The sequence below is a fragment of the Varroa destructor genome, unplaced genomic scaffold (genome assembly GCF_002443255.2).
Source record: "Varroa destructor unplaced genomic scaffold, Vdes_3.0 BEIS01000001.1, whole genome shotgun sequence".
NCBI classification, from domain to species: domain Eukaryota; kingdom Metazoa; phylum Arthropoda; class Arachnida; order Mesostigmata; family Varroidae; genus Varroa; species Varroa destructor.
The window spans coordinates 64042336-64326717 of NW_019211454.1; the positions used below are offsets into that span (position 1 = coordinate 64042336).

At 42.3% G+C, this 284382-nt stretch overlaps 3 protein-coding genes and 6 long non-coding RNA genes across 27 annotated transcripts in view; 5 read left to right on the forward strand and 4 right to left on the reverse strand.

The window, feature by feature from the left end:
* Positions 1-4264: 4264 nt before the first annotated feature.
* LOC147758964 (uncharacterized) lies at positions 4265-11506 on the reverse strand. Its single transcript, XR_015318466.1, has 4 exons — positions 11375-11506; positions 10578-10783; positions 9841-10078; positions 4265-4606 (listed from the first exon to the last, which is right to left on the reverse strand). It is a non-coding gene; the product is annotated as an uncharacterized LOC147758964 (long non-coding RNA).
* A 4884-nt stretch (positions 11507-16390) lies between these two features.
* LOC111246056 (glutamate receptor 1-like) lies at positions 16391-94261 on the reverse strand. Of its 6 annotated transcripts, none has more exons than XR_015324493.1 (16): positions 93504-94214; positions 68284-68361; positions 66914-67066; positions 51938-52186; positions 43626-43918; positions 42224-42388; positions 39631-39831; positions 36503-36721; positions 35963-36178; positions 35324-35679; positions 31872-32070; positions 28346-28590; positions 27172-27280; positions 25020-25157; positions 21963-23493; positions 16391-19936 (listed from the first exon to the last, which is right to left on the reverse strand). XR_015324493.1 is itself a non-coding variant. In XM_022795266.2 (16 exons), exons 1-16 carry the CDS (start codon positions 93583-93585, stop codon positions 19823-19825), a joined length of 2901 nt encoding a protein of 966 aa, XP_022651001.1. In that variant the 5' UTR covers positions 93586-94214; the 3' UTR covers positions 16391-19822. The 6 variants fall into 6 exon arrangements, 4 of the variants coding, with proteins under 4 accessions (XP_022651001.1, XP_022651002.1, XP_022651004.1 ...); XM_022795266.2 differs by having other exon boundaries at positions 23410-23493; XM_022795267.2 differs by lacking the exon at positions 93504-94214 and adding an exon at positions 68467-68594 and having other exon boundaries at positions 23410-23493.
* On the forward strand, positions 20506-24256 carry LOC147758965 (uncharacterized). 2 transcript variants are annotated; one of them, XR_015324498.1, is made up of 3 exons: positions 20506-21132; positions 21501-22566; positions 23396-24256. It is a non-coding gene; the product is annotated as an uncharacterized LOC147758965 (long non-coding RNA). The 2 variants fall into 2 exon arrangements; XR_015324504.1 differs by having other exon boundaries at positions 20506-20711.
* Positions 94262-107516: 13255 nt separating the features above from the next.
* LOC147758966 (uncharacterized) lies at positions 107517-130000 on the forward strand. The gene is made up of 4 exons (XR_015319739.1): positions 107517-107899; positions 127088-127937; positions 128522-128629; positions 128785-130000. It is a non-coding gene; the product is annotated as an uncharacterized LOC147758966 (long non-coding RNA).
* Positions 130001-131089: 1089 nt separating this feature from the next.
* LOC111255342 (proton channel OtopLc-like) lies at positions 131090-204647 on the forward strand. 10 transcript variants are annotated; one of them, XM_086978309.1, is made up of 15 exons: positions 131090-132822; positions 145946-146116; positions 175455-175605; positions 180787-181015; positions 183199-183307; positions 184850-184963; positions 185261-185414; positions 190427-190593; positions 191894-192105; positions 194399-194637; positions 194904-195067; positions 196092-196333; positions 196863-196935; positions 197470-197658; positions 198041-204647. In XM_086978309.1, the coding sequence occupies exons 2-15, from the start codon at positions 145946-145948 to the stop codon at positions 198149-198151; spliced, it is 2325 nt and encodes a 774-aa protein (XP_086834435.1). In that variant the 5' UTR covers positions 131090-132822; the 3' UTR covers positions 198152-204647. The 10 variants fall into 10 exon arrangements, with proteins under 10 accessions (XP_086834435.1, XP_022672950.1, XP_086834434.1 ...); XM_022817215.2 differs by lacking the exon at positions 131090-132822 and adding an exon at positions 138751-141539; XM_086978308.1 differs by lacking the exon at positions 131090-132822 and adding an exon at positions 138752-141351.
* LOC111255273 (uncharacterized) lies at positions 204361-223444 on the reverse strand. 2 transcript variants are annotated; one of them, XR_015319737.1, is made up of 6 exons: positions 223291-223444; positions 221474-222481; positions 213147-213793; positions 212707-212999; positions 205853-208065; positions 204361-204957 (listed from the first exon to the last, which is right to left on the reverse strand). XR_015319737.1 is itself a non-coding variant. In XM_022817046.2 (5 exons), exons 2-5 carry the CDS (start codon positions 221772-221774, stop codon positions 207588-207590), a joined length of 1719 nt encoding a protein of 572 aa, XP_022672781.1. In that variant the 5' UTR covers positions 221775-222481; positions 223291-223444; the 3' UTR covers positions 204361-207587. The 2 variants fall into 2 exon arrangements, 1 of the variants encoding a protein (XP_022672781.1); XM_022817046.2 differs by having other exon boundaries at positions 204361-208065.
* A 2431-nt stretch (positions 223445-225875) lies between these two features.
* LOC111242894 (uncharacterized) lies at positions 225876-231787 on the forward strand. 2 transcript variants are annotated; one of them, XR_002670198.2, is made up of 4 exons: positions 225876-228871; positions 229757-230141; positions 230808-231011; positions 231647-231787. It is a non-coding gene; the product is annotated as an uncharacterized LOC111242894 (long non-coding RNA). The 2 variants fall into 2 exon arrangements; XR_002670197.2 differs by lacking the exons at positions 230808-231011; positions 231647-231787 and having other exon boundaries at positions 229757-230243.
* A 6881-nt stretch (positions 231788-238668) lies between these two features.
* Positions 238669-243503, forward strand: LOC147758967 (uncharacterized). Its single transcript, XR_015319738.1, has 2 exons — positions 238669-241811; positions 242891-243503. It is a non-coding gene; the product is annotated as an uncharacterized LOC147758967 (long non-coding RNA).
* Positions 243504-273877: 30374 nt separating this feature from the next.
* Positions 273878-284382, reverse strand: part of LOC147758968 (uncharacterized) — an 18201-nt gene continuing 7696 nt past the window's right edge. Inside the window, exons 1-3 of one of the 2 annotated variants that reach the window (XR_015326059.1) lie at positions 281360-281640; positions 274595-277176; positions 273878-274095 (exon numbers count right to left, since the gene is read on the reverse strand). This is a non-coding gene — a long non-coding RNA (uncharacterized LOC147758968). Of the gene's footprint in view, positions 274096-274594; positions 277177-281359; positions 281641-284382 lie in introns of those variants that run through there. The other variant, XR_015326058.1, reaches the window with a different exon arrangement.

The window sequence follows — 284382 nt, forward strand, 5'->3', positions numbered from 1 at the left end:
AGTAGCTACGTTTATGTGTATGCGGACGTTTGATAACATTTATTAACAAACAACTAATTAAACTAGATACAATTAGTTTCGATGAGGACAAATTTATACTTAATTGGTGCCCCCTAATAATCTTATACTTAAACAACTAATAATCGATTTCGCAAAGACTATTTTGATAGTTATTTCGAGTGGCACGTAGCGTATTACATGGTACGTAAGTGGACATTGCCATTTGCCAGATCTGGGAGCAGACTGGAGGCAAATTGCTACAACATACATTGACCCTTCTATGCGGTTCCTGCTTTCGCTATCAGGTTCTACGTCGTTTGCCGTTCACAATACGGCGAGATTGGTTGTGGCCACCTCTCTCGGTCTCTGCCCTTTATGAATGACTCAACGATATCCACGACGTATCCCCGCTATGGACGTCAGGCAAGCAACCGAACTGGTGCTAACGGGGGCTCCCGGGCGAAGGGATTCTCCCGTGCTTCCCGCGGTGCGAAATGTCCAGACGATGTTCCCTCCGTGGTGCTGTCCTCTTTGTGATCTTCACTTCTGGTTAATGCGGAGGCCGAGTAACAAGGACCAGGGTCAGGAAGCGGCCACACGCTATCTGCCGTGGTGTTCCCCTACCTCACTACACCCTATCTCAACCGATGGATCCCCACATCAGGTCCCTCCCTGCTGGTTACATATTCCAACCTCCGCTTGCTTTCTATCTTTCATTTTTCTCTGCGGTGCAGAAGGATAAGAATATACGAAAGACTTTTGGATGGACAGATCAACGGAAATGGAGAGCTAGATAAACAGATGACCCATAATGGGAAAGCTATCTTTCCACCTTCAGCAGCTCCTGTGTTATAAATATATAGACAAAACCGATAAGAATGACCCGTGATCCTTAGCCTGTGGTTTAGGAGTAGAAGACAGCTGCGTAGAGGCTTGATAATAAAGCGAGCGGCGACAGTGTCACAAATCAGACTATAAAGTCGGCTGATTATTGTATATGCCGTAGTGTCAGTCAAATGAAGTGGTACAATTTGACGCTCAGCCAGACCAGTCTTGTTCACTTTCGCTTGTCCATGTTTTTACCATCCATTTAATGTCGGCGCCGGCACTGCTACTGGTAATGACTACAGGTGGACCGGGTATCACCATTTGTTCGAGCAGGTCGCTTGCCTGCTATCTGTTCTCAACCATTCGTTCATTGGTCCCTCTTACCAAACGGAGATCGCGTGTCCGTCGAGACGTTGAGTTCATATTGCATTTAATATATGTGCCAGGTAAGAGTATTGAATTCAATAGAAAGCTTGGACATGTGACCCAGACGGCTGTGCGCGAATTAATGATAAAACTGAAGAAAGCTGAAATGTGACTGATGAAGTCGTTCGTTCTATGGCGAGCCATATTTCTCTTTCTAACTGCAGCTCTTGACATATATACACTACCAGCGCAGAATTACGATTTTACAGAACGTTAGCAAAAACAACAGTAATTCAAGTTACTCTGCACCCCCTTAGAAAATGTTGGGTTACCCTTGGTGGGCTGTTCATTCACCAGGTCACTTGTTACTCACTTATTCAATAGGGAGACACAGAGTCCGAAGACGCTGCTGTATTGGACAATACAGTTTCAAACAATATAAGCTATTATTTCACATGTCGCTTGACCCAATGTCAGCGACGTTTGGACAATTTATTGTTGTGCTCCTAAAGTATTCCGGGTCGAAAAATTGTGACTACTCCGATGCTGCTGCTGCACCTATAAAAATAACAAGCCGAAAAGATGGGCTATCAACAATAAGTAACAAATAATAAGATACTTTTAACCTAAATGTATTACTAAAGTTTTACGCCAGTACAGAATATTAAGCCTATTAGGACCAACTCCGTAATAAGTACCAATGTGCATGATCTAAATGAACTAATATTGAAATATACTTTATTAAATAGTATTTTATATATGAATTCATTGTTTGTGTTGTCTTGCGTCAATATAGTTGCTACAGGAACTTTGGGTTTACAGGTAGAATAGTATTTAGAATCAAGGACAATATCGAGCGTTACAGAAGATGTTTATATTGACCGATTTCGTCCGTACTGTGAAACTAAAATTCATATTAGGAAAAAAAATGTTCATACGTGTTTAAACATACATTATAATATCGTTTTTGTATCAAACGGGAAAAAAAGTCGTTTCTACTCTGCCTCGTGTATTTATAATGGCACCATCCAGCCGCCAGCTGACCGGTTGCGGAAGGCCAATTTTTCTGTATCGTTGGCGTAGGTACACCTTTAGTTAGCAGTCGAATTAAGTAGCAACAGTCTAGCTATCCTGCCATTCTATTTTATTATTATTATTATTATATTAATTATGCGAGAAATGAGCACATATGACGCACATGCCTGATTAGAAATTTTTCCTTCCTTAGAAGCGCGCCCCGTACACACGACTATGTCGAAGATACGCTTGGCATAATGCATTGCTATCAAATATCTTCATTGCTGTCGCTCGGACTAATACGCCTTCGAGATGCTGCGGTCTCTAACATTATCGAGGAGCGCTAACTGTAGTTAGCGATTTGCTGACGGTCAGAATGCATTCTGGTCTCAACAATGCCTGCAGGAGCATCGCAGCAGGTCTGGCAGTGACGTGTCGAGTGTGAACGCTTTATGGTGATAACTTTCGGCATCTGGCCAGGCTCGTTCGCCACCTGCAGGGTGCTGGCGCGACCACAGGCTGACTACTCGAGCCTGTGGTGTGGTCAAAGGCCCCACCAAACTAAAGCAGAGAATTAGAAAGGGAGAGAGAAAGAAGATGCAAAAGACAAAAACTAGAATAGATGGAGTGGCCTGGATACCTATTTAAGCACTAAGATAAAGGCCACCATCGCTGCTACTATTGATTCCCAATGCCATAACTAAATACACCACAGACCCGGACACCACTAGTACGAAGCACGATCGCTTGGGTCGCTGCTGCTAAACAACCATCCCGGTAACGCTTACGCGACAACTACGGCTGACTCTGAGCACCACAGCAGGCTTGAAGGTTTCAGGTAAGGCTTTTGGCGGCAGAATATGGAAACGACAAGTAAATACTGCTGGTCGTGCTACAGGCTAATCAGCTGTCGGATAGGGGATCCCACCGAATCAGTAAGGTCTTTTAACCGGCCGGTTAGCGCAGGGGCCACCAACCCTAAGGTATACACAGGCACCGACATTTCTTCCTCCCATCGCCCGCCTGCCCGTATTTCCCAAAAAGGCCCTCTAAACCTCTCCGGCCCATAACGCAATCTTCGTTGCTAGATCCAAACATGGAACATCCATAGACACCATCGACCCGTAAACAGTCTTTTCCTGTGAGATAGTGCAGCGTCCTGCTTCTACCAGTTTATACAACCAGCCACCTTTGCTATGCTGAGCTACGTTCCCTTTTGTTGCCTCCTCTATGCCCAGTTTTTCCGGTTGTTTGCCCTGTACCTTCCCTACGCCCTACGCCTCAAGACACCTTCTGCTAAATATACAGCCGTCATGCGTCGAAGCACCTCGCCGCCAAGATGGTAGCCTTTCGGATCCCCCATGGCCTTCGATTCTACCGCTGTGTTGGTGAGGGAACATACATGCGTACTGGCTCGTTCGTTAGCTCTGATACCGGCCTGTACTCCTTTTGCATAGCTGGAGATTCTATTGACCAGCCGACTTGGCACTAACTGAATCTGCGCCACAGCGTATTTTAGTCAGGAATCAGAAACATAAGTCTTTACCAAATAACTTGCATATATTTGTATTTTTTTTCTTAATTTAATAAGTTTTAATTTTCTGAATAAAACGTTTCCTCTTAATGATGCAGGTCGATGACTGATTGCAACGCGGCACTTATAGATAACCTGAGGAAAAACGTGCAGATCGTATCTCATCAATGTTTTAATACTTGGTTCTCAATCGTAGTGGTGATTAAATAGATATAGATGTATGGCAAAGCAAAACTGGCGCAGATTTGGAAACGTCCAATCTCTGATGACAGTAATGCAAAGCTCATGGCTTTAACCTTGAAGATTTCTCATTAAACTAAATACTATTAGGTAGTAGATTGAACCTCTATTTTCATAACGTTACATTAAATGTACTAGCGATTCTAGAATAGGAATTATTATTTATTTTTGACATCGTCTATATTAATCGAACTGATAATATCTATAATCAATAGTGCAAAATAATATATAAGCTATAGCGTATCTACAAATTCTTCTATTAGTTAGTACGATAATAAATAAGGTTCTATAGTTTTATTGAAACGGTATAGAAAGCGATGATCAGGCAGTTAAGTAGTTCGAAACAGGAGAGCTTCCGTAAGCGTCATTCTTTATAGCCCACTATAGCTGAGAGGATGCCAGAGCGTCTTGGACACAAATGCCTTTGAGGTCCAAAAGAACAGATCAAATAGAATGAACCAACCCCGGTCTCAGTGCACTTCAGAAGGCCGCTTCGAAGACCGCGCCACATAAGCGGGAATGGCTTTTCGTTATGTCTCATTATCGAAGTTGTGCTCTACTCGTTCTCTCGCGACCTTCTATGACTTAGCACTGCCAAAGTGCGCTGGACTGTACGGCATTCTGAAATTACAGAAGACTTACTTGATTTTTCCTGCACTTCTGCCTGGTAGAGTAGCAATATTGTTTTCTTCGTATACTCGTTTCTTCTATACTCGTTGCACTAACTCTGTTAGCAAGAGAATTTTGCTGATATAATTCAATGGGCAAGTTCATCGTCAACAGATTCCTAACTTTTCCGAATATTTCTTTAAATTATATATATATATATATATATATGGGCAAATAAATAAAAGTAATGAATGCATATTAAACACTTGTTGACTAAATTGAAGAATACTTGTACAATCTCAAACTAATAGAACGAACAGAATCTAGCTAGTCTTATGGAATAAACTGCGTAGTCCTTCAAAGTATTATTACTAACTAAATAATTTAATGCAGTTCATAACTTGTACAGCGATATCCACGCATTCGACTGCTAGACGGTTTTCTTTTTAATACGGTCTCAATACATTTTTAGTTGTCAGGCAAAATAAATTAGACCTCAGTACAGAGTCGTTAGGTTATGTCCAATTTAACTTCACTGTCTAAATGAATACAACAATTTAAACTGACGATAACTTTGCTGACTGGATTTTATTGTTATGAAAAATTAAACAAATAACGAATCGATTTGTTTTTTCAAACATCGTACAAAAGTACAGGATTTGTGCTGCATATGTTTAACAAAAAAACTTCAAAAACGTTGCGTATAGTTCCTAGTTAAAACAACAAATTGTAGTGTGCAGTTTTTCTTGAGTTTGTATAATCCCTTCTTTAAGACGCAGAATGGGTGCATTGGCGCGCACAGCTGGGGCCAAACAATGCATTGATGCACAGCGTAGTGTCTATACCCCGTCGTATAACCCCGTCGAATGAACATAACTTCGTTAGGACTAACACTCCCCCTCCGTTAAGCTTCACTCTCTGTCAGTCTTTGAGCTTCATTGAATAATATTACTGACTGGCAGAAAAGGTGCTTCTCTACGGATCAGTTCATCGTAGTCACTTAGTGGATTCTTCATCTCACCAGATGAGGTGTGTCCGAACAACTTGTGTATCCCGAAGTCCAGTCGCGTCATTTGCAGCCTCGGAAAACTGCTGCCGCCCAAAACACTTTTTTTTCTTCAACACCTCTTTGGCTGTAATCGCTCCGAACACTCGCCCTCTGATTGTAGCGTACATCAACTCCACAAGTCCCGCCAGTTTTGTTGTGAAAGAGGTACCCTCTCGGTTTTACTTGACCAAGATGTTGTTTCTCGCTCTTGTCCTTCAAAATGGGACAGGTTACTAAAGTGTGAATAGAGTGGTTTTCTGCCTTTAGTTGCAACGGTCACACATGACGGATGAAACTTTTGCAATCCTGTGTAGGTAACACTGAAAATCTACGTGGCTGTAATGATTTGGGTACGTGGAAGCCTAGCTTTCCTCCGAAGCGCTCCAGTAATTTGGCCATGTCTGGGGTCAAGTGACGAGCCCCGGCTGTCTTAGCCCCCCGCAATCCAGCCACGCTTCCATGGTAACTTCATGCTAAGCTTTTTTGGAAGCCTCAAACCCGCTATTCTATGGTCGCTTCCTCCCTTAAACCTTAAAGGGCCACGGGGATGTTCCAGCCAAGGCAAGGAGCACTGACATACTGATTGACTGTCCTCTATGCCCGCAAAATTCACAGTGCAGTAGTCCGTTATACCTTACGAAGGCACTTCTATTTGTTTCGAAGCCTGCAGGCGTTCCTAATAAAATTGGATAGCCGAGAAGCATTATTGCCTTGGTGACGGATGTTAGGCGTCTTCGCTTTCCTCTTTTCCTTGGCCCATATATATATATATATACATATTAGGTGAGATGCTTGTTGGAGCATCTGCTGCTTTGCAAGCTTTCGGCATAGCTATCCTGACATAGAGTAGCTCATTAAGTCTCTTAGTTCCTCGCACACGTTTTCTTTCTGTGAGCAGAATCCCCCGTTTTAATCCGGGACAAGCTTTCGTCGCTTTTACAATTGCGCCCACTGTTTCATTGTCGTATAGCACCATGTTCGCGGCGATTTCTGCCTACGCTGTAACGGCCAGGTTCCCTAGATATACCAGGAACTTTACACTGCTCGAAAGATCTCGCAGCTCTAAGACATCGTCGTAAACAACGTTCCATACAAGCGGGCCCAGCATAGAGTCTTGGTAAGCACCCGCTGTCATTGGAAGTATCATTCCGTTTAGGTAATTAGATACCATTCGCGCCAGGTACGACGGTACAGCCTCTTACTCATCGATTTAAGCATTATCTTCCATAGAATATACTGGAAGGAATTATTGATGGCCAAATACCGCCACAAATTGATTTCGAATCTTGAATGTCGAGCAATGTATGAAATTCGGCTTCGGATGCCATCTTATTTTGCCGTCAAAACCGAGCACCTCTTGGGGATTTCGAACTGCCTCAGGAACATCGGACCATGTTCCCCCCCAAATGATCGCGGTGTATCCACGAAGCTTTTGGCCAAGGAGGTTATCAGGCAGAGCAGCTTAAACTCCCCGTTTCCTTTTGGGATGAGTACTTCTGCCTTTTTCGAGACGGCCGGAAGCAAACCTTCGTGTATGACCCTTGTGGCTATTGTGACCACCAGCTCCGAGGACTTCTTGAAATAGACTTTGACGATACAATTTCTTATCATGTCTTTATTTCACTTTGCAATAATTGACAATTGAGCTACGAACTAGATTGGTTAGAAATAAGAGAGACTTACTTGACAATAGGTCCATATACCTTTATCCGGCAGCAAAGTTTAATTGCAATTATAGTTTGTACGTACAAAGCTATTTAAATGGTCGAAGAGACAGTCACCAGGGTCGCGAAGACGACCGAAATCATTAGGAATTCACTCAAACGTTTCTCGTGCTGCTATAGCACGGTGTATCACGACTAAGTTTCCTGATCGAAGTTTTGCTTGAGATACAGTAATTAACCATAGACGTTACGGTATAATCTGCACGTGGAGAGGCCTTTTACTTGTGACATCCTATTCGTAACTAATATCGACTATGTCAGGATATCTTTTGTGACGAATAAAGTGTTTAAAATTCTATAGTTGAAGTTTTTAAAATGTAATTTTTTGAATCGAGTGAGCCCCGATAATACTGCATTAAAACAACTGTAAATCGTGTTTATTATTCTGTTAGGTATCAATAGTTTTCAATTTGCGGCTTATCTTGGTTCCTTTTTTTTGTGTATTGAATCATCTCGGATCTGAACTATGAGGCTTTGCTAGAAAGGTTATCCAGGAGAAGAACCTACAGCATAACTAAGCCATCTTCAGTTACTGGTCGAAATCCGCGAAGGGCAGATTTGTATTACGAGGTATCAGTCCCGATGAGAACTGCTATATTCGCCTTGTTTCTTTCCGTCGGCTGTTAGCCTAGGGATCTTGTTGGACTTACTTGAATTTTTCTTCAAAAAACCTACGAATCGGGACAAAAACCTGCCGTAGGAACCATAGGTACAATACAGTGAGTGAGCGAATCTATCGCACAGGCGGCGTAAGCAGGCCTAAGTGAAAGGCGTCAATATACTGAGCGTAATAACAATTCGAGTTCAGTTTACATTATTTTACTTAAACATTATTTATCCGCAGGTTCCAATATGCAAATCAACTAGAAAGAAAGGTCTCCACAATGTTGTTCTTAAACCGTTGAAGCGAGCGTCGAGTTTCTTTAGCCCTATTGCTGATTCGTATCTTATGTTGTAATTTAATGTCAAATTGCGTTCTCCTTTTTTTTTCCAAGACTTGTTATTTGAGGCGAAACTATAGTCTATAGCGGACCTACTTCATTGGTCCTCATAATCGCTTTTGCGACAATTCCTAGCCAATATGAACGCCATACTGCTTCACTTGATTATCAAAAATCTGGCTAATTTCAATATTATTTCCAATCAAGTCCATGGCAAATTGTCAGCACATGTCTGAATCGTACATACAGATTAGAAAGGTAAAAGCGAAACATAACACACCAGAATATGTAGCTTTATTTGTAAAATTAAACGTTCAATCTGTATACGTCATAGGCTAGTCTCAAGCCTTAGCTGACGCGGAGTATGATTGTATCAAGTGGCTTTTACCGCTGGTGATCAGAGTAGTTTTCGGTTGGGTATCTTCATCCTAACATGCACAGATATTGTACATAGATATAATATCGCCATATGGCAAAAAGCAGATAGTTAGTTACTCAAGTTAATTCAAAACTGGTTTAGCTACTGTCATAGATTCAGCTTGGGCTTTCAGTCTTTCATACCCCTCAGCAGAAGCTAAGGCAACGCTTCCCCAGCCGAAACAGATTCTGGGTCGTGGCAGGAATGCTCACCTCTCTCGCTGTCCTTTGCAAGAAATGCTGAGTGATTCATGCCCTCTTGCTCGAACAGCACACTTGAAACAGGACTTCCCGAGATTATGTCTTCAGTAAAGGAACCTTATTCTTGCTGTCAAAGCTCCTAGTTAAAAGTTATAAAAAGGGGCATGCTTTGTAAAATGCGGTAAAGTGGGGGACCTGTTCTCCGATAGCTTTTGATTCGCCTACCTGGTTGAGGGGAGTGTGATATTCTATTGGTGCAGTGTGAGAAATTCATAAAGACGTTGTTGATAATATATGAAAATGTTTAAATACTATTCTTTGTGCTTGAACATTTTCTTCATTTATGTCCTTTAAATATATAACAGATCTTTAATGGCGTTCTAAGGACTAAAGGAAACACTTTGATATTCAGATCTATCTCATTTATTTAAGGTCACCATAACGTATACTGCGTCACTGTTGAACGCGCGAGATTGAACAAATCAAGTAGAATTACCTACCCAAATACATCTGTGATGCTTAAATCATTAATCGTATCTTTATGTATAACTCAAAAAGTAGGCATTTATAGAATTTTTTGTTTCAGAAGCAGCAGTGACTATTATCCAGCCAATGCTATCGTTACCTTTAAGTCGCGCAAAAACGTCTTCTACCAAGAAATTAGCCTAGGACCATTTTAACGAAGTAAGAAAAAAAAAATCGTCGTTCTTGCGCTTGAAATACATCAATTAATTATGTCTGAGGATAAACGCAATTAGCAAATAATCAATATTATTAGTAAAGAAAGTTACATTTTTTGGTTATTATCTAGTGTCTAGTGTAAAAACAACAATAACAGTGACAATAAATCCTTATCTATCCCTTCATAACAATAATATCGTTGTTAGAAAGTTGAAATACGTACAAGGTACTTACAGTATGCTACTGGTACGCCTGTGTACCCCTATTGAAGGCATTATACATTAGCACGGTTCGACAAATAACGAGAAATGCTTGCGGAGTTGCTCTGACTTCCCTTAAAGACTTAATACCCTTATCTCTATCCGTAAGACAATGGGTGTTATTCAGCTACGCTATCAGTGGCCATCAAAGCAACATACGGAAACGCGGCCCGCCGCGACAAAACGAGGCTTGTAAAGGGTGATACAAATCGCTGGAAGCAGAACAAGCAACGACCCGTTGCAAGAAAAGCAGGTTACCACCTCCGACTGGCAGATCTATTTATGGCTTATATTCGTTAAGTGTCTCGACGCTTTTGCAGGACCACTCAGCTGACAGTCATCAGCTCGTGCCTACGGCCAGTAGAATTTAAAAAAAGTCGTTAGTAAACAGGATAGATAATTTACCACCTATAGATGTCACACAATATAATCATGTTGGCCTGATTCTATAGGTTATAATACCGCTGGACACTGGCATTAATTACGTTGTTCTTAATTGTTTCTATTTCAATATTAAGATAACTGTGAAGCAAGTTGTAAAAATACCTAATTTAATTGAAGACAATCTAAATGCACATATAAAGCCGTTCCTCGAGTTTGCAATTCTCGTGTGAATCGCTTATCACGTATGAGAGGCTGATGATTGATTATGTCAAATGTGTCAGATATATGAACTACGTCATAGGCAAGGTAATGGCATCTGATTTTCACCTTTCACTCTGTCAGGCCGTGACGGGAGTGTAAAATAATTGGCAGTAAAGTGCAGCCGTACCTCCGTGTCGTCGTTTGCTTTCATAGTAAACTGATTATCAGGCTGTTACGGGGGTCCGTGTGGAACATGCAACAACCTCTTTCACATTTTTCATTCGACTCAAATAGATCAAGCACAACAGCAAAGTAGATAAGGAGGTGCACACCTGGAAAAATATCACGTTACTTAAAATGGAAGCTTCGAAAAAAATCGCTGTGTAGTACCTTCATCAACCAGCCACGGTTAGAATTTTTCAGATACAGACAAAAAAACATTTTCGTTGATTTGAACTTACATTGCGCTCAGCCAGGTGACGAATGTCTGAGTCGCAACGTAAACTTACTTTGAATTTCTGTGGCTTTAAGTTAAGCTGAAGATGTAGGAGAGAAAGTAAGAATTGACGTTGATATATGGTTACTGATCCTACTTTTTTCATCACATGTAATGCTCACTCTGTTGCCTCCGTGTGATGTGACAGATAAGCCGCGTTACGGAGTAGAGGGGGCTAAACGCCGTTCGAGTTTTGGCCCATCCTTCTATCTATGTGACAACGGTCAAAGGGAAGGCGAAAAAATAAAGTCAAGGCCAATAGGCTTCCGCTTTTAGCGCCACGACCAACCGTTTCTGTATTCGCTCCTCGTCATTTTGCCTGCCAACATAACTGCACGTCACGTTTCCGTGATAAAAGAGTAGGCCTAGTTTAAATTGTGAAACACGACGTTTCGTATGCGTAGAATTGAAGATAGAAGACACTCACCAGAAATGTAGCGATGCGCGAGAACGTAACGATCCTGTTTTCCCTTTATGTAGCAGTCATTCACTCAATATCCCTACCGGGGATACTCTATCTACAGCAAGCCAAGCTGCCTTTAGGAGACAGAACACGGCGATATTACAAGGGTGAAAGTCAGCGGTCAAACTGAGCTCGGTGGTAGTTTGTGTTAACGTCTATGCAGATTTTTTAATCAGTAAAATGTCTATGAACAATCACTCTATGAGGCGCATAGCAGGCACAGAAAGATTGTCAGCTTTTTTTCTTTTAATGTTTATAATTATTATAATAGCTTGCTATAATAAATAAGCCACGGAGGATTAACAAGCACATTTTTTTTGTTGTATTTTCTGTTTGACATCTTTCTTTTTCCTCCTGTTTTTCATGCTTAGTAATATAATAATGAACTTACTATAGGATTTAAGTTAAAATGGGATTAAGATTAATTGCATTGAGATAATTAAATTTTGGAAGAATTAAAAGTGCTTTATTGCAGGAAGCTACAGGCAATGTACGAAAGCTGCGTCCCAGTTATACACACCTTTCGTAAAAGCCTTTTGTTGCGTTCCGCAGTAGCTTTTGGGACCTACAGACAATATGTGTTCGTTAATTACTCTTTTTATATCATAAATGAATGTCTGCAACTGAGAAAAAAAACTTATTATTAGACATTTAGTTATTTCAAAATACCCTCGGAATCACTCTACATTTTACAGGAAAACTTCCGTTTAATAATTCCTCCCTGTAATATTTTATCGTGTATGTGTTCTGTGTGAGCAACATCAGCGAAATTGCAATATCTGCCCTGCTAATTCGCTGGTATTTATATCTATACGTTCGGTCCCTCCCGTGGAACCAAGGAAGGTTTCGAGAGACACCTCTCGGTCGAATATAGCACAAACACATGCTTTCGGCTGTTTATCATAAGGCCTTCGTGATACCCCGCTAGGATACGTTCCAGTATCACAGAATTTTAAAAGGTTGTTCGATGCCGAAATGCAGGACCGTCTACTGACATCTGATAAATGACGTGCTCCTTATTGCTTTTTATAGCATTTTGCTATGCCTTTGTCAGATAGTCACCCATAAACCTCCCATCCGTTCTGCTTTCAAATGTTTTAAATTTTATATCCGATACCATTGGTTAGGTCTTTTATCAGACGGTTGGCTCCCAGCACGAATCCACGCTCAGATTCGAATCCAGACCAACATGCGTCCCTCAAGTTTAACAGATATATACACTATTCACCATACTATTACCGAGACTTGCCTGGTCTGCCCGCCAAAGATGTCTCATACACAAAGGAAAACGGTCGACGTACGAACGTGTCAGTGTCTACTTACCTGTCTAAGGTCAGATTGCGAATAAATTTTTTTCGAGAAGAGCTAAACTTCAATATTAGGATACTAGAACATTGACAGAATTCTATTTTCTCTGCCGTTGTACAGAACTCGAAATTTGATTTTGTATACAATTCTGTGTGTTTCAGTTGAATCTATGACAAAAAAATGAAAATTCGACCTAAGATTACAATATGTTCAGAAAATTGTGTCATTTATTCATTTGGGTGTAAGCTGAAGTTTGACACAGTGCAAAGTAGAAATTAGGTGTCGTAATTAGACGGCATGTGCTTAAATTAAAGACTGCTAAAATCCTGCACTATAAATAGTTAAATACAGAATGCGAATTGACTCTGGGTCTATTTTTCGGTCATTTAACCGTTTGCAGGCATCATAGGGGTTCGTCTGCCGCTGCAGATTGTATGTAGCAATCGATTTCGCTCTTTTATGTTTTTTAACACTCATTGGACGAAGACGTCCTGTTGTTAGGCGGTCGTTGATATTGAAGCATACAGCTTTTTAACCCTCTGGCGGATCAAGCCTGCAACTGAAGGGTCCTACTATTTAAAGCAAGAGTTGAGAAAGTTGCAAAAAGTTTTCTATACACCATAGGTGTACTAAGTATTAAGGCTGTGTTGAACACAGTGGCCTTATAATCCACCGACGTGTACATCGCACCGTAGCTATAATAGAGAACAACGGCTCTATATATGTGCCATGATACTGTGGCTTTACAGAATCTATCTTTGAATCGGACATAAAAACACTTTCATTATTTTGACTGAAACGCAGTAACCTTATATAGCCACGTTACAGGCTTCTTCGCGGCCTTCAATTGGAACCCCGGTTTGTATTCGGTTTGTATCAAGTTAGTACCAGCGGAAGCTAAAAACTGTCAGAATGATAGTATATTAGATTATGATACATACTATACGTACTATTTTGCAAATAAAATAGGTTTCAGGATTAAAGAATCCTCCAAGGGGCGTCGTTCGGTAATATGTACTCAATATAACAACAGACAGCCACACCTGACGGAAACCTAGGTAAATCAAGCGGAACGCGTGGTCGAACAAAAGCCATAGAAATTGATAGTTATGGCTAATTAAAATGTTAATTAATTTTAGTCAGATGAAACTGATAGTTTGGGAAACGAAATTCCATTTGGGATTAGACAAACTTATCAGGGATGTATGCGACCACAGAAACGAGGCTTATTTAAGAAATCATTTCCTATATTACTATATTAGATTACTATATGTTTTGATGTATTATACAACGTATGCAATTAAAGAAATGAAGCTTAATTAAAGTGCATCTGGTGGGGGCGAGGGGTGTAAGTAATTTTGATATGAGGGCTTCATATATTTCCGTTAACTGTAACAGACAGTGCTGTGCATCAACAGATTTCACAGATCCGACTCAACGCCAAAGAAATTCGTTCTACCTAAACGGTGAAGAGCGTCAAAAAGACATGCCACACGGCTCCTACATTTACGAATCTATAGTCTTCTTTCCTTAGAGTGAACGACGACGATACTCATTCGGAATAATTTAATTGGAATGAAATAAACTTATTTTCTTTTCTCAAGATCTGAAGAACTGCATAGAAAGAAGGCGTAGTTATCTCGAACTTTCGCCCCCAAGAGGATGATCGGCACGACATTCCTTAGGTCAAAACTTTGTATCAACTCATAATAATAGATCATAGCCGTTCGAATAACACTGTAATACTCATGTGTCTACTACGTCTAACACCTATAGGTTTGTTTTTCGGTTATAGGCCAGGCTAGAACTTTCGTATTGTTCATGTAAGTGTTTCTTTAAGCCGATATTGATATTCTCAGGAAGAATCTTTATCTGAATCGACGGGGGGGGGGGGGGTATATGGTTGTTAGGTAACACTGTTTTGTATTGTAAACGAATTAAATGGGCATTAGTAACACGTTAACTATGCTATTGTGCATGATGCTGTACAATGCGGCAGGTAAATAAGTTGCCATTGAACGACAATGATTGGGTTAATCTTGCCGCTGTACCTTCGGACGCAACCTCACAATACTGTTGATCCGATACAATAAAGGAAAAATAGTGATGGTTCCTTGAACTTTTCAATTCAAGTTTTTCAACTTCAGTCAAATATGAAGAATACAAGAAATACGAACGTTTCGAGAACACAACGGGTCGTTATTAGCGATTATATGGTTAAGATATTAATTCTGTAGTGGATAGTGCGTTTGAGTGACCGGGAGTTTACAGTTCAAAGAACATCGTGACGGTGTTTCGTACGAAGCTTCTGTGTACAGCCATCTTTCGTTTATCGTCAAAATGTTATTAACTAATCAGTAAAGTTTTGGCAAAGTAATATCTAAAGTAACAATAAACTGCGAGATTTTTTAGATAGTAGCTTAAAATGTAATCGTGAAGTCAATTCACATATTCCTCACATGAATCAATCGAGTCTCTTATGAGCCAACGTTCTTACGTGCAAAAAAACAACGTCTTAAGCCAGACGTTGTTTTTTTGCACAGCTTCAACATATATGATTACGCTATACACCTAGGATTTCTGTTGATGCATGGTAGTGTTAAGAAATGATAACGCCTAAGATGACCGACCTAGGTTTTGACAGCAGGATAGTTTCAGGCACAAATGTGTACAAGAAACAAAGCACAGCCCACACAGAACGAAACACATTGAAGCACTGATTTGATTAGAAAAAATACAGCTCTATTTTTTTTTTATTAAATAGTTTATCTTTTATTAAAGGTTTTAATTTAAACTTTGTCGTAATCGTGTTCTCTCTAACCGTTCTAGGGCGTTCGAACGTTTCTTTACTTTCTTTTGTCCCTGTAAATCAGACTTGTTTATCTATATTATAACTCTCCGCGGCGCGCTAACAAAATATCGGTAATTGTTATCATTTTGCTATTGTAGAAAAATTGTTTATAAAGTAACGTACCCTCCTATTATCGTTAGCTTAAGAATGTAGCATTACCTGAAATAATAACAAACATAATAATTCTAATATACAAATTGATGATAATAATAATAATTCTCGATTACCAGTAATAAACATAGGGGATGACAGTAGCGGTATGGACTCTTGTTGATCAAATAATTGAGTTCATAAGTTAAGGCCCCTTAGTAGAGAAAAATAGTCTTGTTCTACTGTCTTATCAAGCTCTTCTTCATAGGATATTCGCCAATTGCTAGTTTTTTAGGTGAATCAAAATGGCCAACTTCCTAAACAGGCTGACATGCACCAGTCCTATCCAGTACAAAGACTGACAGAAGTCAATTGTGCTCTAATGTTTGTTTCAAGTTTGTCCGAGATCGAATAGATGCGAAAATGTATGTGATAAAAATGCGGCCTAATAGTATTTGCGTCGCCTCTGGGAGTGGAATCCGTTCTAACCTTTTAATAGGCCCTAATATACAATTAAAAACGAGAGGTTACCTAGAAACTGGGTCGTGCAGAGCACGCAGCTAAGCTACAACTTAATATTCAGCCCCAATTGTTTGAACCATTATTGGCATAAGTGTCAAATATGGGTTTGACTAAGCAACTAGTTAAAATAGAAAACTAATTAACAATAGTCATCATAATTATTCCTATTAATATTGTTAGTATCATTGTATAGATTAAAAGAAATCGCCCACCGTCTATCGATGTCTTTATTCTACCGTGTGCCGTACGTATTCATAATGGCATATGTTTATTGGGAAGATTGCTGCGTCGTTTGTGTTGTGGGATTGGTCCTCTCGAGTTGAACACTCTTCGCAAGCGTTACAGGCGCGTTGGACTCCAGCAACACGTTTCATTATTTTTTTCTTATTTTGCTAGTTATTATAATAGCCAGAAATTATGACCAGAGGCGACCGACTGGACAGGAGTGCTTTGTCTTCATCAGTGTGCTATCGTTACCACGCCCATTATCGGTCTACACATATACATACATGCCGTTATTATCATTACTATTTTTAGCAGATTTATTTTATTCAACAAGAGGAGTTCTTTATGTACAACAACGCGGAAACGTGACGTTTCCTCCGTGCGGACGCCGTTACCGGGGCCATTGTCTGTTTGGCCTGCGGGGGCATTTTCCGACGCGGGCTATTCAAGATATACGTTCGGAAAGCGCAGAGTCCCTGCTGTCGGCGGTGGCGCTGAACCCTTGTGTCATGCTCAGCACACTATGTTGTCCCCCGCCCTGGTTCCCTTAGCCCCGTACCCTAAATATGTGTGTCCGAAAATCGATAGATGGATTTTTGTCTCTTTCAGCCTAGCACGTTGACTCATTTCCTCTCGTCCCCTCCAACTCTGATCCCTATATTTCTACCCTTAAAAATAGAACTGAAGATTTATACGTCATTGCCTTGTTTACACTCGTTGCGACCGATTCGGTTCGACATTATGGGGACAGTAGTTACTATATCAGTAATCCTACTTCACCATAGGGCAAGGAAGGTGGTGTATAAAAAATTCTTCGAGCTCTGATTAGCGGTAGAGCCGTTGACGTGTTCCCCCTTTACAGCATACCTTCCTTTCTGTTATCACTCTCCTAATTCGTTTCAGAGTGAGTCGCTACCTTTTTCATGATTTGCCTGATTCACTTTGGGCTGCTGTTTGCGTACTGCCTTTATTCCTTCCGGTTCAAGCCACCCCCGACACGCATTGAGAAATATATACGTCTCTGTATATGTATTGTGAAAAGTACTGCGAGTCTGTCGCCCGTGTGCTTGCATATTTGTGTTTTGTCGACGTGACAACTGCATGAATACGTAAAGAAGAATATTGACTATATCTGTTATTTGTAGACGAAATTATGGTGACACATTTTGAGGCTCTGTCTATATCTAGCTCTGCCTGTTTACGGTGAATGCTAAGCATCAATGTTTTCGGCAGTTTACAATAACAATTGTTTATACGTGAAAAACTACGTCAGAAATGCTACTTAATTCAAACAATGACGGCATTGAAAATATTAATGGTGCCGTATCCCATCATCAACTCCGCAGTGTTCTTACTTAAATCAAAATCCAGCAGGGTGCCGTTCACACTCAACGCCCTGTATCGATTGATGCTTTGATTGAGGAGCAAAGCAACCGTAGAATAATGTAACAATGTTACAGGTGACCTTGGGCGTTAGAATTAAGTATTCTTATGTTAACACAAGAGGAGACATTTGATTTCGTTCTAAATATCGCCTAATTGTAGTTAGCGCCATAACATCTCTAAATTTGTACAAATCCACACGTACGATGTTCTTCGCATTTTGGTGGTGACAAAATTTATAGAAATAAAAAGTTATTAGTTAACGTTTGTTATAAATTGCGTCCGTCCAACTTACTGACTGACCTTGTCAATTTTCAGTTCAGATTTCTTAGCAACGTCAACAGTAGCGATATCCATGAAAGTATTGCAAAACAATGACATAGAACGTAACATTCACGCGGCGTTCTATCTATACAAACAGCAATAGACCCGTCATGAATTCTGATATCGGCCTGCATAAATATGAAGCATATACAAACAAGCTAAAATAGCCGTGTCAGATCAATCTCTCAATTATTCCAGTTAATTTCTTCTCTACAGTGAAGCGAACGGTCTTGATATCTTCAAAATGTCCAATAATCTTTCACTTCAAGGTAGAAAAATAACAAACTGTTCATTCTATCTGAACTGTCATTGATTTTGTCGTTTGCCGCGCACAGTTCCTGATATTGGTGATCGATCATGGATTGTTTCCTGATGTTTAAGACTAACAGAAAATGTTCATCTTTTTTTTTTAATAATATCAGTAAATCCTTTGTGACTAACAATTGTCTTTTTTCAGTGACAACTGTCACGTCTGTATGTTTGTGTGCCCGCACTAGTGATAATTTTTTATGTAATAAATGTGTTGCCAAGGGCCAGTTAGTTAGTCGTCTATACGTGAACCAGCATTATTTTTATCACGGGATACGTCGTTCACTTGTTTAGCTCTCGTACGGACTTTATCTTTGTCTTTTTCTGACTACACTGTACAACTAAATGCACCCTAGCTGACCAAACTACAACGTTAAAAGAACATTTCGTCGACGTCGGCTTTCCAGAGAAGGTCTAAATGGAAAACAAGATCGATGAATGCACTTGGCTCTCGTATGATTCAGATTTCCCCAAGCTTAGCACGGATACATTCTCAAGATTGAGTTCATTTGCGTCAACACTTCTCACATATATAGACATCTTTGTTTCACGCGTCCTGTAAGTTTGGTGCTGTTTCTGACTGACAGTAACGCTCGTCCAATAAAAGTTTACAGCCTTTGTTCCATCGCTTTGGGTGTCCTTTTTCGCCGTCCTTATATATGCGTGGTATGAAGCAACTGATTTGCCGCCGTTCGCTTTAAGCTTTATCATGTGCTTTACACGCAATGGCTGCTGTGGTAGTCAGGTTCGTTCAGCCACTAATACATCTCCCGGCTTAAAAACCCTCTCTTTTTGCAAACAGCGGAAGAGAGCAGAGGGGAAGAACTAGTCGTGTCACGAGTAAAAACTGAAGTAGTAGCAGTGGATACGGTAGGGCTAGCATCGTACGCCTGAGATATAATCCTCTACTAACAGAAAGACGTTGGTTGAGGTGATGGCAGATTAGCTTCTAGTTTTTGCGAGTTGTTTAATCAGAGCTTCACTGAATCACTCCTGATAGTTCATCTGTCAGGTTTGGGTTAGTCGTTTAGCTTAGGTAGACAACCTGTATCTGGCAGTGTTTATCGCTAATTTACTATTAGGCAAAGCTATGTCAAAGTAAATCTATTTGAAATGATTTGTCACTCAGGGTCTTGGTCAATTTAAGGTACGCGACAACTCCGTAAGCAGATAGCAATTATCAGGAACATCCGGAAGGTCCGGTATTCCCTTCGTTCGCGCTATATGTGGTAGTTGTTGCCCCCTACCGTCTTCATACGATAATTGAATGTTCTCCGCATGTTTTCATTGGTACTGTTCTTTGCTGCTATTGCTGCTGGTTCGTTTTCGGATGCTCGTTTCCACAGCAGTTAGTTTATCATTAGGATGGAGCATTTGACATAACCACGTACCCACGGACGTCAGACCTGTGTGTGGGTATTAACTGAGAGTCGGTCACCGTCGAGCGGGGGCAGTAGACCGGGATGATGCAGAGGTGGCGGGGGCGGCGAGTAACTGCCCGGAAGGACAGGGGCCTACGGATGGTAGAGCATCACGAATAAGAAGAGATCATGATCATCATCGTCGTCGTCGTTGAGTGTCAATCAGTCAGTAAGGTTGGAGAACCAGTTATCGTTTGGTAACATCATGTTTCACAATATAGCCGTCGGACAACGTCGTCGAAGTCAGAGACGATCATGGCGAAACGACGTCGACGGTAAACGATTTCGATAGTCGATTGGATCATGATGCCGTTGCCGTTCGATCGCACCAACCCGAGCAGTGTCGAGAAAGCGCAAGCATATGAAAACAGCGAAATAAGCAAGACTTGAGATTAGTGCAATCTTAAGCACTTCTGCACGTTACAATTTAGTGACGATCATAGTAATTAAAAGAAACGTTGTACCGTGCCAAGCATGCGTGTTGGACTGACTAAATTCGCAATTACTGGAGGTCTACCAACTAACGAACAGTAGATATATATAAGATCTCTCTCTCTCTCCCTATATAGGGAGAGAGTGAGAGCGAACCTTTGGCAACAAGCATGAGAGCTGTTTGCAGAACTGTAAACATACTTAGCGTTATCTGTTAGCTGTTTAACAGTCTAATCGATTTATAAACATTAAGCATGCATATATAAAAATATAGGTAACTAATAGCCATAAATAGGGTCTATTTATAAAATATCGTTGCATGCATGATCTTGTGCTGTGTGAAAAGTAGCCAATATCTGTGCTAGAGGGCGTCCAATCCATCTTTCTCGAAACGCCAAATAAATACCGCTATTTGCCGAAAGAAGCTATCGACAAGGTGAACAGTTTGTGGTGCCATATTTTCTATAAGTGTAAAAAAAATAACGTAAATCAAATGGTTTTCTAAATTTAGCAAAGACTGTCTGCAGGTTTATGTCGGCCACGTTTGTCACACTTCTGGCGCGACAGCCTATTGAATTAATTGATCTCGGTGATTCGAATAGTTGTAAATTTAAAAGGTAGAAGGCAGGATGCAGGCTAATGGTTGACATGTTAGTATAAGTAAAACAGCCTAGAACGTCGTCAATGCATGCCTTCTTTGTGATGTAGTTATAGAAAATGTGTAGTGTTCGTTCGGATGACGGCCTGCTTTGAAGGACAAAAAAGCCTGCCTAAGATGAGAATCAATTTTCTTTAATTGAGGTCACAGTCTTCGAATTTTCTCTGATCTCGGAGCTATCCAGGATTCTCTCTAATAGGTAATCCTGAGAGTACGTAGCAACTGGATGGACTGTTATCCTCTCGATACGAATTCAAAAGTGCACTGAATTAAACTGGTCATAATTCTGAACGCTACAAGCTTATTGGGTTCCAGCTGATAATTCTATGTAACCCACCGACTCCGTGCGACACTCCACTTATCCTCCACTCCGCTAACGGAATAATCATTACCTGCTATATTTGCACCCGATATTTAAAGTGTTTTAGATTTTTAAATTTGTTGATTCGCTGTCATGTTGACTAAACATGAAAATGATTAGCTGAGCGAGTTAAAACTCAAGCTTCTAAATACGACAAATGGTTCCCAAAAGGAGATGTCGATTAAATCTTATTCGTTTTGTTGCAGGACTGAAAAAGCATAGAATCGGTCTCACTAACTCTATATGTTAATGTGAACGTTTGTCCGTTTCTCATGCGCGTATATGTCGAGTGGATCGCGCTTCCTGTGTCTTGCAAGAGAAACACCAACAACATATTGATCGATCGGATGAGTTGCCATTTTCTATCCACCACGGAGTAGTTCAATAGCCAACTGTCACATCTGCCTTTTGCTGTTATTAGGACGCTACTCATAAACGATGCCGAGTTCTCGGCGATGCTGACCTACTGCTTATGCTAGTTACAATAGTTGGTGTGACTCGCACATTTCTTGAAGCACATACAGATACGGTGGACACACAACGTAAACGAGTGATTTCGCTTGTGCGATACGGTGAAAAACTACGATACTGGCAACAAGATACGTCAGTAGCGCTAATGGAAAAAACAATGGCAAGCTTCCACATTATTACGTTAGATTGCACTGCACCGTTTGATCGCAGCAGATGATTCCAGTGGTTCCCGATAGAAGCACGGTAACATAAGGCAACGATCGTATCGTCGTTATTGTTGACTTCAGCTGTCGCTGCTGTCGCTGCTGCTGCTGCTGCTGCTGTTGTGTCACTGTTGTTGTTGACGTTATTGGTGGCGCTTGTGTCATTAGTTAATAATTGAGATGTTCGGCAGTCGAGCGGAACAATACGAATGAAGCAGACAACAGTAGCAACGATAGCAGACGTAAATCAAAGTGTCTCGGCGCTTATCGTTGTACCAACTGAACTGATGATAGTATCGAGTTGTATGACGCATTTAGCTTGAACGTTAGGCATATTGATGGACGATAACCTAAACACTGATTCGTGTTAATTTTAGAAATGCATTTGGAAGATGTCGACATATGTGTGTAAGAGGATCGAAGTATTGGTGCGTTGCGGTGAGCGAAGATGTTTTCCAGTTTATGAGGAGCACATCTTTAGATCCGTCCTGTGCCTGTGACGTGGTTGTCGCTATGGTGGATACCGAGCATTGCCATCGCATGGCAAAAATAGAACAATAGAGGGAGCTGTGACTGTTTGTTAAACTGGGAGCAACTGGTGTGCATCGCATGCTTGTCTAATCATTATAATAGACTATAGTAGACCTCTAATCATTTCTATCGTTTCATAGTTTATTCGGCTTGCATTTTGTGGGCTAGATGCGAAAGAGGCAAAAATGATACTGCCCACAACCCGTCATCTCTATACCTTTGGTCACGATTGTATTCCACGAGCTCGTACTAATATTATGATAATTATGTGATTAAACATAATAATCATTATCTAACTATATGGACTTTGGTTAGTTATATGTGTCATGACATATGTATACGTTATAAACACATAACTATATATATATATATATATATAGTACGTTGGTGGGCATCTAAAAGAAGGAATTCTTTCCTGGTCAGCAGAAAGAAAAGTGCAGCAATAAAATAGCATACGTGGTTGGTATATAGAGCAGAAAGGCCGCAATGTTTTGCCGGGGTTTTGGATAGCTTGATTGGTTTTTATTTATTTATTTTATTGTCTATACTTTATTAATTGGAGAATGAAAATTACTATCGCGGGCATTTTTCACCGATATTATTTTTTGTCTGTTTTCTAATGCTTGCTTCGTTAAATCATTTACTGTATAGATATTATCGGTGCATGTAATAAAATTACCTTTTCATGTATCGATGAACTGTTGTATGTTGTTAAGACATATTATAATGCTAGATGTTTCGTATTGTAGATATTGCGAGTCAGTTTTTTACAGTCTGTCATTTTTAATGATCATTTGTTTTAGCGCTATTATACTGTCATTATAACTCTTTGTATCGGTTAGATGAAAAAAAATGTTGTTCCATTAGAGTTAAGTATGTTTTCGATGTTTTAATAGGATCCCTCGCGTACCCTTCCTCCGATAAGGGGGCGGTCGTTCTGCGTGCCCGTGATCGACATGCGCACCTTCGCCCGCATTGCCTCGTACATCGTCATCTAAAATGCACGCATTCACATAGTACAATAGAGAAGCTGTCTCAATTATTATTATCATTAGCATAGAGCAAATAGAAAGAGTGAGCTTCGTTAGATTTCTTAGCTCCGGTTTCGTCCTTTCTGGTGCCCTTTGTCCAATTTAGAAATGTCCGTAGAGATTAGTCGTAGTGGTTTGTACCTTTGCATTATAAAGTTGTGCCGGACCCCAGGTTCTCGTGGTAACGACATGTCACTGCCTTCGTTTCGGGTCAAGCAGAGGGTGGATTTAATATCGGAAACAAAATACTAATATGGCTTTTTTGTACTAATACACCGACAACCAACCATAAAAATCGACTAAGTAACACGTAAAACGTGAAAATGTACGTTGTGTACGTGCATAGTTAGAATATAGGAAGGGTTAATTGCATGATAAAAATGCTACAATAGCAGACAGACATACAACTAATTGAATTCGACTCAAAGTACAACATTAATCAAATTATTGATTATATCAATAAAGTTCTTATATACACCATCCTAATATGGGGAACACTTTTATATATGTATATCTACAGTGGCTAAATAGGCGAATTTGTGTGAGGGGATAGCTATCAGATCTCCCAAACGGTGATATACTGCCAATTACCGTTTTGCAACGACCCATTATGCTCACACAAAAATAGGCTCAGAATATAGTCCTGAACGAGATGCGGTGTAATGATCCAGCAAACAAGAATGTTAGAGTTGTCTGCTTACAGAATAAACGACTAAAAACCACTTAGGAGAACGGGAAATTTTCCTTGGGTCGAAGAGTCCTATTCTAGCATGTATTTCCGGTGCAAATACAAATGTTTACCGTATCAAGACGCCGTAAAATATTTAATTTGCGTTGTGGATGATTAAGGTACGACGAGTCCCTGGTTCTACGAGAATTGTCGGCGTAACAACGGCACAATCACGCATATACACATCCACCCATACCATATACATTCCTACCGGTCTAATTGATCGATTCGTTAGTAGCCTGGAGATAGCGCAACTGTTATTCCGCATGGGCTAATTCGAACGAGTTAATCAAAAAATTTAATCTCAGCTCAGAGAAAACAGTTTAACGGTCGCCAATCAGGATCAAAGGTATTGAGATAGAATTTATGATTGAAATTTATCAATATGTTCTGACTAAAGTCTATGATGAGCCTTTAATGTATCTCACGTCATCTGTATAATAACAAAATGCGCCAAATAGGCAGTTGATCCGGTCTGTTGGCTAACTTATAGGAATCGAGGCCAGCACAAGTGTTTTTTCAGATCTGGCAGACTTATATCTACTTAGCCTTTTTTGTACGAAAGCTAAGATATCATTAAGTGCGTTCAAATCTATCTTCGATTTCGAACGAACAACTCTATACAAACAAATCAAATAGAGGTTGTTACTTTTCATTGCGAATAAATTCAAACAAAAAAATACGGTAAGAGATTGGGGAACGAACTACTAGTGTCATCGATGAATCAAAGCTATCGATTGACTGCGATTTTCTTCTCACCTTAGAACGGGCGGCTTCCATGCGTGCCTTGTAGCAGAACTCCACTAGGGCGACGATCATCGCAAGGACGAGTCCGCCGATCAGGATATAGAAGCAACCGGCCACGTTGCTCAGGGTCAGCTCATTCTGGGCTGACTCCTTTAACCACAGATGGGGTAAAAGATTACAGGAGAAGCCCGCATCAGTACCGATAATGCTTTAACACTGCTAGCAGTGTCATACACAAAGGTCCCGAATTTAACATCCAGTTCTACCGTTAAATATTGTTTCAGGCACTGGCTTGAAGTGCGGAACGAACTGTGTCTATGCTTCGTTTCAATTCTGAAGCTCACCTATGTGCTCTTAAATTTACTAGGCAAACACGCTGCCACGGTGCCATAATGGGGACGTTGCGTCTAATTGTCCATTGTTTAAATCACTGAACGTTTGCGATCGAGGCGGCAATCATTTTCATTGTTTCCAGAGAACTTGTGTCGTTTGGTTTAAGAAGAATTGATAACAAATTGTAAAAAGTCTTTAATGCACTACCTGACAACCTTCTCAAAATTTTAATTGCACATAAAATAGTCAGTTAATCAGAATAAGGGAGGCAATCGTTTGGTTTTATATCACATAGCTGTTCGTGTTGGAGCAGCTCCCGCACGAGTTATGCGGCGAAGCCCAAATGGCTTTTAGGCTTATCGTAATGGTGACACTGTTTTCTGTCAGCTTAAACAGCCGAGTTAAAATTTCGGAACGTTTAAAAAATCTTTGATCGCTCACAGCGCAAATGATTCGACCGCCCAGGAACCGCTGCAGAAACGAGGGACCGCTCTGTACACCCATGCTAGATAGAGCAAGGTCAGAAAAAATACCGGCTCGAATGGATTTTTTAGGATCTAGACGATAGAAGCACGTAAAAAAGTGAATACAAACGTTTTTAAGCCTTAGCTCGGGGCAGTAAGTTCGGTCTTGTCTGCAATATCTTATTCGATGCTACCATACTCTACTCATTCAGAAGGATACATATGTGGGTATTCTACGTGCTCATAATAAGGCTTTGTAGGGCGCGTGGGCCAAGCGTCACGAGAAAATGATTTTATTCGACTTGTTGCGGCGGTTACGGTTCATCGTGTAGACGTATCCTCAAAAGAGAAGCATTATATCCCCGCCCCGGCCATGGTCCGTAGCATCGGCAGACCGAAAGAACGGACCCGCCGCCTTTGCGTCGTGCTTGTCGCTGACCCAACAGCAAGAGATGTTATCGTACTTGGTCTTGACCCATGTTCATTTATATAACAAATGGTCCAAATATTAACTCGAACAGCAACTGGCCGTTGAAGCTACACCTTCCTAAATGAAAATGTTCGATAAAATATTTCCCTATAAATTCAGGTGCAAAAAGAAACTCCATAAGCTTCCAAAGAAAGCTTCGCCTCCATAAGCTGGAGGTAATCTAGAAAGGGCCACATGTCGTTGCGTTAGCATGGGTATGTTTGTATGCACAATTAAATAGACAATGATAGTTTTGATTGTTTATTTTACACATCTAATAGTACTCGAATGCCTGCTTATAGAGATGACACATTATCTAGATCGTTCATACAAAATGAATCTGCTGGCTTATCGGTTCTGTATATAAGTCCTGCTAAGCCACCTTTTTTTTTGTTTATATGTTGTCGTCAATGGCCACAGGTGATTAATATTTGAGTAGCGGAGGTTCTCGAATCGCGGTCAAATTGAGCCTTTGGGATCGTTCATAAAGCGTGACTTGTATACTAGCTTAATGCTGGACATAAATCTTCAATACATACTTTGCTAAAAGTATTAGGTGATTTCTGATTATAGTTAGAATAATAACTTGTTCATTTTTTATGAACAATTTACCTGTCGTATAGTAAGTAGAATGTACTACATTATCCTTGATGGAGCTAACGCTTCAGATTAGTTGCTTTTAGTTGACAAAGATAGGCAGATTCAAAGCGAAATAATTAGTTCGTGCGCTTACTACTTCACTAAGGTATATTGAATCATTATTTTTTCGGTTCGACTCTTTGAGCCGCAACTAAAATCGGCTGTTTACAAAAACCGTCTCATGGGTTATCATTTACGCTATAGTACGTTGATATTTAGTGGTCGACCATTCGTTGAACACGTATTCATTCAAACAAACCTTGCTATCCGTAGTCCGGCATTCACTGCGGTCATACCACCACTTATTCTCAAGCCTCGCCAGGTCTCCATTTTCCTTCATCTGTAGTACAGCCAGATTCAGACGGTCCCTGTAACATGAATAGTTAGACGCAACATCATTTGGAATGTAGTATCACAGAAAAATTCGTATCGCCCCCAAAATGATGTGCTTACCCTTCCGGCGTGTTTTCTAGACTGGGGAGGGCAACTGGTAAAGCGCAGCCGGTGGTGATGTAAGGAAGCTTGACACGTTAGATAATGCACACCCATACAATGAAACATTACTTTCAAATCTCTATTGCTTCCTAAATGACGTAGGCACCTTAATGACCTCCAAGTCGACCTTGAAATACTTAGTTCACTTGAATGATTAGTGGTGTTTATTACGAATGGTCGAAATTATGCTTAGAAAAATTAATAATAAAATAATAAATCATTTTTTATATGTTTTATGAATGCACGAATAAAACCAACAGTATACGTTTGGTTTAGCGTTTGTTCACGTATATCTCTGAGGAAAATTGTCTACTTTTATTTACACCAATTCGTTGCAGCCAATATATTAAAATTGTTTTGTAAGTAATGAATAAGTTGCTTCACTTTCCGTACGCAACAGAAGTACCTAAAGGTTTCAGCATGAAGCCATCGCATTCCTCAAAGACCGACATTGTACAATATCTACCAGTCGTTAACCCGAAGCTACCTGTCGTAATTTATAAATTTAGAAAAAGTTTATTTTGTAAGCTGGTTCCGCACTCAGACAGGCATAAATCATTTGTCTACATTTGAAATCACTTTGCGGCTAACCTTGTGATTTACTTTTCTCGTTGTTATGAACTACTCTCGTTTAGAACCGATTGGCCCGTCAACAAAATCAGTTGACAACGTTACCCCAATAGAGACATCAAACAAAGTTTGCTGATGCCTAATTCCAATATACATTTTCGTACGGAAAAATTTCCACGTACACAAATGAAAGTGACGAAGACACACTGTTACCACCTACTTGTCTTTGTCCTTATGCTAATTGTTAGCAGAAATTTAGCAGGTGAATCAATCTCAAACTCTATAAATAAAAGCTATAAGCCACCATGTGACTAGAGGTCTTTCACAATTTTCCACTGTTGAAATAACGTCATGATGCTGACGCTAACCTGAGCGTGGATCCGAGTGGGGTGGCAACTCCGTATCCTTTTGCGTCGAGATTTCGGCCTACTTTCATGGTATCGCAAGGTTGGCGTTCATTGATGTAGTCGTTCTTTGTGGACTCCATAAGAAAGGCGTATTTGCCCTTTGATTGGCGGACTCGATTGATCCCCTCTTCGTAAGTTTGTGTGAAGACGTGCTTCCGGGCAGACATGAATTCCCACATGCGGGCGAATACGTTGATCTTTGATTTCTACAAAATAGAAACACATGCGAGCACACATAGGTAATAAATGAAAATATTTTCTGTGCCTAATTTCTATTTGTAAACAAATTCTTACAGGGACCAAATGGAACCCCATCGGGATCAATTATATCCGAAGATATGGCGTATGTATTTGTCGCCTGCGGCAGGTACACATGGATGAAACAAATCTATGCCTTTCAGTCTTGAACAGTGAATGATAAAGTGGGAGCAAATCGTCTTACAGTTTATCATAATTATTGTTGAGACAAAACTATGAGATGGAACATAGGGACTGACACGATATTCTGACATTGATTTTCTCAAATAGCTGAAAGTGGACCACAGACTTTCCGATTTGGTCGGATCCCTAAACCCTCATTATCTCTTTTCCTTTTTTTTTTTAACTCATGCTAGCCACCAGCACTGCTAGATGGACGAGCAGCTGTAGTAGAGCCATATCTTCGTTTTTATAAATTTTCATTTCAGTTTTCTCTAGCCGCTTTACCTCTGCTGTTCACCGGCCCTTTATAAATCGGACTTCCGTTCAAATGCTTAACTGGGAACCGAGCGTTCAGGTCGCACATTTAAAGAGAATGTGTGTAACGGCAAGCCAGTGGTGCTAACGTAGAGAGAACGCAGGAGCCGGACACAGAGAGTGGAAGGGAGTTGGAAACCAGACAGAAGGCGTGGGAAGCAAATGGCTGCAATGAGAGCACAGGCGGAGAGACGTCGAAACTAGTCGTATTAAGCCTCAACTAACGTGAACAGGTAATGGATCTGCTGTGCTTTGCGGAGGAGCAGTATTGCTACCGCCATCGTTGGCCGCTAGTGCCACCGCCGCCGCATCGTCGTTCTCATACAGGAACGGGTCGCTCTCTCAGGGCATCAGTAACAGTGGTACTAGTAGGAGCAGCAGAAAGCGTAGAAGCAAAGTAGAGATACTGAGATATGGAAGTAACTGCGTACAAGATAGGGCGACCAGCTGACCCACACATCTCACCAGCTTCATCTATCAATTTACCTTGGTCTGGGTACCCAGACCCCACACTGCCTTGCCCGAATCAATCCCACTTTTTTTTGCCATACAACCCGCCCTCTTTTTATGAGTCCCTTACCACAGACGCTGGTATGCGGATACACATATGTTCTCATAGACTAGCTCAGTCTCTATTAGTGTCAGCCTGTCGGTACCCCCATTGTTTCCCCCTGGTCGTTGATCCCTGTGTTGAACCCCTGTGAGTGGACTTGGTGATCGGTTCTTTTCATCATTGTCGCCAGGTCGACTCGCTAGACTTCGTGGGGCCACAAGCTGCTAGTAGATCCATAAATGACAATCCCAGTGACTCAGCAGCCAAAGACATCGTATAGGCGCATCGTATAAACATATACATCCGCAAAAGCAAACGTCCAAAACGTCCACGCAAAGACAAACCGACTCTAAAACAGGGAGCGACCACACGGTGAAGAGGCGGCGGAGTCAACGGCGATAATAATAACAACAACAGCAACAGTAGATAGTAATGATGGAGAGAACATAAACGAAAGACGAAACAGGTCGAAGAGACCAGGACAACTTCACCGCTGCTGTCATTGAGTCTACTGCTGTCTGTATCAACGACCTAGCAATAAAAAAGGCAGATCAGAAAAACAAAAAGGACAAAGAAGACGGCGATGGCAAACAACAACAGGAGGAGGAGGAGGAGGCTGTAGATATACATGTAAAGAAAGGGCGGGGGGGGGGAGGGGTAGGTAGGGAAGGATGGAAGGAATCGGCGGGGTAATCCCAATTCGACAGTGGCTCCGGGGTTGAGAACAGATTCCAAAGCAGTGAGAGGAGATGGCGGGCGCGATAAGTTGGAAGCGGAACCACGACAGGAATGACAGCATGGCTGCTGCCATTGCAGGGATGAAGATAGAAGTGATTCACGATAACCGGAGAGGGGGTACATGGAAAGGCCAGAATACTACGCAGCAAAGGGTAGAACAGGAAAGCAAACAGGAATCCCAATGGCATCGAGGGAAAATGGAAGATAGAGGAGGGAGATTGAAACCAGCCAGTGAAGAAAAGACAGTAAACAACGAAGTAGGCTACTACTGTTTCATTTTGTCCGCCCGTTGCTCTGCTGCCGCCAGATGGAGGAACTCGTTCGGGCAGGCGAGTGGCCAAACGTCGTGTTCCAGTGATTCTCGAAACAGATTTGGATAGTTTTGCCGTTCACTGCTTACGCCGCCTTGTTCATCTCTCCGCCAAGGTAAACATTGTGCCCGTTTCTTCAACGATTTCTTTCTTTTGAGGTTACTGTTGCTGTCTTAATTCACTCTCTTCTGAGCTTTCCACGGTGACGAAAAGCGAGCAACGACTGCGCGGAGCTGTCCGGCCAAACGGCACAGGTGGCCCGTAAAAAAGACGAAATGAAAGGGATTGCTATAAAGGTAAAAACGCGATACTGAAGCCACTGGAATTTAAGAGAGAGCGCCAAACCAAATAGAGAGCCGAGCGGCTCTCGGATACCGAGAAGCGCTACGCTGGTGCCAGTATTGAGGTGTACTTAAGGAAGGAAGCACTTGATAACAAACTGACCATCACTAACATCATCTATAAAATGTACTGCTAAAATGCTGCAAACTGCTAGATTAGTTTTATAGAGGTACATTTAAAAGGGAAAATTATGGTCTATAGGATTGGTAATTTTTGTGTTAGAAGTCTTAATCTACAATAGTTTGGCTTACTTTTTATATTAGCTATAAACGTATAGTAAACTAGGTCCATTAGCCCAACGCTAAACGATTTTGGTGAACCGTGAAAATTTCGGAAAAAATCAGCTGAGAAATATAAAATGCCATCTAACCTGTTTGGCTCTCTAACCACTAAAAGATAAAAAAAAAAGTCATTCGCGATTCATTAGAATATCCTCTCTTGTGAAGTGTTAAGCTTATTCCGTTAGACTTTTCTCTATCGGGATCCTTTGCGGGTAGCCTACCCGAACGAATAAATGGCCATCAGAACTAATGAACACGTTCTTTTTATTCATATTTAAAAAAAACAATAAATCGAGAATTAAAATTGCAAATAAATACTTTTCTTGTTCCGTCAAACTCTTACAACAAATACTACCCATTATATTGGTCAATTCCGGAAATAAATTTATGCATTTCTCAGGCCAGCAGGTCTTATCAAAAATAAGTAACTTTAACTGTCTGTACAGACTACCTTAACCACTTCTTCGAGCTGACACAGCTCGAATAACAAGGGCCCACTGGTAATATACTCTGTGCACCCTGCTCACCCTGAAGAAATCCTGAGTGGAAGATGATTCGAGGGTTCCATACTCGACCTCCGTCTGCTTAGCGAGGTCGTCTGCCGAATTGATGGGCGTGACCATACGTTCCACTGTGAGGAATGCGGCCAGATTGGCAGTGTATGATGAGATGATGATCAACGTGAAGAACCACCACACCCCTCCCACGATTCGGCCCGCCACCGATCTGGAACAACCCCCAAATATGTACATTTCCAAGGCAAAGGCACATAACAGGCACACATATAACAGCATTCGTGATCATACAGGCATAAGGATAATAACAACGGGGACTAAAACCGAGTTTACTTGCGAGTTAGGTGCAATTATTCTGTTAGCGGCTCTTTACCTGTGCTCTGCCTACGCAGTTGCGTAAACACTGAACAGCGGACGTTTATGTTAACAGTATGCTACCGATAGGATCGCAACATACAGAACTGTACGCCGGGCTGACGCTGGGGGAACGTTTAGTCGTGTTTCAATTGTATGTGACAAAATCATTCAATAGTGGTGTTATTGGGTTGGAGTCATTTTTAATAACATTATTTTTCTCCTTGTTTTAACGGAAGACTAGTCTGATTTGCTTGTATTGTGTGCGGTTTATGCGTTGATGATGGAAACAAGTAAAAGACGATAGGTTAGAGAATTTTTAGGTTATTGTTCAGTGGCAATGACTAATATTACGACGTAACTGGACATTTGACGCTATCGCGCAGTTATGCTGAACTACAACAGGTGGGTGCCGAAGGTATTATTGTACCAGTGTGGGTAGACAAAAAGGTATTAGCAATAGGGAAAGTTGGTGAGCATCCACAGATTAGGTCTCGGGGCAAACAGCTTTGGTAACAATTTAGTAACCCTCAAGTAACGGGTGTGTGAGTCCCGCCAGAGAAACAGTGTGGGGCGATTTCCACAGCATTGAATGGTACAATAGATTTTAGACATTTCATAAAATGATCAACTTTCACAGAGTCGCGTTGTTTTTGTAAAGAACGACAGCGAGAACAGCCGACATCGAGCAATGTCAGTAAAATAGAAAGGGAAACAAAGTTTAATGGTGTGCCACCCCTGCGACACAAAAGAAACCAAAAGACTGCAGAAAACAATGACCCAGAAATAAATCGAACCCAGATACAACTGTGAATCGACTATGTACGGCTAGAAAATACGAGAACGAAATGAATAAATCAAAGGACCTTTTTTTTTACTACTTGAGGGAGCAGGGGACAAAAGCAAGCTTAGAATGGAATCTGTCTATAACTAAAGTCTATGACTAAAAGATTGGCTCTGCAGTTGTAAGTTTAAATAAGCTTACTGCTAATAGAGCTGTTATTTCGAATTCTTAACGTGCTTGGTTTTGTTGATTATAATCTTATGTCTAATTTTACTGTAGGCCTAATTTCGCCCCATCTCCTCTACAATCACAACTCGTCTAGCACGCAGCAGCGATCATATATTATGTCATAATGAATCTGATATTAGAACCAGCGACGAGAACAACGAACGTCTTCAAAAGAGATTGATATTTGACAAAAATTAAGCCTGTTTTTGTTGCCGATTAAACCAGAACATACTAGTTAGCAGCAGCTTGGAGTTGGACGACCTTATTTCGATGATAAATTGGATTGGACTGGAATGATCGTAAACAAATCTGAAAAATGCCGAATTGGTCTTCAAAGATGCACAAACACACAGAAAAAACATTGACACGAAATTAACAACTAACGAATGTATCAACATTTGGCAAATATAAACCCGACGGATATATTCTAATGTTTGTTAAGGTTATTCTCTTGCATCTTGCAACCGTAAACTCTAGAAATTGGGTGATTTAATGTGTGCTTTCACAAGGCGCAAGGGTAGCTTAGAGCTAGAGTTTATAGCAGCTGGCTTTCTGAGTAGTTCCGACTGGCCCATGAGAGCGATGAATGCACTATTAAAATTGAAAATTAAAAAAATGGGTCAGTTGAAACAGGACGATAACGCCTAGCGAAAATCTCCCCACACTGGTTCAGAAGGTCTGTTCGACATAAAGAAATAAAAACTACCAGATAGATTGTAACGTCATAACGTAGTTTGATTTCGTCTTGTTAGACCGCTTGAAAAAGATGAGAGTATTAGCTGCAAAGTAAGTGGGCACGAATAGAGTGAGAAATAATAGAGGCAGTTCTAAGAGAGATTATATAGTTACCACCATGCAGCCATATCGAAAAATGTCGCCAGTAATTTTGCTGTATCAAATACGTTTTAACAGAAAGACGCCTGGCGAAATTGCTAGCAACAAGTAGATTTAGCGGACGCCAATCGTGCAGCCAAGCGATAAGGTCCAGCAGTGTAGGCAGCGATAACAGGTATTTAATTTTTAATCGAAGTGACAAAGCCGGACTTCGCCATTCATTTAGCCCGCGCAACTCCGTCTACGATTCTAATAAATCGCGTTACCCTTCCTTCCACGCGTACACAGGTCAAATTTCGCAAAGAAAGCTAGGCGGCAGTAAAAGGCGATGGCCTAAAAGATCATCATTCGAGTGAAGGGCGTTAGGCACACTAGTAGATAACAGTAAAGGATAGTAAACGCGTGGCATTTTCTATCGAAGTTCAAAACACCGATCGGCGCTGGCTATTAAATTCCAGCTGAAACGCTGACGTGTGCGTAATGCTACCTGTTGTATTAATGGCATTTCCATGTTTTCTGTTACTTCGGCTGCAACCGTCACACGATCTGAGCTCCATTGTCATGTTGTATTTTAAGATAAGAACGATCGAGAGACCGAAGAGGTAAAATGGGGTTGTTTATTACTGTGGACAGCCCTCTTGTGGGGTCCGTGGTGGGCCGTTGATTTGGGGCTGACTGAAATAGAAAGCCCTTTTGTGTCTAATTTCGTACTAGCTGGGACGACGCGATGGATTAAACGCCCGCAACGAGAAAATAGTGACATTACCCACTAAATGGTATTTCAATGCCACTCTTTTACCATTTATAAGGTTCATTGACTTGCAAATTGAAAAAAGAATATTTTTCTTTGCATGCTTAAACATATCATGTCTTTAGTGTGGGAGACTTAAAACTGAGAGGCTATGAGTCAGATCACTCCACGACCGAAACCACAAAAAATAAGGAAAAATGTAAGTGAACCGACATTTCAATGGGGTCAAAGTTAGTGTTCCTCTCGCTCCTTTTGTTGTCATCCATAACATATTTGCGGCAAAAATAAGAAACTGAGAAGGGCACGATCGCCAGAAATTGTGTAATACGGTGAACAATAACGGTAACAGGATCGTACTTAATAATTTTGTAATGAAGACAGACTTTAAGAGGTAAGTTTTGTGTTTGGACTTTTTTGCCTTTATGGACCGCTATCGTGCTCTTTAGTTTTTTTCCTCTCCCCTGTCTTTTTTTTTCTTTATCCTAACGGACGTAATAGCTTTCGGGGAATTACCTCGGGCAGATATCACAGCCCTGTTGCATGAAGGCCCCTAAAGAGAACCAAAGACTGTTGTACAGCGAGAAATCGTTAGACACCGATGGTCCGACAAATGTCTCTTCATAACGCCACTCATGCGGCGAGAAACGCGACACGAGAAACAGGACGACCGATACGCCGACATAGGCAAAAATGATGCACATCCAAATCTCTTGCGAGAGCGGGTTCATGAACGAGAACACGCCCGGCTTCTTTTTCATCGGTTTCTTAATCATGATGCTGATGCCTAGGGACATGAATGGCTTCGTGAAGTCAATCACTCGCTCACGTGCAGATGTGATCGTCAGCGGAGCTATTGCTAGATGAGCCTCCTGCAAAAAACAGTCCGAACGAACAAACGAAAACCTGTTGAGCAGCAATTGCTCTACGGGGCACGCAGTGCCGTTGTGGCACTGAGAGAAAAAGTCACCTAAACGCGGATAGGCTGTGTCATACTTACGACAACGAAAAGCAGTTAAAGCTAACAAGCGACCGCGGAACTACACTATCGCACAGCCCAGTTATTTGTATCGCCGGCCTGATTATCGATGTTTACCGTACCTGCAGGCAAAAGAACTGCTGGCGATGACAGCACAGCTCACAGCATTTGGTTACCTTTCTAATTAGCTCCCCGACCATGCCGTTCCAGCCGGAAGGTGCATTCTTGTCCTGGCCACCATACTTGCTGTCGTTGACCAGCTTGAGAATATAGCCAATCCGCATGTGTTCTGTAACGAGATCCGCCAAATCTTTGCAGTACCCTTCGTACCGCTCGTTGCCGACTAACTCCTTCCCGTTTTCTGATCGCTTCTCCATCAAATATGGCTCTTCCTGAAATTGTATTAATCATAGGTTCATAAATAGAGGCATATCATGCCACACGCGTATCCCGCTGATCCACATTGTATACTCCCGCTCTAAAACAAACGCGAAGGATGTCTACGACGGGACATGATTGACCTCTCAACAGAGGTGTGGCGTTTCAAAATATCCTACTAGTGCAAATTTTGGTACAGTTCTAATGTAGCAATAATAAAAAAGATTTTTTGGTTTACTGTTTATTTCAATGAGGGTTTCCGATAGAAACAGTTAAAAGATAAGGGGTGCACCGGGAGATTCAAGACTCGTAGTTCTCTTCGTTATAATAACACTTACCAGGATGCTAGTGACAATGTACGTCTTGTTCTCGAATTCGTTATCCAATCGGACGCGCTTGTACTTTGGCGGGAACAGTTTTAGGCCCTGATGGTCGCTCCATTCAGCCACCTTGACCATTTCACTATTAGTAGTCATCTCAACGACGTCGATCGAAAAATTTTGACGGTAACCTCGATCGTCAAATGAGATGTTTCCCGTTAAACCTACAATATTCGTCTGAAATTTTTCAAAGGGCATCAAAACTTAGGACAGCTTAAGGCGTCCATTTTCAGCATCGTCTTGAATATAAATTGTCGATTGTATAAATTTTTGCCTCGTACATGCGTTCTAACTGATCCGTTAAATAACTCTACTGGAAATTTAGCTTTCATCACGAGTGGATAAATTTGTAGCAAACGAAATATGAATAATCTGCTGGGTCTCTTCTCGTTTGTTTTCATTTCGACTCTGAATTGATGAGTGTCAAAAACAGAGATGAGAGACACAGTTTCACGGTGGCAGCTTACAGTTGGCCTGCTCTCGAGTCGCACTTAAAGGGGCTTGAACAGCCATGAGCCCTTTGTTTAACGAAGTACTCGACTGCAGGGCTCGAACTTGAGGTTAACTTAGTAGGAAGATTCCCACCCCCATATCGACGGAAGCCCGTAGGTTTTCTTAGCGAAGTTAACTTGCTTGTGCGTTTCGAGTTGTCGATATCTTTCGTTCCCACCCCGTCCGTCGTCTGATGTTCGCGATTTCACAGAAGAGAGGAGCTTGTTCGCTTGCTAAGGTTTGCCAGCCGTATCTGCTTCCTTAATTTTCGTCGCTTAAACAACAAGTTTCCAGTTACGACGGTGATGGATGCTGACAGGGCAGACGGCAGTAGCAGTCGCTGTGGTAGCTGTAGAAATAGGCCCTTCAAGGAGCGCTCCGTCAAAAGCCTTAAGCTTAAGAGCTTTGCGGGTGGCTAGGCTAAGGACGGGAAGCAAGCAGTGGAGGACCAGCTAGACAATCGGCAGAGACAGAAGCAAGCTTATACACCTGAGCTACACAAGACCGAAGGGCTTGGCGAGACAGCTGCAATGTCAGACGCCGTGATAGGTTATTTTGCGCGATAAAATGGTGCGGACAGACCTGAAGATACCAGGGAGAAGTTAGGAGCTAACGGTCACGAAAAAACTAAAGTAGTTTCAATCATTTTGTACTGCTGGTATTGTCACTTGCTAGTTCGTCGACAATATCTTATTAGCAACGACCACCATCAATTACTCGGACTATCATCGGGACACCATCGCGGATCTTTCCGATTCTGCTTGTATACCTGTGCTTCTTCTCCCCCCCCCCCCAGTATCATTGGCGCTAATGTAAGCGATGCTCTTGATTCTGTCTTGCGCATTGATCTCTTGTATGTGGTCAACACGTACAAGAAAAAAACAAAAGAATGCCTTAAGACGGCCTGTCAGCTGAGCTATGTTAGTTCGTCGTCGTGCTGTATAGTGTCGCTAGAGAGCCCTTCCCCAGGCCCTTTAAGAATGTGATTAAGCTCTGCGTTGTAGCGTGTCTGCTGTCCTCTACGGGATCAAGAAAATCAGACGTCTGTCTGTCTACTGCTTGCCTCTTTGTGCCTTTTAAGGAATAACCATTCCTGTTTTAGGAAACAGGCCGACTGCCAACCAATTTGCCATCGTCTTTGCGTGACCAAGTTATAACCACTGATTCCCGAATCCCGGCCATCGCCTGGACAGGATGACTGATACTTCCTTTTCACCCACAGTAAAGTATTTTGCTCTCACTTGCGATTTATCTACTTTAATACGCGTTTCCATTCGTCAGGCAGGGTTGGGAACTCCTATACCAACTACTGCCCTCAAAAGCAAAGTATTGTTCTCCGGAAAGTCTAAAAGGCCTAAGTTCTCTTAGTTTCGTTTTTTTCTACAGAAAACGTCGTGCGTACCTTATATTGCTTCGTGGGAGAAAAGAGTCTCTGAATCACAAAAATTCTCCTTTCTCTTCCTCTTGCTTTCAAAGCAATAAGACTCCGGCGCAGAACATAGTGGAGCAAAAACAACATACGACACTAGATCTTTTTCAAAGCTATCCAGAACCACAGAGAGCTTCGCCGAAGACGTTTTCTTTCCTTATGCGCTCTATTTTCTCGCTCACCCTTTCTTGGCTTCACATACTCGCAGAGACGCGATCGTCGTCTAAGGCGATGTTCCCCGGCAACCAATAGGCCCTTCAGCCATTGGCTAGCCACATCTGGCAATAGAATACGGTAGCCTCCATCCCTCCTCCCTCCACACGTGTTCGAGCCGCTTTGGCAACCGGCGAAGCTGTACAGCTAACAAGGGTACTACAGAGCCCACTGCTACGACACCCTTGCTTCGAAAAGCGGCTCGCTTTTTTCGACACTGTGACCGTCTTTTTGGTTCCGTACCGTGGAGCTATGCTTTGCTATTGGAGCGCTGTTTCTCAAAGAATGTAAGGGGACTGGCTTACGGACTAGTGAGATGGAACAGTTCAGCGGTATTAGAAAAAGCTTTTTGGTAAAATTTTTGTTCGATAGTTGTCGTCGCCGTCACCGATGCCGCTCTTGGCTCCGCAACCCGTTCAACGGAGGTGCCCCAGGGTATATGGAGATGGTAGCGTCATCAGCATTGCAGCTCAGGCCGCGCTTCTGCACTGACTGCTATTCACTATCATTGTTGGCCTACTCTAAGTCGAAGAGTACGAAGCATGCTGCATCATATTCTACACAATATATTTATACGTTGCGATCGATTGTGGGCAACAGAGCACAGAGTGGTCATCAGAGGAAAAGCAACGACAAAAAAAATTGCGGTAACAAACCATACACCTTTAGGAGTTTGTGTAAGCGTACATAAAGCGTAATTACTGACCATCAATATGGTGTTTAATAAGTGCGCAAAAAACCGTTTTGCAAGTGACAAAAAGAACTTGTTAGCAGAATATTCTCTGATTCTGAAAGTAAGTATTTGGCAAGGTCGTAGGACTCTAGTTTTAGCTGCCGTTTTTATACAGTGGTGTCCATAATTCAGCGTAAAAACTAATGATGCTTAGGGTAGGTGGAAAGTGACTAGCGGGGATCGACTAATCACTGAACTCTTGGCTCAGCAGTAACTTACCGATCGTAAATAGTCGACGATGACTTCTCCGTGTTCCCAGGGCACTGTGGGGTTACCCTGGCAGTCAACCCCTCGCTGCCCTCGATTGTAGATTTCTCCGCGTCTCGTGTTATTACGAAAGATGTCGGGTTTGTTCTTGAGCAATCTCGAGAACGCATCAAGAATTACGAGGGCAGTGTCGTGTAAGAGAGCCACATCAGCCTGAGCGTCAGCGAGAAAAAAAACTAAAAAATGGTTAACAGATGCCCATTGTATCAACATATAGAGATAAATAATAAGACTAAACTGTTATAGGAATGATTTGAACACCGGTTCTGATGTTGACAAGGATTCTACGACTAAGATTAACACGCATAAATAAAGTAAAAACCAGCATTTAAGCACGGTTATTTTGACAACTGCTCAGCTACGGTAGTCCCGAGGACGGAAAAACAAAGGCAATAGTCCGAGCAACGAAACAGAAGGGCTAACGTCCTCAATAACACAAAACTACTAAATGTAGAGTATAGAAAATTTAATATAAAGCAAGTTTTATCTTGACATAGTAACTTCTGATTTGACTAAAAAATATTTATATCTATATGCACAAGATACATTCAGTTTCAACCAAGAGGCCAGTCAAAGTTTTTAGATAAGAGTCATATAACACTAATAGATATGAATAAATAAAAATTATTATTACTAGTTATTATTAAATATAGCCTTAAACCTCAATGAGTGCTTTAGCCTTTATAAAAATTGAAGTTAGTTTCTTTCCTGTGAATTAATGTGTGTGATAGGATTATTAGGTCATATAGTTATAAAAAAAATTACCATTAGGTTTTTCTTTTTCTTTCTTTCGAGACATTTTAAAACTTGAACATACTAACATAGTGCAGATGCGCAATACTCCCTGAACATATTGCGTCTTGAGTGTATCTGTCGCAGCCTTTTTTTCTATATCTTGTCTAGTAATTTAATCTATTTTTCCAAGGATATAATAGGAATTGTTTTACAAATAGAGCTTAACTCTTGGAAAACCTCAATAATATGGTTGGCAACATTTGAAAAATGGTTTGCAACACGGTCCGGATCACATATACAGGAAAGTTTCTAGGGTATACTGAACGTGATGTCGGCCATATGATATATTCAGATACAATAACATTCGTTGTCATCACCTTAATGCCGCGCCAGTTGAGGATCACTGTGATTCCTTTCCATCGAGATACAGAGCAAATCAACTGTGGGCAAAATATAATTACACTCCCGAGGGTCATCTTCCTTCAATGAACTAGACGAGTCTCTATTTTACCCTAAAAGAAAGCTCTGCAAAACGACTAAATATCTAATATAATTTTTTGCTGCCGATTGTAAGTTGACATAATTTTAGCATAGGAAGAAGGTAAAACTTCTGTTACATGGCATCGAACTATCTACAATCAGAGTTTTTTGATTTCATATAATACTCAGTTCTGCGCCACATTTGCTAACTGTGCAAAAATATGCCCGCTCTCCGTGAAGTCGCGCTAGACGATGGCTAGCGCGACTTCGCGGAGAGATTCTTAAGAAAGATAATACACAATGGGATTGATTACAGTCTTTATAAAAACTAAACACTCAGTAGAGCCTAGGTCTCGAACCAGCAATTGCCAACATGCGGTATGGGCTTTTTCTTATGCTCCAATACAAAAGGGTATCGGAGACATTGGGATATGGTCCTGATCCCATAACAGCGACCTGGCCTGATCGAAGAAACTGAACCAGAGCTGTAGCCCAGTGTATACATATAGCATAGAGCATTTATTTGGGTTTTTTCAGCTGCAAAAAGAATATTTTTTTTCGCAAAGTTCTGGAGTGAACAAAGTATGAGCAAAGCAGTTCGCATCATCATTAATGTCGAGAACAAGAAATTGGCGCTTACAGTGTAAATGTCTCAATTCCCCCGCCGCCGTCCCCGCCGCCGCCGCCCTATCATTGAATTGTTAGAACTTCCCTAATCTCTTACTGTAGTTGCAGCTTGTTAAGGTGGAGATTGATCTAGGTATTGAATCAGCGAAATGTAACGCAAAGCGCCAAAACAAAATAGACGTTTGTTCGTTATGATGCCGGCTACGGAATTGGATACATCACGAAAGGTGCGATTCATAATTCCAACGACAAAATCAACTTACAGACATGCACGCTTGTTTGATCTCTCAGAGCCCAGCTTAACCTCAGACAATGGCAATGATCAGAACTGATCTGCTCATTTGATGCCCGGCCAACTTGAACTCTTTCGTATTTTACTTGAAAAATCCCGTTAAGCGATTCGAAAAGGTCGACCTCTATATGGAGCATGATACTCACATATGTATAACCATTCTTTATATTTAGAAAATTGCTTTTTTTTGCAAAAAACAGCTTTTCGTGTCAAGTCTTTGCCGTACTGCCGTAGTTTCCCACCACGATAAAAACTTGGCTAAGAAGACGATGCCAATACGTCCGTCACTAAATGAAAATTTCAATGTACATTCTGTTTAAGTAATTTCGACCAACAGCTTGCTTGGGCAGTCCTCGATATGGTCTCAACGTCATGATATATATACATATGCTGGAAAAAAAGAGGACTTACTCTTAAATAATCGGTGCCAGCGCCTGGCCATTTAATCGGGTCAAGTTTCTGCCATTGGCGGATGAAGTCTCTGACCTCTTCACGATGAGGCTGTACCACGCGGAAGCCCGTCACATTGAGCACACCAAGTTCCAAGATACGATTGTTCAAATACTCATCCATAACCTGTACAACATAATCGCGATATCAATAATGCTTTAATTTACTAATATGTCCTTATTATCGACTATTCAATATAATTTCGTTAGAGTGCCAATATTTTTATGAGAGTCAGCTATGTATTTTATGTACCGCAAGATCAGCGGAATAAAGCAGATTGGTCAAATTGAATAGGAATGGGGCCTCACGGTGGAGAATAGCTCACCGTAAAAATTTCATCTCGGTAACTGAGAATAAAATAATTTTCAAAAGTTAAACTATTGTAACCTGCACTAGGACACTAATAATCGAAGGTCGGCTCTGATTGTTACGGGGCACAATATTGTCTCCAAGCAAACAGGTGGCATTTAATTTTACTTTCACAGAGGTATCAGCTGATCTGAGATTATCTCACTTGTTTGAAACGTGTTATTTTTTAGTAACAAACGCTGTCGCTGGGTGGAGAGACACTAAAAGGCATAAACCTTTGGCATAAAGGCCAAAGATACCTGCTTCATTTTAAAACCACATACTGCTATTTCGAATTTAAAGTAGCTCTTCTTTCTCTCTCTCTCTCTCTCTCTCTATATATATATATATATATATATATATATATATATATATTGACCAAATGAGCTCCTTACGTATAATTAGAAACGCTTGATATTTACGAATCATAATACAAACCGTAAACAAAGAGTATCGATACACAACTACTTCTAACTTACAGAAAACGTTGAGAACTTAATTCAAGAATGATACATATCATCGACAACATTTACGAGATATCCATTCGTAACTTTACCTCGGCTGCGTTCCGTGAACAGCGGCAAGAAACGCGTAATATAATTATTGCCTAATAATTATCCTAATGCAGAACGTAATATGTGGTTAGTTTACTGTGCAGGCTAGAGTGTATTTAGATATCTGTGTATACGTACTAAATAAACTACTTTCGGTACAAGGTATTGTGTTGTAGTTATGGTGAGTTCGTTGTTTCAATCTTGTTCTTGAGACAAAGTCTATGATTCGAACGGATAATAATGCCGAGTAATCTGGCAACTGGAGTATGTCTAGGTTCAAATATATTGCGAAATTGGCAAAAACGTATAGCCCCAATATATGTCATCACCGAACGACCCTTATGTCGTAATTGATATCTACTCTAATATCTAATATTTTTGAGAAATGGTCTAAAGTGGAAGAAGGTAATTAACGTTGTGGTATAAACACTTCGTAAACTTCGTCTGCCTTCATTACTTACCAAGCTGGTAAGGAGGAAATGGAAATTTCGGCGGCCCATATTTACGTCCCGGACGTGGCTAACGATAATGTCGCGCGCCATGTCAGCGCTACAGTCGAGTACGACGTACTTCCGAGTCTCCCGATGACTTTCACATATCAAAGATGTCATTCCCTGCGTGCAATTGCTATCTGGCTTTTCTAAATCACGAAGGAAGTCATTCGCCTCTTCTGGGTTCTCTATACGTTTTACTACCTTTATCTCGACATTGGTATCCATTGACATACGAAACAGCTGCTGAAGCTTCAATAGGCCTAAGAAAAAGTGGAAAACATTTCCAGTGTGTCAATAATAAATGCATGATGTAACTAGAAGTAAACGATGTAATCATTTAAGTAGGCGTTGCATAGAAGCTAGTAAAACCCATTCATTGCTCGGATGTTGACCAATCTGACACAGAACGAACGTAGATCGTCATTGCGGCCTGTGGCTTTTCACATTTTTCCTTTGAGAACGATTATCTCATCAGCCTTTTCCTGATGAACCTATGATTTACTTGTATTTCAACAAACAAACTAAGCTGAATTCAATTAATCTTGCTCAAGTTGAAAGTGATAGAAACGAAAAATTGCAGTTGATCATGCCATTTTTCCGGATGACCATGGGGCTATTCTGATTTGAAATTCTAACGATGCCCTTTAAGCCCTTATTTAGAACATGAATCGCTTTCGTCCCTGTAGTCATGATACGTTACTATTATATATGAACGCACTTGTTTTCGAAAACGATATCACGATTTTATCAGAATTCCAGAGATAAGTGGGCTCACACATGTCAGCACGTTGATGTACGTGTATACGTAAACATTCGTCTGCTTTAGAGAAGCGACCTTTTCGAGCTTGATGCATACGCTGAAGTGCTCTGTTATCGATTCACGCTCGTGCGGTTGTCTTTTGCTAATCTTCTGTATTTTCCGCACCAAGAGAGCATCATTTTCTATGCTTAATAGAACAATATGATACACGGAACATTGATCACATTCAAGTACAAGTAATAACAACACGTACGCTCGGAGAAACTGTAATATCCGAGGCAGGGCAATTCTATAGGATAGCTATGTTTGTCCGCTAAACATAATAGTGTTGTTCTGGCTCATTTTCTACGACAAAAACGTTCTTATTTTTGAATTCGCAAAAGGTGTTATTTCAATTGTTCTGTGGCGTATGCACGGAAATTTTTCACGGAAAGCTGCAAATCATTTATATATATATATATATATATATCGGTAGTGTGAAACCACTTAGCGTATAGACCAATACTTCTTCTTACTAGAAATATACTGTAGTAGTTCCCCCACTACATAATTTGTGCTGCAATACTAACTAAACATTTAGAAACACCCTGTTATAATAAATAAATTACGATAAGTTAACTTGTGCTCGTTAAGTTAGACAGGGTGAATTCAGAACGCTCCACCGTACCTGCGTCATAGTATCCTCTTGTGCACGTTACGGAATGATGTTTTAGACCACAAGCATAAAATGTACTTAATATGACAAGACAAGCATCTTTGGCGTACTATTTTCGGGCATGACTGAAATTCACAAAGATGAAGAACGCTACCGCAATGGTGGACTGAAAAACCGGATGATTTGCTTGTATTAAGCCCTCAATACTAAGGTAAGGTGACTGTCAAGGAATGTGACCATGTAAACTAGCCCAATCTGAAAGACCAGATTTTCCCTTTTATTTCTCTAGCATCCCCACACCACGGGAAAGAAGCGGCCCACTGTCTGCTGTCCACAATGGACTCCAATGATTCGTGTGGGAGGTGTGCCTCATTATTAGCTCGAGGGACGGATATTAGCTATAGGGTTTCCCGTAAGCTTTGCTACGTACTACTCCTGTCGTACACGTCTTTTATGCCTTCAGCTGCTGCTGTAGTATAGCTGCTGGCACTACCGTGAATTGTACGGCTCTCGTCGGTGGCTGCGTCGTCACACCTCATCATCACTATGCGACATCGGAGAAGGACTTCACTGTCAGATGGGATTTTCCGGAACCAAAGATATCTCCGTCAGCAATGTGATGCTGAGGTTTTATTTCCGTTATTGCATGCCGACAGGCCGTTGTGCAGCAGGCGAACTCTGCGGCTGCAGGAAACATCGCCAATAGCGGTACCCGTCTGTATTTCTTTTGGGACACAAGTGAGAACATCTTCGGCTTTCCCTTGCCGTGGAACGGATTGAGGCGAAAGGAATAGAAAGAGCTCGGCAGTGCTGATGCTAGTAGCCGTGCCAATGGTAACGGTGCTAGCGAGGGGGGCGGACGGTGTACAACAGGATCTGTCTTGACCTTGCCAAAACCACCAGCGCATTCGCGATTGGGTTGGCCTAACGGGCTGATTGGGTTATTGGGTTAAGGCCAGCTCAACGAACCTTATGTAGCAATTTGTGCAAGTACGTTCACTACTGCTTTTGCTCAATAAGGTTGATGAGGAAATGCCCATCACAGACACGGTCAACTAGTGGACTCTGACCATGTTTAGTGGATTACTTGAATTATTGCAAATTCTGATTTCCTTGAGTAATATTGCGGGCATATACTATATTATATATATGTAAGCAGAGTTTGCGTACTTTTAATATCGGCATTCTCGAAGCACTGAGTTTTAAATATTTACTGAATTTGCGTAAAATCTGAGTTTCACAAACTTATTTATATTTTTTAAATACTTTTATCGATATTATTATAAGCTTGACGGGTTCCAGCTGAGGGAATTGATAAGATTAGAGAGAACGCTTGTAGTTTGAACGATGCCTGAAGGCTCACTGCAGATAGTGTCGCTTAAAGGCGCTCATGAATGTAGTAGCGCGCGCACACGCACGCACGTACACACACACACGCACACACACACACACACACACAGGCAGATAGTAGACAGAGGGACAGAGAGAGAGAGAGAGAGAGAGAGAGAGAGAGTTAAAATATTTTCTCTTTCCAGTCACTATCTGAATAAAGTACTTTTCTGTTAATCGAATGTTCTCTAGCCAACTTTTAATTTCATTTTTCTGAATTCACAGAAATGATTGGAAATTCACAGCAAACATTTGTAGGCGTACTCGTGTTTGAATATGAACAAATTAATTTTTTGCATCTACTTTGACTTGTGCACCATACTATAGACGATATCTGGTACGACATTTGCGTTCTTAGAATTGGGTAGTGATATTATGCCGTTTTACCCTCGACAAAAACACTGATCTATGCGAAGGCCTAGGATGATTATAGTGTTTTCGACCGTTTGTCTTTGTTTCAGCTGGCAAGAGTTCTCCGTTTCCTAGTTTCATTATACAGACCCTTCCTTCCAAGAAGTCTCATTTTCTCGCAGCATTACAACTTGCCTCTTCATAATGCGTTCACCGGTCGATAATTATTATTTGAAGCAATTACCCTATTCTACTCAAAAAAAGTCAGAGAGAATTTGCCTGTTCTTGAGTGAACGGTCTCCCGAAATGGCCCCAGTCCTCAGGAACTGGAAAAAAAATGTCACTTTGTCGAGCCCCCTTGCGATTTGCGTATTTCGATCTGTGTTTTCCTGCTCACTAATTATAAGGCATAGATGAACTAATCCAACCCGCGTTTCAAAGGACAAACTGTACGCGGGTAAAGGTCAGAAATAAAATGTACCATCCCAATAAAAATCTCGACTTGCTCGTTGACTGACGCTGAATCTAAGAAAGCCGAGTAATCAGTAAATTTAATCAATCCTAACCTAGATTGACCAACCCCTTTAGTAATTCAATCATCAGAAAGCGAGCATTTTTGTTTCCATCGATTTCGCCATTTCAGTCCCTCACAGCAATGAACCCCGCCAGCGGAGAGCTGTTGTCATATTGTTATTCAGGAATCGGTTGGCTAGCGTTTTGGTGGTTAATGGTGCCTACATTCTACGCTACACTGGCAGACTGCAGGATGATACTTCACCGGTGGCCGCCCTCAGGCCAGTCTTTTCCTGTACGGTAAGTTAGCTGGCTTCAGAAACGACGGCCCAAACTATACGAATCTATAGTATCGCAGCTTCTGCTGTTCCGCCGACTGTAGCTCGTCCAAAAGTCAACAAAAGCTGATTTCGTAACGAGGGCAGCAGACGCCATGTAAGGGAGCGGTGACGTCGAGGCAGAAAAGGCGAAGTCGCAGGAGGTTCAAAAAATGTACAAAAACGACCGAGGTTCACGCGAAAGTGAAATAGCAGAGATAAGAAATAGAAAGGCGGGCAGGGGACACAAAGGCCAAGAAGCAGCAAATAGCGATGGTGGCGGTGGCAGCACCAAAGGCCAGCATCAGCGAAGCGGAATACAGAAGCAGAAAGAGATCGTGCGAAGAAATCGTTTTTATTTTTCCCCGATGGTAACAGCAGAACAAGTCGTGGCTCCATTATGCTGCTCCCGCCCGCGTCACTCTCAGTACAGGACGGAATTCTCTTGTTCGTGCTGGTCCTGCTGCTTGGCCAAGTGCTTCAAAGTATGGCGAAACGTGCGAAACCAAGCCCTGTTGTCAGACATCGTCGTAGTCCACCCGCAGGAAATTTACATAACAATGGAGTCTCAGGATTACCGCCGTTGTTCAGTTCGCGCGAGGTCCACGAGAGGGGGAGAACAAGCTTAAAAAGCGGAAGAAGCCAAGACGGCACGTAAGGAAAGCATCCAAGGATTAGTACTGTAGGCCATTTATGGATGGCAGGCCTAAAGAAAGCGTATATACGAGGCAATACTATTTGGGACGGGAACAGGACAACGGCCGGGTAGCATGGTGCTGAAGAAAGATCAGAAATGCCAGAGAGCAAAGCGGCAGCAGCAGCAGGAAGGTAAAAAGCAAAAGTGGGCCGGGAGCTCTGAATGACAAGGAATTCATTATTGTCTGGTTTCAAATGGTCATTCTGCTATTCCAATAGGATTAGTCAAGACCGTGAGATTGCAGTCGCATAGTAGGGACGGAAAATAACTCAGTTGGCCTAGCAAGCCGCCCAGGCGCCGTACCGGCTAAATTAAATAAATCCTCTATTTTGACCCTCTGCTGCTTGCGGATATGGCTTAAAGATAGTAAATTTTAATGTGAAGGAAGCTCTTCGCAGTGGTCGACTAATTACGAAGTTGTTGCGAAAGTTCGCGTGAGTAATTATGATTCCTCCAAGGGACCGAACATCAACCAGTAAAAAATTTCCCTTCATTTGAGGGAAGACTGGCTACGGAAAAGTTTGATATTTGATTGCCATTGGACACTATAGAGGGATATATTTGATCGCACCCCAATCTGCGAAATCTAGTATTTGTAAGGCCGTTAATCACAGGCCATAAAAAAACGATCACTTACAACAGTATTGTGCAAATGCTATCGAAAAGATGGTGGAAGGTCATCGATCAGAGGTCGCGCATATTTAGTAATATAACTTACACAACAAATACTTGCTCAATTTTATTTTAAGTACGACCAATACTTTTTCGACGACTTAATATATGTGACAAATGGTAACTTTGAGCGGATTCTGATTTTTCACTCAAGTGTAGCATGCATATATTGAAACAGATCTGAAACAGGTGCTTTTTTATTGGCAAAAAGGCGAAGCACAAATGTACTTAATCATTACTTAATACTCAATCAATACTTAATCATTTACGGCGAAGCGAATTTTTTTAGGCTCTGAAAAATTGTGGTTGGCTATCCAGTCCTGCGGGCAGGAGCACATATAATAAGACCGAACAGGAGCAGCATCTCTACTGGTGAACACATGTGCACTGGCACCAGGTTGGCTTAAACGTAGAAGGTCCAACGTTTCCTCGTTAAGGTAACAAAATGGTCGGGTAGTTTATTTTCTTTCGTCAGTTGAAGTTGTTAGTTACAATTTACCGATTGTATTTGGTGCCTAACAAGCTTATACGATAGCTTACAGCAGTTACTGGGTCGCTGCATAGTTTTTTCGAAAATTGTACAAGTTGAATGTATACACAACTGATACGGCAAATATAAATGAGAGAGCAACAATGACCGTAAGAATCGTAGCCGCTGGCCTAAAGTGTTATCAAGAGCCTGGCACCGTCGACATAGGCGATTGCCATAGACCGAATGTTTATAACAAATCAGTTTGATGTCTGCAAAAGGCCGCAAGACTTTGGCCGACGATTAGGGACGACAAGTGACATGAAAAACCTGCCGTATTACTTTGCCCTCTTCTCATGGATAGTACTATAGCAGCTAGGTACGATTTTGTAAGCTGACAACATATTTGACCCCATATCCTGCAAACGTTGCAGTTGTTACTGCTGTCATAAGCAGGAAATAATATTAGTGTGAATCACGCGCCGGCTATACACATATCTTTCAATTACCTCTGTATATTGTAGCGTATATAAACAGTGAAGATTTACCAACCTTGAATAATACAAGGAGTTTTCTATTTGTAGCACACGAATCATAGTGATGTTACTACGATGTAAAGATTCGGATATAAGGAATATAAACATGATGACATAAACGAAACGCACGCACGATTTTGCCCACCTTTGTCCAAGCAGTCGAATAGGAAACATCCTATAGAGAAACTGGTTGGTACCAACATCTGTTATAGTCATATAATTGGTCTAAAGTTAATTTAAAGGTAAAAAAAGTTACAATGGAATTGACCACACAATTTGACAGAGGACAAAATGCGGATATTTCTGCTTTTCGCAACGAGTGAAAACCGTTTATAAACTGCTTCGCCTCAGGAAATATGTCGCTTTGTTCGTTGTAAACGTGTTATCCATTCTCCGGTGCCGCTTAGACTGATATGTTAACCGCGGTACTTACGGCACCTAGTAATAATTGGAATATTCAAAATATATTTCTAAAAGGTATACGCATGAAAGGCTTTCACATGTCTATAAGTTTTCTTCTGTCGACTTTTGGATATATCACACTTAACTTTTTCAACAACTTCTCTCGGGAAATTCACGTAGATGTTAGCTTGAGGTTTCTAGTGTGAAAAAGCCTGAGGCAGGTTCAATACATGCTCCCATTCCACTAGAAAAGTGAGATTTACAAAAGTCAGCCTAAAAATTCAATCAAGACATTTCACTGATCGTTTTAACTTAAAGGTAACTTAATCGCTAATTGTTCAAATAGAAAAAAAAATTAACTTATACATGGTAAATATGCATACGGCTGGAACTAATAATAGAAATCCAGCGACCTCAATTCGTCTTTACCGTTTGGAAGAATAGACACACAAAATGATCCAACAACTTATCCGACACAACGTCAAACAAAGTTGAAGTAACTCTACAATACGCTACTTTTGTCATCACACGCTGAAGTGACGGATTATCTCCCTCCAGAATTCAAGTGGCCATTATACTTTGAAGATTATTAAGAAGAAGAATTATATAAGAAGAAGATATTATCGCATTATCGCCTAAGAGATATGTATCAATAAGATACATATTGAGAGATATGTTAGATAGGTCGGCTTTTTGGAAAGTTTTTTCGTCCGAAGATCTAACAGACTGAAGATATTAACTTGTTAATATCATAAAAAATTTCATTTTTTTAACATTTGTCATATTCGTTTGGATTGTATGAGAATCAAGCTTCAATGTACCATTGCTACGTCTCCTAGCAACACGAACGTGTTTATATTACACGACCGTGCGGATGTTTACGCATTCTGGCATGTTCACAGTGAGACACCCGAACCTTTACCTACGCCAACGTTTTAATATGGAAATTATTATAGTATTATAGCCCCATTTTGATAATTTATCTACAAAATATTGTGGCTTGCGATCCGTCTTGTTACTGAGCGGTCCGCAAGGCCTAAGGCTCTCCGCATATAATTTATATGCGATATCATATTTTTTCAATTTATTAGGGCACCTCTGCAATTTCGTGCAGAAACTGTAGAGGTGTTTCAACCAAAATTGCCGAGAGCTCTTTGACGGGCGGATTTCGATCAAGCCGAGTTCATGGTCGACAATCATTCTAAAAGTTTTATTTCGATCTTTCCAAGGATTCGACTACTTTAAATATATATATAAGTCGACAGGTCTACAAAGTGAAATACAACGATTCATTCGATCGAAGTAGATGTTCTGATCGGTGAAGTATGTGAGCCACGTAACTACCTCGCTTTTATCTGGTCATCAATTTTAAAACGCACAAAACATTAATAGCAATAGCCCTATATAGAGTAAAGCCATCTGCTATGCTCAGAATAGAAAAAGGCGAATAGCCTGTGAGAAATACAGACGACATAAGCAGCTGCTTAGTTTAAAGCGGCTCCTAGCAGCGTAACCTACCGTCATTGGAGTTGTACATGTAGATAACATACGGCCACTGATAATAGTTGATGATATCCATGACAGCCCGAAGATAGGACGGCTTCACAGCGAGGCCGAACAGCGCAGGCCGACTTCGTGCTACCTCAGGAAATTCACTCGTCACAAACGGCATATGAAACGTGTTGGAGATTGACGCAACCGTTTCAAAGCTCTGGTTCACGGTCGGTGACATCATTGCCATTATACCCTTCGCCATCTGAGCGCATACTGAAATACGAATACCCCAAGTAGTGAACGTTACAGCTTGATTTGGTCACGTACGTAAGAAGCTCTGCAGAGCAAAACATTATTCATTCGGTTTGTCTATTCTTATATGAGCAATTATAGGGATAAACCGCATCTACTCTAACTGTGAAGTTCGGTTAGTCGGCCCTGTTGGCTCGATGAAAAGACATTAACGGACGGGAGTCCTCAGTGTGAAAAGATGAACTGTAGATTTAGTGATGTCTTTCGAAGGTCGAGTGCCATTATCTTTTTAAATACATACGGATTGCCAACCTACATGAAACTGTCCTACTTAATAGCGTAGTACCTTAGGTGAACGGTATAAGAGACATGATTTCGTTTTAGCACTAGTTTAGAAAAAACAATCAACTGGACGTGCTCATTATCGGCGCTCTAATTTCGAGGCCTGTTTGACGAAAATGAGTCTATAATATGCTCATACGAAACGTTCTAAGTGGTATCGTACTGTAGTTTGCTATAGGTCAGCATACCATACGCTATTACAGACAAAAAGCTTCTGTCGAACGAAACGATACTACGAACGTTCCGAAGAATGATTGTAAAGCTATGATATCGCTCCTCGATCATCTGCAGATCATGGATGAAGATGAATGAGTTAGATCTAGCGGGAACCAATGCAGAACATCGACGTTACAATAGGGAGGGACGTTAAAGTTACTGAAGCGCACTTGTAGCCATTACCGCACGTACTGTTAATATGGTTGCGTCTTCACAAAATGCATTTGCGTTCCGAGTTCACTACCTGGATGCATCTTTGCTTGTATATTTCAAAGATTAGTTATTTCGTGCTCATTTGGAAATAACCAGCCATTATCCAGCACCGTTTCGCTGGCTCCTGTCATCGCTTCCAATGCAGTTGAAGTTACATCGAGGTTAGTAAACACTCTGTTCGAAACGAGGTCGACACAATAACCTAACGAAAGGGAGAAAAATGGACAAAAGAACGGAGAAGATCTAAAATAGGCCTTTGGGTCTTTTCGCTTGCTTCCTGTCTATTCTGCTATTTTCAGCTGCAATCCTTGGTAGACTCTAGGCGTACATCACAGTTGGTATCGGTCAACCTTTGAACTAGGTTACGTAGCACTATTATGTAAGATTAATCAAAGCGTTCGTTTAATGCGTCATAATCACAAGTAAACAAAAAATATCCAAGTTGTAGCCACAATAAAGGAACTGTTGTTTTGTCGCGCGGTATCAAAAAAAGAAGGCCGCATGAAAACTGATTTCAATTCTATGAGCTGTATACCTTTTTGTAAAAAACTAAGATCTTATCAATCGATATTATTCAGGACTGGTTTGTTGCCTGTGACACGGCGAGGACTAACTTTTGACTGGGTAAAGAATGTAATTAATTTACGCGAGTGAATGCAACTCTGAGGTGGAACAATATTAAAAACTTAAGCAAGCCAAACAGTAAGTAGCCTCCGGGCATTATCAACCTTCTGAGGTCTGATGATAGTAAAAATATGGCCGACTGACCTTGTAACCGTAACAGCCAGATCGCAAATGCAATGTTCTTCTTTAGCGTTCTATAAACACTACAGACCACGACCACGACCACTTTATCTGAGGTCCGACTCTATTAAAGGATGTTAGTCGGCTGTATTTCGATGGCATTAGCATCGCCCACGACACATCCCTGAATCCTTCCTCTAGTGTTCTATATACATATATAACAGTCTGCGTATGGGCGACCAGCACGTTGCATGTGCGCGGTTATACATGTGTAATCCGTTAGGGACGATGGTAGCTCATTAGTATCCAAAAAAAAGTCCTTCGGACCTCGTTTAGCCCTGTCTCTTGCTCCGGTGCGACCGATACTATTCGGATCTATAACAGTTCTGATTATCGAAGCGATTGACGACTGCTACACTGATGTTGTACTCCTCGGTGGCCTGCTCGTATGTCGCCCCTATATACGACGATATACAATCGTTCGGGAAGCTGTTTTTGAAGGTTCTAATGAAAATGTGTTTACCCCGGGCCAGCAGCAGGAGACCACCAAAATCCATAAGGCCATCGTATTTAATCGCTGCACAGCTGCTAGTTATGGTTTTGCGTAACCTGGCAGCCTCTGGACATTGTGATGTTGTTATTGACGCTGTTGCCCGCATTAGTTTTGATCACTTGTGATTAATAAAGAGAACCTATTGGTGTTCTGATACATCTTTGAATGATAATGAATAAAAATGCCTTTTACACACAAAGGCATTATATGGAATCTTCCAGTTTCAAAACCATTTATGATTTACTGAGTGGGAATACTGCAAAGGTTCTAACGCATCCAACCGCATCAGATACAGTTGCAATATGAACGTTAAGCATAAAAGTTCACGTTCGATGTGACTGGATGGATTATCCATATAATATAGGCGCATGTCAACTCTATTCAACTGAAAAAGTGCCGGAAACCTTGGACCCAGACCAAAGCTTACTCCATTTAAGAACACTCAGTGATTAGTCCGTACTACTCTTTAGTGTATGTGCGTCAATATATATATATATATTTCCTATAGTTTCCACCGAGATTAAGAACAAAAGTGGACGAATCATGACCGTCCTACAGTTCATCGATTCGAAGGCTACTTCGGCTTGTTATGTCCGCTGACTGTCTCCTTTTTAAGAAACGGAAAGTAAAGGCAATGACAGACACAGCACTGCGACAGTGCTCCAACGGGAGGCAAAACACGAGGTTAGATCGTTACGTCTTGCCATCGCATAGAGATATTCGACCATGCGAAACGCAAATTAACTGTACTTCAAGCGAAATAGGACATGTTGTTTATATTTTATGAAGTTGCTACTGATATTTTTGCCGCAACTACTGTTGGCTTCTTTAACCAATGAAGAAAAACTTGCATCTCTTAGCGGCAGAAAATATCCTTTGGTCACAGTCTCACATATCCTTTAGCAGAAAAGACAAACAGGAAAGAACGGGGGTAATCTAAGTAATGGGCAACTTCAGAAGGCGAAAAACATGCGGAGGGGTGTAACGCGGGACAGAGACACTTTTGATGATACTCAAATGCCACAGTCTGCCCCTTTGTATTGTTAAATATCTTTATCTTCTGCTTCTCGTTGTGAGTAACTTCTTCCCTCTATCCATCTTCCCTTCCTGTCTCGCCTCGTTTTCCATACGAACGCTGCCAAAGTCGGCCACCCGTTAAGGGGGTAGCTCATCAGATGAAACGGCAGGGTAAGAAACGAATGGGCAGTTAGGCGCTCAAGCGCTTCTGCAAGTTACGTGTAGTAGAGTATTTTCAGTTGCATGAAGACCATTTGCCGCTGTCGCCGTGTACACAGTCGTTGTTCGAAAAATTTAAACTCGGGGCTCTCCTGGCCTGATGATTTCTTTGACTAAATGAGACGAGATTTCTTCGAATTTACACGCAGCGTAAATCATCGCGTCATATGCGAAAATAGGATCAATGTAAAAGGAAGGAAACGGTTAGCTGAATACAGTCACTCAGTTGCGTCGTTAATGGACATGAAGGATCCTTCGATAATGAGTGAAGCCAACACACAAATCGTAGGATATCAGGTGGAACCGTATATTGCAATAATGCAAATAACAGTACCCGAAAAAAAAAAGGCTGCCATCTAAATATACGTCATAATGATCATTTAGCGAAGTCGTTCTAATGCGACAATGAATGATTTTCGCTGAACTTGGTACCGGTCCCACTGACAGAAAAGGATTACTCGGAGAATTTACTATATCGACAAGCTGTCACCAAACGCAAAAGTGCTCTATTTAAAACCTGCTTTGACAGGGCCGCGCTGGACAATTCCAGATTAAGGGCGGACTGGCAGAACAAACATTCAAAAGTTCTGCTTAAGTATTTTTAACACGTGAATAGTAGTAGTTATTTTAACGATCGGTAAGTTATTATGAGTGGCAATGAATTGTGAATAATTGCAATTATGCGCTTTTGTCGCGCACATCAGTACCTATTTGAAAAAGTCCATACAGATGGGTTCGAAACCCATGCTTCCACACAGTACTATATTGATTATACCGCCAATCCTTTAAACAGATTAACAACTGTCTTTATTTTCATTCATTTAAATATAAAGATCAGGTCCTTGAAGCACGATATCTATTTTGTCGGAGTTATAATTTTCAGACGTAGATCCACCATAAATCCGAAAACGCAGAATAATCTGTTATTCTGTGAGGGTTACTCCAGCAACACAGAAATATATTTGTTGCTCAGTCTAGTCGTTGCATTCAGTCCCATCTGCCCTATCAGAAATTCACTTCTAGTTTCAGAGTTCCAGAACACGAATTTTGTAGCTGTGTATTTATTAATCAACAAAAGAATTTGATTTTATTTGCCCCTTCTACCGTTATCCATGATTCACTCGGGCACATACTTCTGCAAGATCCACGTAAACCTTATCCAGAAGAAGTGTCAAGGAACGTATCTTTTGTATTTGAGACAAAAAGCCAACGCTCAATTAGAACCACCATTGCTCTTAGCAAAGTTCCCTTCTTGAACCTTTTTGAATTGCTGGAACACCTTCCTGATATTTATATTCTTCTAATGATTTCCTACTTCTCTATTTCAGTCCTGGTGGGCTGTTTCGTTCGTTATGCGGCCTGCCTGATTGACTCTTATTCCTGAACTCATCTGTAACTGCAAATTCATCATAAATAATTATAGTATAAGTAGATTACCGTAAAGCTGTCTACTTTACACAGTAGGTACAAAAGGTTTAAAATCTCAAGCCAAACTGCATCGACATGTTCAGCAACGGCCCTTGGAAAATGACTCGTATGTAACTGATATAGTGTCTTAGGTAAGATACATTTACAGCCTAAGTGTCTGAAGTCCTACCATTGTTAGATACAAGCTTAGTGGAAACCTCGTTACGTTACTTGCTCGTTTCTGTTTAATTGTTGCACTAGGTTGAACCTCATCACGGCGAAGAGAACGGGTCGTGAAGTCATGACCAGAAGTCGACGAGCGAATAAACAGCGGGAAGTGACCCTATAATTGCTCGCTTTCTGAACGATATAAATGTGGCCCTTTTTTACCCATTCCATCATCCCGATACTCCATCCGCTTCTGTTTACTTATCGAATTTGGTTTTTCATTTCTGACTGGTGCGATGGCTGCGGTGGCATTAGCCGCTCGTTTGGTGGAGTTCATATTCTTATTGATTGGTTTCTTTCATTGAGAAGGCTGATTCGTATGGGTAAGGGCTTTTACTTATTCCCTAATGCCTCCGCATTTTTTCCAGCATTTCAAATAGGGACCTCTAGAAAGACTCTATACCCGTTCCTTATTACCCTGCACGAAAAATCGTCGTACTTTCGGGACAGCGAATGAACGACGAGCGGCATAGTAGTGATGACACCCATCCATGTTTGGCTGGCCAGCCAAGAAGCTAGCGACTAGTCATTATGCAATTTGCATGGACGCAACCTAGGGAATAGCATGGGATACTGTTGGGTCCTTGATAATATAGGGGGCACCTACCAATATTGTTTCGCAATGGGTATTTGCGACTTATTATCAGTTCCTAAAATATACGGTTGCGCTAAATTCTCCAACGGGAACATATGGCATATTTGTCACGAGCAGCCACATTCAGGAGTACAAAGCACAATAAGCGCGAAGTGCCCGTACCACAAGCTAGTGTGCACCCATGATGATGTACATCAGGCCACAGATTGTTTTTTTAGTCGACGCGACTAGTCGAGCTGAAGATAAATCAAGTAGTAAATGGCTGCTGCTGTAAATCAAAACCGACATTGGCCCACTTCTACGTAGGAATTAGAGAGCAGTTACTAAGTGTAATTTACTGACACATCGTAACTAAATCGGTTGTACGCTTGGAACGAGACATGTTGAAGAAAACGAGAAGAAGATCAAGAGCTACTTGAGCGATTACTAGTGTTGAAGAAGGCTATTATGGAAACATAGACCACAGAGGCAAAGTCTTACGTACAAAGGCAGGCATCCCCGATGCGGTTACTGAGATGCCTTGCTCCACCCTCAGACCGCCACAATTAATCCAACATCATCACCAAAATTCTCCCGTTGCCCCTTTCGCTCCTTGTCCTTGAGCTCTGGTTGCGCCACCGAAATTACTATGTACGTTTTTACCTATTTCATTTTTTCGACTTCATTACGGTAGTCTATATTGTGTTACAAGTTCAAACAAAGAGATACAGTTCTAAGACCTGACTCATCCAAGAGCACCTATCGTACCCTTCGGTAGATAATGCCGTTTTTCTACGCCGACGCGTTTCTACCAAGTCAACGAAGTTGCCTAAGATGTCGGCGACCAGCATTCTATAGTTCCGTCACGAATTATGCGGAGAATGTTCAACTAAGACAGTTATCCGTTGCCTTCTACTTGCTCTGACGACTACAAGCGACCCGTTCGTCTTCATTCTGTAGCCTGCAGGAAGATAGGCCAGAATATCGAAGCGAAACACACCGGTGATAAGCCAACTCGTACATTTATCGGTGGACATTGGTTGAACAATAGTCTTTGTGCACTGCATACGTTAGCTATGAAAGGGGAAAAGGAGGTCCATTTGAATGCAGATAGTTACGAGAGCAATTGGCCGTTGCTCGAATAATGTCCCACAGCTATATCCTTGTACAATTACATAAATTCCCTAGAGTTTGTCTAGGGCGTTCAGTGTGTATTACTTTAGCCAACTATCTGGATACAAAAAAAAATATCTCTTCGGGATAGGCTTCTTCAAAACTCGTTCGACACCCCCGACGGAATACTTGACATAAATAGTCCGAATAATGCAATTAAAAATTATCATTACATACCATGGTTTTAGTCAGATTATGACTAGACTGATATGGTCACAGAAACTTGGCTATGTTATGAATAGAATGTTTTTTTTTCTTATAGCAAGATGCACTTCAACAATGCATTGATAACCTAGGATAAAGAAAATCGAAGAAGACTTCGCCTAAGCAGAGGTCTTAGCAGACGGACTATGCAGTGCTGTTAAACCTTAATCGCTCGCTAATCCGAGATCAGTATCATTACAAGCTTACTTGAATGTTACTCAAATTAGTGCATGAATTAACCCCCCACAGACCGCAACTACCTAGTAGAAAATTAGTCGTATCACATTTTCACACATGTTGCAAACCTGGATGGAAAACGTTTTTGCAGTTTACAAGCTATCATCTGTTTTTCATCGTATTTACAATTATTAAATGGCATTTTCGGTTACCTTCAGCTCAGCGCTTAACACGATCAAAATGACAAAACAAGTGACACCAAGAAACGTATCTTCCAGCATCTTTTGCAGTTATTAAAAATAGGGAACTGTTCATTTACACGAAAACGTTACAAACAGCCAATTGTCATAAGCGTATTTCTTTTATTACCATACGTAAAGTACCCCTTTAGGGGTGGCCGAATTTGCGCCTATAGTAAAAATGATCTTCCTTGGTTGTATGCGTCGTACACACAAATTGTAAGAATCAAACCCAGAAAGACCTCCCGACTATAGCTCACTCACGAAAAGTATGTACAGGTGTACACAACTTAATTAATAATACAGACGATCCCAAATCTTGTTTGATCGATATTATACAATTACTGTATTAAGCTGAGATAATAATAGAAGAGATCTAAATTATGACCATCGCTTAACTGTATTTTGAACTTTATCTCCAATTTAGTTGTTGACTTATTTTGGTTCAGTGATACGGACGTGATCGACCTGTATTGATTTAATAAAGAGGCAAGCTTTCTTCTGCGAATTTTTTTCCGGTTGCATCGCATGCCCCCTTCACAACAATGCTTTACACGTACTATTTCCCGAAGTCAGTTTCTAGTTTCTAGTAGTATAACGTATTTGTTGTTGCAACATATACTTACTATAACATTAACATTTCCGAATGAACAGATAATTGAATGGCAGGTATAAACAGTCGTTATTTTAAAATTCTTAACGTCTTTAAAGGCATATATATCCAAGGCGCTGTAGACCGTTAAAGCACGCTCAAGATTTACACAATCGTGGTAGACATATCTGCAAAATAAAGTTACATAGATTTAATATCTATGGAAACAGCGTAGTGAAAGACTATGGTTTCATCCGTAATGCTTTAAGTCTCCTGCATCTTTAAAGCTGCTTTACTATAGTTTTTTTTGCCGGCTATCGTCTTATGATACATTCGGAATAGCAATACAAATGGTATGTGGCGAGATTAGATCCAAAAGATGTTGTCCGTTATTGCCGTTAGGACGTAGGTATATGCTCTTGCCAGTTAGCCTGCGGTTGGTACGGCCAAGCGCCACTTAGAACGCGTCGAACCGAACAAAGGAGCCTCTCATCGACACCTGTTACATCAAGCGATACTATCAAGAGGCCAGCCGTCTAAGCGGTATTGTTTCGTAAAAATACATTTTGACAACCCTTCGAAAAATGAAGTCATCATAGGCCCGCTAATCCAGTCTGGCAGACTGCTTTAATTTTCGCTATTTTCGACACTAACCATCAAACATCCTTCTTATCATCACATAAGGACATTTTCTTATGGAGCAAGTCAGTGAGCGGCAGGCCAATGTAGCCAGTCAAATGAGCTGGACCTACAAGCGTGAGCCTACGCGACTACACTTCCTTTTTAATATGTTTTTTATGAACGGAACGAGCGGCATTGAATTATACCGTGCCTTATTAGCAAATTACGGTAAAAAGAGGATTTAACCAGTACTAGTTGAAGATGCCTATTAACGTTGTTAATAGCTATCTCATTAACGACAATTCACATGAACCGACCTTTAAGGTTAGGTTAGCTGACAGGTAATAACAAATTATTGCTTCGCATATAAAGAATGCTTATCAATGGTGTTTCATTCATTTCAACCTAGAAAAATTACTAGTTCATTGGCATAATTATATAGAAATTTATAGCAAATCAGGAGTAGGAATGTAGCAAGCTTACATATAAAACTATGTACGCCTTTTAAGCACGAATGGGCACAGTTTTGCCTGTATGTATAGATTCAATAAAGCGACTACCAGATACGTTGAGCGCCTCGAATTTGGAAATTCATCATGTTATCTATAATATTATCCTTTTCCTCATACCATATCTGTTCGTATAATTCGAAAATCTGCACTAGGATCTTTGTCGAGCTTTTTAATAACACCTATGGAAGGATAAGAAGGAAGTGAATATAGAAATCGAGTAATTTAAGATGTAATTGCTAAGTTACTCTTTACGATGGGTCCTTTCATGCCGATGAAACGTCATACTCATCAACGATAGGTCATAGAATTCAGAAAGTTTGCCGATATGTTTGAGTTCGAGCTAAAGTAGCGCCTAACAACAGTACTAGATGTTCTAGGAGAATTTGACGCCATTTATGCAAATCTGTTGCCTACCTGAGTGGGCCTTCTTGATCGCAAGAACATTCGTATAGCCAGAAGCAATTTGTAATCTTTCACGTTATTAGTGTTTCAAGACTTTTACCTTGTATGAAGTGAACCTGCTGGGTACAACAATTGGAGGATAGGTAAGGTTCCTTATAAAATGATGGATGAACGGTGCTTTACGTTTTATAGAGACAAAATATTTCGCAGTGAGGCTCGTGAATTTAAGCCTGCTTAACATGGACAGGGACGCAGCAACCCACAGTACGGTAGGGAGTAGTCAAAAACTGAGCTCTGCTGGACTTTGTGCTAAGGCCATGTATAAACGTACAAAACGAAGCCAAAAAATCCGGTGTCAGCCTGTGCCAATTCTACCCTGCGACTTGTTTCTTGGCTTTACTTCGTTTTTTGTTTTCGCTGTTACGTCCTCTTATTCAAAAACGCTAATCAAGTAATATGTGAATCCTAAATAACATCGCTGTCACACCGAGAGCAAGCTTTTTTAGTGTATTGATTAAACGATGCTTTTCCAAGCCAGAAGCGGTCTCGCCTAGCTAAAAATACCAGCCGAAATGTAAACGGTAGAGGGACGTCAACGTTGACGTTGGTTGACAGAATGAGCGAGGAACGGTGCACTGGCGGTGTTATTCATTGAAACGCCGTTACCTCAGTACTCCTCTCGTGCCATACAGCCCCTTTGTATCCTTTCAGGTTTGTCTTACGTTTCTTGCGTTTGGCCATCTTCGGCCAATGAGTGGACGAACTGGTCTAGACCGCCACTGCCAGTAAATCGTTGCTCAACCAACAAGATAGCCTTCTACAAAACATCGTGCTGAACTCCATCGGTGTTTCTCTACGCCGCGTTCAAACCACTGAACAAAGAGACCGGTAGAAAGCGAGGGAGGGGCACGAAATCATTTCTGCTAGCCGCAGTTATGCTGCTAAAGTGAGACACCAGCGAGCTAGATCCCAAGCAAAGCGACTGGGCGAATCCGAGGCACATAAATGCGGCGAAGGGGAGTCCAGCGTCTAAATATACTCAGACCAGCTCTTTCTCCAAGACAGCTATACCAACCAAACACGTTGAAGTTAATGAGCCGGAACGAACCCCGACAAAAATGCTTGTTTCCCTTTCGTCGAACGTTGGTTACTCAGTCGGCAAGTCGGTCTGCTTGCCTGATGTAGTGGCCTCAGTTAGAACCAACTACCCGGAGCCGAGAAGGCCTCCGCCCGGGTTCCCTTTACCCTTAAAACTACATCCATCCAAGTCGACTCGCAATCCACCGGCAGCAGTACGTCTTAAATGAATCTCTTCCTTTATCAATTAGCAAAAGCGACTGATTTTCCTTTTGCGTTTACTCTTTATTAGCTAAGTGAAAAGGCACGTTTCATTAAAATTGGTCAAAATTGTTATTCGTTGAATAGTTTTTTGTGTAGGCTATTGCATTTCGACGTTCACTGTCTACTGCTACTGAGCTGGATTCGATGCTGTGAACCTAAATCAATTAGCGATCGCGTAAGCCCTTCGAAATAATATGTTGTACAAAGTTGATCTCTCTTTACGGTCAACGAGTTTTAATTTTACATTTGTCATAAACCTGTCAAGTAACTTCTGTTCCACCCTGTATTCATATATATTTGTCTATCATATAATGTATGGTTGCTCACGAAATCACTTTATAATGTAATAGCACTATAGGACAATAACAGGACCCGTTTGGGCAAGTTGGTCCAATTCAGGGATTCTATTCTTAGTGCTATTTCAAAAGTTGCGTGTTATAGTTTGAAGCTCGTTGTCTCATTATTATTGTTTTGCTTGCTGATTTCTGTATAACTTATGAAATTCAATATCCTTCAACTTATTAACAGCGAAACTATAAACTTTTCAACCTGTTATAGTATTGGTTGCGTAGCCAATATTCCGCGAGTTAGCAAATTTTGTGGCATTAGGTTGGTCTTCTAACCTATATATTCATCCGATTTTTCTACCTCATTGTGATTGATGTTTGAGCGTTTCTTATTGACTTTCTGACTCCTTTCTGGCTACGAACCTCTACTGCGATGGATGCCCATTTAGTTCTTTATAGCGTATCCGACCTATATAGTACGGCGTGCTCACTTAGTATAAGGACGCCGTTCGGGCAGTACCTAACTCGCTCAAGATCCTCTCCTTGAAAATGAGGCTTGCTTCAATATATCCTGCTAGAAACCTGTTCGTATACATTCCTTCCGTAATTCACTACAAACCGTTAAATAAACGTACATGCATATTGCTTGACCTGCAAAAAAAGATCCTAGTTGCGAAGAATGCTCTCTAAGGTCTACATGATTCGACGAAGCAAATGCCAGATTAGCTTGCAAATATCCGGGTCAACTCATGTAAAATCAAAATATGATGAAAACGACGATCCAGACACTCCCCAAGTAACCGGTATGATGTATGGTCGTAAGACCGCCTCGTCGCCAATAAAAAATTATTCCGCTTAGGTGAGATGGATTTCGACCTTTCGTACCACGTCCACATCCGCAATTTCGTGCCTGAACAATATTAGAGTTCGATTGAGATTCGCTACCATCTTATAAAAGAACAGTAACTATTTTAGCTAGAAGTAAAGTTAATTATGTAGTTAGCTCTCGTTTTAGATCTCGACATAATACATTCATCGTTAGTAGGTCATATATTCTGGCCACATCAAGCCTGGCACATTATTTGTGCGTTCAACGCTTTCGCAAATGATTTATGGTCAAATTATGTCTTGCTCGTCGTTGAATAGATAGAATCTATTGCTTGCTTGGATAACTTGCTGTGTCAGACCTAAATAATAAGGGTTCAACCATAACGCTTTAAAAGCTGGAATAATGCAGGATATGACATGATCCTGCATTCATGCCATCATCGTTAGATTTCTGCAATCGTTGAAAATAATATACGCATATAATTTATTAACATGGGTTTTTGAAGCCGACGTATTTGGTAACTACTGCACAGGGGATGCTTTGCATTTTCCAGGCGCCAGAAAAACACCATGAACAGCAGCCAAATATGACCTCCGAGATACAGTTTATTCGTTTCGTAATAATTTCCGTCTAAGTTCCATCTGGCAACGTATTCCAGGTACATTTGCTTCCGTTCGGCAGACTGCGCACGCGAACAGGAGGCAGTCAAGATGTCTTTGCTCGGTCTTCAGCTGTGTTATTGGGCAAAGATAAAAAATCATCTGTTTAAGAAGAGTAGAAAAAAAGCGATAAAGTTCGAAGCCGCACTGCTCTTGGAATCTGTCCATCTGTGCAACACACATAGATACACTTATCGCTTGGTCGTCCACAAAAGCCTTTCTTGCTTTTACTTCATTCAACTCATGGGACATTCATAGAACTCGTTCTGTCGGAAACCCTTTTTCTGATTTCAGTCAAGAACAGATTTGACTGGTACGAAGCCGCGAATACGCCTTATCCAACATTTGACACTCAATGCGCCTTCGATGTCCTTCCGCCACCAGTTGTGTTATTCAGCAATGCGGCTAGTGCACGGACAAACCTTTAAAAAAAAATTTAAAACACAGCAAGCGCGATTTGGTCGTTACATCCAGGACGGAAGACGACGGTTTTGCCGCTTGCGTTTTTTCTACCGCTTTTTTTTAGAGTTTTCTATCGCATTAAATCGAGTTCCTCCTTCTTTCCTTCTGCTCAATTTAGCTTCTTCAACGCTATCATTCTCGTACCCATCTCACTTTTACAATTCGTGTCTACATACGATCGACTGACTATACCTTTCCCACTGTACGCGCGAGCCGTTACCTTCGTGTGCCTCCTCGCTTGCTTGGTTGGGTTAGGGGCGCCGTTCGCCGGCCTACATTCCCGTCTACGGCTCTACCAGCCGAGATCGAGAGCAATCTTTACGAAACAAACAGAACAACGAGTTCGCCAACACTTGTCGCCTGTCGTTGTCGCACCGGTGACGAATGAACAAGACTCTGTGCCACCGTGTATAGTGGACTAAGGGAACTGAACGGCTCCGAAGCCGCGTTCGAAACCACGACGTGACCGAAGCTTTCAAAACACTGCAGCGAAAAGTGAATTGAGTGTGCGCACTAAATGTAAGAAAGTTTCGTTCTGCGTTTTCATTTCTCACACTAGGGTTCGTTATCGTTGCTGCCATCGTTGCTCGTCGGTGGAACCAGAACAAGTTAGGCCAAGGGAGTCAGCATTGGCTGCCACCACACATCCGAGAAGCACACGGTGGTTCCACGCTCGGCCCCTGATCGATCCCTAACCTTGGACAAAGCGTAGCTGCCTTTCTTTTCTCAAGCATTACGCTGGCACACTCGAACACCGAAACATTCGGGCAGACCGATTCACAGCCAGACGCCTAGACGTAGGCCACTCCAAAGCCCCCACGCAGCGCCTGCTTGGTTCCCCGAATTGAACTAACAATGTCATCGGTTTGGCCAGCACCCAGAAGGTGGTCGGCCTTTAGAAGTGATATTATCACACGCTGGTTGAAAAACCTTTTAGGACACTTTGTTGAGACGGAGAAAGGACAACAGCAAAGATTGCTGATTAGTAAATCTGCCGTGATGTTACACTGCTTCGCTGTGTTGGGTATTGACTAGTACCTGCTATGTCTGCTCTGTACACTTGGACACTGATACGATCGTACTTAAGTAATGCTCATTTTGAGTTGTTGGCCAAAATTATGTCTCGTTTATTTGGCGGTAATATACCTATGTGGGCTCCGTATGTTATTGGCTACTTAAGTTAATCACTTACTGCAAAGTAAAACACCTCATATACAGGGATCATTTGCTATTAGGTATGCGTCCCTTTGGATAAACGATGGTGATTAGTGACGCATCACACATTGTGATACTCAATAGGTAATTGACGGGTCGGTCTATTTTCACTCCATTAACTAGTTAAACAATTAAGACAACAAGGACGTCGAACCTCATCTACTTTTGATGGCAGAGGATAATTTTATTATTTGTCAATGACAGAAAACCTGCCTATTGCATATACGGAGCGTTGATTTGTTTTCACAGAATTGTGGCGCCGAGCGTGGCGCGGCCAACGGAACGAGCCCCTTCGTAATAATTACAGGAACGCGAGGGGCATACTTTAAATTTTCAAATAACAGTTACATCGGCGTCTCAACGATTTGAGACGTAGTTAGAATTGACGCCATTACGTATTACACAATTGATTATTGGTCGATTACTATAGGTCATAATCAATAAGGGAGAAGAATAGCGAACACGTCAGATAGTATCTTCATTTCCAAGACCTCCTCAAATATCAGGCTGCAAAATACTCACATTCTCGGGTCAGGTTGAATGGGTCATCCGTTAGCAAGGTGCTAGCTGTTGTATTCACACGGAATCGCCCTTCGGGGGCTTTATTGTGCACTTCACGAATTACGTACTCGTAAACGCTCTCTAGTTCTCGCATGTCCTCAGTGAATATAGTACCTGCAAAGTGAATCCATCGATGTTTTAGCGATTTGGTCTTTCCCGTTCGTTGACAGATGCGGCGTGGAATCACTGGTTGTGTTGTCATTATTTGCAAAACATCTAGACAAAATAATTTGATGTTGCGCATGTCAACGGAAAAACAAACTCCATAGCAGTTGATGGAATTGAGGTGAGCGGCATCGTTTGCAAGAAGTTGTTAAATACAATAAACTTCGTTGAAGTACTGGAAGAACAGAAATATGAACGTTTTTATTCAACCCAAAGTGACCGTGAAGGAAGAAATACGCAAGTCCCGATATTGGATTAAATATGGAATTTTATCCGGGAAACATCATGCGCGTACGAGCTGGATGCGTTTGCCTAGACGTCAGGAATAGATTTAATACATAAGGAGTTTCGGAAAATTCGTTAGATACTTTATCGAAATCAATGTCTTATTAGAGGTACGGTAACCTATGTCAGGGGCAGGGATGAACAATCATATAACGTCAAAACTATTATATCAATTCGATGGGCGCCTACAATCTGAAATAGGTGGCAGCTATACGTATGTCATTTCTACATTGTAGTCAATCTACAAAGTATGGGTGTTGACTATTTCGTTCTTCTCTACCACACGTCTGCATAGAGAGTTCGTCCGTACGGTCGATCAAACTCCCACGGTAATCGAAGCGATTTCAAGCGAACACTTCGTACTGCAGTTTGCTAAGCAAACACGCTCCGTAGGCGTACTGCTTCATCTATCCCGAGCCTTTATCGATCTGTGATGTTTGTCTACTCTTCTTCACGGCTGCCACATTATGAATGGACGCCAGATCAAAACGTGACCTGGCAATCTCTACCTACTTCTTTCTATGAGCAGTTCCGCTAGCGCGTTCAATCATGTTATGGTCAAAACTGCCCATGAAAGCAACGAATAATAGTTTTATTAGACCTTAAAATTGCGATATTTGTCAACCTACATTGTTGCTTTGTTGTAAGCTTTCGTAACTCGCCATTGACGACAAAGACATAGCCAAGTCGGCGATTACTAAAGCAAATACATGTAATAATCATTATAAAATTGCTGATGAAGCTAACATGCGCCAGACAGACTCATCATGCACACCGAGTTTCAGTTATGTCGACAAGCAAAAGGTCTAAGATATCATTTTGTCTATTGTTAACTACCAAAAACCTGGGCAGACTTATTAACTACCTACAATGATTCTTACCGAGGTTGAGGAACTGGTGCACCCAGGCAGGCTGATGTTTCGCTGCTCGTCCTCCATAGCGATGACTCATGTCGCCCGCTAAAACATTTTAGCTCTCCTGTTAGTACTATGCATGGCATTCATATAAGAAATAATTGACTGGGTAAATATTGTGCAATTTTGTTTCGAAGAGTAATTTCTTACTCGGTAGTCATTCTGACGGTAGCCTGGAAAGCAGGAACCTGTTAGGTCCAACAATGGCGTTGTTGATGAAGTTTCAGAGTACGGAAGTTGCGTTTTCTTCATGCGACGTTTTTAATATAATTTCCATCAATCTGACCTTTAATTTGTAGCAAAATAATTGTAAGCGACGCTTTGAGTTCGAAGTGGCTCAAATCAAAAAGGCCATTCAGTCACGCCAGCTTGATCCTTCGCTGACAATGTCCTGCTTAGCTTTATATGATTTTAGATCCTCTTACCAGCGGCACCCATGTTGCGTGGCATATCAGTCTTTTGCGAAACGGAATAATGACTATTTCTATGCTAAATTTTTTAAACATTTTGCTGAGAGCCATCGTTCGTGCTCGTCTGCCAGTTGTCAACGTTATACTGCGTCACTAGGGTCCGAGATTATACATAATACGTTTGGCTTTTCCCGCTGTAACTGAGACATACTACAGAGAAGCCAGAATCATTTGCGAAGTTCTCTCTGCCGCTTTCGGTATTCGCCAACCTTCGAACCGTTAGCGGTACGCATAGATTTTCGAATTGTCTGACGCAGTGATCTCAATATGTTACCCCCGTAGGGCAGGGGCTACAGTGACTGGTATAGAGCTGAGCGGCATAATTACGCAACAGTTCACTATAGCTACTCCTTTTACCCATGTTAGCGTTACCTACAACCCATAGATAGAGAGAGAAAAAGATGATATTGTCTAGGGAAAAATAATAGCGCTTGGAACTTGCAAAGAGCGATTAACTTAATTTGCGTATAACTTTGGCACCTCTCACAGCTGATTAGAAACAATGGAGATAGCGAGAGAGACTTAGCCATCATATCACACCATTGTCCTTAATTGGTTAGCCGTAAGGCACACGGACGTGGAAGTGAGGGAAACAATGTTCTTCAAAACGCGATATGTACTTAGTGAACTTTTTGCAAACTATGAAGTTTAATTAGCGGTGAGTAGAAACCGATAAATAAATATCTGGATCTTGCGACAATTCCAAAATGCATTTGACGGATGATAATAATTGTCAAAAGTCGTGTTAAAACCGAAGATAGACGCAGCTAAAGTACTTTGAATTTATAGAGTGAAAGCGGTGCATACGTTCAGTATACTCTTCTCAAGCCATTGCCATGTGATGGCTTAAGAGGGGTATACTGTGTAATCTTCAGTTTCTCGCAACCAACCTTAATCGTTTACAACGCCACGTGGCAAATGTCTTCAACAATGCTTCGATAACCTAGCGCACAATAATCTTGCAGAAGATGCTTGAATAACAGTCAAAGACTAGGGCCTCGTAAAGGAACCACTTCGAACTGACAGATCAGTCCTGGTTTTAAGTGTCGACTTAGTAACGAAAAAACCTGTTCTATGAAAACACATCGCCGTTCACGCATATTATCGACCTTGACATAATGATTTCGAGCAGTAGTTTTAGCCCCTCGGCCTGAAATTCCCTTTAAGAGTCCTAACCTGCTTTTTTTAAATAACTTACGTGCATACAATTCTAGAGAGACGAAGTTAAAGGCAAGGGTTAGCTTCTCGCTCCACATTCCTTACAGAGTTTCATTCTATCGTAGATTAATGGGGATACAGATAACATGTAAGTTAAAACAAATATCATATTAAACTATATTCAACCAACTAAAACACGAGTCTTTAGACCGGTATTATGTTTTGACTACGAGTACGATAACAGAGTAAACGCACCTCTCCGTATTTTCGAAATACAGACAGTTTTTTTGATGTTTACCCTAGAAAAACATGGTCTATACATTAGCTTAATTGTCTGCTTGAACGTTATAGAAGTGATGCTCTTTAAATACGAAGATGAACTGCCCACACTAAAATAAGACTTTTAATAAATATAATCGTACGTTCTATTGAAAACGCTAAAAAAACGTTTAACGTGAATTAGCTGCGCATATCCTACGGCGACCGTCGAAATTTCCGCCAGATACCAAGAGTTCAACACCTACAACGTTCGAGATAGCTTTGTTATTTCTATGTTGTATTTTTTGACAAATAGGGAGATTCGTTTCGCTCGCCTACAACACTTTACAAAATACTTTCTCGTTGTTTAAAGCTCATTAACATGTTTGCCCTCATTTTGCCTATCCAAAGTTTCAGACTAAACTAATCCACAATGACAGTTTTAAACATTGTACTCGTTTCAATCGTATCCTACCGAGTTTTGTACAACTTGTCATAGTTCTGCCGCAGACCGTCACTAAGCGAAAGCATGGAACACACCCTTCATTGATCAATTGAATTATATGATAATTCTTATTTGAGTTGAGACTATATAGATATAAGCGCTCTTTTTCTGATCTGCGATACTTTCGTACAAGCTGCTGCTTTTAATGAAATGTCACACAACAGTAGCTGTTCCTACAATGGTTCGGTGTCAGCTTCATCAGCTTCAGTGAAACCTTTCGTGCAGTTTGTCCCCCCTCTTAACTCGGCGACGAGCCCCCGCCTTCTACACGTATTTGAACTTTCCCAAGCCATCCACTATCCAACGACCATCGGCAACATCCGTGCACTCTCTTCCTCTACATATGTGTATGTATTACCAGGACAAAGCCATTGTTCTCAGATTCATGCATTTCTGCTTCCTAGTGCTATGGCGAACGCCGACGTGCACGCATCTGGCCTGTCAGCATGGCTAGCGCGTGGTGCCACGATCTCAGTCCAACTGTAGAAGCTCCAAAGTCCCGCAAAAGCTGACCGCCGATGCCGAGCTAGCGAAAGGCTCACAGCCTTTGCGTATCACGCAAAAACTCCATGTTTACTAATCTCGTCGGCTGATCTTCTCTTAACGCCCGGTGTAGCGTCTGGCTGCAAGAACGCCATTTAGACTTCTGAAAGGACGACTAATAGCGACCTCTGCGAGGATGTAAACCGATAACTTCGGTAGGAAGGCCTCAGGAAGAGGAGCAGGGATACCGGAAAAACGGCCGTCTGTGCAAGTTAGAAGCCTTGACGATGGTTTATGCCATTGGTAGTAGTGGTGGTGGCGGTAACGACGGGGAAAATGCTCTGGGTAAGGCCAGTTGGCAGCTGCCGGTAGGGACCCCGAAGGCAGCCAAAGATACGTGGCTGAATTAGTTTGTCGGACAAGGTTATGGTATTAACACGTGGACTAACACTAGCGGGCTTCGCCACGGGGCAATAGGGGTCTCTAACGGTACTGTGTTGTGTTTTCCTTCTTTCTATGTTCTACATCTCTTTCTACGGTTTCTACCTAGTTACCCTTCCTCGTTTCTCGCTCCTTCTTTTGAACGTGAGGCGCGTTCGCGTAGCGTGAAGCTTGTTTTCATCGCAGTAACCACGGCCAGCAGCAAAGGCCGAATCGAGCCCGAGGGCGAGCAAGCCAGCCGAAGAGCTCTCGCGAACAAATACTAAAGCTGTGTTACGTGTCGCAACTTCCCTATATCTTTGCGTCGTCATGTCACTTTTAGCTACCTTAAAATGGCGGCAGGAACACTCACATACGAGGTACGTACAGACCCACCAAGTGCAGATATACACACTTACACACGTACATACTTTCGCATACTCGTGCACACGGACGACGGGACAAAATGCCGCACCAGCAGTTTGTCTCGTACAGCGCAAATGAATGCTGACCTTGCATGTCACTTCGCCTCGCCTCATTTCGCCAGCCCGTCGTTGCCATCGTCCTTGCAGTTTTCCCAGCAACTATACAGCCGCCCTTCGCGGTCAACAGCGGCGGCTACGAAAGGAAGCCGATGCAGGACCAGTAAAATCACCTGAGGGCAGTTTGCCTGATCCCGCCATCGGTTCCGTTGCCGGTGTCAGTCCACATGTATACGTACGCAGGCAAGTGCGCGTACATTCTGAGTGCACGTTCGCACGCACGAATAAGAAAGTTAGTCTTCCGTTCTCCCAACTCCTGTAGACAGAGCCTCGAGCTGTGAGACTGTTAAGCTGTAAGGTCTACCTGCTGCCTCGGTATACGCCACCACCATTGCTAGCTCTAGTGTATCTGTAACGTACAGTGGTGACTAGAAAGTAGTTTGAGGTGGTTACACGGAGAACATAGGCGAATCGGTCGAAGCAGTTGCAACTGTGCCGAGAGCATCTTGTGCATCTACTGCCGTAAGTAGTTTCGGGCTCGTGACATGTCTTTCCTTTCTGAGAGAGGACAAGGTTGTCCAAGGGCAGTATCCTGCGAAAGCCGGCTAAGGTTGCTCGTTTGTCTTACGATTTCTACTTTCATTTCTTGACTGACACTTTTAACGATGCTGAGTCTGTGTCAATTCCGAGCACAAAGCAGATTCTGTTTTGTCGTGTGTCTGACAATGTGTTCAACTTCTGATACAACTCCGCTCATTTTTCATTTTAACTAAGTAATACTACAGTTGTAGGATTTCAAGCATGCTAGGCTTCAAAAAAAGCATTATGAACTTCCTTTGCTCGCCATGCTTATTTAGCTTCAAAAGCTTCATTAAGGGAATGTGATCGTCTGAATACGTTGATTGAGTTTGTAACGAACGGCGCTGGATGCAGGTTCTTAACTTTGTAAGAAAGCCTCACACATATTTTGTTATACTTTTTAACGAAGTACCGAATATTCATTGGTAAAGATTTCTATTTTTCGCGTATCATCTGTTGCGCTATATATGTATGGCTCAAAAGTGCGCGACCGGAAGTATTCTATCCTGTAAATACTAAAAATGTCGCCTACACCAAGTATTTTTGCACTTCCACGTACCTCAGCAATTGGCCAGAGAAAAATGCAATGAACATCATTCAGGGAACTCGACTTTTTCAACAAAAGCCACACCATTAGGAGCAGGTTGGTGACTCCTCTTTCTGACTTTTCAGCTACAGGCGAAGTAATTGAATAGACATCGGGCGGAAATCATCGAGCTGAAGGAGTAAGAGAAGGAGGAGGTGAGTGCAGTAGAGGGCACAGTTTGTTTCTGTTTCTACCTGATTCCTCATTTACCCATGCCCCCACCTCATACTCTATGTTCCATTTCGTCCATTGCCTAAGGAGATGTTTCGCCGGCGTCCCGCCCCCAAATTAAGCTGAGCTGGATGTTCGTCTAGACTCACATAGCGAGGATATTGGAGGTCTTTAGCCAACGCAATCTGCCACGGCCTTCCGCGACAAAATCATGTAACACTGCACTGGACATACATCCAGTCATTTCAGCTACGGTGACTTCTACCTTAATTGCTGTTAAAATAAGCTGTACGCCTACCGGCGGCCTACTCTATCCACTATTTTGGCGCTATTGCAAGACGGTCAGCCACGCTGAAGTGTTGTTCTACGACACAAAATGTAATACGTTCGGTTTTTCCCATCCGTTTTTTCACCTGTATCTTCTTTTTGTCTTTAATCTCTTTAGAAAGAAGACTAAAACTTGCGGTTGCTTAGGTCAGTCTACCGCTACTGTTGCTATCAGTACGACTTCAACCCGGAAATACTGAGTGTTTGCTCGGAGTCCTCGGTCAGGATGAATTTTGTGGCGATTGTAAAATAATTCCGCTGGCATAGCCATCGTGGGAAAGACTCACAATAAAGAGGCCTGATCTGTCCGTCTAATGACTGACGGCGATAATACCAAGAACGTCTTGACCGACCTCTGTTACTGAAGACTAGTGCTATTCTTTTCCTTTCTCTCCCTCTCTCATACACACTCATTTCACTCGATCAGTCAGTCAGTCTCTTTAACCAACGAGCTGTCTGCTTTAACTCGGCTTGTGGTGGCATAGCTCCAGGAACGTCTGTTGAGGTCACGCATAAAGCACCACTGTCTCCCACAGCCCTGTCCAGCAGTACAAGGTTGATTTGACGGCAACGAAGCGGCAAACGTCCCCGGTGCGCGTCATATAAGAACACAAACTTACTAGACCGATGCTTAGATTAGCTTAAAAGCTAAAGAAGTGTCGTGCCTCGAAAAGCATGTATCGTGTCTGTGTTCAGCTAGCCCTGTTGCGGCCACTGGTTCAGGCCGAACACGAAATGCAATCGTCATATTTCCGGTCCCTGTTTTCTTTTCCCGCCTGTTCCTGCATTGTGGAGATCAAAAGTACCTCTATTCTATCTAAAGAATTCTATGCTGCACAGCCAGCTAGGTGCCTAAGCGCGTTCTCCGTGGTAGATGAATGTAATCATGACGGTTCTCTTAGGGAAGCAACTCGTTTCCGCTATATACAAATATTAATGTAATAAATCTATATGCCATAGCGACTACCATATCTTTTCAACGCCACATTAGTCACCTTGTTGACTTCAGGCTACGAATGCTTCGCAACACCCCTCGGCTGTGCGTAAGCATTGCCAAAACACTGTCTCAGGAAGAGAAAGATAAAGGGACCATACAGTTCTATATAGGGGATGAAACGCATGATGTACCAAGAACAGCAGCTAAAACAGACGAGCAGAATGGGTGTCGGTGATGCCGGTGGCCGTTGTATTGGTTGTCGCGGTGGCTGTTACCGCTCGGACCCATCTTCGTCCGGCCCTCTATTTTCCTTCGACTGTCTTTGCCCCTGCACTGAGCCCGTTATCCATGCGATTCACGTCGGAGTGCTGCAGTCATCCTTTCAACGTCAGAACGCTGTTGTGTCAAAGAGAGCACGGCATGTCGGGCTGGTCCTAGACGAGACGTAGGGATCTTAGGCGAGCAGTCATTCGTATGAAAAATGGGGCTAATGCCACGAAACTGCGGATTGGTGGGGCCACGTTAGATTCTCGAGTACGCAAGAAAAAAAGGGCACGGAAAACCGGTTGCTTGGTAGTTTATGTGCCCTTTTACAATAGGCCAACAAGAGATTCCTAAGTCCACAACTGATAGGTTTCTTAACGAAAATAATAAAAAATTGCCCAACGTTACATTAGCGGTTCGCTCAAGCATGCTTATTGTTTGTACTCGTACGTCCTTGTTGTCATTCATCGCTTAGAAGACGGGAAAATCATACTGACACGTCCGTTCAAATGAGCTTCCACGAACAAGTAACTGGTGAGCGTATAATCTTCAGCTAGTGAGGCATAAAATCTATTATACTATCGTTCCTTGACGTCCAGCTCATAGCCATTATGTAGAAAAAGGTTTCCTCACTAAAATCTAACCTAACAGATTCTAGGAATGGTAGAACTCATCGCTCAATTAAGCTGAGAGGTTCCGTTGCCAATGCGTGCAGAATTCATTGGTACTTGGAAAGTGGAGTGCATGCGGGCCTAAATAGACGCTGTTGCGACGCGGATGATATACGTATATGTGGACACGTATACCATTGCCTCAAATGATAAAGTCATCATAAAGGATCAGTTATCTTAGAAGATTTAGCGCGGACCCAGCTATAAAACAAATTTTAGGGCTACGTAGAACAGCGACTATTGGAACCATTGAAGTGAAAGCTGAGAGTTTGTTTGCGCATCTCATCGTTGAAAGAATGAATACCCTTTTAGGATTTTGTGGATGGATTGTCAACGGCGCCTATAATGTAGTATATCTGCGAATATGGAGGTTACGCTGCTACAGGGCACTACATAACGGCTTTCGAACGAGTATACAAAAAGGACCCCAGAACGAAAGGTTGCGAAAAACTAAACCAACGGTCGGCCAAGAAAACGCTATAACTGTTGACGAAGGAATGGATTTCACGAAGCGTACTTTATAGAAACGATCTATGTAAGAATAATCATTGAAAAGCAAGGTTATCTCGCGACCTAGTGAGTAGAATTTTGCCACGTTTCAACATCGATGACAGCACGTTAGTTTGACGTATTGTGTAACGACTCATTGATTTTCGACATCTATCTTGTAGTAAGCCCTCAAATATCACGCTACAAACAATTACAGATTCCTTACTTTTATGAACTGTAGTTCTGTACATCGTTCACATATGGTGAAGGCTTTACCCTGACTATTTTCGTGCTTCTATACTAAGTCTGCCTGAAATCTTTTGCCATTGTAACGCCGTTCGTTTCTCAGATTATCTATATACAGTGCTCAATGCTTGCTATATACAAATGTTTGATGGAATTTTCGTAGTCCCCTATTCTAGACGCCACATTGCTCGGGTATGCGCGTACATAGAGATAAAGATGAGTAGAAGTGCTATTGGGCCTATGGCTCGTAGGTCTCATTCGACCGTAAGATCCTTTCTTTTGAGCTCACGTGCGAACACGATGGGTCGGTGGTATTATGAGGCTATCAACTGTCACTCGATGTCCATCGATCCATGTGCTTCTCAGAATTTTTTCAGTCGACGCGTCGCAGATTACTACTAAGCCTAGAGGAATCACAGGAAGATCACTAGTCATTGCTGTTTTCCCTGAGGTTTACACACAATTGGCTATTCGCAAGGAAATCAAACTTTGTCGCTGATCCCTTCATTCGCTTGCGCGAGGGCTCGCAACTCTCAAAAAACGTTTTGCAACTATACGAATACACATGCGTAAAACGTGGGCATTTGTATACACGCTTGCTACGAAGTGCCACTCGACTGTAGTCACCTCAATCTGATGATCGTTAACGCGATCGGTTCTATCCGCATTTTGCTAACCTGTATTTGTTTTCTGGCAACTGTGTGAACGAACAAAAAAGCAGTTTGTGCGAAAGAAAAAACGGCTAAGTAAGGTATATAGGGGGGGAACTGTTATCGGCAGTTCTGTGCGTACCGCAAATGCACAGTTCTGTCAATGTTATCAGTCAGTTGATGCGAACTACCCATATACATTGTATACGTGTTGTGCTGTAATATTGGCTCTCCTCTCCGCTCGGTGCGCAGCCTACGAAAATTTCAAATTTTGCCCGCGCATTTAGGTGAAGGCAGGGGAACTCCATGTATCATAAGGTACGGGAATTCTATTCTATTACTGACGGCAACGACATACTTAACTTCCTATAAGTGTATTAATAGGCGACACACCAAAATAGGAAGCCATTTTCGTCTTGGTCCAATTATGATTTACCATTGCACAAAATCACTATGATAATCCTATTTTTTTTAATAGATCCATTAACAGAAATGCCGAATTCTTAACAAGTTCTTATATGAAAAGTTGGTTTTCTCTTCAAGGAATTGTTCGCCATGATGGCGAACAGTAGCAGATTCGGGTTTTTATGGTACATTAGCAGGTAGAAAAAATTGGCGCTCACTAGTTCCTTATGAAATTGCTGATGGATCGAGTAAACAGCATTTTGCTGTTAGGGTAAGCTAGCAAGATGAAACAGCAGCATAATTATCTGCTTGTTTACAATATTTCTTATTGAAAAAGATAAGTTACTTAAAAATTAAAAGATTGTTTTTTGCAGTCGGCAACTTAGCACTGCACAGACTTTTTCTTGTGTACGTACGAAACTTGGGTTTTTGAAACTTTTTTTTTTTATCTTTGTTGAATTATGCTTCATAAAGGAAGAGAGCAACGAAACGAATCGAATGAAGATCCGACAGGAACTTCGTCGTCGTCGTCGTTGGCCCGCGCAGAGCTAGGCATTTTCACAGAGGTCACAGTAACAGTCTCCAAAGTGGCCGACTGTTTCTGACCTCTCCGTGGCCATATATCGATGTTGTTGAACCGGTGTCACGACAGTTACCGACGGGCGTCGGGCATTAGTCCGTCAGAGCATCTACTTGGAAACGTGGCTGTTACGAAAACAGAAAGCTCTGCCAGCGCTTTATTAGTTAAAGGAACGCAGGCTGGCCGATAGCAGCTGGGCACGTTGCTGGCTGGTAAGATGAGCTGCTCGTCATAGGGAAAGCACCAGCCACAGAAAGACGGATACAGAGGCAAAAAGAGAAATCCACACGGCGGAATAGTTGTGGAACGGTCACACTAGACGCGTGCCCTGTCCGTGGCAAGCCATGAAGCGGCGCACGACCAATACCACCGCTACCATAAGCGTCACCTGACCAAAACCTCTCAGTCAGGCTGTATGCTTATGCGGTGTGAGTGCCCCTCCGTCACTTGCTCGCTTGTCTTATAGCAGGTTCGGGCGCAGCTGTGTTGAATAGGACAGATGGCTATTAAAAAGCCGTCCTATCTACGGAAATCAGCAGGCGTTGTGATATCAGCAAGCCGCCGCCGCGTACGACAGCAAATGCGGATACGTCAACGGTCGTTGGTGTCGAGATACAGAAAAGGAACGGGAACAAACAGTATCGAATAACAGAAATAATTACATCGATTAGGGCGACGGCCGTAAAGCCAAAGACGAAAGAGGCGACGCCGACGGCGAAGACAGCAGAAACAAAACGTCCAGATACCTAGCGATTCGGCAAAGAGGCAGAGATCCCTTTTGCACTTGCTAGACATCTACAAGTATTGGCATGTCGTCGATTGTTTTCTTATCCTGCTGGCTACTCTAATAATATTAGAATTCCCATTCTTGACACACTTCAATATTCATACAATTTTCCTGAAGCCAGAAGGCAAGTTTGAATACAGATTCAATTCAAAGTAACAATCACAGTTTCGTAATCATCGTATTTAGACAAAAACAAATAAACTTTTTTTGTTATTGTACTAAATGTTTTATCCTTTTTTATTTTTTAAAGTAATCATCAAACTAAACGTGCCACATAATCCGTGTGTGGTTCTTCGCTTCAAAGATAGGAACGCGCCTGTTTGGCCGGTCGCAGTTGCCTTATTTGGAGTGATTCTCCGATAAGAAGTTCCTGCGTTCCTTTATCAGCTCCATGTCTAGGACTGCAAGCTCGAGCTAACGGAGCTTCCTGCGCTCGTACACGTCGGATGCCGTGGGGGTTCTTTTTGACCTTCGAGGCAGTCGTAGGCCGTCAGGTGTCGTCAATATTTGCCTGGGATTCATAATAAACCACCTTAAATTCCTACTTTGATAGCGGACCAAGTCGGGTACGGGCATTCTCTTCCTCCGCGTTGGTGGCTACCAATCTGTTAGCAGACCACCGTGGTGTTAAAGAAATGGGCAAAGCAAAACGGTGATTTTCGTTTGTGGTCGGCCAACACCGCGAACCTGTCACAGAGTGAGCTCATAAGCTGTGGCTTACTGACTACAGCTGCGAGTAGGTATATGACAGCGCTAGTTATACATGTTGGAGACCGCGAGTTCGAAATTTTAAACGACTAGCGACGAGGCAGAGCAGGCATTACGATAATATATGGATGCTGATGTTTAGCTCTAGCAGACTGCTACCGTCGCCGCCGCTGACACGTCAACCTGCACATGGGTATCATACTTTGTGTGACTTTGGCGAGACTGTGAACGAGGCGTGGCCTATCGAGTTGTCCTGATGAGTATTGATATGATCGTCTATTGGAGCCGCCAGTCATATCTTATTGATAGCTGCTACTATAGCTAACATAGCTGCGAAAAGTTTCTGACTAGGAGAAATTCTCAGACGATTAACAGTTAATAGTCGAAAACGGATTCTACTTACCTACTACGTATGCAAATAGTACGTATGAGGACTGAACACGTTAGGTCTATCCTCATTTCATCGACAGGTCTATGTAAAATTCAGTCAGTAATACTCGCTTGGACGGCACGTGGAAAATAGATTGCGGAGCGTAAGTTCGTCCTGTATGGAAAAGTCGGCCAACGCTAACTCTATAGCGACGAGGGTGAACTGGCAGCAATGGAACTGCATAGCTAATTCGGCCGGTTACGTTACTGGATTTGTCAAAAACGTTCTACGCTTTATATTCATATAATGGCTCGAACAGTATTGATTTCACAACAAGGGGGAAATAAACAACACACATTTTGATATTCTCTATAATTATAAAACTTCTCGATCCTTTGTCGAGACGAGACGAGACTCGCCGATTTTTCAACAAAATGAAAACATACGCGATATGCAGTAGGGCAGTAATTAACTAGTAGTGTATCTATTTCCACAGTCGCTTCTAATGAGAAGCGAACTCAAAAAATAGAGACACCGACCCTGTTCTCCTCTATAGCAACAGGGCTACAGAAGCTTCGCTAAGTTAGTAGTCTATCTAGTAGCGAAGTCTGTTATTGCGAAGCTACCCAAAAGAGGGCCTCAAACGCTAGTCCCGTGCACAAATGTTCCTTATTCTCTAACAATAGCTTGATTAGCTGTATTAAACAAGCTGATAGGTAGTGTAAAAGACAACGGCACTCTATGTGGGATTTCTTCGGCTTAGTATACGCTTGACTATCCCAGAAGCCCCCTAGAATTTCTACTAGAATCACACGAAGGTCTCTTCGATGTGTAGACATGATTGAATTGACAGGAATGTTATACATTTAACCCATTTTTTTAGATTAAGTTGAATAATTTGTGTAACTTTCAGGCGTTTGCGTGGTCGCACGTCGCTCTAATCAGCCCCCTGAACTAAAGGAGTCCCAGTGTGACTTGCTATTTCCCACCGCTGGAAAAATGACTGCATCACTAGTGGTTTCTGTTTCCTGGAATTTCGAATACTTTAAGCTAAATCTGGCTTTGCTAATCAAGACCCAGTAAGAACTGATATCTGAATTGCAAACGATGACACAGCTGCAGTGATCTGCTATGAAAAGCTATATTGATGACACGAGTGACCCCTTGAAGTAAATACGCTATGCATTAATACGCTGCGAACCAGTCAAAGCTCGTCTCAGAGAATGCGGGAGAACAAATGGATCAAGACAAAGCTTGCTTCAAAAACCATCTAACTAAAGACGGAAACTCGAAGCGTCAGAAAAGACTATGCCGACGATGCGGCGTGGTAAGGAATATGGACCCCGAACTTTTACAGGGTCAAACGACATTGCTACATATCGTAACAGTGAAGCCAACGGCAAGTGAAATTATAAATGATAAAGTATGTCAATGATCAACGAATATTAAGTTCCAGTTCGCAAAAAAAAGATTCTCATCGGTAATTATACGTTGCTTTGTCCGTCCGATTCTTAACTCAATGTAATTAGGATCATTTTGAGTAATTAGCCACACCATCGCTCTGAAACCAGAGCGGTGTCTAAAGAAACTATTATAACTATAAGATATAAAACGAAGTAGAAAAACCCAAGTTTATATCTCAAATTATTGCACATAGGTCCTTACGTATAGGGTTATTTCCTTTAGCAGGATTGACAAACGTTTCTATCCTATCCGGCAGATAAACTCTTTGAGCAAACATTGTTCGGTACGTTGGTGTTTATCCGTTCATATGTATTTTACTATAACGATGACGTTCCGTCGACGCTACCAAATATCACACGTAAGCAATCGTAGTTGAGTGTGCCTTCATCGTTGTGTGCTATTCAGTATAGCGGCATCATTGACTTTGCCCCTAGTGTTTAGTCGATCGACAGGTTGGCACAAATGAATGTAATACCATATTTCGGTCACTGGAGGCTACGCAACAGTTATCAAGAAATGACTCGATTACTTGGTCGCGTGTTCCGCCATGACGAGAACGGAACAACGCATGTTAACCAACGGATCATCTGTCTCCAAACGTGGCTACAGCTTGAGGCATTAGGCAGTGTCATGCTCCGGTGATTCGTGCTTCGCTTAACGTAGACTTCCGAGCAAATTGGCATCGATCTGAATTGACATCACTATAGCGCCTATATGCGACAGCGCGTGTATAAGGGCACAGATATGGTTCAGAGTATATACCCAGACAATACCTGATCTCTACATTTTTGGTAATCGGTTATACCTAAAAAACAACTGCAATTTCTACAACAATCAATTTCTGTCTATGATCCCTCTGAAACTTTTAGTTTCAGTATGTTTATATAGTCGTCCATATATACACATAACACTCGTCGAGGTAGTCTAATCTGTTTTCAGGCCGTTTTCATATGTTGCGTAAATCATGTGCATAGCTCGGGAAGCCTCAACTCGTTAACCCTACGTCCCACATATGCGGCACATTATAGGCGCATATTGAACGATATTGTGCTAAACTAGTTGGGCCAAAGTGCTAATTTTGCCTACGATTCGCGATCCTCTACACGATTGCTCTATTTCTCGGGATATGCTTGCTCAATTCAGTTGCTTTTTCTAGGATATAAATCAGAAGAATAATCAGGTTGAAACCACCATTAACTATTTCTTTGTTTGATCCGGGAAGTACGACGATAGGGTCTGGCGTTGTCACTAAGTAGAAAGACAGCATGCTTCCGATTTCCATGTCAACGGTCCATCAATTCCTTGAGTCATATTGAGATAGTATGACGACTATCTCTCGCCTGGTTCCTCTCCGGCTAACGGTAAAAGCTGAACCATCTTTTTCCTATAGTGACCATATGTTGCAAGCGGGTTTTGTGTTGATTGAAGTTCCGCAAATCCCACGTGACCTAGATTACATATACTTGCTTTTGGCCTGGAATCAATTCACGGGAAATCCATTGTTTACTCAGTTTTCGCATCATAATTTTTCGTCATCGGCAAGACGCTACATGTCGAACGCCAGGTGCCGCTGAGAGCCTTTACATTCTAGGCCCTGCCTTTGCAAAAAGCCACTCGATTGCGGCAATGCGTTCCTGTCCTTCGGATCCCGACATTTCATTCATCATCCCACTAACCTTCAACACTCCAATTTCAATTCTTAAAACGTATGCACCATTCACGTGCTGGGCTTTCAGTTAGCACCTCTTTGTCTTCGGCAACTTTTAATGAATTTTCACAACGCTATGGCCTTCGAGGAAAAACCTTAACCACTAAACGTTGATTTAGCGGACTAAAAGATGCTATCTTTTAAACTCACTTGTCCAGGGGGTTAACCTAACCGGTGTTTACCGATGAGCCTTTAAAGGGCTGAAGTATTTACTACCAATTTCGTATGCTAGCGGCGCATAATTTAATAAGAAATCTCAAAGTCCGCCGAATTTGCTTGTCACAGCATTAGAAGTAGTATATTTTTATAGTATACGAGTAATGCTTGCTGTTACCTCTTAAACACAGGTAAATTAACCCCTTTCAAAAGAGTTATTATATATGTATATCTATTACTAATAATCATGATAGGTAACGGTAATAGTGACACGTATTGCGCTAGAGCCTAAATCGGGTAGATTCTACGCAGCACAACGATTCCAAGAGTTTTGAAATAATCCCTGCACGATTCTACGTACGCTACTAAGCATGGCTAGCATATTCTTCAGAAATATTGTTTCTAATTAGAATTCAAACACAACTATGGAACTGTTATGGCCCCGTGCAAAGCGACACATTAAGTAAAATCCCTTTCTGGTACTCAGAGGGACCTGTCAGCGTGTCTCTACCGATTCCTTTCATTGAAAAACACGCAGGGGTATTAGCAGGGGTATGATTTCTGTGAGGCTATGCTGAGTTGCCCATTAGGCAGTCAGATTGATCTCACTATACTTATTTTTAATTATACCAGTGGCTATGAGAAGCTTGAAATAGCTTTGTGAGCCGGACAGCCGAACAGCAAATAGCCACCGTCCATTTGGGTCGGCAAGTCGACTAAAGTCGATAATTCGCCCCCCAGTATGAATCAGAGTGAAGCTCGTTTAATGTACTGCCACTAGAATTCTAACATATAGTATAGAAAATTTACAGTTTCAGTTCACCTATATATATATAAAGAAAACGTAGTGTTGTTTAGTTAAATAATAACATTTTGGTCGCCCGCGAAAACCGAGCTTGCGCCTATTGGCTGCTACACAGCCAGCATCGCTGACCGCGACGTTTCAGACAATCTCGAACTGGCCGACGATACCGAGCGTCACCAAGCTGATAAAATGCAACCTATCTATCTACACGACTATACAACATATGATCAGGTCTTCAAGATAAGAACACCAATCAGGTATATAGTGACGCGGTGTGAAAGCGTTCTATGTAGATGACGTTCCTTGCACGTGTGAATCGTACGTGCGCACAAATGTAATCGGCGAAACGAGCTGCGGAGATCTGTATAGATACTATGTACATAACATTGGGATTAAGGGGTTAAAAGAACAACACTTCTCAACCCTCGACATAAGCAGTCATTGTGTCAGTTGCTTTGGTGCCTCTTTCTGTTTTCGTCAATATGCATATCACTAATACGTTATCCTACGATTTTGCCAGGGAAGGAATCCAGTCAGGGATTCCGCAATCTCTAACAAAGGACCAACATAAAATATCTACAAGAAATATTATTGTTCGTTCAGGTCAGGGCGCCGCACAGCGGTGACAACCCCTTCTACTGGGCGGAGGGGTCTGATGCAGCGACTCGTTTCAAAATACATTTATGAAGGGAACGATATGGAACTTGAAATGAGAAAAAAACGCGCTTTTTGATTTACTACCTTATTTACCTAGCGTTTAAAACTCTATAGATTCCTGAGGAACATTGCGCATCGTGTTAAATCGAGCTACGCTCGAGGCTATTACTGCACTCAAGTACGAGATTAGCGATCAGATAATTATTGTACAGATTAATGTGTGCAGTAAAATTAACGATTCGATCTGAAGGTTTGACCGTCCTATTTAACAGCTTGGCGTAAACGGAAAATGCCGTTTTTCGATTTCGTTTTACCTGTAATGTTCTATAATCATCCCTGTTCTGATTTTTTATTTTTCACAAGTTATAACTTTCTCTCCAGGTTTTGTTCAATGCAAAAACGCGAGTTCTGAAAACCACGAATAGTTTACTTGCGGTTAGTCCGGAACTTCACTGAAGAAGAAGCCAGACTTGTGTCCTGATAAGCTATCCAGTTTCATAGCTCACTTCTTCCTAGCTATTACCCGCAACTATAGCACAAAACTACCCTCGTATCTAATACACGCGCGTGAACCCGAAGGGTTCACTTTAAAGGAACTGGAATACCCTACACCGGTCTGCTCTGCTCTGAAACAAATAGTCCCACTCAACCAACGTCTTTCTTGAGCGCAAGCAAATAAAGATTAGAAGCTTCGCAGAGCCCACAGCGGCGAACGGTCGATACGGCGGACATACTAATAACTACGCGACACTGGCCACTGGGCGAGGGTCATGTCGGAGGGAAAAGCGGAAGTAATGCAGAAGCCTGAACAGAAGGGCCCCTACGTTTTCGGTAACTGGCACGTCCCTAAAAATCTCAGCGATGGACTAAGTTGGCTGAAGGGTAGTGTTTTAAGGGGCTTTGGCCAAACCGAGGTCGAGACGCTACAGTTACATGACAAGCGGGCAGTTCTGCCCGGCGCCCGAAATTTTCACGAACGGCTTCCCTATTTTATGTGAAGGAGTGTGCCTTTCGTTCTGTAGCAGAGAAAAGCAACGAAAAAAATGCACGGAAACGATATCGCCGAAGAAGAACGTGCGCACGAATAGCTAGATTCGACATTGGCATTTCGCTGCTCAATCTGCTGAGACGCGTTGGCCCGCCTGCACCAGATTGTGCCAAACAAAACAACTTCCACGCCGTAAAAAGGCAAAAAAGTGAAACCTGTTAAAAACCGACTGAGTAGGACATAAGCATAGCGATCAAGTGTGTCCCTACTTGACGTGACCCAAGCGGTAAACTATTTACACAGAAAGCTCATTTTTACACATCGAAAACGTAGAACACTGGCAGAAAGTATCAACTCTTTGGCTGGAAATTAGCGCAGATCTTACCTGTTCGTCCTATGCAATTGTTTAATAATACTTATCACATTGTTTTCACCTACGGACAAGTACATAGCTCTAGCGCCATTTCATCCCCGAGATAGCTTAATGAATGACATATCTGGCTGTTAATTTTAGAGACACGGTAATGGTCTAGGTCTGAGTGCGCGTGCTGGACGTAAAGCTCCAAACATTTTACATTACTGATTTCAACTACCCAGTGTTCTTAATCACCCTACGTCAAACGTTCCCCCCTATTCCCTAATTAAACTTGGTTGCAATCTAATTTCGTCACGTATGTTCATACGTATCTCATTAAAGAAGACTCATAAAAACTGTGCATGATTTGGTCACAAATGTTATCTAAGCATAGTGGATAATGGCTAACAGGAAAACGTCATTTTACGTGCTTTACGTAGAGTTGTTGCGCTTGCTCTATCATAGAGCTTTCGGTATGTACCTGTCTCAGCTTTTGGCTTATGTTTTTGTTGAAACAAATTTCTATAGCTTTACATGATTGGTATATGATTTTCCCTGCCCCACCTCTGTTGGGACTGGAAATCGTTGCCCAATTGCTTCGTTAAAGCCTACCGCATATGCAAGTTAGTGTAGCGAGCAAATAGCCGAGACGGAAAACTGCTAATTACGATGAACGATTTTAATTCTTTCTATACGTTTCTATCTCTATCTATTGCTATTATTCATGCTTTTTAATTTCCATTCGATATTTTCACTGTTATCGTACCATGTTAAAGAATAATAAGCTGACATAATCCTTGTTATTGCGTTTTGTTTTTTTTTTTTTACGAGATATGTAGGTTGACCGGAAGAAGCTTTCAAATAAAGCGTTCGCTCACTTCTCTTTAATGAGATTAGTTGTCCCACCGCCAGCTATCCTAGGTTAAGGCCCTTAGCGTAAGGTTATCGTTTCGTTAGAACAGCAAGAGAGTCGAATGCCGCAAGCGTCATGGTATTTTACCGTGTTTTTTAGTGCATCTCCGATGTAATATTTGTCTAGTTTGTCTCTGTTGTAATGATCAGATAAATGCTCGACTGGCAGGTTTTGCTCGCTCCCCGCTGCCAGCACAACTGTCTTAATTAGCTTATTAGTGAACAATAGTAGACGAAAATGAGTTCTTTTTTTCGAAAGCCGGACGTAAAGCTTCAGCGTATAGAAACCGGCAACAACAGCAACGATCAGCAGGCCTTACGTTCGTGTATTGCTCTCTCTCTCCGTGCGGTCATTTGCGCCTAGGGACCGACCGACTTAGCCGGAAGGAAGACAGTTGTGAAGCAAGGCATTCGGAGAGACAGAAGACAAGTTGGTGACCGAAATAGCGAGTCACTACCGTTATTGCCATCTTCATCACATGATTCTGTTGGTAAGAGCAGGGCTCCCGGTCTTCATACCCGGGATCGTGGTTTGCAAGCTGTCTGAGAAGTCCAGCTCGTTTACATTAGCCGCTGCAATGACGGCGACCAGCTAACGCCTGCTGGCGTGGGCAAACACCCAGCTTATGGACACGGCGCGCTCGGAGAAGTCGCTTGGACGGATCTTTATAACGCTATTTCGCCGGTCATCCGAGATCCATGATGCGATCTAGGATATAAAGGGGCGAAAAACGTTTTGTGAGTTGCTCGCGAAACAAACCGGAAAGAGAGGCAGTAGATAAGAGCTATTGGAACGTAGAAATTAGTTAGCTTGACGAAGTCTCGGAGAAAGCCTTCTGACTCGGCTACGCATGATCAAGCATTGTATCAAAGGCACTCTTTCTTCCCACAGCAAATACATAGTTGGTGCTTTTACAGACGGCACTAATTACGTAGATTAAGCTAGACAGATTTGTAGATGTTCGTCCCCAACAATCTCATTTAATAACGATCAAAATGAATAAGGGAGCTGCCTAGTTCACGCCGCTGAATGCCTAAAGCTGGTGGTAATGATAGTTGAAACGGTTGTTAGCGTTCGACACCCCCGGTTATCGTTAGGATGGATATGAATGTCTTACAATATGGTATTACGAATAAGGGGATACAGTAGCTGCGATCTTCCCAGCCTTTCTTATACTTTTACTTCGACTAGGGGAACAAGCTTACGGTTTGTCTGCAAATGTCCATAGCTATACGTGATACGGTCGTATCAAACGTACAGACGTGGGCGACTTTTCTCATGACCACCACGTGGTCTATTATTATTGTGAAGACTATTTTTAAAAGTGCAAAGAACCCCATCTAAAAAATACGTACACATACGCCTAAGACTGCTGATACAAGAAAGTGTATTATAGCCAACTCTGCCTGGACGCCACGAAAAATGTACGTTTTCAACTGAACGCTTAGGTGCATTTTTCAATTGTGTAACGATTACAGTGCCCGTAGCCCTCCTTGTGGAGAAGAAACATAAACTACTGCTATGTGCTATAGAATACACATAACAGTATATGCTTAAACCTGCCACATACAAAATGTAGTGCCGCTCCTATTTTTACAGCCGATATCTACTACGCAATAACCGGCTCATGATGCTCTAATAAAATGTTTCCCATGCCCAGACGTCTAGCAATAGTACCCTCAAAGAGTACGAAGAGCCTATGATTTCTTTTACGACGACAAATCTGCTGCCTTCAGGCACAACCAGCACGCCTGTTTACCTGCAAGAGACCTTTTTATATCATTGCTGCAGTTTTAAATATTTTCAACTTACGACATGGCCACTTACTTATATTATTAGAGTTACTATATTATGTCGCAGAAAATGTCTTGGAAAAACAGCCGCTATCAATCAGGACTTACTTATGCATAAGATACCCGCAGACTAATCCAAGAACTATATAAAAACGTAACGTAACAGTTCTTATATAGTATTTGCTTCATTTCGATCTAAAAGTAAATTTCTGACATAATTCTAAAGTGAATCCGTAAAACGCTGATGCAATTCCAACTAAATATTGCTTTCTTTTTTATTAGATACCTCGATTCTGTAAGTAAATCGTAGCTGAAGTTTGTAATCGTAGCAGTTCTTTGAAAACATATAGCAAGAAAATTATAGAAAAAAATAAGTAGCATACAGGTGTCGTGTAATTGTCAGTAGATTATCAAGTGTTACGACGTTCGTTCATAAAAACCAGACTCATTTCGGTTTACCAGTCACGCGAAGGACACTGTGATTTTTTTCACAATCTACCTTCAGCTACAACGTGCCATGTCTCGATATCGTTGATTCAAAGTAACTTCAACACGAGCTAGTATCGACAGAGTGCAATGAAACCGCATCCAGTTCAATCTGTCTCCAAAGAGGATACGAAACCGGACCACTGGCATGTGGATAAAATGTCTTGGACTAATGAACATTCTTGAGAAAACGTCCTGCTCCGATTCTTATCCTTAAAATAGCCTGATCTTCTACGTCGACCTGACCCAAGCTGTCACTCTAGCTTTCCTTCGTCGCCCTTAAATAGCATCAGCGCCAGCAGCAGAAACTCCCTGCGCGCAACGCCGAGATGACAGGTATGCTTTGGCGAACGTAGTCAATGGATTTCAAGCTAAAAGACGGAACGTCAGGATCACTGCGCTCACTATCCATGAGTGAAACACTCTTTGTGCATATGTATTCTATAACCTTCAACTAAAACCGATAGAAAATATATATATAATAATAACATAGAAACTCTTCACCAATGAATGGGGATGATTTGGCTCCATTAGAAAAACGGCGTTCTATATCATTCATTAGTCAAAATGCCCCATCTGATTGCTTGTGTGTTCGCAAGCCTACTTAGAAAATTTCATATATATTACAAAAGTGTTACGCTGGAGTCGCGTAGGACTTGTAAATGTACTAAAGAAAAATAATTTCCGCATATCTTAACTGATACATAATTTATGCTAGATATTGTTGCATGTTCTCAAAAAGGAAAAACCTATTGTCAGTTAGATAAACGTCAGCATGTGCTTTATGGAAAAGCTCTTTAAAGTATTATATTTTAGTGCAGTGCACGATCAATTCGGGATTATATATACCTTATATTTTTACGTCCGAAAGCACAGAGCTGGATATGTTCAACTGGTAAATAACAACACCGGGACGAAGGTACCCTATTATTAATTCCCCTATCCCAGATTTTAATCAACCAACTCAAACGAATTTCACAGTAAAACAACGCTATGTCTGACCTAGTTTCCGAACAACAAGCCACCAAAGTGATAATACGAAGTGCTTTTAATATTGACCTTTCAGTTTAGGCCCTCGACCTTGGCCGTCAGATTAATATCATTCTACTTTCAAGTTCAATAAAAAATCTTAACTGTATATACCGCAACGGTTTTCGGTCCGTTTTTGGTGGATAGCCACGAATCAATCGGCCTGTACAAAAATGTAGAATTTAACTTACATTTTTTAGCTAAAACTTTAATTTCGGGTGCAAGTGAACCAATTACAATTTATTACTGAATTCCGATGGTGAGTGAATAGGTCATTCTGAGTTTGTCCTTAATCATATAACAAAAAAAAAAAAGACCACCAAAATACAATGAGAATAAGCCAACACCCAGTTTAGTCTAGTCGTGGTTAGTCATCGTAGAGTTAGTCGCTTGTTCAGGTTGGCAAAAAGAACAACAGGACAAACATTTCATTGCAGGACAAAAAAGCTTGGATAGCGGAAACAAGAAGGGCAGAGAGGGAGTAGTACCGAAAAAATAACAATATCGATCTAGATATTGTATTTTTTCGGTTTATATCGATATATATCGATATAGATGGTTGTCTACGGCTGTTTGCTTTTGATAATGGCTAACTATATGGGATATTATAACACTAACTGCATTTAATTAAGACTCGTATAAATTTTGACATAAGTAGGAAACGGCCTGCTCGCGCATAATGTGCAACTATTTACCAGGACACGTATAGATTCATCAGTGCCCCTTATCCTCACTTTCGAAAAAATTGTTATAGTTGTATAGAGCGATAACCATCCCCACACAATTGGCTTCACGATAGGTCTGCAAATGTTTGTTGAATCGTGAAGTGTTTACGTCGCAGAACTTGTATGTCGAGGCATTTTCTGCTATGACTATTCTTGCCAAATATGTAAATGGGATATAAACACATTGGGTACATCGGAGGAACAGCTCGGGCGTCCTTTGGTTACACTGAAAAACATGGTAAATCAAAAGCTTGTAGCTACGGAAGTGTCAAGTGTAAATCGTTTAGAAGAACAATGACCTTTTCGACTATTTGTGCTGGGCCTTTCCCTATCAAATTCATATTCACATAATAGAAATTTCTAATAGCTCTCAGACACAGCATTGGCAAGTAGAACGAAGTTTTTTTTTATTGAGCTTAACTTATCACCTTACCAGTGGTTTTTCTAAGAAGATTATGTAAAGTTCTCGACCCTTTGAACAAAACTACTATAGGCTCCCTGTTAGAAAGCTATTAAGGAAGGTCTCGAGCATAGTTTACTGGTGAATACGATACCTCTTATGACATAGCCACTTGAATGGACCCGTCTAAGGTACTGTCTAATCTGTTGGTAGCTCGTAAAGCCAAAAATAGTTTCTGCGGTGCGAAGAAGTACGTATATATACACTGTGATCACATACGCGCTATTTACTTCACTCGTAACAGTTAATCCTCCTTCTCTAGTGTACATCTATCTGTGCAGGTGACACAACGTGCGCGAGCTTTTCTTATACAGCCTAGAACTTCAGCAACCGCCGCATTTAATTAATAACTATAACATATAAACACGCACAAAGAGAGGTCTACATAAAAACTACGCAAATCAGTAACATATAACGACCTAATGAACGTTTTGAGACATTTGGTAAATTAGAGGAATTAACGTTAACAGCTGGTCGAATGAACGGCGAGGGTGTCCGTCACCAGCGAGCGCACAGACAGGCACGCTGCGGTGTGCCTGCAGCCCTCGGATGGATCCTTCCATAGCTGCCAAGCGCAGTTCGTGGAGAATATATAGAATAGACGGAGTCGTTTTCTAGCAGCATTCACGTAAGGGACTCGCTAGGAAAACGAGCTCTATCTATGAGCGTATGCCAATAAGAAGAACAGGCCGGCTAGCGTTCGGCGAGAAGGACATGCCTGTGTTCCGCCAGCCATAGGCGACCACCTAAAGAGTACCACCAAAATGACCGTCCTGTAATTCGCCTCCAGTAAGGCTCTTGTCGAAAACGTCTTTTTTGAGCCTTTCAATTGAAATAAATGATTCTGCTAGACGAACAGGACACGAACGCAATCCATCTCAAAGTTAACCGACAAAACCAAAGAAATGGCATATCCGTTATTTTCACATTTGGCGACAATCGTCTATATAGTTGCGCAGTGTTAAAACGAGGGTGACAGCAAGAAACGATGTCCCATTGGTTACTGTGAGAGTGATATCTGATGACGTCGGGGACCGGTAACTACGTATATGAAGCACACGCAGATAGTCAACTACGAACAAAAGGAGTACAGCATAGGAATACAAGTTTCGACGATTCGTATTCTATATATTGACAGTAAATGTGTTCCAACTGACATGGAATAGATAGGAGCAAGTTGGTGACCTCTTCGTGGCGACGCACTTGGCGGAGAGCAAGTTTCTACGCGAAGCAAACAGCGGAAAAGAACACACCGTTTAACGTTTCCCGTTCTCGAAAACTGCGAGAAATAACAAGGCGTAGACGTCGACAAAGAGCTATGAATACCATGGTTTTGAATAAGGAGGCGAATTGTACGGCAGAAGAACTGTCGATAAGTTTTATAGGCGAGCAAACCTATAACGATCGAGATCACCGCCACCTTTACATTAGAACCAGCCGTCTTTCGAAGGATGAAAAAAAGCTGACACGGAAGTTAGGAAGGCAGACGCCAAGAGACATTGTGCTCTTACGCTGACAAAAAAATCAGCGTATAGGAACCTGGGGCATCGGATGAACATAACGAACAAGGAGAAAAAGCCAAACCTTTGCCTGTCACTAGGTGATCTCTAATGTCTCTGATCGCCGCTGGCACTCTGACAGCAGCAGATTAGATTAGAGAGTTCATTGCAGTTGCTACGCATATCCTTAGGTTACTATTGCAGTAATAGCAGTAGATTATGGTGATAACAACGAATCGCGATAGAACAGACGCGATGTTGCAAGCTAGTGCAACCAATGGGCGAAATAAGCTAAATGACGGATAAATTTCATTAGTTGCGGGTGTCTATAAATAGCACTAAATCGTATCGTTTAAACACTGATACCTACACCATCTGTCTATGTCCATTGGTTTTTTTTTTCTGATGGATGTTGGCAACAAAGACGGCACGAAGTGGTGCGTCACTGAAAATACTAGCGGTTGTCATTTCCTGGTGCATCTTACACGTCCTGGGTACGTAAATTGATACAGCAACGTATGAATAATCAACGAATGAAAATGAAATGTGGTCCTTGAAAATCTATTAGTCATCAGTATGATGTATATATACAAATCAACTCACCATGGACGTTGACAAGACCGTTGACAAGTAGAGCTATAAGAAACGGAGCCACGAGCTTAAGCCCTCTGAAGCTGGATCTCATCGTGCACTGAGTGATCCACCGTGTGCCTGGTCGTGGTGCAAAAGCAAACTGTCAAAACCGACCAAGCTATACGATTCTCTATTATCGATCACGACCGTGATTGACTTGGTGGCTTTTGCATGTGGCGACGGGCGGCTCGTCGCCCTACACCCTGCTGCTTTTATTCAACTCATCGCTTGCTGTTAGAGCTTGACGCTGCTCATTCAGCTCTACTCTTCAAGCTGTCCAGCCTCCATTTCGGCAAAACGTCACGCCAGTATTACACTCGACTGCTCTTCGCTTAGCAGACTAATGCATATAAAAAATCACTCATTGTCTTTGTTTTTGGTGCTGTTGTTGACGAAATGAAAATCAACAAAGGTAACAGACGTGGTTATGAATGTTACTTGGTGCTATTGTTCGTGTTATTGCTGTTTTCGAACGGTAAAAACCGTTCGATGTGGCCGTGACTTGTTGTTGTTATTGTTATTGTTGATTACGTTGGCGCTCTTTTTGGACATGTAGCGTTTAGGTAGTGTGCTGGTATCTTGCTGCATACGGTGTTTCACATTATCCGTGGCGTCGGCACGTGGCACCCATTTCATCCCGTGCTGGCCACCTCCGGTTTCTGACTGAGGATGGGGATCTTCTGTGACGGGCGATGCGGTGATTCGCCCTCTCCTAGGATACATACCCTTTCCTTCTGGAGAGGCAAAACTGAGCACGCAGACAGTCTTAGAGGGGCCTACGTATGGTACACGTCATTTACCGTTAACCAAGAGAACGAAGGCAAAAGGGACCGATGTTCGCACGAGTGCTGCCACCAAAGATGCCTATAGTACACTATCAGAAAAAGAGTGAAACACGTTATGGGAACTGGCAAGCTAATTTTACATACCCAAAAATACGTAATACAATTTTGTGAACAAGCGGAGAAGGACCGATACGCCAATAAATATCATGTGGGCATAGCCCCCTTGTATGCAAGCGTTGTATGCATCGATATGTGTATATAAATTAGCCGGCCTGGCTATAGGACATTGAGGACATGACAATAAAGCTTTGAAGTGATAAGTACAACAACTGCCTCCGCGAATAAACATCCACGGGCAGCTGCCCGGTTGTAGGGGTTGAGCAGCTTGTGGGCATCTTTTTGCGCAGGTCTTGTCATACCGCCGCAGCTGTTGTTGCCGTCATTGTTACCACCATTAAAAGGGTAGAACAACAGCCATCTCCTGAGGGACCCATTGGAACTTATAGGATCAGGAAAAGCACGCATCAAGTACTTTCTAACAGCTGCACTTTCCCATCTCTGCTGCAGCCTCAGGCTAGTTAGCAACGACTTCACGGCCGCCAGCCGTGGGCCAGTTCAGTAGTAATAGCAGCACTTGCTTTGTTTCCGGATCCTTCTACAGTAAGCGCCCTTGGAGGCGCTAAAGCTGCTACGAGTCCATAAGATAAGCTGGTAAGTGATGTTAGGGAAAAGCATAAGGAGACGCCCCTGCCTAAAGCAAAATGTTTATAAGAGGCTTGCTTCTTGCAATGCGTAAAAGGCAGTTGGATACAAAAACGCGTTTCCCACGGGACTGGAATGCCCATGGCCGTCAAATGATAGGAGGAAATCTAGAAGAATGGGGGGTGGGGAGGGTTTTTCCGAAAGAAAATGGAAGGATTGTAAAAGCGAAGTCTGAGGTCAGACAAATATTCGTTTTATCGTGCGAAGGTATCCACAGTCCCGATTTCGCTTGAGAGCTAACCGGCGCGTTGTCGAATTATTAGCTGTATAAAGGACGAAAGTGGTTAAATCGAAAAATCCTTAAAGGGTTAAATTTTCCTTCAGCACTGATGAAGAACGTTTTTTTCCCAAATTTTTGCAATAATCCCTAGAATAGATCGCTTTAAGCATGTTGCGCTCCTACGAGCACTTTCGATATGCTCTGTTTGATGCTTACAAGATGGATAGGAATAGTACGTTATGAAAATTAGAGCGGTTCATTTCAAGAACGTAATTTTTTCTCTACCAATAATAAAAAACGAAAGTATTTCAATGATATTTGCGTGCAAAGGGCATCGCCCACCTAACCGTAGCAACTTGAATGACAAAAGTATTATCTCACAAAGGTATTAGCTTTATAAGCAAAAAAGGCATTACCTATTGGTAAAACGTATTTATTGTATATGGACAGACTGAAAAATAAAAGCAATATATTTTTAGGTGCCAAGAAAGCATGTACTGGCCAGAGTATACTAGGATGACACAATACGCATAAGTTCCGGCTTATAAGATAAATACAAACGTATGTATAAACAATGACATGTTATATAGATTATAGGGCCAAAATGGACTTACAATGCCAAAGTACGGGCTTATAAGATAAATACAAACGTATGTATAAACAATGACATGTTATATAGATGATAGGGCCAAAATGGACTTATAATGCCAAAGTACGTCAATCTGCTACAGGTTTATGGTAAAAGTGGCTTTCATGATGGCGTAGTTACGTATTTGTCTACTGAAGACAAGGACAGGTCCGGTTCTCTAAGTTCAAATACGGGGCGCAGATACGCTTTACTCGTACTAACAGTACCTTCGCTCAAGACTTTTTGTTGATTACGTGTGTTTTTTTCTAAATATAAACACTCTTTCCTAACAGCTTATGTATCCTTATACTAGGCTGGTTATATATATATATATGGTTGAAAAGATTCGTTTAACACGAATATTTTTTATTGAGATTTACAACGGATAAGGTTATTCCTGCTATATGATTATCGCACACTGACATATCATACTCTCACCGTAATTTTTCTCATATCAGAAGTAACCAATGTTTTTAGTTTCTTGTTTTTCAGCTCGTAAAGAAACATTCAGACAGTCAATTATACAGCCGATTGTGGGTTCTGACGAATCCGGAACGCGGTACACATTGTTCTGATCCTTCACCTTCTGTCAGTTATCGACTATTCCCCGAACGCTGACCAATTTTCACTAAATATCTTTAGTAGTCTTTGCGTACGGAGAAATACGCTATGAATGGAAAGATATATATGCAGGAATCGGAAGCGACAACTTGGCCGATAACCTCGCAAATCTAGGTTAATAATATGGCTTAAGAGCTCAGTTGTCGCCAGTTGTGACGAAAATAGTCGCTTATAATTGTCAACGTATGGAAAGGGTTTTTAAGTTGCGTTTGACTTTGTTTCGGCGATCGTTATTAACCACTGTAGTGACTTAGGTTCAATTCTAAATAGAATTAAATCGTAGCTAATAGGCTCATTCTTTAATAAAAAAAAATGATGCGTAGTGTACGTTATGATCTTCGCGAAGCTCTCCTTTATCCCTCTAGTATATGTCTACGTTATAAAGTCATTGTTTAGAAAAGCCAAAAAAACGAGCGTATTATGTCAACTGCAACACGCCAGAAACGCTTAACCTCTCACCATCAAGCCGAACATACATATCTATAAACTCATGTAAAACATAACAGATTAACGTCTCTACATAGACGTGTAATTTGCCGGCCAAATGTCCCTGTACTGGGCCTAAAATACACGGCTCACTGATACTGATCAGGCAGATGTCTCGACCTATAGTTGCTTCAGCGTTGACTTTCTCGCCACCTTTAATTCAATTGGTTTCGCTTCGTGTACAGCACCGAAAATTTTAACCTGGAAGCCTAGAATTTTTCCGAGAAATTTCTTAGTCGAGATGCGTGTTGTATTTTGGAGACGTGTCAGCTGTTACCCAGACGCGCGAGGGATTACTATTGACTGTTGACTGGCTGCTGAGCACCTTACTCACATTCGCTTCGCCAAATATGTTTATAGAAATACGTTCAGACGTTTCCACTGTGTGGACGTAGTCTATTTGTGGGTGCCCCATACGTGGTCAGCGAAACATTTGCATCGTCAACCTGTTTTGTGTTGTCATTGAAACCATCCACAGCATTCAAGTGGCGTTCAACGGGATAGATTCGATGTTTCATGTAGGGTTTAGTAGTGACTGTGAGATGACAAATTGCCAGAAAAAGGAGCTGAAGACCTTACTATAGCCTCCGAGGCACTTCCGGTGTCGGCCACTCTTTTAGAACGTGTTTCCTTTGCTTGTATACAAAAACGATAAATATATATAATAAACACTTCACTGCTATAAGAGGAGCCCTTCACACAAGATAGTCGATCCTTTCATTGGGCGTTAGCGTAGCATTAGTAACAGTTGAATCTGCTACTTTATTAATTTAGTATTTTTGTAAATACTGTCACGTTTTACCATTGAAGCACAATTAAATTGTTCTGTGATCAAATGATTCTGTCTTGTTAAAACGTTGGTAGGTCCTTTAACGTTAATCACAACGGCTTATTTTAGATATAGCTACAATGAAAGTTGTTAACATTACTATTATTTTTGTGTATTGGCCCATCATGGTTAGACTGTTAAAACGCACTATTTCGTTTCACTTTCCGAAAATTGACATGTTACACTAGGCTGTAAAAACAAAGGAGTCAGCCACTGCTGGAAGAAAAACTTGCGGAGATAAAATATTCAGTAATCCGGTCGGTTTCGATAAGATAAGGGACACGGCATAGCAATGCGAACACGCTCCATGGTTCTACTCTTGAAGGGCTAGACTTTCTGTGAGACGAAAGTCGCGAACGCCTGTTTACGCGTCTTCTCTGCAACCTTACAGCTAAACAAATACAAAATATATAAGTAAATTAAGTTGAAACTTATTAATGATAATTTGTTGAGTGTTAAGGAATCGAATTCGACTGAAACTTTGCTAAACATTATACAGGGGAAGAAGGGACAGGAGGATGCTGATCTTTCACCTCTTATTTTGCCTTCTCGTTCTTGGATACGAACGACTTTTGAAAAGTAAATCGCGTATTGTGGATTTTCTACTACCCTAAGTCAACTTAAAACTGTTCTTGGAAGCACTTCGTCAATGGAACTAGACGCTCAAGTTCAGCGTAGTTACCGCATCAGCAGTCTTAGAGGGAACTCTAGGCCAAGAAGCTGCAGACGTGGTAAATGGCATCAGTATGCTCAGACTGAAAGTCTGAGCATACTGATGAATCGTCATTGTTCGATTCGTATATGTTAACAATACATTTATATTTCCAATTTCAGCGGGAAGTGTTCGGTTCAAATATTCATACCTGGAAATTGAGGAAGCTTCATAAAATTAGTATTTCCATTCTCGTAGCAGTTGGTGTATTGGCCTAACATTGTTATACGAAGTTTTTTTTTAAATTTTATATTGAATTGAGGCAAATTTGCCTGGAGCGTCCCTAACGAATAAGTAGTTTGCTAATACTTCGTTAACTTCAAGTTCAAGGTGCAGATAGTTATCCGAATGGGTAAATGATACAGGTTTAGAACCTGCAATTACCTCTTTCGCTAAGATAGTAACAAACTGTCTTTATCTGACGATTACGGTCTCAGCTCATGTGAACAGTAAACGTACGCTCGCTATATCCAGCATTATTTCAGTCATGAACTTATCAGACTTTGAGGTGTGTTATACTGCATCCGGACAGAATCCCTATATAAGTGTTTTTCTTTGCTTTTACTCATTTTACAGCCGAAGACTACCTATAAGAGTACCTGTGAGTTTTAAGTGAATATTTTTTCAACGTAAGTCAAGTATCTAAAAAATTGTTCTCCAGAAGGTTTCTTTGGAGAAAGGCAAGCTTGTACAAACTTTCCTCCTTCGTTCCATCGAAACTTGAAAGTTAACAATTCTTCGGCAGTGCTTGCGCCGATATTTCGGATGTTCTCCTTAGTGGCGCACTTCAGCACTTCGTGGTAAGGACTCCCTGCTGCTAAGCTAATATTTGAGTCCAAGCCAAGGGGATTCATCGCGGCTCTTACTCTAAAGGGGGGTAGAGTCATCGTGGCTGTCAAGCCCCTGCAGCTGCTACGAATCGAAAGCCTGACAGCTTGGGCTTTTAGCCCACCCGTAGAACCGGCTTTATCCTAAAGGACAATCGCCTCCTGGGAGCTACATCTAGCCGTGATCAGACTCCAATCCAGTGACTTAGCGGCACGCCAATAGCACTTAAGGCAGGCAAGACTTAAACATTGTCAGGTGATTTTAACACAATCCAGCGTTTTATGTCGACAGAGATGCGTAAATATAATTCAGTATGAGCAGCGAATCAATTCGGGTGCATTCAAAAACGAAACGACTTATGGTTAGAATTTAAGGAAACCACTTGGCGGCTTGAGAGTTCCTTAAAACAGATCGTTTTAACGTGATATTTCGTGTAAATGCTGTTTCGCTACATGCAATGACGCTAAACGGCTGTAAGAAGTAGTAAGTATATAGAAATCTACGATAAATATTTTCTATATATATAAATAAATATAATAATAAAAAATAAAATATATAAATTAAAGAGAGGATTTCCCAACTCTTGAGAAGGTTTTCCTAAGCAAGAATCTTAAATACTTTTCTGCGATAACTTTTCTAAAATAACAATATACGGGTAAACTGCCCGATTGCCAGCAGTTCAGATGAAAGGCACAAACCCACTATATGTTGCTTTTGTAGATTAACTACAAATAATATGGTGAAATATTTTTTCGAGCACAGGAGTCTGAAATTGGCTAACGTTTAGACAACGGATTTGATCTACGCCGATATGTGTCAACAGGATCTGTTTCTGTAGAAACACTTGAGTGCTTACAGACATAATTAGCTTGGGCATTGTGATTAAGATGACCTTGTTGAGCGCTGTTCTCGTATGATGATCTCTACGATTTTTTTCCTTAGGGTAGCAGTATGATTCATATTTGGGTACCTTATAGGGTACATACGAGTGGGCGCTATATAATCTTGCATGACCAACGGAGTCATTTCTCAGAGATAGCCCACAGCATATATTATACATTGAACTTCTAAAATCGAAGTAGAGAGGACCAAGTTAGTAAAAAAGGGCAACTTGTTTACGTTTTCTAAATGTAGTAGTTTGTAAACTTTATAATAACTAAATAATAGTTTACATATAACCGACACCAATCTATATATATATATATATATATATGTAACAATCCATCACCTAAGCAAATCAAGATGAAATCTGCAACCTAGCCGTCAAATAAATGACATATTACTTTGCATAATCGCCTGCGACTTTGCTCTAATGAAGACTTTATGCCAAACTATGGGCACCTCCTTGACAGACGTGGAAATTTAGATATTATGATCCGCTGTACCAGATTGCGCCCCTATTAGACCAAACGGGATGAAATCGAGTTATTTCTATGACAGTAGTCTTGTCATTTTCGCAGACTCTTCTTTACGCCCTGCCGCTGTCTGCAGGCTTTATGGATGAGAAACCCGGCCCTTATCGATCAACCATGTGTCTGGGTAGTTGTAGTGCTTGCATATATCAGTAGTAGCAGCAGCTTTCTGCATTTATTTCGGACAGCAGTGGGCATCGACCCAGAGTGCATTCGCTGCACCCACATCCATACAGACATACATCCAACAAACGTCGCAGGAATATACACATTCAGTTGGTTTACTTACACCTTGCTGCTTCAATTTTTGGAAGTCCTTGTTTACCCACACATGTAGCTTACACGCGTCCTATTTGGTTCAACAACGTTATTCCACTGGAGTCATCGATAGACTTCCACTTGTCGCATGGTGATGAGGCATGAACTGAAATAGGTGGTAGCTCAGCAACTATTTGCACCCAATCATGATGATCTCACAGATTGAGCGGTCACAAAGATTTGCGTGTATCCGCCACCGTCGATCCCCTTATGCCTCCAACACTTCCCGATCTTCTTTTACTCTATATTGTTCCGACTCAGATGCTGCCCAGCCTTCATAAGCATACGTGAAGCGGCACGCCTATCGTCTACTACCTTTCTCCTACTCTTAATAGAGAGCTGACAACAGGGCCAAATAACATACGGAGCATGTCTCCCTATAATCGCGGAGCCATTGAAGGGATACTGGGCGTCTTTGCCCTGACAAAGTGAGCGTGGAAGCCGTATGCACCTTTTACCTTACATGACTGTACACACGTGCAGTTAGAAGACAGGAAAAGACTTGAAGAGAGAGAAGGACACGTGATGATAGTCGGAAGGCTAGAACATTTGGTGTGCGATGGTTCCGGAAAGAACGATAGCGTTTGGAGGAAAGATAATCACTTGGCCTGCGAGGAATGGAAAACCGAGTTTTCTAATGTGTCAGCTGCTTATACAGGTTAAAAGAGCAGCTTAATTGGCCGAAAATGAGAAGCCATAGTAGATTAGACTTCTGCATACACAAAGCAGAATTTTGTTACATTTGTCTCCCGTTGTCTGGTCTTTTTGTTTGTGTACGGGTCTGTTATCAGGTTACCTTCGGAAAAAAGTTTCGGACCTCGACTGAAACGAGAAATAGTTTAATGTGCCTATTTTCTTTTGCATTTAGTCTCTAAGCAAATGTACCAGTACATCCTTACCTTTAAGCCATTTACTTTATTGTCATGTCAGCAAATACACAGCAAAAATATATAGCAAAGATAGTATATATATAACTATAAGTATAAATATATACGTCTATTGAACTATGACGAAGAGCACAAAAACATTCTATCCAATAAAACACTGCGAAAGCGAAAGTTCGTATCAGTTTTCTCTGGCGGTAGTCTGTCGATCATGTTTCATAAGCAGTAACCCGGACATGTATGTTTAAGTATATATTTTTTTAACTTACTTTTCAAGTTATTCACCTAATATATCGAGTTTTACGTTGCTAAATGATCTTGAAAAAGGGCATGATATGGTCAAGTCCCTTCTGGAAATATACAGATAACATATTTTTACTTTTTTTAACAAATTTTTTTGCTCTATTGGCTGAATAAGCGATTGATTGAGTGAACAGATGGGATGAATATTTATACTGTTCAGAAAGTGTTAAATGAGGAGTTCAGGGTAAAATTGTTTGATATCCACAAACTAGTCAGCTTTGTAGCGTCCAATAAACGTACGAAGGCAATTTATGTAACTATAAATCTCTTCTCTGCACGGACAATTATATTGGGCAGGTCGACAACTCGATCACCCGTGGGCTTCGAAGCGTCTTCACGAAGATTATTTTCCAGTATTTGTGGAAATGCACATTTGGGTCATTTGATAGAAATCAATATAGTCGATTGTATAGTAATATTGTCTCTCAGTTCATCTATTTTGTTGCCTGTAGTCAACACGTATATTGTAACAACAAATGTATTGGCATGTTGCAGTTCTACAAACCCGTAGAGATTATTCAGATGCACGTAAGTGACATGTGAAATGTCATTTTTTTAATACACATAGAAAATAGCTCCATGCGTAACCGAACGGGGTTCCGTAATCTGTTTTTTTTTTCTTAGTTTTATTCCTTTTATTATTTTATTTATTTATTATTTATTTTCCCGTTGTTTTGTTCTCGATCAGCCCTCTCAGTTACCGTATTGGCTGAAGAAAATTACTTTATAGATTAATCGCTTCTTATTACTTCGCTTACTATTATTTATTTATATACTGTCGAATGCCTTCCACAGATGCTTTTCTTTTAGTTTAAGTCACTTGCTTAACGAAATCCCTAACTACTATCATCAGGTCTTTCATATTCATAATCCGTATTGGGCTTCTGTTTACAATTTTGTTTCTCCCTAAAATTTAGCCAACTGACAATTACGAACATTCCCCGGTATTTTGTTGTTTTTTTTTTGTTTCTTTAAGGCCAAAAAGAACTGTTGGTCTAAATCTGTTGGTTGGACCTTTCTAAATAGGAGAGTAGTAACACTTTCTTTTTTATGATTCGGGTAGTAAAGGACAAGGAAGAATATTATGGTGTCCTGTTGTGATTCGATTCGGTATTCCGTCGTAGCCTAATGCTGAGAAATTTTCAAGCCCATGAATACATTTCGTCAAATCATTGCTTAAAGGGCGCCTGAACTACACTGTGTCATTTGTTCCTGAGCAGGCCTTAAACGGCTCCACATTCCTCACGTATATACTTTCTTTTGTTATTATAATAGCTGAGTCCTGTAGTGGATATATTTTTATATTCGTTCGTGGCAAAAATTAAAAAAAGGTTTATTTGGGTATCTCTTTTTACTATGCTGTTTTAGGCTAGTCTGGGAATGATCTGACCCATTCTAGATAAACTGTTTATCGCCTGTACCTTACGCTAAGAACTGATAATGTTTTGCAGACTGTACTAATAGCTGCTTCAATCACATTATTGGTCTCATAATATTAGGATCTTTTTCTACTTTTCTAAAGTTAATTGGTCTTTATTTTAGCTTCTGGTTTTGGATTCTGTAGTTTCTTGGAGTGCCACAACGACTGCATTTTCTGCTTCATTTTTTATTGTAACTTTCGGATTTTATACTGCACTATTTTCTAGTGCTATAGTACTTGAGCCATTATGTTCAAATCCTTATTTACATTCGCATTGTTTGCCAATATGTCTCCCATATTCAGCTTATTCAACTAGCCATCCTAAGCGCCACAAACGCGGACCAATCTTGATTCTGAAGAGTTGAAAATTTCTTGATTCGATTATTTGTAAATGAAGTTAATTTTTTTTTCGCTTTTAACAATTCGTATTTTTTTCTTTCCTTATGTTTTCTACATGTGTATATATATATATATATATATATATATATATATATATAGTGCCGTTCCATTAACTCTCTTTTTCGTTAAAGTCTAAATAAGCAACTAGTAACCTTTTAACTGATATAGCTCAATTTTTTGTTCCTAGGTGATACTTCACTCAAGCTGACTGGATGAAATTGTTGCCATTGTTTAGAGATTCAATTGCAATAACATACTTTATTCCATTCTCCCATATTTAACACATATAACCCAAACGAGCCGCCATTACCAATCGGTTCTTTATGAAAGCTAAGGTCAGTCTAACGTACCTGTCCTACCAGTTACTCGTTTTCGAGCATGACCGATAGATGCGTTCGCCTCCCTGACCACGCCTTTATTAGAGAATTCTTCGCGTGCTAAAGGGGGCTTTATGCAGAACTTAGAATTTAGGGAGTCTACTTATTTTTCAAACTGTTGAAGCTTTTGGCATAGCGATCAGAGCAGAAAATGGAGAAGTTCCCTAGTTCTTATAAATCGTGCTTTCATTGTATTTCTTAAGGCATAATTTCATCCCTTAGTCAATCGGAAACAAAAAGAGAAGAATGGCCAGGTTTGCGATCACAACTTATAGTAGCGTGCTTATGAATAGAGCTCGAAACAGTCGAAGCAATTTGAGGCGGCTGCATAACTAGACGCATCTGAGAAATTGCTCTAGCAAAATCCTACCAGGGCATTATATGCATAGCTCCCAGTCTTCACAGTTTTTGCCCATAACACCACTGTGAAGAGTAGGCGTCTAATGAGCAAGTCGAAGTGCCACACAAAAGCGGGTAAGCACGAAACACGTGTCGCACGTAAGTAACGGAAGTTTGATCATACGGTGGTAATGCTTGTAAGACGTGTGTAAAAATTTGACAGTAGCATAAGACACGGAAACGAAAAAAAAAACACGAAATGGGAAGAGTCTTGGTGATCGCGTTAATTGAATATGCACTTGTTGCGAGAGCTGATCTAGCAGGTGTTGCTATAGCTGCTACCTAGTTGCGGAACATCAAGCCTAGAACCCGTATCAAGTGACTGGTTAGGAAAGGCAACACGAAAGTAATGCTTTGAAAGAACCCGCACAAAAGAAGGATACTGGAAGAGCGCTAATAGGGCAGATCGAGGGGCACTGCTCCTCCGCACAGAGATGGGATATACAGTGATGTTTGGTATAAGACAGACCGGTAAGGAAAACGTTAAACCAACTCTCAAACGATAGTGATCAGCAAAGGATGCACGGTGGCGTGTTTCGTATCTGCAAATCGGTACACGGGTCACAGAATTCACCAAAAAAGATCGAAGATGAAGTAAACCCCGCTAACCAAAAAGAAAGGACAAAGAGAACAGAAAGAAGCAGGAACGAGAAGGAACTACGGCCTAGCTAGTTAGAAACAGCTCATTGCGCCGGCCTGTGGGCCTCAGTCTGACATCTCGACTTCATTTTACGCGATACAGGAGTAAAACAATTCCGCTCGGCAGATCCTGTCATATCGCGTTGATATGTACGGGAACATTTGTGTCGGGTATAGGAAAATAGGACATCGTCTGTATTTGGTTACGACACGTGCGGAACAAATCAGAACAGGAGATCTTAACTAAGAATTAGGAAAAAATTAAAGGTTGGAAATTTTTCAAGGCAACGTCAGATAGGAAAATGTAAGGGCCACATGCAATAGCAGCAGTTTATGCAATGATATCTTTTAGTTACGTGATTGTGTATACAATATCTTTCGCACTGGTGGCACGAAACACAGGGTGTTGAACAGAGAAGAAGGTGTTGTGTGGTAGAGAAGTTTCAGTTTTAGGTGTCCAAGCTTAACGCGGCTAGTTTTCTTTACTTTTTAGTTTATTGTGCACCTTCACATTAACGATCAGGAAAAAGTGCGCCATACAATGTAACATAGGTTATTTTAACCATGGACCACACTATATTCTAGCCCTAGAATGAATTCCAATACACTAATTGTAAGCGCCGTTAATTTAAGTTCAACGATCAACTCACCGTCTCTAGGGGCATGGCATATTGATCACGTGGTTGGCTGGCAGCCTCTCTATATCTCTACCACGTTAGTGTATGTTTGTCATTGTGTTTAGGATCTGACACTTGAACGTTCATTAAATCAAGTAAATAAATAAAGTTGATTATTATTTATTAAAGCAGTGTGTATAAACACATCCATTGAAGCAGGACTTCTTAGGTGTCAAACTGACTGTCGCTTGGCATAGTTCATCGTCAGAAGAGACGACTGATTGAATTAAGCTCACCCGTGCTTCGTAGACTAACAAACATGCAAAACAAGTAATTGTGAGTGAGGTACTGATGGCAAATAACACCTTGGCAAGGTCCCACAATGATCATTCTCAGCCAGCGTTTATTTATCAGCTCGCTACATACAGGCGGAAGCCTACCCGTTCTTAATTAGAATGAAACTTTTATTTTACGTCCCAATATTAGGTAGGTAACAACTTCGACCTAAAGGTGTCGATTAACACGACTGGCAATAATTGGCTTCAAGGCCGAACAGTTGTTTGTTAGTTTGATACGGGCAACCCATTATATCTGCATGATTTTGACTATTTTTCAACGTGAAAGTAGATAAGTAACAGGGAGATTTCCGTTTCTCATGACTTTTCGGATGAAATAGTTGAAAATATTCTTTGTTTACATTTTGCCTTTATTGGTTGCAAAGCCAAGAGTGTCTATTTCGCGGATTTTGCAATGTATAAGGAAAACGGATATTGGTTATACTGGGTAAGACACTGATGCGGACGGGTTCAACACATCAGAAGGCAGAGAAATAAGATCTGGTATAGGTCTTAGTCGCTGGTGAGAGATCTTCGAAGCAAAGCTAAGCGCCGGTGCCGATATCTGTCGTGGAAAAGACAGTCAGTTATAAGAGTTTTTGGGTTAACAGATGAATGTGGTAAAGCAAAACGATTTTGTACGTGAATACCGTTGAACGAGAGTTATGGATGAGTCTTTAGGAATGATATCCGAGCAAACGATATGCAAGAAACTAATCGCACTATTCAGGTAAGCTGAATGAACAGACTATAGAAATACTTCTGAGAATATCAACACAGCTTGGCAAAATGCTGCTACGTTTGTATGTGTGATATGCCCGCTTCGTGTGGCGCTGTTCATCCCGCTGACTCAGCGGTAAATGTTGTCAAAGCAGCTCTACTAATTTTAATTTGTAAAAATCAAAATGAAGCGAAGAAGACAAAAGCCCACTGCGGCTCAAGGCCGTCTCAAGCAGACTGTATCGATGAGAACGCCCAAACATACCGACATCGTTACCTAAATGAATAGTCGCATGTTTTTTGTGTTCGTTGTACGGGATTACAGCAGCTGACTCTTGCAGTGCTCGGTCATACGTGACGCTACGGTGATCGTAGATGGACACGCTTGCGCGTGTTTCGCACCCACGGTGTTAGCACGTAGCTATACTTCTAGCGACATTGCTTTTAATTCTAACAGAAAATATGGCCATCAATAACGCCGTTCATTTCCCATATGACTGATGTTTCGTCACTGTGGCCTTTACTATGAAGAGTGTCTGTTGGGCAAGCGGAAAGCAAGAGCCAACTCAGAAAAATGTAGGCCCAACATCGAGTACTTTCACAGCATGGATTTACTACTTACGTAACGCTGAACCTGGCAACTGTGCGCAGTTTTGACATTACAATCCTGAGGTAAATTTTTGCATTGATTTAATTTGTAAAATTTATTGTATAGGCATAGTAGCGGCAAAAATCATTCATACAATTATAGGACCACAAAGAGTGCGAAAGCTAAATCGTATCGTAGTAAATGGTAATGTCCAACTCCAGCTAGGCTTTCGTCGTGTAGGCTGTTGCCAGTTCTAGCTGTCAAAGTTTGGTACACAAATACCTGCAATGAATGATACGATGAACCGGCCTGCTCATACCACTCGCAAGGACCAACTCATACTTGTCGATACGCAGTCATCATATACATTTTCACTTCACACAATTCGCGACTCTTGTACAGACAGCGGCCTTTTCTCGTACGAGTGTGAAAACTCTTACGTTTGCTGGCCACATTCCCGTCCTTGTTATCATCTAATGTCTCTCTGTTCTTATCCCAGCTTTCCCCGTCCGTTTTGTAGTGAACGCGGTGAGAGTTAAGTAGCGCGAGTGCCCGCGTTTCATTATTCGCGCCTGCCGTGCTGGTGCCGCTTGCTTTTTATGCAGAAGTCGAGAGAGCAAAAGACAACTTTGAGGCTGGCAGAAGGGGCCAGATGGGAATCTAATATCTTTTCCTTTGGCAGCGGCTGTCGCTACCCTCGAGGCATTTCTTATTACTTTTCATTTGTTATTATCTCTTCTTGCATTCGGCTTCTCTATTTTTTTACTTCTTCACTTGCCCCTTCTTCCAGTGGGGGATCATTGTTACTGCTCGTACAGCTTCAAATGCTACGACCCGGCTTCTGCTGCTGCCGCCACTGCTGCAGATAGCAGATGCACGCAGCGTCAGAGTGAAGCAGAAATGAAAAAGGCCGGAAGATCGAAGATTGATTCACTGCCTGCCTATTTTTTGCCTGACTAGTTTCGTGCCCTGACTACACAGGAGCACGCATTCCGCTACAAACTTTGTTTCATTGGCTTCGCTGTTGCCGCCGTGGCTACCTTATGTGTCTCCTGGATTGAAACAGAAGACATTTTTGGAAAAGGTATGCGCCAGTGTTTACCCATTTCATACCGCTCGCGTCGTCAACTTAAACAAGTTGCAGCCAATCTCAATGAACTTACGCATTTAGATGCCGGTTTCAAGTTGATAGGAAGCGTAATAGCTGAGGTACATTTGCTTGTTAGGCGTTAGTGTCAGAAATGCTTGTCATAAGATTGCGATCGATAGCAAATAATTGAATGGTAATTACAGAGTTGATGAAAATCTGAAGATCAAGTGGATCTTAGCTTGGGAAATTTGTGCTACATGAAGGAGTGCATCCATTGTGTTTTTTCGGAGAAATTATATATCCTAACTATTTTTCTTTGTTTCGAACTAAAATCCTGAAGGTGACACTGTAAAGCGGTAAAAAAACTAGCAATAAAAATCGTGCACACATGTTTTTTTCAAAGTTTTTTTATTTTAAGGTGACACGTCACGCTATTTGAGTCTCAGCTGCCGCGGTCGTCATTTTGACAATTTGAGTAGATCCATAGCAAACCGACAGTTTTTGTGACGAGCAATGGGAGGAGTAACTGACATTAAACATCATTGTTTAATAAATAGAAACAATGACTTTATATATCTTCAGTCGCTTTGCTTAATCTAATCATTTGATCGATAGATCTTGATAGAATCTTCTACGGACAGCCAGCTTTCAGGAAGCTAAAATAGCCGAAAGTACACACATTTTTCGTCTCACCCACTTCGAAAATTTTTAGTCATTATGCGCTGAAAGGCAAGTTTGATAACGTCACACATGTGTGTATATATGCAGTCAACACATTTTAGATGGATAATTTTTTGTTCATAAGACAAAATTCCACCTTCTTCCTACGCCTACTGTGCTATATTTATAGACAATGGATATATAACGACACCCACGAACCATGACGCTGTCAACGTTGACGAGTTTGGGCAATGAGTAACAGGTACGCAAGCGGATAAGCCATCCGCATTTCGAGTTGCGATTTTGAAAATGTTTCAACGGACGCTATTGAATAGAGGGGGCGACGGAGAGTGGTGAGCGGTAGACAATAAGTAGTAGTGCAACGGAAGCGCGCAGTAGGACATCTAAAGGGCTGTTTCGTGAGGACCTCTTGCAGAAGAAGCAGTTGGGAGAGTTCTGTTTCACAAAATTACCATCATCCAGCAACTTTTACTGTTATGAAAATTGAGTATAAATGAGAAACATCATATGTCTCCATATGTCCAACAGCACACGTATTCCAACTGACGTATTATCGAGACATCCAAAGTTTACATAAGCGATCGATGTTATTGTTTCTGCTTACTTCCTGCCTCGATAGGAATATGTTGCAAACCAGTGTAACAATCACACACAACGCTATTAAGCCCGAGTAGTAAGTCCTTTAACCCATAACTTATCACATACTGACAATATGCTAGTCAGTCATTGTATGATAGAAACTGCGGCACATGCTCCCGATAGGTTCTCCGTCTTGTTATTCTATTATTAAACATGAAAAAGTCATGCACCCTCAATGACGGGTTCTTTCGTCAAACTAAGATCATATGTACATTTATAAGAGAAATAATAACAAAAACCTGGTGATAACTTGATTCTTGTTAGATTATATACGAGTAAATATCATACCTGTAACGATATCGCCAATAAGTTACCTTCGGCCCGATAGGCCAGCGATTGTGTTGGCGATTTTGTGTTCGACGAGTTTCTATCTGGAACCCCGGCCGCGACATAATCCTAATGGAAGGGTATAAGGGAGAAAATGTCAGCGAATGTACGACTACACACCGACCTTTACAATATTTGTTTAGCGCAACTAATTCATCTTTACATTTCGGCTTAAAAACAGAGACGCTGTACAGACCATTAAACGTAATCGACCCTATCTGTTGTATTGTTTATCTATCGTATCGAGAAATAGCAGTGGCTAGTTGACAGCAGGAAAGAAGAACCCACGAAGGGATGCGAGAGCGTTTATACCGAAACGCCCCACACCTGCAGCAATTCCAAGAAGATTCTACCAAGTCTTTATTTGAATGTGATATTAAACGACGGCGTAATACGAATTGTTGCAAGCGGAAACTAGCTTATGAGAGTCTAGAAGCATTCTAGCTAATTATAGCTAAGTTACACATTATATACTGCTAGCGAAAAGCCGTTTCGTCGGAACAAAGAATTCATTAGAAAAATAAATGTCTCGTTTTTATGCGCAAATGAACCCCTATTAGGAACATTTGGCCAGTAATCCGCGATGACCCCAAGTTGAGTCTGCATGCACCGAACCGTACATACGCTGCCTAATTTCTACTCGGAGCGCATAATGGCGTTTATGATGACTAGTGTTTACTGGATGTATATTTAGTTGGTTTGACCTTTGCAAAATTTGGTTCTCGGCAATCCTTTTGCGCCACAAGCAGAACTAAATAAAGATCGGCCTTTTTTGACGAATATTAAAGTACGTGCCACTTGATTAATAAGAGCAGAAACTATCTGTTGGTGAAAATGCGAAAAGCTATATACATCAAACCGAAAAAAAGACAGTCTCTGTTAATTCTTCAACCAGTGATAAGATGACTAGAACTCCATTGCCAGGCTCCCGACACGCCGTCCACGTTCTTGGCACAGTTGGCTTACGATAATGCACAGTACTTCACATACTGCTTCATTTCACTGCATGTACCCATCTATCTGAGCGGTTCATGCTTTGTCGTGTGTCCTGAATCCAGGAATTAGTGTCACCGATATTCTCCAGCACGTACAGGTCCAGTGCCGGCAAAGAGTTCCTGTTTCTCCGAGTAGGCCCAGCAATCCCCTTACCGCCGTTACCTCACTGGGTCGATAAACGTCTGCCTAACCCTGTGTCATGGCTCCGATTTCGTGAGGAATAAAGTGTACTACTTATTGCCCTCTGCTGCTGCTGTTGTACTCGATGCTGGTTTTTACTTTGTAGATGGTAATGGCTTACCGACTCATCGAGTGTTGGTTGCACCTCTATGGTGAGCGCGGGTTGTGATTCAGCGTGCCGACGTCAGCACAGCGGATAACACTTGCGCCAGTGAGGGTGGGCATCGACTGGTGCTGCAACTGAAGTGGCAACGTGACAAATTCAGCCACTTCTTGTAATGCTCTAACGACGATTAGAATCAGCGTTTCGTAGAGGCAATGCTTGCTTGGATGGCGCAGCTGAGCTTGCTGCAGACAATCGTTTGTTCGCCGCCGCCATATCCGTTGCCAGTGCTACTGCACTGGCAACCGTGGCAACCCGTAGTAGTGGTAGCGATGTCTGTGCTTCCCATACAACTTTGAACCTCTGCTGCGCTGCAACATAATATGGTGGGCGGCAAGAGGAAGCGAGACCAAGCAGAAAGCCGTAGAGTGCGTGGCGTGTGCTTAATATGCGTGTAATCCCAGCAGCACGCAGCAAGCTAACTATAGAAAATCGGTAAAGCTGATACACACAACATTGCGAACGGTTTTCTTCGCCACGAGTCTGAATACCAACCTTCAACAAGTTACCCCTGGTTAAATTCTTGCGATATATGACAACGATAACTCTCTCTCTCTATATATATATTTACTCGTTCAATTGTGCTTTTATTGAACGGTAAAGAAGCAAGAAAGACAGCTCGTTTTATCACTCCGCTTTCGCTTTTCCCAAAAATTACATTTTGAAAACAAACTGAAAGTGAGCTACGTTTTGTGGGGATCCGTATATGGGTTTCATTACATGACCGCAAAAGACATCATAATCTCGTACTACGTCATGCTGGTTTGTATCGTTATATCGTTGTAATCAACAACGTATCGCATTAGATTGCTTTTGTGCTGACAACTTTTAACGACTTTTTTGGCATAAATTAATTTAATTTTCTATGAAAGAATTAGTAATACCAGACTCATGCATAATCGCGACGATTATACAGACTTCTTTGCCGCCGCGCAAAGTTTAAAAAGCGGAGAAACAAAATATTGTTAACGCACTACAACCCGCGGATGTGCCACTGTCTGGGCTAAAAGCCGTCTTCGTCTGGGCTAAGGAAACGTCATGCAGATGAATCCAGACTTTTAACCTGTCTAACTTGTCAGTAATTGATTATAAAGTATCGGCTTCTCTAGTCGTAATGAAAGCCCTTCCAAAAAAAGATATTTGATTTTTCGTTTTATACAATGATTTATTTTGTCTTTGCACAAAATTACTGTAGGCCCGCAAAACCCACCTTTGGATCATATAATCCCATCATGTGGGTCTACACGGGCCAACAATGTAAGTGACTAAAAATGGACATTTTTTTCAAAAAATGCATGGGTTTTCGTGAACTCGTATCGATCATATAACAGGAGTATAGAAACTACATTTTAGGATCAAGATAACTAAATTTTAGGATCAACATAATACGGTAGTATTCTTTTCGATGAAGCATGTTGTGCAACGGTAACGGAATAGTAGGTTTTGTACGACCTCAACTATGACTAAGACAGACTGAAGTATAAATTTACACAGCAGAGCCTTTGTGAGGAAAACATTCATTCTCACAAAAACAGGTAAGGACACTTGCCCGAGCTTGAAATTCTATGCAACTGTGAAAAGGAAAAAACATTATTTCACTATTCTGTATTTACATCAAAGCGGCTTGAGGCTTAAAAAATATACGCAGAAATAGATTTCTTCATGCTTCTCTAGAAGTTGATAAATATTGTAAACTGCGCAACACTATTTAGCCTATAGGGGTCAACGGCTCTATAGGGATCTTTACATATAACTATTTGATTTGACCGACGCTATTATAATAGATTGATTGACGCGTTGTTAACTCAGTATACCCGGTTGTCTTTCTGTTTGCCAATAAAAAACCTTTCGAAAGGTCTAGCCATCGAGAAAACTTCGGTGGTATTCTGACGTCGGGCAAATACTTGCAGAATGCTAACTCAGTAACTGAGACGTCGTATAGCCATCTCAAAATAAAATAGGACCACTTTATTAGCGGTACTAAGACGCTGCTGGTGAACCCTTTCTCGCGACGAGAATGAAAAATATTTGCGCAAATTTAAATAAATTACTGTTTGTCCAAATGACGAATGGAAGCTCAAACGTCACTCAAGAATACCTTATCCGGGCTAGAGAACTCTCCGTCAGTTTCCGCGTTGTGCCTTTGATAAGCGAAAAAAGACAGACTACTTCACACTTTTTTCGACTGGCAGAAGATCGACGAAGTCATCGTCTGGTGCAATTGAAGGACTGAACTTTTGCTCTACGATGGCTAGTGGTAGCAAAGGAAAATAAGGATTGGGTAACCCAATTGACAGATGCTTACCGTTGCATTTGTGGTGTGTGCTTTTCCACGAAGCTTGAAGCCGCTAAGTCCTGAGGCATGACGGTCGAGGGCAGTGTCGTTCTTTCTTCTTATGGCTATGCGTCCATGACACTCATCAGGGTCAATTAGTTGAGCAGGTTGAGGGGTACGAGGGAAGAACCCCAGTTGGGATGAGGGCACAAATCCGCTCGAAAAAGCCAGTAAGCAAGCTAAATTGGCCCCCGTTGCACAAAGACAGCTGGTCTTACTCAACATATACCTGCCACGCACATCTAAAGATTTCTGACCAGAAAAGGCCAAAAAGGTATCCTATTTATTTGCAGAGACACCAAACAGGATTTATATATACGTGTGCACGGCATCTGAGCTAGGCCTTCAGATTGATTTCAACCGGTTGTTTAGATAAACCACAGAACAGCACAAGGTATTACGTTAACCGTAAGCTACTATTATAGTTGGGCTCTTGGAATGCTTTAAATATACGGAGTATCTTATTTGGCATGGAGTACTGACCATAAAATTGCCATAGGCTACACAACAGAATATCTAGGCAGCATTTTATACAGGTACGAATAATAATTTTAAAAAATGTTCAATTTTCTCGACATCACCACTATAAGATACCATTTTCGATGCTTTACACGTATGTTAGCGTTTTTAATCATTAGAAAGTCAAATTGTTAACTATATGCGATTACTTCTATAAAAATAAGGAGTAAAGGAGGATTGTAATTGAGGACTACTGACTACACGTTTCTGATGCGTCCTGTCACTGGATTTCTGCCAAGAACAGTCGAGGGCTATCTAATGTGGCCAAGCCAAGCAATGCTTAAATTAAACCATCGCCATGTATATTTAAAATATTTTCAGTCCAGAAGACATTGTATGTAATGTATCAGGCTGTATATGTTGTTTCATTGTCATTGACGTAGTTGCAGGTCAAAAAAGTTCTCCGCTTCCCCTATACTAAACACATCTCTCTAGTTTCCTTTATACTTATATGCTTGGTTTTGCATTCTCTATGCCTCGGACGTCTACCCTCGCTCTGCATTTTGGTTGATGTTTCGAGACGGATGACCCTTTAAACCAAAGACGAAATTATAGATGTATTTTTCAATAACTTCCATGTACAAGTTATGAGAAAATGATTAGTGGCCACGTGGGCGTTTACCTTTTTATTTGCAATATTGTTAAAAGTTAATGAGTGTAATTAGTAAGGACATTATAAAATTAATTTTCACTATGCATTGGGGACTTGAAAAACAGACAAAACGTCAGATCCCCGCCGTGCCGCTGTTCTTGTTGTCCACTAGGTCACTACGTCATCTTCTCCATATGAGATCTTCAGCAGCCTAATTGTTCGTAACATAAAACGCCTACAATCGTTATTTCATGTTATTACGAAAAATTGTATACAATGAATATTTAAATTTTTTTTTGTTTGTAGTTTTGAAGATCGATCGTGCGTGGTGGGGGCATTATGTGGACGGTTATACTTGCAAAAAAATACTTTTTTAGTTCAAAAGGTAGGATTATAATTAAATACATCTGATAAGAATTTCATTTTAAAGATAGGCGAAATATTTAGGCGCATATGTGTTTATCTTAAAGATGTTCCTTCTTCAGAGCAAGCCTTGCAAACTTGTTTCGGATACAACCTTAGGTATACAAACAGTCGACGGAGTAATAGAAGTAAAATGAGTATTTCGTAATGTAGATTTCGTAGCACGTATTGGTTTTAATTAGTGCTTATTTATTACTAAATACCCGCCAACTAATGAAGAAAATTCGCTTTTAACAATTTTCATCAATTAACGTATTGTAAATAAACGCATAATTAATAGCCAAGCTTAGATATTCACAGTTTGGTTAGTCATCTATCAACCTCAAGCCCCACATTGACTCGTGCTTCTCTCTTCTATTCCCTAAGTTGTTTTCTCTCTGGTCTCGCTGTGCCTTTGGCGTAACACGTGCTTTGTGGAAAATGCCAACACGAACTTGCCTTTAGAGGCTGGCCGGTCACTGCACCATGAGCTCGCAACGCGCAGAACCGAAGTCAGGATTTTGCTAGCTTGATGTCACCTCAGCCTCAGCACCGACCTGGACTCAGTCAGCACACAAAACTAAGCTAGTTATTGCAAGAAATTGGTTGTGACACCTTCATGCGTCCCTCAAAGCCACCACTGCGGTTCTGCTACCGAACGACTCCTAAAGCTGTTTTCTTTCGTGCTATACTACCATTGCTCAGCCTATGGTCTGGTTTACATAGCGAACGGTCTTAGGTATCAACTCGAGGTCCTCAGGGATGTCAAGCAGGACGGCAGGTGTACGCCTTCTGCTTAGCCGTGTTCCGGCGTCAAATCTACCTGATGCCCCATGACAGTAAGTAAATAATATAACGGGTGCACTGCACGCCATGGCCGCGCAAAGGGGCCGGAGCTTCGTTCATAGCTCCGCTTGTGAGAAGTCGTTGTAGGCAGTCAGTCAGTCAGCCAGCCTAGGCGGTTAGTCCCGCAGGACGCACTCCAGTGTCATTGCATCAACGTTCCGATTTATTTGCTCCAAATGACAGTTGGCTCTTAGAAGTCCCGCGGGCACTGTGGATAAACGCCACTATATACATCCAAGATATTGGCCTATATAGCCCGGAGTAGATGCTACGAAAGGCTGTGGCTAGCGACCCAATATTGAGTCATTCAACCACAGCATATAGGTTCGGATCTACTCATAGTACCGATACTTTACACCTCACCACAAACGGAAGAAGTACAAAAACGTTTTTCTTCTCGTCGTTTTTTCCATCGACAATAATATTTTCCAAAAACCCGCGCCTTGCTAAAAACTGATAGTGCTGTTGTCGAGGGAGCGTTAAAACGGATTCGTCCAACTTTACAGAAGACCAGTGATTAAATAGCAATAAAAGTTCATGAAGGAAACAAAGCTTAGAAAAGCTTGCTTTGGCAGGCTGTTTAAAGGCACGGTGTAGCCTAACAGGTTCAAACTGTTGAAAAAAATAAACGATACGTTTAAAGGTCTTTTAAAATGAATGATTGTTCTGACCGTGTGGTTTGATACAGATATCAATAAAGCCCCAGAAAAGACCCTGTGTAAAATTTACAAAATTATAAGGTTTTATAAGCCTTGAATGGCGCAAGGATAAATAATATGTGAGATACCATTATTATGTATTATAACTGTAAGTGCTATTCGCTAAAGTGATATCTGGAATTATAAATCCCAATTTAAGCAGAACTTAATACAACCCGTCTATATGGATGAGTTCCTCATTATTCGACCGTTCTGCTAAATTTACAGAGATCATTCCTGCTTGATGTTCTTGCATCTGTTCCTGTTACTATATAACGCTATATTATAAAGAATTGATGCTTAAATGAGACATCATAAGGATACTATGTTTTTTACATTTAACCCGTGGTTAAGAAAGCAAAACCAATTATGCAACTGTCTTAGTCAGAGGCTTTTCCGTCCAAACGACTGCGCCGATGCTACCGTTAAGCATTACTTTAGACAAAAACCGAAAAATCAGTTATCCATATATTGATTTTGTTTCTATTAGAAACCTATTTTATTCGAAGGTTATTGCATACAGTGCCACTACAATAACAACAATTCATAACGAAACTTTTTCCTAGTTGTCCCTCCGGCAACAAGCCTTGGTACCGGCTTTTAGCGATTCGTGGAAGGCTTACCAAATAGAGAACTCGATACGAGCCCGTACTGGCGAAGCAGAAAATGGGATTATTGTTTATTTTTTAATATTATATATTATTATCAATTCTCAGTTCGTTTTTTTTGACGACAGATTAGCGGCAGCTGCTTCCTCCGTTCCTTCAGGGCTAATCGCTCTCTGTTTCTTTCAATCGTGGTTGTTCAACGGCTATATCCATCGCAACCAGCGAACCATTCTCACGCTGCCACATTACATCGCCCAGACTCGTTTATGCTTGTCTGTCTAGCTGGACAAGCCGAGTTACGACGGTCTCATCTAAGCAGTCATCCGAGTACCCCACACGCACACACACCTATGAAGATGCTTTGTTTTAAGTATACTAGCAACGTCGATACCTCCCCAAGCCCTCAACACTCCAAGCCCTTCTCTCTGCTGTTGTGCCCTGCGCTTTCGTCCATTCGATTATCTTCGGCACGAAGCTATTTCGCTAGTAATGCCACGCTTCGCGCACGGGCGGCTGATGTCTATCCGTTTGGATAGCTTGCTGGCTGCGAACCACCCATCGCTAGCAGGTAGAAGAACCGCCCAGCCCGCCGCATACTGTTCAATAGGCGCAAGTTCACTTTTCGTCTGTCTATACGCAGCACCCGAGGCTACTTAAAAAACTCTGGAGAACTACCAACCACCTACTGTCTAACTACGAGTTGACTCGAGAGAAATACGTATGCTATAAAACGTACTGACAAAAGAACAACTTAGAGTAGCTCAAGAGAAGTTTTGCAAGTGGAGCTCGTAGACAATAGACAGTCGACGTCGCTCAACGTGCGTTGCGCCAAAGAGCGAAGAAAGGCTTTTTTGTTCGAGATCGACGCAAAACTCTCGGGCGGCAGGGTATCCATTCGAGACTGCAGAACCGATCTGAGTCACCGCTGTAGCTGCCGCTGGGTTGAATGCCAAACTAAATCGTTGTGTGCGTTGCCGAAGCCTGGCTTCTGCCAATAGCCGAAAAAGGCAAATTTCCCTGGAGACGCTCCGCCATCTTAATTTCCTTGCCGGCGGGTAACGCTAGCGTGCCTTCCCTGCCGATCTTACCGAAAACCAGATACGAGGAACAGTGAAGACATTATCGACTAGGCCTTTATCCTTGACTCAAAGCGGCTGATCCCCTTGTGACGAAGACTCGATGAGAACGAGCTAAACAGTGGAAGGACGGTAATAGAGTAGAAACAACGAATAACTACTATTGCAAATGTCTATACGTGTTCACGTTATTTCTAGCAACGAGCTCAATTCCGCTACTTGGTTACGAGCATTTCGAATGCGGAGGCGATGTTTTACCATCTGGTTCCTGTTTTTGCCATCCGTTCATTGATCCATCCGTTTGCTGTGTTTTAATGTGTAAGAGAAAAAAGCAGAAATGTCTTGTGAAGTGAACTTGGCAACGAAGTAGAGGTAATCCATAACTACACATGTATACCCCTATATACACAATCTATCATTCTTGTCAAAAACTTCTGATGTGTTAGGTGAATGAATATCTGTACATGAGGATTGCAATAGGATTGCGGCTCATCCATCTATCATGGTTCAAGTTGTTTCAGTTAACACTAACCATGATTCATATGTGAGCTAACTTAACTTGAATTTATGTTTTTTTTTATGTCTTTGGTTTTAAAAGAAAGTCTTCATTTTCCGGGTTCGGTTATTTAAGCAGCGCTAGCTGCGGAATGCTAAAAGAACGACTGATGAATACCGTATGCATGAGTGATGTTACAGCGAAGTTTATCTTTCGGATAGTTTCTTTTCCTTGGGGAGCTAACACGTTATCATCCCTAGAGCCGATTGCAACATGTTCTAGGTATTGAAATCATAGATCAAGAATGCACATAATTGGCAGCTCGCGATATCCATGGTCACCTGAAACGCAGGGAAAACCCGTTTACCACTTCTGATATTAGATCCATTACTCAAACATTGAAAAAAAAAAGTTGTTGAAGCAGATTAGTTCGAGACTAGATGTCACATCGCATTGTATAACAGAACGTCGTGTCGGAACTCTGATAGAATATTCATAGAATAAACCCTGATAGAAAGGGAATACTAATAGAACGACATTTTGTAACTTTGTGTCTTGTATCAATATGGAAATAGCAAGCGAAATCGTGTTGTGAAGTATCTTCATAAAGGAGCATACATTTCAAAGTAAGTGGTCGTCAATTCTCGCCCCCCGAAGCATAATGTTTTCAATAGCTCGTTGGTAAAAGGCAACCTATAAACAAATGTGAAATGGAGTAATGATTATGTCGAGGTAATTGCTCCATGTAAATCGATGCTATGGGGCAAGCCCAAATAAATCAAAATTAGCATCTGGCGTTTAAACTTAAGACGACTACCAACCTCATGGTGTACGGTATTTTGCGTCTCAGACTAATTAACCAGTCCATATAACGCATACTGTATTGGTTAGGCTGGTTCCAGAAGCATAACTTCGCGCCACATTAGGGCCGTCAGTTAATAATGCGACTAATGAGGTAGTAACAACAGACTTCGGAAATGAATCGATGAGCGTTTGCTTGGAAAACCATTGACAGTGTTGAGTATAAGTGGTAAATAAACCCGAAAATGGGTCCAACTCGATCGGAAGAATCTTTGGATAGGAGATCGGGTCCTTCGTTCGTTGTCGCTCGTTCGCCCAAGGATGCGAGAATCGGCATTTTTGAGCAAGGTGGAGATTCATTTGAATAACTGCTTGCCATTACCTTCCTGTCTTGCTGGCAGTTAGCAGTCTCAGCGTACGCAGCCGTGTCTGCTCAGAAAGCTACCCACGGTTCTGAACATTACAATAGCGACAAGTCCGTTGGAAGTGTCAAGACTCGCACGCTCAGAAATCTCATCGCCGCGCTTCATCACTTCACTACATCAGGTTCGTACCCAGTGTGCTGCAAGGTTACAACTATAACTTATATTGTACCTGTTAATCCCCAGTAATGTCATCCACCTTCATGGCGAACGTAAAAACTTATTCTCAATGTGACCAAATCATACATGTACTGCTTCGATAACCAAACCAGCTTACCTTAATACAGTTTATGTGTATGCGTACTTTTTTACGAGAGTGGCTACATCTGCGCCAAGGACAAAATCGAAGTTGGCAACCGAAGCTGGTCGGTAGTCACCGTCAGGACACTGGATGTTCCTGCTGTGAGCCACGATCTGCTAAGCACCTACCCGTATCGTTCCAGACGATGCCAATGTTTCCTGAACTGCTAGCAGGGAACACAACAGCGGCCCTTGCTGTTGCACAAAGAATGAAAAATATGAGACAGAAATAGACAGTATAGGACGTACGGATGAAAGAGATAGGGCTCTTCAGGGAACGGCTCCTTCCGCCCATGCAGCGGAAACATTAATTATTCCTTAGCGGTGAAGAGTTTATGTGGATTACGGCTCGCTTGGGCGCCATCATGCTGTGCGATCTCATCGTAATCTATTTCACTGCACCATTCGACGTTACCACGAGAGACGTAGTCAAATGCAATTAAATAAGGCTATGAAAAACCATCCCGAGGCGGCAATGCACTCTACTTGATTGTCTGTACTTTAAGTGTAAAGCAAAAATAAAATCAAATTTTGTTACTAACTTCATAAGAATAGTCAGCTCCTTTCAAAATAAAGCATTTGTACACAACAACATAATAGGAAAGAAACCCACTCCGCTGCCAAGACGGCCATTCAGTTCAAGCAATAATGGAACAGACTGCGCTTTGTTACTCAACCCAAATATAACGAGGGCTGTAAATAACATGCAGCGACAAATCTAGCTGATACGGCGTGCTATTTGTGCTCGGATTTTCGAAATTGTCCGGCACATTGTGAATAATGGCTTCGTGTTTAAGCCGGAAGCGCTTAAAGGGTTATTATTGTTTGCACTTTCGTTACTCCAGCTCTGACGTACAGGGGGTGGCGTGGTCTGAGTAGTTAATGCGCATCCTTTAAATGGACTGCTATGGTAACCGCAGACGTGCGACCATCTCTGCATTCAATTTCAGCAATGGCAAAATAGTTACCACGTGACATATGATTTATAAGTCTAGTGAAATTATTCCAGATAAATTCAGTGAGATTTTCTAGCTAGCTTTGATTTCCGCAACTTTCGGTTTTTTACAATTAGATCCTCTAATACACGGCAAATCTCTGATCCTAACAAAAAGGTCATTCCGAGAACTTCTTCACACAGTAGAAAAAAAAAAAAACACTTAAAGCGTTTAGGAAAATTGGAAGAAGCAACGGATATATATTGTGTCACCGACTAGAACGCAACAGAGCAAAACAACCTTACATCAACAGTATATTCAATCTTCGGATTACTGAGTATTCAACTGAAATAATTAAATTTCAACGTAAGTTACTTATTCCGTTCATGTCTTCTAAAATCTTTTACTTCGATATGGACCATCTACATATGCTTCGTTATCTAGGACAATGCTTAGAGCTGATCGTCCACTACACCTCTCCGAGCTGTTCGTAGCAACATTGATCACTTACAGTTAGGTTAGCCCCTCGTTACAAACGTATAGCTAAGAGCTCATCCCCGAAATCGTTCGAGGAGACTCGTGCAACGAAGGTTTCTTTCACCTTTCAATGGAAAAGAGACACCAAAGATGGTTACCGCTCCCAGCTGAATTATACAAGCCCTATTGTTTCGCTGCCGCTTGTCTGCCTTCTTATAATACTGCTTTAAGAGAAGACACCAGCTGTGGTGGCGTAACTACGCCGACGTCGTTTCTGTCGTCAAGCGCAGCTCAATCAACTTAGCCACAGGCCAGCTAATGGGGTAGCCTTGAGGTTGGGCTGTTTGCTTGCAGTAGATTTGAGACCGATTTGGGTTGAGAGTTTTCTGGTAGATGCCTGTTCCCCCTTAACGATCCAGCGGTTTATTGCTTTCGGCGCTGCAACATAACGCGCACAGTATAACGGTAACTATTGTACTCTATACTACACCAGACACATAGTGGCCACACTTTCGTTTGGCATAAGATCAGGCGGGTGCTTTAATGTAATTAACAGTTTGGCATAGGAATTGGTCGTGTTATTGCATGGACGTGTGGATATACGAATACAAATATTATAGGCTTAAGTTGTTCTAGCTTTGTAGTGATTTTCTGAAGATATCCAGTGAATTGAATGCAGAAGTTGGCCAGGAATATATTATATTGATACCGTTGCGAACCTCGATTGGATCTATTTTAACGCTAACTGAACGACTGAACGATCTACGGTTAGCTCCGACGACTGCACCGTCGAAAGGGAATAAGCTTTTTTTAGGCATGTGTTTTTGAAGATAATCAGATTTCACCTTTAAGGCTTACGTAAGGTTTTTCAAAAATAGGTTAATAGACCTCATGAATCGTTAGGCACCTGCTATATAACATGCACGAGTTAGAGGATGTTCTGCTGGATGGATTAGGCGCATATTTCTTTTTGTACGAACTAAAAGCTATTTTACTTTCGAATTAGAGTGTTTATGTCTATTATATAAATCGTGTGCAGTGGCCTTTCAGGCCGGAGAAAGCCATACGGCTTTGACATTGTTCGCGCATCCGAAGGAACAAACATTGAAAAACCATGACTGCAAAAAGCATTAGATAATATAGCAAATTGACCCTCCTCTGGATGATATTTCAGAAGGCCATGCCGTTTGCCGCTGATGCCAAGGGACGAACGAATCTTAAAAGGTTTTCCTGTTGTTGCATCCATTCTATAACGGCCTACGTGTACACCTTAGAGTCACAGCACACTCTACATTTGCCTTCTACACAAAACTGTACTAAGTCACTGTTGATTTAATTAGCTTTTTAAAAGTATAAGGTAAATGTGCAATGCTGTTCGTCATACAAGAGGTCTTAATTACATTCGCAACCGGCCCTTTCTCTCTATGTTAATAAATTAAATCAGGAAGCAGATCGGTTGAAACAACGGATGTCAATAATGAGCGAGCCATACTTTCGCAGAGGCTACAAGCGTGCCTACGTTAGAACAAAGAGAACGTTGCAATATACCTATGTGGTACAATTCTTTCGCCAAGATTTAGTTAGTTAAAAAATACAACATTTATCCGAAATGGCGTGTTTCTTCTGTATCTATAACTCCTACACGTGGTATACGGAGACCTGTACACAGTCACCTTAACCTCACGCGCCACGCCTACAGTGCTACCCAATATCGCCCGTGGATTGAAGTGGTGATCGAATGGCTCTCTTCTATCTACTCACAACAAAGTCTCCTGTCTGGGTTTCGCTGACATCCGATCAGTGATCCTCATCAGGTTGCCCTTTTCGAGTAGAGGAAGCAGCGTGCTGATAGTAAAAAAGGGTCATTGTTGCTATCTATCAACATCGCATTTTTCGCTAGCAGTGAAAGAGAGAGTTCCTTCACACATCTTTGGTGACACATTCCGCCCGATAAAGGCTAGCTACATATCGACCTCTTGTCATGTCTAGGCTGTCGTCAAGGCTTCGACCGACTTAAGGACTCCCGTTGTTTTCGGGCTTTCACTACAATAGCTTTCCCATCGCTTACTGTTGGCCTAACAATGCCTTTATGCCCTTCTTCCCAACATCGCAACTCCTCATCCGTTCATCCTAACATCTTCAGCTCCTTTTTCTTCTTTTACTTGGGTTCCTTTTTTTCCCCGGTTCTAATACCCATTTCCTGTGGCCTTTCATCCTGATAATGGCCGAATGAAACCTTTCGTTGATCAGACTGCCCGCGTAGCGGCGGCCGAGCTGATCAAACTGACTACCGGTGGCACAAAGGTAAAATGATAGGGAACAGAGTAGGGCTGTGAGGAACTTTGCTTAGCAGGCCCATGTTGACAATCCTGTTAAGTTACAAAAATATTGGCCTCCATGGTAACTATTATCGTGTTTGCGTGAGCGATGTGCTAAGAGATTTGAGAAAGGCGGGTTGTTCCATACGAGTAACCTGAGCACCATCGGTTAAGCTTGTGATCACTGACAATGTGCGGTTATGTCTTGTCGAGTGGCCTTAGCAGTCCAGCGAGATGCAGAATAAGTTCACACAGCTACAATAGGCGATTTGTATGTACTTAAAAAAAATAGATCAAGCTAGCTAGACCGCCTAATGACACCAAGTGAGGACCAAATCTGATTGATCGTCGATAGAGCTATTGGCTTGCGGGTCTCCATACAGCGACGAAGAGTAAGGAGCACAGGACGAGCGTACACGATCTGTGGCAACCGACCAAGCGATCCGATTAAGTCTTCGGTAACATACCCGACTTCTTGCATGCTTTGTAAAAACTGCAGAAGCTAAGTAACGATAGTCAGTTCAATGATGTTATGCCTTTTAGACTTTCTTCAGCATTTTCTGCCTTCACTGAATCCTCGTAGTCCCCTTTTCACTGTAGGCGTGCCAGCTTCATCCGCTCACGTCAATCACAATAGCAGCAGGGACCGTAAGAAAAGTGTCAAAGTTGGTAAAGCGTTTTTATTTAAAAGTTGCTGAACTGGTTTGCCAACGACTGCCAACATGGGACGCCCACGAATACGACTTGCACATCAGTGGGTGATGTACCTGCCAGAAACATATTTGAAGCGATTCCCGCACCGCTTACTCCTTGCTGCATAAATGCGGCCTGGAAAATGTGGAAACGAATATCCTTTCATGACTACACATGATCATGGCCTTTGGCTTCATATGTGTATATGTATGTACAGATCGAATGAGTGTGGGCAAGCAAATCGCATGAGCGGCGAAGCCTATGGTTGTAGGGGCGATGCGGGGAAAGCACCAAGATGTTGTGGCACCACTCAATCTTGCTGTTACATAACGACGGATACAACATGTGTAAAAAGCCTTAGAAAAACACCGCTCGTGTTAAACGGGCTGAAAATTCGAGGCGACGCACAAACTGGAGTAGAAGCATATTGCCTTCCGGCAGGCCAATCTAATGAGATCTGGTTCGGCAGAACAACAACAAAAAGATTAGTATAGAAGACGACGAGGCACCAAGGAGAATAGTAGTTTGCGTACTGATGCCGAGTGGAAAACTATAACCTGTGCACGTTACGTGTTGATAGCATAGTTATAATTAAAATATATATATATATATATATATATATAAATAAAAAAAAACGCAATGATTTGAAAGTATACAGACCTGGTATGTTGATTTCAAGACACATACTCTAGCCTATTTTCCGTATTGCTTATGATCATAGTCGTCAACTTTTCTGTCTAAACGCCGAGATTTTTGGAATTTGTTTTTTGTTTACTATATTTTTTTTTATGTTTTATTACAATCTGAACTGATCTACTGGGTATTAAAGCTGAAAGCTGTTACAGTAAAAATAGGTTGTCTCAATAAAATGCATGCACTATTTAACGGATCTTAACACATTGCTCTTTTATTTTGAAATAGAATTTATCGGAAATAATAGGGGGACCAAGGTTAACTTTTGAATAAAAATAATTTATTTTAAAATGCTATTATTATGATGAAACTACAGTAGAAATACACACACAATATCGCAGGGAGTTTTAATTAAATCCATTTGACTTGATCAAATTATACGAATAAGAGGAAGAAAACGTTAGAAAGTTTCCTTAGGTAAAAAAAAAAGGGTAATGGAAAACATTTAAAATATCTGCAAAACAGCAATCTGTCGTAAGCCTCTGGGGTCAGCAAATTTTTTTGAAGACGTTCCATGGATTAAGCATTTTAATTTAATCAAGGTAATATTTGATACTTACGCTGAACAAACGGTGACCCCACACGCAGTCTTTCAAACTACGAAACTTTCAGACGGACCAACTTTCAGAGACGCTGTGTGAACTGGAATTAGCGCGGCTGTTGGCCCCAGAGTTGGCCTTCAATAGCTGCCTATTAAAGGGTTTAGAATGTATAAAGCTTCGTCCTTTGTCAACGGTTCCCGAAGTTACATTTTTAACAAATTATAAATACTGCCGATGAAGGTGATTTGGGTCAAGGCAAACAATTTTGCGAACGGTGCTTCGACGAATGCGCAACGGTGCGCCAAAGCCGCATTCATATTAAATCGCTAAATTCGCCGACAGAGGGCATGTGTAGCTTCACATATTACGCAAAAAAATTTAGAAATAGTCGGTACAGTGTGATATTTCAAAAAATCATATGCCCATTTTTTTTTTTTGACAGTGCAGTGATTCGTGCCGAACGCTTGAATTTATTGCTCGGATTCTTCATATCATGCGGCACAACATTTATAGCTAACAGGGCGGAGATCCTGCACGGTATCCTCGCGATGTAAGAGCATATCTTGATCGGGATCTTCCGTACAGGTTGGCTGGATGAAGAAACTCCATCGGATGTCTTAGTCCACAAAAAGGGGCTGTCCCTTGTGCGGCTACCAGAAAGCCTACGACAGTGGTAACTTGAGAAACCGCAGCTAAGCAGGAATACGCCACAGCACGGAATAAAACAGTGATATGAACAAGTAAGTATTCATAGTGAGACCATAGACAATTGCCGCCGTAGTTCAGCTGCAGCTAAGCTGACGGCCGACTCCCCATGCAAAATGCTGTTTATCGTTCAGTTTGGGCTATCTCTGACGCTGTTATCGTCTCTTTGCTGCGGAGCAAGCTTCCTCGGACATTATTATGGACGAAATATGATTACTGCGTCGATGTAATCTCTATGTTTCGAGTTTTACGTCTGGTATCGCCGTTAAGCGTTCAGTCAGACGGTCGGCTTCTAGTACGAAACGAACCGTGTGTATATCCGTGTTCCAACCTAGACCACAATGTGTCTCAAGATCAGCGGTCGGATACCCAATAAGCTATGCTGGGCACTGGCAGCATCGCTGCAACACATCAAATATATTAAGGTCTGCTCGGTCCATCCAGGTGACATCTGAAGGCAACTATGCTTTTCCGTGTATAGATGTTGTCGAAGTTGGTAAATATACTGAACTTTCGGGACGTCGAATATTAAAAAGAAGAAAGCTGAAATAGTCGACCAACGGGGTCAACCCTGAGATACGCCCAAGGTAAGTATCATCAATTTCCGTTCCTTTAAGCTTCTCCATAGTTACGCATAAAATAAATGTTCATACAGGAACTTTCTGCTGACATCTCCCTCCCGGCGCTATCTAATGTTAATGGGACAATATAATTTTATCAAAAATATTTTTACTATTATTACGTATAAATAATAATACTACGTATTTTGTATACTGCTGTTATTTAAGCTTACTCTCGTAATTCACAGCTGTGGTTTTGGTACTAACCTATATAGTCAAACCTTAGGCGTGTTTAAACGGAAACTACGTCTACTCCGTATTATCATTCACCCTTTTTACATGCAACGTTAGCTGAATAACTTACTGATGAATGTATTGGATATTGTTTCACTCAGTCAGACTTTTGTGACAATGCTCAAGGTAGCATCTGGGTTTGCTTGGACATAAGCTATGTAGAGGTACTGATTAGACGAGAAGTGTTAAAAACAACATCTTGTAGGATTATGACTTGATTTACTCACGGAGGTTGCGTAGTACATTGTAAAACTAATGCATACTTAAGGGAAACCATGCAGGTACCAATCATCTAATACTATTTTCTATATTTTAAGAAAACCTGTTTTTAGCAAGTATCTATCTTAACCTCGAGCTGCCAATTTCTATACATGGGAGAAAAGCCATATGCATAGAATGACCGCTACGCACCAGTGCCAAAAACGGTAAACGATCTGTTGGTCTATTTGCAAACAAACATGATGATATTATAGTTATGAACAAGCGGAACATTTAAAAGTCCATATCGAAACGAAACACGCACAGGCACATAGGCGACGGGGCTGATCTTTTTTTTGCCTTCTAACTAACCCAATTACAGGGAAACGTATTCCTTACGCTGTCCCTAGAAGCTGCTATCAACGGGAAGCTTAAAATAACTTCGGGAATAACATCACCGCCGGGCCCAACGATAGTGTTTTATACTCTGGAACAACCGAGCGGAAGGTCACAGCGAGGAGTTTAGCTTTGGTTCCGGTGGTGGATACAAGTACTATAGACCACAAGATGAAGCAGATCGGTTGGATCGTATAGATAGAAACCAGAGTATAGATAAGGAGAGGACTTTAAGGGCACTTAAAGGTAAAATGTTTAAGTCTAAAATTAACTGTTTAGATCAACTGGTACTAGCAAGCCAGACGTTTCTATATTCACTGCGCACACGTGAATGTTTAAAGACAGCAAAAGAAAGCTGACTCAGCCGCGAAAGACGAAAGGGCCAAAAAAGCGGAGAAAGCTACGGCAGCCTTGCAGGCCAGACTAGCCAAATATAAGCAGGCCATTGCAGGCGATCGGGTCATGGGAGGTGATAGGATCAGAGGAGCTGATGCATTTAGCAATAATGGTGAACAAGTGAAAATGCGGCATTGGCAAGCCACCGGCATTAAAGGTACTGTTTCTAGAAAATTCGAACGCGGCGTAAAATTAATCAAGTACGGAAATTTTCCTCAAAATGGCAAACATCTCTTAACGCATCGACAGAGTCGCGTATTAGAGCGTAAGCAGCAAAGCAAACATACGTGCCTATTGATTACTTGCGCACAATATAATAAACGCGCTCAGATGTTACGGAGAAAAGTGTAAAAATTCTATAGCACCGTCATCAAAAAAGCTCAAAATAGTCTACGAGACTGTCAATCAGTTGTAGTCTCAATAGGCGATAATGCATTGGAGCGTGATTAGGGGAAGCAATAAATTCCGTTGACGTAAGCTTAGAAAGATTCGTTAAAAGAAATGAGAGTGACGTCTGTTTACTTACTAAAGCAGCCTTTTCTTCCGTTATTGTGATGAGCGCTAGCTGATATTTTGATAGGTCTCATTGTATGGTCTCAGTAGTAGACGAGAGAAGCCTTTCCTTAAACCAATACCTGTCTTAAGGAACACTTTTCCCTCTTATAATCTATCGCTACGCTAGTTTTAAGGGCTCTCATAGATACTCAGTAGGTAATCTGGAAATCTGTTTTACTATCACACACGTATATACACAATAAACATTTCGTACCAGCCTTGAATTGTTAGTCAGCGAATGCTGATAGTATTTCAATAAAGTTTTCCATTTAAATAGTGAGAGATTTTCTTTTCTTAGAGAAAATTTGCGAGGATGTTAGGAGTAGAAAGGGTGCTTAGGCCATGTCCTGCTTTGTCAGAATTTTGTTTCGAAATAAATGGTTGAAAAACGTAATAAAAGCGGCAATTGAGCAATAATCGCTATGCACGCATATCCATCCGACAGTAGAGTATAGTCCTGTCTTCTTTAGATGACGAAGGCGAGTGTTTTGATGTCTGAGAATGATATACCATGATCTTCTATTTCCGAACGCAGTGGCTCATCTATTTCCCTTTCCTCCACTCGCGCCTTCCCCTACGCAGCTTACCTGCACATGAGCTACAGCAAAGCTGCATAGTGTAAGGCCAGAGTTAGCCAAAGGCATAATCTAATATCACCATATACCGCAACATCTACCTGCTTGCTCGCTTATTGGCTCGATCCTTAAACCATCGAGACATAGACGGAAATGCACATACAAATACATGAACAAACGTGTATGCATCCACCCCGCATACGCACAGATATGGGTTCAGATAGACGCAGAAAATTACCAAAGCCGCCAACACCGTTGCAGCTATTCCTATTGTAGCCGCCGCCAGCAGCATCTCCTTTCGGACACATAGATACGCAAGGAAACAGGTCCTGAACAATGGCGTCATTCACTCTGTACCAGACTGCTCCTTATGCCTCATGCCATGGCCGCATCGCTACTAACCCGTGTACACACGAAGACCAAGTACACGCCTCGATACGTCCTTCATTTCGTCCTCATTTCTTTGTCGCTCTGTATTTTGCCCCTTGATTCCGCGCCCATTTCAACCCATTCGAGTGTTTCTTCTACTTCTCCACATCCTCTAGCGACCGTTCGGACGTTCTCTTCCTGTTTCGTCTTCCTCCTCTAGCGTTCGTTGTAGTCTCCGTCTCTCCTGCCTCCCCTCCGATCCCTACCCATCCCACATTTTGAGCCGTACCTCCCCCTCGATTGAGCTTAGCCATCTTTCGTTCCTTACCTTATACGGTGCTGCTGGCGCTGGCTGAGGGGTGGAGTGCAGAGCATAGCAAAGAACGGCGACGGTCGGCGGCACAGGCAAGATGGAAGTAGTCGTAGCAATGGAGGCAGTAGCAGCACGATTTATTATTCACTCATATGCAACGCAGAAACGGGCAAGAAGCTGCGAGTGAATCGCTGGGACGGGGGCGAGAGCGAGGCGGTGCGGAAACGGGTGCGTCAGAGGCGGCTGAGAAGACTGAGTCGGCGCGGGAATACTCGGCCACCACCTCCCATCGAGAAGAAGTAGCGGCAGTGGCAGCATTAGCGACTAGACTGGCCTGTCTACCCTGCTGTTTCAATTGCTGCTGCTGGCGGTGATGGACGAATTGCCGCCGCGGGGATGAACGAAGCAAATGGTGTATATTACGCAGATATAGTGCGACGAAGATTGCGAGGCGGCGGCAAAAACTGCCGCAAGGACGACGTGGCAGCGGCCATGACGGCGGCTGCAGCAACAAACAGCAGTCAGCAGCAGCAGTTACCGATCAGGTTAACAGTCAGAAGTCAAATCTGGATTGAAGTGGTCGAACACACAGCTAGTGAGAGAGAGAGAGAGAGAGAGAGAGAGAGAGTGAAAACAGCAGCAACGCCCCTTCCCCCTTCTACCAAAAGCACGCTGTCACTGTCGTCATGGTCTTGTAGGCGGCAGTCATATCGTAGATATCTATCGTTTGTCCACCGCCTGCAGCTGGCCACGGAACGTCACTTGCTGAGTCCGTCTACGCCTCCAAGCCCGGCAGCTGCTCCACTTTGTTCTTTTAGCAGCTGTTCATGCTAGAAAGTGGGGCGCCAAAGCCTTTCAGGGGAGACTCGAACGTCTTTGTTTTACCACTGCGGCGGCAGACCACTCGACCATTTACACAGAAAATGTTGTGCGGACGACTTTCTTAACTCGGATAGGTTCGCGCTTCACCGTTGTCTTTTTTTTCCACAGCTTCCAAAACCATCACCGTCATGCGGCGAACGTGTAGCCAACCAGCCATCGTCGTCTAATCGCTAAGACACGCGTCAGTAATCTTCGTAACAGGAAATCGCGGACTTGCCTCGTAAATTTAATATTCGTTTTTAGGTTCGATGTTGTGGCGGCAGCAAAGTGAAAAAATTGTTAGATTCATTTTCCTAAAAACATCCTGACGATGGAATCAAGCGGTCCTGTAGTGGCATTTATTGGAGTGCGTGTGATCTTACCATGCTGGTGTCGGATCGTCAAGATATAAAGCATCGAGGTTGTGAGAAAGGACAACGAAAAAGGCTTGCAGCCCTTCCGTATTACGACGCGTCATTGACCAAAACGAATTTCAAAGTATTGAAATTTAACGGTTTTGTAATTGCTGTACACCACGCCGACACGTGTAGATCGCTATGAATTCGCGCACTATTTGAGTGTCGACGCGAAACAAAAAAGTGCTGAAGTTCTCTCCACATTGAAACTATCATCATAGATGCGCAAAACCAGGGTAAACCAGGACAGAAGGACAATAGTACTTCTTTCTGTCACACTTCGAATTGACTACTGCTGCTATTGCTAACTAATGCATAACGAAAAGAAATAGTTAATAATAGGACTTCGGACTAACTCGACCAAAATTTATCATGGTTCTGGAGTGAATAAGGGAAAGCCTGTAGACACTTGCTGTAAACCCTGAACGTTTTTCAGAAGCTGAAAATTGGTTTAAGAAGAAACGCGTCTTGAAGAAGTAATGTCAAAAGCCAATCTGAAGATCGAGATAAATGTATAGCGGTGCTACCGAGTTGTGAACGTAAGTGCGTTCACGATATTTAATATTAACTAAATTTAATACTCATCTATTGAAATAAATGTCAGTCGGCGAGCCAAACAGAAGAACAAATTCTGTACCGAAACTCCTGTGTCCTTGTTTTATTGAGCAAAAATCAAATACTGTTATATCAAAGAAATAAATCTGCATCGGAACTAAGCAATTTATTACGCTAACAAGTCGCCTTTGTGAATGATATTGATTAGACAGCCTTAATAGCTTAGAAAACAAGAATTATTAAAGCCTCACAAGTACATGGTTACGGGTCGCCACCATAAACAATAACTGTTGTTACAAGTACTGACAAATATCGATCAAAACTGTGCAGCATTATCTCCGGCTCAATTAGAAAGTGCGTGCATGTGTGTGTGGCGGAATGGGGATTGACAGCGGATCAGTCAGGGACCAAGTGTGGGGGAAGGAAAAAGACCCGAGAAGATCCTGGCGATCGCCTCAAGCTTCGTTTCCCCTATACTTCCTCTACTTCTAAATTATTGCCTGACTGGTGGGGCGGGCGCCTTTTTGCTTCTTTCGCAGCTTTCCAGCCTCGGCTTTTTAGTCACAGCCTCTCTCTCATTCTCTCCGCCACCCCCAACGATGAGTTCTCCGCTTCTCTGCGTTAGGTTCGGTTCCGAATCTTGCTATTCCACCTGACTCCTCGGCTGGCTTCTCGAGCTCCGGTTGTCCGCTCTGTATCTAACAGCGGATTCGAGGATCGGAATTGGCCGTCGCATTGGTTGAACCGGAAAGTAGTAGTAATTCTAAGAGTAATAGTACTACTATTGTTCTCTAGAATAGAATAGTGGAACAGAAGCGGGATACGGCGAGAGATGTTCTCCAATTAAAGTCGTACCTAGATGAGAGACGGTGGCAAACGAGGACATAGAGGTCTCTTCCTGTGCAGCGCCAGAAAAGCAACGAAATAAAAGTTATGGGACTCTATGGCGTTGTGTTGAGGCAGTTGGGGGCACGGGGCAATACGCGAACTGGACTGAAGAAAACGCAAGAAAGCAGGGCCTAGCATTCCCTGCCGGCCATCACCGTCGAACTAAGAGACTGAAGACGTGGACCAGCCGCCTGCGTCACCAGGCGAATATCAGGCACAAGATCAAGGCTCGTTTTTAATAGCGAAAAGAGAATAAAAAACGTTGGTACGCATCAGGTTCCTCAAGGAAGTTTGTTCGGAAATTCAGTCGAAGCCCGCGACTTCTAGTTCTCGGATCCCTGCAAAGCGGACACTGCGAGCAGGATGATTCGCGAGCGCAGCATTCACCACAACGAACGGGGCAACACTGCAGACTGTGTGGCCTCCTGGGTGCTCGGAAAAAGATCATTAGATGAGAAACGAACAGTCGTTTCTGTTACGTGTGAGTCAGCCGGGTCAGTAAAAGCTGCAGCCTTAAGGACAGTTAGACATCAAGGACCTCATCGCCGTCTCCTGCTTCTGCTCCACTATTCAGCAGTCGTTTCGGCTCCACCAAACGGAAGTATTATGCCACGAAAGCCACATTTAGTAGACATTGATACGTTGAGTGCGCAACTAAGCCCGCTGATGAGGAGCTGAGCTTGAATACATTCTGTTCCATATTTCTACTTGGAGAGCTGTATACAGTGGTAGATTTTGTATGGGCGCCATCGTAATGACTCAGGACACTTTTGTCTCGCTTTTATCTATATGTAAAGTCCTTTCGGCTAGAATTCGAAACTGAGGCGTCTTATTCTCAATGGCACGTTGCTACTTATGCGATATGTTACAAAATCACTGGCCGATTAAACAATAGTCTCCCATTCTGGGACAAGCAAAAGAAAAGTCGGCAGATAAAGCTTTGGCATGTAATTAAATATTTGTTTTCATTTTCCCACATCTACTTTCGGGTTCTGGTCGAAAAATGTAATTACGCAGCGCTTCTATTTACTAGATACTTGATGGCTAGTTGCTTTAGAGTCGGCGATACCCGTCACTGCGCTGGTTTGCGCTAGTTGCGGAAATAGGGTCTCCGCACGCGTCCTTATGCCTAGCTTACATGTGTGTGTATGGCCAAGTACGTCTTTCGTGTGACGGGGACAATATAAATGAAGGAGAGACTAAGAGAACGCTTGTAGCACAGAGGTATTAAACTCGATAAGGTTCAATTGGGTCCTCTTCGTACCGAAGCCGGCCGAAAGTTTTGCTTGCGAGCTTTACCACCGCCATTGTTGCCGTTGTTTGAGAAAGCAGTTGGGAGAAGCATTGGGCGTTTGTTGGCCTCTTGCGTTGGCGTCCTCTCCATAGTTCGGCGTGCAAGTGGGCTATAACTCCACGCTCTTAGACACGAGTCTTCGTCTGTGCCTATATAGGAGCGAGGTTATTTGGTTCGAGGATGCTTGGTAAGTTTCGTTGAGGAGATAGGATGCGTTCGCCTACAGATGTGTGAAGCTGGTTTCTGCGGATGGCTGGCTGGCTGGCTGGCTGCCTGCCTGACTGAAGGCGCTCCTGGTAGAGAACTGGAAGCGGCGCGCTGTGTCTGTCAGTCTTTTCTAATGCAGCGCACAACGTCTCTCAGTGTATTTTGACTATGCTAACATGTCTCGGAGTATAACACATGGGGTATCGTAGCTGGGGGTACAACAGCTAATCTGCAATTAGCCCCCAACCAGCGTGCGAAAGTATAGCGGTGCCACAGGGCTGTGGCAGCCACCGCTTGCTGTCAAGCAGGACGCGCACCTTTGACTAACTAAGACCGAAAATCTTCTACCCAACCACCATCTCCACCCTTGTGACTTGCTTACATCAGCCCGACGCTCAAGCCGAATAAGCTACAAATATTCAAATGTCTCCATCACTAACTGCTATTTTCCATACGCTAGTTTCTGCTTCCGGTCTCCATCGGAAGTTGCATCGAGACAACTGCGAACGCTGTTGGTTCTGCGTGACATATTTTGTGCACTTACGCAAGTGGCAATGAGTATAATGTATGTAAACCGCAGCAGGAACTATTGCTGTTTCGTATAGATGCACTGACCCAGTGAGGCCGATAATCATCAAACAAATAGCACTTCTGTAAATGTTGTTTAGATTCATTCTCTCCAGCGTTATAGATCTATTTTGTCTGCTACATACTAAACCAATATGTCCAGTGGCTCAGCTATTTTAGGCATCGCTAAAAAAAGCTATTCGTAATTATATGGCTAGTTATTACCGTTAACTTCTCTATATCTTCAATAATCTGAGAAATCTATTCGAGGTGCCAGCGACCTCCACACTTATACCTAGGCGAGTACGAGAAACAATTTTCCCTGTTGGTTAGATGGATTTAAAAAAACTCGAAAATATTTACCTTTCTAGTTTGGATGACTAAGGAGAGAACCGCTAAATACTGCCACAAGCACAGAAATTAGCAAAAGTACAACTGTATTGCTCGATGCACATAGGGGTAAATATACAACGGAGCGTAAACCTTGTACTGCTTAAATGTTCTGTCGTTTTTAATAGGACCGTCAAAAGCGATACACATTCAAGACCCATTTTTGATAGACCTCCAAAAGAAAGCAATACCTTTTGCTGAGTCAGTCCTGTACTTGTGGGGGCATCTGATAGGGAGCATCTTGTATTCCTTAATCTAAGCTACGTTTGGGCTTTGCCATCGCTATTTTGAAATTAATCGATCTACTATATTTTCCAAGCGCGCCTGTAGCGCGTTTTGTGTGATTACATAATACGGCATGTACAACACATAAGTTCACATATTTACGTGTATTGTGCAGTCGTATTGTGTGAATGTACATGTAATTTCGGTTAGAATGAACTCATCATCCGAAGACCCTACTACTAATTTAAGGTGTTCAATTATTAAGTGTCGCACGCAGGACGGTATTAGAATACTATGGGACTCATGAGTTTTGTTCCGTAGAGGGGCCAGTCTGTTCAGCTGCAAAACCAAGCATATCAATCCATGCTTTATTTGCGTGACAAATTCCATTTATTAGAGATAATATTACTTGATCATTCTAAATATTACCTCAAAACATGATTATGTCAGCCCATAGCAATTCTTGATCACTACATTAACTGTTCACAGGTAAACTTCTGCAACTTTTTAGACGCGAGAAAGAGAGGCCACACACCTAGGTTTCTATCACAATCTTTTTTGTTTCGTAGACCAAAATGACTTGTCGGACACGTTTTCATCTCTTTTAGCATTTTTCCACCTGTACATCCACAGGCGCCGACCGTATCCTCAGACCCAGTGTGTCGAAATTTGCGTCAAAACTGTCGCGACGTCGACGACATTGTCTACATCGTCTGCATTAGCCACATGGTTTTGCCGCTGTCAGTGGGAGAGACAAAAAAGGGAATCTAGGGGCTACTTCTGGTCCGAAGTCCGGAAGCTGAACCCAGGCGGAAAGAGAACTAGAGTGCATATAAAGGAAGTGAGTAATCTGCTAATTTCCTGCTTCATTTCCGCCACCTGTTCAAGTGATTAACTGTCAGGTCACCGAAGGCTCAACAAAGAAGACACGCACCAGCCTTATATTTGGCTTTCCTCTTTTTCACCTTCTCACCCTTTAAGTACACTTTAGTTTTCCTCGCTGGCTAACCTGACCACTCTCCGTCAGCATCTTCTGCCGCCTACTGGTATATGGACGGATCCGTAGGTGCAGCATTAGGTAGCTGGAAGAACCGAACTGAATACAGAGTCCCAGTAATATTGACAAGTGAAGAAGAAAGGAAAGCGAGCCCTTCTTTCTTTACCAGTGAGAAAACAATACTTAGTCGTCGAACGTCTGTATTTAGCACGGCCAGAGTCGAGGTCTGCGGAGTCAAGCTTAAGTTCTCCGCGCGTGTTTGCAGCACAACCAGCGGAAGAAAAACTAGCCACCTGCTGGTTTGACAACGTGAGAAAAGCATGCCCTTCAGCCGGCTTCAAGGCACAGTCCCTCACCAATGCCATCATCCGTAACCAATGCTACCTAGACAACTTATTAATGAAAAAGATGGAAGGCACAATTTCTATAATACTCTAAAGAAAAATAGGGTAAGAAGGAAGCGTAATGCATGTATATACACAACAGGTCGTGTCCCAACGTTGGTGCGTTTATAGCTACTAAAGATCGTAATAGAAATCTTGAGAGATGCCTAATACGAGGCAAACTCGGATCGACAAAATCAGCTATATTGTTAAGCGCTATCAATTGACATAGTAACCTGAATGCGGGGACCCTAGTTTCTTTTCCTGAGGTTATTGGTTTGAGCTTCGTGACGGAACTTCTGTTTCCTCCGAGATTCAAACCTATGCGCCTGATAAGAATGGAGTATTATTTTATTATAGTATTCGTACAAAACGTAATTGTGCATGCCCGTAACATCGCTCAGGTGAGGATCGCACTCACGAGTCTACTTTCTGAATTGTCGGACGAGCTAAGTGCTAAAGGCCAATATCTCAAAGCGTTGCGGGTTACGCGCTTCTAAACTGCAAACCGATCTAAATTGTTATTGTTGCTGCTAGTACTACTGCTACTATATTTTCGCACACCGATATCAATAGGGTGAATGTTATGTATTTATATATTTTTTATAGTAATGACCAGTCGCTCAGCAACAGCCAACAGCATGTAGGGGAACGTTGTTTGTTATACCGCGCAACATACGCATGCGGAATAACAAGTAAAATTGACAATTTGCTAAAAGGGCTCCTATCCGCGTAAAAAAAGGCCTATCTAGTAAATTAAACGTTTGGGACAACGACGCATGATAACCTTATCTTGGCTTTAGACAATACGGAAAGCTGGGTATAAAAAAATATATCATTACGATAGCTAATTGAATACAATCGATCTGATTAGTTATCCTAACCACGTTCTATTGGTCCGAATATCTTTAGACCCCAATATCTTCTTCCAGATCGCTGAGTAGGTTGGCAATGTAAATATCTTATCAATTAATAGTGAAATTAATATCTCTGATCGTAAGATATATCGAGTGATTATTTTACAACATATATTTACAATATGTGCTTAACCTATCCTGAACCTTAATCTAAGGTGTGTATTGCTAGCTTGTTAAACAATCTATTCAAGTGACTCTCCAACGATTCGAACCTATTAGCGTAGCCTTCATTAGCTGCCGTTCTCGTAGATGCACAGTGTTATCCTGAGTCGCACTAAATTTACGATGGAACCTGTCGTTTGTCTGAGGTAAATGTTATCGTCGTTTTGAAAATGACGCGCAGTCGTGCTGCCATTATGCTGTCCGTCTCGCCCGTCATTATCACATGGGTCGCTCGGCACACAGGCAGTCATCTCGACCCATGTAGAAGAAATTGCTTTTGTAATTGCCCAGCCATTCAACAGCCAATATTCGTCGGTTTTGTTTCGTCGAAAACAAATGTCAAATGGGTCACGTTCCGCGTCTACCTCCCTCTTTCTTACACCGCGGGAGAATGCGAGACGGGAAATGGAGATATCGGGAACGCGGAAACGCTCGACGAACCCCGTAGCAGGTCGTCATAGCAAAGAGATTAAGGAATTACAGGGGAAAACAATGAGACAAGTACCATTCCTAATTACCGCTCTATATTGTATTATGTGTAATGACTGAGGGGTAGAATAACGACCGAAATAACCAATTTCAAGGGAATTGGCTAAGTTAATTGGATACATTTTGAATCGTTTTCTTTTACGTGTTTTCTGCGACGTGACACTTTTTGTGCTTATTTTGTTTTGCAAGAACTTGAGTGTAGTTAGCACTGTATTTCCGTAATTTTGCGCTATTTTTGCTAATATTTGGTTCAGCAGTAGTTGTTTTTTTGCCACATGTGTTGTTTTTTTTTCAGTCGATACCTTCTAGTTACTTCTTAGTTGTTTTCTTTACCCTTAGTCGATTTCGCTTCTTTCCTATACTCCTACGATCTTCTCCATTTATTCTATAAGACAACTAAACTGTAGTATTTGCAAAAATGATATATGTTTACTGTCGAAATAGTTTATATAAAACGATGTAGGTTTGTAGAGCAGCGGAGAAAAGAAAAGAAAAGAAAAAAGCTTTTCCGACGGCGAATGATTATTAAACGTCAGTACTCAAACCTAACGGAGGGAAGCAATGAACAATTAAGGCAAAGACGTACCCACTCACTTTGCAAATAAATACATCTTTAATGTTTACATAGATTTTTCTATATATATAGATTTATGAAATTTAGACGGTACGCTTTATAAATTGTAGCATTTTATTTTTACATAATTCGGGCAATCAAAACTAGCGGACCTAGATACCTAGTTAGATACAAGGTGCGTTTCAATAGAAAATGCAACATTTTGCAAATCACCGTGTTAAAAGACCGAATATGTTTGCCTTCTGATAACATATTCGTCTTAGGGGACTGTCGGGGAGAAACGAACGTAGGAGCCCTCTGGAGCATTCCGTTCTTTTAGGTGTGCTATGGCAACAACAGATCATGCTGAAGCGGTTTCGGATAGATCCGCAATGGCTTACCATGTTAATAGAGTTCGCTTAATATAGTACGGGTAGTTGAAACTCAGCCATTTCTAGTAACCTGTTGTAAATCCATTTATGAGTCGAAGACTAGAGTGTATCTGGGATACTATAGACAGGGCTGGGCAGACGCCGATTCTTAACGGAAGAACGTGCCAACTCTTCAACGCGTCCACGACATGACAGGCAACAATTGCACTTGAAGCCGTTACGATAGCGGACGGTTAGCTCGGCGGTGTCACACCGAATCTTTATGATACGTTTACTATTTGCAACTGCTACGTTGCAACGTTATAGCCGGAGTATGTTGAAACGGCCAGATCTCGGATGGCATCGGTGCATGGTGGCGCTGGCCTGTCTGCAGGCTGTTAGAAACAAAACTGTTTCTTCAATAAAAAAATAAAACATGATACGGGGCGCAATTCTATTTTAGAAGCTACGCAACCAGATGTAAACGTCCATTGGTTTCCGAATACAATAGGCAGTCTATCGTTATTCAACGAGTTACGATTGTTTGTTTTATCCAGTTAAACGACCAAAGCGGACTGCGCAAAAGCACCGTCTGTGAATATATCAAACAGCTATAGTAAAAACGTCCTTAGATAGTCCTATATGATATAAGCCTGTGTTTAGATGAATTGTATAAGACGTAACCTGAGCATTGGTGGAAAGAAACCCATAGCTTTCAAGACATGGCAATCCGATTTCCACTCATTGCAACTATTCTACACCCCTAAAGAGTGCCTCGTCTGAATAGATCACCACAGGCAGTGCGTTCAGATTGCGCGTGTCCGCGATTTCACAATTTGGTTATCTCTGTCGTATTCATGTCTTAAGCAATTGACTGACCACCAACGTAACATTCATCTTACCAATGAAATAAGTTAAACAAATCCATACAAAGAAGGAGAGGGATGTGCTGGGGCCAAAACGAGTTCATAGATAGCATGGGGAAATAGCTTGTTGAGCTAGTTTCTCGCGGCGATCCGACGGAGACCAACTCGGCGCTGCGAGTCTGACCGTTAAAATGTTGCGATCAGGTGCGTTTTTGATCTTTATTTGAAGCGGTCGCTTCATACGTTTTTCAACTGCTTTCAGTTCTGGCGCACCAAACTAACTTTCATTGCTATAAGTTTAAAACTGCCACCAGGCAAAAACAATTTACCGTGAACTTCGGCCACGAACCTCGGCACCCCGACGGACTTAACGTGCTACAGCAATGTATCAGGTGAATGCATAAATGCACAACTCTGATAGGCAAATAACTAATATCCGTATAGTGGAACGGAAACAGTCTACCCAGAAAAACCCCATATCTGTCTTAGACCATATTTAGGTAACGGAAACTCTGTAGTCTAAATAAGTTGTGATGCTTAACTTCTGTAGGCTATTATGAATTGTAACACTCTAAACGGGATAAGTTTTAGGGATCGGGCCATCTGTAGCTCAAAAGGATGATTTGAAGTTGAGCTTATTTGTTGAACTCGTTTGAGTCGTCAGTGTGAGGTTACTGATAGACTTTTTTGCTTTAAATGGGTTTTTTTCTCGCATATATCATGGCTAAGGGGTTCTGGCAAAAAAAAAGAATTAGAATTCCTAGTTTTACTCAGTGATTCTATGCGGCACCTAAAAAGGAAATGTCTATAGCTACAATGAAAAGCTAGATTTCTAAACGACTGTCATATCATATGTGCGGTCTCTGCGGCAACAGGTTAGATCTGTTGTAGCCCCTCCAATTTTGAATGGTCGTTATATTTTGAAAAAATATATTTTTGTGTATTAACAAGAAAAAGAAAAGTTGTAAATGCACCAACATTAGTGTTGCTCAATAGGCTTGTAATTCCACTTGACGAACCGTCATCAAAATGTACAGCATGCAGCTCCTCTACAAAGCTTGGCCACAAAGAGCTCCGTCGTCAACACAGTATAATGGAACAACTGCCATAAGCCATATAATAGATCGAACAGTAGATCCCTTATGTGACTTAATGGTTGGTGTTTTTTTTTTTCTTTATTCTAACGCTACGTTCCGCGCATCGCAAACTATTTGTAGATCGAAACAGAACCAAAAGACACTTATTACCTAATTCTGTATCTGAATTCGGAAGATCTTCATTAGCCCGCTTTTCGTCATCATGCCTATAGGCGAGACCTGCTTCTGAACTTGCCTTTTATTAACTACTTCTATAATTAGTGAACACAGCAAATATTAATAAGGTACTGAACTAGCTGGCTAAGTGCGAACGAAAAAATATCTATTCGGAATTGCCCCGAATCGGAGCAGCTCCACCTATGAGCTGTAACCACTATCTTGACAGCTAGCTGCACGAATACAACGCACTCGGGTGTGACATGCCCCGGGTCCCATGTACGCAATTTGTTTGTATGTGCATTCTTCGTGCTATATGCTATACAGCTTGCCTTCTGGACCGACCAAGACTAGAAGAGTAACCAATGGGAGCAAACGAATGTCATCAAAACGAAGAGTTTAGAGCTATGGGAGCTTTTTTCAACGAAGTGCATCATTGCGGCGCGCATACATCGCTCAAAGCACGCTTGGTATGCCTATTTGGCAGCTTTCTCTTCGAAGAAACCGGACAGCCTCTTTCCAGCCGTATGCCGCGAACTGTGCACGCAGTCAATCTTGTGGTGCTTCGCGATCGGCCGCCTTGTCGACGCCTCTCGCCGCTTCGAACAGAAGAATTCAACATATTCTCGGTCGAATCACTTAGGCGTGGACCGGCGTCCATCCCGCATCTGCGCGCTGCCACTGTACAACAGACCGTAGCGGAGCGCCTACATAAAATCATGGCGCACATCTTCACGCATCCTGTCATAGATGCTTCTTGACTTGCCCAAGCGTGCACTTTCGTCGTTGTCGTCGTGCAAAGCCTTGTAAATGTAACGTATCAGAAGTAATAGTTGTGCCAGCTGTGGCTACACAGACGCAACTTCTTTCGCTTTTGCCCTACGCTCACCAGTTCAAATGCTAGTCAAATGCTCTGTGTCCTGTTTGCGTGTTGTACTTGTAAAAGTGTCCTAAAGTGTAAGGACGCAGGCCACAGCCGAATAGCGGAATAACAACTACGACGCGTATTGCTGCCGCTGCTGCTGCTGCTGCTGATAGGTGCTACCTAGTGGCTGGCTAGCTAGCTCGATCGTGTACAACTCCACACGAATATGTGCGCACTAAGTGGTATCCAGTGGTACGTCGGATGACACAGTTAAGAGGCGGGTTGGAGTTCAGGACTCGGTTGCCGCTACTTCTGCCACTCGAACCGAACAGTTCGCCCCACTCTAGAGCGCTATCTGTCCTCCCTGATGCGACGAAAACGACGCTAGACGAATAGGCCTAGTCTCTGCATGATGTATGTATGTACGTTCTCTCTAATCTGTTTCAGTGAGGATGACGGCGCCAGTTAGGAGTAAAGGGATGGCCCTTTCTCCCACCAAGTTGTTTTCGCTCCTTCCTCCTAAACACACAGCGAGGGGTTGCTGGACCGTTGCGCGCCTGTAAGTTGCTACCAGTTGAAATTCGGTTAAAACGAATGCCTAAAAAAATTACCTTATTCACTTCTACGCCGTCTTGTCGACTTATAATCAAGCCGGCTCGTTACTGCGCTTTACCGTGTCGGATTATGGCTCACATCGAAGGACATCGTTGCCTGTTACATGCGCTCCCTGAAGATCTGGGCCAAACTATTGTCTGAATGAAGTTGAAGTAGTGAAGTAGTATTGACCTGGGACATCCACGACGTAAAAACTGTATGTGCTCATGCATTCTACACACATTGGACGTTGCCACTAGGAAAGTGTCTGTCAGATCATATAGGGCGGGGAAGGTAAACAATATGTTATTCGACCTTTACAGGAAAAATAGAGCGTATACTCCGGCTTGGTGTATCGTACAAAATGAAAGCGAGCTAAAAACATTTTGTTGATATACAAAATAATTTTATATTAAATTTTATGAGTAGAGGTTAGCAGTCAATGAATATAGACATGTACTATTTGTTGACCTAATCGTACTTATCGTATACCTGTTGTGTACTACTCGTATTATTACATATGTGTAGAGGTAGTATGCTGTCGTAAAATCGGGTACCTTCGATAGCTGTTCTCTCTCCAAGTAACCGGTCGTCTAAAGTGTTGAATTTTTTTTTGACGAAAACTATTTGTGTCTTCTAGAAATGGTTATGGGTTTAGTTAAGCCGAGTTCCGCAATCGAGATATGATAGAATTATAAATCTTTAGCGTCTATATTAACACGGTAAAGTAGCTTCGCCTTACTGGACCTTTTTTCTGATACAATTTGCCGTCCACTCTGAGTCTGCCAGCTATTAAATCGGAGCAAATATTCGTGCTCTTAGGAATATATTTAACTATAATATAGCAACTATGAGTAGATTCTTCCGATGATCTTTACCTGAAAGATACACTTTTTGAAAGCGGTTATAACGGCTTAGAACCATTTGAACAGAATCGAAATCGGTCTACATATTTTCTTTTATTTAGCTGTTTGTTATTTAGTATGAGGAAACGGGGTTATTAAACAATCTTGAAAAAAGTACAAGCGACTATTGCGATCATCTTTAAGCCCTAGGTTTGCGATTTAAAATTTTGTTATACCCTGTTATACCTCCTATCTTACGGTACGTGAAACTACAAAGTGTCGAAATCATCTCGTACTCGCATCAGATCAGTGCACATTTGATAACAGTATTTGAAAAAATGCAAAAAATTAGAACCAATGAAGTTTATATTATATATATATATATATAGAGAGAGAGAGAGAGAGAGAGAGAGAGAGGGAGAGAGAGAGAGTATAAACAGGGCAGTATAAATTTTACATTTAAAATCAAATGGGCATAAAATATGCATCGTAACATATTATCATTGTCTTATTTTTATGGCTGATACGCTTATTTTTGAAACAGTCACCCGAAGACTTTGTTGTAATTCTCACAGAAACGATATGGGCGACGACCACTGGTGGACTAGTTGGGCGCGATTGCAACAATTCAAATTCAACATAATGACGCGTAGTACATATATCTGAGCATTAGTTTCAGCAATTTTTTCATCTTAAGAACTCCTAGTGCACGCTAGCAGCTCTACAAAAGATCACCCAAGAGTCTGCTGTACAGCTTTCTCGGTTTGTTTCAGTACGAATGTACCCTGTGTATTCAGTTATTGCTTATATGGGTGCTGTTAGGACGAACGTACACTTAAGTAGCAAATGTAGATATATATATATATATTTTTACCTTTATTACAATCAGTGGATTGTCGCATCTGGCGTCTTGAGGTCGCAATGATGATGATGATGATCAGCGGTCATCAATATGTACGGGTTAGGCATTTATGTCCTTTCTCCTCTTAGCGTCCGATGCAAGGATCGTGCTACAATGCGAACCTGGTAAAGTAGGTAGTGCAAGCTGTTCATTGATGCCATTTAACGTACCACAATGGAATTATAATTTCACGCCGTAACTCGACGCACCTATTTAATGTCACGTCTGTGAGATGAAAGGAGATGTGTTAAGGTTGGCTCAGTCAGTCGAATCAGGCCGAATCTAGCGTTCTCCTTTGTCCGATATCATACTATCTGCTATCACTTTATTGTATTTATAGATGGTGCCTTCGCTGACTGGCTTGGATATGTTCAGATCTTGCGTTCCCCACCAAAATGACTCGGGTCCTGCGTGGCTCAAACTGCTCAGAAAACGAAAAATCAACTCGGAAGACGGCAGCATGATCAAGAGCTCCAGCTACGCGGGAAGCCCACATTGCGATTGCGTTGAGGTCAGTGATTCGATGAAGTAAATGGTTTTTATTTTGACAAAGCGTAACGCTTGACATAACGCCAGTCCAGTGGTTTGGACTGCAGCGGACAGAAAAACTGTATAGAAAAGGGTTCGTACTGTGATAAAGGCCGTTAGCTTTAATCGTCGAATTATTATTATTATCGAAATTTATTATGAAGTATTACGGTTACGATCGAAAGCAGATGTAGGTGATTTTTTAGGTTAGGTAGAAAAATAGGCATTTGTCTAGAACTATGCCTTCTCACTTTGAGCTATCGAGACGCCACTATTTTGTGTTGTCAATATATATAAAGGTGTTGACAATATTGTATTGTAACGGCATTAGCACAGCGTATAACTCACATACAGGACACTGAACTATCAAACGACGCTTTGCGTACTTCTTTTTAGCGTAGTGAAGGCCAATGTTGTGGGGAAAATGTCTGAGAATGGTTACACGGAAACCGTTATTTAGCAAACGACTTGACTATACCGGTACATCTCATTCAAAGTTTTTCGAATTTTCGTGGCACTCTTCTGATAGAACACCATGCATTCTCCCGTCCGAGGTGTGGACCAAAGTTGCAGTCGACCCCTCCATCTGTGTTCGAGACAAAGTAAAAATATATTTAAAACCATAAATGTCCACATAGAGGAGATATTTAGTGGCATTGCGACATTTTAAAGACGGACAGTATAAAAAAGTGTGGCACACCTTTTTCACTGGGGTTCCAACTCGATGTCAAAATTTTATAGGCCCAATTGTGTTGACAAGGACGAGGCCTGCAGTCATTGATACTGCACCCCATATTAAATCATCACGACCCACGTATAGATTACATCATGTTCATGCACCGCGTTCGTCACCAATGTGACAGATGGTTATTAAATATCATTTAGTCATTCGATAATCCCACAGTTATCGTATGCAAAACTTTCTTGCTTAACACACTCTGCTCAGCTCGTGTAACATTTCATTAGAACAAGTGCTAATTAGGCATTTTTGTTTTTGCCAAAAAAAAAAAAAAAAAAAGCTATATAATGTGTTTTTTTTTTTTCACACAATAATCACATTGATAATTATCGAAACTAAGAAGCTTTCCTTATTTCTAACGTTGTGCTTGTGCTGACCGCTGGCTGGCCATATTCGACAAAGTCAAACTGGGCCAAGAAGCAGAGCGAACGAGCGATTCTTACTGCGGACGGATTTAGCGGAGGCATTGTACAGCAGGGAATAGTTAGGACGAAAAAAAGCTGTTTTGGGATGGTGAGTCAGATTTGATTGACCGTTAGGCTGGATTGAAGCGGGTCATCAGTCACTCGCCTTTTACGGTGTTCCGTAACAGCAGCGTGTGCACGAGAACAGTCTGAACGAACGTCGCCACCATTTGTTACTATATTAGCTTAAAATTATAGATCGATTGGTGCTAGTTAATCTTAATGGCGATTGGGGTGTGGCTACACACAGGCACCGTTGCCGGTCGAATCCACGAAAGAAATTAGAAGTGGGGGGTTGCGGCTACCATAGCGGTAATGATATTGCTGTTACCTAAATTTGAACGGAGGTGGAGTTCAATGAGTGAAATTAGTATCAAACGTATTAGCACAACAGGGAAAAGAAATGAACCGCGACGGTTTGATGTATGCTGCAACTGCTATGAAAACAAACAGGTAAAAGGTAGATAAAGTAAATTAGGCGTCAAATGATTCTCTTGTTGAATATACATAGAAGATCTGTTTCCTATGTAGAATAAAAACATCATGAAAAGAGGTGGAATTTACCGAATTGCCTGATTGTTTCATTATAGTTGGGCGCTTCCTTATGTCAGTCACTATGTAACAATGCAAAGTCAGGAAGTATCAAACGGGTCAAATGATCATCTCCATTGCTCTATGCAATAAGATAATTGAGGGAATTTAAAAAATAGCAGATGTTAGCAACTGCTTTTGCTGTAAGTTGGTACAAAACGCTTGAAAAGTTTCGCCTGTTTAATAGACATTGATTTTCATGGAAGTCCTTAATAGCCTAGAGACAAACTACAATATGCGTATCAGTCAACACTATCCGGATATATATGCTTCCTTTATTTTATATTTCTGCTTTTGTAAGGAATATACTCATTCTGAAACTCGTATCCTGTATCTGCGAAATGCCATTCGTCGGCAAGGCTTTATGGCTGAGCGTACCGTTTGTGAACATAAACCCTTGAAATAGATTTTATAGCAATCGTGTAAGTATAAAACCGATGAATCGACAAGTCTCTCCTACCGAAAAGACGCTTGAAGTTTATAAGAACGTAAATTTCGACCGTACGTAATCGGTTGTACGCATGTGACGACTACGTACCTCAGACAGTGGCGGATCGTTCCCTCCTATCTGAAAATGTTCTATTGATTAAACAAATCCTTGGTATGCTGGTTTGAAGAATCATACAGTTCTCTAGGTGGGCTCTTGTTACAGCAAAACGGTTGAACTTCTCAATGAAACCCACAGGCTTTAGGACAGAATCCACTGATAAATACAGGTTTCTCAATTTCTTTTTTGTCACGTACATGGAACTAACTGCTTCAGAATAGCTTTCCCATACCGACGTGTGGAGTACATACCTTATTCGTGTTCATTATTGCCGTAAGCTTCATAGAGCTCTTCACGAAGTTACGATGCTGTTACGAAACAATTGTATAAATACCCTCTGAATTATAGATTTCAACGCGATCCCTCCTCAATGATAAAGGAAATAATCGTTTTTCCGCAGATTTCCGATGCCGATCAATTCCTTTGAGACATTTAAGGCGTCATGAAATTCATTCTACTAAAACATGACCCCTGATTTTTTATAATGGCTACCGAAGCTTTGTAGAGCGTTACGTTGATCCTGTATGTATCCGGTAGTGATTGTTTAAACCTACGAAGTAACCACCTGGTCATATATATATATATATATACGTCTCAGACAGGGTTATAGTTAAGCCGCAGGAAGGTACGTAGCAATATTTCGTAATATCATTAATCAACAACTTCATGGTTACGTAGTTAGTGGTCGTCATTTTTCCTTATCAGCAACAGATAGCATTCATTACAAAGCGACAGGGAAAGCGTTCCATTGAAATCAGCATCTATTAAATACTCATTTAGACTAGATAGCAAAAATAGTATTTAGTTAGCTTGTGTTGCTTTGCCATTCGACGCGGTGCAGCATGACATGAATACAAGATATACATATATATGTAGTAACTGTTTTTTATACATAAGAGCTAAGTAAATTAGAATGTTGTCAAACGGCGATGCCGCAGTATCGGTTTTTCAGCTTCAGCCACGGTAACCAACTGCATTGACTAGCAAAGCATCGCTTGATCGCCAACAGTATCAGACTGATTGTCTAGTCGTTTCCTGAATCTATTCTATTCTGATAGATTGGAAGATGCATCAGACAGGTATCAAACGAGTGTCTATGGTGCGATCATCCACACGGTCTCTTCTCCTCCTCATTATTACTGTATTCTGCTTCTTCGTTTGCGTCTGCTGTTCCCTTTCAGTCATCCCCTTGTTCTAGCTTCCTTACGTAGGAACGTCCCTGTGATTGAGTTTTGATCGATTTAAATTATGGTAATTTAATGGGCTTCACTACACAGAAACAACGAACGTTAAAGCGTCCATCTATCTGGGCTTCGACGACTGGTACTGCCGCGCCTTAACGTCCTCTATCTCTCCATATATGATATGGCGGTATGAGGGTTTCATTATGAGAACATGACCCAATGCGCGTCCTACTGTGAGCCCTTGCGGAAGGCCTTTCCATGAAATTGCAAAAGCCAACAAGCTCTGTATGCACGAACAGACAGTGTATATATGTGTTCTCGTCTGAGCTCGTTTACCATGCACACACAAACACTTGACGCATTGCAGATAAATCATTCTTAGGTAGTAGAGGCAGGGAGTAAAGGCGCGAATATAATGCAACGAACTATACCGTTTCGCCGGGGTGCCGATATACCACTCTAATGTAATTAACTAATATTATAAGGGGCGTTCCGTTTCGCTTGCAAAATCGGAAGAAGCAAGACAGCCAGCATGCTCATCGGATACAACGGCGGACTACTCGGCTGGCTGCCATGTAATAATATGATAATTACAGACTAAACTATGTAAGGTGTACATTGTAACGTATACATGGGCCAGTGTGTTCAGTATTAACTTGTCTGATTACAAGTAAGATTAGAAAATAAGTAGGATTTCCAAATAGAACTTGTGTTTACGAAGTTAGCTTGCGATTAGAAAACCTATTTTGCTTTAACAAACGACAGATTTAGATGGGAAACAACGATACTCGCCAAACACCTGCTTCAGGTTTATAGGCCTATTTTCTTAATAACACACACACACACACACACATGGCAGATCTAAAAGTTACTTGCTCGATATAAGATAGTACATGCTAGGCGAAGCATCTTTGGTCTATTTGTAGTCACGCGCGTATCTGCCGACACGGTTCATTCGAAGAAGTCAAATAAAAGCCGGGCAGATATGGTGGATGATGCCGCTCTAACGATTTCTTTCGGAGCTCTACATCGCTTCTGGATAGACTCGCGTTCAAGATGAAAACTCCCGTTGAGAACAAAGTGAGGTCATAATGACGCCAACTTTGCGTCTTCATATAAGATGTGTCTTTGACGGTTCCTTGGATTCATTTGGAACAAGTGCTTACAATAGTTGCAAAAAGAAATAAAGCTCTCACGCATCTCGATATCGAATAGAATGCCCCCCTTGTTTTGTTGGCAAGTTTTATTGGTTTCAGACCCAAAATGTGTGACTTAGGATCCTAGACTATTTACGTTAATACCACATAAACTCCTTCAATGAAGGATAAATGGGTTGCAGATCTGTTGAAGTCAGATAAGATATCGTCCTAGCAGGAATCACTGCCATACTCAGCATAATAGTCGTCAAATATTGAGCTCAAGATTGGTCTTTAAATAACGTTTCGATGTTACTCAAGGCGGTTACGTTTACATTTGAAAACTACGACCCTGTCTTGGTGATGAAGTAACTAGGTAAACTTAAACGAATATACCCATGAACTTGTTATTGTCGAAGTGCGTTGCTAAGATAGCTTCGTTCAAGTCGCGTCTACCAAATTAGTGATTCTACAAATTAGTATTCATTTAAAATTAATTAAAATATTTTTTTAGCAACAGGACTCACCTCAAAGGGTCATTGTTTGTACGTAAAACGAGGAACATTAAGCATCTTGCACAACTACTCCGTCGGCATTCAAGTAGACACACGATTTCCAAATATACAGTGCACAGTATCATGCGGGTTGTCATTCGGTCGTTTGCCGTAATCATTCAGGCTAATCCTAACGGATACCGCATGATGTACGGACCAGTTACATTGAAGACCGAAGTAATCCGATTATGCGGACACGAGGTCATTGTACGTTTAAGGCGAAGGGTTAATTCTGCGATACAAAGGACGAATACAATATAATAACGAATTGAAAAAAAACTGTTTAAATTCTGGATAGCAGAGTAAAAATTTTATATAACAGATCTGAACATTTGTCTCCTACTTCATCAGATTGCATTAGCGGTACGTCTCCTAGAAAAACCTGTACCACGTTATAGATAAGATGAAGATTTGACTAATATAGCTTCGAGACGAGCCGGTATTAATGTGCAATTTTTACGGTAAAAGCATACGAAGCGTGAAATAATGATTGAATATAATAAGGAACTCGATATACCCTGCCGTTGCAACTGGTCGCTACTCATGATGATTTGAAACAATCTACTGGTTGATGATGGTGTTTTTTTGGTTAAAATTAGCTATATTATTCCTCTTCTTATCTTCATCTTCGACCTATCACAGCCTTAGGGTCTCGTGATAATTTTTTTCAGTTGGCATAAACGGATTGGACACATACACGAAATAATACTAGGACAGCTAGACGTCCGTGTTTGGCTATGGCAACAAACTCAGCTTCAAACGTTGCTGCATCTGATAAACAATAAAGATTCAAAAAATTACTGGAAAGCAAACTTTGTATATCTGTAGATTTTCGCGGCAATGGATGTTATACAAGAGACAATAAGATAAAGCGACTCGCACAAAACTGACCACATGATCAGATCGGATCGATTGAATTTTTTCACCGATACGTTCGTCAATGACTACAGCATGTAGTGCACGACTACAACACTTTGCTTGTAACAAAATTAGATGCTTGGAATTATCGTCGTTCGGTTTGTCGATGACTCTCAATTGAGATGGCAACCTCGTTATCAAGGGGGACAAGAGGAACTCGGAGAACATTCGACACTGTTCGAAGATTTGTATTGTTCTCCTCAACGACTGTATGAGTACTTTTCGCTAATAAGCAGGAAGAACATGATAGTGATCAGTAAATAACGGATCGGAAGATACTACAGCGGAGAAGATCGTCGTGACCGCATTACTTGTACTTTTTGTAACGAGATAATCACTAAGAGCTTAAACACTCATCATAATGCTGTTTGACTTTGTACTCCTAACATGAGCCTGCAAGGTCAATAGCTGTTGATAGTTCTCGTTATCGTAAGATCTCTTTTCGGTGGATTGTAATTAATTCTTTTACACAAATCAGCTTCCGTGTACAGGCATCTAGATTTCGGCAGAAGCAGTAAGTTAGTATCACGTCTTGCAATTGAAACGTTCCTTGGAAGTGGCCAAAAACGGGACCATGATTTCGTCCCCCGAGATCATGTCACAAACACTGTTGCCCCAATCAAGTTGTCTCCTTTTATCGATCTAAAAATGAGAGGCTAAAAGCGATTACTATCTTTTGTGCTATAAGGATGCATGCTACGTGGCTAAGTAAAGATGGCAATACCTAAAACTCTATGATATTGCTTCTTGACTTCAGTTAAATCAGATGAGTGAGCAGGTTTTTGTGCCCATAACTATATATACGGACTGCATGCACATGCGTGGCTAACAAGGCTTTGCGAAGGTTCTTAGTGGGCCTAGAATGCAACAGGTACAGCCTTGAAAACGTTCCTAAGTGGTCATTATAATTACAGAAGGTTTGCCTTCACAAAAATTAACGACACTGAGCTTTATGACAGGACCTGAATACATGGAGCCACGGCTCGAATTCATCTTGCGTATGTTACGGTAACGTTTACTGCCGTTCTTGGTGCTCATTAAGCATACCCAAGTTCGCTTCTGCGTTCGCCACAGCTCGGAAAAGCTAAAACCATTGCCATCTCATTCCCAACCATTCCAGAGCTCAAGAAAATTGCTCTCACGTTTCGATTTGGTCGATCGTCCTTCCAGGACACCGTTGATGTCCGATTTAATCAAATCATCTTCTTCGCTTATATAGTCTATTAAATCACTCCATAGTATCTGTATTCACCACTGCCGAACCACCTGTTTCTTCGATAAAAAAAAAATGCAATATATTTCAATGGTATAAAAAACACTAAATAGCATTCAATGTTTCCAGTAGTATCTAAACATTCAACCCGCGTATATTATGCGAGTATCGTCGTCCGAGTGATTGCCCCACCATTGCTAGCGCACGCCTATCGTCCATTGCGTCGTTCGATTATTGCTAATGCACTGCCAAGTCAACGCTGGGTAGGGCAAAACGAGGGGGCGGTCGCTTACGGCAGTTACTCCGGCTGTAACATATTTTGGGATTGGATCAAATACGATTAACTGGCCAAAAAGATGCTACATGGAGCAATCTGTTGGGAGGATCCCGCAGAAAATTGCAACGTTTCGATTAAAGATGACTGTACAGCAATAGAGTAAAACAGAGGTGGGGTTATGTTAGGCGGAACGACACAACAAGCGCAAAAAAAGAATGTTCTGGTATGATCTGTTTGTCTATACTGAGTTATTTAGATAATATGTTTCTACGTGATTCAGTTGACCCATATAAGAATGCAATTATCACCAAATAATATTGCTCAAGACTATTTGCTAACTAAGAAATGTATGCTTGGAATACAAAATCGTAAAGAGTAATGGGTATTAGTCATCTTATGAGAGCCTTGAAACATTTTCACATAGCCCTTCCCGTTACGAGCAAATTTCACGCGCTAGATAATGAATGTTAACGTCTTCAACGTCACGTCAGGCAGAGATACTACCGCCGCCTTGCCCTATCTGCCACTAAGGCGCCTATCAATCGAAGTTTTGAAGCATTTTATGAAAACAACCGGGTAACCATTCTACAGGCGTTATATACTTTTCAAATGTAAATCGAGGGCGTAGATATAACTCACTAGTAAGTACATGATAAACTATACTTCAGTATCATTTCAATGGCCATTGAAGGAATCAACTAGTAACTGTAGGAGTTACGCTCACTCGTTGTGATAACGACGTCTGTTTCAGGCCTTTCAACCCCTCTTGTGCGCCTATAGAGAATCGGAAGCGCCGTGCTTACGATATGGTTATATTACTATTATATCTGATTGTAGCGACTACGGCCTAGACTCAACTGAACAGTCTACATCTATTGTTATTACCAAACGTATAATAGCATAAACAATTCAATGAGCGTACAACTTTTGCTAGCACGCGACAGCACTTCGATCGTATCGAGTTTGTTTTTTTACCTGTACACAGCGGGCTGATCAGTTTTGGGGCATATTTTCATCATTCATTCTACATGGAAAACCTGTCGTCCGCTCCGAGGTCGTACGCTCGCCGGTTTATTCGCCGTCAGCTGCCGTCGGTCGATCGCTACATCCATTGTCGCTATTGCTGTCACCATAACCTGATTGATTCTCAATTGACGCCAACTCATCCAGAGCGCTATCTATGACGGTCAGTCACTCAGTGATCCACGATCAATGATGCTTGCACAGACTCTGTGAACTATCCACTGCTCATTTTGTCTACTCGAAGCACAGTATTTACAACTACGATTACTTTTGCCCGTCAGAAAATAGAACGTCACTTTTATTCGTTCCTAAATACACCAGATTCGCTATTGAGCCAATTATCTTACACTCGTCGATTTTGCTGGTTACAGTAAGGTAACATAGGTCCTATGTTAACTAGCCAGAGCTACAAAATGTTCGGAGTTAGTTAGTACCAATTTAGTAGTAGTAATAGTACATTTGACGACAATAATGTACGCTATACGTACAATTATCTGTCCTACGTTTGCAGGGAGACATTACCACAAACGTCTGCGATATTCCTATTTTGATTACCAAGACTGGACTCCGATAGAAGACGCCCTCTGGCAGTCCCCAATGACGAACGGTACTAAATTACAGAACTCCCTCGTCTCCCGAAACGTTCATCAATAGAAAAACTTTACAGGAGTTGGAATACGGATTGTTTCGGTTACGCTTGAATGCGAACAAGCAGTTTTACTATCTGATTAAAAACAGAACGAATACGGCGGCTGTAAGCTAAACCTTTTGGAACTTTTCGTTGTAAGCGGACGAATGTCTAGCTAGAATCAGAAGACATTGGCTATGAAAAAAAAAATGACATCACCGCCGTCATCGATCAGAGATCGATACCCCTCGGCGGCGACCGCTGGCGAACATTATTAATCACTGGTGTGTATCAGGCTTTACTGCTTAATCAGTAAATAACATTTAAGATAGCGACGACCATTAGAATTACAGCTGCTAGATGACGATGGCTTAATTATGGAAGTGTTAACCATATGTACATATACGACCAACCCCATATGGGGCATACATTACTCAACTATTTAACATAGACGATATCACGACAATATAGTCGGAGCTTTTTAATATCAATAAGGCCGACAGAAGCAGGGGATCTTTGGATGGCAACAAACGTTGTTGGGGTCATGGCAGCGGCTGAGTCCTCTGGTTAGCCTCTAAACTATATAATTTGTGCCAATCAAATGCTCTGGACTTAGTAACGATTCAGTTATCCGAGGAGGGTGTTCAGGCATTCGACTCGTTAAGACTCGGCGCTATTTCAGCTGGTTATTTTGTCGTACGAATTTGGTCCTTTTGCATAGTTATTTTACAGTAGTGAAAGATTAAATTAGCGAAGGACATCTGTCTTGCTAACGTACTGACAAAAATATATTGAACAATGCTAGTTTACTTAGGTTTTCGTTAGTGAATACAAACTCCTTTTGTACTCTAAACAGACGAGGGAGTATTTTGATTTATCTCGTCTGGGCAGCTGTGATGGACGGCGATGTCCAAGAGTTGCTCCCTTTTTCTGCCATTTGTCGCTTTCTATCTCTTTCTCTCTGGGTTACGAGTTCGCCGTTGCTGAACCTTCCGAACGACGATCGGCAGATTAGAGCTTCAACGCAAGCGAGAACGCATTACTTGATCATTCCTCGTTCACAGTTGCAAATTTATCAGCCTACAGTTAGTAACTCAGTCTCGGCGCTCAACTAGATGGAATATAAGGTGTTTTTCTGTACATACGAGATGCAGGGTTCAACTTGCCATATTCGCCAGCGCGTGTTGAAGTGGTTTCGTCTTCTCCGTCTAACCCGATCAACTTGAACTAGTCAGCTTGTGTGTCATATTAGCGTACGTTAACTTGACTTCTTTGCCACTAATTGTTTGGACGGTGAGTGCACTTGGACCTTTCAGGACCACACGCACGCACGCACGCACGCACGCACGCACACACGCACACAGAGGAAAATCCGTATAGGCGTTTACACACACGAATGCGCCGTTGCGTTACTACGTGACTTTTGTTACGCATTCGTTTTTTTTTTTTTTATCTATTGCTTGCTATCTAATCTATCTAGATACCTTTTAAGACTCAGCAGCATCTCGCGTTTAGCGTCATTGAATTATATCGTATACTAGATAGGCCGACATCGTCAAATTCTAGCTCGTTAATAATAGGAAAGCTTGTCATATCATTGCCCCTTTTATCTCTGCTAGATAAATCGCACATAAAATATTCGTCAGTTCGGGACGTTGCAGTTTTGATGGTATCGTTTTTGTCAATGTTACAGTTACGATCCAAGAGGGACGCACAAATATGGACGGCCCGTTTCGTGCTTATAATGAATATAGTAAATGACTCGATGTACGTGCATTGGCCTTTCCGATGTCCACGTCGTTATCAACTACCGGCCGCGCCCTTCTTTCTGCTGCAACAAAGTTCTAATGCGCTTATCGCTGTTGTTGTCGTTGGACACTTATTTAAGTTGATTCGTTTCCAACGACAACACAGAGGTATGGACCGACTGGGGCTACGATGACTAATTGAAACATTTTCAATTAAGCGAACTGCTAGCGTTCGTCAATTGCGGCACCGCTTGTTAGCATAAACAAAGGCCAACAGTCATTGTAGTAAGCCAAAATGCATCCGGCGTAATTATGTAGCTTTGTCTATCGATTGTTCACTTTAAAAAGTCTTGATTTTCTAGCAGTAACTTATTGTCAATGCAATTCAACCGGCCGTTGACAGAGTGCTCACTGACGCGTCAGATAATACGTAAAAAAGTTCAACTATGCTCATAGAAATTTTCTATAGCGTCTAACCACGAGCGAGTAAATACTGTCAACATCTATGTAACGACGGTTAGAAATGATTCAGTACTAACGAACGAATAGACGAATGAATCGGTATTTAACAGATCGTTGAGACCCGAACTTGTGTATTCCGGGCCACCATTTATCAGAATGGATCTAATTTTGGTAACTCCTTTGGTAGACTTAGCGGAAGTTGCAAGACAGACATGCACTTTCCGTATAGATGAGCAGTGTATGGTGACTATGGATAGCACATTTCGTTCCATCTACTGCGTCAGGATACACAGGTTACGCCATTAACCAACGTTGCCATTAATTAAAATGGCCTCTTTAAGCAGCGTAAACGAACTTTTACGTTTTTCGTTCAGCCACACAAGCTTTTGATGAACGATCGGATGTGTGGACGATCCGACGAAGATCAGATTTTGTCAATAGTATACCGTTGGAAATGCATAGAGGAAGTTCGCTGTTAGCCTTCAAATGTTGAACTTCCCAGAGAGTCGCGGTAAAACGTAATGAAACCTAATTCATTGAGGCTTAAGCAGCAGCTACTTAGATAACAAGCGATCTATGAAATTTGCTAGAGGTATTTCACTGGACGTTACCGCCCATTTACGGTGAAGCTTTTGCTCATTTGTGCCACAATCTTATCACACATCGTAATAATCAAATTGTGTTTTCATGTAAAATTTCGTAAAACTACTTGAGCCTTGTACACATACCCGTAACTAAAATTGTACCTGTAGCACGCTAGCACATCAAAGAATAATGTATAATAGTACAGTACATAAGCTTATCCATATATAATCTTTACTTATAAGGTGAGTGGGTCGTTTGTTTCAGGTTAATGTGTGTATGTAATCGTTTCGATTGAAATTGTCCCCTTCGAAATAGTATCCACTCATACGGCCATTTTTTTTGAGCCTTTTAAACGCTTTTTATATTCAACCTCACTATAGGTCCCAGTTAGGTAGGCAATATTTCTTTTTTCAATTTTAGCAGTAGGAAGTTAGCTTTGGTTAATACTCAAGTTATGACCGCATACGAAGTTTTTTAACGGAAATTGCTGTGCGAGTAGCTAAGTGTGGGCCTGTGCATTGTCGTGATGGAGGACCTAGGTCTCCTGTGCCGGACAGATTGGCACAAACTTCCCCAAACTTTTTGGTAGTACCTCTTGGTGATCATCGAGTCGGACGACATGAGTTCATGATGAACGATTTCTCGGCGGTCGGAGATGACTACGAGTACGACTATGTCTTGATCTCCTCGCGGCAACCATATACCCACCCGCGTTATGACGCGCTTTTCTAGAAGCGTCAAAAAGGTTTTCCTGGTGCAGTAGTTCTCGGCTATTCGTCTGCTCGACATTTATCTGCTTCAACACAAACTTTATGATAAGCCTTCTGACGCCTAAACGGTCGATCAAAATGGTCTAACATCAGCCAATTGATATTATTCTTCTGTTGTCGGCGGTTAGCAAACACGAATTGTTTCACCGTTTTCACGTTATCATCCATGATCGGCGTCACAGGTTTTCCAGTATGAGGATCATCCTCGATAGTGTTCTGCCCATTTTTGAGACGCTTGAACCATTTGTCTATTCGAACTTCACTCGGTGCCTAGCTTCCGTAGGTATTCTGCGAAATCCACATTGTCACAGTGATTGAGTATATTTTTTCGCGCACTCGTTGCTTCGTTTGGCAAAAATTGCTGAACGCCCAATACGTAAAGTTTCCCAGCGAAAAATTCGAAATTGCGTCAGGTCCTTATACAATTATACTTGTGTATAGCAGAAGCACTGCCCGTTTCCCTAAAATAAGCCTGTATTTATTACAAGCGATCATCCAGGTGCGTAAAAATTCAAACAAGTTATGCGTCTTTCAACCTTATAGTCGACGTAACGACTTTTCTGGATCTGCTGGTTTTCTAACATATTGAACCTATTGTTTAACAAGCAGGTAAACTCTGATCAATTCGCGCTTGATTTCAAACCGTTCTTAATACGTTTTATCGTATCCGGATAACGTAAGCATCATCTAGTTCTTTCGTTTTCATGTCGTAGATCCCCATTCCATACTGACCGCTGGACCACTACGACAAACCGCACCTTCCAAGCAACTGATCTAAAGTTATGCTTGCCAACTTAAAGTATCGCTTCGTTAAGGTCAGAGCGTTGCTTCTGTTGCTACCCGACGCCATCAATATCTCAACGCTATTCTAAATCATTTTATGTGACCCAGCTTAGTAACCAGAAAGCCGCGCCTGTCATGATACGGTAGCCACTGATCAACATGCGCTTATTGCAAGTAAAAAGTCGTTTCTATATGACAGATTGCTCTGTACACGACTGAGAAATGTACGCCTGTACATATTCACAGGCGAGTGTATACATATGAAAAAACGTATTTTGTAGAAGATTTTTTGCTGAGGGCCCTCTCCATCTCATCGTCCGTCGGCCGGAGCCCCCGTGCGCCCCTTCAACATGGAAGTCTACGGCAGGGAAGGGGTAGAGAGAGACAAAATCATCGCTTGCTCTATGCTAGGATGAAAAGTATGATAGTATGAGTATCTAGTTGTAGCGATTCGTGCCCGGCAGTCGGTCGAACGAAAGTGTCGGCGCTGTCAATGCGAGGGTTTCGTCGTGAGCGCTACCATTTCGTCGAACACCCGCTCGCCCCATGTTAAACAACGACACTTCTGCTAGATCATCTGTTCTGCCATTAAAAATCATCCGGATCATTTTAACAACCAGTCGTCTACATAGCAGTTAAACACAGTGGAAAAAAAATCGATACGGCATTATTCACTATAGTACTTCGATCAATACGACCGCGAAAACCATGAATTCAGCCCACGCCAGTTAAGCTTAAACAGGATACGTTACATTGTTGTCTACGTGTGACGACCATTGATATATACTATAAGAGATGAGTAACACTAGTTTTCTTTACGGACACGAATATGTTTCAACATCTATAATAGAAAAAGAATAGACCCAGTTTACAATCGTATAGTTGTTTCGTACTTCGTCGAAGGTGTCTCTTTTCCCCCTTCTTTGCCCCCCCCCCCCCCGTGTGTTAAGGTATATGTGGAGGCCACTTTTTTCTAATTAAGTGACACCGATCCCCGAGTGATGCTAGCGCGCCGTTATGAAGACAATGTGCGTGTTTCATTGTATGTACGCGCCGTCTATGAGTTTGTGAACACGCTGCCACGCATACTCTCGAAGAATAACGCGTATTGTTATAAGACGTGTTAAGCAATAACGTCACTAGTATTTAAGCGGATAGGAGGCAGGCTAATCTAGAAGCCAGCTATAGAACTGTAAACAGATATCTCCCGATCATTGCTGGTCATACTTATGGCGGTCGACCCTAGTGATATTGGTGCAATAAGGGCTCAGCCGTAGCATAAATTGACCCTCGTGAGGATCTCGTGGGACCCCTCCGTGCTCTGCCAGTCACGCCACGGAAACTTGCTTGTCCGCCTGCGTTGACAGGCAACGTTCGTGATTACGTACGACGACTAGCAAAAAGAAAGATAGATCTACTTTAGGTTAGAACGAACGGTTGTAGAAAGAAAACATACTAGATAACCATATCATGCACTGGGCCATTGGGCACTCCACCCGCTCTTTCATCGAAAAAAAAACCAACGTGTCAACATAGTAGAACTTCACGTACCAGCAGCCAATGTGCAGGTGCAATACAATTGGCTAGATACAACGATGCTAACTCACTCTGAGAACTCTATGATATCCCATAGAATTAAGCTATTATCGCTGAATTGAATGGACGAAAAGTAGCAAAATTTGGTACCATACAAATAGAATTATGGCTAAGTGCGTTGAATCGATGGATGGAAGGATGCCCCGTGATCGTTATAGCGTCGACGTTGACGACAGTGTTGTAGAAAACCGTAACTGAACTTTCATAAAATCTGTAAAACCAGACAGATCAAACAGTCTCTTTTGAGTGCCGGATCCGTCACGCTCGGAATGACCTTTGAGTTAAATATGGACTCGCTTGTGGTGCCAAATTTAAGGATTGCAACACGAAGATCCAGTGCTGCGGTGCGTTCTTTAAGAAATCCGTTGTTTCTATGATGACTCAAGTGTAGCTTAGTTGATTGGCAGAAAGTTGCTAATTCGATCGAGGGTGTTAAGCTTTGAAAAGCATCATATATTTAGGAAGCAAGTATTATTTGTAAAAAGCCTGGTCGGTAACAAGTTAAAGACTGCACGTGTCAAATTTGGTTTCCGAATATTGAACTGGGAGCCACATATAAATCTTGCTTCGTCAGTATACGTAAAATAACGATATGGAAACCTAGAATTGAATTAGGTTACCTTAAAAGACCTACTATAATTACCTATATAGTTCTGATCAATTTAGCTAAATCCGTTTGTTAAGATAATCGTCGTGTGCATTATCGGATTGACGGCTTATATCAGATAGTGTGAATGAAACGCTGTATCAATGCTAATTGTTTCTAGCCATGGCCTAATTTGTCCACCTAACTGCGGCTATACTTCGTAGCAAGGAGCCTATTGTTTTGTTAAGGTGCCTTACGGAACGAAATCAAACCTATCAGTGATCCTTTGATCCTTTACATCCTTAAACCTGCATGTAAAGAAGAACCTTTTAAACCTGCTGCCATCAATCAAAAAACGATTTTCTTTATTTATCGTAATTTATCCCCATGATACACTTCACTAATAAAGTATCAGCGATGTGGGCATTCGGTTTGATTTAATAAGCGTGCACAGAGCTTGCTAGGCGAACCAATCAAATGTTAATAAAAGCTTCACTATACTAGTTGTATACCAGTTGTCACGTAGAGTTCGCGTATGGCCTCTCTACTCAGTCATGAACAGTTCTCTATAACTCAGGAGCAGTGCCATGATTGTTGGTTTCGTTAAAACCTTCATTACTGCCGGCGTCTAGAAATCCATCATCAATTGTTCACAAGCCGTAAAAACCATACTGAATTGGTCCGTAATAACAAAACAAAAACATGTCTTACGAACAAAAAGTGGGGTCTGATTTATGGAACTCTCTCTCTCTCTCTCTCTAAAAGCGATAAGGAACTGAGTCGGACGCAGGTCGATGGATACACTCCAGGCGCCCCATCCCCTGGTACTACTACAGCAGCCAGATATTAGGCAGAAAAATTGCTGCTCCGTATACCTTAGACGCATTTTTGAATTTGTGATCGACCTTCGTTAGTGTAAGCATTACATTAATGCCAGTGCCTAAAGGGGAAATTTTACGTAGAGGAATTTCTATCAGAAAACCGACCTATTCAAAAAAATCATCTGTCATCGTCTGAGATTTGGGGACCGGGAGACCAGCAGTCTGCGTACTCTCCTTGAAAACAATTATAAAAACGCAACAGTCAAAGCTGTAAAAAGCTCTAGTTGGCCGTGTGTCGCAACGTTGTTGGCTAAAAGTACCAAAACATGCAATACATAAAATATTACAGGGGGCTTGACTCGTTTTGTTGTTTCCTACATCAGATCAACGATTGCCACGCCCTTATGATTCAATGAACATATCATATTTGGCCACAATGAGCATCATATCAAAGCACTTATTGTTCTAGGCTGTACCATAAGGCGAGGTTTCAACAAGAAGCAAACGGTGTTGCATAGGTATTTCTTATTCCTACAATATTTCTACTTGAATATGCCGTTACTGTTAAGCCAAATAACAAGCACTGAGCATACTTTAGCTAAAAGCCTGCAACTCAACGATGTATTACAACTATCCAGGCCTGATCTGGTGTACCGAGTTGCCTATTGTACCGGTGCGATAATCATTCCTCCGGCTGGAATGGACCTTTTTTCAAAATTTTGTTTTTGTCTTCTTGCCGATTGCGCAAACTCACAATCGACGTACCCGACTTACTGTTATTAGTATGAAAATTCTCGTCGACGGTCGTGAGGTGTGCCTGCATGCTACTACTATGTTTGGTACAGTGTAACCGAAGGAGTGCGACACGCTTGAAATCATACGAGGTGTAGCACTATATTTTCTACCTGCTGTGAAATTGCCGAAACGACCTTTTCGCTCGTTCAAGTTAATGTCGTCTCTGTCTTTGTGTCCTGTTGTGCATCCTGCAGAGCTTTTTCGAGTGTAACTGGACATTTCAGGGTGAGGTCGCTGATAACATTATTTTATTGCCATTTGAACCATTCCTGAGACAGAAATTGTTTGTTAAAGTCTATTATTACCCTAACATAGAAATAAAATCGAAAGTTAAACATGGCTGATCGGCAATACAAAGCATAATGCCCCACAGGACCGTCGACGGACAAGATAAATTAAAAAAAAAAAACGCTGATTAAGACCTGTCCTATCTTTTTGTTGTTTTCGGGTGAGTAGCGATTGTCAAGAAAAGACAACTTAATAAGACAAGTGGCACATAATTCAATCATCTCCTTCTCGTTCTTCTGTTTCCTCGTCCTGTACGAAGGCACTTTGTTTTATGCCACTTGGGCAATACAACCTCATCAAATATATTTAATTTCTATATGCGATTCAATAAAAATACATCTTTAGCTAAATCAATTTAAGTGCAGCAGCAAATTAAGTGCAGCAGCTATTCATGTTTGAAACAGCACGTGAGCAGGTGTTGGCCTGTGCGTCCTTACAACAATCAAGAGCGACGAGTAACGTGCGGCCGTTGCTTGTTTAGACCTTACCTTTGGCAAAATTATTATTATTATTATTATAGAAGATGGCACTGTGACTATAAAGAAAAAAAAATGGCTTAACAGCTACAGACGAGCTGTTTGCCTGGTTACCATGCCATTTCATAGGTTTATTGTAGGCAATCTAGGTAGGTCCAACAAGATCAACTTCGGCTAGATCTTTTTTAGCAGAGCAGGTCCGTGGTGCTGTACGGGAAGAGGTGCTTCAGAAAATGTCTTGACGCAGAAAATATAATCGCGATGTCTTATCGAAAGTCTGCCATTACATCTATGATAGCGTTATTTGGCTCATAGAGAATGTAGTATGGAACTTGCTTGATTACGGTGTGTAAGTTTAACTAGATCGTAAGGTCATTAATTGTGTTTCTACCAAAAGAGTTTATGCTACAATCGTAATTCATTTTACATATGTACCGAGATTCGTAGATCTGTGCACGTATTTTTGCCTTTACTATCGCCAAATCACTGGTCCGGTTGGGTGTCCCAATACTACACCACGTCTGCATGCATCTATGCACAAAATAACCGACAGAGTGAAGCTGAATGCGTGAGATTTACTATGCACGATAAATTATTACAATGTGTTCTCTTAGCGGTTTAAGCAAAAAAATTCATTGTGGAAGCAAAAAACTCTTTTATCTATAGGACCGATTTGTATTTGCTCGAAAAAAAAAAAACGCATAGTCATCTTTATTGTTTGTTGTGTAAAAAAAATGACTGATAATCAGTCGCCTTGAACACGATAGACAACCTATCCATTAGATCAATTACGACATTTTGGTACAAGATTACCATCGATATACAATATCCACAACATATCCATACAATAGAACAAGCGTAAGTTACAGAATAAAATCTGATCTTAATAAACACAAATTCTTGTCTAGAATTCTTACTTAAAGGTCTTGTCTATAGCTTTGTTGTTTACTTACGGCAGTTCGATAGACATGCCGACGACACAATCCCCCAGAAAAAAAAAACCATATCTATATACGATGCTCTGTAAACAAACAATCTGAGAATAATGTCAACACTATTCCCAATGACGCCGCGTACTGTTCCTTGTTTGTCGTCACTTAATCAATTTGTCATTGTTTTAATAGCGACTTTAAGACGGCAAATAGGTGAGATATGGGCGGCAAAGGTGCCCTTCGTCTTACTGTTTCGATATCTGTTTGTGTTAGCGATCGGATCGAAGCAGAATCGTTTTCAGGAGAACGATACACAGCTTGCGTTTGTTCAGAGATATCATATGAAATCTACTTAGGCCCACAGTCAATCATCTATAAAATGACTTCGATTTACGCCGGAGCTAATATTCGATTCCTAACAACAGACACCCCTACGACATGTGCGAAATCAAGAACTTATATACATTTCATATCATTAAATGCATACACAAGCTTGCCGAAACAACCAGCTTTCAATAACCTTCCGTTAGAGTTTGGCAGTAATTTATCGATGTTCTATTAGGTTTCTACATAGTACTGTTATAATATCATTGTGCAGGGAAACATCTAAAAAAAAAAAAAAAAAAAATAGGTGTTTTTTCTTGTCCGCGTTTGCTGTCAGGCCACAAGTGCGAACTTAGATAAAATACATTGACTTTAATGAAGAATAAGAAGTAGAACTGTACTATTTATTCGGTAAGTGGGACTAGCCTTTAGTGTTTTTCATTTGGTCGGTAATATCATCCGAAGCGTTGTTTGTTTGTCACTGTAGTAAGTTGTTTCTGGGAACTAATCCAATGTGTTACAATCACTGATACCGTCATCGCGGGAGCACATTAGAATGAATTGGCTAAATAAACAGTTAGAACTGTGCTTGATAACGCGGTAGACATCTTATCATTCCTGAACGTCAAGGATGAACATATATAGTTATTTTTTGTAAAAAAAAAAAACTCTCTTGCTGGGTATCAAAATGTCTCATGAGTGCTGGGTATTTACCCAGGTTTAACAAAAAGTGTGAGACGAACATTCTCTAAATAGTTCTCATGCATTTTATTGATTTGTTCTAGAAAAAACGCAAATTGTATTTACCGGACGTTTCGCTGTGTTTTTGAGTCATAGATAGGGAATAGGCGGAGTAAACTAATCATATTACGGCCTAGCTTATGGCAACGTCTTGTTGAAATCTCTGGGTTACGTGCATGATCGATGCTAAAGCGCAAGCAAAAAGCTCGAGTGAAAGCGGCAATTCCCGCTCGGGCATAGAAGCTACTAAAACCTACTCGTTTATTGATTGGCCTGCTTGTTGCTAGCCATTGATGCAATGCCAGCCTTGTATTTAGTATTAAAATGACAAACGCATTATGTTCCATGGTTTGTTGTCAGCCTCATCTCGGCTATATGGCGCATGCGCTGCACCTTTGCCAACCTATTCGGCCCCTACCGTTGCGAACATGATTGCGGCCTTTATTACTCGTTCATTACCGTTTTTCCCCAGCGATAGGCTTTGAAGCCGGTAACGAGTAGCTTTACATTTGATTAGCAGTATACATTCTCTACAAAATAAGTGAAATGACTAATTCTGTTTTTCCTTCATTCCGGCGTTAAGATAGCTATGACTATCTCTTATATCTAGAAAGGGGTAGACAGCTGAGGGTAAGGAGAGGACCAAACGCGTGAAATTTGGGCGGGAAATGTTCTCCTGCCGCTATGCAATATGAATTTTATAGCCCGCGGCTATGCTGTCTAATATTACTGTGTTTGGGCGGTTCGTTTAGTATGCATGTAAGGTCCAGTAAACGTATGGGCGAACAATATGGAACAATAAGATAGGGCAGCATAATGCCCTATCGAGAAGCTAGAGCCAGCGGATCCGAGTTCCGACACGCCACGAGTAAGCGTTGATAGACAATCTTTGCTGCAATGAAGGACGGTTTTCATACCACACCAATGTATCATGCGTAAATACATCAATACAAGCGACAGCAGCCTGAACTAAGGCTAATAAAATTATATATATATGCATGTACATATATGGAGGATTAAGCCATTGGATCGCCGGGGATCGACGAGTGACAACGGTTTTTATCCTCTACCCTCGTCCAAACGTTTTTTTTTTACATTTTGTACCGTAACTACCGTTACGATATATATGCGGTGTATAGCGTGGGACTACATAAAAAGGTTAAATACTTACATATAAGCAAAGTTCTGTTGAATGCTATCGATGCTAATTTCATAGAGAAATCACCTCAGACTTATACTCTGAGTAAGAATTTATGTATACCTTAACATTAAAGCATTATATTATCATACTCGTTCGTTGCGTAGCATATTGTTGTTATCAACAACGTTTCGCGGCAGGGTGATCATTCGGCTGAGGTGACAATGTTGATATATGGACCATATGGTACAATGTTTACAATCGTGCCTCAATACCCACCGTAAGTAATTATTTATACCGAATTCATGCATAACCATAATAGTTATGTAGGTTTCAACGCAATCGATGTGGCTTTGAGAGTCAGAACACACATTGTTACTACTACTAGCCACTCCTTGAACAGCGCGGAATTCCTAGGTGCGTAAATAACTTGCACCATTCAAAACCCAGCTTTACACTTAACGGGGAGCTGAATTACAACTTTGGATCTGCCTGATCTAGCAATAAATAACTGTAAAGCATCATTTTGTTCCAGCTATCATCATAGGCCTTTTCTAAGAAGAGAAGTATTTTGCCCTTAGTCTTATTGACGGACTAATTTCTTCACACAAAACCGTTAGTAGCTTATACAGACCAATTCCTAGTCCATACAACTCCACCCTGCGAAGCTATCTGAACCCATGCCACTGCTGTCTTCAATTGCTATCTTCTCAAAAATGAGAAAATTCTAATTAGCCCACTGAAGCTGCATAATAAAAGAATTTTGGACAGGTATACTGGCATACATTTTTTTGTCCCGGTTATGTTCGATGAAGCGTTCAACACAGTTTCAGCCTCACTTCCCCGTATACGTAGATTGTCAATAAAACAAATAGTATAGAATGAAGTTCACAGTTAACTGTGAATGACGACACTCAAGGATTTGCATTGAAAAACAGCAGATCGGAACTACTCAGCATCAGAGACACATCGGCCGAGGTCCACAACGTCGGGAGTCGCGCGGAGCTTGATGACAGGTTTTCTTGTCGGGAATCTCATTATCATAGGCTGTATGCATATACTTAGGCGACTTGATGACAAGCTGCACAAAAGAGTTAGTCTCACAACTTGTAAGTTCACTTACCCAATGATACGAATTGACTGAGCCCGCATAGGGACACGTGATTCATTGACAATTTTAATCGCTGAGAGATGAATTGTGCTTGCCCGGAAACGGGTCGGGTTCATACGCATCTATATATGTTCGACCTATTCGAGATAAATATTAACAGAATTTAACTGATTGTAAGGCTATTGCCTAATCCCAACGTAGATACTGCACAAAATGATGGACATTTTTCTGTAGAGTTGCTTGAGGCAAACGGTCGTTCTTAGTAGTTAAGATTCCATCCACAGTCGTTCATGGGGTTAACGAAAACAGAATTTACTATTAATCCCAGTTGTTTTTTATTACTGTTCTAGGCTCGGCGCTGAATCAGAAGAGATGATTGTCTCATGGATACTGTTTTATAAGTGGCGTTCAGCAAGCACTAGAATTGTGTTTTTTTTTTTTTTTTTTTTCTAAATTAAAGCAGTAGGCTCATTTGATAAAATACACAGGTATTAGAAATTGTATCAGAACAGTTTTTTAAATTTTTTTTTCGAATATATTATCTGAGAATAGACAAATGTTCCACTACGATACATGATAGAGTATCATAAATTCAGGTTGAAATTCATGTACGAATCATTCAGGGTGATTTATTGCTTCCTCGTGCCGACAGTGACAAGCCACAGACTGCTGTGACTGTGTGTGTCCTTCATCCCGCTAATTCAAAATATACGATAATTTAAGGTATTCACTGACGAAGATCTAAATGCTGACATTCAGTTTGTATTGAATGCAGTTGACCATCTGTCGTTAGATGTTGTAGCTTTCCGTTGATTGCGACAATAGACCATACGCATCCTTCATATATAGGGGCATTTTGAGGGATCGACAGACATGATATGAACACGACGCACAGACAGAGAAAACGATCATTTAAGACTCGAATATTAGACGACGTTCTATAAACGGCCATTGACGAGCTTGTATCGGACAAGTGTGTCCCCAGACGATCATCACTGAAACATGTCAACATGCTGGATCTTTTAGTATTCTATCTAGACTACTGCAGTGTAACGCTTGATACAATTAAGTATGCAGGCAAGGTTTCTAGGGCACACGTAATTATTATAGGATATTTCTTATAGTCGTCACACGTTATTTCGACAGCTAAGACAGGGCTGTTGTTTCTTCAGTTTGGCTTGAACACATGCCTATGAAGTGTACACGATTTTGATCTTTTGTCTTTTTCCATCACTTCTATTAGCATATGAAAACCAGCCCTCCATTGTGGCCGTGAAATCAGGACCAGCGCTGCTTTCTCGTTGTTTGTGACCATATGGATGTTTGTTAGATCCGCTTTGTAGGCCTCACTGGTGGTTATAGTCTGTCTTAATTAATAACGACGTCGCACTGATGTTGATTATGCCAAGCTGAGCTGACGGCCATCGTCGGTAGACCGACCCTCCAGAAGAGCTCCACAACACCCGAAGTAATGAAACAGAGCAACGGCACTGAATAGAGCTGTTATTCATCGCCAATACAAAACTGAAGTCAACTAGTTCTATGCGGTAATATGGGAGGGAAAGAGGCTGCATGGAGATGAAGTCGAGCCAAAATTAGAGGTTGTAGCAAGCGCAATCGATTTCTGTTAACGCTGCTCACTGTTGGCCATCATCGTTGGTCATCTCCGCCCACACCGCGCCATCACCTCTTCATGTCCCTAAGTATAAACAATTATCAAAGTACCTGCGACCCGTTTAAGCATGACAACATGATATAAGGGTAAGCCGTCTTTCTCTTGGTGCTTGCCTACCAACAGCTGAGAACCAATCCACTCCGTATGGCGAACGCTGCGAACTGCCCTTTATCTAGTATCCTATTTGCAGAATTGCTCACTAATTCTGCATGAATCTTTTTTTGTTTGTGAGAGACACGCAGAAGACTACGAACATTACTAACGGTGCTGCCAGAAATTGGCATGCTGTAGTTCTCAGAAGCTGTGTTTGCAGAGCTCTCTATGTAAATAGCGGAGGCGTGTCAAGAAGCTATCTGTGACGGCCACTACTGACGGCTAACCGACTATAAGATGTTATATATGATACTATTACCTTTGATGCTCACTAATGTGTCATGAGCGAGATTGTTCCGTGGGCGTTATCGCTCACCTATGAGGACCTAGGTCGTGCGTCAAAGATCAAAATTTGCCAGGACCCAGAGCCAGTTCCGACCTTATGGGTAAGCTCAAAAAGATCGACACAAAATTCGAGTCATTGACGCATGTTTTTGCTTAAAAGTGAACTGGATCCTTGCTAACGCGTGTATGACTGCTTATATATATATATATATATATATATAGATAATGGAATTTCGAACATTGGAGTTAACTACTCTTACTCAACTTTCATTCACTCTCATAGACGACCATAATCTGTTGAGGAACAACTTGCACTTAAACACAGAACGTGGTCGTTATCAGGTTGTTTAGAGCTCGGTTCAACTTCGTGATTTGGTGTTGCCGGGCCAGATCTGGAGTCTGATCAAGATATATGATTTTATTATAATACATGTGTATTGACTTAAATAGAAATAGACAAATTGGTTCAAGTTGTATTTGCCCCTTGTAGAAAAAAATTGTCATGTTTACATCGATAATAATATTAGAGATCGTAAAATCATTGGGCAAATTACGGATTGTTACGTATGTAAATATGCCAATCGCCTATATACTACCTATCATGCGAGACGGCGCTGAAAATAACGATGCAGCATGAATAAACAGATGATATAGATGTTACTACAGAAACGGAGCAGAGACATAGTTGTATATATTGCTATCGTTCATTTTGTTCGCTAGATCGTTCACAATTCTCTAACAGTGACTTCAACTTTAGCAGACTGATTGTAACGAAACAAAACGACGAGCTCGACGATGACGCCGATGAAGGCAAATGCTTCGGTTGAAGCCGCTGCAATGTTATCCATTGGACGCGCAGAATCTTTCCAATGTCTCTTTGTCGCCTACAACAAGAAGAAGCCTGAAGAGAGGGTCTGCCGCGAGGGGCTAGATAGTCGCCGTAGAGAGCCCATCAACAGACGTAAAAAAGGCCTATGGAAGAAGACATCCAATCTGAAATTGAGGGACGTGACGAGCATGTGAAGTTTCAGCGAAGTGACCGAGATTTACCATGTTGTCGTACCATCTTTTGCTTCGACAGGCGATCGAATCGAATAAGTACAAAACAATCCTTAGTAAGACTAGAAGGGCCCCTTATAGCAAGACTGCTTAAAGAACTCGCATGAAAAAAGATTACTGTTACCAGCGATTATCTGTTGCCCCTTGCTGAACCATTTGATAAAGCAGCGCTACACATGTATGTCGGCTGTTGTATATAATGCAACACTCCAATGTGCTCCAAAGTCAATGTGGCAGGATTGTACGGAAACGCAGTAATAGCCAGCTCGTAGCAGATCTGTGCTAAGAGACCTTGTCTGTGAGTGCGATCTTGCTTCGTTTGTGGTTATCAAGTGTGATATTCGGCTGCAGGCGGCTCATTATCGGCCGTGTGTGGATGAAGGCACCGAGTTTAAAATACAACGACGCCGACGCCATCGATGACGACCTGAATCGAGGGCTTAATGCGAGCGACGAGATGCCGCAGTTCAACGTCAACCCGCCACGAAAACTGCCGAGACTTCGAGGTGGTCTCAAACGAGAAGAACCAGTGGACATCGATCTCAACGACTGTGTTCTCTTTCATGTGCGTTCGATACAACCCGATAAGGCATGAAAGCATGCCTGTGCTTAAAAAAGCAATTGTGTACATGTAACTATACCACACACACTTACCACGTAGTCAGATGCGTGCCCGCCTCCTACGACCGTTTATTGACCGATCTTGGCCTTTATCGATACGAAGCGTCTCATTGACCTTCTGACATCGTGACACATACATACACCCATATATATATATATATTGTTGCTACTGCTTGCAACAGTTTTCTCGGACAGTGATAGTAAGACCATCCAGATGAACCGTAGACTCACATCAGTCCAGAATGGCTCGTTTTTCCGGAATAGCTACAATGCTGATGTGGGCTGGTTGGCTTTGTCGTGTGCGATTCGTGCTTTAGTTCACATGCAGCACGCAAGTGACTAACGCCTACTATTTAAAATGGCTAACAACTACCTAAATGGCTACTGTTGACCGCTGTAGCTTTCTCGGCGTAGGCAACGTGGTTGTAGTCGTTGTAGTTGCTTAGATAGTGCTGCTCCAAAATGACGCGCACTGATGCAAACTCACGAACCCGATAACGCTTCCTCTGGCCCGTGTGAGAAGGAACCAGCGACAAGCCTGCGTTCAGACGCGCGTGGACACCGCAGTTACATAAATGGATAACGCCGTGTAGTCGTAGAGTACGTTGAGCAGAGATGTTGCTGAGTCCGCAAAGTTTCGCTTATCCAGGCCCAATTCAAATCGAGTTCCCGGCCAAAGATAATGCGGTTAATAGTCCCGACTCCAAGTTCGATGAGATCGCTGTCGAGTTCCGATCCCTGAGCCGTACCTCGCAGACAAGTCAACAAGAGCCCGGATCCAGTAATATTGGCAGCTGTCATGAGTCACAGGTTCGAATTCTATTAAAGACGAGTTTTTCAGACAGTTTAGTGGTGTTGCAAATCTACATATTACGTTGCTTATGTGACTCAGTTCATAACTATGAGCTCTGCGAGCTATAGACCACATATATTTCGAAATAAGGCATGCATTGGGTCATATGAAGGACCGAGTGGAGTGAAACAGCAAGAGAATAAGTACAGTTACCCCTCATTCTGCGATGACGGCGCGATGCCAGAGGCATGTTAGTTAACACAGACCATCGTCACCAACGGAGTTGTTTTCTATTAGAGTTATCCACCGGACTGTATCATTTATACATATATATATATATATATATATATTTTTAAATCTACTAGCTCAAGAAAAATCAGTACGGTATTATACACTTCTGCTGTTAGTGCGCGACAAGTGTACAAGTGAGAATAGGACAGCGTTTTATTAGCCCAACAAGGTGCACTCATTACCTAAAAATGACAACCATCGTATGTGGGTCTCATCGCCGAGTCGGGTCGCAAAATTTTTGTTGGAAAATTTCTATAAGCGATCTTAATATGTCGATTGAATAACGTGCCAGAGTTGTCGGTGTTTTACACGTAGCGCATTGTAAACCTACTACTAAGCGACGTGGACAGTGCAGTACGGATCAAGTAATTTAATGAAGAGATTCTCTGAGACGAAATAAGTGTTGTGTTAGTTTTTTTGTTGTGTATGTTTATCAAACCCTAATATGATAACGCCTATGTAATTGTCATTCGTTATCTTTTAAACACCACCCTGCTGATGATAGTTCCGACTGTTAGGTGAACTTAGGCGATTGCTTTAATCAGATGTACGAGAGGAATATGGTGCAATAAATGTTAGCTGTTTTAGACTTACCAGCATTAGACGAAATTTTTGCATGCTTTCACAAAAAAAAAGTGTTCTCAGTCCAAAGACTCGAGATATTTGTTTAGCGTTACACCGAATAACACACAATTTCCATTTAATGCTCATTACTTTGACATGCATAAATGTGTACGTCTATGCCGGGAAGTTCATAAAAATTTCAGCTAAACAAAACTTACGATGAAACTACTTTTCACAGCTTGATTGATCATTTTAAGGGCATTTTGATTACATCAGCCGAATTAAACGGTAAGATGACTGTATATATTTTTTGAAGTACTCACAGCTTCAACTTGAAACTTTGGGGCGGGAGGAACGAATGCACACGTACTTATTTAAAAACCAAGAACATGTTCTCCTTCGACTTTTTTGCGCTGCAACCCCTGATGTATGGTCTTGTCTAAACAGAACCGTATGGAAATACGTATTCTATTTCGCTACTGTCGCACTCCCACGTTGCTCGTAGAAGCGAATTATCTTAAATTATTCAACTAAAACGTAGGATATTTGACAGGCAAGGGATGGTAATTTTCAGTTCTGAAGATTGCAAGCAAAGCTGAGTACGGAACCTCAGCAAAAGTTGCAAAAAGTTTTCACCATCGACTGCCGCAACTATTTGTTCAAAAGAAAATCTACCTAACTTAATACCTCGTGTAGTTACTTACTTTCGAGCACGAATGCGTTTCCCAGATCGGTTTTATAGCACGACGACGTTGTGTTTAAGTCCAAGTATTTTTGTATAACCCATTGATACATCCCGTTCAAACAATGTCGACTCAAACAGCAGCATGTGGGTGCTATACGATTCCTCCACTAAACAAACCCATCCTCAACACGGCCGGCAATTCGTCGTGTGGCGAGACGCTGCGTGGCCTCATTGGGTATTCCAGACAGGCCTTAAAAAGGAACGAGGCAGTATGTTAACACTCATGGTTACTATAGACTGTTTTATTATACCGATATTACTACTCTGCTAAAAATGATTGCCAGATTAAAAGTCAACTGTTACGATTTACTATCTTTTATAAGCAGCTATGAAAAAGCGTATTCACAATATACGTGGATTTATGTAGTTCATCTCTACGAAGTTACAAATCTCTATGCTTCAAATTACAAGCGGTTAGAATTTTCGGTGCTACTAGTTTACCGAATAACGGGTCTATGACGTAATGTTTACAATTGTTATTAAATTTGTAAGTGAAAAACAATTTGTGTGTGTCCAACTATATTACAATCGTACACTTCACTGATTCAAAGTGTCCGACGCCACTATCTATTTCGCCAGACATAAGTTTTCTGCTACCAAAACATACACGTAGTTCTCCTTTCGAACACCCGATATTGCTGGTCGGTGTAGCTACGGCCTTAAAGTCGCGTTTCAAAAAAATAGTACTATTTGTATCGTTCGCAGGTTTGCTACGGGGATCCGGACGGGCAGGATCTGTCGGATGATGTCAAAACGGCGGAATTAGCTGCTAGCGACGGCGGACGGGACCCGGAAACTAACAGTTTTGGGACCAATCTTGCCGTGCCACGTCATAGCGAGGTTATCGGCGAAAAAGGTAACAGCAACATGAGCCTATTCATACTAGTGTATCTATGAATGACGCACATTCTGTATGCGTTAATTTTAACGTCGACTGAAGCGTAGCGTATTCACGACTTGAATGAGAGACATATGCAACGACTCACTGCAGTGACCCCAAGCATGTGTTCATTTTTTAACTAGAGTCTATTGGTACTGACATGTGAAAATTGCTTTCGAGGTCATTTTCATGTAATTCGTATCAGCAACACAGGAGAAGAACGCAGAAGTTGCGTAAATGATAAAGTTCAATAGAGCTTGGTGGACCATTAGCTGTCAAGGGGTCGCTCTGACTTTCTGCGAGGGTGAGGTAAACATTTTTGTTGTGCTCATGTGGCATTGGGTTTGACGATGCCTTTACTACTCCGTTTCTGAAAAACCTATTTCCATTAAGTATGTACACTGTCTTGCCATGCGTGGTACAATGCTCACTGTTGCCACTACAAACTTCGTTGTTTTGTATTGGTCTCGTTTCGACCGTTTGAGAATGACCTTTTGGATTGATGAAGGCTGATGAGGCAGTGCTAACGCGTTTGCCTACTAAGCTTCAATGAAGCAGTCTGAGTTCGAAACTGAGTGTAGTCATACAATCTTTCGTTCTGAAAGAAGCCAGCCGTATCGGCAGTACCAGGCATAAAAGCTTAAATTATGTATTTAGAGTTAGCATGGTCAGAGAGCAGCAAAAGTCAAACCCGCTACTGTCCAATTTTGCTTACCGAGCATTTAAGATTTGACCTTCATTGGATAAAGTCAAAAATATGCCATTGTCTTAACTCCAACGGGGTTTAGAACCGACGACATTTGCCACGTACAGATATGACAGTATCCTACCTTCCGTCCACTTCTGATAATGTAATAACAGCCACATGGACATTGGATCGTTTTTCTGAGTTGAACGGTTTGTACTAAACTGGTTGTACCAAATGGAACAAGCACTCTCCTAGTGAACTCATTGGATGGATGGTGGTTAGAAATTATGTAACGATATTAGAATAGTCAGTAATAGAAGTAATAAAAATCAACACTGCCGAAATAAATAGGCCGGATAAAACCGCTCAGATCCAGCGGTATCCCTGAGCGTATATATAAAAATTACGGTCACCTCGCTATCATTACTGTTGCAAACAACTTTGCCACTTCCAGTTCGCGGTATCTGATAGTAGTCGTACAATCGATTTGATCAGACTGTTGTCCAGTTCACACGAAATGCGAACTAAAAATTATAAATCTATCGGGCTTTGATGTTAACGCTGTAATAAATTTTTTCAACATTTTCACTGCTCGTTAGGCTCTTGCAGAGCCTTACGTCTTAGGACAATTGTAGCTTAACAAAAATGTATAGTGATAATTTTAGCTTTCTTCCATATTGTTCTATTCTAGCAGTGCTCCCAATCACATCAGAGCTGCACAGGTTATCACCTGCATAAAGTGTCGACTTTGTGCCCTTTAAGTGGCTATCTTCATATGTCTGAATCGAGTTGCCAAGCGTCCAGTAGATTGATTTTGCCGATCTTTTGGAGGATGCACACTCATTCAAGTAAGCAGCTATTAAATAACGCTCGAGGGGAAGAGGGGAGGTGAACTTTGGGGCACCTTATTGAAATACCATCGTGAGCAAAACCTGAACCGTGTGTTTTCGTCTCGCCCCTTCCTGCTACAAAGGTCTCCAGTGTTTTACCCTGATTTAATCTTTTTCGCATAGCCATTAAGCTCTTGTCAAGAAGCGTTGTCGGACGCAGAATCAACACGACTTGCGGAGTTCAAGGCCAGTGGGTCAAGCTTCAGCTTTTAACTAACTCAGCTGACACAAATGCGAAAAGAAGAGCTACGCTCACTTGATCATAACAACCGAGACGAAAGGGAAGGACGATAACTAGAGGCTTACCATACGCAAACAAAAAATAACTCGAGACCGTGTGCAGTCGGTTGTCCTCGCGTGTACCTTTGTTAGATGAGTGTCTATCGTGGATGTGTTAGACGAAGGGCATTCATTAGAAAATCTATTTTAGCTTGCTGTAACAGACGTGAAAAGATTGATCGCTAAGTGTTTGGTAAAAGACAGTGTGCTAGCATAGAATTTTACCTGTTAAGAGCCTAAACTTAACTCTATATTTTACCACGTAATAACTCAGGCTCCGACTGCTATAAAGGTTCCGACTTTGCTAAGGCGCACTTTCCACAAAAGATCCAGGTGCGTCCGGTGTCAGTTACGTATAGGTGTTTCAGCCGCTTCATTTAGCTGACCGGTCTACGAATGAGCATTGCCAGAAGTAGCAATAGAACTTGACAACGATCATACTTGCATGTAGACAATGGACGAAACAATAAAACAGAGATCTAGGACAAACGCTGTAACCGACTGTATCGTCCCTGGTTTTTGTTGGAATGGTGGAATCACGGAATGGCGCGCGATATATCTTATCTAATAACATTGTTTGCTAACAACGGATGCTCGATAAGCACTTAGATCTTTGTTTAACACTGTATAGTTATTACGATAAGATGATATGAGAGCGCCATGCACGTTCAGATTTTACTGCGTGCTTTCCAGCACCAATATGCATCTCTCTTTTGTGATGCATTTGTCCACGTTGCGAAAATCTATTGATGTATTAATCTTCGTCGCCTACGTCACAAATACCGCTATCCAAGCAGAGTACGCGCATGACGACACACTTCGTATCTTCAAAAGACACATAGATCGCAACTTCAAAATACGAATGTATTTAAAACGCTTACTTCACCTAGGAGATACAGGTTTGCTCAGCTAGACGGCGGCAGATAATTTGCAGCGGTTTACTAAATCTCTGGGAAAAGTACCGTCACTGCCGATTAACAGTTTTCGTGCTGTTTTTTTTAACTGGTATATTTTATGCTAACAATAGCCTTAAAGTAAGAAGATAAATATTGTTCAATTCAAGAGAAGTTGATAAAGAAAAATACTCAACTAAGCATATATTCATGCACATATAACCACTAGGCGTCTGAAGTCCATTAAGCGGTTTACTAATTGTAAGGGATGTTCGTATGTAAGTACGTAAAATGGGGTTCGTAATTGTACAGGTACTAGTCGGACGGTTTTTCCCTGTTGTAAAAGGAAGATTGGACCTGCCGTTTTGGCCGTACGGTAATCTTATAAGGATTTTAGAGAGAGCGCTTGAAAGGAAGTAAGATCTTCAGAGAGACCTCGCATTGTCGGTGATTACTCCCCAGTTGTTATTATCGTATTGGTGTTCACTACAAACAGTGTGTGTTATTTAAAGCCTAGGGCTGAGCCTACATCTAAGTTTATTTAATGGACACGGCTGCCGTGTCCATTATGTCTAGTTACAGAGTGCGCCTCATTATTCAAGGCTTGTATATCTCGGCAAAGCCCAGTATAATATTGTAAATTAGACAATTAAAAAAACTCGCGTTTCTATAACAAAAGCAGATTTAAATATAGTTGATACGTTTCATATATTTAAATGTAACCCCTTACTATTATAATGATTATGATTGTTGTTTCAAGAGTTAATACAAACATCTTTCACGGAAATGAACAGTTTATTCAAATGGCGTAAAACCATCTGGCAGTAATATTCTTGGCCTCTTGCTTTGCCAAGTACTTTCATAATAGGAAATCTTTATAACGGCGTACCAGGCGAAAAGGTGTGTATAAGGGTTCTGACTGCTAACTGATTGATCCGTATTATATTTTTTATACACTCCAACTGTTTTTCTACCGCAATTGCGTCCTATAACCTATTGGTATCGTATCAAATAAAACTATCTCCGTAGGTTTCATTCACGCGCCTCAATGAGACTGAAAAAAAGTGCTCAGTCAGTGATCTATTCCTAACTTACAGCAAATAAACTGACTTTTCCCTGCTGCAGAGTCTTACGTTTACAAACATATACATGTTTGTAAACGCCTACAATTAGCGCCTGCAGAGATTTTTTGGCAGATAACAGCACAGTCTTCAATGCAAGGATGATCCTAAAAAAGTGTTTTTCAGATAGATTCTCCGAAACATTAACTTACTCAGCTATACTACCGAGACAAAATAAAAATCATAATTTAGCTTGAGAGCTCATTTGTGTAAATCTGCTAACTGGTGACATGGATCTGTATTGCGCGAGTGTCCAGATGCAAAATACATACGATAAACGTACAGAATCGATGTCTTTCGTCGAATCAAAGATCCTTTCCCTAGTCTGCGACCTTTTTGGGCTTTTCTCGTTATTGCCGTTTGAAATCAAGTAACGTGTAAACGTGGCCACATCAAATCCCACCAAATACAACAAAAAGCAATACAGTTTTTGTTGTGTACCTTACGAATACAAAGAGCACATGTATTGCGGTAAACTGTGACCCTTTAAAAGATGGTCTTAGACCATCTTTTAGAGGATCACACTGCGACTAGTTGACTGAGTCTCGTGTCAAGCTTTTATCTCCAATGTCGTTGAAGAGCATAGCTATTTCTACGGCTATTTTAGAAGCCAAAAATAACGTTGCGTACTTAACTAAATACGCTGTATTGATACCTTTCGCTAAGCTCTCAGTGGTCATAGGATGGCCAAGAGCACCTGTTTATCAAAGCCAGTATGTTGGGCACAGGATGTTACTCGTTTGTACCTGGTTAGATGTATATCAGACAATACAAGGAGCGGCATCCCAGAATTCCTGATGTGTTTTTAAAATTCTCATTTTGAAGTAAGTTGAACGAAATCGAAAGAGATCAACTAGTACATATTAGCACGATTTCTTTATGCAGTCTCGTTAATACAATTAGTCGAACGAGTAAAACTTGAGGCTCTCTGCGAACCTTGGCAGCTCCTCAACGAAATTCGTTTTTCTTGAATGGTGCCATTTAACCGTCTTCTAAACTAAATCAGCTTCCAAATTGTGTTGCAGCGCTCAGTAGATAACAGGAAGCTCGGTCAGCTTCCAGTCTTCTTCAGTGTTACCAGTATATAACAATGCCTAAATTGGCAAAAACTTCGCTATTGTGCCAACAAGGTTTCTTACATCTCACAAAATTGTTTTTTATTTTTAGGAGAAACACATGATCTTTTTGTTCACGGCTAAAAAAGTCTTGCTTAGCAATGCGAAAGGTTAATCAACGAAGGGGCACATATTGATAAAACGTATCTAAGGAGACATATTCGATTTTAGCGTATCATCCTGTGAAACGAGCGTGGAGTGTCAATTGGAGCGTCGACGTGAAGGATAATGAAAGCCGATTACCAACGCCGGAGCCGCCGGGTGTTCAACAGGGGACATTGCCTGCATTAGGACATGCCACTCCCGGCGGAGGCCACGGGAACATTGGAGGCGGCCATGGCAGCGTCGCTGGTCATGGCGAAGGCAACCTCGATGATGGGTACCACCATCGTACGGCTAAGTAAATACATTTTTTTTATATAGCAGAGTCGACTGTATTGCAAAAATTTGATATAAGGGATCCACGCAAAAAAAAAACAGTTTTTGCAGACTAAATTAGACAGTAATGGTCTGGCGAAACGTCCCAAATCAGAGCTTTGAAACGATGCATTATCAATATCAACTTACTTCCATGGCGTTTTGAAATTCAGTCGCTGTTATCGACATTAGGCGAAATTCTCGTCCTCTATCGCCATGTCACCTAACGTTGTTGTCGGGGTTTGGTTGCTTTTAATAGATTAGCAGTCAAACACACTTCGCTTATGTGGTCTCTCCATAAAAAGACCCTTATATAACTGGGGTCCCAGTATACATATATAGGCCTTCCTGGAATTATTAATTGATATGTATCCGACCGACCGAGTAACATGCTGCCTCATTGTACAGAATCGCAGATTTGCCAGTGCTGATTGGTCCGTTGTATTGCCATGTTGAACTTAGGGCAACTGTGAGAATGAATCAACTATTTTTAATCAAGCGATGTTTGACAACCTCCAAGGCCAGCCTTTAGTTCTAGTATATCTGCGTAAGGAAGTCCTTACTTTTCCGTGACGTGGACGTTTGAAAATATAGGACATCAACAATAGCCAACAATATTATCGTCTAGTTTATGATACGGCTTGGAAACTTCTTCCATTTTTATCGCGATTCAAATATCCCCGTGCAATTCGGTATTTTGTTCATGTTACCGTAGCTTAATTTCGGCTACCGTCATAGCATAAATTTGCTTCTGTTGAGAAGCAGGAGAGCCTAGATAGGACAACGTTTGTGAGAACTGGATTGTTCTACGATAATGTTTCAAATATTATTCTAGCAACAGTTGGCCTGCTTTGTCGTAATAACAATAAGCCTAAGCTGATATTGGAATGACTTCTCTAACTAGGAGTTGATGAGTGCCTGTCGTTTTAATGCTATCATCGACAAAATTTCGTTCATTAAGGGTATAGCTACCTTATTCGAGGTGCGAAGATGCAATAAATTTCTTCCTTTATGCTTTATACACACGTAAAATCGTCGTAAACGGACTTGACTTCAAAGGATTTAATTGTATATCCGCAAAACCATAACTGCGCAAACTCCAATATTCTTCCACAACGATATAATTCGAGTGCGGAGCATGAATATGCCGGGTACTGTTAACTCATTGAGCGTAGCTGAAAAGCTTTACGTCCGAATAGAAGCTTTATTTTGCAACGAAAGTTGCCCTGAAACAGAAAACGAGTTAGTTAGGGACAGGAAAGGAGTTTCTATAAGGAGTACATACAAACGGCTAGGCTGTCCTTTACCTCGTCCTTCTGCACCATTTACAATATGCAAGGGAAAAAGAGAATAAGCTTTTACTCAAACCAGTTAAGAGCTAGAATTATCTTTTGCCTGTTCTCAACTTCAACGAATCATTGTAAGCAAGAATTGTGGTACTCTAACATACATTGAATTTCTGCTATCAGTCTGATTCAATCGTGTCACAAGTAACAAAACTTCGATTGACCCTGAACGCCGGCTAAAAAACTTGTTGAAGTGCGTTTGTAAAAACATCCTTCTAGCACAGTCTATTTCGACGAATGATCACGGCCCTCTAATACGGAAGAAAGCTTGCTTACGTTAGCCTGCAGACTGACCCCCAAAATAGTGTAGACACGTTATTTTAGGGTCTATTTAGATGAACTGTTGGTCTGTTATTACACTATCGGAACATCATGCTTATAAATGCGACGTCCTGTACGTGTCGAAAGAGCAAGGTACGTCGCACTTTAAGCTTTTCTGGCATGCAATTATGTAGTATAACGATAGTCGTGTCGAAAGTACTTCAATAAAAATCACGATGAGATTCGATTGGTGCTAAATTAGAAGAGATAGTTTCAATATCGGGGATTTTAAGGGCACCTTTGCAGGGTCGATGGACAAACGCACGTGGAAAAAAATCATGACTACCCCCCATTTGGTTTGGACAGGCAATAATCACCCTATTTTTATCATTCACTATTAAAATGTAATTATTCGTTTTGTATGTTTGTTTTAGACCATCTTTACGTTGTCTTTTCGTTAGGTAACTCTTTTCCTTGTTCTGTTACCGGTGAATTTCGTTATTGTCTGTTTTATTCTGCATTTGTTCACTCGTTCGGTTCACGTACATTCAATTTGCAGAAAATACCTGAGCTCAATGCTAAGCACGATCTACTGTGTTTTCCTTGTCTGTATGGGTTCAACATTCTGCGCCACCGAGAGCGTCCTCGAAAAGCGCCACGAGCATGGGGTGAGTTTTTGCCGTTAACGCTGCCGCTGCTATCTGTCGAGTAGCAGCAGCAGCAGCAGCAGCAAATATGGTGAACGGGCAATCGTTATCTACCAATGTGCGCCGGCATACACTAAAAGAGAAGGCGGGATCTGCATGTCGCTATGCACGCACGAGTGTTAGGTAAAGGGTTGCAGACAGAGAACGAGCTTCAGTGAAAAATGGTGACTGAAAAAAGAAGGACAGAGGAAGACACAAAGAATGGGGGAGTTGGTTAGGCCAGCGCGCGTCAGCGTACCGCCGAACGTGGAGCTAAATTTAAGTGAGACTGGCTAGAGTCAAGCCCTTCTTTATTCCCTAGGATCCTCCCGTGAAAACTCAATAACCTGATATCGGCCACCTCACATACAAGAAAGAAGGCGCAAGATAGGGAGAGACTTAGGAGGCAACGAGAAGCGGGCAAAGGGGGCAGAGCGGAGCGTGACCTAACGCCATGGCAGAAGTGTCGTCGTTAGAATGTACGAAGAAAGTGGATGGGACCGTGCGCTAGAAAAAAAATTAGGCTACACTGAAAAGACACGGCCTGCTACTGTCGACGTCCTTGTGGTAGACGGTAGGCAAATGCGTTGGTCGGCGGATGTATTAAGAAAGCCAGTGTATACATCCAGAGTCTGGAAAGACAGAAAAGATGGGATGAGCAGGCTGGAAAGGGGGAGAAGAAAGACGTATTGACAAGACAGCTATTCACAGCAAATAGTGGCTGAAACGAGGGCTTTCTTGGCTACACCAACCCTCAATAGAATTTGGCCACTCTGAAAATACCAGTCCGTTGAGCGCTATACTAAAAAGAAACCGTTCCAACTGCAGGTACCGCTAGTAGGTATCTACTGTAACTTTTCTGCTTGCATGACGTGTGTAGGCATGAGCCAATCTATTTCTGTCGAGTTTTGAAAGCCCGTCGTTTTGCTTAATGCCAACCCCGAAGCTAATGGTTGCCACTTACGCTATATTCTTTTTCTATTATTATCTAGTCTTTGTCACTCGTTGCTGTTGTGTGATGTAACTGGAAATATCTAATGATGTAGAATTCTCCACACTCCTATATTATGCATTTCAACGATTAGTCTACTTCGTCAGTATGTTGCTAATTACATGTCGAGCATCGGTACAATCCCGTATTCCCGCAGTGTTTCATAAACCTAAATAGGATTAGATAAACTTTGTCTAGAGACCTAATTTAGAGGGCGGAATTTTTAGCGATTCACATTTTAAACTGACTGTCGTTGTGGAGGCGTCATACGTCCTCTCGTATCTCAGAATTAACAGATTTCAGGATGATGAATACACAGGAATCTCCGTAAAGTTCCACACAGTAAACCTACTTACTAAGATGCATTCTAAAAATGCCACTGCATATTGTCAGCGTCTAAAAAATGCACATCTTTTGTCTTCGCAGAAAAACGTAGGTAGACGTGCTCAGCTGTCTCTCGTGGTGAATGCCGAGAATGGATCACTCGATATGGAAAATCTCTAATATGTCTAATTTCATTTTTGTCGTTCTAGGAAAGGAATCACTCGGTGAAAATCTTCAGTATTCTCGTTTCCCTTATTGGAATAGGCTGGCTGTTTGCTCTGCACATTGACATTTTATGGTACAAGAACTCCGCCAGTAGACAGGTTGGTTGATTGATTAGTATACGGTGAATGTGGAAATTGCTGTTTTAATCAGCTCTGACGTGTCAGCTGAATCATCCGTTCGACGGGGTATTGTCTAAGGGGTAAATAGACAGCGTTACTGAACACAATCAAATACTGTGCTGCAGATAGAAAAGTTCTCAAGATAAAATTGTTCGATCTTCTTGTTATGCCCGGTCGCACGTCGTGCGATAGGGCCAATGACTACAATGAAAGTCTTGAGTGATCTTATTAGTTAGTATGCCGTTTAACCTAACCATATGTCGTCGTATTGGTAAGGTACGATCTCGAACAAGGCCAAGTCAGGGGAATCTTTATATGCACTCGACAGCGAGTGTATTTAAACAGCAAGCAAAACGGAATCTTCAGCCTCAGCTATGGTTTCTCGAGGGACGCCACAGCGGTAGCTTTTACCTTAAAGGCGGAATGGTTGGTAAGTGCATGGTTCTAAATCCTTACTCATTCGATAAAGGCGATTAATCTATGCTAAAGTAGCTGGCTGGTAGTAGACGTTGAGGTTTACCCAACGTTACTGACTGAGAAAACGTAAATTGCCGTTTTCATATATTCGTTAAATTTAGGTCATAACTAAATTGTAAATATGAATTGCATCTAAATGACGAAATGTAAAAGCGCATCCAACGTCGACCGTCATCCTCATTCTGCAACAGGTTCCTAGGGTCGTATATGGTAGATGGCGTGGGTTACAGATCGGGCTACGTTCGACACATGCCGTTGAACTCAATCAAAGACAAACAGAATCGCCCAAAGTCTCGTTAAGGTCTATTTAGACGTCGCTTAGCGACATTACCTATGTAGTTTATTCCAAAACAATATGTCCACTGTAATTTAACTAGACCATTCTTTTTTCATAATACAGTGACTGGTGCCAGTTATTTGAGTGTACTCCATAACAACTCATTACGTTACGTATTCGGAAGGACCTTAGTGAAGACGTCGAATTTTTTTTAGCAGGACGAAGCACCTGTATACCATCATCTTGACGTAGGAGCAGGTCTTTCGGACAGATGGGTCGGACAAAAAGGTACTACTCTGTTCAGCCCCCAAACTTATCGCCAGTGGATCTTTCTTGTGAGGACACCTTAAATCTAAAATCTAGGCCAAAACTGATCACTTCGAAAGGATTACACATTTGCTGCACTTTGCAAACCAGTAACCCATCGGTAGCCATTAGGTAGGAAATCATTTTTAACACGCGCGGCAAGGAAAAAATCAAAAAAAGCAAAAGAGTATAGATACTCTTTTGCAATTTATATGTTATATGTGAATAAAATTAGCTAGCAGTAGCTAACTGCAATTTCTTTTGAAAATTCGCGCTTTATTTCGAAACTGCTTTGTCCTTCTTGAAATACAATTTGAATTTTTTTGCTGTAAATCCTCAAGTGATCCGGCTGCAATTATGTTTGCCGGCGGAACCCACTGTATTAAACGCGAGTTATGTTCTCTCGGTGCTACTAAGTTAACTGTACTGAACATTAACTTATTGACGCTAAAAGAACATATAGTAACTATATATATTGGTAGCGTTGTCTATCAGATATCATTCGACGATATATCCTTTCTTCTTTGAAAGTTCTGTTGAAGTCGAGTAGATATGCAGCGTATTGCTCGTAAACGGAACCTCATATGTAGAAGATAAACAAGCATTTGTTTATCTATATATAGCACACCATATATATACGTATATATATCAACGGTGTTTATGTTAGTTGCGGTGATTATATGACATTTATGTGCTGGGCGATATTAACGACGCAACGCGTCCGTTCAGCCCTCCATATCAGCCGTTATCACCAGAACATCTGCGATGTCTTTCTCCTCGTTCAACTGCTTACGCCTTTCTTATCCAAGTCTCACCAATATTCCTGTGTTGAATTTCAATGAGAAAAGAACCAATTGTCGACAAGGTCAATCAGACATCGGACTTTTTGCAGACTGAAGAACTTCGACCCCTTCTGAAAAAAAGATTTTTCTACTTTGACTCCACGTTGCCGCCGCTGCTGCGTCAGCCTATTCCCTTTAGTCCCATATCTTAAGCAGGCGATTTATTATCTTTAGCTGAATGCCACGTCTTATGCAGATCGCCACCCCCGCAGCCCCTGACGTTCCTGTTATCAGATTAGCTCTATTTCATAAGTCCAGAGGGAGCCAGCCCTCATACGAGCAGCTCGTCTTGGCGCGATTCAACACGAAAATAAAGGCGTTCAGCAACCAAACTGAACCTCAATTTAATTACGAGAACAAGGCATAAAGGAATATAGGGTCAGCGACACGAATACCCGCTAACAGCTAGAATTGTAAAACTAGGTTGGCGCAAGCCACTGTGGAGTAAGTCAAAGATAAATCAGTAACGAGACTGGAAAATAACTGATGGAAACTAACAAAAAATGGACTGAAAATACAAGTAGTTATCTAGTATACCATGCAAGAAAACATTACATTGAACTAGCCATAAACGAGGAAAGCTATTGACGGCCATAGTTTCATCGATAGTATTTCAGTTGCCTAAAATTTGTTTAACAGCAAGATAGTACTGCATAATTCTCGCGCAATAGTACATGTCTTTTATAGTACTACGACGCTTTCTGTGTTGTTCAAATGAGAAAGAAAGTCATCTAGGCTTCTCAGAGGGCTGAATCCAAATCAAAACAAGATGGCCTCTGATCAGTTGCTCGCATACAATCATAAAGAGAGAATGTTACTCGCATATCTACAACGTCATCGACTTTACTGCGGCTGTCTTTACTTTCAGCCATTGTTATCTTCGTCAAAAAGCCATCGCGTCTATTGCAGTTGAGTGATACCGTAGGGAATTCATCTTGTTCAATGTTCTTCGGTCGAGAGCGATCCATCGATCGATTAGACAAACAGCGACGCTAGCATTAATGACGATCGGATCTTTCTCAGATTTCTGATCATGCAGCCGAATTTTTGCCTATTTGCATTCTTAATGTTGAAGTTCAATGCCATGTCCACTGGCCGGTTTTGCTCATCGCCTTCTTTATGCGATACGACCCTGTTGTACTGTAACTGTAGTTGAATAGATGGAACATTGGCCCATGTTACCTGTTTCATTACTGAATATTAATTTATTGTCCGTTACATGAGAATATTTATTTCAAGACATGCATTCAAGTCTCAAACATGTATTTGGTTTCTGTATATGTGGCCTGCGATTTTAAGGACTAAAGGACGCAAAAATTAAGTACGCACCAATGTCTGGAAGTTTTAAAGGGAACATGCTTTTGCTTGACCTGTCTAAATGTTTTTGATCCCGTTCGCCTCCGCTTCCAGTCGATTTTGAGTACCTTCGTCTCTTCTTTAATTTAGGCGATAGGATAAATGCTAGGTGCTAAATTCTTTGGCTCCTACTGGTCTTATTTCAGGACCTTGAATTACCTACCGTTAATTATCTAATTCTTGGATAATAGTAGGCAGTCATTTTCTTTGTAGCTCATTGTACGTTTTTAACAGCTCCGTTCGCTATCGTGAGTAATGCAAATGAATAGTAGTACTTTATACATTATTCGAAATCAAGTGTTAAAGAAAAAGCTCATCCAAAGAAGTAATACGGGCTTTGTACAAAAAAACAACGCATTTCAAATATGAAACATACCAACGATACGTTGAAAGTAACATCAGTGATTCCTATCACTGGATCCGATAGTTTTGTCCTTACTATCGAAGGCTCTACTTCGAAACAAGGAGGCCTTTTGTCTTCTTTGCTCAAAGGGCATTTTTGTTTGACCGATTATCGGCTCTGTGCGATGAGTCCTCTTTAATGAAGGTCTCAGTAATAGAGATATGGAATCTTTTACATGCAACGGACGTGCCGTACGTCTTCGCACGTATAATAGACAGATATAGTTTTCGTATTGAAATGGCTAGCTTACCGGCGGACATCTTCACCGTTCGTCATACATATAATCACCATTATCAGATTGTTACATAAAACCTAATTTGGAGAAAAGTCGAATACTTACGGGTGCCTAGATAAAAAAGAACTAGCAGACACCGAATAGTTTTTCATAGATAGGTAGATTTTTGTGTTTCGCTGAGCATGAGTGAACTCACCGGCTTCTATAACTAGCAGTGCTTCTTGCTGCTATTATTTCTGCTTCGATTAAACGAATTGTCTCGGTGATTGGATGCCCTTTATCGCAGAAAATACGTAAAAATATCGAATTGAGAGAACCGATATACCGGTTATCTACAGAACAATGAGATGAACAGGCTTGTCCGTGGATAGACTGAGTATATTGTTTTTAATTAAAATGATACAACGCCAAAACGTCGATTTTTAATATCATATAGCCTATTCTTCGACGCACTAAAATCATGGAATATACGAATTAATTCCTGTTTCACACATATACATAGTGTATACATTATCCGTTTGATTCGTCTATAGGAATGATGGCCGGTCACGTGCAAGAGTATTAACATTTTTACCGTTTGTATATAATTGGCTCATTTAGTCTGGCATAGACACTGACCTATGTCTGTTTCAACAGCTGTTAACTTAAAAGTCTTCTGGCTTTTTTGAGATCTTCATCGAAAGCACGCTTTTTTTTTCTGTACGATTAGGGAACGATACTTGTAGAACTTCGCATGTTGAAGTCGTAGTTTTAAGTACCCAGATTACATGACGCTGTATTCAAGTTGGAAGCTCCATCAACACCTCTGAAATATGCGCAATCGATCTATATGTGACAATACATCACATAAGAGTACCAAACACTTTAAATGCACTGGTACTTTTAGCTAGGTTTGTCTACGTCGACTTTTTCGAAGTACAGCTCTGTGTCGTGACGATTTATTGAAACACCTTGTTTCGAGCTTGTGCTAAACTTTAAAGAAAAGGATCAGTGTATTACGCCTGGCCCAAACACAACCCTATCAGCGAAGCCGGTCTCATAGGCTGAGTTAGAATCAAAATGAATAAATAATCTGGTATATACATTGACGGAAGAGAGACGGCAAGATTTTCTAGTGTCAAGAGCTCGCAGCCATTTACCTCATACAACTGTCACCGCTATAAGTGAAATTGTTCCCAATCCAAATTAGGATTTTAACTATATTAATACCCCCAGCAGAATGTCATTTGTCAAAATGACTATTGACTATCTTGATAACTATTGTTAATTTTGTTCATGCATCATAATAATTATTACTATTTATACACACATATATATATATATATGTATATAATTGTACACATAAGAACTGATGCACCTGCCGAGCGTACAGCATTAGTACGAGTACAAAGCTTCTCTATACATATCCCGCTCAAATAGCCCCCGTGCCTTACGGTTCCGGATCGTAGCGACAGCTAGGAATTATGATTAATTACTATTGCTTAACAATTTGTCCGCAGGAGGCCTCCAGACACAAATAAACAGTCAATGCCTTATGTCCTTTCAGTATTTTGTTTCTGCCACCTGATTAACGAAGGTCTTCAGCTCGAACAGTACATTCAGCTGGTCTGTACAGACGGTGCACATACGAATAATGTTCTTGGAGTCGTCTTCCACGTGCTGCGACCCATTTATGCATTTTATCAACTCTTCATGGCCTTCAAGTACTCCAATGTATGTCTTCGCAGAACGAACTCTTATTATATGGACATATATATATATTAGCGGATATTAACGCTTAGATTTTGATGTATGTGATTCTCAAAAGAGGACAATGAGCAACGTAAAACTGACTAATATAAAATGATTGAATACTCCTCAGCAATCGAAAAATTTTCAGATCGATAGCTCTACTGTGTGTGCGTAAGATGTTAAGATCTTTTTTACCGGTTCTTATAACTGGTCGTTATTCAGCTGGGCATTTAGCGAAACACGTGTTCACTGTTGAAAGTTTCAAAGATCGAGGAACGTTCCGAAAGCCGCTCTTCACTCTAATTCGTGCTGACGCATGTTTCCGATTTCGGAGGAAGCGGATCGCATGTTTCGGTTTTCTACCAGTGACCCAAGATGCATAAAAGGCAATATTGACAAGCACGTCTAACTGTGATTAATATTATAAAATTAGATGTATGTGCCATTTTGCTTTCGCCTTTTTGTTTACCGATATTGAGGCGCATTCCTGATACTGGTGCTGATCTAGCGTATTAGATACTTTTGTTTTTTTAGCATTTACAGCCAGACAGCGCGTAAAAACAAATGAAGAGAAATATTTCTTCAATATTTTCATGGCGTTTCAAGCGTCATAATCACGGTTTGCACTGAGCCGGCGAAATGATTGCCAGTAAAGTATCATACCATGTTAAAATCCACCCATCTTTTACGTAAACACATAGTGTTGTAACACGAGGGCTAATTTTATGTTTTTGTGAACTTCCTGAGTTTCCCGGCTACGAATCAGCGTTACCTGAAATCGAAGGCATCAGTTCGCAGCCTCTAACACGTCAAATACCATAAGTTATTACTGCATAAGGCACCCGCCCAATGGCCTGAACGTAACTGGACCGTATAAAATATTTGTCGTTTCGTCGGTATGACAATTCGAACAGTGTATTTACTTAATCCTTGCCGTCATACGTAAGATGCTAGCTGTTTTGAGTACGTGTAATGCTGATAGAGCTTCAGTCCCGCCACGGTGATGGGGCTACCTTTGTTGAGATTCGCAGCGTTCTCTGACTATCTAACCAAATGTCTGGAAAAGCGGACAGAATCGGAGCATTTTCTTTTTTCGATAAAGCTTACAGAAATCAGAGAATATTAAAATAAGTAACATTTCGTGTCGGATATTCAACTTCTACATAGTACATAAACACATTGCGTACACTGGTATTGTAAGCGATTAATTCCTGTCGTTTTCTATTTCCACAAGGCATCCTAAACTAGTTATCCTGCTGTGAAAATAAACGTCCTTTTGCAGATTGTCATCAACCACTCCAGGCATATTGCGCGGTTTGGGGCAATGCATCTGATTGCTACGTCGCTCTACTTTTGGTTTTTCTCAATAGTCGAAGAATACAAGCACGCTGAACACGATTCTTCTGAAATGAGCCGCGGTCATCTTCTCAGTCATCACGGTAACGACTCACTTGTTGTTAGCCTGGTTACCGCTGTCAGCGAAGCCATTCATGGGTGAGTCCATCTCTTCTCCCTATTAAAAACTTTCCATATATCTGAAGCACAGTTAATAGTCACTGTTTTTTCTACAATTTTTGTTCTTTATAACGTTACCCCATCACAATGAAATTAATTGTAGGTCAATAAGGCTGCCCACCACTTTGATACTTGCAGTTCAGCTCAATTTATATATGAATCCATAAGCAAGCTGTTTGATAGCATCGAAAAATGTCAATATCGACTCTGTTATATAAATGTGTTACGGGTCCCGCTAAGAGCCGTTCCGCAAGCACACCCGTATTTACAGATATCTTTCCTGTCTAAATCTTACTTCATTCTGGCGTTGTGGGGATATCTTGCAGATATTTATAAATTGGTTGGCGTTTTATGACCATGGTGGTTATGGTAATCGTGGCGGTAGCAACATATAGCTATTTGTTGATTAGCGATTTTTATGTATCTGTTCGTTTTGTTCGAAGACCACCATGTGGACGTATCCATATCTTCTTCGGGCGAAGCAGCGTTACGTTTTGAATGCGTTCATTTTAGTACAGCTTGATGTCAAATTTATCATGGCCTTATATTGAGCTCCTATGTGCAGAAGCCGTAAAGTTATCATGTTGCCCTCTCTTTTTGGCCATTGGCGCGTCAGAAACCATCTATCGAAAAAGCTATATACATCACCGCGTACACTTCCCGTTACCCCACATATTAACGTTGACTTCCGGTTTACACTTATGTATGTGTCTAAACACGAGAATTAACACATCATCAGAATTTCTGGGCTGTCTTTTAGTATTGCTGCCGTAGTCGGTGCCTGTCGATGTTACCCTTCTGATATTTCAAATAAGGACAATTTTATGGACGTAATAAATATCTAATGAATATATTCAGCGCATAAATCAATTGATCTAACGCTGTCTTCAAACAGACAGTTCGAGCCCAGTTTCAAAATGAATAATAGTGTAGTTTCTTGTTGTACTTGATAAAATTGCTACATACATTATAAATCCTTGTGGTGAAAAATAATTTTCTCTCAAGGCTGATTTAAAAAATGGACGAACTGCTTTCTCATACTATTGATACACTTTGACCGTCATCAATACGATCTGCAATTGCTTCTGTTAACCGTTATAATTCGTTAATTCTGCACCACTGGAATAAAGTTTAGCTACTTGGTTTTGCCGTTATTACCGTCTCATCCCATTAAATTTAAAAATTGAAGAAAAAAATCCCATTTGAAAAAAAAAATTGAAAAGACATTGTGATGCTATTTGTTTTATTTGTTGTTTAGCTAGAAGGCAAGAGTTTCGGCTAGGGTATCAGCAATTAGGCTGGACTGTCCTGATACGTAAATGTTCCGACCGTTTTTGTCATGACTAGCAAATTTGTCTATTTTTTTGTGTACTATTTTACCGTCATGTCGACGACCAAAACGATGATTACGTCAATGATAGTAGCAATAGCATGAAAACGCAACTAGTATATTTCAGTAGATTTTGTATTCGGTTGCCTGTTGTGTCATCTAACCTATTTTTGAGTATATAATAAACCGATGATTGACTGATGTGGCGGGTTCTACAGCACGTCCCTGGTAGATTCAATTTACACAGTAATTTCAGTTTATTTCAAAGATTACGTTGAGAGAAAGCGTCACTTCTATACAGTTACTTACTAATGTACTATTGACAGTAATTTAAGATGCGTAGCTACGCTTAGGAAATTTCGATCTATTTTCAATCGTATAAACAGCCATATATGACCGACTAATCGACAGTAGCACGTATTCTGGTGCACCCTATACACAAAGTACTAATGTTGGACATGTAGGTCCACGTATCTCATCCACATCATAAAACTACGTAAAATCATTTTTCATCTTCCAACGATTAGTTGCGTAAGCTACCTTTTTGAAACGTAGATGAAAGCATTTAAGGATATTTAAGCTCAAAAGATCCGAACGGACCGAAACGAACGTTTTCCTGAATCGTTCGTCCGAAGCGTTACCTCTACCTGTGCCACGATATAGCCAGAACTAGCTCGTTTAAACCCATGCAGTCTTGAGTTTTGCTGTCGGGCCTCACCATGTTCATTAAATTGGGGAAACGATCATTCGGCTTGAAGGCGACAAGGTTGGGCATTTAAACGGATAATATATATGATTGCATAATGCGCTTTGTGCGTGTGTTACCGTCTTATGCTTTAAAAATGGACACGTAACAAAAACAAGCACTGTAACTTATCATACAATAATTTTAAGTCAGGTTAACTTGCTCGTCTTGGTTACGCTACCCCGTCTTTGAAACAGGAGCAATTCGTTGTCAAATCACACCAGCTATACGCCGACCCACCATGCGGTGAGTCAGCGTGAGGAACGTGCCGTACACTCGGGGCATGATACGCGCCACGATACTGGCGGAAATTCAGGACACCACGGCAAAGATCATCATGGTTCGAATATCACGGGCTTTTTACAGCCATTTACTGTTGAATACAACATTATCCTAGCCGGCGTCTGGTTTATCGTTTGGCAGAACATCGGAAGAGGTTTGTGACCAGCGTTAGATTTATGTTAAGCGAAAGGTTCAAGTGCCTAAGTTTCTGATGGATCACAGAAAGCTGATCATACCAGCTAGCGTACAATGATAGGACATAATATCTTTGTAACAAAAAACTTTGCTAGAACATATGCTTAGTGTGTGTATATATATATAATTATTCAGTTGTCTGTACCTTTTGATTTAATACTTTGACGCGGCATGAACGCGGTATAATTTACATAATGTGTATTCTGTCGAATTTCCGGTGAGCAGGTCCTGAAATTCAGATACGACGTGAATCAATCTGTACAACGGGTCAGGACGCCCGCTATCAAAGCAATCTTGTCGTAAGCGCCGATTGCCATGCATCAAATAAAGGCCTATTTGCCGGTCTCTTCTTACTTCTCGTATCGGTGGTAGCTCTTGTCATTGCCCAGGTTCGTTAGCTACGTTTCAAGTACTCGCCCGCAACTATAGCCAAAGAACCAAAACAGATTATATCAAATATATATAGATATATGTACTTGCTAAAAGTTTGTTCCAAGAAGCATGTAAACATACTTGCAGCCATGACGGAAATAGTGCGTCGTTATCAGAATTTGAGCGTAAATCAGACCCATTATCCAATCTAAACACATGAGACGAAGCTCTAGCAAAATTAAAAGCTTTGTTCTTTGTTTGAAGCTGGCGATTTACATGTATCATTATATCGTCAATTTTCATTGGATTCTCAAAAAATTCAAAAAAGATCTTTCTGACGTATACTAAAACATTTTAAATAGGATTTAAAATTAAAAGCTTCGAAAATCTATGGCTAAACTGCTATTGCTGATTACATATTCTTGACAGAGAAGTTAGCATCTTTGAAAGGAGAGTGTTTTTTACGTGGTTGTCCAAACAGACTAAAATCGGTTATAGTTTTTTAGATTTTTTTACACCTTTTAGACCATTTTGAGCGCTCGATTTTTTGGGACAACGATCTAGAATTGAATCTTCCTGTATTTTTATCCACGGCGTATTTGGATAGCCTTATGCGCACGAATGCTGTTGTTTGCCAATTAAAGAACAACTATTATGGAAGCGTCTAGCGAGTCGTTTGCGCGAATAGACATGATTGCCAAAAATACTTTTAGTTTGTGCAAAAAAATCCTTGACATATCAATTTTGTCCTTAAAAATAAGATATAAGAACAAATCCCAACTTAGTCGGTGCAACTTAGTTCGTTTATATATATATATAAATGGTATGTTAGTTGCGATATTGATATGCGCCCTGTTTATATATATAAGAGATATAATCTGTTTAATATGAAAGGCTGAAGTTTACTTTGGCCGAATGTACTTATCCATTCACAAGTCGCTTTGGGTATCATGCACGTAGTCATCCGCTACCCAGAAGCACACGCTTAGCTCACCCATCCCCCAGCTTAACCCCTGGTAGACAACTCACGGAAATTTACAGGAGGCCCAACGTTCCAACGAGGGTTCCCCGCAGGTCGTGCTGGTGCAGGAACGTTTTCGGCGTGCGGAGCTAATGATATTCCTGGTACAAGACAACATTCTCGTGATTGTCGCTTTACTGGCGGTCTGTTGGGCGTACTGGCAAATACGGACGCTTGACTTCAGCGTGCACCCAATCACGCTGCTTGACGACGTACTCCTCTACGTACCTCTACCGTTCTTCTTTCTCTACTTCTTCATGTCGTAAGTACTCGTTCAGCTAGAGATATACATACGATTTTCTTGGATGGGAAATGTCTGCCGGATCCTCATACAAGCTAGCTTGGAAGAAAAAATTCGTCGACTGAATGTAAACTAGCTAAGTTGAATACGAAAATTACCAAGAAATCTGCTTTCCACGTATGGAAACTAAAATAAAAAAAATATACGGCAAAAAATTATTTTCAGGTAGATTGTCTAAAATTAGATCACGCATCCTACCGATACTTTTTGTGACCTATACAACCCATAACTTTCCAAATTGTTTTTGCGATGTTGTTGGTTAGTGCATAGAACAAATAAGGCCTAGCGCACAGTTCGGGAGAAGCCGACTTATTTGAACGGAGGTATCTCGAAGTACGTAAACGAAAGGTGCTGAGGTTTAGATAAGAACCCCAATAGGCACCGAAGCTGGATTGTCGTTGTTCCAAGGAGATCCTTATACGGCATTTAAAGATAATAAATTCTAAAATAATTATATCTCACAAGTATGATTATAATTTGTTCGTTCAAGGATGATAGCTGACGTCTACTCACAGAAACTGTCGCGAGTCAGTAGTAACGTTATCACCGTAATACAGGTCGTGGTAAGTTCTCAAAAAATTTCCTTTTCGTAAACTTTAACCCTCAAATTTTTTTCAATCTTGCTAACCTAAAGTTCGCCAAAGAATACCGATAAGTAGCGATTGAAAGCAAGACAGAACAAGTTTGTCGAAATTGCAGGCTGTTAGCTGAATAATTATAGGCGGTATATTTGTGTTTTTCTTAGGCGCTATAAAGGTAAGCAAGGCCTTGGAAATATGCACATAGAACGGCTTCACAAAATATCTCATTTCGTATATAGAGAACCCCTTCAAAGAACCGTATCAGTGCGTTACTCCAGCCGTCTATTCAGATAATACGAGATTCGTATACGCCATTACGGAGGGCTTGCAGGGTGGAATCTGTAACCTCCAATCGGCTGGGCCCCCAGCGCGAAATAAGGTGTGTTTCTGCGAGGTTTTGAATTCAAACTATCTCACGTGTCTTCAGGCTTCGTAGACAAACGCGCGCCACCATATTGATCTTAACGAGCGTTTAGATAAACATCTTTTCCCTACCCATTTGCTTTTCATTTTCAGCTTCAAACACTCTTTCTGTCAGACGGTTTGCGACGGTGTAGTAACCAACGGAGGCATCAGTTTCTGAAACCTGGCCGTGAACTGGTTACCTTTCTCATCATCTGTAATATTACCATGTGGGTAACCACCACATTTAAAACAGACACCCAACACGAAAGTGAAAGCGCTGAGTTAATCTTCGGAAAGAGTGTAAGTCTACTTTGCGTGGCAAAGCACCTGGAGTTGGAGAATTATATAACGACTGATCCTTGCTCAAAATCCGAAAACCATGTACTACTCTTCATCATGATAGATCTATTGTTATGTTCTAGAAAGGACTATCTCTTTACCAAGAATAGCGGATAAGGTGCGCTAAGGTAAACAGTTCGTTAAGGATGCCTTGCCCTACATATTCGGCTCGAGCTTAAGGGAGTGTCATAGTGTTTGATATGTGCAATGTTAATTCCTTCGCTCTCAGGACATATCGTACAGGATCATTTAGGGCTACAAGTAGCAATCACAAGCAACAAAGTGAAATTTAGTTCTGGTGTTGCAACTGTATTATTTACTCGAATATTAATTTTGCTTTCAGTGTTGGATCCTAATTAAACACGCCACCCTTCCACTAATGCTGTTCTACCGTTTTCATTCATCTGTTTGCCTCTCGGATATCTGGAAATCCGCCTATGAGACAGGCGAGTAAGCGGGGACTCGGTGTTTTCGATAGCAGACACAGGTAGCGGAGAAAACTCAGCAACACGGCGCACTTCTGTGATAGCTAAGTTTCCGGCTTCTATCCAAGTTCCACGCAACGTTCGTGCCTGTTAGATTTGCGAAGGACTACTATGTTGGTCAGCGACAGTTTGGCCTGTAATAACCGTGACAAGGGTTCTCATTGATCATCCTATATATATATATATATAGGATATATATATATATATATATATATATATATATATATACGTGGGCGTATAATTGAAGTCGTTCAATTCGCTTCGACAGCGTTTCTCTTACCATTAGTCAGTAGCTAGTGTGGCAAGCAAATCTCTTTCCGCGGAAAAATGTGAGGCCTCACGCATTCATAGATGCGTATCCGGCAAAATGTCTTATTCCTTGATCAGAACGTAGTTTTTAACCAATACTTTTGTAACCTCACTTCACAGAGCTGTTAGTAAGTGCTACCATGGTAGGTTGACTAAAGCACGGCGCTATAACTTGGCGATCGCTGAATCGCAGTATTAATGTATGAACGTGATATGAACGCAATAATATGACAAAAGTTTGTCTGTTTTTTTTTTTACTTTTTATTATAATAATGTAATGCTTATACAAAAGATCTGTCCATCAATGTATGTGATGTTCTGCGTACTGCATGAAATAGCAGATTCTTACCAACATAACCAACATGCAATTCGCCTTGTACAGTAATAAACAGACAATATAATAACTAAAAACAACATCAATGATAGGTAAACAATCAAAAAGGCATATTTACGCATGTACGCGGCGACGTCAGAGCAGATCAAAAAAAAATATGGAACGCCTTTTATCATTCAGTTTGTTTGTGTATTTGCCACTGCTCGAGAAGACGGACCCCTATGTTGTTTCATACTGATAACTTTGTTGACGACGAATCTCAATTGAGATTTAGGTAGGCAATTAGGGAACGTACAAGACATATAAATCCCCAAAACGAAAAAAACTTTAGCTGTGATGAACGTTCTAAACGAGCACAGTCTATAGGTATCCTTTCTATGCGAATGAAAAATCTGTCAGAGTCGTCTAAAAAACAAGCAACAATCACCAACAATTTTAATTCTAATCAAGTGACTCGAAGAGACTCATCTCTTTTTTGTACAGAACATCGTGAGGAACATATTAGAAATGCAACGCTGAACGTGTTTTAGTATCGGCCACAAAAATGAAACAGAACGTACCAATATGGAATTAAGAAAAGATCCGCAAGCGTAGTAATACGCCAAAATGTGCCGTGTGAAAAATCATAGTAATGCAGCCATCACTACTCTATTCTTTATAGTCACGAATTAAATAACGAGGACAATATCCGCAGGACTAACGGTACTTCAGCTTTCTGATCGTTTTTTGTCATGATCAATTAAGCGATGCAACGGAATTTTACCGTAAGGTAACGAAAACAGTTTAGTTTGGAAGCGGATTCTTATTTACGTATCGAGTCGTTTTAACATTTAGATCAAGCCACGCGGACTCGAACATTATAATGAAAGTAAGCGTTTCCGTATTATTGAACTTGTTATAAACTATCCTCAATCACACCCATATGACTTGAATCCGCATTATAGATACAACTGTATCTGTGGTCGTAATATAGAATCATTTTAGTTTCTGCGACTAATATTTATTCCTTACCTAACATAACTATACGGCTTTCATATAATAAACATGACATTTTCGAAATAAACATACATTATTAATTCTAAAAAGTACACAATATTACTATTTATTATTATTATTATTATAAAATGACCACTGATCATAATAGTTGAGATATTATATCTACTACCATTCAAAAATGGTGTTGCATCTTTTTGAGATAAATTGATACTCATGATTGATATCAAGTTATTTTGTGTATCTGAATTGCATTCAACATATTAAAGTATTTAAATATATACAACTAATTACAGATACTTACTATTTTCAGCACTCTGTCCTATATGGTGAAGACTATAACTCCAGTTATATTAGCTATTTGACAGAAATGTCCTATCGGCACCGATCGAAATCTATCTGATAAAATTTTACGGGTATTTTTATGTGGGTAAAAGTAATCACTCCACCCAGTTTGGCTGAAATTAACATATTTTCTTTTAAGTCATGCATAAGGATGCATAAGATCGGCCCGTCCTTAACAGATTTTTTGCAGTGAGAACAAATATGATATAACGAGGTGACCTAACCTTGCGTGTCCTAAATTCACAGTCATATTGGCTCTTTAACTGAGAAAAAATTCCGCTATATATAAGCCTCGTCACTTTCTAAAATTCAATAGAGATAATTGCAATAGGGTAAATTTTTTATTTTTATGACACGTTCTTTCCCCGAGCGACGGATTGGTCGCTTGTAATAGTTTTCGTGGGACCAATAACTCGACATGGAAGAGAAAGACACACCGTAATATATTCCAGCTAAAAGAATCGTCAATCATAATCAGTTGTGTACGTTTTAGCATAACTACTGCTTTAATTGTAAAAAAGTATTGCTTCAGAATTTTATGTTTATGTATATTTATTATTATCTGTATGTTTGTGCATATACATAATTACACTTAGTATTGCTGCGAAAAACTCTAATCGTACGAGTGAGAAAGGTGCATCATTATGTACGAATAGTCAAACTTGTACTTCAGTATAGAAAATTTGCAAGTAACATGTACAGCATTACTTTCTTGCAAAGAGCTTTTTCTGAAGAGTTCGCATCTATCCATGCTTATCTGAATTGAGCCTGGCCAAGTTTCGAAGTGTTGCCTTCGTAAGGATCCTGCGAGGAATATGTTCTATCATCTTCCTATAATTTAGCCAGAAAAGCTAATTTCCTTAAAAAAACACCTGTCTAATATATATGACAAAACCTCTTGTTCATGGACTTATTATTAAATTTTCGCCACCTTAAAAAAGCATGATAACACTAATTAATGAATTTATAGTTGAACGAACTTTAAGCACATGTTCATTTCAAATCTGCGAAATCTAATCTATTCTATTTTATATTGCTGTTCTCTCAATGTTTCCTCAATGAGGCTCTTTCAGAACATAGCTAGTAAAGATAAAGTTACGTAATCTTTAAGTTGAGCATGCGTTATTCAAACTGATAGATGCACCATGGAAAGAGCGATTTAGTTAAAGAAAGATACCAGTAGGTTTATCTCGCTGGGAGAGCTATTTTGAATTTTCTTTATGTGTACAACACCTCAGTTACTGTGGTTAGTTACCGCCGGCACAAGACAATGCCAAGGCCAAAGGATCAGCTCCAGCTACATAACGGCTTCCCTTATAGCGATAGAAGCATCCACCAAAAATATAGGATACAAACCAAAAAACAAAAAGATGGCCGACAGTGCGCCTAAGGTCTGCGTAAAACTATTTCAGTTAGGTAATAATATTAGACAGCATTTGATTAATGGGGCAGCTCGGCCGAAACCGAGAGTAAGAAGAATGGCTTCTTCTTGGTGGGATTGTGACGCTGGCTTTGGCATGAACTTGGTTTGCGACATCATAGGGGAGCCGACGTGACATTGTCGCCTGTTGAGCCCGGCCGGCGTGTACGAATGCCGATGGAAAACAGATCTGAAACAGTCATCATCATAGGACTCGATTGATCCAAAGTGGAGAGACAATCTCTTCTGGGTTAGATTAGCCACAGGGTTTGTTGTCATCGCATTGATTGTGGAACCTGATCGCTTCCCGGTTTCATCGGTTATAATGTTAAGTGACCGAGTTCTGCCATATAGGTGCATTTCTTTGGATATCATAACTTCTTCGGTGGACGACAAAGGCTCACGTGCTAATGAAGTGCAGTATAGCAATGTAACCGGGATCGACAACTACTTTGGACACGATAACACTATATCATGTTGTCGCAGTTCATAGGTCTATTTAACGAGTTTCATTCGTGTAACTATAGCTCCATTGGAGATCTCAACTAACTATCCAGTTGCTTTTTGCTTTCCCGGTGAGTCTGCTGCGCTAATTTTCTTCGATGAATATTGCAGTTGGCCATTATCCAACTGTTGCTTCTCCAATTCAATTACTTTTACTTTGAATTACTTTAAAATGTTACTTTGGTGCGGCCATCTCATTAACTTGTTTTAGTGATTTGCTACATCCAACCTAACCTATAATTCCGTTATTCTCCACCACGGGTCGCATGACCCGATTGCAGTGATTACATCATTGTTACTTTCCAGGAACCCCGTTACTCTATTGGGTCGCCCATTCATAATCCGCTGCTTCGTATATATATATATATCTACCTCAAAAAATAAGTGACCTCGTATATATAATATGAAGTCAACCGAATTCTACTTTAATCTCATCTTAACCTCTGTTCTTCCACTTTATTATTGAATCGTTACAGGGTCAAGTTACCCCACTTTGTCGTTGATACCGTTACGCAAACTAGTATACATAAAAACCAGTAATTAGAAAGTAACTTCTATATATTAGCACACTGAGACTTTTTAATCGTGAGCGCCTAATGGTTGTCGCGCAACGTTAGCTGTTGGCGCCGTTCTGTGCGGTAGTCATGACATATAGCTAAACAGTAGCAATAGCTTTAACAAGCAGGTACGGTAATGAACGGTAGCAGGCTTTGTTACTTCCTACCCCGCAGTTCACCTTTTTCCGCCGGAGACCTTTCTTTATTATTCGTAACTGTTTCACTACCGGGCTCTTCACAAGCGACTTAGCAGATTAGTTTCATAAGTCGATGCACGCAATTGCAGCGGTCGTCGACGAAATTTTAAGTTTAAGAACTTGAGGGACACGTTGACATGCTATTTTATGCTGGGAGTCAGCGTCTAATCGAATGCCTCACGGCGGTATAGGACGTACAACTGGAAACGTTTAGTCGCTCTGTTACGCTACTCTAAAGGGAACTGTAGCGTGTACCCCCGGGAGGTGAGTCACTGTGAAAACAACTGCTAACAAAGCAGCGTGCGGAGCCAAAAGATCATCAACATTTGTGCATCATCAACCGCTGTTACTGCCTAATGTTAGCAGGGCCATTGTGTTCGAACAGTATAGAATATTGTTATAATTGCACATTTAACTTCATGTAAAACTCCGGTCTGCATTATTTTCAACTTCTGTTTAACTCTTTAGTAAAGACTGCCTAAGAAACAGATGTGAAGAGTATCAAACGCAGTCGAGTGGAAGCTGGCAGTTGAAAAATTCAACCTAGTTCTCCAGAGGCTTCGTAAAGAAAAATATATCTATAAAAATTTACTCGTAAGACAAGTCACTTAAAAAGAAATGCTATCTATATATAATTTTAATATTATATAGTGCAAGGACAGAGTCTTTGTACACATTGAGAACCAATCTTTCCAATTAATATGCAACTAAATAAACGGACAATAAAGCTTGTTTTATTTAGCCCGATTTGATAGAGATGAATTTGTAATATAATACACAGTGGAAAACAGCCTACACTTTACATTTACCCGATCAAATCTAATGCTCAGCATACGAGCATATCAGGGTCATATGGGCATATTAACGGGCTTGCAAAACGGGTCCGCAAAACCGATACTGCGTTTTTGTCCTACTTATATGCCATTACTTAGTAGTAATCTGAAGAGTATAAGAGAAAAATCTATTTAGGCGTGAAGCCTGGACGTATAGGATTAATGAAGTTTAATTGTAGAAATTTCGGCACAGGTTAGTTCGTATTTTTCATACGTCGAAGGGAAGCAGAAAGCTAATTATCGTATCTATATAAACACGTGAGTTTTTTTTATAAAAATAGTAATTACCATTATGACGTAGGAAGATCGCACACTTCGCTATGTGATCTAACTAGACACATAACGTCGTCTTCCAGAGTCGTCAAAAACAAGGAAGCACTAGGCCATACTAATCACCATAACGTTGTCAGAGCGTAATTTTAATTTCGTCTTAGTGCGATAATCGACATCAATAGGCCCGGACGCTCGCAACAAACCCACGATGAGAATGGTTTTCACATTTTTTTCAACTAGCGATTCCATGAAGCTCACTGTCCACCTCGTGATGTCTGTGACAAAGCTTCTTCATCGTAGTTTCAAGTCTTGAACACTAATAACAACTATAACGTACGCTAGCTAGGACGTTTGCTAACATTTTTCTTCGATAAATAATACCTATGATATACGAAATCCAAGACAGTCACCTATTTAACTTAAATATAACAAGTTTTTATTATTACGGCTGTTCTTTTCCGTTTGTTTGTTCGATACGATATAATTAGTTACTGTAACACCTGACACGAGTCGCGCTCACACAGACATACTGATTTAATCATTGCCTGCGTTGATGCATTTGTATATCTATAGTACAGCTCGGCCGTTCGCCATTGTGGGTTATTCAACCACAATAATTGGGTTCTTCTGACTTCTGGGACGATACATAGATGTTTGTTGTCGTTGAAGAAATGCAGAAATCGATATATTTATGTTACAATATGGAGCAATTAGGGTGGTTCGCAGATCTATGTTTGTCTTATATCTTATGATCTTCCTTCATTTACTGCGAAGCATTTAAACATCACCTAATCTTGATAACAATCAGACTAATTATTAGAGTTCAGGTATATACAACATGAAAACCCGGAACAGCCAGGTAATATATGATGAAATAATAGGGTGAATCTGTTTTTATTATCTGAATTTATTGGCCAAAACATGGGACAGGCGTTGTTCTCTGTAAACGTCACCCCTACGATCGAAGCGTCTGAAGGTAGCCATTACTATCCAGCGTCGTTCAGTTCTACCTGGGCGTGTAAAAATCACACAAAACCGTTAGGCCACATCTGAGACACAGACACACCCTCGAAAATAGCTCACTTAAATACTCATAAATGGCCAACTAATGCTGATGATAGTTGCTAATGCCCGGAGCACATCTTACGTTTTTCTATACTCCGCCACTACACGTCTTACAACACATACACTACTAATACACGTAAGAAACGAACGTGTATATCTATAATAATAATTATAATGGATTTATATTTGCGTCGTGTTTATTTAGTACTGATAAAATTATATTACTGTTGTTTACGATATGAATATGGTTTCTCTTTGGCTAATGTACACGTTGGCGACAATCTTTCCTTCGATCGCAGTCAACCACCACCGCGTTGATACTTGTTTGTAGTGGCGTCCATGCGCCAGGGATCGCACCAAATTAACAATCAAGCTGCCTATACGAGGGCCATACCGCAACTATATATATAGGTTTCACAAATCTACTTTAATTTTCCACCTCCGTTGTTTATAAAGTAGTAATAAATATGTACACAACACAAGTGCCTATTCGTGGAGCCTGTTTTTCTCTCGATCAACTCGAAAGCAGATCACCAATGATGGGCTACTACAGATATCTACAAGTTCCTAGAGTAGTTCGGATCATAGCTCTCCACTGCTTTGTAACATCAGTCTAAACATTGTCAGCTTGGGTTAACACCCAGCCAAATCTATATACAACACTACTGACCCGTTAAACCGAACTTGTAGTGCTCAATACAGCGAAACACATCAGCTTGTTTTGTGGCTTCCTCCTATATGAATAATAGGCATCTATTATGTGCAGTTGTTACTATTATGGATAATAAGCCTTCAGTAATCGCTCATTTCCTCCATCAACAATCATAGTTCCACCTTTACCTTGTATCTCCTTCACTTCACCTTCGAGTGTTGTTATCACAGAGAAATAAGTTACAATGTCATTTGGTAGAGACGCCCATGTTATTCAGTTACTTTGCTGTGCATTTTGGTAAAACATCTGTCCCGATTCATCCACGAAAGTGCGGTCGGTAGGTAAATTTGTGTGACTATGTCCGTGTGCATGCATGTCTGTGTGTGAGCGTGTGCGTGTGTCTTCGTGTGTGTGTCTGTGTCTGTGTGTGTCTGTGTCTGTGTCTGTGTCTGTGTCTATGTCTGTGTGTGTGTCTCTGTGTGTGTGTTGTTATAATTATAAATTCTGTTTACATTTATCTCTCTACAGATTTCGTATTGTATTTATATTGTTGCGAAAAGGAGTTAGCTCTAGGAGACAAGTTTGAAGAGATCCGCAAAGTTTAGGTAAGTTCCGAGAACATGTGGATGAGTTGATGAAGTAAAGGTCATATGCATTAATTCTGAGCCGCTTCACAGTATTACTTGACGAAGAAAGAACAATATCGGATCGTAACGTGGTCCGCTCCATAGCCCTCATTTCAAACACTCAAATTTATTGATCGTTTTATAACTTCTTATTAGGATAAGTTTCACGTTTCTTAAAATAAACGAAGCGAAGCGAAGCGGCTGTCTTATACCGCGTACAAAAAAAAAACAGGTGAGGGTCGTGCTGTTCGATTGATCGACTGATTGAGAGAGATCATGAGAGGTTATGCTTCTTTCTCCGTCATAGCTAAGATGTGTGTTGTTTGTTCTCTGCGAAAAAAGAGACTAGGGATCACGGGAATGCCCTTAGAGAGCTCGAGCTTCTCACTGCCTCGCTTTTTGTTCTCCTTTATCATCTTCGTATTGTCCTTTTTTCACAACTTATGTTTCGTCAGTTAAAAAGTGAACGTTCACTTTCGATTATGCTTACTTACCACAACTTAAATTTCGTCAGTTCTTTCGATTATGCTTGCTTTCTTTGTTCTTGTTTTGCCTTCCTGCACGTTCTATTCATTACTTCCTCTTTCTTATGTAATATTTTGTTAGAAACCATTTGCTCCTCATATGTTAAACTACTGTCGCCTCCTTAATTATGATAAGCTATGTACGATTCTCTTTTATATTTTTTGTATAATAGTATAATAAAATGTTTTGTTTTTTTCTTTTTCTTCTCAGGCCGTTATTTATGTTATTATTATTCTATGTATAGTTGAAATGGTCTTCGTTGTCCTCATCATTGAAATAATGACATAAATGCATCGTTCTTATATGATCAATAGTAACGTAGTCGTGTACAGCAAAAGGATTATAGCAGGAATAGTATTTCATTGTATGTAAGTAGGTTCTACGGACACCGCTTTGTTGATTTTAATCAACCGGCCTGGTTAGTCCTGAATATAATGAATGCCTATTCGGAATCTGGTGGACGGTTTCATTAGTGTCACTCCGTCCAACATAGTAAGAACATTATTACGTAGTTCACCTCAGTGACCGGGCGCTCAATCTTCGCGCCTAGAGTGAAAGACTACCCCGGCATCATCGTTCTATCGACTCAGGGGGTCGACAACTTACTGTCAAGCTATTATTCGTAGCGATAGTTCGCACCGGATTCGATCTCTGCTACTTCGATTGTATTCAACTAATTTATCGCTGCTGGTATCATCGTAGTTATTAGTACCGCCTTTCAAGGTGACGGGTACATGATGATAGCTCATCAGTGTTTTTTTCGAAATACCACTTAGTACTGTTCCTGAGAAGTCGCATCTTTTGGATGCTGCAACAACGTGACTGGAAAGGATCCATCCTGGAATTTAAAGTGTCGCTTATCGTAAAACTTCAGTAATGCCGGACTATACGGGTGGTTTTCCTTCAGGTGGACGTAGTGAACTTCGGGCTCGTTTGTCGTATGACCACATTCTTCACAGACGTACATCTTTTGGCGGCGTTCCTTGTACGCGTACTGATGCTTCGCTCCGTGCACCTTGAGCGAATGCGACTCCAATGAGCAACGCTGCGTGAACGACTTATCGCAGAGGTTGCACTTATATGGTCGTACGCCGGTGTGGGTTCGGGTGTGACGTTTCAGGTCAAACGTATCGTTAAAGCCTTTCCCGCAAAATGTGCATAGATAGCGCTTCACATCGCTATGACACTTCATGTGACGGTTGAGCAGGCGCTGAAGTCCGAACGATTTGCCACATACCTTACAGGCGAGCCTGAAGCAGAGCAGAAAAGAAAAACGGTTAGTAACGGTCGCACAGGCCCCTTAGCCCAGATCTTTCACTGACGGCGGAAGTTCTCATTAAGCTGTTCGGCTTTCGTTGCCTGTTCTATAAAAGCGGCATCCCTCCATGCTACTATCTGCCCAAACCAGTATCCCTGTTTGAAACAAGATCAACTTCTGAAGTTTGAAGATGCGAACACACACATCTATAACAGACAGCACCGATAGTCACCGGTGGTCGCCGTAAGTTCAGTCGAGTCGACAACGGCACTTAAGAAGGCAGCGGGCAAATCTCAGCGAACCATCCGGTAAAAGCACCTGCCCCGCTGTTCTTTTCGCGCCGATAGCACAGAGATGAACAGTCACAGCTAAACGCACAGCATAGCGAGCGTAAATTTGTTTCGTATGTGCATTTGTTCTCCGCAGCCTTTACTTTGGAACAGCGGTGTTGCTGGGATTGGGGTTGTGTGGACCTGTATGCGTGTCTGTCCTTCAATGGACCCGGTGCCAACGAAGCGAAAAGACAATATGATAGAGATTGATGCAGGCCGATTGCTGTTGCTGCTGCTGCTGCTACTGCAGCAGGTGATTGACACTTTAACATCACGAAAAAAACGACGGCACTAGCAGACGCGGCAATAACAGCAATCATAACCCCAACGGTTGGACGAGTACCGACGATGAGCTTGTTTCTGAAGGCAACGGGGGCGTCTCGCATCCGTTGGAATTCAGTTGATTCCACGCTAGGAAGTATGTGCGCGGACGCACAAATACAGATTAATAGTGATTATTATCTGTATCATTATGTTCCCTTTAACAGTGATTATTATCTGTATCATTAACATTGTGCTCCCTATTCATGTTACACGTTTCGCTCACCCCTGCGCCAATGGGACAATTCGTTTCGGCCTTGCGAACTGTTCAACCGTTCTTCGACGTTGAAACCGTTGAGGCTTCAGCTGGCAGTCAGACAACGGCTCGAAGACCGGTGAAAGAGCAGGCCGTAAGAACGCGACCAACAGTCGCTCTGTCGGCACTATGCTTTGCTGCTGCTGCTGCTACTACTACTACTACTACTACTACTACTACTGCCACCACCACTACTACTACTAATGTCGGCAAAAGGCCGGTGGTTCACACGAGAACGCAGGCATGGACCGTACGTCTACGCATCTACCTTCATAGCCGCATACATGTATCTGTCTGTTGCTTGAACCAGAGAAATTCATCTGCTGCGCGATCGCCGCGACGGAGATACTTGCCCCAACTGCAACAGACTCCTCTTATAGCAGCGCAACAAGAACAACTGCCACAAAACATATCGCTCTCACTCGATCGTTGCCTCTTGCCGTTGTTCCTGTTACTGTCGCTGCTCGACTCGGCATTTTAGCCGTTTCGTTCAACCTGTAACGGTGGTCGCTCAACGCAACGGTTCAACGACAACGACGACAAACGAACGAACAAGCAAGCGAAGTCCAAATTACTTCTAATGCTGCCACGGCTGCTTCTGTTACTTCTTTTCCTACCACAGACGGTAACCAACAACGGCGCAGCGTATGGGAAACGGTTCACGGTGAAGGTTGTGCCCCGAGGCTAACGATCGCCCCGTACCGAGGTGACGTCGAAGACGACAACGATACTGGGGTTGAAACAAGCTCGCGTATCAACGCTCTAATGTATATCGCGTATCGTTTCCACGGCTGATCCTGTGCTGCAAATGTCAGAAGTTCTCAACGCGTTAACCATCAATGGCCGTTTGACATCGGCGTGTCGACGTTTGTTTGCGCGCCGCCGCACGTCGTTTACGCAATAAGTGATAACAGGCTAAACGTCTCATTGGCAGCAATAATAAGCTACACAAACCCAATAAAAAAAAATCAACATTTCATCCTGCTGTTATTGGGGCTGTACAGCAGTGTGTACGTACGCGAAACAGCGCGTCCTGTTTTCGGCTATGCGTGTCTGCGGCGATGATTTCACGATCATCATCGTTGTCGAGATAGAGTAGAAACGAGCAATAGGGATGGATGAAAGGAGATAAGCACACAAACAAAGAAAAACAGTACGGGAGAAAATAAATCACCGGGCCCAAGTGAAGAAATGGCAGATCAGATAAAGGTGTGTGATAAAAGTCATGGTAAAGAACCAACATCATGATTTCTTTGCTGGTGGTAGCAGTAACTGCAGCGGCAGCAGATGTCGCCCGAATAATTGAAGCCACTATAAAACAATCGGCTGGAGAGAGATACTCAATATTGCATTTCCGTTAGCAGAAAAAAAAAGTCAACCGAAAAGCTGTTATCACAGCGAGCCATGCCATAATACATACGCTAACACACACGTAAATGTATGACAGACAAATAGACGGATTGATAGTCGAAGTACGAACTGCTACCAAACACAATAGTAACACCAACGATGACTCTACCATGGAATCATGTCGCGTAGCAACAGTCTTCGCAGTCCGCTGTCATCATCCGTCGTTGTAAGTTAAGAGAGAAACTGAAGATATTGACGATGGAGCGCCTTTCGACGCAGCACGTATCCTGCTTCATGAATGTCTCTAGTATATGTGTGTGTGCGCAAGCGCGCGTATCTCTATGGGTGCTTGGATGACTGCGTGCGTCTAAAAGTGTGACCTTGCGGCCAAAGTACCGCCAAAGTCAGACGTCCTTCGACTTTGACGAACGTAATTATTAACAACGGCAGCAGTAAGCGCGGTCGCGGTGGAGAACTGTGACGATAACGTCGATGACAACAACAGCAACAACACAAATTAGGAGAATGAAAAAGATGATGGGAAAAAAATTATTTTGGGCAAACGGTGAGGATGGAAGTGACGATGATGACAAAGACTATTAGACAACTAATCAGCCCTATTATTGGCTGCATATAGATATCTGTGTACGGGGCGTGTTGATACGTCTATACGTAACCGGGCCTGGCTGGCCTGGCAGCTAGTCACGTAAATTTTAGCCTGCTTATAATCAAACAATTAGAATACGTCGTTTACACGCCACAGAACTACACCCGTATCGATACGTGCTATTGAGGCTGTGTATTTCAACGTAGACAAATTTTACGTATATGGAATAGAATACGGCGACAGAATTAGGCGAGTCCATCTAGGCGCAAGGACCATCCTCGATCATTATGATTGCCCTGTTCTTATCATCGGTCCTATTATCTGAGTAAATCCAGATTTCCGTAATACTAGCAGCTTCCTCAGGTCCTGTTTCTCGCGTTCTCGTTTGATTTCTCTTAATAAGCAGAGACCTCCACAGATCAGGGCCCGCTCCCCCCTACTAGCAATGCGCGAACGATCCTTCACACCTCCTACGCTAACAGCTTTAACAGCATCAGCGTCACCATCGAGAAGAGCAATGGCAGCATCTTCATCGCTTTACTCTGAAACGCAGACGTGCAAGCAGGCGTAATACACCAGCGTTCGTATAAGCCACATTCGAACAGAGGCAAAGAGAGCCATCGCGTTCGTCCTGGCCTTGTCTTTTCACCGTTCGCTAGGTCGGAGTCTGATTCATCAGATTGTTGTGTTATTGTTATTACATCTAACGCAACCGCTACGACGGCGGAAGGGAAGTGCGACGATCGACGACCGGGATAAGATGGACTAGCCAACGAATGGTCGTATTATTGGCTTTCGTCACTGCCACAAATCCTAGCCACCAGCATGCTTACAGCGGCCGGGTAAGAACGTAGGCAAGCGGCATACGCCGAACGCCGACCAGTAACCGCCATCGTCACCACAAACAACGATCAGATCCTCGTGCGGTGCCCCGCAACGGTGGCAAAGGCGATGGTTGCAATGAAAACGTAGACGCTATCTGCACTGCTGGCATATGGTGATCTCCGCCAGTAACTGTGATGCTGATGGTCGCAGCAGCAGCAGCAGCAGTAGTAGTAGTAGTAATAATAATAACGGTAGCTGTAGCGTTATCACGGCGTTGACAACGCCAAACAAATCCCCAAAGGCACCCAGCCTTCAATTCTGCTCTTCCTTCAACTTGGGTTTGCGTCTATCGTGTTTCTGCATAACAGTTTACCACCAGTTTGGTGATTTCTTCTCCACTGTTTAATGCTTTCAGCTTCATGGCGTCCTTGGACTGGGGCTGGCTACCATTCTTTTTAGTACGACTAGTCCTACCGATGGTTCATTTTGTCGTTTCATCTGTCCGTTGGCTATGCTTATTTTCTGCCATTCGATTAACAAGCAGGGCATAGCTTATTGGCTGCAGGCTTGCTACAGGGATAAAGGCATTTCGCTTGTTGAAGATATGTTGACGTTTTTACCGTTGAAAAAGCCAAAATTGCCAGAAGATTAAAAAGCAGTAAGAGCAGCAGCAGACGTGGAACATCCAAAAAGCTACCGAGGGGCAGCAATAGCATTAATAGCAGCAGAAACCACTTCTACGAAAAATCTCCCAGTGCCGCCCATAGCCCGTTGATGATAGCCAGCCACCAGTTTGTGGTTACTTCCGAGTACCAGCAAAAAAAAAAAGCCAATATGTGGTATTGGTAAACTGAATCAGTCTAATTCACAATAGCGTACTACAATTACGCCGATTAGACAGCGTGAAAAAAATAGAAATGTCTCTATTATACATATACTTACTTGTCATTACTGGCACCTGTCGCGTTACAGCTGGCTGAATTGCTTATATAATTGTTGTTGACATCGCAGGTGTTGCTGAGGTTTTGGGGCTGTTCGATTGTTTCGGTGGCAGCAGCGTCGACCGCTGGCTTTCGTTGGTTAACAGCCGCTGCAGCTGGTGGTACTGAACCTTTGACCGTCGGTGGCGGAGGCGGAGCTGAGGCCGGAGTCGAACTACCCAAATTCAGAAGTGGATTCTTGATTCCATGGCCACCGTTCACGAATTCTATGGGAGCTGCGATCGGTATACCCATCTGTAACACGAAAAAAAGCTGATAATAGCTTGACAAACTGATAATAAAGCAAGCTTTGCAGTTTGCACTAAGATGCATCAATCTGAATATAATTGCAATAGTAATGATGGTAGTAATAACCATTGTCAAGTTGCTAATAATCCGTACCCTTTGCCGAAGAACTTGAATACGACACTGGAGACCGGGGCTAACAGGATCAAATCCACTCTGGCTTTCATCATCGGAGTGACTACTAATCTTTTCTGGGCTACTGCTACTGCTGCTGCTGCTGCTCGTCTTCTGTCCTTTAGTATCAGGCCATTCGCCCTGTATGGGTGACGACGGTCTAGCGGACATGTCACATAGAAGATGCGGATCAGGGCTGAGGCATGTTAGTGTATGTACAGATGCTGGTTGATAGTCCTGGGCACCTACAGCAGCAGCAGCAGCAGCAGCTGCAGCAGCTGCAGCAGCAGCGGCAGTGGGATGCCCACGGTGATTATGGGCTGCTGCAGCGGCGGCAGCGGCTGCAGCAGCAGCTGCTGTATACTCATGCGGATGTGCGATGTGATACTCAGGTCGGAAATCCTCGAAACGCGACGCGGGGTAATACGGCTGAGGTCGAAGCGGAGTTTGCATTTCCTGGATGACCGGAACCCGCTGTGATGAAAATGGTGCATGGTGGTAGGCAGGATGACCAAGCATTGGCACTGTTGAGGTTACCTCATCCTCGCTTTCCGACTGGGGTGGCGTCGTTGATGAACGCGAGACCGTCGGCAGCCATTGCATTACGCGTTGCGTTTCGGGCCGTTCATCTGCAACAAAACAGAACTAGCGTTAAGTAAAGAATGCGTAGTACAGGACGCGTAGGTATACATGAATATATACCTAACTGACGTTTGCACGAAAGCCGAACCCGGTGAGAGTCATCGCACCGCGTGGTTTACATCTGCCTCTTAAAAAAAAAAACCACTGTGGATTCTTGAATGACGTATTCACGAAATAGACAGGGCAAAGAGCTACAGAGGTAAACTGTCGGAGGGGGGCATAGAGATAGCGACTAAAGGCGAGAAAGTAGAAAAGATTAAGAAGGGTAGGAGAAAAAGAAGACGAAGGAAAAGAAAAATAAGCCAAGGACACTGAGATCACTTGAATCGCCCAGCGGGGCGCCATTCGTCGGCGGTGGCGGCATCAGCTCATTCGTGATTCAAGCTCCATATGGCGCTTAGATGACGATGGGCTTTCGGCCGCAGCCGTATGGGTCACTCGTTCGACATATGCATACGCTATAAAGAGAAAGGAAGACCCGTGTGCGTAGAGAGCAAAGAAGATGAACGGGGCGAGAGCGTAGATAGGAAGACATACAGGGTGAGTGTGCGCTGTCCGCTAAGGAGCGACTGTGCAAAAAAGAGAAAACGGACGAAAAGAATCGAAGCGAAGGCACACAACGAACTGGCGAACACTTATAGAACAGCCGTACACCCAGTTCAGTCGCAGCTAGCAGTCCGTGCCGCTATGATGGCTGCCGCTGCACCCATATGGCTTCGGCTGCTATTGACGCCGCTGCTATTCATGCTGGCGGTTACTAACGGCCAGTCTGACAGCTAGCTTACTATGCACTATAGTGGAGAGGACCGTTAGTTCACAACCTTTGCCCCTTTTAAACAGCATTCCTCCAACGAGCGCTTTTCTCGGAACGACCAACAAACGACGGCGGATCTGATGTCGGAGGGAGAGCGAGCGCCAGCAACGGCAGCAGCGGCATAAATGCTAGAAAGATGCTGTTTTCTATAGCTGTTCGAACTCTGCTTTTCCCCGAGCAGAAACGCGGCGATATAGGTTAGAAGCTCGTAGCTGAGCCTGCAGCCGTCTCGTGGTCGTTCTTTGAGCTGCCGCGCTGTTGTTGTCGTTGTCGATGATGTCGTTGCCTATGGCCCAGCAAGAAAAGAGCGAGCGAGCGAGTGAACTGGTTACTGCCACTGCCGCTGCTGCTGCTGCTGCTACTATCAGCACCTATACGACGACGACGACGACAGCTACAAGCGAGGATCTATTGCCACGGAATCTCCAATAGCAACAACACTTCGTACACTAAGTATATAAAACGGATGGAGTTTCTGTTTCTTTCTATGTCAGTGGTGAAATAAGACCAGCCGGCCAAGCACGAACCGCTAGACTCTGTCTACATGGCGAGCAGCTTTGGATCGTGGTTAGAAGCTGGCTATACGATGAATAGCACAAGGGATGACGCTTGCGTACTATTTGCGGCCGGCGCCACATTCAAGGAGCTGAGACAAATAGAGCCGCAAAAAGCTGAACGAAGGATTCGAGCAAATCGAACGGCCGCGAAGCATCCAGTAGAGACTGTAGCAACAGCAGCATCAGCAAAGGTCGTTAATGGCCTATTTTCTCTCTGTATGGCCCTTCAGCTGCTGGTTCAGGTCTACTCTGCTATCCAACAGCCTTTTCTCCATTTTGACCGTTCGGTTTCGCCCGCCGAAATCTGGTTCATCTCACGTAGTCAGCAAGGGAACGACCCAGCAAGAATAGATTGTTGCCGTTGCGCTCAAGGACGAGAGATGCTGATAGGCGCTGCCGTTTGTATCCCTATAGGCCGTCTAGTTTGTACGCTGGAATAGGTACATTCAGCTTACAGGCATTACAAATAAACGTTTTTTTCTCGCCGACGCTTTTTTGGTAGTTAAGTAGCGTACTCGCGCGTACACAATAGAATAACACTGATATACGCTTAAATATATCAAGATTATGACGGTAGCAGTTCCGTGATTCTTTAGGTGGTTCTATCGCTGGTTCTCGGGCTGAGGCTGATCGAGTTGTGAATCTGCTATATTGTTGCCTCATAGCGTTACTGTTACTCCGCCTGCCCCGTTGTTACAGTAGCCACAGAACCTTATAGAGAATTCACAGTGACAGATGGCAGTCCGTAGACAGGCAAAATACCTGCAGTAGGCCAGACGGCGCAGTGTATGCAGAAGGACGAAGACGGAGGAAGAAGGCAGTAGGCGCCAGCAGGATTGTCACATACGAAGTCGCTGATACATCGAATCAGAGCAATGTCGACGATGACGACAGATCATGAAAACGCAGACGGGAGCTAAACATTTCCATACAGAATAATGAGCACGACTCAGGATGCCCCCACAAATCGAAAACGCTAAAAAATCCTATTTCCCACAGACGATGCTCGACAGCTCAAAGAACGGTGACACTTCTAAATAGCGTGCGACAATGCGAGTGTTGAACCATATAACGACCTTATGCCCCCAGGACCACACGGGCATATCGGTACACTGACACATACAAATCGTGAGTAAAGCAAACACGTAAATACCCATGTATATTCGAGTAGTTATCTATACACTACTGCAGAAAAGCCACCGAGGATAGCAGGTTCAGATAGGACCACCTGTTGGACCTGTGTCCAGTCACATAACCTACAGTTCGACTATGCTGCGAGATCTGGGCACCACTCATCCGTTCAGCCATATCGATCGACACTAACGATATTTTTGCTACCTGCCAACGTCGTCGTTGTCAATGCACCGACGAAGACGATGATGCACCAGAAAAACAACAGAGGATGATAGAACGATGCCTATCACCAAACGGGAGTAGTCATGGATGAAATGGATCGAACAGAGCGTAACAACCTCCCCTTCCCAAGCCCCGACATCGATGCCCCGTTTCAATAAAAAAACAATCCAGAGTAGTATCTGCTTTCTCTCAACCTACTACGTTTCTCTGTTATAGTTACAGTTAGGCTATGCCTACATACCTACATACACCAACTTCTTCAGGCTGGTTTTAAATTACCTCCTAACACAATTGTGCTTAATTCCGATGCCCCTGTTAGCTCAACTTATTTGTGCTTCTCATCTGTTGCTGCTCCCTTCTCGATAGGTACATCGAAGTGTCGCCACAGGACGGTCGAGTAAAGGTGTCCTTCTTCAATCGCCTTCCCTGTTCCTTCAAGCATCAGTCACTCTCAGTGTCGCTAGTTACCCCTTAACGCGTTTCGTCAAGTATGGCGACAGGATAAAACCTTGTGGAAACCATTCGTCCTGGCCGGGCAAGTGAGCCGGTGTAGCCAATACGCTCTGCGGCCTAATGAGGTTTTTACTTATTACTTTCTATGCGTATGGCCATCGTTGCCGCATTCGAGGTTGACGAAGAAAGGAACGAAGGCCAGGTATTGATGGTTGTGGCAATAGGTAGCAGGTACATGATGACGATGACGGTGGACATCAGTGAGCAAGGTGGCGAGACCGGCAGCAGTAGGACGCCGACGGCGGTGGCGGCAGCAAGAATGAACAGCAGATTTGATGGCGGCTGCACCCCGACTAACAAGTGAATGTGGGAACGTTCCCGCGCTAACGTTCTCTTGAACGCCTGCCCATGAGATCTACTGTCCGACAAAGCCACCGTCGGGGCGCTTCCTATGGTAACAACTCGCGGTGCGTCGCTGAAGCGCACACCGCACAGCGGAAGCCGTCGGAGGCACCTGCTTGAGAAAGTCCCGAAGTACTGAAGACCAAATGTTGCCGAAGCTTGCAGCCCCATCATAACCGCCATAACATACTGCCGATCGTATTCGGAGCACTCGTTGGGATTTGATGTTGAAAGTTGGCAGGAAGAGGCCCTGGCCATTTCTGCTCACACAGAAACCTACAGGGAGACCCATTCTAAACGACGCGTTTCGCTGATCGAGCTCATTCGAGCTGTTCATTTGTTGTTGTTGTTGCTGTTGTTGTTGTTGTTTGCCTGACCTTGAACAAGTGCAATCCACGAGACCGAGAGTGCGACTAAACAAGTCCCAATGAAAGCCTGCTTTGACGAGAAGTGACTGCCGCGACGGACTATGCAAAGTATTGATGAGTTGACATTTTTCTTGCGACACACTTACGTGCTATTCCCATTGCATCGACATACCACATAAAAATACTAAAGCTCAATAACGAAGCTTCGACATTGACTTCCGATCTGTTACATTAATACTGATACAACAATGAATTTCAAACATTCGAAAGAGCGCGCGTGAGGGGGAGGGGGAGAGAGAGAAACGTGAATGACTGATGACAGCGGCAGCTCCCTTAGAAGTGTGTCTCGTCAGCAATTACCGAGGAATGCCAATAGGCGTACACTCACATCAGACACATGTATGGTGCAGCGTTCATTCGGAACTAATTAACTGATATCTATGCATGTATACGAACTCCTGTGCATGCGTGTGCTTCAATAAGTACCAATGCATATTGATCAGCGGCGGCAGTTGCTTAAATCATGGATAGACCAATACGATCAGAGATACGACCAGAAACGTAGGCTTCCGCAGGCAATCACGTGATCCGGATTGCACGGCAAGGCACTGTCCTCCCTTAAAAGGCGTCTAATTGTCTACCTGGAATAGTGTAGCTCGCCGTCCTATGATACTTCGCACCGTCTGCATGTCGCTTGTTGCCCAACGCGATGGATGACGCTTACATAAGCCTTGCATTATTGCTCCTTCCGCGTGACGACCTTCGCTACGCCACGACGTCGGTCAAGCACCCGCGGCGACGGGTATACTGTTGCTACTGCCGCGCTGCTGCCGTTGTTGTTGTTGTTACAAATGGAGTCTGACGTCCTGAACGTATTTGCGACTGCAACAACGGCGGTCGCCTGATCATCCGTCCGTCACAACCCAGCGCGCGCAGAATTCTTCCTCGACGCCGTCAATCTATCGCATAATCTATCAATAACAGCAGCAGTAGCTACCGAAACATCCAGCTCACAGCTTCAGTCCATCGACAAACGAAGAATGCAACAATTGAATGAATGTCAATGTGAAGGATAAGTGAGTAGAGGATGGAATTTCGATTTAGTTGCTATCAACGTCACGAGCGCTGTCGTCCCCCCCATCGCAAGCGACGACCGTTCGATCTTTGCAGAAGCAACAAACAGTGCCGACAGGGAGCACCACTACCAACATCAACATGGATAGACTATATGTTTGGTCAGATAAAGTTATTTGTATAAATATAATAGCAGTTTGGCGCTTTATCGTCCTGCTGCACTGTTCTGCTATCTACGAACCTAACTAGGAAAGCAACGATTTGATTACTGGAAATTTATCAAGATGACAAAAAATTGTAAAATGTCATTTCCTACGATGATTCATTATAACACCGACTACGCCGAAATCGGGTGGCGCGTCACAAAGCGTGATTATCATAATACCAGAAATTGGTTCATCTTTTCCCGCTTTCCCTCCTTTCCTATTCTTCGCATTTCCTCCTCTCCCGTATTTTTCTCTGCTCAGGCGCGCTTCATAGGGGCAGCAAATACGTCCGCCACTACTTCGTTTATAATTACCGGACACCTTCCTAGACAATACTTGAAGGGAACCTCTTGTGTCCGTAACGCGGGAAAACATTGTAAATAACGGCAGTATATATATACACATCGGTCTATATTATAATATTGATATATGCGTATCTGCAGAACGTCACCCTTCAGCAATGTATGGATCCAGAAATCGAAATGACGTTCACTCGGGGATGGCTCAGGTGACGGATAACAGAGCTGCCATGAGTCATAAGTGAAACCACGAGTCGAGTGCGATGAGAACCAACGAAAAAACGCGCTAGCACTTCCATTTCCAGGTTGCTGCCTTCGGCCGAATGACCATTTCGTCTGTTCTCTGTGCGAACTGTTCCCGCGTTTTGCTAACACGAGCCCCGATAACTAACTAGAATAGAAACTACGTGCAGAAATACTGCGCGAGCCCGCCCATCTGCTGCTAAACGATGTGTATCTTTGGGTTCGCTTGCTGGCTTCAACAGTAAGCAAGTAACAAAACAATCGAGCTAACGAATAACCCGGGCTACCAGGCAACCGGATTGCGCCGTTGATGATCAAACACCAACACCCATCTATAGCACATACATATCAATCAATGGTCGTAAGCCGTGCGATCGTCACCGCAGCAAAAAGAAGACTGCGTAGCAGAACCAGGCGTTGCGGCGGTGGCAGCAAACGGCAAGTCGAACTGATGTAGGGGTGCTTTTGGCAACGGGTGACGTCATTTGTTTTTGATGATATCCTATGCCACCACCACCACCTCTGCTGCCTGTGGTGACGCCGTTGCAGCGAGTGTGTCTGACTTCACGCAATGGGAAGCTGCTGTGGAAAGGAGGACTTCTGCCTTTCGGTGAGAAACACACGTACTCAGCGTCCCGACAACGACACTTAGCTAGACAGCGATACAGAACGACATACGACAAAGAAGAAGACGACACCACTATGCTACTATGGAGACGCCGCTCAGTTACAGATGCATTAAATGAGCATAAAACGTCTGTCTATCTATTTATTCTATATATAGAATTGGACTTGACTGAAAATAATCGTTGCAGCAACCGATGCAACCGTTTTGTTGGTAGGGGATCACCCATCACTCTCAGTCATGCGTGTTTTGTACCTCTCAGTGCTTACACATGTGTATCTATATGTCGTTATGGCTGACGCGACCGATTGACGAATTAGGTAATGACGAGATACGGGTTCAGATACTTAGAACGGGGAAGTACTGAGTAGTCTGGACAGATTTCTTCTTCGTCACATCTCCTGGTTCGACAAGCACATGGCGTCCCATGCAACCTACTGATTATAATGAACATGCACAGCCGAACGTTCAGTCGAAGGGCCTAAAATAAAGTTGAACGACAGACGACCTCGGGGCGCGCGGAATCGATAACGGTTTCCTTAAGGAAGAAAGCCGACCGTTGAAAAGATTCCCAGAAAGGGTTTGGCCGAGTTCGGCCAACAGCCGCACGATGCGGATGCTGTTGAACGAACGCGAAAACGTCGGCCCTTCGGACAACGGAGCGTATGGGATCGCCAACGTACATACAGGGAGATAAACGAGAAAGAAAGAAGCTGTGAAGGAAGTCCCGACGCACAACGCAATGTGGCGCAGCCGAATAACGCCAAGCCTCTACTCTCCTGCCCCGTTCCCCTCACCCCACTCGAACGCACAAGCTGCAGGCATTCTTTCTCTATGTAAAAGACGGCCGGGGCAGCAGCGGCTGGAGGAATCGGCTTCTTACAAGAAATAAAGCCGGAGGAGTATTTACCATCAGTACAACAGAAAGAGCCAGCACCACAATCAAAAACAAAGATCGAACTGGACAACAGGAAACAGGATCTTAGTGGCGTGACAAAAAAATGGCCTTATCCTTTTCGACTTTTTTTGTACTAGAGGATATGAACATGACTTGCGTATAGTATCATTGAAACCTTCGTTGTTGTGAATGCTTTTAGGACAGGAAATGGCGGTTTATCAAGCATGAGTGGAAACGGGAAAACACTTCCTTTTCTATACGCAGAGGAAAACAATTGATGAAGTTGTTTATCCAGCGGAAAATTGTTAAAGAAGAAATCTGTAAAAGCGATTAGATTGATTAAATTATCGTTGCGTAAACACAGGTACTCACCGATTACGAGTTCGTCCTCAGATTCTTCATGGGCACGCCTTTTCGTGGTTAGACTGAGTGGCTCTTCTTGTGCACCGACCGAAGGAGCTGGCGCTGCTGGGTACGCATGGTTTGCAAGGCCCGGCAGGCCAGTTTGGCCTTCGGGGCTCGCTGGAGGGGTCACCGGTGGACACACGAGAGCCAGGGGCTCATCGGACCCGCCGGGGCCTTCAGTGAGTGCACGCCTCGCAGCCAATTCGGCCTGTTCCTTGGCATGCGCTGCCAAGATGCGCTGTTTGCGCACGAGGAAAGCCTTCGGCATGATTGAACACTGGAGCGTTAATCCATAAACAATGAAACGTCTCCTTTTGGAGAGCAGCTGCGAAGGTGAAAGTCTTCCGATTGTTCGGTTCTGCGCAGGGCCTAGGCCGACGAAGGTCACAAACACTGTCCGTACTAGCTGTTGTTGTAGTGGCAGCTATTTGCGCGTCGAGGGAAGAGGGCGCAGATTCTGTTTGTCAGTCACTCTCGATCATAACATTATAATGTAACTTGATTTTACTTAATGATTGGCCGTCGTGGCCGTATCCAGGAGATCACTTCGAAATTCTGGTGCATCACCAGAATCCATGCGATATTTTGGTACTTAATGGTGGCGAGAGGTGATAGCCTAACCCTCTCCACCGGCATCAGTCCTTTCCCCACCACTGCTGGTGCTACTACCGCCGCTGACTAATACCAGCAGCAACACCGCGAACATCAGCATGAATCAAGCAACGATCCAACCGCAGCAACGGCTAGCGAAATGAAGTAACGTAGGGTGATCATGTTATATAATAACTGCCGTTGAAGGAATATTGTTGCCGGTGCTATTTCTGCTATACCGACCAACACGGCTGAAGCCGATGCCGCTGCTGTTGTCGCTGCCTTCGCTGCGCCAACTTCAGCTAGCTGAAGCGTCTGCCGCTAGGCCTCTGGTCGGTCCCCGCTTGATTACAACGGGGCAGAAAAAAGCGAATTCGAAAATGGCTGAAAGGGAAGACAAAATACAAGAAGACACCGAAAATCATCGCCGGAAACAGACGGCTAAAGTTAATGGATAGCATAGACACAGATGTACGCGTGAAGACAGCGCGAGACGCATATAAGACCCCAAAGATATAGACAGTAACCGCCTGTAGCATTAATTTTTCTTTCTAATATACAACGGCATTGCTTTGCTATCACCGCAGGTATGAATATTATAAATATGGGTAGATCTAGGTATGCTGCTCGTCTTCCATGTTGAAGTTCTTAATAAACGAAGTGCAATTGAGGGGTGTGCGATTAACTAATTAAGTAACACAAGCAATGTAACGCCTTCCATTGACGTTCCATTGTGTATATACATACTATTTTCAAGTGGGCCCATCAGAGACAGTGCAATATATACGTAAAATGTCCCATCAACTCGTATAATGAATTAGGTTTCATTAAGTACACAAATATTTACGGTAAAATAAAAAGATTCTAGACAAGGGAAGTGCTTATCACGTAATAGTTTTCGTCAGGGGCAAAGTTTCACACATCGGAACTAGGCCACGGAATCTGAAATATCTTCAACGGAGCTATAACACTGATAGAGTGGGCAAAGTTAGGCGACAAAATATTTAGGAGCTGTCAGACATAATGGTGGGTACTGGAAAGCAGCCAGCAACAAATATGGTTTTTCAAAATATAAACTATTCCAATTCTCACAGGCTGGTATTTATCACATGCGATGCACGTGGACATTCTCAGGTAGTAAATTTTCGTAAATTCTACCTTGTATATATAAAAAACCACTTCGTTAAACTTACGGTATGTTGTGGTAAACTTGAGGATGTCTCAACACGACTTGTTGTCCTGAGTAGCCAGCGCAAGGAATATGAATCAGTGGCCAAACTATTTGATTTCAGGCAAAGCCCTACCCTAAAACATAGTACGTTCGCAATAGCAAATATTATAGTATGGCTGGATAACTTAACCTTCAAACTTTCTGCTACGAATGATAGCTCGTGCGAGTAACGGGGCTTCGTTTCTTGCTATAAACTAATACAATCTCGAAATGACGCGGGGGAGCGCGCGTACTTCCGCAGTAATAAACGTATTAGTAACAAAAAGCCCTAACTTACACATAAGAACAATTCATCTTAATAATGCACGCGAGTCTCTTATAGCGATGCCGGTGCACGAGATTGCTTAGAAAAGTAAATAGGTGTCTTTACTCAAATTAATTACGTGCATAAATTCGTCTCCGCTCCAGATATTGAAGCAATTATATAATATTCCTACTAGCAGTGTTGTGTATAAGAAAAATTTTCATCAACCATAATTTGTAAATGACAGAAATTCTCTGTGGCGAGAAGCAACCAGCCTTAGGACCCTGGAGCAGGACACGAGCGTTTTTAAAAATAATCTGATAGGATAAGCCGTCGCAGCGCTCGGCAGGTTCGCCGGCTAAAACGCACGCACTGCTATAATAATTTGTCTTGTAGGAAATGGATAACGAATTGCTCTAGTGTAAAGTATTTATAAAAGTTTCCATTAACAAAATGTCTTCTGTACATTTGTCAACATTTACGTCCACACGTTTGGCGGAAATAAGCCTTTCCGTTAGGGCAGAGCAAAGGAATAGGGAAATCAAAGGGCATCGAAAGTGAAAACTTTATATTTTAGACATCATCACTTGATGAGGTCGTCGCACCGATCGTTCTCTGTTTTGATTAGTGTGTTCTCCAGATTTTCTCCATGGTTATCCTAAGCGTTTGCCAAACTCTCAGCTTAAACACTCAAAAATTAAGCTGAACGATGTCGTTTTCGTACGAAATGGCCAAAAAAAATTAACTTCTCTGAAAAATACAATAGATTCACAGTATATGTGGACGTTGGCTCTATGGTTTGTATGTTTCGACAAGTTCTGACAGCGTTACACCGTAGGTTTCGCTTACTAAATTCGATACATTATCAAAGGCACGAAGGAAATTCCGAGTCGCAATAGGACCACTAGATGACTTTTGCATGCAAGAATATGCGAACGGACTGCTCCTATTAACCTATTGCAGCTTTAGTCTCAAACTTTCTTAAAATGGGTCCACAGTCGCATGCCGTAAGGCCAGCATTGTTAGACCTTGTCCAATAACTTTCGGGGGCCACTTTGCCGACCAAGATGGTATGTGTATAGCAGTATCCAGGTGGCCGCGTCGCCTATCCGAACGAAGAAGATTTTCGTGCGACTCAGCTTGCCCGTTATCTTTATGTGCTCTGACCTGACGTAATGGCACACATGCCCACATCCCAAAGTGTATTAGGAATAGCCGACGTTGTCCGTCAGACATTTCATCGGAGCTCAGGCACTGGACTAATATCATGGCGAAATTGAGAAACTTAACTAACTATTCAAGTCAACCGGTGAGACCTGTTGATTCGTACGTCAATGACCACGCGTCTCTTACTGCCGAAAAAAAGATGGCTGGCAATTACGCTGGCCGTAACAGTAAGTTCTGTTGGCAATACCGACAGCTAAAGAAAAAACAAGAAGACGATGACTTTTGCGAGAAAAATAGACAAGGGAGCAAGAAGCAGAAAAAACCAGGTCGAAGTCCAAGTGGAGCCGTCTCTGAAGTTATATCGACTACATATAGCGCCTGGCTGCACACGTACAGAGCAGAGTGCATCGGAGGCATCTGGGTGGCAGAAGGTCCTTCCGCAAACTCGTCGAACGCCAAAAGGCGACCCGACTGGATGGCTGCTTCTGCTGCTGCTGCCTGACAGGATCAGCTCACGTAGGTTTCGCCGACGCTCGCCGCAGCGACACCAACAACGGCTGCTGACACTGGCCGTTACTGCTTAGAGTCGTTGTTGTTGCATAAGATAACAACAACAGGCGACGAAGCTCTGTTACTGGTCTACTCCGAGCGAGGCTGCCGAGACGGGTAACGCTGCCGTTGCTGCCAGAAGGTCCGAAAGGAAGCAACAATCCCTAAGCAAGTCACTGAGCAGGCCAGCAAACATTGAAGATCTTTAGAGCCGTCTTTGGAGAAATATTCCCTGCTTGAAAGACCTTTGCAAAGTCCTCTCTTGTCCTATAAAGGATGGCTTGTCTTCTCACTCGCTGTTTCTAAGGACGGGTTTGTTGCTGCGTTGAATTCAGTAAATGTGTGTGTCGGGAGACCGATGACTGCTGTAAAGGGATATTCGAACAAGTAGGCGGCCACACGACACAACGAGAGAAAAAGGGAGATAGGACGGCAGAAGTGCTGCCTTCTTTCCTTATGCGATAGTGCAGGACCTGGGTGCGTCGCATTCATGCGTGTGTGTATGTGTGTGTGCGTTTCAGCATCACTGTAGACCCGCGATTGCTTAGCGTGCCGAAGGCTCCTAGGGGGGGGGGGGGGGGGCGAGAATACGGGGGTGGCGATTATTGCGACTCATGATAGCACAGACACGCATAGCCATCGGCTAGTTAATATATAAAACTCACTATTCGACCGGAAGCGACCGAGCTAACTAGATACAATGAATAGAAATCTTAGTTTTATAGTTTGCTTCCCTATATTGATTTCAGTTTGTTCGACGGTCTGTAATGCCAACTGGACCGTTTTATAACCAGCTGATAAGCCGTTTATGCAAAATAAAATGCCTTACTTTTCATAGAATTGTATTTCTAGAGAAAGCTTCTTTCGTTCTCTCGTCGCAAATGTAGGACCAATACGTTGTTGTGTTGGGAGCTTCGAGTGATGTCGCACGCATGCCACTTTAAGCCGACCGTTATACAATTCCATCTACTCTGTTGACTCTTCTGCTACTTGTCGTCATCGGACATTGGTTAAGGCACAGTTCAATATGGACAACGAGGAAAACGTCCTACTCCTTGCCATGGAAGAACAATTCAAGACTGACTAAATAGTTTTAAGAAGATTTCTTAACGAACTTTGCCCCACGTTGATCAGTTTAGTTCTCGCCGTCGTAGATGATTTCGATCATCTAAAGTCTAAAGTCAGTGCGTTTTCTATGGTAGCAGTTGAACAGAGGTAGATGTGACGCAATAGAAAAAGCTGCTGATGACCAGAATGCCTATTCTGTCAACGTTTAAGACAGTGTCAAGATTTGAGTTGTTTATACAGGGCGTGTCTGTTGTCCTGCTGTTATTGCTACCGCCACTGCCGTCATGTTTGAAGAGCGAGTTAGAGTCCAGGATTACAAGAGGCGATTCTATACGGCATAATTTTTGCTAATGCGCTACTGTTAATGTGATTACTTTGAAAGAAGGTAAATGATGATAGTACGTAGCTAATTCAACGTCGGACGAGTAACAGTCATTCATTCGCGCTCGAGCAGCGGCGGGTACGGTGTAATGGCAACAGCTAAAAGATAACAACGACGATGCGCCCTTGCGCTATCTATGCCCATCTAGAATTATATAATAATAACAGTGGTATCACACTCCCGTATTTTCTCTACTGTGTAGCAGTGTAATGTCTGAAAGGTGGCATCCGCGCTCTAGGCGTTTGTGCGCTGTCATCATCGCTGCCGCAGACACTAGTGGTTGAAAAAGGCCTACGTTGGCCGAGTGTCGGAAAGATGATCAAGTTGAGCGCAGTGAGAAGCGACGGAAGGGGCGGACACGCAGCTAGACAAAGGGGCATTTATCTGCGTCACTTCGAACGGCACCGGATGCTCTCAGCTCCAACTTCCAGAACTAATAGAACTAATAACGAAACTGCAACAGTCGCAATACTAGTGACTACAAACGTCCGAACAGGCTGGGCAATTCAGACCTACTAGTAACTGGATCAGTGGACAACAGGTGGTATGATAAAACGGTCGTAGCCTTCAGCTACGATTACTGGCGATTGACTTCGTGGGATTCCTGCTTTTCAGCGCGTATGTTGACGCCGTACGAGCTGAGCTCGCACGCAATCAAATGCAACAGCGACGCTGTAAATCGAAATGACGCGACAGTGATCCAGGCAGCAGAAGCAGCGAGAATAACAGCAGCATTTTTGTTATGTGTCCTTTGTATCGCAGACGATTTCTGGCTCGACTGGGACGAGCGGACGAGCACGATCGGAAAGAAATTTCAGAACACAAACGGCTCAGAAAAGTCGTTTTGGTTCTGCGCTCTGCGTGCGCATTTGTGTTTCTATCCATCTTGTGTGTCTGTGTGGAATCGCAACACATGTCAACATTATCCGTAGCGTCGTCTCGAGTAGCAGAGAGCCAAAGTGCGCTGGAATAGACTATGAGATGTCCGGGCTGGAATAAGCTTCAGAATGGCCAGCCTCCGTGACGGGCTGGAAGCAAGAACAGGTAGCGGTTGCCGCATAGTGTCGTACCGTGCTAGCGACGTTCGTGCGGCTGATTGCTGGAAGGGCTAGAGTGAAGGGCGGTCTGCAATTGCACTTCTCAAATGGGTAGTTGTTGCAGCGGTAGCATTCGAGACGAACTGGGAGCAGCCGACCGGCCAGCCAGGCAGACAGCCAACAAACGGGGTGTTGCTACTGTTGCCGGTGCCGCTGCTATGCCACGGAGTTGAACCTGCCGGTTGACCTGACGGTTGACTCCGAAGGAAAGAAGAAAGCGTGGAGAAGGAGAACGGACACGATGACGATGACTGGCCAGCGTCGATATGTTCTTGCCGCTTGCGCTATCGTTGTTATTGTTGGCGGCGTTCTTGATATCCTGGCTTCTTCTGCTGCCGCTGAAGTGGATCGGGAAGCAAAAGGAGTGGAGAAGCCTAACCGCATCGACTCAGATCGACCGGATGGGCCCAACACAAAGGCCAATGCGCGCAGTGCCCATACCCGTCTCGCTCTTTTCGTCCCGTTCCGTTGTGGAACTGCTGCTACTGATGGCGCTGGCTTTCCTGCGGCGGCCGCCGCGGCAGCTGCTGCTCCCGGCCTCTAAAAAAGTCCCACGCACAGCGGAAAACGTTGCTGCCGCTGTTGCCGACGCTCCTGGCAGGCGCTCTCACGATACTACTCTCTTGTGCAACAGCTGCAACAGCAGCAGCAGCAGCAGCAGTTGTTGTTGTTGTTTCCAGTACCACGGCGAAAGGCCTACGGAACAAAAGTTTCACGACGGTGAAGACAACAAAAAAACGAGATACGTAATAACGCCGGTAGCCACGACATCTCCAGGCTCAAGTCAGACCAAGCCAAGAAGCCAATCGTAACATATGTACATATATTATATCAAATAACTAAGAGTACCGATGCGCGCCATCAGCAACAGCAGCATCAAATATGATGCGGTGTGATGAGACGTCGAAGCGTATGAGATAGGATATCGTGAGTGATCTTTTTTTCGTCATCTTCAGAAGAAGACGATGATGCAAAGAAGAACTGGCGGAAAACACAAAGTTACGTAAAGGTGGGCGATGATGCTTCCAAGGATCTGGTAAGCCTCACTAGTCAGCCGCGCAAGACTCAAAGCTCAGAGTAATGACGCTGATAAGGGCGCATTTGCTGAATGTATATACTGTTTAGGGAAAAATGGCATAGTCCAGCGTTCGGTAGGACTTTGAAAACAGTGACTACATAATACTATGTGTATGCTACGTTTTTAGAAACTTTTCACAGCTTGCTGATTCAGGTAATACTTGAAAATAGCAAAATAACACGAGAGTGCTTTTTTACGCTGTGGAGCGAACCATAAACTGGTCCAGTTAATCCGTCGGCTATTCAATCTTAACCTCATTACCACTAACGAAAACCAATGGCATCATTGTACCTTTCGACAAAAATACACATTGGCCTTATCCTACGCAAGTCAAGGAGAATTACTTAACGAGTAAAAAAAGTACACCACTTGATATAGTCAGTCGCAGTTGATTCACACATATGCATAGCCCTCTAAACGAATATCCCCTAGCACAGGCAACACCCAACAGTTTCAATCTAACCTTACCTGTCGCAAAGTTTTAGTTCCACTTATACCGGCCCCTTCGGATGTGCCACTTTAATGTCACCGACGCCATCATCCCTATCGTTTACACGGTATTTGACCTTGACAACTATGGAAAATAGATAATCATGCGTTTTTCTTTATTTTCACTGCAAAGCTTATGCGGCTACGTATGTACTGCGCGTTCATGCCAAAGCGCGATTAGTGATAATAGGTATTTCCAGCTGTTGCTAGCAGACGCGAGGCAAACTTATTGCCTAAACATTGTTTAAGCGCTAGCATGTGGCATTTTTTTTTTATCGTCACCATCTTTGTTCTAATATCACACCATCAAGATTTCGGACTCATATCCTACATGAAAATTCTGTATTCTTTCAGAATTTCAACGAGACAATTTTAAAATGCATGACATCGCGGGCCGTACGATGGATGGCGACACTGGATCGTGAGCGGCACCGAGAAAATGGCTATCGAACGTGTTCGCGGCACGTTACTCCATCGACTAGTCCGCCTTCGAGCGCCTCGGCCTGGTGCCTGTACTAAAGCAGCACTAGCGTAACACACAGCGAAACGCAGTGGCAGATTTGTCGTAAATAAATATATGTATACAAATCCGGCCACTACCGCACGCACAATACGACAATAGAACGTGATAGCCTGGTCGTTGTTCCTGACGAGCCTTGCTGTTGCCTATTACCGATGGGTGGCTTCACTATATCCGGCCAAGAAAAGCGCGTCGGACAACTGAGGACGTTGTTACAATGTATTGATTATACAAAATATTTGGCAACAGCTGTAGTGTGTCATTGAGTATGTCGCTCATGTTCTTTTACAAGTAAGAAAGTATATATATGTGCAAACGCAACGGCATTGTTGTCATTATTTTCGTCGCCGTCTCACCCATCGGAACTATCAAACCAGAAACGTATCGGAATATATTTAGCTGTAAATATTATTAGTCAGTTCGGTCAGTGTGGTCCCTGTGAGGGCACCCTGCGCCATTGAACCTTTCTGTGGCTGCTACCTTTGTCTCTGTTACTGAGACGGATAGGAACCACGATGCCGAGGATAAATATTGGTAATATGCATAGCTAGATCATTACAGCCGACTGGAAATAGGTTTGGCCACGAAAAACTGCAGAAACTACGGTTTCCATTGTCGATAGCGCGCCATTCTGTATTACCATCTGTTTCCAATAATCTAATTTGGCAAGAACGGTTGGTTGATGCTTTTCACTTATAGCACCGAACCCACAACTTCGTGGTTTCCGTAGCAGAGTTCGCTTTTTACTTCATACATATATAGAGAAATCCATAGTATACTATGGATTTCTCTGGGCTTGTCTCGCGGCGTGCGGTCAGCCGGAGTTGATTCAGCGACATTTTCGTCTTCTTCTAGAACGACTTCTACCCTTTCTTTCTATTCCAGAGATATGCTGTGTATAGACGCGTGTGCGTGTCTGTGAACCGGCTTTTTTTTTGTGTCTGCCGGGCAAACGAGCAGTCGGCGTCACTGATTCAAGCCTCCATTATTTTCTACTACGATTCCGTTTACTGGGATCTAGCTGCTGTCAGCTGCGGCTTTACGGACAAAGTCGCCGGAAGAGTGAAAGGACTTGCGGACGTGTAGAAGGTGAGGATAAAAGCTTAGCATTTCGACGGAGTGTTGGAAGGCTGAAGTTGGGCCGGGGCTCGACGACTCTGACCACGGCCTGGGTCAGGTTCAGGGACACAGGCGGACCGTGGCGGCATCGGTTATTATTGCTTGACGGCGACGGCTCAACGGAGCTGTTGCTGGAGCAGTGCGTAGTAGTAGTAGTAGTAGTAGTAGTAGTAGTAGTAGTAGTGTTGAGCGTTTGCGTACTGCGTAATATACTGGAGAGCTTTTGTACATACTGTATCTCAGATGCGTCGCTGATGATGGCAATAGACAACTTTTCTTATCAGAAAAAGAAGCAAAGGCTGGTTTTATGCCCCGCAAAATTATGACTACAGAAATTATGCGGTAAATTTATGCGGTAAATTTATAACCGTTATGCCTAGCTTATACTGAATAACAGCTATAGGCTATAGAGTTAGAATAACTTGTACATATCTATAATAATAGGTGCATTTTAGGCCGTGTGCGTATCATTGCTGGAACGTCTAATAGACATATCTCATCTATCACCCTATTTTTGTTGCGTGTTCTTATTCAAAATTCTGAACTCACTAGCTAAAAACGCACATACTGAAAAACACATCATTTTGCATTGTATTTTTATTCAGGGATGTCCTACTAGGAACGTCGATCAAAAAGAAAGTTCGCCATTTCGAATTTTCCTATTTGGCTAAATCTTCTATTGATAGCTGGACTCCTCTGGAGCTCCCGAATGCATTAGCACAATGGTGTGAATATGCGTAGCTCAATGGCCGAGATGAGACGTCGTATTGTGACAGAGGTATCACCCGTGAAATAAGTCTGATTTGGATCAAGATCAATGAAAAGCTATGGCTATGAAGAACTAAATTTACAAAACTATCCTCGCAGTGGATACTTTAACTCTTTATTATAGCCACCTTCTCTATTGAACCAACTTATGACAATAACAATATAAATATACACATATATATATATATATATATGGATAGGCTCAGTGGACACTTTAACGGAATAGGTCAGCGGCACCGGTTTAGTTCATGTCAACGTGTCGTTCTCATGACAACGATCTTATCTTACAATCATCATCAGTATCATTATATTTTTGACCGCATAAATCGATGGGCGAAGGGGGAAACGGAAGAGTACGATAAAAGTACAAGTGAAGACGCTTGAATAGAGTAGCGGCAGACACAGAAGCAGCCTACGGAGACAATCGTCTGTAGTGTATATAAATAGTAACTGCTACAGAAAGCTATTGTTGGCCACTGTCTTCCGACGATCTAGTTTCTGGCCAAGTTGTCCTGTTAAGAAGCCCCTTCAGCTGTAGCCGCAGCTGCTGTTGCCTTAGGCTGCAACTGAGCCAGATGGTTACGATTTCCATGATGCTGCCGCTGCTGCTTATAACTCCCAGGAATGTAGCGTTATCTGTTCCTCTAAACCCCTGCAGCAACCTCTTTGGCAGATGCTGCCCGATGGTGTTCTGTTACAGAGATTGTTCCCTTCAATGTTACCTGGTTCGATGATGGTGAGGGCGTTTGTCTTCAATTCTATCACAGTTGATAATGTAGCAGTATTTGCTACTAACTGCCTCACTACCATCAGACGAGGAATTGTTCCTGCGATCGGTCCATTATACTTATCGGGTGGTCGTGTTCTAGACGCCGCCTCTTACCTTTGCCGATTCGTAGATTTGCCCCTTGTCTTAGGAGGAACACGTTGTTCCGTAACGCAGGAAGTGTGTATTTGCATGGCCAGCGAACATCTTCGTCGTTATCAGCGAGTGAGTGGAAATGCGCTGGTCTGTAGATGATGATCGTCCGGTGAAACCAGAACCAAGGACAACCGATTAAAAACGTATCGAGGGCCTTTGCATATCCACTCTCTGCTAGAGCGAAGGAGCTGCTCCCTTTTTGGCGGGCAGAAGGACAAATTCTGCTCAGCCGCTGTCCACTTAGTGCCGCACCGCTCTTGCTAGATGGATGGAGCGAGCCATCTGCATCTTACAAGAGTCCGTCACAGCGACGGTATCATCATAATTAGCAGCTTGAACAACCTCGATTGCTTCGGGCAAAAATTCCAACGTACTAATGTGTGGTGTTGCCGCGCTCAGCTCGCCTTGCCTTGCCTCGAGCAGCGAAGCTAGTTCGAACAAGCCTATTGGCCTATCAGAGACCAAGCAGAGTAAACTGCACAACTACAAAATAGAAAAAAGGTGAAACAGATAAAATCAAGAGCGAGGCTAGAAAAGCTAGTAAGTATACTATCCACGCACTGTCGAGAAGTCGGCCCGCCTGATCGATTGTGGTAATCGTGCGCGAAAGCGAACGGTAGTTACGCTGTTTTTGTTTTCGTTTTTTCTCCTCGTTAGAATGAACTCGGACTAGGACGACTGGACCGGCACTTGTCGTCGTCCGGCCCACTCATTGGCTATAACGATGAACATTCGTTTTCGCCTCTTATTCCAGCTGCGCCTCTTCCACCACCGCCAAGCACAGCATCAGCGATGTCTCGAAAAGCATAGCCGTCAGCATCATCGCTATGAGAAACGGCAAAAACAGCTGACGATTTCGACCGTAGCGACTTGGCTGTGGCAGTACATATTACCACCGAACTGGATAGAGCGGAGACAAAGGCGAATCGAAGTTTCTTTTTTTTGTCCTATGGCAAGCGGCGGCGAGCCAGAGACTCAATCGGGTTCGGCTTGTGGCGTTTTCTCCCTCATGTTCCCTTGACAACGAACGAGTGGTTTCCTTGCGGGGGACCTCTACCGAAGTCGCTGCCCCTTCTGCTTTCTTTTGCCTATTCTGGCCTTTGTGTCTTTTCCGTTGTCGCCGGGCAAAGAGTGACGACAAAGTTAGGAAGACAAGAAGCGCGAAGGGATGTTATTCAGATGGAGAATTGTTTGGAAATCGAACAGAACAGCCACTTGATTTGTTTCGTAGCCGCTGTTTGTACGCGTAGCTCCGCGTTGCATAGAAAGCAAAGTAACGCTGACGCGCTTCCACTGGGCCGCTCGCCCCAGCGAAAAGCAGCAGCAGCAGCAATAGGGAGAGGGGCAGTTCTCGTGCTCAATCCCTCTGCTGCACACGAGATACAGACGCATCGACAAGCAGGCGAAAGGGACGAATCGGAATAGACGGGTGGACGACTAGAAATGATGGCTAAAGACGAAGACCTGGAAAAAAGAGAGTGAAGATTGTCTTTTTACGAAGACTATTATCTTCGACTCTGTTCTTGCGTCTCTATATCGCCTGCCGTTTCAAGAGGTAAAAATTCACTGCGAGACACGCCCTTTGAGTACTTCCCAAGTAAACGAGTGAGCATGCGAGAAAGCAGACGACGCTTCGACGAACAGAATCGCGACTGTGGCGAACTAGGGCCGGGGCATCCACGGTGAAGCCCCTTCACAATGCAAGCAGGGGCAGAGGCTGCATCCAATAAGAGTGAAACTGCGAAAAGAGATCAACAAACCAACGAAAGTAGCAGTGGAAACACAAAAGAACAAGAAGGTAAAGCGACTGGGAAGATGAGCTCGCAAGCGTGTAAGTGGAGATGCCTTATTCACTGCTGCTATAAGCTGGGCGGCAAACGGGGGCGACAGCGCGAGTAGACGGCGATCTGGCCAGCAACGAAACAATAACATTTCGATGACAATTGAAATTGAATTCTTCTATAGCGATCGCTCGTCTGCCTGCCTGCCTGCCTGCCAGCCTGCCACTCCGCCGGCGACGACTCAATGTCAATTAGCCAGCAGCAACGGCGAACAGAGACGACGCTTGCATCAACAATGGACTTCCAATCATAGTTATAGTTTGGAAAGAGGAGTATCCACGCAACAGACGAGACTGCACAGTTACACCCTTAGGCGGAGTGGAAATTTCTTAATACATCTCTATATGCACACACTTTGATCGGATTCCAACTGACAAGTAGTTTTTTTCTTTTTTATCCGCTTAATAGCACCAGACGTAGCTCGGTGGGAAGGTAAAGCGTTCGTTGGCTCACCAATTTGTTGACTGGAGGGAACCGTTTGAATTTGAAAAGTTTACCGCCGTCTTCACATAGTCAACGGCAACGTATGACGATCGATTGAGCGAATTCGCTCGTTTAAGTATCGAAACCGGGCAGCGAACGACACTGAGCCTGTCACAATGTCTGCAACAAACTACACGAGCTGTTTATAACATTATTCGTGAAGACAGACAGATACAGAAGGATAGATACTTATTTAGATCCGTGTAGATTTACTTGCACAAGTGAGACGTGGACATTAACGACGAGTGATGTTGAAGGTGATGATGAACGAACTGGAAAATTTGCATCCTTTGCTGACAGGCCATGGAGGAAGGAACGGGGGGAGGAGTCAGCTATAATTGAGTGTCCCTGCGCATGTGTCTGCGTCTGTGGGCGTCTGTGTCGGTATAAGCGTGCGGGGACTAATCAGACATGTGGGGCGAATACAAATTCAGTTTTTATAAGGTGAATGCCGCGGATTTCTATACAGCGGGCAAATAGAATATTTAGGCGGGCATTAGCATGATCATCTGAGAGAATGCTATTTAACGGGAAATTTGTATTCACAACAACGATACAATGGATACAGTTTCTCTGTATCGTTCATATATGACGGTGGCGTCTGCAAGGCGACATCTTGGATTGAATATGCTAAGTAAAAATGGAAACGCCGCTTGAGGCTGAAATGGTTAAAACAACTAATGAAGGATCACCATTCTGGAGGCTTCTTAACACGTCACTACACGTAGAAGTTAAACTTTATGTACCAACAACCTGCAAGGATTATTTGTAGGAAACTCAACTGAAATTTTGCATCAGCCGCCAGCGCTATCGAGTCTTGCTCCATAGAATTGCTCAGTGGTGTCCACCGCTTCTGGAAAGAACACCTGCCACTTTAGGCTGCCTAGGTCGACCAGCGGTTCCTATACAGTATCTGTAATTTGTGGGATACTAAAAATCGATCCGACAACGATCTGTTGATTCTGTCATTTATTAGGATCGTCGAAGATGCAGAGCTGTGATCGCTTGAGCTGACCGTAGTAAGCTTTGCGGTTGGTCTGGAAGCGTCTGCTCAGCACCATACGTTCCCCGGACTGGCATTTCTTTCCCTTACATCTGCATTCGACACTCGAAATCTTGTCAGAGAGACACATTACGGAAGATCTATTGAAGAAGCTGTAGATCTTTAATTCACTTGTCCTATTTCGACGGTCCAATTGTTGTACGTCTATGTATACTACTGAAAAACATTTATATTGTCAATGCAAAACCGCGATAATAATAACCGTAAGGATAGCAATATATTCCTACAAATTCGTTGGTACCAGTTTATCGTGTTAACGTAGCAAATAGTCAAGTGTGTATTGGTTATCAAAAACACGTTAGATTCCTATACATAGAATATAAACTAACGTCATCTTGCTATCTTCCGTACAACCTTGTGTAGTTGTGCAAACATCCGGATCCGGCGTATCCCTAGTGAACAAAACGATGAGAAAGAAAGAAAGAAAGAAGAGGCGAGATGCTTCTAAAAGCGAGTAAGTAGCTTCAACGACCTACAAGTATTGGTATGGTATCGTTGGTTATGGAATCGTATCTGCCTCCGTACTTCACTGAATAGTTAACTGTCTAGCTGGTTAGTAACTGGCTTTCCGCTCGGCTTCTGGAAGTTGGACAATCAAAAGATTTCTGTATTTCCAATTTTCGATATGCGACCGGGCAATATCCTTTCGAATATTGTACACGTACGCCGGCATAACGTGTACCGGTTGAGCTAAAAATCGTCGTACGGGCAAAGGCACAGACCATCAACACAGACACATAAAGATGCCCAGATTACAGAAGCTCTCCTTTCGACCTCGTCAAGCTCGATGGCCTCGTCGCGGTGTTCGTCGTCGTCGTCGTCGTCGTTGTCGTCATTATCGTAGTTTGCGGCCTGAGCAAGAAACTTATTTTGAAAGTAGCTCGCTCTCTGTGTTTCTTTTTTACGCGGAAGCCCGAACGTGCTCCGTCTCCCGCTTCAGAATCATCCATACATGTATACCAATCAACAGGCGCTCTTCAGTGAATCTTCACCACAAATACGATGCCTGTACAGACTGTTGCGCAGCAGAGCTCGCCCGCCTAGATATTCCCTTAACGGCGGCGCACTCCCGCAGCCTATACCGTTCGTTTCGATTATGTAATGTATATGCTGGCTGTATTGATGCTAACCGAACTTGCAGCGCTTCGTCGGTAAACGAGTAATGTTTGAACGACTAATGGCGATGATAGTAGTGATGTCGCTGTAGCTGTAAATGAGGATCACGAAGAACGAAGATTTTATGAACAGAAAGAACTATGCCTCTATCGAATGAACCAAAACGAACGAATACTTGTGCCGATAATCTTAGTAAGATAATAATCATGGCGATAACAATTAAAAGGCCCGTACATTACGAAATCATTGTGGTAATAATGGTAACAAAATGGTAATAATAATAATAATAATAATATTATTGATTTTATGACATGTGCTAGCTGATAGGGTGTTATAACTTGGCTTCTGCAGAGAAACCCAACATGCATACAGAAGATGAGGTAGTTGTAGGGCAGGTGTTAAGATACGGCATCATATGCGCGCGCATTTTTAAATCTACCAAATACGCATTTTTCGATTCAAAAATAGTTGACTTTTCGCTAGTCGTGCATTACTAAATCGGCCAGAAACTTGTTTAGCTATCGCCAAAATGAGAACTTTTGCTTTGTATTTATAAACATCCATGACATCACGATTTCATCCAATCTTTCATAGATTGTTGGTGCAGCCAAAATGTTAGTGATGCTGTAACGTTTGGGTACTTCGTGTTTTTATTCTGCTTTATTTATTTTTTACTAATATGTCAATCGGCTATAATGTCGAATAAGTCTCTTCCGAGAACAACTTATGCGACAACGTTGACATAGCTAATAATGAAGACAAAGGCGTCCTCCTACACTCTCAATAGAGCTAGCATCTTTTTTACTCGACAGTTTAGCCTACCGGGACGTGTATCTTCATCATACACGTTAACAGAAGGTAATCTCGCTTCCGGTGTCCGAACTTAAATCACAGCAGAAGTCCTTGATATGCAAAGACTTTCCGGGGATGCTCGAGAGAGCCGTGACTAGATGCCATTGCTATCGCTGCTATCGGCCTTTAGCGTGACTCGACGTCCACAAAAAGGCAAACACAGAAAGTGTGTAAGCTGTCGCTTAGATTATGAAACGAGCGGAGGGCTATACAGACGGACGAGCGAGGGCGGTGCATGACAAGGCAGGTTGGTAGCGAAAATGATCTTGTTTATGTCGGTACACTTCGATTGAAATCTGAAGTCATTCTGTCACAAAGTGCAATTTGCGTTAAGGAAAAAAGCAAAGACGAACCGTTTGTTTCTGACCCAGAACGACTTTAACCGAGGATCTTTGGCAATACGTGGTCACGTATAAAAACCCCATCATATAGGCTATCAATGACACGTGGGCAATACTTGTTTCGCATCTTTCGGCAAGTGGTATAGGCCAACAGGTGTGGTGCCATATTTAACTGCATCCCGGTTTGTGGGCTTCGTCAACTGGAGCTACGTGTATAATCTAGTAGGTTCATCTCATTATTAATGTCATTGAGAAGGAATACGCAATCAATATTAAACTGTTTCTAGACAAAAGTCTATCAGACAAGCGAAGTTTTAGTGTGTACCAGCGGGGTAAACAACTGAAGCCTGTGTTTGCAAAATAAATTCATGTGGAAGTCTTCAGTAGAATGACAAATACAGGGCCAAAATGTATAATATTGGTGTACTAGACGAATAGTCTATTCTCTGACTATTCAAATCCTCAGTTATTTGGTGTATCTGTTTTGTATAGAATTACCTGACAAGGAAATCAGCGGCGACCAGCTCGTATAGGAGGGCGCATATAACGCTATGCAGCTGCATACGAGTCCGTATAGCGGGCAAAAAGGTAGCCGGTGAGATTTATCTGTTACACAACAACCGGTTTAAAAATATACTTGTTCCAAGTTTATTAACCAGCTCAGTGCTATCTAAAGTAAACAACCGGCATGATGATTATGATCGTCATTGTCACCACCTTTATGGTGGTGTCTATTACTTCGTCTGCTTAGCTAATTTAGTAAGCGCTATCGCTGAAGATCGTTATCGGATCATGAAGCGAACAGACGTCCGTGCGTCCGGCGAACTATTTTTTGTCGCTGCTTCTGATGCGTCCCGATGTGGGATTTGAGGATTCTTGCTTGCGAAACATGCGAGCCGGCTAGTTAGCGACCTAGGTGATGAAGAGATGAAGTAACGCATGTAGTGATGGGCAAAAATAAAAGATCAGCTGTTGTGGACCTCATCCGTCATCACCCGAAATCATTATTGCCAGCCGATGTTCTGGATGATAACGTTAATGTTGCAGATGATGTTAACAAATAACTTCAGTTCCTTCAATCGAGTATGATACAGCTGTACCTAAGTTTATTTGGAGGAAAGTTGAACAACGAGATCGCAATTTCATGACGGCGAGATTGGAAGAACGATTTTACGAGGCAAAAACGAGCCGACCTGGTGGAGGCTCGATACGTAAGTGACATGGGTCCTTGAGAAATCAGACAGACAGCTAAGCATATTCTCAGACTAGGCTAGCGTAAACAATGGTTAAGGCAGCGATGTCTTATTACTCATCACCTGCAGGTGTAACACGCGAATGCACATTGACTCAGTGTCGTCCATTACAGAGCGATTGTTCTTACGAGTGCTATCTTCTGTTCGACCGCCTTCGCCTCGCGTCAGCCAGCTGAGAGAACACCGACTGGTATTACTTTGTCTTCTTGGCACTTTCACCAGCATTCGATTAGTAGAATAGAAATCACTCTGGCTGATTTTCCTGTGCTTCACTGGCCCTGCCGGGCACTGGCTGTGTGCATAGATATCTGTATCTGTAATTACCAGCGTAACAACGGCGATCCGAATGGTTAGCTAGAACCAACGTCGAATGACCCAGTTGACGTCTGGCTTGCAGCTGCGGACAAAAAGTGATCTCCCGTGGCAGGCACATCTGAAACCACTGAAAGCGAGAAAGTGGCGGCTTGTTCATGGCTTTTCGTCGCCCCCAAAGGGCTCCTATGACGTACCCCCATGGAGGAGTTGCGGACGAATCGCGAGGAATAAGTGCAGACGCTCGATGCCGGCAGCGTAAGCGTGTTCCCAATGGCGTTACTTTGAATCCAGCAGGAACAATAATGAGATAGAGTAAGCGCGAGCCGCGTACTCCACGTGCTGCCATTCGTAAACAGAATAGCTTAGTGTTCACTCTCCCACATGTTCATCATGCATCGCGTGGTGCCAGTGAAGTGGCCTACTAGATGACAGCAGAGGATTCATCTTCAGCGAAAAGTCCGGCGGCGGCAGCAGGAGCAGCCGAGGGATCGATATATGGTTAGGTAAGCAGTAACCGCCCGCCAAATCAGTCGAGAAGAGCCGGAAGGATGAACGCGTGAGAGAAGACAGACTAGCTTTAAGGTAGACAGTTGGCTGATCTTCAAACAATAAGAAGAGAAAAACGCGAAGGAGACGAAAGAAAAAAACCTAAACCTGAACCTGAAAAAGGAGATAGAGTTGAAGGCAAAGTTGCTAGGTAGTTAATCAGGGCAATCAGACGCATGCCTGCTCCGACTCATCAACGACAATCAGGCCACTTTAGGGTTATCATTGACTGCTTCTTTTCGTGGATTGAAGTGTGGCAGGACCGCCTGCAGCGGATATTGAAAATCGTTCGCGATGTCACTGTTGGTGTCTCCTTGCTATTCAAGCTTGGTGTTCGTGCGTGAATCGACCACGTTTGAGAACACGGGCGATTCGTTGTCGCACTGCTGCAGGTATTTCTGGGTACAAAGTGATTTCATTCACGATCCGGAAACTAGTTGTTCAATCCTAAAATAAAAACGATAGCCGCCTGAATGTAAGCAATATTCTCGATGTTATAGCAACGCTCATTAAAAAATCGCCAGCTAACCTGCCGGTTTTGGATTTACTACGACAAAGAAAGAAAATTGTCTGGAGAGGTTTTTCAATACCAAACGTGAAATTTTCTGGCGAGACAGAAAAGTACGTTGGTTTAGAGATTAGAAAAATCGCAAAGAGTGACAGTAAAAGTACGTAGGAATTAATTATTGCTAAATAGAACGTTGCGTCTTTTATTAAATAAACTACTGATATTATTTTCTTGCAATTGATAAGAAAAAATCATGCCAAACTCTCATGTACGTGCAAATAATTAGATATAGTTATATGACACATACAGTAACATACGCTTGCAATTTACTTCTTCACCGATGCATCCTTCACCTAATGCGCGTCAGGCCAAGTTTGGCCATATTTCCCGTTTGGTCCCTCATCAACAAACCCGTTTACTGAATACAAACATTAATAGGCCGACAGATATACGTCTTGCTGTTGCAAAGTCAACCTTGACAAAGCCATCGCAGCTGGAAGTCGCCAATTTCGTCAGAAACGCCATGTTACATCACTGTACTGCATATGTATGCGAATGAAGAAGACTACCCAAAGGGAGGATCTGGATTACTGTTTTACTTTTTGCAGTGGAGGTTCGGCGCTAACCAATGGCTCAGTATAGCGGTATCTCTGATATCGTTGCCACCCTCGTTATCGCTTGTACGAGATAAGTCATTGTCGTCGACATAAAAGACAGAACCGCAGGATGTTGTTCTACAATGGCCAGTGACTGCTGTTGTGGGTAAATAAATGTATACAGATTGGTTATAATTTTAAATATATACTAATTTTAAATATAAATACTGCTATGGAATGGAGAAACTTTCAACGGCCTGCAAGGGCGGTGTCGGCTGCAAAGCTCCAAGAACATGAATGGAGCACCTGAAGCAGATTTGATAAGTAGATGCAAAACAAAAGGAAATATATACCCATAAAAATACAATGCTCCGATCGATCTTTATATCTGCGTTCGATTACTAACAAATGTACTTTCCTACCTAGCTGGTGTTACTCAAGACACTGCATAAACAAAAGCAAAGGTGATTGACTAAAACGTTTTTTACCAGCAATTCCGAAAGGAATGAAAAATCCGGAACTCACAGGACTTTTTCTATCCATCTGTCTATTTATCTATCTATCTATTCTATCTAAAAAGGATACGACATATTTGTATTTGGGGAATAACTGTGAAAGAACACCTCAGGAACGAAAAATATCTCACGGCGTAAGGTCTTTATCAGCAATATTCTATTTGCGTGAATGTATGTGTGATTATTTTTCTCGAGGGTCTACCCACAGGGCTTGTCGACCGTATAACACGTGAGCATATTGAGTCAATTATGTAGTTAAAAAAAATACTGTTTTCTGACCCTGACTAAGACCCAATCGACGTGAAGACGTTCTCTTCGTTGGTTATATGTATTCTGTTCCTACCGTTTTGAAGCTTTTTCCCTTCATAACTTAGTTTAGTCTTTTACTAAAGGAACTGAGTTAACTTTTGCATCTTTTAGTTTATAAAATTGGTAATAAGCGTAATCATCGTAACAATTTGTATATAGAAGATAGTAATTTACTATTACCAACCGCAAGATTATTAAGGTTGTAAACTGTGTGCGGCAAATGCATGAACACCCCATGTAAATGTATATCTAGTCAGATCATGCTGTCTATATATATATATATATATGTGCAGTGTGTGACTGCGGTAATTATTAAGATATAAAAGCGCAAAAAGAATCTTCAAGAGCCTTATGAATCTCCTGTCTAAGACGTATACGATCCACCAACTAAGAATAAGAAACTCGGCTGATTGGTTTCCAGGAAACACCTACAGAAGAGCACTAGCAACCCAGTTGAAGTAGAAATTGCTTGCCAAGGAACGTCAGATACCATTTCGTTGTCACTTTTTGCCTGCTGCTGCCGCGTCCGCCGCCACCTCTGACGACGATGAGGAGGAGCAAAAACCGGCCATAGCCAATTCGGCGATCATACTCATCACTATATTTGTGCGCACGCGCGCCCATACACCGTGTGCTGATAATGACGCTCGTGATATTGTACGTCCGCTGTACGGCGCAATGGCTATGGTAGCGTCGTCGGTAATATCTGTTTTAGCAAGATCTGCGTGAGCGTGAACGGAACATAGCGTAATAGTAACAGAATAGTAGGGACAATGAACACGAAGAGCTAGCCACCGACCAGGATGAGATAAACGTGCTGAATATCACGCGGCATGGCTACAGCAGTGGCAGCAAGAGCAGCGATTTCGCTGGAAGAGGTTTTATTGGAGGAGGAGAAGGTCGAGGAAAAGATGGAGAAAGAACAAAAATAAGGAAAGAAAATTAGGCTTATAAGGTAGCTTCCATAAGTCCGTAAAAGCATTATGCCTTATCCAGATTCAAAATAAATGTGGCTTGTTTATTTCGTGAACCAATATCAGCGCGCAGTATTCTAATTGACTTACCTGACAAATTGAAAATACAACTAATCTCATTTAACGGATCTAGCGGTAACGGAGTCGGGGAAAGTTAGAACGATGTCACTCAGATTGAGCAACTAGGGCTGTATGTGTTTTGACCAACACAGGTTTAGATTTGTGTCTTCTCGTATTACGCTATGCAGAGATCTAATTAAACAGCACATCTTTGATTAAAGGCGTCGCTGAAGGGCCAGAACATAGTTTTTTTCATAACGGCATACATTTTCAACTTTTCGGTGGTAGGGGGTGTGCGTTCAAAAAGGCGAATTTGACCAACCAACCAGCACTGGTCTGCCGATGTCCTCTAGTGGAGGGTGGTGCCGCAGGAATCAATCGATTGAGCATCAGCATATTTTCCTATACAGATACAGGTGTATCTTCTTTTCCCGCTTGTAGCTCCCGTTCTCTCACCAAACGACTGAAGAAATGAAGAAAGATGGGGGCTTATCCATGTGCCTCACTAGCCTCTCTTCAATAGCTGTAGAGCAGAATCACTTGTTCGCGCAGTGATGGCTCGGATGAGCGTGACGCAACAACGGCAGCAGCAGTAGTTATCGTTGGCCGTTCGGTATGCCATAGAAAGCTTTCAGAAGACGGATGAAGATTATACCGTTGTTCGCTGTACTAGGTGACACACCACAGCGCCATGGCAAAGAGGTCCACACCTAGCATCAATCGCAGAATTTTTCTATGTTTTTTCGTTGTAGCTATGCCCGCATAGACTGACAGACAGGCCAAGCAGTCGCATATCGTCAACGAGACTCGCCAAAACCACGAAACAGAAGCTGTGTGAGAGACCTATTTGGCCGTTCAAGGTGTCGTTTTTCCATAGTATTTCTATTAATATGCGCTAGTGACCGAGAACAGTTTGCTCCATTTGCCGAAAGGAAGTCCATCTGTCCGTTCCCGTCTCCCTTTGAGATAGCGAAGGTTATCGCCTCACTCGTCGCATCTCCCGCCTTGTTTATTTATTTGTTAGCTTGTCCGTCTTTGTTCGCGGTCGAGATGCCACGAAGAAGCGCCACCGCCGCCACTGTTAGGTCCTTTCTTCTACAGCTCTAAACAACAAACATGCATCTTCGCCACCGTCTGGCTTTAGATAGATTTCGGAGCCAATTTTCTGAAGGTCTTCTGCTTCTTTTTCGTTTAGCCACTTCTGCTGGCACTGATGCCCCCTGCCTAGGCACTCGTTTCTACTTCCAAAACGACAGCGGCTACGTCACCCTCCCTGGTACTCATGTCACATGATGGCTGTCCGACACGTCTACGTGCACTGTCGGCAGATTAATCTCGAACTACAAGGAACGGTACGGTGCGGGCGGGAGCTGAGGGAGAGGAGCGCTAACCTGATGCAATGTTAGCACAAATGGACGTTAAAAAAGTGATTTCTTTTAATCGTTTGCGCTACTGTTATCGCTTTGAAATATACACACATGTTCGAGCTTTTTCGGTCCAAAAAAAATTATACGATTGCCATTGAACTTAAAAGGACGAATATAGCGCCATGCGCAGCGGTAATAAATAAAGCAAACATTTCATAGATTAATAATACAAAATAAAGTTCGAGTAGTAACTATAGAAAAAATAAACCGGCAACGATCGAGCGCGGCAAGGTATGAGAGAGACGAAAGACAGCCCTGTCATGTTTTATGTGTAACCCGTATGGCCAATGTAGATTTTCGTCGATCAATTATTATTCAGCATGGAGCCATACTGACAGGCCAACGAGCAACTCATTAAAGTTAGAAGATAGCAGAGAACATTAGAATTCAAAAGGGCATCATCTCACAGACGCATTTACCAGACATTAGTACGCGTGTAATGAGCGATCTCTGCTATAGCAGAAAACTCCCCTATATAGACAAGCGTTTAAGCAGACGCTAGGGGGCCCGACCTATGCGATATATTCTGTTATTTTCCGAAAAAAGTGTGTTATCCATTCAATTAGTCATCACATACACATATTGAAAAATATCTGCAATTTATTTAGGGTTTATTGCGTGCCGTACATGATGGACAATTAAGGTAGAGTTTAATTCTGTACTGTTATATTGTCTAATCTGGTAGCTCGATTTCACTTATCTTTCCCATTTCACTTGGCATTAGTTTAAGATCGACCTATGAATCTCAGGGCTCAAACCATACAACGCCGTCACGGCAGTGACAAGTAATTATTCTTTTAATAAATAGAACTTCGGTAAAGATAGTAGAAATATTCGGTAGTTTGTGGTTCTTAGCTTCCATGCTACGTGGAACTATTTACGGGTCTCGGCAAACAGCTCTTCTGCAAGAAAACATAGCCCTATATCACAGGAAAAAAAAGAAAAGATATTCCTGCGAATATTTATAATTATTTTACGCCGTCACCTTCTATTACCAGCGATAGTGTCCCGACATTGATAGGCCTCATGCAATCGATTCAGCTTACTGTACTTTAAAAAGTTTGATTGGTTTACGTCGGTTTAGGGTTTATATCGGAGAAATATAAAGTTGCAAAGGTATGGACGCTAACGCTAATTCCGATCTCGAGAGCAATTCTGTTTCTTATCAACGGGCGCTCCCCTGATCTTCGAGCCAACTGGGTACAGGGTTATATGCTTTTAAAGATGTGCACTTCTGACATTATTTGACAAAGCTGAAATTATGTTTGGACACCTCTAAATAGAAGTAGAACACGAGGAGGGATATTCTCGGCAGATTCTACAAACTGATATACAGATCTAATAGACGGTTGTCATCGCTGTTGTCCAACGTAGTAACAAGTGTGAATTTATAGCGTGCTCAGTTACTACAAAATGTTAATGAATCAGCTTGACACTACTAAAAAATCAAAAGAAAACTTTGATTTGCATAAAAATATCTCAGATAGACCCATCAGCAACGTGGGCTCGTCTCATAGCAGAAACGAGCACTTAACCCAACATAATAGACTCGTATATTACTCTTCTTTGCCTCCTTAGTTTTATAGACGAAATTGCTTAGAAAGAAAGGTTTGAATGAAACGTGCTTTTCCTGATCGAAATTATCTGTTAACCAGACATACGCCCGATACATCCGCATACGATAATTTACATCGCAATCTTCGTGCCCACCTTAATTCGGTCCAATCATTGCTAAATGATGAGATTTACCAAATAGCAACAACAATACATATATATATATATATATATATAAACATATCGCAGGACAGTCCTAAGTACACATAAAGTTATTAGCATTTATTTCTATATTTCGATGCCATCTGCTCCTGCTTTCCTCAGTGGCAGTGCGGTGTGGCTCTACCGAACCCGAACTGGCAATTCCGGACCCCCTCCATCTCTCTCAGCGACCCCCAATTGTTCCGGTCTATGCCGCATATGTCGTCTGGTCATTTGGTTATAGCACGTTCCGTTCTACTGCGACTGTGTCGTTAACTGACGCAGTGCAAATTGTTGGTAATGGCGGTAGGAGGCATTTCGCTAATCGTGTGCGCGTCCCGGACGCTCGCCGGCGCCGCGGGAAGGTATCTTTGAACGACATATAGCAACCCTCTCGTCGGTTATTGTATGTTGATTTTGATTGGCCTCGCAGCTTTGCTCACAGTGAGGGCGCCCGGCGCCAGGCCGACCGTTGAACCGTGCTGGAGTAACAAGATTGTGAGCTGGGTGGTAGCATTCTCATGTGAAGAGAAAAGGCCGTTGTTTTCGAGGGTGGCTCTTTCGATCGCTGGATAGCGATCCATCCATTCCAATTCCCGCCAGTCCGGTTCAGACGATCCGACGACGGCGGCCAGGGTTTTCGGCGCCAAAATTCGGAGAGGACGACCGTTTGATGATGATAGTGGCGCTGTTCAAGTCGCTTCCGATGATCAGGATGCGCCAAAACTTTTAATTTCAACGGTCGGAACTGAGTTGAGCTCAGCTAAGCTGGAGCAGTAGGCGAGAGCATCTGGGGTTAGTGTTAGGCTGGCGATAGCTATAGCTGCAGTCGATTTAAATTTGAACAGGTGCCCGCCACGGCGTAGATTGCTATACACGCATAGGGTAACACAACGATACCCAGCCGCTCGCAGACATGCTCCCCCTCGTTCCACAGCACTGGGGATTGATTTGTAGCGGACCATAGCATTGAGCATATGAGGACACTCTAAACATGAGCCCTACGATTTTTATGGCTAGAAGAGAGAGAGATTTTACGCCGCCAGCACTGACCGGGGTCTTAAAATTCAAGCTTCACGATTGAGCTCGATTGCGGTCAGTAGTGCTCGCTACCGACGGAGGACGTTCAGTGCGTATAAGTTAAGGCTAAGACAAAAATACTGAAGAACGCATGGTGCGGTTTTGATTCTAAACCTACCACACCTAGCTTCGTTCTAGAAGAAATCAGCCGTTTGAGATAATTCTTAACGACTGTCTTGGATGCAAAAATCAAAACATGTATTATATTATATATCGACCTGAGTGAAAAGTACCCTTATAAATAAATGCGGGGATTACAGTAATTTCTTGTACCCTTGATCAGCGCCTATTGGACTACTTTTTTACCAGCTTTTTAAATTAGAATTACGCCACCTGAAGTAAAGGCACGCTTTAAGAAGGCGATCTGCTTCACATTTTATATGAGGGTAGATTTGCAGTTTGGATGTCGTTTACAAACGTTTGTCAGGAAATCACGATTGACATGATGTTCTGACAGATCATTCTACAGGATACCATGCAACTGTTTTTGGCGAATTAAACGAGGCGAATGGACATGTATTTGATTGGAGTGTGTGCGGACATTCGGGCGCAGGTACGAGGTTTTGTCTGAATCCGGGTAAATATTTTGCGAGTCATCTCATCCTATAGATAGACATATAGATGGCTTTGATCAAATATCGATCAGTCGTGATTTTATAAATTGTGCAATGTCAGCCCTCGTACGTATTTCTCGAACGCAACGATAAATATTAGAAGACTCAGCGACGACCATCTATCTGTCGGACTTGACTAACTAGAATGGATGCCGTCCTAAATTTTCTGACAGATCTTTGCCTTAATTAAAGCATTATGTTATTGTTAGGACATTTGTATCATTTCCTCACTAGCAGAAATGTCCCTTACACGACATTCCACAGAATGTTACTGACTAATATTTAGACACGGTTTTTATATGTATAAAGCCGGCGACCTAGAATTGTTCGAACAAACTGTTGTAGGTGGATAACGAGTTATAACTGCCTCATTCCTCTCCCACCTTATTTCTTGGCTATATTTCATCTGACATTTGTTGTTCTTTCGCCAAGCGCGACGTTTACGCAATGACAGATTCCGTTGTTCTAACTAAAAAGAAAAATATAAACAGGGAAAGGGGAAGAGACGTCAGGCTAACTCTCCAGGCGTTGATGCCGCTGTCGCAAGGAGATAGGAAAAGATTGTAATGTTAATTTTGAATTTATAACACTACACATTTTCGTACGCAGTTAACTGTTTGTATTCTTAATGCGCTTCTGTTTGCTTGTGTGTGTGTGTGTGTTTTCATGTGCTAGCGTACAAAGCGCTGGTACGTTTCTCGGTGCAGTGGGAACGTCGCCATTTTAACCGGTGTCGTCAGCGCTACCGCAGCGGCAATGGCAGTTGGCAATTACAGATCTTATATTCGTAATGTTATATTATACCCCCATTCCTTTCCCTCAAATCCCTTTTAGCGTCGCCAGTGTCCCTTTAGTGCCGCATTAACGTTGCCAGAGAACCAACGAATAGAGTGGAGGAGCAGCTACTGCCGCCGTTATAATGTAATATTGTATTTCGGGACACAGTGGCACTGGCCGTCACGACAGGGCAAATGACATCGTTTAATCGCTTTCGCTGTGTGGCAAGTGCCTGCGACTGTGGTAACATTAGTTGTCAACGATGAAGCCCTGTTGCTCATCGAATCTGCTGTGTACGTTCGTTTCTTTGTCCTTGTAGACGGGTCGAACATCAAATAAGTGTTAAAAATCTCACCATACACTGAGTCATTATCAAAAGCAAATTAACGATTTTGCTTTAGCTCTTTCCGCCGTCGTCGTGGCGTAGGTCTATGCACGCAGAGAGTATTCGCACACTCGTTTCGTTAGCCACAGTTAACTGAGTGGATGAACGATACGTTCCATCAATCGAATTCGGACACTGTCGGGACGTGTTACCAGGGCGCCAGTGTGGTCCTGTGAACGTACGCAACGCTATAGCTGCTATAATTGATTAAGGGAACACAAAATAATGGGTAGTACATATCATTATACCGTATGAGCACTAATGAATTCGCGTTTGTCATGCAATCGTTTACACGGCTTTTATCACGATCTCAACTGGACCCCAAGCGGCTCGCATTTTATCGGACGAACGTCGGTTCGTATATATATATATATATATATCTATTCTATACAAGGCTTCGAGGGAAGCATCAAACATTTCTTAGGGAATCCAGCATTTCGCACTCATTATGCACATTGTATGTCTTGTGTATGTCTATCGTAGATGTACTCCAGAGGTGCTATCGTATTAGGACAGAGGGTAAACCTTGTGGATAGGATCCAGAACTCGAACACAGAACGCGTCGTATTCACACGATGTTATTAGATAGCGACGCACAGAACAGGTAGGTAGACGGACTATAGCAACACAGAGAATCGGATATAGAGAAAATGGTGGTGAACGTTGCCTGGAAAGTGGCTGCAAACACTGATCTGAGATACAAGCCAAATGCAAACCACCGCTTGCTATATGGGTATCATCGCTGTAGGCTAACATTATCTTTTAGCAGAATCACGCAACGTTGAGAAAAGTAGGGTTTGAGATGGAAACTCATCTTCATTCTGAAGTCCTCAAGAAAAAAAGGAACAATTACCAATCACAGTTTAAATGAAAAACGTATCCCAAAAAATGATTATTTCGAGTCCACCTATCTAGCACAGGTTTTATGGGCGCGCTATAAATCGTCATTGATTTAGCAAGAGTTTATGTTACAATACGGGTGCAGGAATGCGAAACAAAAAATCGCTTATAAACATAGCGTCATTAGCACACAGCCCTTCTGTAAAATCCTCCTATAATCAATGCTACGTTATTCAGAGTCATACAGAATAGTTAAAAAGCTGTATGGTACAAGTACGTAAAAATAAGAACTTGTTCTTCAGCTGCATTCGCGAGGTTTCTCTCCGGTCAGGTAGCGCCTTTAGATGACCGCATCTTTTTCCTACCTGCCTATAGCATCCTTGGTTTTCGTTGATCCTATTACTGCCCCCTTATTGGTCGCAGAATTCTGTTCTTCCAAGTGTTTCGCATAGGCATATAACGGACTGTCGTAAAAATATTGACCGCCTTTAAGCTGAATTGAAGCAGTTATTCCTTATGCTTAAAAACAATATCATTTAACTGAATATGCACCATTTTAAGTTATACATTTCTGCCACCTTTAGGCTAACATTAGATTAGCGTCACCGTAGAACGAACGAACGAACGACAAGTTGTGACAGACGATTTTGGCTTCTGCCCGTAAAAGTAACTTCACGTCACCATTAAAGGAGCTTTACAGAAGCTGAAGTAGACGATGGCCTGATAGTGCAAGATTTGAGTTATAGCACGTATACACCAATATCTCCTGTTCAAATTCTCCTAAAAGCTAAAGCAGTATGTGGAGTGATATTATGACGGTAAAAGACGACGCCTTTTCTGTTCTGGCCAATTTTTTCCATGGCTTGTTGTGATCTTGTTAACTGTCGAGAGGAAATGCTCAAACCAATTGTCCTATTCACAACGTACCATTCATCTCCAACCCTACGAAACACATGGCATTACCTCCTCTGAAGACAATCACTCTGGTAGGACTGAACAAATATATCAATAGATTAAATGTATTCGTTTGCTACTCGTTGTCTCTAGCTATTCTAGTGGCAGTGTTCGACTGGGCTTAAACTAATGAACGCTTCGAGCCCTGCGCTTGAAGCTGGTCCTTCGCTAATTCCCTCGCTTAATGAACACGGCTGTGAAGCCGTTGACGAGCACGCGACCTTCGTCTGTATAGACCTATAAGAAATACTATGAATGTCCGCAAATAGGTCTGTAATTTATCTCGTTAGGACAGCGCTCTTTCATGTTTGTGCGTGTACAGACGATGGGAGGTGTCGCTATTTGCCATATTTCTACAATAATGTGTGTTGCTGCTGAGGAGGGCTGGCGAAGGCTATACGACTTTTCCTAGTTTTGTTCTCTAAGAAAAAAACTAAATATCGGACCAAGGGGGTAGCTGCGCCGCGTTGGGTTGACGATAATTGATTCGAGGCCGAGGGTGCGAGCACGTTCAACTATGTACATCTGGTCTGGAAAGTGCCACTATGAATGCTCAGGTAAATATAGCGCATGCTGCTAAATGCCACCAATAACTGAGCTACGGCAGAACCAGAAAAAGCTAGGAGAAGACAACCGTCAATGGTTGGCAGTCTTCAGACAGCTTCATAAAATCGTTAAGACACGAATTGTACCACATAACGTATTCAGTACACCATGAATAAATAAACAAGCAAGTTATTCGAACTTTTTGTCAACGACGATGCACTGTGAAAACGCATATCAAAAAAAAACAATAGCCAAAGCCGTAAGGAAGCCTCAATCCTTTATCTGTCAAATAATCGATTACAGAATAAATACGATCAGTCCTGTCTCACAACACAGATATCACCTTCAAAAGCCACTTTTAAATTCTGTTGTCCTCTTTGGACGTCAAGTGGCATCGCGCAATAGCATCGGGTTGCCGCCATTAACCAGTAGTAGAGTACTCGAGGTACGACTTACGCGATCAGTGGAACGAAGGACACGCAGACGTCTCATTTAGCATAAGAACGGTAAGTATCTATCCGGCTGTCGAAAATGATCATCTATGCAACGGCGTTCACTTGGTACTACTGTCGTTGTGATGGGTGCCGCAGAGCGATAGCAACGTGGACGCCGACGAAGATGATGACCATAATGGCCCTCTTGTTGCCGACGACCAACTGCGCAAACGTCAGCAGCATTTATTAAAGTGTCACCTTTACGCCGCTGTGTTCATAAGAAGAATAGAGACGATTGCTTTTTTACAATATACTTTTCCATGCTAACACTCATATAAAGACACACAGGCGCACTACCGAGATGTAGGCGCGGACAGACTCGCGCACGCGCCTACCTCTTGATACCTTTTCTCACACATAGGGGTAATACAACGGTGTACGATAACGGATGCATGCATGCAGTGGCCTAAAAAGTGTAGTCGTTTCCTCTGAGACGGTGGAAATTGGCTGGCGTATTTATTAACAAGGTACTAGAGTAAAATGAATATATACATTATCTTTTTTCAGCGCAATTTTTGTCGATAAGGACCAATCGTCGTAGTCGGTTATGCGCCTATTTGTGCGCCTTATACCAGCAATATTTAACCACAAAAGGGAATTTTAGAAAAGGGAAGACTTAAATAGTAAGTGGCTCTAGACTGATTTTGTAATAGCTGGTCTTTAAAGAATGTTCGCTGTAAACGATAGAGTCTTTGCGGTATTATGAGTCTAGTTTTTCCTAAATACAAGTTAATCTCTATTGAAGCTACGAGCTTCCAGCGATTCTCAGCTTAATAACTCCAATAAGAGATCAAACAGTGGAATTCTACTCAGTAGAGAGAAACATTATGGAAAGCATATTAAATTTTACTTCGCACGGTTACCCTTTGCCCCCTTTACCCCTTTGTTGATACCATGAAAGTGTCATGTGAGCATGGTATCGTCCATTTTCACAAAGACAGTTTTATAACTGTGGCACTTTGATCCAAATGAAAATAATCCTATTTATTATAAATGTTGCTTTTCGTATCTCGAGTAATGTTCTCCTGTTTGGTTATATTTGGACCGCTTTTAAATTAACGGTGTTTAGGATATCTGTATGTGTGCTTTTTAAATTTGTTTTTGTTTACCCAACATCTGCGCAATATGCACGAAGGAACTTAGCATCCCTATGACCACAACTTATGGAGCATGTTTCGTAACATGCAATTTGCGACCTTAAGAACTATCCTAGAAGGCCAGGCAGGGACCGGTTCGACTCGAACCTACCAAGTGACCCCGGAACGTATCCACGGTCAGAAAAGGTTGTACGAGGGAACAAAAGTTGAATTTTTTATTGACTAATTTAGAGGCGCAATAATCACACTTAACTTCCTCTTAGTGAAGTTTCCGGGCACAAATTTCCTCTAAATAAGCTTATGTAAATTAAACGCAACCGTATATCATTGTCGTGTTATCTCACGTTATCGCTTAGTTTAATAAGAATTTACATCCTGTGGGCAGTTACTACCCCTCCAACTAAAGTCTACATATACACAATTTACTAACTAACGTCGCACTAACCTCATTATAACCAGACCAGTACAATTGCAGTCAATTTTTATATGCCAATCGCTTATAAGTTCGTTCCTTCATCTCGTAATCTTTTATCATTTGTCACCCGCTAGCTCAACCCTTTCAGATGTTCGACTTTCCCCTCTAATCCAATGTATTGTAGATTCAACTGACAGCATCTTTCCTGTCGAGCTGTCTTCTGAAGACGGTAGAAAGATTTCCATACGGGCTTTTTTTTGGTACGTCGTTTATCGTTTTGAAGAAGAATTAATAGAAGATGCATGCATCGAAGAACCCTTCGGTGTTCAGCCACATGTCGTAGTTCTTTGCCCCGTCTTTTCATCGCGCTTTAATATCGTACCTCAGCTGTCGCATGCTCACTGTCCCGTCGTAGTTCTATGTCTATTTATCCATCCGAACACGCTGTCGCTTTTCGTTAATTGTATTAGCGGTTGTGACGATTGTCGGAGGCCAGTCGATTCCCCTGTGTTATATTGTTTTTATTTATTACGTGCGATGTTTATATGGATGCTCGCATCCGGTCGATCATCGCAGGTGGATAGCTAAATGGACACAATGGCATACTGCAGCATCTCACAAAGACTCGACCGCTTCATCCGTTAGTGAATTGCATGTTATCCATATAGGCGCATACAGGCCAGACTATACACATACAAACACACTACAAACACGCATAATATATATACATATGTATATACAGAATCGGACAAGAATAGAAGTTTGATCAGTGGTGAACTGCCTTGAACCGTCTTCTGCCCCTTTCATCGTTTTTCACCACGTTTCGCTTTCCCCGTTTCTTCCTGTCGCTACCGGGGCGACAGTAGCAGCAGCGTCAATGCAACGGTGGTCACAGCCAACGCGCCGGACAGTCTACGACGCAAAGACAGATAAAAGGGGCCGACGGGCAATACACCAAGCCGATAGATGGACAAGCGTAGAAACGGACGGAAAAACGGATCGACGAGCAACAGCAACACCACAGAACTCGCCGGATGGCTCTCTCCGTCCATCAACGGCAGCAACAGTAAAAACGTCACACCGGGCAAGAACCGTTGAAGCGCGCCGCTGGCAGCAGCAGCTGCAGCAGGAAAATTCTGAATGGATTAACCGAAATAGCATTAATAGGCATTACTAATTCCATTATTAATATTTGTGCGAAACACTGACTCGAACGATAGCTACATGGTAGAGTGGCAATAATAGGCATATGAGTATACCTGTAAAAGAGCCTTCTCTGTTTCCTCTCATTGGCTTCGAATGCTTCCCGGCAAGCGTAAGAAAACTTTCATAGCTATGGAGGCCTGCTATGAAATAAAACACGACGTATTATTATTATGATGTGTTCACGAAGCTATGCCAGAGACAGACAACTGAGCAAGGATATCGTACATTTTGCCGCTGTGACAAAAAACGATCATTAGTACGTATTTCGGTCCTGCAGAAACACTGACGATGTATCGGTGTGCGTTATTGGCTGATCCTAGCTCGATTAATTGTTTGGACAAATCGAATAGCGGAAAGGAAACGGTTTGACGTTGGGCTGGCAGCTAGAAATTTTATATATAAGTTCTAAGTTTTTCATCGCGATGCGCAAAAAATGTGCAAATAGTAGTAGTTTTCAGTACACGACGATTCGTACAATGGCAATGGCTTATAGACGTAAACCGCTTTCTGATCGTGCGAGTCATCTATGATAGTGATACTCACAAATATCATTATGTCGCATAGCGTTGCCTTCTATTAATAAAGCGTTATTGACGTATACAGTATCTCGAGCGACATACGACGCAAGAATCGCGCTTCTAGCTCATAATTGGTATCCGGTGTTAGACCGTGACATTCGGTGATCTTGCTACCACCCCCGACGCGCGTCGTCAATGGACTGGAACGCCTGTTGTTGTTAGATGGCCACGCCATACGCAGTATCCTGCCAAAGGAGAGACGAAAAAGGGACGTTTTCAGTAGGTCGGATGTATTCAGGCAACAGGTTTACTGATCGTTGCCCGGACTGGTGGGACAGAACAAGTTACGGCAACAATACACCCATTATAAGCTGTTTGCTGGTCTTTGCTTGAAGGCATCCCACAGGCGGCGCTCGCATTTTAAAACATTTCCTACTTCGTTCCCAGTAGTTCATGGCTACTGCAAGCCCTCGCGCAAGTTACTATCTCTTGTCGAGCTCTGGCCAGTAAGCGGGGACAAGAAAGCGGTCGAACCAATATGGGTCGTCCGGGAAACTCGACTAAGATGCTTCACTGAATTTTAGCTTGGTCTGATCCGCATTTGGTTTATTGAGCAATCGCCTACAAGCGTCTTGTTTGACAGGGGGCATATTTGATGTTTACTTATAGATAGATATTAAATAGGCCTAAATTGACATCAACCGCTTGATCAAAATTACGGCAGTCTTAACGGTACATTGATAAGTCTTAAATTAAAGAGAAGATATTCAACCGCGTGCAAAGACTGCTCTTAAGCCTATACCGCGGTCTAACTGTGTAACTAAAACGGATGATTTTTGAGTTTTTCATTAAAGGCCATGTTACAGTCAGTCAGTCAGTCGTCTAGTTAGGAAAAACATGTTGGCTTTTTGGTGTTTTTTGGAAACACATTTTAGCTTAAATAGCGAAATTAAAAAGATCCTGATACCTGCTGACGACTGGACGTTTTAATTATCAACACTATTAGAAATAACTGTTTTATTCACGGTACATTTGATAGAGACAATAGTATCCAAGTTATATATGTCTATAAACAGAGCCCATCTTACAGATTGCTTACGCGAACATTTCTATTAAAAAGACCTTTTAAAAGTAAGCAGCCATGCGAGAGAGATGACGCAGCCTTTGTTGTCTCAAACGTTTGCCTCACGATAAGCATTGCCAAATTGACAGTAACGGTAACAATGGTCATGTATCTGTCTATAGACAAGAATTGTCGTCGTATGATGCTATAGCTTCGCCATCGGCCTGTAAGGATCTAACGGATTAGAGGCCGTATTAACGAAGGATTCGTTAGTAGCCGCTACGAGAAGGCCGCTACAATGCAACCACTTCTTTCCTTCTCATAAAGTAGGTGCTAGTAGACGGCCCACAGATAATATGTCGATGCGATATGTTGTTACTACTATTGATGAACACACAGCGGAACGTATCGACACCGAAACGGCAACTAGAAGCAACCAATAACAGGGAGGCAGATTTTGCTATTGATCTTCCGCAGACGAATCCTATATTCAACTCGTGCGATCTATGCGAGCCCCCAAGTTTAGCTGAACCTTGGCTAGGTTTACCGTTCCATCCAAACTGGCTGCGGACCTCAACGTAACGACGCAGCACGGCAGCGTCGTTCATCTGGGGAGATATGCGGGGTTCGCCGGTATAACCTTGGAAGGAGTCAGTGACGCGAACATCCCGTCGGGTCCCATCGACCGACGTATCAGTAGTGGTCGACAGCAGCGGTAGTGGTAGCTCGACACGACTTTTGTTGAGCCCTTGGTCTATCCTTTTAAAGCGTTTGCTCCTGACGCGGACTTTGCGATTGCACACGCGCCAGTCAGCCTAATGCCAAGTCTGTCGACGACGTCCGCCGTCGACTTTCATAGCCGTCACTCGCCGCTTCACTACTACTGAAAGCTCAGGCAAATTTTCAGAGTTTCTGCCAAAACGAGCAGCGACTTTGACACTCGTCAGCCAGTCAGTTACCACAGATCACTCGCACTTACATCGCGACCACCGGCCATGACAAGCTGATGCTCAGCCTGCTTGGCGTTCACTATCTTGCCACTCATGTTCATGATCGTTTATTCGCCCCCCATCCACACCGTCGGTGAGGTGCCTTGTAGAGGTCCAAACCATCGCGTCATCATAGAAGTTTCCCATCAATTCATACTTTATCAGTGTACGCGTTCATCGCCTGCCATGACATCAGTCATCAAGCTTATATGGCGGTGGCAGCAGCCACACTTCAATTTGGACGACGTCCCCTTCTAGCTACCTGCTGGCGGGAGGAATGTTTCCGGCAATGCTGATGACTCCGGCCGCCTTAGTTAGCGCCACGTTGTCGTTCATGCCGCTAACTTGGTGTAATTGGCGGCTGACTCTCCTCTAGTATTTCCAGCTTTGTCGACAACAAGGAGGCAAAAAGCTAAGCCCGTTGTCTACAGAACACGGGGCTTGCCCTTTATCTGCTCATCGCCGGTGCTGCTGCTGCTAACGGCTGCCCTTGTCGAATTGTATCCGTCCGCTGTTCTATCGGCAGCCGCACCGATAGACGGTTAGGCCCGAATTGCCCCCTGCGCCGTCCACTTTGTGATAGTAACGGTAGCAATAGCGGCGGCAGCCCTAGCAGCGACACCAGCGCTACTACCGCTATCACCAGACATGGAACCCGTAGAATGAAGTATATTCTATATGTGATCCATCGCTGCGTTCGTTATTGTCGTTATAGTCCTCTTAGCATTTACGAGCGATTCACCGGCCTGTCATCTTCGGATTCGGTGTAACGGAACGAACAACAAGAAGGGGTCGAAGAAGAAGAACAACCATGACAACATCCACAACAACAACAACATCAACAACAAACAGGTAGAGACACTTGTGTTGGCAAGAGTGAGAGCCAGACGCGAGGGAAATGAGTAAATAGCGAGAGAGGAATAAATGCATGATACAAAAGCAGCGACATCCGCAACAGCATACATTTCCTAAAAAACTCGCAACAAACGGAAACAGGACCACAATAGCCACGATAGATCCTATCGAATAGACAATGATGAAAATGTTACTACTTCGGCTATTGCTGTTTTGATGGTGCGGATAATGATGATGATAAAAGGAGTGAAAACGCGTCCATCGATAAACATTTTGCCTTTAAAATGAGAACAGGTACTCTTGCCATAGGTGCAGGACGGAAACGATAACATCAATAAAAATAACCATAACTCGGAGTAACAGAATCAATTAAAAACTTCCTGTGGCTGGACAATCATTTGTTGGCACGTGCGCCCCCGTTGATTCGTTCTTGTCGTCGTTTTTCTGCCAGTCAACCTGCGTCCTGATCCATGCATTTCATAAACTGCTGTAAGTCCAATTGATGCCTCCGCACAGCATCACGTGGCACCCTCCACTTCGGGGCTTTGTTTCGATACGTTGATAGTACGATGCAGAAGGCGATCTTTTAGTTGCGAAAAAAACAACATCGTATGGGTACACGGTTGTCTATCTCAGTGTATCATCCACATACACGCGAATATCGCGTCTAGTTCGTCTACACCGTCGACGCCATAAACGTCATATTTAACAGAAAGCCAATAATTCTGTCAGAGCTAGCGTCTACTTCCGAGGCCATTCATCGTGCAATCATAACGCGATACCGTATGTGTAATAGGCTATTGCCATTACGTGACGCTATTGTTTGCGCGACACAAAGATCTATTCCGTGGCGTTGTGCTGCCGGCTCGGGGGACATCGCCATCAGTTGCAGCGGCTGAGAAGTAGCTATGACGGCGGCGGCGGCGGCGGCAGCGAATGAATACGCATAGTTCAGCGTCACTGTTCTGTAGCTACAGCCATCGGCAAAGTGACGGCTGCAGCTCGTTAACGCCGTTTCTGATGCTGGTAAAACCGACCTAGACGCGTCCGGGGTGTTTGCCCACTACCCCGTCGACCCTGAACTTGAACTTGGGCGTTATGGTATGTTGCGCTGCTGCTGCTGCTCCTGCTACTGACTCTCGCAAATGCTGCGGCTGTTGTTGTTATTGCCGGTTCAGACTACGTTTAACCGGCAACCCGCCAGCGGTGCTGAGCATCATTGCCGCCCGCGCTTCAACGCCAGCAGGCTAACAGGTCAGCGTCTGCTAGTCGCTGTTTTGCTGCCAGCGAATTTCCCAGCCAAGCCCAATGCGCGAATTAGCAATCCAGCCTTGCTCTTCTATCGCTGCAGTCGACTGATGGTGATCCACTGCTGAGCGTGATCTACCCATCCCGAACGCCCTGGGCTGCGGATCAGAACGTGCATTTCCAACAGCTCATCGCGAGTGAGGGCGGGAGTCAACCTGCTCTAACTGAACGCGAAGGCAGAAAATTGCCAGAACAAAAGCGGCAAATGTTAGCCTAACAGCGAACGGGGGACGAGTGCCCTTTTTGACGTTCATCACAATTCGCATCGGCAGCGACAAGATATTCGCTTGCATCCGTCCGCAGCCATCTGACGCTGGCAAAAACACAATGTATAACATCATTCTGCTTTTTCCTCCTCTTCAGCTTAGTCTTCCCAGCAACGACTATCACTTCATCGTTGTACTGCTCGTTCGCGTTCCCGCCATCATTCTCCTCGTCACGTTAGACGTGTCCCGTTGAGTTCGAACGTATGCTTGACGCCGGCGTATGCTAACTTGGATTGAAATCACATTAACGACTCGCGGCCCCGCTCCGTATCGTCGAATCGCTCGGCTGTAAAATTTAACAGTTTTCACTAGGCGACAATTTATACGAGCGGTGACCGTTAATCAGTTTACTCAGCACTGGTTCGTAATGTTATATCCGATTATGTTTGGGTAATTGTTGCGGAGAAAAGCGTTGGCGACGCGCCGTACGTATCGAGCAGTTGGTAAATCATGGCGACCCGAGCGCTCAGTGGTGTGCATCAACAGACAACTATATTCATAATATCAATAATAATAGCAGCAATAGTACCACACAATCATGTATGTACGCCAACTTTTGCACACATACCCACGTGTACAGACAGACAAATTCATAACTATTACTTGATTTCGTATGCGTGTCCTCCATGGGCCAACCGTGCAACAAGCGGACTCTATCTGGTCTACGATCATAACAATATAATAATAGTAAAACAACAATCGTTCGTGGCGGACCTTCGTAATCGATCAAAGAAAAAAAGGGTAGAATAACAGAAACAAGCAGCACGAAGAGCAATACTGGGCTAGTACCCGAAAAAAAAAAACGAAATCTACGATCAACCATAACAATGATAAATATAGCCAGCAATGGGTAGCATACAATCTAGGCGATATTCATCGCGAATCATCTATAGTGAAAAGAGGTTAATGCACTATTCGATAGTCATGGGCTAAATTGATCCCGGGAGCGCAGATCACGTCAGTTCCAGGACCAGCAACGGCACTAACGATACCAAGATCAATAAAAGCTCCACTGATGATAATGATAAAAGTTGTAAATTAACATTCCAGTCTATTTCTTGGCGACCGATTTTTCAATATCATTCGGCAGTTGTGTTACGACGAGTCACAACGAACGAGTTCGGGTTCGGGATAGCGTCTTCAACGTCGTTTTCGTTTCCCATTGCATGCGTCTGCCTCCACCCCGAATGACTCTTCCTTTTCTTTCAGTCTCCGCTTTTCGATCGTTGTCAACAATCGATGTCGGAGCTGGTCGCTATTGCGGTAAGTTCTTGACGAGCTCTTCGTCCCGTACGAATGCGATCCGCATTACTGCTGTTGACAATGGGCTGAAGCAAATTGGTTTTGTCTGCCGCGTGCTGTCCCGTGCCCTCTACACGGCGACGACGACGACGACGACGACGACAACAACATTATCCGGACAAGCTTAAACAAGTCAACGAAAGGAGTTGTTACTTACAACTTTTCTAAGGGGGAAGTCCGAAGTAAACAATAACCAGAACTGCCACTACGAGCTGTCGCTGAAACGCGACCTAGCCTACCATGGCAGTACGTGCAGAGTCCTAAATACGTTTTACAGATCTGCCAGTCTTTGAGTCGGGAGGTTCGTGCGAGAAACAACGCTCATCGCAAGTCCGGAAAGCTAAATTAGCAATCGTACATTGCCCATCGTGCCGTTTTTGCGATAATCCCTATCAGTAAATCTGGTCAGTTTCCATCCTGCGCTGGCCCAGATGGTGCCGCCGTTCATAGAACACGATAAACGTTGCAATATTATTGAAAAGACATTAGCGATATATTCCTAGATCCTCGATTAGTTCGAGCAGTGGCCAATAATTAATCCTGCCCTTAGGAGGCCTATTTCTACCCTTGCTGTTAGCGGGATCAAGCAGCCGTAGCCATCCTATTGTGTTCCCGCCAGATCAACCACTGTATATACCGTACGCCGTACTGAAAAGCCTACTTCGGCAGCATCAGCAGATAAATATTGTATGGATGAACATGCGATGGCACCGTGCCATCTTCCAGCAGCAACAGCAGTGCAGAGAGGATTTACATCTCTGAGTGGCCCTTTTAGTCGTTCTCTCTTTATACTTCCTCTTATGATGACATTGACGCTATTATAGCGAGCAGCATCTAGGCGCCGGCAGTGGCCGTAGGCAACACTTTTAGACAACGGACAGGTCTCCCTAAGTGGCGGCGTGCATAACCATGTAGAGAGACGATGTACAAAAAGAGGAAAGGAAAACACTCAAATTGTACGCCGACGAACCGTTCGAGCGTCATAATGACAGATCCCTTTGCCGTTAACAGTCCGGCCTTCGCTGTCGTTCCAACTGTTGATCGGGGCTTGCAATATACCTAGTATGACAATGATGCGCTTCGATTATGTGTTGCTATCCAATGTTGATCGTTATAATTCACGCTTACCCATCAAGTATCGCCAGCGTTAGGGCGGGCGTTAGGCGCTCGAGGGCTGCTGTGGTAAACACAAAGCAACGACTGGTGATTTTCCCATTACCGCTGCTCGTGCTAAGTTTATTTCCTGACAGCGCCTTGCGTGCCAACATGCGTAGTGCTACAAATATATGCCTGTCTACGACTACGTTACGTATATTCATAGTACGATATAGTGGTGATACAGCCACGTGATGTTGTCCCGCCGTCACTAGGGGGAAAGAAAAGAGGGGAAGGGGCTTCGGACCGATTCGTTCCTCTGGAGCTTGTTTTGGAGTTGTTCTTTATACCACGGCTACTGCCATGCCATCCCCTTTGGCAGTAAACATCTGCGGTGTCAAATCCAAAAAAAAAGATAGATAGACAAATACAAGTAAATACGCAATAGCTATAGCAAAGACGGCAACAGATGCGTCAGGACAATGCGATGAAAGAACACCTACAGAACTAAACGATGACTGAAATACGATGAAACACAGAGAGAACATCCCCGCCTGGTTGAGTGGCTTCTAGAGATAGACTATGCATTTTACGGGCGGGTTTCGATCACTGGACGAACGGAAGAGACAGGCTGAGATGGAGAATAGCAGAGGTATGTACAGACATCAGTAATGTGTACGAATCAAGGGTGGAAATGATAAACATTCAATAAACACAGTTAAACAAAAACTGTTCGTACAAATACACGTACACACCGGGTAAACAAACGACGAACAGTGTATAGGCCACATAATAACAACGATCCTCAGACGGTATGGCACAGAATTTTATCGCGCGGGAGGAGGAAAGAGACACGGGCACTTGCAAAGTTTCTAATGGAGGGGATAGTCGCCAGAATTTAAGCGTAAAGAGATCCAGCTCATTCCGAGCGTCAAACCATATATACTTATCGTTTTTCCGCGACGCTTGTAATCCTCATAAATGGACAGATCCATCTTTGTATGTCATTGTATGAAGTTAAAACAGAACTCAAGCCAACAAATCATAGGCAACGCCTTCCCGTGAGCTATCAGCGTTTTTATAATTTCTCTGTGAAAAAGAAATCGCTAAGTTATAGCTCGACGATAGCTAGAATTGGAATTGCATGCTATAGTTGATTAATATATGTCGCGCACGCAGTCTTTCCATATAAATCTCTGCAATGCAGTTATTCAACTAGATCCATATATTTATGTATATGCTAATGTGTATATGGCACGTGTTTTGCTTTAGCGAGTCGTCTCACGTCGAGCTCATTCATTACCATAACCGTTGCCGTCTGAGTTTCCGTCATTCTAGCGATACTGCAAGCCATAGCTGCGGTCTTCATCGCTGTTGCTATTAAAATTATATAGTTTCACAAAGATATATAGTTTTGAAACAAAAAGCAGCTTGTTTACTCGCGTGTTTGTGTGCGTATCTGTCAATAAATGAGTTGATGTCTTAGCTAAAACAGCAGCAGCAGTAGTAGTAGTAACGACGAAATTTCGACACGCATCTGAAAGTTGGTCGATGCTCTTCTATACCAAATTATCGTTGGGGCCTTCGTGCAAAGGGAGTAAGAAGACGTCAATTGCCACCGGCAAAGCCAATCGTTGCCACTGATTTGTTGTTTGAATCGTGTTCGGATTAAAAGTAACATCGAGCCTTTCGTTCTGCGGAGTCGAAGTAGAGGCCAACCCAGCCCGGGTTAGCCTATGATTGCTGCTGGCTGGATGCTGTTTGTCGTAACAGCCTCCGCTCTGGCTCGTTCTGCTCAAGAAATTTGCCCCGATGTTGTAGGGTTGTTGTTGTTGTTTTATATTATGTGGCATTGCCTACCTAACTGGCTGTCGGAATTATGGCCGCGACGTCATTTCGGTCCTGTTATCTATAACTTTTTGCTGCGTTTATCACTACCACTATTCTCGCTGGAGGAACGGACGTTTCGTACTTGTTTCAGCCCGAACAAGGAACAGCCACCAGTAGCTCAAGTCAGTGCCAACGAAACTGAATTGCCGGCCTGAAAAATTAATATATATATTTACTTTTGGCTGTTTTTGCTGCTGGTTCCTAACTTCGACAAACTGTCAACGTTTACGCTGCTATTGCTCCCGACCGCTGTCGTCCCGTTAAAACTGCCCAACGATTACTGGTTCTAGTGTACTGTAAAAGCATGCGTGCTCGTTGGCTGAAAAGATTACACGCTACAGACGCATATACAAATGCGTTATATAACTCTTGTATAAAAACAGCTCTCTAGAAACTCATCGCAAAAAAAGCGAAAGAAATACCGTCGCTGGAGGCTCGTCGTTCCGCTGTTGTTCTTGCTGTTATGTCTGCCGCTGCTACTGTAGCTGTTTCTGCAGTTGTCTTGTGTTGGCATGGGGGCCGCCGCTGCTGCCTGCGCGCTCGTCGTCGTTTGCCTCCGGTTTCTGCTTTTCTGTTGCTGCTACTACGGTAATAGGGCATCGCTTCGTTGTTATTGGCCGAGCTAAGCCGGTCAGCTAGTTCTGTATGTTGTTGGTCAGCCGACGCTGTTGTCGTCGGCGTGCCGCTTCACCAGCAGCAGTGGCAAATACACCTCCGATGGTACCGCTAGCAGAACCGTAGCCGAGGGCGAGAAGAAAGCCGAGGTAGTGGGTAACCAGCGTTGGCCTTGGACGGATCGTTGACTTCACTGCTGCCGCTGCTTCTCCATTCGCTGAAGCTGACGATAATTTTGCGCTCACAGAGCGCCATCGCCGGCACCGCGCCATTGCGCGTCGACGCCAACAACACAAAGAATAGAATACTGAGCCAAGCGGCATCCAAGCGCAAGCAATTTTATATATGCCCCGGCTGTGTCTGTAATTCTGTCTGCCTGTGAGGCTTGCTCGTTCGATTGGTCGCTAGCGCGTCCTCCCTCTGGACGCATTAGTAGCGTCGTCGTGATCAGCACCACGACCGAAGTCAGAAGGATTGACTCCGACTTCGCTATGGAACAACAATGATTTGGTTGATGTGACAACGCCGACACCCGGGCGGTCCTCTGCTGCGTTTCATGGGACTACTATTTTTACTTGTACGAGTCCTACTGAAAGGGAATATTCAAGCACATGAATAGTTTCAAACAAACACACAAGCAGCCATACATGTTCCTTGAATACTACAGTATTACCGCTATATTGCGTTGAAGTCGCGCAGCCGACGGAAACAATAGGCATCCGAAACGGGTTCTAGGGATGCTATGGAAGCAGCAGCAGCAGCAGCAGCAGCAGCAGCAAAAGCAACGGTGAAGTTTGTCTGCTACAACCGCTTATGGCGATTTACTGCTCTCGCTGTCGTAGTGCCAGCAGCGGCCTTTATGGCTTTGCTGGTTGAGTGTCCTCTCCCGTCTCCGGGCGCTGCTGTTAGAGGCTGACCAAAAAACAGAGCAGCAAAGAAATTACGACGAAACGGCAGTTTTCCAAGAAAAAGTGAACAAGCCCTAGGAATCTAAAAATTTCTGAAGATACACCTGCTCCAGATTGGGGAAGGGTCTGCACCTATTTCGTCTACAATAGGTCACATTTACGCATACTACGACTTCTACTTTTACGATTAGTGTATTTCTTACAACTTTCAAGTTCTGCGAGTTTTGTATCGTCAACGTCCCGTTGCCTGAGGCGAAGGACAATGGTCTAGAGCAGAAGCATGCTAGCGACGCGAACGAAGCAGCAAATTTTTTTAAGGGAAAACAAAATAACGCTTTCTTGCCCCCAACACCATCGCTTGAGCTGCCATTGTCGCTAACTAGCTTAGGCCCACTCCAGAGCCTTCACCCGTTTTTCCCGAGGATCTCGTTTTCATTTTATCGCTTTCCTACAGTATAGTTATGCATTGACGTAAGCAAATGCTTCAGTAGTTCACACTGAAAAACGATACTAGCGTTCAGTCTGGTAGCCTGATATGATCCGCATCACTTTCTTCAGAACAGAACGACACGGCATAATGGCAACAACGACCTGGTTTAATGTTCTGTTGTTGATGTTGCTGCTGTCCTCTGTCTGTCTGTGTGTATGTTGTCTCTCCACACGACTGCTCACAACATCTTCGAAGGGCCTGTTCCCCTGTCTGAAGCAGCGGCGTGAGAGAGATATACACACGCCCACCCATTCACTCCTATTCCTGCTGTGCGTCGATAACATCGTAGATGGCGTTGTTGTCGTTTCGGGTACACGTTGCCGGTACTTGCCGTCGCAGGGCGCCAGCGTAGTCGTCTTTGTTATGGCGGTGTGACGTCGCGGTCATCGCCTCTATCATTGCGGTAGTTTTTTTGCAGCTAGAGCTACTGCTGGGGTAAATGCGGTAGCGATGGTTGTATAAGCAATGCTGTATCGCTTCCACTGCCGCTATTACTGAGCTGAGAGAACGATAACTATACAGGACCACGAGCGGCAGAAGATATGGACAATCGCCGCCGTGTTACTTTGCTGACTGCACTGACTGCAGCAGCATTCTGTTGGCTCTGGTGACAAAGCGACATTAGCCCCTGCCCAGCCCAGCCCAGCCCAGCCCAGCCCATTCGTCGTTTAGCTTGGTGCAACTGCTTCGTAGCTCGTTCAAGTGGGGGCAATGGCTACCGAGGCTTCTGAAGCCATCACCTTATTGTCTTCGTTGTATATCACTACATTGACTGGATTCGTAGCAACTTTGTTTTTACCGTATAGGGCCTAGACTGTAATGGTCGACGAGCGTGACGCTCATTGTTCGGTTTTCAGATCTATGCAGAGCCTGAATGCATCGTCGACTAGAGCTGGACATCGTACAGATGGGACAGACAAACGACGCTAGCTAATTGGCATCCATACTTATGCAATCATGATAAGGCCAATAACAACACCAACGAATCCACCTATCAATCTCTCATGCTATCATAGTATGATGAGCGCTTGTCAAGTAAAGTGAGCTGAGTTCTTGCCACCTTGCGCTCGCCCCCGCATACCTCGCATGTCGTGGCAAAACAAAGACAATACATTCTCTCGCAGTCTTTACAACGTTCCGTGATCGCACCAGGGCTCAGCTTCTAATGTCGATGCTAACTGTTTCAGGTATGGCATTCACCAGTTCTAGCCGACTGATAAACCGTACGCGAATGTTCTGCAGATAGACGTTGAACACGTTCTGCTTGAGTCAAATATGGCGTACGTTGCTGTACGATGCCAGTGCAAAGGTCTGTTCCGCTCCGGTCGCGGTGGTGGTTATTAGCGTCAGGCGCCCTCAAGAAGTCATCGTCCTAGCTGGGATCTAGCCAACGGACAGAAATCATTCGACGTGAAGCGACCAAACATATGGCGCAATAGGCACAGCATCCCTTCTGGCCCGCCTCATATGCCCGACTCACTCACCTCTGAGCAAATTTGATTAGATTTTGATTACGTCATTTATCTTACGTCAGAGCGTCGCCAGGCCAGTTGGTTAGCTCCATACGTTAATTTGCTTGTAATCATCATATAGCAAAGCAATGCAATTACTTTCAGGTGATCGTTAAGATATCATCAGCTCGTATAGCAAGCTATTAGTACTCTGTGCAAGGATAATTAACATTATAACAACATCCTAGCCAAAAATTGTCACAAAAAGAAGCCATCAAGGTAAACATGTCTTTCGCGACAGGCCCTAATACATAGCTAAATAGTTAGCGGCGCAAAAACATCTGTCCTGTTGTATGTCCTTAAATTGGCGTGTGACATATGGATAGACACCGATAGATGATCAAATATTACAGTTACGCTATAGCCAGTCGCGCTTACGATGGAACTTGTTTGAAATGATGCAGCATCACTGCTGTTATTGCTACATGGCTAGGACGGTCGATGTGTTTCTGTGTTTTTGCGGTATAGGCAGCAATTTCATCTATCAATAACGATAAGGTCTGCCTCGGTGGTCAGACAGACAGGACCGACAAACAACTGTGTGGTTTCAGGTTAGGTTCTCACTTAGTGAATCTCTAAATTGTTTGAGTTCTTCATCTCAACTTACTGCACAGTGTAAGGGAATAATAATATCATGTGACCCTCTTTTCCTAATACATTTCGAGCTGGTCTTCCCATAGTGTCACAGACATGACTGCGTATCTGCGTCGAGCGACTTCACGTGAGGTTAGTGAGTATAAGGTGACAGGGTCTCCAAGTACTGATCTCTTAAGTGCTATTCTCTAGTTCCTGAAACGTATCGCTGAATAAGAACATAGGTCTCCCACATGAGCCGCATTGAGTTATCCGTTCATAAACCATTTTCTTTACATATCCATATACAGTATCTATATTACCCCAGTGGCCAGTTACCACGCTTCGCCGGTATCTTCAAGATGAATACAACAGCTCACACTGTACGTCCAACCAAATCAATAATATTGCTGAAGTTAACAACTTCAATCAGCAACATCATAATTTTGATATCTGTCAACACACCACTACAACGAAGTTAGCATAGGGAACTACATCACTATGTAGTACGCGTTGTATGTTCATCGTCTGATATTTCTCTTTTGATCATAACTGTATTTTTTCCGTTGCTGTTTTTTCCTTTGTTTTTTTTTTCATTTCTGTCAAAATCTATGAGCTACAAGTATTCATTATAAGCTGTTACACAAGCGATGACAGCCAGTCAGAATGATAGAATCATGCGCGGCTCGACTGCCGTTGTCACCATAATATCTTGGGCTTGCGGTAAAATCGTGTGTCTGGGATAGAACCGCTTGGGGGTTGTACCAAAAGCTGACTTTACAGCGTATTTGATCGCCATTCATCCCGACAGCCAGCGACCGAAGAGGCAAAAAGCACCAGTAACAGCGACGGGGCAAAACTAGAAAAAGATGCAATGCAGAGCTGTGTTTGGCCGCAGAAAATTTCAATGTCTTCTTCCTCGCTAACAACATAAATACCATTGTATAAAATAGTTGCTATAATAATAATAATGCTGCTGGCGACAGCAATAACAGCCCCAACGAACGTAAGGGCAACAGTGTCGACATCCGCTACAACAACGACAAAGAAACGTCGTACCGTTGGGTGAGTCATCATACACCACCTGCATCACTTGCGAACACTTCACGCCTAAGAAAAAAAAAAAGCCCAAGCTAAGAACATTGTACGTATCTGCCGAGATATCGAATGCAAATGTCCTACGTTCGAAATACTATTGCCGTAGCGTCCGCCGTTGCCGTGACCATGACTAGCAACCATCGGTACATCAACCCCCTAGTCAGGTCCGCACCGGCGATTTATATTAACAGGCTTTCTTCGCTATTCCCTCAAAGCGTATAACGGCATTGCTAGCCGCTGCACTTTCGGGTGCATTGATTTGCTGCGGTTATTGAACGAAATAATGAATGACTGTCTATTGGCGGTATGCTTTACGTTGCCAGCATGCTATACGAGGACAATGACGAACTAAGACATTTTTCAGGTCAGTGACGTCACGAAAAGAAGAACGAAGAGCATAAACAGTTCTGATCTGGTTTGTATTCCTGTGAAGGTGTCATTAACGGTTTATTGTATTTATATAACGACAGAAGCATACCTACATGTGTCTATCTATATTTGCGATGACGTTTCAGCTGCGATAAGTATGCGATGATGAAATGTCTGACAAATGTAGGAAATGAGTAGATAAATTTTACATTTGTTTTCCTACGTCGACCACTCTAATAGTAACAGATATTTTACTCATCACAACAACGCCGCTGTTAACTGGGTTGAAATCAATATCGGCGGAGCTTGATTCCAGTCGAGTAGAAACGCAAATGGTCACCGCTGAACGCCCATACGTCTATTTCACATATGCCGTGACATATATGCAGTTGAGCCGTTTAATCTTTATATTCAAAAGGATTAAATGGCTACCGGGTTCATTGGCCGATCATACTGACACCCAGAAGTGTGTTGTATGCATATAGTGCACCGTCAGTTGAATGGGCGGATTCGAAACAAAAAAGAATTTGAATAGATAAGGAGAAATATTGTTGGGACGCTCATGAGGCGGCCGAGTGGCGACGGTCGCTACAAGTGAGAGTGGACTGTAAACGAACCCCCCTCTGTACACATTGGCCTGATCTTTTACACAACTATGTTCCCAAACAGTAACGTCATCGCGCTTTCTCAGCCGTCAACTACGAGTAGATCCGCATAATGAGAGTTCGTTTCAGTGTTAGACCGTCTCGATCTCGTTAGCACGCGCTAGCTATGATACACTGAGTTATCCTCTGTCCCTCCTTCCTCTGAGATGCCCCTTGTAGACGCGGCGTTCGCTCTATCAACAATTTCGAATCGTGTGTTGTCGAGTATTTTGTTCAGTCTTCTTACGTATGCTACTATAAACGCCGATGCGTTCATCCTTCACGTCGGTCTCGATTACACGGATCTGATTCGATCCTTCGCGTGTGAGGTAGCATTGTTAAACGAATGGACGCACAACAAGCTCCAGTTAGCAAGAAATGTTGAAATTAATAATTCGATGCGGCAATTCTGTGTTATCGCCGACGCGTGCTAAAATAAGGAACAAGTGCTATGTTACCGTTGGTAAAAATGTTTTTACAATTCACAGGATTTTAGCCACAATCTTGAAGCTTCGCTCCGCTCCGCTCTGACGTATTTATCTCTAGACTACAGAATAACAGATGCAATAATCGTAATAGTAAAATAACAGTAACAAACAGCTGTGGTGACAGAAACGAGCTAGCGGTCTTCAGTGTTCAGCGATTCTTATGGCACCAGTACAATGATTCGCGCTGAGGAGTGAAGAAGGTCTTCACCACTGAAAAACTTCCGCAGATGTCGTAACCTCATTCGCAGCAATCGACATTTCAGTGTTTAGTTCTGCTTGATCACCAGCAGGAGAAGCAGCGGTGCAGCCATGTATATAAACATCCAACTGCCGGTTTCAACACGGACGAAACTGCTAGAAACAGAAACATACAAGAGATATACTGCAGTTGAATTTTACCCCCCACCACCAACGCGCGCCTGATAACAACGACGGCATTGTTTTGACTTTGGCGGGCATTTATTTCAACATCATTACCAGTCTCCTGTTAACTCCTTGCGTTTCACGTTTGGCGTGCCGTTTATCATTGTTAGGGTTTTGCAAAGATGACACGCGAGATAGGTATGTAGTCGTGCGCGCGTTTATACGCTGATAAGTAACAAGTAATTGAGACGCATCTGTTTATTATGGGCTTCACGAGCTGCTTTATTTCTTTCAGCCAAAAAAGTTTACTATCAGTTTTTGAAACGAGCGCATCATCCGTCCGGGTGAAGCTTACCGCTTTTGGGATCGTCTTCATCAAACATATATTAGCTGCCACCGCATGCAAAAAGTCATCAACAGTGAATTGATTACGTACTGTAATTAGTGGCGCTGTTTACTTATCTGTTCGGGTAGCAGGTGTCCTTGGACCTCGCCAAATAGTTCAAACAAAATCGTAAGCTGGTTCCGAATATGCACCTTAAACTATGACGAGTCTGTTTGGCAGGGTTTCTGTACTTTTTTCTTCTTCAATACATTATAATGTCCATTATAGTAGTATATTATGTAGTAATAATATTAACGTTTTGCCTTGTCGAAAATCTGCCCAGTCAGTAAAAATACCCATAAGCAGGCTGGACATTGTAAACACACGTTTAACTTTTAATAAACGTAGCGAAGGTGTTATGCGCTCGTTTTCTACCTGTCGTAGTTCTCTAATTGTTAAAACGTTGAGTTCTGCATTGCAGATCTCTGCACGTTGTTCTTCTGCATCTCGCCTCCCGTGACGTTAGGAAAATCAATTGAAATCAGTAGATACTGTACTTTAGTTCAGAACTACAGGACCGTGATCGCGGTAATGGCTATTCATACTTGACACATCTTTAAACGAACGTTAAAGGCAATAACACCGCTGGCATTTCTTTCTGTCTACGGATCCAGGTGACTCGGAAACTGCGTTTGGGCCCACGGTTTGTCAGTGTAAATGGTCGGCTAGTAAGTGCTAGCACGACTGTTACTATATAAATATGCTCATTTTACCGAACCAGATAGAAGTGTTGACGTCAGGAACTAGTCGGCAATATTGATCTTTAATCGTTGGTCAAGCGAGCTTTGACGAAAATCGTCGCTTCCTCATAGAGGTTACTAACAAAGTAGCCTGAGAAAATAGCGCGTAAATCTTTTTTTTCCCGATCGTTTTGCTGAAATTTCATGAAGACTGAAAAACGTCTAATGCATACGTCAGGCATAAAGCTACAACGTAATCAAATGACGACAGAAGAAACAAATGATGATGAAGCACTCTCTACTGTCTCTTCTGAAGTTTTGAGCAAATTTAATTAATCAGCCATTTCTATCATTTCTCCACTTAGCCCGAATCGGCCACAATATGAATTTTACTGAATTTTTATTAACGTAGTTTCAGCCCTCATTGAATGAACTAGGATCTACAATCCTTTCTGTCTCTCGCCGTCTGTCGTCTCTCGAAATCTCTCCAAAGCTCAATAGAAAAAATTTAGCTTGCTTCTTGCTGGTTTAGTTTGTTCGTTATAAGCCTGCTAGGGTAAACATTTTTACCGGGCTTTGCGTCCTCCTTGACAACAGAGCATCACTCGACGATCAATCCGCTGCAGCTGACGAAGTCTGCAACATTTCAGGTTTAGTGTCATCAAATAATTTTTGCTAGCGGAGCTGGCTGATGACTGCACGTGGTGCAAAATGGAAAAAAGTGCAACGGGAGTGCAGGCGCAGGCGCAACAGGGTAAGTAGCCGACAATGAAGTGTGGATAGGAAAACAGAAGAATCACCGTATCGATGAGAGTCTGAACGACGGAGGCCCAATAGAGTGAAATCACGTGAAGTTAGACCAAAATAGCTGTGGTCGTGGAATTTGTGTCAATTTGCGGAAATCCTCGAGGGCTATCGAAAGCTAGAAGCCGGAACGCTTTGTAAATTAATTGATAAATCAAGCGGCGGGTGGTCGTAGGTGAAAAGGAGCTTTCAGTACACTTTCAGATCTGGCTTGTAGGGACAGCCCAGTTCATCTCTATCGAATCCAACAATAGTCCAAGTAATAGCATCATGGGCTAAAGACACCGGCAACATAATTTAGTCCCTCTTTGTTGAGGCGCAGTATTTTAAAAAGAGGGTAGGTCGGGATAGCCACTTGAAATAACTTAGCAATAGCGTTCACTTTTAAGTTATTATAATTTTACAATAAATAAATGTATAAATAAGTAAGTAAATGTTGCAAATACTGTTCGCGTGCATTGTCGCTTACTTTCTAAGAAAGCATACGTTAGTCTAACCATAGATCATCACTTTTGTTCACCTTTGTTAACATTTTAAAGTAAAAACATAACATTCTAAGTGACTAAAAATGATTTATTCGCTTAGTAATTGTCTTCATACAGAGAAGAAACACGCAGCTGCCAGAATCTTACCGTGAGAAAATGAATTCTCTTCTACATAAATGAGCGCTTCATTTCGTCAGCCATTGTATCAACGATGGAAATTTATAATGATGCTCAAGTGTTTTTGCAATCTTCGAATGTTGCAGGGTCTAACCTTGATTTTATTTTGCCGTTGCAGTTTACCAGCTGGAAACACAAAACAGAAAATAACCCCACGGTACAAGTGCGTTATGAAGTCCACTAGTTTCAATAATGTTGAACGAAGCTGTTGTTTACTATTTCTGACGCTTTATTAGATGCGCGCCAAGCACAAAATTGAATTTTCGATTTCGGGGCTTGAATTTAGTAGAAATTTCAGCGTGGTTTTTCTTGTTCTGTTTACACAATCACGTCATAAGACGGATCTATACACCAGAGTACTAAATTGCTATTTTCACGTATGTAATTCAGTAATTCTTTGTACAAAGACGTCCTTTTTTTCTAGGAGAGTATAGACATATGTGAGCGGATTCAATTAATGTCAACGGTACGTATGCATTATCTTCAGTAATCTATTAGGCAGGCGCCAATGTCAACCGGTGAATATTAACTAAGGGAACACACTTATTCCCCTAGGAGGCTGTATAACACATATTATAGCTATAAACATCTGTTAGACTATCACATCGTTTTATTATAAGCTTACCATTAAGCGGAAAGTAGTTGACATAGAGCAGAAGATCAGAAGTAACAAACATCCGTTCGCGTGTTTCTTCAGCCTTTTCTCTGTCTATATTGCTGCGCGTATATATAGGATACACTTGCATTTTTCTATGTGTTTTTAGCCCATATCTCTATATATAATAGGTATGGAAGATTGATACTTCTGTTGAGAGTGCAGCTGCTTATAGTATGCAATTTCCTGCGATGAATCTCAGATATATTGTTACCGAAACGTCACGCTTCGTCACAGCGGTTTCTGTTATCGTTGTTACTGTGGCAGCTAACTCTTCTTTCGTTGCCGGTTTTATTAGTGCCGGCTTGAATCGCGCTAGTGGCGGCGGAAATTTTTGATGCCGACGCATCGCTAACCGATACTCGGGCTCTTCCTCAATGGTAGATTTAACTTTAGTTTGGCAGCAGCGTAACAGTAGATAAGTAACAGCGGACGAGTGATGGGCGACCTTCAGTTACGTTGTCGACGATATAACGGCCGATGTCGCCTAATACCTATGAAACTACCATATAGGATAGGGAAACAGGAAGACGGTCACACAGGGAGCAAGTGCTAAGAAGAGAGAAAGAGACGATTTATGCAGTGGCGTGACGGCGATCATACAAACGACTGCAACCGGCCAGTCCCATTGAGTAACTCGGTTTTCTAATTTCACATGAGGATACGAATCGGACTCAAAACCTACTAATCAACCAGAGCGGATAGCCAATTTATTGAGCGATCGCCACGGTGAGACCATGGTAAGGCACCAGAAAACTCTACCAGTAAGTGTTTATGCACGTGTGTGTGCGTGTGAGAGCGTCAAATGTTTCCTGTGCACTATTGTCTATGCTAAACATGGCGAATGATGCAATTATGCACCGTCGGCAGCAGACATATTGTAATTGAGCCGATCGTCTCACAGAAGCGGCAGAATTTCGAAATGCATTCATAGCTATCGCCTTTAAAAACACTCACTTATCACCAGGTTGAACATAATACTTCGACAGACCCAAAGCTCTTGCGCTATAATTACTACTATAAGATGAATTATGATCAAACGACTATGGCAACACTTGGCGATTCTGTTCTGACCTGTCCTATTAGTAGGGATAGAAGGTACAACCTGAAATAACCCGTCCGTTCGTAGAGCTTGTTCGTTAACTACCACATTTCGAAAGTTCATTTTCACAATTTCGACTATGCTGCTACATCATACAGAAGATGTAGCATCCGACCACACCTAAAGCTGAGTGGTCTGCATAAGACCACGCTTAACAAGCGTCGATACAATGCCCGCTGAGAAGTGGCTGAGCCGTTAGTGGTGACTGTGTAAAACTCACTCTTACGAACTGATGCTGTGAACAGTAAATAAAATAAGCAATATATTGATAAAATACTGATGATCGCACATCGTCAATAGGATTCAATTCCAATTTAATTCGTAGAAATTACTTCATTTTACAGAGATTCTAAATTTTTAACAGATGCTTATTGGAAGTGACTGCCGTTACTGAAATCAGTACTTGTATATCATTTTTTTTTTATTGACTTTCATGAAGTATTTTTGGTTTTTTGCAGGTCGATGAACCTAGTTAAGGACCAATATGCTCTTATATATATGCACTGGGTGGTAACCTAATCAGCAAGTTTTGTCTTTTCTCGTATGTAATCGTTCTTACTTAAGTCAGTGCTCAAACCCCTTGATCTGCTCCTTGTAGGAGTAAACTTTTTTTTACCAATACACTCGCGTAGAGATACTTCTTCAATTCAAACCTTTATTGGTTGCCCGAAATAAACCAAATGGTGTTGATTTCCGTAATGCACATGGCATTTCGAGCTTAATCTTACGACGTCGGCGAGACGTCGCTGCATGGTTCGATTTGGAACCCGTATCTAGCCATAAACAGATTAAAGGAAAAAAGGTATTCATGGCCTCGTGAAGAGCCAACAAAAATGATTGCCGCAAGCGTATTGCAGACAACACGATCTATTCGGTTCATTTATTGCCAATATTCTCAACTGCCTACAAGCCCCAACGCCTACTTAGCTACTTGTTCAGACTCCTACTTAGCAATGATGAGGGGCGCCGGGAGGTGTTGAAATCCCCTACGAATACACAGTCAAGTCACTGTCGTTTAGCTACTTCCGAGTAGACGACATATGACCTGGCCGATCCTGGTCGTGTAGGAACTCGTTGACTGAGTAGCGACGAGTGATCGAGAGGACGACGTCTTCACGACGTTGAGCAGACGCGTCTGACGGATGGGAACGAAAGGCAACCAGGGTGGGAGACAGCAGTATCACCTTAACAGATACCTCTACCACCCTCATCGTCATAGACTTTAAGCCGGAGGGCGCTGCAGCAACAGCAGAAATGGCTGTCGTAGGCCCGCACAGTAACATACGGCTCACTGGGTTATCTCAGTTAGTTGATGGTACTTAAGGGGTGCGAGCGAGTAACGTGACATGGGCATCAGGCAGGCGTTGATGTCGTGAGGATGCGCTTTTTCTAAATGACGATTATTCTCGCTCTTTTGATGGAAGTTGGGCGCTTCAGCCACGCACCTGCCCTGTAAACGTCAGAGAAAAAGAAAGACCCATGTATCCAACGGAAACCGCAATGTGTTCGCTTTCCACATGTAAATCAAAGATATATGTATCCCAGCTATACTATAAGGAATTACTTTAAGGCCAATTTGTTGAGTGCGGTCAATATATCACGCACATAGTGCTACGACAGCATTTTCTACGATAGACTATAAGATACTGTCTGTCATCGGACTCAGTACCAGATGATACGCACTGTCGTTCTAAGGTCCCAAACGGTCCTCATTTTTTCAGGTCAGTTACGCTATGCTTCGCGAACGGGATTTATCGTGAGTGCTAAGTTACGCCGTCGTCATTCAAAAAGCCATCATGATCGTCAAAAAAGTACGAGTAACCGATAGTTCAATTTCGGCGGCAACCTTTGGCAATGTATTTTTCTACTTAAGTAGCCAGTGTTGGAGCGCATACTGGCCCAATAACGAGCACAGACGCCTACTAAAGACATAAAACATACAGGTAGGTCGACACAGACAGACACACAGTCGCATGAGCATCCTGGCCACTTTAAGACCGTTGAATTACCCCATCTGGCACAATTCTACGACCTACCTTGTACCCTATATGTATATATATATATATATATATTCTTTCAAAGTTTGGTTCGTGAAAAAAACAGAGATCCTAGGGCTATTGGTTGGATTGGAGATACCGAAACCAGTTCGAAATGCTGCGAAATCAAACGTCGTTGACCTCTGTAACATGAGGCTGTCGAATCTTCGGCAAATGAAGCGCGACACATAGGCCACCGATCAGACGTTTAATACTAGTCGGAGACGGAACACATGTGGTTGCTCCGTTACGCAAGGCATTGGACGCTGCAGCTATTATACGTGTCGTTAACTTGAAGACGTGAGTGGCCAACTTCCCGGTGTGAGGTAAGCATACATGTAAGAACGAAATCACTTCTAGGAAGTCATCGTAGAAGGCGCGCAAAGACGGGGCGCCTTTACTTAGGACCAATTCAGCAGGTGGCGAAGGTCATTATGCATTAACTGAACATTTGTTTCGAGTTTACTCACATCAATGTATCTTAAATGTTACGCGCATTGAGGCCTCTGGTACTCATTATTATTAAATCAACGTATTTAGGCACATCCGAGTGAACCCGTTGGTAATGTCAAACTTCGCAACTTCAATTCACTGGAAACAAAGGTGGCCAGTGTTGCACTCATTTCTGGTAAAAACCTCTTACTTATTTGGAACTTCATTGCAGCTGACGCAATTTTTTTCTCACGGTTCACCTTCCCTCAAGGTTACACCTATAGCCTTCCTGTCGATATTGTGTTATCTTTTGGATGAATGTTGGATATAATAACGTTTTGTTGACATGTGGCTTATTCAACACTCTATCTATCGAAGAAGTTTCTGCATGCCTACCATCTTTATCGCCCTCGACTGCGTTCACTGCTAAGGAACATAATCAGAATATAGCATTCATAAACACCGCGACCAAAACTATACAGGGGCTTATATATATATAGTTCTATAAAGGACGCACGTCAAGCAAAAGTAAAAATACCAATGGCAATAGCTTGCATTTTTCGCCTTCCCCATCCCATCGGATTCTATAATTTACTATATATTCTATTATGTGGACCTGTGGCTGTCGTTCGGATCGCATAATCATCAAAGCCATTATGGACCTATAGAGACGTGTTTGATGCTTTTCAAACGTCAAACGGCAGAGCGCGAATAGCGGCGCCGGTACTAGCAGCAGGAGCAGTCTGCGACGCACAACAACAACAACAACAAACGGTGAGAACATTGAAGCGAGGGCAGGAATAATAACAACAAAATAGCGAGTCATAGATAAGTGGACATGGGCATAAACGTGCAAATATAATGAAGAAATTTTTTGTTGGGCTCTCATTTTTTTGAGCTCAGTAAGACTTTGCACGTGACGTATTATAATTAGCACGACTGTATGTTCATGATAGCATAAAAAACTCGGGCGGCCCTTTACGTGCAGTTTTCGTGCCTACGGAGTGGGAAAAGTGTGAAAACCGGGAATTTCTGTTCAGCTGTAATAATCCTTAGTCAATGATGACAATATGCTTAGTTGACAAATGCATAAGTACGAGTCTGTATCAGTTGCAGCCCTTTATGCGATGATGGCACTATAATGAAGCCGTGTATTGGAAATTGACAAACAATTGTCTCGACAACATGACAAAAACAGAAGACACTATCTAGAAGCTTTCGAATGAGCGTTTCCGTTACACAAAAAAAGCCCATCAATAACGAAATGCACGAGTTCCTGTGTAGGCCGAAGAATGGTGAAGGCCATGTAATGCTGGCATGGTAACATCGCTTGTCGATATAAATCATTCACTGCGCTTATAGTTGGAAAAAGCAAATGGCTGTCTCAATACATGTTCATAGATGTGCCTGTGCATTCGATTGGTGGACATGTTAAGAATCATTTTAGCCATAAACTGCTTCACTATTCAGGCACGTACTTTGCTTTGCCACCATCCTGCCGACACGAAACGTTCGAACAGAACGAGTCATTTGTGATGCCGCACCGGGCCCCATCGCACCTCTCAGGATTTCCAAGCTGCGAGCCGAAAAACGAGCTGAACTTCGACAAGTGTTTGATTGCGCAATTGTTTCCTATCATGATCATTGAGTGTTTCTAATCGACTGGCTGTCTGTTCACGGCAGATCCGTTCTTTCTTTCTTTCCGCATTATGATGTAATGGCGTGAATATTTTCTCTGGCTGTTCATTTGACGTGTATATATATGTCACGGGTTTGTACATCTCGGTTTCACTTCGTTCATGATGACCACAGCTCTTTCTGATGTCTTGCTTATCCTTATAATTATCATATGCACAAAAATATCTAATCATGATGTATATATGTATATATACGTCATGATATAGTTACCAGGATATTTGTTCGTATATGTATGTTTCCGTTGTTATTATTGTACAGTGAATCGGTCACGTACCGGCGCGTACGTTTGCTGGGTAGTATTTCACGATTGTGCTAGTGACGACATACTCAAGTAGTATGGATGCATGTGTGTCTCATGACTCAAGTCAATGGCTTGAGCTGGTTCGTTCGGTCTTATTGTGCTCTGATCTGATCGTGTACCGGCTTCGTTCCGGCTCGCCCCCGCCAATCGTGCTTTCATTCTGAGCCATTGTCACTGGCTGCTTGAATAGGACACTAATTAGCCACCCAGCATTGTGCGTCAATCACTCCATTCAACACCAGAAACCAACTAAAAGATGTCCACTAGCTTCCCTATCGCACGCTGCTGTCAGGAAATCGTGCATACATCTAACGTGCACCCGTGAACTCGGTCATCTACTTGTCTTCACCTGTCTGGCAGGCTTTTTTTTTTTACCTAGTCATCGAACGCGAAGTATTTGTTGAAGTCTCGAAGTCGTGCACTAATTTGGCGTTACTTCGCCATTCGAAATTGGTGGGTGCTCGACTTAGCAGGGAGCCGAAATGTGCCAATAGGAAAATTGCCAGCATGCACAAACAATTAGCCAGAAAGAGCAGTCTATGATGCTTTCGTCGAGTGTCTCTCCTACCACTTAATGCCATCCTGTATTGGCCCCTGTAATCACAAGAAAGCCGTCTTCTTGGCTTCGATTTTAGTTCATGTAAAGAATGCCTACACTGCGCGATTTTCCACTTGTTATTACTGCTTCCAGAAAGGCAATCAGAGGGGGTGTTTTGGGGGCACAGCCGCAACGGCAGCGCTGTGCAAATGCGTATGGGGAAGGGCCGTCACAGCCGTCGCCATGTAAGCCCGTTTGCCTATATCGTAGCGTATACTTTGCGAGCTGTCTTCGTATATAGTATACATATGAATATACGTAATTTGGTGCTAATTTTGTTGGCTGTGTTGTTGTTGCCGCTGCCGACACCGGTGACGTTCGCGCTGGCTTCAGAATAGCATGCATGCATGCATACATACATACATACAAACATGTTGCGAAAATACTACAATATACTAGTCCATCCATATATCTGTTCTTTGTTCCCGTTGCTGATGCTGCCGCTGATAGCATAATGTGCTTGTTTGTTAGGTTTATAAGGCCGATCCGACATCCGTTACATCCGTGTGTACCGAACATGTGTTACGAATACACGTCTAAAGGTTTTACTACGTGTGTACGTCCTTACTCAGGAAATTTACGAAGAGGAACACGTCAGCCATGATCTTTTTCTCTAGCCTCGCTTGCAGGCGCAGCAAGAAGAGAAATCCGGAACAATGGAGCCGCTGCTTCCGCCTGCAAACGAAATAAGCTATGCTACATTGGCGGCTGGTGTAAGTTTCATTCATAGTTATATCAAAATAATCTATACAATATTATGGATTGTTTTCGTAATACGTGTAACTGTCACATCTTACATGTAGCATAATGTCTGCGTGGATAAATGACCAATTTATGTTCTACGTTGACATTGTAGATGATCCAATATTGCTATTAGAGTCCCTATGGACGTTCTTTAAAACTCTGATCGAACAATCTGGGCTTCTATTGATTAATCATTGGTTGAATGCCAGCCTATCTACCGCACCGCAAAAACGTCGTTGCATCTTTGTATCGGCTCTACTATTGTGCGAGGCAGAACGGCTATGGTCTGTATTGACAGGATTTCGGAAAAGAGCTGCCATAGAGTATGCATTCGACTAAGGATCAATGAACAAGCAAATTGCAAACAAATAGTGTATCGGTGTGGCCTGTTTTGGGCAAGCTCGCCTATATTATAGACACATATTACACTGCAGCACTGAGAAATTGTCATAAAATCACTTCTTTCCAGCAATTATTATCCCAACGGAAATATCTATTCTATATTAATACTGCAGGAGTTAACACTCAGTGTAAATTGGGCATTATGTGTAGCTAGAAAAAAATAAAAAAAAAAATGTCGAAGCAATATTTTCATTCGATCTCTGCCTCTGACGTTACTCTGAGCGTCGATAGCAAAACTGATCCGCCTCGTTAGCGCCATCCGCCGTCTGCTCATAACAATCATTATCTATTCTACCATAATCTTCATCTTCTTTTGTCTTTTCCAGCCGAAATATTATAATTTTATGCGTCTACGTTAGGATGGTAAAGTATGGTCTATTTTGGTCAGTAATTGGGAAATCTCCAGATCTTGGGTCATTTCAGATCCTCGTATAGCTATTGATGAACGTCGGCCCGTTAATACGCGTGGTGGCATCGACAGAGAGATAGCTTTCGGCGGGACTCGCAGCGCTTCGAATTAGGCGTGAGAATGCAGTCGGTACATACATCCAGCTGCTGCGTGCAGGAACCCATCTTGGCTATGCTTAGCGCTGTCACGTCTGGAGATTGGCACCACTTGAAAAATCAGAGCAGTTGAGGGAATGGGCCATGCGATGTCGGTCCGATCGTGCAGCACCGCCAGCTCCTACCCTGATCGCAAAATGTCCGGACGCAGAAAATACAATAGCGCATCAAAACAAAGATCGCACAGAGACAACACAAGATTGCCGCTTACTCAAATCTTAAATGTGTTTGCATGTTACCCTGCAATAATGGCCGCGTTGTCGGCATCAACAAACATTTAATAGAAAATAAAATGAAAATTTTTCAAGTGCGCTTTTTTGCCCATCTCGAACTCATGCTATACAGTCGATCTTGCTGGTAGCAATTCGTGGACGGATGGTGTTCGTTGCACTCGCTTTGTCGCCATCAACGTTGCAACTGTTTGGTATTTGAAGCGTATTGAAGCATTTGAAGCGTCATTTTCAAAGGCAGAACTTGTAAAAAAACAACAGAAAGAAAAATATTTTCAGCAGGTTCAGCTTGCCGCTCATCTTGATGCTGCTCCTATTGCTCTCCTAGGACAGGTCATCAGGTCGAGTTTCGCAGTCCAGTAGCAGTGGCCTGACCAACTGAATGTCGCTTGCACTCGCCCTTTCAGCCAGTTATTCATAAGGCCACGCGAAGCGTTGGGCCGGATAGTCAGTTCTGATCAGCAACTGATAGACTACGATTGGCTATCTCAATCAGTGACACCAGATAAACTTGCTACAGTTTAATTTTCGTTGGCCCTCGAATCGAAGAAGTCTTGTCACTGTCCGGCCTATTAGATACTCCGTGGAAGACCTCGCACTTTTCTGTAATGGAAATCTAGATTTTTTTTAAACCTTCATTTATTATTCTTTGAATTTTCGAAGGGATTCTGTCGGCAGGGCCTCGTAAAGTGAAGGACCTGTTTGCAATGTAATTGTGCAGTAGAATGGCGTGAAATAAATACATGAACGAATACATACGACTGCTTGTAATCGACTTCATTATGTGCCTATTTTTCTTCTTTCCAGTGTGGATATTTTATTATATGCAGTAATACTATCATATTTTATTGGTATGATTGATCAGTACACATTTCCTGCAGAGATATTAGAACATACGTCACGTCGTCGTACGTAGACGCCGTTTATTTGAACAATAGCGTTCTGCAAAAATGGGTTGATCTGTACTTCGGCCAGGGAGCCCATCTAACCGCGAAGTCGATCTTTAATGGCTGTCAGCATACGATAAGACTCTTCTAAAGGCTCAGTTATTGACGGTAGTAGGATTATCGCATAGCCTTTTCGAAGTAGCTGAATCGGCTTATCGTTCCCAACAAAACGAGTTTTAAAATATTGCAAATTATCTTCTTCACTGTCACTGAAAAAAGTGTATCGCTTTTATCGAAGTGTAGTTTAAACATTGACAAACATCTCTATATTGACTTACTATTTTTTATCCCACAATAAAAATTGAGATATCTCATGTAGGATGCGGGAGATAGTCTATAGTGGTTATGTGTGTATATATATATAGACGTCTCCATCGTGGCTCATAATAACAGTACTAAATGCGCCTCTTCAGTTTATTGAGTTTTTCAGAAGTATAAAAAAACTTGTAGCAGTTTTAACGGACCCACAACTAGCACTTCAACGACGACCAGCGACAATGAAAGGTAGAAGCATAGACGCGCTAATTTGTCGCTCGACTTGTGACTGTTGCTGTTTCACGATGGTTGCCTTTGCCGTGACTGTCACCGTAATTATCATCCCGTAGTTCCGTTTACCGTTTATTTTGATCAATAGTGTTAAGATGATTTCTTATTAGTTTTGTTGCAACGCTATATACATAACTTTTAATGTACCTACTATATAT

Bases quoted from the DNA above. Each gene is read 5' to 3' on its own strand.
- LOC111255273 (XM_022817046.2), bottom strand. From the start codon at position 221,774: ATGCCGAAGGCTTTCCTCGTGCGCAAACAGCGCATCTTGGCAGCGCAT. The intron at 213,000-213,146 runs GTACGGATTATT...TTCGTGTTACAG, and splicing joins TTCAAGTTCTTCGGCAAAGG to ATGGGTATACCGATCGCAGC. The intron at 208,066-212,706 runs GTAAGTATATGT...GCTCTGCTTCAG, and splicing joins ACAGGTGCCAGTAATGACAA to GCTCGCCTGTAAGGTATGTG.
- LOC111255342 (XM_086978306.1), top strand. From the start codon at position 144,079: ATGTGCTCATGCATTCTACACACATTGGACGTTGCCACTAGGAAAGTG. The intron at 146,117-175,454 runs GTCAGTGATTCG...TATCGTTCGCAG, and splicing joins CACATTGCGATTGCGTTGAG to GTTTGCTACGGGGATCCGGA. The intron at 183,308-184,849 runs GTGAGTTTTTGC...TTGTCGTTCTAG, and splicing joins AAAAGCGCCACGAGCATGGG to GAAAGGAATCACTCGGTGAA.
- LOC111246056 (XM_022795266.2), bottom strand. From the start codon at position 93,585: ATGAGATCCAGCTTCAGAGGGCTTAAGCTCGTGGCTCCGTTTCTTATA. The intron at 35,680-35,962 runs GTAACCAAATGC...TGTTTTTTGCAG, and splicing joins TCGGGGAGCTAATTAGAAAG to GAGGCTCATCTAGCAATAGC. The intron at 23,494-25,019 runs GTGAGAAGAAAA...CGTGCATTTTAG, and splicing joins TGGAAGCCGCCCGTTCTAAG to ATGACGATGTACGAGGCAAT.